The sequence below is a fragment of the Molothrus ater genome, chromosome 5, assembly GCF_012460135.2.
Source record: "Molothrus ater isolate BHLD 08-10-18 breed brown headed cowbird chromosome 5, BPBGC_Mater_1.1, whole genome shotgun sequence".
NCBI lineage: Eukaryota > Metazoa > Chordata > Aves > Passeriformes > Icteridae > Molothrus > Molothrus ater.
In genome coordinates this window covers 35,603,941-35,837,503 of record NC_050482.2, presented here as the reverse complement: position 1 = coordinate 35,837,503, position 233,563 = coordinate 35,603,941, and the positions used below count along the sequence as shown (strand labels likewise).

General features: G+C 37.9%; 2 protein-coding genes across 6 annotated transcripts; one reads left to right on the top strand and one right to left on the bottom strand.

Annotated features, from left to right (window-relative positions):
• The first annotated feature begins 18,220 nt into the window (after positions 1–18,220).
• ZFC3H1 (zinc finger C3H1-type containing) lies at positions 18,221–60,402 on the top strand. 5 transcript variants are annotated; one of them, XM_036400552.1, is made up of 35 exons: positions 18,221–18,844; positions 23,140–23,559; positions 27,119–27,177; positions 27,435–27,630; positions 27,813–28,039; positions 29,594–29,717; positions 31,283–31,380; positions 32,327–32,530; positions 33,172–33,336; positions 34,880–35,017; positions 35,403–35,521; positions 35,865–36,011; positions 36,942–37,116; positions 37,328–37,459; positions 38,155–38,703; positions 38,787–38,896; positions 40,129–40,260; positions 41,504–41,625; positions 42,169–42,270; positions 42,628–42,744; positions 43,657–43,840; positions 45,570–45,756; positions 46,158–46,349; positions 48,267–48,504; positions 49,666–49,771; positions 49,867–50,065; positions 50,581–50,675; positions 51,567–51,677; positions 53,944–54,048; positions 54,140–54,305; positions 54,970–55,070; positions 56,191–56,292; positions 56,884–56,923; positions 59,352–59,414; positions 59,540–60,402. In XM_036400552.1, exons 1-35 carry the CDS (start codon positions 18,256–18,258, stop codon positions 59,675–59,677), a joined length of 5,952 nt encoding a protein of 1,983 aa, XP_036256445.1. In that variant the 5' UTR covers positions 18,221–18,255; the 3' UTR covers positions 59,678–60,402. The 5 variants fall into 5 exon arrangements, with proteins under 5 accessions (XP_036256445.1, XP_036256444.1, XP_036256443.1 ...); XM_036400551.1 differs by having other exon boundaries at positions 27,432–27,630; XM_036400550.1 differs by having other exon boundaries at positions 27,113–27,177.
• Positions 60,403–78,514: 18,112 nt separating this feature from the next.
• Positions 78,515–170,277, bottom strand: LGR5 (leucine rich repeat containing G protein-coupled receptor 5). The gene is made up of 18 exons (XM_036401534.2): positions 169,963–170,277; positions 133,046–133,117; positions 118,489–118,560; positions 116,845–116,916; positions 105,681–105,896; positions 103,263–103,334; positions 100,814–100,882; positions 98,293–98,364; positions 97,407–97,478; positions 97,232–97,300; positions 97,030–97,101; positions 94,038–94,103; positions 93,771–93,842; positions 92,830–92,901; positions 90,819–90,944; positions 85,842–85,987; positions 84,187–84,270; positions 78,515–82,499 (listed from the first exon to the last, which is right to left on the bottom strand). Exons 1-18 carry the CDS (start codon positions 170,181–170,183, stop codon positions 81,409–81,411), a joined length of 2,736 nt encoding a protein of 911 aa, XP_036257427.1. The 5' UTR covers positions 170,184–170,277; the 3' UTR covers positions 78,515–81,408.
• Positions 170,278–233,563: the final 63,286 nt, after the last annotated feature.

Below are 233,563 nucleotides of genomic sequence, written 5' to 3'. Positions count from 1 at the left end.
ATCTTTGATACACAAGAGAAGTAGTTTTAAAGCTAGAAAATGCAAGTGAGCAATCTTGATTTAGGAGATGATAATTTCCTTACCGAATTTGGGAATAATTCTGGCTTGTGGAACCCGTTTATTTTTGAAGCATGTTCTCTTATTTTCCATTCAGTATCTGGAGTAGCTTTCTATCAAGGTGTGAACACAGTCCATGTGTTCTTTTTCTCTCAGAAAAAGAACATGATTCATTTCTCTCATAAACTTGGATATATTTTCATGTTGTTGTGAAGGAAATACTCAGTTATGACTCAGAGCTGCTTCTTCAAATGTTGTCTAAACTAAGAAACTTACTCCTTAAAGACTTACCTGATTTTAGCTGAAGAAAGTAGGCCTATTCCAGAGGCTAAAGTTAATACTTGGGTGTTTACAATGTATTTTCTCCAGGCAATTAGAGACAAAACTTGGATCAGGTGCCTTAGACAAGGCTTTATCTTATTTTCTGCTATATTTATTGGTAACAAATACTGTAACACCCATAATTATCTCAAGTAGAGATACCTAAAACAGTAATACTAATGTAGGAGTACTGATTTTGATATATCTAGTCTTCCCTCTTACCTCCCAAATTTTCATTAAATATCCATCTGAGGTCTGAAATTGAGATCTAACAATCAGACACTCAGTAGCTGGGCTGCTTTGTAAGAACAGGACCTTTCGAGAATAGCACTGACATGACATTGCTTAGGCTCCTCTGCAAAAATCTAACTAGTTAAGATTTTCAACCAGAACAAGATCAACTCTACTTAAACTGATGGCTGAACAAGCAGCTGCTTGTTCTGGTACAATGAACTCCCATAAACGTCCTCATTCAAATACATCCTTAACTGTAATAAGTTTTTTAATGTAATTTATTGCTTACTTTTTGTTTTCTAAACTGTAACAGACTGATACTGGAATATCTGGTGGAGAAACAAATGTTCCTGCAGGAATCCTAGAGCCCTGGCTGTTATGTGTGGTTCTGTAAAACTGTGGGATTCTGATTAATGGTAACACACAGGCTGGTGTGAAGAGGCAGCAGGTTTGTGGAGCTCTAAAGGACTCTTCAGCTTCCTTCACAGATCCCATCCCTATGTGAAGTAGCACTTGGCACTGATTTAGGGACATACCAGACTATTGCACTGGTTTATCTACAGACCTTGTCTCTTGGCTTAAAGCCAAAGGTGCTGCTGCTGCTGGAGTTTACCTGAGCAAGAACAGCAAAAGGGACCACAGCTCTCCACTCCTGGTGTGAGAAAGGTGGTTCTGGTCAGGAAATGTCTAACAACCAGTGCATGAATAATGTTAGCTTTGACTCCTTTTTCAGCTCTGAGTCTTTTTTTAAATGTGGCTTCATACATCCTTCTTCCAGTGTTTCTGATTGCCAACAAATTTTCCTGCAGTATCTTGGTACACATTAAATGTTGCAAGTGGATTAGAAAACGAGGAAGAAAGGCATGCAAAATTAGACTTCTTTCTACATTTGGAAGCTGAAAGAAGTAGCTACAGTTTTGAAAGTAATGTCTACAACAGCTCAGTAATTGCCCCATATATTGTGTTTAAACTACTCTTTTCTAGACGTTGCCCTTTTTTCACTAGGTCCTGTAATAATGATAATAATAACACCACCACCACCATTTTTAATTAGTAAAAGCTGCATTTTTAAAAAACTTAAATTGCCATCTAGATGCTTACAATATTATGAATACAGAATGAATGTATTTAAAAAGCCATCCTGAAACAGTCAGAAAATATTTAATATTTTCTGTATTATATTAATAATGCAATACATTCATTTCATAGTCAGTTTTTACTTATAACCCTCCCCTGATTCCTTATTCACACCTAATAGTAGTGATAAGCTTGACAATTTAAAAAACAGCAAGAAATAGTTGCTTACAACAAATAGACCTGAAAGCTTTTCCTCACCCTTTCCCATCCAAATTCATATGTGTAATAAGAGAAACATGAGAAGTTTAAAATAAAAAAATTGGAATTATAAGCTACCCAATATTTAGAAGAAGAGTTTCTTCTTACCTTTTACCTAAATGTATAGGATACAAAGCACTGCCAGTGCAGTCTCTAGGAGAAAAAAAAAAAAAAGAAAAAAGTAAGATTTAATAAGAGGCAGGAATGTGAGATTATTAAAAGCAGCACAACAGAAAGAAGATAAGAAGATGTTACTGTACACAGCATGCTAATAACTCTTTTACACTCATTCTTTTCCTAGGAATTTATTAGGTTTGCCATAATACAGCATAACATTTCTAAACTTTTATGACAATTTTAGAAGTTGACTTTCTGACTTATTTTTTTTGTATCTCGGAGATAGAACTTTCCAGCTGTCTTCACTGCTTAAAACATTATTCACACTTATGCTTGATAGAGTGCATTATGAATAATATAGCTTGAAAGTTAAATACTAATTTAAACATCTTTTATTCTCCTTTGTTAATCTTGTTTTCTCAATAGAACAACAACAACAAATAATCTTGTTTTCTCAATTGTTTCTTCTTTGATTGAAGACAAAATACTGTTCAATACATGAAATTAAAAATCTGTAAAAATTGTTAACATTACATTAAGTATAGCTGTTCACAAGGGCCTTGAATAATATTCACACTCTTAGAAAACACAACATAGTAAGACTGTAAAATTTCATGCTGATAATGTACTTAGATAGTTACAGGAAACAGAAGGGGAAAAGTTATACTGCAGATGAATATTCATCTTAAGTAGAGCATTCATAATTAGTAGTCACCTGCGAAAATACCAACCAAATTGCAAACAGTAATTTTCATACCGAGGGAGTTGCTATACAGATGAATTCCTAACATTTTTGAGGCAGTTAAAAATGTCAGTGCTTAACACTACAGCAAAACTATTCATACCAGGATTTGGATTGTGGACTACAAAGCAGCAAATGAAGAATAAATATCCAAATTGCTTACCAAAAAAGAAAAGAACCTAGAATGAAGCTTTAAGTATTAAATTTATTAAATATGTGTGGATAGGCTTTTGCATTGTGTTAAATGAATGTATCCAAGGACAATGACACCAATTAAATTTATTCCTAGTAGCCTAATTGTCCTTTTTCTGGTCATTTATTACAAATGACCCAGCTTTTTACTATGTGTTTATGCTGTGTTTTTCTACTTTATCAAGTAGATAAAGGAAAGAACCAACATATTGAAAGTGGCATATGTTCAAGATTGTGATATCTTTAGTATATTTGCATTCTACAGAGAATGAAGTTAAAGAATTAAACTAGAGTGTAAAGATGTGTTAATGGAAAAAAAAGGTTCAGCAGTGGGTAATTCAGTAATGGGGAAGGGTAACAGTAAGCAAGGCAGGTAAAGATCTAAAAGGACTATGCACAAGGAATGACCATCTTCAGTCATGGACTTGCCAAGATGGGAAAGAGGCTTTAAAGTTGCCAGGGGAGGAGAACCTCTTTTCATCCTAGTCCCACTGGTTTGATGCCAGTGCCCCCACAAGAGATGCCCAGAACCTGGAGGAGGATCATAGTGATGCCTAAAGATTTTTAGCTTCTTATGTATTTGTAGCTTTGTAGATTTTATTATGTAACTGTATAGTTTCTAGCACTTTCTTACACTTTAGAACAGTAGTTACCCTTTCTCACACATTATGTCACCTTCTTGAAATGCTGTTTGGTCTTATTTTCAAGGAAAAGGATTTCCAACAAGGACAGCTTGTTTTGCACCAGCACCTGGGAGATATAACAAGATGCAGGGCTAAGAACCCCTTGGAGTGACTCCAGTGGGGCAGGTACAAGGGTGGGTTACTAGGACAACCAGTCTCCCATTGGATGTACTAGCTAGATATACTAATTAGTTAAACTTCTAAAAACTGTGAAAATTTGATGCTGCGTGTGCACATAGGGATAAGCGTTCCTTGAAAGACTACTCTTTATGCTATCCATTCTAATATTGTTTGGAAAGTTTTTCTTCTGATTTTAGGCAGCAATTGGTTAGCAGGAGAGCACCTGAAGAGCAGCACAAAGGAATTCCAGCCACTCCAGCCTGTGAGTTGGTTTCATTGGGGGTCCCAACTTAAATGGCTCTATGAAAACACACACAGCATGGGGAATAAACAACAGGGAGTTAGAGATGCACATGGCTGCAGGGCTACACTCTTACTGGAACCATGGAGATGGTTCCAGTGAGTGGTGGGATGGCTTCTGTGAGTGGTGTTAGAATGAAATCATACCAGAAGGATGCATCTCTTCAGCAACAGATAGGAGCCCCCTCATTTCACAAGCTCTCACCTTCCCAAGGGACTTCAACCATAACCATATCTATTGGAAGGACAACACAGCAGGCTATAAGCAATACAGGAGGTTCCTGAAGTGTGTTGATGATAACTTCCTTCTCCAAGTGACACAGAAGCCAACAAGGAGAGGCTCTTCGCTGGGCCTCATTCTCACCAACAAGGAGAGGCTGCTGCAGCACGTGATGATGCTCAAGGGCAGCTTTGGCTGTGAGTGACCATGGAATGGTGGCTTTCAAGATACTTAGGGCAGCAAGGAGGGTGCACAGCAAGCTCACTGCCCTGGTCTTCAAGAGAGGAAGCTGGTCTCCAAGGGTTGGCTTGGTAGAGTACCACTGACTGGCATCAGAGCTGCATCTCTGCTGTATGATGTTAGTCATGTTATTGTCTATGCAGAATTACAGCTATGCAGAGAACAGGACTGGCTGGATTTCAGATTGAGATAACTTTTAAATTATTCAGAATCATTTTGTTACATACATTTTTATCCTGAGAAAACTCATGTCCTCCACATCTGTCACAGCAAGTAGGTGTAACTTGTCATACATAATGATTCAAATCAGCAGTTTAACTTGTTTAGGCAGACTGAGAAGCAGTGATGGAACTATGCACATATATATTTTTCCCACACTGGTCATAGTTAGATTTTAGGGTCCTGTTGGGGTTTAAACCCAGTTGGCAACTAAGAACCCCACAGTTACTCACTTAATTCCTCCCCACCCTGGTGGAATGGGGAGGAGAATCAAAAGCAAAACTTTCAGATTGAGATAAGGACCGTTTAATAATTGAAATTTAAAAAAAGAAGAAGGAAGTAATAATAATGACAGTAAAAAGGAAAAACAAGTGACAAACAAAGCAATTGCTCACCATCTGCTGACTGATGCCAGACACCATCCCTGAACCACAGTTAGCCCCTCTTATAGGTAACTCCATCAGTTTAGGTAACAGGGCAGGATGGTCGACAGTGTTGAATATCCCTTTTGCCAGTTCAGGTAAGCTGTTCAAGGTATGCTGCCTCACAGTTGTTTTGGGTTTTCTTGTTGTCATTGTGTTTTTTTTGGTGGGGTTTTTGTTTGCTTGTTTTGGTTTTGGTTTTTTTGTTTAGGTTTTTTTTTGTCTGTCTATGGTTTTTTGTTTTGGTTTTTGGTTTGTTTGTTTGTTTGTTTGTTTTTTTGTTTTTTGGGCTTTTTTTTTGGCTTGTGTTCCACCTCACTGTCAGAGCAAGAGACCAAGAAAGTCCTTGGATAAACACAGCTTAGCAACAACCAAAACACCAGGGTGTTATCAACATTATTCTCATACCAAATCCAAAACACAGCAATGCACCACTACCAAGAAGAAATTAACTCTATCCCAGCCTAAACCAGGACAGATGTGTGGCTCAAGAGCTCTGTCATATGTACATTTAGGTTCTTTAGCAGACAATTCTAGTAAATGCTGCTAAAGATTTAAGATTACTAACTTTCATTGTGATTAAAATAATTTGTAAGAGATACTGGGAGGTGAGGGGGTCAACCAAAGCTACATCTACATATGGACTAAAATCTTAATAAAAAGATATTGCCTCCAGGTTGTTAGTGACCAGGCCTGGATTCTTACAAGCTTGCCAAATATTTTTAATTTTTTTTTTGTGTGTCTTGTTATCAAGATTGAATGTCATGAGCTCAAAAAGAGATGTCTGAATGCAGACATGATAGTTTTATCAATGACTTGGAAATCACTGAGCAGGTAGAAGACCAATGCTTACTAGTCTTGGTTTGCCAGAACTAAGCAGAACAAAGATGGAAATTTGATTTACTATTTTTAACTGACTATTCCAACCAGCAGACTAATGGATTTCCTAGGGGATGTCTGTATTACAAAAGTTTGTCTGTATTACAACAGTTTGTATTCTGTACTGACTTTAGAAGCTCTCCAACAAAAAACAAACAAACAAACAAACAAAAAAAATCAGTTACAACTGGTATGTTTTGATATTAGCTCAGCAGCACTTAGCAAAAGGAAAATAATAATCGTAGTATTCCTAAACATTTCCTAATAAAGAAACCACATGAACATGCTATCAAGTCCAGCTATTTGTGAATTTATATTTCATTGCAGAGGTTCAAAGTGTAGACCACACTGAGCCAGGTGAGCCTCTGGAAGATGAAGAGCAATGGAAATATGTGGCTCATTTCAAAAATAATCTCCTTAATGGGATGGTAAATTACCCTTTCTTTGAACAATGGCTCAAGTACCCAGATGCTGTGTCTATGTGAATAGTTTCTGACTGAGACTTTCCAAGCAGTTGCTCAAAATGTCTTTGCCTGCATCTGAAATAAAAGGACACTAAGCTACACAATGGCTGTTTGAAGGGCAAACTCTGCCTGTTTAATCAATGGGTGATAGTGTTTCATCTGTTGGGTCTCCAGTCAGGACATACTTTGTATCTTCCCCATTGCCTTTTCCCAACATTGTTTTCAGTTGCTCTAGGCCATAGTGACTCCAGCTCTCTGCCTTTTCCATGTAAAGAGAGTGGGATGCTTTCGTAACAAAACAGACTTCATGCATTCTGGAGTGGCTGTACGATGCTGCAATGCCATGCAAGCCAGGGAAGATGTGGTGATACAATGAGAAGACTGACCCAAAAACTCAAGGGAGATTATATCAAACCATATGATGAATACTGATGGGCTTCTGGTAGTTCTGATAGGAGAAATACAGTAACATCACTTCATCCACGATTGAATGTAGTCCTCATTTATTCTGTTTCAGTTGATTAAGACTGGAGGCACAGCAGAGGTTACTGCATAAGTATGTAATTCAGTTCTGACTAGGGAAGTACAGAAAAATATTTGCTATACCTCTTTTCTGCAGTTATATTTCTTAGTTTACATTTATAATCCATATGCAATCTCCTAAGGCACGTAAGATGTCTCTTAAATCACCTTCAACTTTATTTCATCTTTTTATGTTACTAAAAGCATGGAATAGTTGAAAGTGAAGTATCAAAATTAATATGAATATTAAAACTGAATAAAGGCACTATTAGTGTTACATTATGTCTGGGTGTTATATACAGATGAGAGACACAAGCATCAGCTATGAAGACACAGCTTAAATACTGAGGATATTGTGTCTCTCTGAATTAGCAACAAGTACTTTATGTTTCTATAGCAGTTAATCATAAGAAGTTAAAAAAACTTCACAAATGGGCAAAGTTTGAGGAAGGGAAGTAATATTGGTCAACGCCTTGTTCCAGATCACATGAAAAACTTAACAACAACATAAAACCAGATGATCTGCCACTTTTTTTTACACATAGTGAAACATTTTATTGAACATTTTATCAAAAGTTTGTAGAAGTTGCCTTGAGCCCTAAGCAGAGTCTCTGGATCCTGTAATAAGATAAATTATAAAATCATTTTTCAATTGTTACCCATATAACAACTATAAGGAAAATCCATGAGGGAAATATTCAGCTGTGGGTTGAATGCAAATTAAAATCCACAGCATAATGGACCTTCCTCATTTATTGCAATGTAGAAATCTTGTACTGATTTGGTCTTGTGCCACAGAAGACCCTACACTTTAGTAGTAGCCTATTAAAAACTACTATGGACAGCAGTGGTGTCTTACGTTTTTGAAGAGAATTATTTTTCTTACTTACACTGCAGCAATTATGATGTTTTATATTATAAATTAAACATCATAATTCTTAGATTTACTGCAAATTGTAAATTTGTATTTGTAAGGTTGTATCTGAAAAATTATATATTGTGTCTTACCTGGGCAAATGTTCAGTTTTTTGTAAAACCAGATAATTATTACTTCCTCGGAGAGGTAAATATTGGAGGATAATGCACTTGCCAAGTGCACTACATATTTAGCTGTATTTTGCAGATAGACAAAAGCAGCAAGTACTCTGTGATCAATAAACTGGATTTTGGGAAATCTACTTGGTAATAAAGAATGAATTTTTTATCATTGAATATTTATTAAATCAAAAAAATAAGTCATGCAAATACAATATTTTGACTTTGGCAGTAGAGAATTTTGGTCCTGCTTCTCCCAGGGCAAATACCCACACATCCAACTTCAAACTCTGCTATGGAACTGAACACTTTTTCAGTTTAGAAACTGGATAATTTAGTATGAAATGTGAAAATATCCTGGAAAAATAAACTACAGAATGAGGAAGGAAAGTTTTACTGAAAAGAGGTGGCTATAATAACACATGTTCAAAAGTTAGGCAGAAATATCCCTTACCGTTTTCTCTTTAGTCCAGATTCAGCAGAGCTGGTGTAGAAAAAGTATTTCAAAAATAAGATGAGTTTAAGTCCAAAACAAAGAGTTGCAGATTCCCAATGTTTTCAGCAATTGAAATTTCTCATCAGAAAGACTATTGCACTGCCTATTCTGCTGCTTTGCTGTGATAATTTATTCCCATTCTTTCAGTCAACAACAGTAAAGTGATGCCACAGGAAATCATTCCGTCCTGAAGCAGATTGAAAATGGAGAAGTCAAGACACTGACAAACAGGGCGGAGCCCAATCCACTCTTCTCATGCCAAAACAGTGTCAATTAAAGATTCATTTTCTTGTTCTCCTAACTTCAGAGATCCACCCAGTGTCAGAAATTGGTATTGAAGTGCCAGAACATTCTGTCACTGTACACAACACTCTAAGGTAGCACTGGTTTTAATCTCTGAAAAAGAAGTTCTGACAAGCTGAGGGTGGGTGGGGGGGTTTGTGGAGGGGTGTGTGTGGAAGCACCTTCTTCATCTGTGAAAGGAATCTGCATTTATGCCTTATTTGTGCCTTTCTCATAACAAACATAAACAAAACTTGGTGCTCTGCTTTTCAAGATATTAAATTCTTCAGTTCTGTGAACTCTAGAACATCACTATAACAACAGGAGGTTATCTCCCAGCTGCCAAGTCTTGCAAGTAATTTATTTTTTCTTGATGACATGGACATTTGATAATATAGATACAGAAATGAGAATGACTAGGATTCAAACAAAATCTTCTCAGAAGAAATCTCAATAAATAAATAAAAAGTGAACATTTTAAACATTCATTAATATTTTAGTAGAATGGCTCATGACTTTTTAAAATATATTTTGCAGACTTTTGTCTTGAGACCTTACCAGCCTGCTTTTATGTTAATTATTTGAGACTTCCACCTGTAAATATGTCCAACTATCTGGAATTCATCTTATATGTTTTATTTCTCTTATGTCAGACACTGATTTAGGTGTCAGCCTTAGGGACACTGGAGCTGTTTTTTTTCCCTTCCCCTAAAGATTCAAACCCAAAAGAACATTTGTCAAAGACTGTGAAAACAAGAAACTCGAGAACTCTTCCAGAGTCAGAACTGCCACACAGAGAGATTCTGAATTTGTTATTCTTTTTTCCTGAAAACTGGTCTTACAGTTTTACTAGAAAAGGCTCACATGCAAATATAGCTAGTAATGAAAAATTTTCTGTACAATAATCAGGCCACTGGTAGCTGCTGGCTGACAGAAGGTACTGAAACTTTTACAGAAATGGCTCATGACATGATGTTCTAAAATTGCCTTAGGACATTTGCATATATACAGTCAATTTGAGCCTATGGATGTCACTCTACTCCTACTAATTAACACGAGGCGATTCCTGCAATGTATCACCCCTCTGAAGTCTGTTACCTCAGGGGAACTGAAACAACCAACAATTTTTCTTTCTGCATTAACTAAGAGACAAGACTTTGATTATATATTTATACTGCTAAATGAAAAAAAAAATAGCAGCTGCATGCAGCTGAAACACTGACCTCTCAGTAATTGACACTGCTTAACTGTACTGCTACTCTCCAGATGTATTTGGACTGTTCTGAGGACACCATTCCAGGAAGTCCCTAGAGAGTGGGCTAGTCCTAAGCACCAGCTGGTCTTGAAGGATTCAATCTAAGTCCACCTATTTAGCAGAACAGGCAAAGTCAAATATCAACCCTCTGTGCCTTTGTGACTACCATCCCCTTCAACTTGTTTCCTTGCCAAGTTAAGATTCCTGAGTTTTCCTGAAAATAGTGTAAAGAAAAGTTGTTTGGAGCTGGACAAAACATTTAAAATTCTTTAATTTTCCTACATATTCATATTCAGATTACATTTAAAAATAACAGTGAACTGCTGCAAGAAAAGCTGAGAAATTGTCCTGGCATTGAGGGTCATGTCACACATCTTTAAGTATCAGTTTAATTCTCTGGGCCTGCAGTTCCAACACTTCACAGCTACAACTGAGGAGTAATATGCATACTCCTTTTTTGTAATATCACTTTTATAAGCCATTAATTTTTTAAAGTCTGGCTCCCTTGTTGGAATGTTTAATAGTATAAATAATCAGGCAACCTGGTGGCACAGTCCAATGGGATGTCTTTTTTGGCTGGTGTGAAAAGACATCAAATGGAAAAAAAACTAAATAAAACCTAAACAAAAGAAATTATGAAAAGTCATTGCAGCTGTTTTTTTAATTTAAAAAAACCCCACCCTGATACTCTAGTTCTAGCATATCCCCTAACTGTTGCTGTTCCCACCCTGTTGCAGGTCTTTTATAAAGGGAAAACTCTGCATATTTCCAACTAGCACAGACACATTTTCCAGCAAAAACTCCTGCTAACAGCCAGGACTCTTGATGTTCTGTCCCTAACCCTGCAGCATTACATCGTGGCCCTGCCGGTGGAGATTGCCACGACTGCCCTGCTGCCATAGAACTCCCTTAGCATCCTTCCATGACATCAGAGATTTTCTCCTACAGAAGCCAGACATAATCCCTCTAATAGATGGCTCCCTGTGGCTCCACAGGCCATCCATGGAGTCATAGAATGGTCTGCGTTGGAAGCGACCTTAAAGACCACCTACTTCCAACCAACCTACCATGGGAAGAGACACTTGCCACTCAATCAGGTTGCCCAGAGCCCCCTCCAACCTGGCCTTGAACACTTCCAGGGATAGGGCATCCATGAATTCCCTGGGCAACCTGTTCCAGTGCCTCTCCACCCTCACAGTAAAGAATTTCTTCCAAGTATTGCTTCTAAACTGACCATCTTTTAGTTTTAAAGCCGTTCCCCCTTTTCCTATCATTACACACGCTTGTAAAAAGTCCCTCTCCAGCTCTTTTGTCAGCCCCTTTAGGTACTGGAAGGTGCTAAAAGGTCTCCCTGTACCTTCTCTTCTCCAGGCTGAACTGACACAACTCTCTCAGCCTTTCTTCATAGGAGAGGTGCTCCAGCCCTCTGATGCAGCTCCAGGATGTAATGTCTGTACTTCCACCAAAGGAGTGGAAGCTTATTATTGCTCTCCAGTACAAACTGCAGGACGTGCTGTCCTGATTAGCACTTCTGTACTTGCACAAGAGCCATTGGCTTTCCTTAGTCATGTGTTACACGGATTCCTGATATGCCTTTGGGGCCACGCACAGTTGTGGATAACTTTGAAAGCAATTCAGCTTCTTAACATCCCTTTGCACTCCAATGCAAGTGCCTTGTTGCTATGTTGAAGCTCTTCTGCAAGCATTAGTACTGCCTGCTCTTAGCAATAGTAAAATACTACACTCATGTTTTTCCTTATGATGATACCAAACAAGCAATGGCCTTAATTGATCAATCAACAAGGACAGTGGGTCTTTCTGGCTGGCACACTCCTGTAAATGCTCTCATCAGCCTTTCCACACAGCAGTCACCATTTGCTTCTCTTTCAGAACTGTTTTGCAGGACTCAGCCCTTGGAGATGAAAACATTGCCTGGCTGTGCCAGGAGTGCCAGTTATACCTTGAGTCATCATGGCTGTCCCCAGATGACCACCTTGTTGCACCTCAGCTCCTCCTCACTTTGCTGGAGCCATCACTTGATGGCTCACCCTGGCAAGGGGATGTGATTGCATCAGTACAAGCTTGGTTTGCCCCAAATTTTCTGTAAGAGCGCAGCAATACTGCAGCACTTGTCCAATTTGTTTGGTCCATAACATCAGATGAAGGGTCAAAACCAAAGATGCAGCACATTTAGACACATTTTAGACACATTTAGACATGGATTTCCTTTGTAAATTTGCAGGTGGATTTTATGCAGATGTCCAAACAATGTAACCACAAATACACTTGTTTAATCATAAGCTTTTTCTCAGGATGGGTAGAGGTCTGTCCATGTAGAAATGCTGATGCTACTACTGTCACTAAGAAACTTTTCAGACAATGCATCATTTTGGAATACTCACTGTACCACATAGTGACCAGGAGACTCATTTCACAGGACCTGTTGTCCAGAGGATCTGTCAAGCCCTAGGAACCCAAGGGCATTTACACTTTGAAGTGGCTGAAAGGAAGAATCTGTTTAAGAATTATACTGGCCAAACTTTGTGAATAAACCAGCCTAGAAGGGACAAATGCTTTCCCTTTGGCCCTAATATACATCAAGATCACTATGAATAACAACTGTGTCTGTGGGAAATTGCAACAGGTAAGCCCATAAGGTTACTGCATAGCTCACCTAATCCACCACATAGATCCAAGCTACTCTTGCTACTCTTAGAGCTACAGGTGAGCTCTAATAGTGGCAAGACTATTCACTCACAGGTTGAAAAAAAAAAAAAATCCTTCCAGAACTTGCCTCTGAATGTACCACCATTGTGGACCCCAGACCTGAGTCTACGCAAAAGTGACACACACATAGGACTCAATATCAACAGCATCAGATCCATAAACATGCTCTGCCCCCAAACAGCTGAAAATTTTTGTATCTTTGCATAAACTATTAAAATACCCTTCTTCAGTTGGCCTACCATTATGCTAAAGACTTACTTAAATATTTCAAAATGCTGGGTGTGTTTCAATATCCCTCTTCACTCTAGTGAAGGTGTCATCATGCTTCCCATAGCATGTGATTTGTCAGTAAAACAACCAATCTGGAAAACCCTGAAGGCAGAAATTCCTTGTCCAAGGCCACAGATGGGAACTGATCCAAGTTCATCCAATAGAGATATGCATGAAGCTCCAACTTCTACCCATCACCTGGGATTAGTTGCACCTGGGAACACTTGTTATTTGAAAGCAAATGCAACATGCCACATGGGACAGAGTAATTCTCAAAACTGCAGGACATGATAGGGTATTTCTTCTATATGTTTCTACAGTGTTTTTAACAAAAAGAAAGGTATTGTATCTTCCATACATAGATGACAATGCTACATTACAATTTCAGGAAAAAAATCTCAGGAAATTATTGTGAAGTTTATTTCTTCACTTCTTTCTCCTTCCATCATTCTCTGTGGAACGAAATCCATTGCAGTATTTACCTGTCAAATAGAAAAGTTACAATTGCTTATATTATTTTGAATCATGCTAATTTGAGCTTTAGTTTCAGACTTTATGTTTTGAGGAATATCAGAAGTATTTAAAAATCACTGAGGAAAATACCAAAATAGTGGAAAGTGCTGCATGTAATCTACTATGTATGTACTTGCATATCTATCCAAGCATAAAAAATTACCACAGACACTTGATCTGTTAAATATCTCTAACTTGGCTGTAGCATCTGCATTCTATAAACAACACTATAAATAACTATGATCAACCCTGTCTGTACACAATTTGAAGAATTAAGGAACAACAAACATGCCATCAGAGGGCAAAAAAAAAAAGCATTACACACTCATCACAGTCTTTGGGGTTAATCATGGGCTAGGTGTCCAATACAAGTACAAACTCAACAGAAAAAGCCTATAGTCTTCTTTGCCCTAAAGAGGACATGAGTTCTGTGGTTCAGTTTCAGACCTTGCTTCCTTACTTCTCTTCAACATGTTGCCCACTTCTAGGAGCCCTTGCTCAAAAGCTTGTGTAGGTCTCAAGTAGCAATGCAGGATCCTCAGTTGAAAACCTCTGAGGATACAGGAAAGGATGCTGAGGTGTCTGAGAGATAATTTCCATTCTTTTAGCAACATCTAGCAGGAGGGAGTTAACTGCTACTTGAGTGTGTTTCATCTGAAGTTATCTGCAGTGATTATTTTATGTTCCTAAAAATAAAATCTCTTGCAAAAGAAAAAAGCTTCTTGTGTGCAAGAGTTCTGTCTTTTGGGAAGAACTCTTGAACTCTTAGAATCAGCTCTTCCATCAGACTACTAATACCTGAGGTGAAAACCTAAAATTGCATTTTGACATTTTCCAGATTTTAAAAACATCTTTTTTAGTAACTGATAGGTATTGAATAATTGCAGTCATAAAAAGGAGATTTTTCTCATCACCAAGTGCACATCTGAGACCATAACAATGTGATTGATTTGTATTTTACCATTAATTCACCATAAATACCAAAATAAAAATTACAGACTATTTTTTTATTTAAAAAGCTTTTATAAATAGTCTTCTGTAAAATATAAATATCTCATACTTTTACCTCATCCAAGGGAAGATTCCTTTAGGTATTTAACATAATTTGCTCAGATATATCTCTTGGTAAAATATTAATTAATTTTAAGCATGTCATGAGGCAAGTATTTAATTCTATCATTATGCAGCTCTGCCTGCTATTTGAATGTGATTCTTTGTTCTTTTTTCAATCTTATGGTCTCCTCTAATTTTTACTTCTTTTTACTTTCATATATGTTTTGAAGGCATTTTGTTCAAGACATTTTGAAGGCATTGTGTTCAGACTGTGTTCAGTAAGAAATTACCTACACTTACTGCTTATTTTGAAGTTGGATGTTCCTAATTGGATAGAAACTTTCTTCTTTGGAAGATTTCACCCAACTCTGTGTTAAAAAAACAAAAACAAAAATAAAAATAATCCAGAAGAAATTAGTTAAGAAACAGAACAACAAAATTATGTCAAATCGTGGATTAACTGGACATTGTGTCAGCTGGCACAGGCAGAACACAGGAAAAACCACAAAACTGTGGAAGAAATGCAAAGAATATATTTATCTTTGTTACCTTACCAAGTAGGGGATCTACCCTGAACCTATGATAGTAATCGACACTTGCAAAGCAAGAAGAGCAAAAATAATTTTAGCCTAAGCCAAATATTATAGTACTAAAAAACACTGAATGTCTTATATGTCTGAAATCTGACCAAGTTCTTGTAACTCAGACTGTAAAAACAAAATCCACTTTACTTTTTATCTGTAAAAACAAAATGCACTTTACTTTTTATCATTGAATTTAATTTATATGGTAAACATGTAACTAATTTCCTGCCTCAAACTTTGAAACAAGTTAAATTCTGTGCTCCTGTACTAAAATGTACTATCTTCTGTATTTTAAATTATTTTATTTGTCCTTTACTGAAAATATATTCACTATTTAATACATTTTTTTTCTCCAGCAGCAATATAATCTGTTTTACAGGCATGAAGTCAAATGCAGCTAAAATAAAATTTCTTTCCTTTTTCTCTTAAGTTCACACATTTCAATGAAACCTCACAAAAAAATTCTTTATCTCTTACTCATGTCATAAGCAAGGAAGTTTCTTCATGCTTTCTATTTGAATGGCAGCTCCCTTGCAGTTTTCAAATGTTTATGACCTTTGTTCAAATGTGTAGGTAGCAAAACCATCAGAAAAACACATTATTTTTACACATGCCTTTTTATTCCCTTTACAGAAAAGAATTTAACACTATCAATTTCTCTAATAACTGTGGTGAATCTGCTTGTTTCTGAAAACTTAAAATTACTCATGTGATAACCCTAGATGATAGCAAAAAGCTAGGAATATCAGATGACTGAAATGAAGAAAGGGACATATGATACTACAGGATATACAAAACCACTGGAAGACTCTCAGGGTATTCTTTTACAGATGGTTAAGTACAGATGGTTAAGTTTTCTCTTAGACAGAAATTTATAATACAGATACCATAGCATTTTTGAATAAATTCAGCACACTTGTTGGATGAACAGTAAGCAAACATACAATAAAAATCAGTAGAGTGGGAATACCCACTCTACTGATTTTTACCCAATTGCTCTGATGTCAGGGTAATTTCCCATAAAAGAGCTGACGTTTTGCCAATATTTTACAGTTCTAGAAATGTTTTCTTTTCCTGTCTAAAAGATACTGATAGTAATTTCCTACTGGTGCGTGAAAACACTTAAAAATAAAGGTAACTGTTCAAATGCAACTGGAATCAGACATATGCAAAGCTCTGGGATGCCTAAGTAAGGACGTGTGCTGGGAGGGAAATTTCTGCAGCTTACATGTAGTGATACTGAAACTGCTTTGTAACTACAGTGGATTAGATATCAGACATGGACATAGGCACCTAGCAATGTTTAAAAGCCTCCTTGAGAAAGTTTTCAGTATGTCCTATGTAATATTTGCATGTTTTTAGTCTGTGGGATATGTAAAATAATGCAAGCCTGATTCCTAGAGACACCAACAATTTGAGTAGAAGTACTGACAAAACAGCATACTAATGTAGAATGATGTATATATGGGCTGGGGAGGGGGAGTGAAACAGCAAGCTTTTAACTTGCTTCCCTGTAAACATCTTCAGAGAATGCATATTGTTTTAAACAGAAAAAAAAAATTGAGAAATTTAGGATATGATATACATCTTCCATTACTCTATCCTGTTTTGTATGAAGTCACTGCAATGGTATCTATTTTGACTCATATAGTTTGTCCTGTTAGATCAAAAAAAGAGGGTGAAAAGTGTTTTGAACAAAGAAAAGTAAGCTTGTTTGGCACAACATTTTGGACTTTACAAAGCATATGTGTTATCCAGTCTCTCTATTCTTACTGGATTTAAACAAAGTCTAGACAGGAAGGCAAGGGGAAATAAACAGCAACATGATACTGAGTTTTATTTTGGTGCTTGTGATTTCATGGCACGTTACTCACTAAAAAATACCCTACAAAACATCTTAATAATTCACTCTCAGGAAAAGCATGAAGACGCAGCCATCTTTCTCTAAGTTTGAAAACCATGGCAAATCTGCAAAGACATTTAGCACACATAATTCAAAGGAATCTCTCAGGTTTCCCAGTTAAAGTCAGGGTTTGTGAGTTCTACAGGAGACACCAATCTGACTTAGAAAGGCTTTATTTAAAATGAGTTTTTTTCTGCATAAGCAAGTCATTACTGCTCTCCAGTCAGCAGTCTTGGTAGGATGTTGCATCCTCAACAACCAACCAGGTAGTAATACAATGCTACTTAGAGATATGAAAATAAAACAAATTATTGAAGTTGCTTATGAAGTTTTACATTCTCTGATGCTCACTTGTCACTTTTATCACTGAAGGCATTAGGACATTGAACTTCTAGGCAATTACAGCTCTGGAAGGCTTTGCAGAAACCTCCTTCTTGAAGATTTTAACATTAGTTTAGCTACTAGCAGGGTTCTGGGGGTTAATGCCTGAACACCCGCTGCTTTCCCTCCTCTAGCAGCCTGTGCACTGTTGGGGAGAGCAGCAGGGCACAGGCCGCACCAACAGAGAAATCGCATCCAACATCCCCAGTCAGCACCCAGGAGGCCCAAGCCCCCACAGCCTGGACGGCGCTAAAGGGAGCTGCCACTGATGGTCCCTCGCCGCAGGGCAGGGCAGGGCAGGGCAGGGCAGGGCAGGGCGCGGCGCCGCCATACAACCGCTCCACTCCCACACAGCGCCGTGCCCTTCCATAAGATGGCGGCCCCCTCCTCCTCCCCCCCGCTCCTCTACCAACATGGAGGGCCGCGCGCTCATTGGCGCTCACCGCCGCCGCCGCGCGATTGGCTGAGGCGCCGGCTTCCCCCGGCCGTGCGTTGCATAGGCTCGCCCCGAGAGGGGTACTACATTACCCAGGATACCCCGCAACAGGGGCGTCGCCCGGAGCTGTTTCTTCACTTACGCATCTCGGCTCTGTCCCCTCCCAGGCGGGAGGGATGGGGCGTGGTCTCGCGAGAGTCCGCGCGGGCCAGCCGAGGGGGCGCCGGCGCGCTGCGACCGTTGTCGTGGGCCCATGGCGGCCGCGGAGGCGGCGGCCGCGCCCGACCCCAGCGGGCTCTCCCCGAAGGAGGAAGGGGAGCTGGAGGATGGCGAGATCAGCGACGATGACAACAACGGCTTCGGGCCCTATGGCGGCGGCTCAGAGCATGCCGGCGGCCTCGGTAGCGGCGGTAGTAGCAGCAGCAGTAGCAGGCCGTACTCGAGGCGCCGGCCGCCCCCCGGGCTCCATGGGAGCGGCTCCATGTCCTCCCCCGGGCGGCCCTTCCCGCGCTCGCGGCACCAGCCTCCGCCCGACACGGGACACGTGCACGGCCACGGCGGGTACCGGCCTAAGGACTCGTTCCGCTCCCACCCGCCGGCGCCGCGGATGCCGCCGGGGTCGCACTCCGACACGGGCCCCCGGCTTTCCTTCTGGGAGCGCAGCCACAACGCCCTGGATCGGTTCCGCTTCCGAGGCCGTCCCTACCGGGGCGGTGGGCGCTGGGGCCGGAGCCGAGGCTGCAGCGATCGGCCGGGCAACCCTCCGGGGAGGCCGCCCGGAGGGGGAGGCGGTGCCGGGTTCGGTAGCAGCCAGGGCTGGAGGGAGCCCTCTCCTCGGAAATGTATCCTTGAGACGTGAGCGGGGTGGGGGGCCCGTGCTGCTGCGGTGGGCCTGGGTGTGGCCGTGCCGCGCTTCGAGGCCGAAAGCCGTGGGAAGGGACGCGTTTCCCTCCGCGCTGGCAGTGGGATTCCCGCAGCGGTAACGGAGAGGGAAGCTCCAGAGCTAATCCTGGGGGTTGGCCGGGGCAGCCGGCCCTGCTTAAGGAGAGGCTGCTGGGAAGTCGGATTACAGCCGTGGCCTGGCTGGCGGCTTGGCCGATCCGTCGGGTGTAGGGAAAAAGGAAAAGCATAGCCTGAAAGGAAGCTTTTGCCGGTTGGATTCCGCTTTTCTAGCCCCAAGTGCGAATATTGTGAAGTGGGGTCAGTCTTTGGTGCGGCAATTTTAATATGTATAATTAGTCTCACAATTGTAAAGATAGAACCCTAAGCTTGTTAATTTACTGTATTGGGCAATGAAGGATCTACTGTTTTTTTCATTTTCACTTTCATCCCTTCAGAGGCTATTACACATAGGTTTAGCTTTAGTTAGTTTTAGCTAAGCTGGAGTGGATCTGCACACACAAATTGTAGTCTGTATGGGCATTCAGATGAAAGCCATACCCACCATTTCTTGTAGGATGTTCTCCACTGATTTCCCTTAAGAGTTTAGGTGATTCATTGCGAGAATTCTGTTATTTTGTGCTTTTCGGAGCAGGAATTACAAAAGTGGTGGGAAAAGCTTACCTAATTTTTCTTATCTGCTAGAGGAAGTAAAGTAAAGAACTGATGCTGAGTGTAGCTTGGGGCACTTCGGTTACTTGACGTGGCTGCATTGTTGCCTAACTGAAAATTTAGATGAGTGTAAAAAACGGTGAGCAAGAGAGAAGGTGGTTAAATCCTATTCTCCAGAATTTTACAGTGTTCTATTGTCCTTCATGTCAATAGTCAAAGGATGTGTTTTTGCTAGAACCAACTGCATGGGTTGATTTCTTGGGTCTCTTGAATCTTGTTTTAAATACAGGATTATTATTTATGTCATTAATATTTATTTGTTTAAATGTAGATGGAATGTGTAAATTAGCAATAGAGATGATTTTATTTAGTCTCAAATTATGGCATTATTGAAGGCTTCGTTTGAGCCCTTCATTGAAGGGTTTTATCTTGAGAGGCAAGTGAAGATGTGATTTGCCCAAGGTTTCACAGTGAGACAATTCTAATACTGAAAATAGTTTTCAAGTCTCTTTGCAGTGTTGTTCTGAATACCTGAAGGTTGTTACTTTCTGTATAAAGAGTTTAGCAGGACAAATGTGGAGATTGTCCAAAACAGAACTTGTAATGTTTCTTAATGAGACTGATGCAGTCTCCTTCTCTCTTTTAATTAAAAGAGATTCAGAAACGAATAATTCCATTTTCAAACCAAAAGTAGAAAATGAGGATGAAGTATTCTTATTCTTGGCAGTTAAGGTTTACACATCTGTTGAAACGTTGTAGATGGAGGATGTTCTGTTACTCTTGCTCTTTAATAAGTGACCATTCAGTTGTTTATGGATCATATAGTTAAGGAAGGTCCATGATTTTCCCTCAATATGAGTTACTTTCTGGTTTTTTAAACTTCCTTGCCACCTAATACAGTCAACTTTAGAGAATTAATAAATACTAAGGTACCTCCATGTTGGTAACATTAGTGGAGTACCACTGTAGTTCATTAGCATGTGACTTCAGAGGAGACTTTTCATATCAACTGGTACAAGGAGGCTTGTGGCCTGGAATGGTATCTGAAGTTCCCCCTGGAAAATAAAATGTTTTAAGTGTCTTGAGTCCTGATTTTGACTTCTTAGTAGCTGGTACAGTGCTGTGTTTTGGGTATAATGTGAGAATAATGTTGATAATACGCTGAGAAGTGTGTTAGGCTGAGAAGTGCCTACACTAAGTCATGGACTTCCAGTGTCCTATGCTGTGCCGGTGAGGAGGTGCACAAGAAGCTGGTAGTGTGCAAAACTGAGACCCAAACCTGGCCAGAGTGGTGTTGCATACCACAGAATGTCATGCCTAGTATATAAACTCTGGGGAGCTAGCTGAGAGCCACTGATTGTTGCCTGGGGCTGGGCTGGGCATCTCTCAGTGGGTAGTGAGCAATTGTATTGTGTATCGCCCTCCTTCCTTGGGCATTATTCTACTCTTTTTGTTCTCTCCATTTTCATTATTATTACTATTTTACTTGATTTTTGTTATTAAACTGTTCTTTTATCAGTCATGTTCCCTCAACCCACATTTCCAAGTTCTTTCCCCATTCCACCATGGAAGGGAGGGAGGAGTGAGAGTGTGGGGTAATAAGTTGCTGAGCAGGGGTAAACCATGACAGTCTGGTAAGACAGGGATTGTTTACTTGATTTATCCTTGGAACTTGTGCTTTGCACCACGTTTTGTAGGAATATATATCTAAGTGGAATAAGGGACATTCTTTAAGATGGAGCACTTAAAGAATTCCTGTTACTCTTTTTGGATGTTAGCTTTTATTAGGCTTTTCTCTTTCAATTCTTGGCAACTTTAATGTTAAGCTGTTATATAGTAATTCTCCAGGAATTCTTGCATAGAGAATTGTGGAATTTGAGTCTGAAATACAGAACTGTTATGGAACTTCCTGTTTCCATTAAATTCTGAACTCTTCGCAGTGTACATTTTTCTTCATTTCTAACTCCCAGTTTCTTCTTTTTGGTTCTTGGATGAAGTTTCTCTTGAGTTGGTTGAAGCACAGTTGTTTCAATATGTACATGCTTGTCTACCTTACACAGCACTTGATGGAGTCTTGCATTCTATGTGTAGAAGCACTACAAAAAATTTTCTACATATGTGAACCACAGAATTTCTGGTGGGAGCTTCTAGCAATTGTATTATCCTGAGCACCAAAAAACATCTCAAAACTGTCTTGTTATCCATCTCCAGATGGCTTGGGAAGCTATTTAAGTATTCCAATAGCAAATAGCAGTTAGACTTATTAGCTTCAAAATTCCTTGTGACTTAGAAAATTATGAACATAGCTGGCTCTTTGGAAGTAGATATGTGTTGGAAGGGAATTTAGCAGATATTCTTACTGCATAATTTGGTGTTATACTGCATACAGCTTTTAGCATTTTAAACATTTATAGACTGTTTTGATTGCTTTTTGGATTTTATGTAGTTTATCTTTGCTGGTTTCTGCTTTTTGTGCTGACACTTGAGAAAGCACTGTAAAGCAAAACATTTCCTGGTATTACGGAAGTAGCTGTTGCAGGATACTTAGAGAGATTCTTCATGCTAATGTTAGAACTTAACATAGTGAAACATCCAAGTAGTCAATGCCTGTTGTGAGCAGAAGACAAAGTTTTCCTTTGGATTCAGTATGTCTGCATTCAGAGGACACCTATTTTAGCCTCTGGTTTTACTCTGTTTATTGTTTTAAGAGATGATGATGTTCAAAAAGCGTTTTGTGTAACTGGGTGTGTGAGTCAGCTGTTATCAGAGTGGGGTTGATACTGTGAGTCAAATGAGTAAAACCTGACTTGGTATCCTGAAAAATTTCCCCTTGAGCATGATTATTTTACATGATCATTTTCGAGGCTCAGGTTAAGGAGGAGTTGATAGTGACAAAATAGTGACAACTTTTGTTCTGGGTGGAGGTGCCTAAGAATATTTCCACTGCTTGCCTTGAACATTCATAGGTAAACTTTTCTGAGTAATTAGTAATTCTCAGTTGTCTGCAGCATTTCTGAATATTTTGGTTTCAAGTCTTTGTTACTTTTTTTTATTCCCTTCAGTTGTTCATTGTTTCTTCTGTGCCTTACCTGATTTGCTGAACTGTATTTACTGCAGTGTGTAATTGTGCTATGGCCAGACTTAGTATTGGCTAGATGTGGCATTTATGGAAGTCTAAAATGAGTAAGAAAGAATTTAACCTTTTTCAGAATGTCAGATGGCAAGTCAGTACTATGAATTCTGGAAGTTTTACTTTCCACGATAGAGAACCATCTCAGCATTATAGCTGTTTCCAGGAGGGTGGTATGAGTAAGAGATGAGACTTCTCAGCAATTCATGAGCTTCTTGTCATAAGTAGGATATTTGAAATTGTTGATTTGAGAAAATGTTTGTCAATATGTAATAATGGCTACAGCTTTTGCATGCTACTTGTATTTATTCAGGATATTTTTCAAACTAGCCTTAAGGTAAAATATATGAGAATGGTCATAAGTTACATTTGTCTTACTGGGTCTTCAGTGGTAATATTGATACTGTTTTAAGATTATACAAGTTCTTGTCTTGAATTTCTTGACCCGTATTTCAGCTAAAACTTTTGGAAGGTCCCCATCTAGAAAGCAGAACCACTCTTCTAAAAATGAAAGCTCTGTGGAAGAAAGTTTTGAGGATCTGCTCTTGAAGTATAAGCAGATACAATTAGAACTTGAACACATTAATAAAGATGAAAGACTGGCTTTGAGCAACAGGGAAGAAAATGAAAAACAAGATGGTGAAAAAACAGTGGACACTGAGGACCAAAAAACTGTAGAAAATGACAGTATTAAAACGGACTCTGTAAAAGAAGGACCTCCTGAGGAGAAAAATCCGGTTATGGGCTTTCAGGCATTTGAACTGAAACCTCTCAGACAAAAACTGCCTACTCCAGCTGAGAGGAGCAGATTGAAAAAAGGCAAAGAAGGAATGAAGCAGTCCTTGCAAAAATCTGAAGCAACCGAATCTGGCCAAGGTAAAGAAATACTTGTAAAGTTATTTTAGCTTGTGAACTCTGTTTGCTTGCTATTGATGCCTTGTGAGGCTACCTAGAACAGAGGCTAGACAGTATTAAAGGATTAAAGTAGGTATTTATTAAAAGTCCTTCAAAGGATACACTTTAGGCAGTACAAGAGCCTGGCTGTGGCTCCACCTAAGATGGACACTTGGTCCCGAGTGTTAACAGTTTTATTTTTGGTCCATTTACGAATTGGGGTTAATTGTCCAATTACAGATTCAGGTTATGAAGTCCCATCCTCTTAGATTGCTCTCCTCCATTTGCTGCTGTTTACACTTTTTGGGCCTGAAGCTGCAACAGTGTTCTTGGCTGGAAAAGGATTGTTTTGTCTAACTGAACTGTGACGACAACTTGGTAACACTTTATATGAAGTTCACAGTTGCACACTAAGGCAGTACAGAATCTGAAAAATATGAAAGCTAGAAACTTAAGGCATCACTGTTACCTATTGTATTTAATAAGTGTTGGGGAAAACTTTACTGTAATTGAAATGTTAGAAGTTACAAGTTAAAGATTTAATGTACTTAACTCTTGTGTTTTTTAATTCATTGAATTACATAAACATGTTTGGAAGCATGCTTTTGCTTTGGATTTGTAGTTTAAACAATGTGTTTTCTTAGACTGATTGTTTGGCAGAAAACATGAGGACAAGACTTGAAGGTTTTAATTGCTGCTCACAGCAGAAATCATTGACTGTCTACTGAAAGTTTTACTTCTGCTTTTGCCTTGTTTCTTTTCTGCAGAAGCAAAATGTGGGGTTTTTTTTTTATCTAAAAAGAACATTTAGAGACCCCCTTTTCTGCATTTCACCTTTTTGTGTTAGCTTAAGTGTAAGATGAGGATCATGGAGTATTCCGAGTTGGAAGGCAGGGATCATCAAGTCTGAGTCTTAAAAGTTAATGTCCCACACAGGGATCAAACCCACAACCTTGGTGTTATTAACACCATAAGATGTTTTCACAAGAATTACTTTGATCATTGTTGGTATTCACGAGTAGTCAAGAAATCATAGGCCAGAAATGGAAAGGATTTGTAGACAAAATGAAGCCCAAGGGTAGAATATTAATGTCTTGTCTAAGATAGTTCTGGGCTGTTGACTAAAAGGGGTAATTGCTGAGATGCATTAGCCAGTTACTGAAAAACAAGTGATCATGTCCACCTGGCCCGTACTAAGAGCACTTGAGCTTACTTCTAAGTCTGCAGCAAAATAAGGCAGCTGACATAAGCTTCCTACTCTAAAAGGCTGCATGTCGTTCTAGTAGGTGATTGTGTGGTTAAGGGTGGTGCTTGAGGCTATCACTTGTCATCTGGTGTTCACTAATTTGCCAGTGTGTGTAAACTGTCAATTTGAGTGGGAAGAGACAAAGTAGTTAATGGATTGAATAAGAATGCAGGTGAGTAATTGACAGGAATATGGAATATGAAGAAAGATAGGACTAGAGCACTAAAAGTCAGAATGATTTATGTATGACTTCAGAAAGAAGACAGGTCTTGTAAAGAAAACAAAAGAGAAAACTGATAATTATTAGTCAAACCACCTCATTCTGGGTAATTTCTCCCCCTTGTGTGTTTCCCGTTAAAAATATTTTTTTTTGTCTTTTAAGAGTCATACAGGTTTTATTGACACATATGAATAAAACTAATTTTGGTAATAAAAGAAAAACTAGTAGTCTGTGGGAAGAGTACATAGCAGGACAGGAGTAAAACAGCTGTTTAAAAAGCAAAATAGTCTCAAAAATCCAATTTCCAAACTTAAAAAGCACTGAAGTTGGTAATACAGTTGATATGATAGTGAAAAATAGATGCTGTAATATGCATATTAAAAGCATTTAATTTTTGCATGATATTCAAATCTATGATATATTAATGATCTGAAAGCAGACAGATTATGTATGAGTGAATGTTTATGACAATGTAAGGCAGGCTTCCACAGAAAAATTCAGCTAATTGTAGTTATTGCAGATTCATGTGTATTGAGTGAATCTATACTACATTAATCTCTTTACTGCCACAATACCTGCTACATGTGTTGGGAAATAAGCAAAATTTGATTTTCACATTTTATGTATTTTTAAATACTGTACTAGGTGTTTCTGCAAGCTTGTAAAAGTTGAGGAAATTGTCTGAAAACTTAGGAAAGTTTCAGTCTCTCATATTAATTCTCTGTGGTTCTCTGAACCTTGTGGTTCAGGTGCTCTGACAGGCTTGACAATATTCTCTACTTTACTTCCCACGTTGTGCATTAGCCTGTTGTGTCATGTTGTCCCCTTCTGGTTTGAAAGAGCATTTGTACTTGTATAGAATGTCCCTTTGTATGCTTGCATAAAAAAAAACTACTGTACGATCTGTCTTCCTACTTTCATCCTGTGAAGTGGATGGTTAGGAACTTCACATAAGTATACTAACTTTTTAAAATCTTTTCTATAGTTTATATGGGTATTAGATATTACTTTTTTTTTTGTAAGTGCATTTTTAAAAAATGCATGCTTGTGCAAAGAGGAAGACATTCAGCATTTTTTAAGTTTCATTTTTGTTGGCGTTTAAGATGTTGGTGTACTTTAAACAGTGCCTTTCTGAATGTAATTTTTATGAAATGCTAGGAGGAGTTAAGGCTGTACAGAATCGGAATTTATTTTTCACCATTTTGAATAGTGGGAAGGAATCTTCCTTTGAAGAAAGAAAATTTAGAGAAGCTTGGAGTTCTTTTGCTATATTACTCTTTCTCTAAAGTTTTTCCTTTGTCTGATGCATATAAGCATGGATGGTTATATAAAAATGCATAATTTTTTCTCAGCCAATTATATTACTGATTATTTGCTGTAATAAATTATGTAATACTGCAATATGTACAGCATTATGTATACATGTGTAAAATATAGTATGTTAAGATGTGTTTATATATACATTATGAAAATTGGCTATATTTTGTGACATCTAAGAAATTAATATTTTAGCACCTAAATGCTTATGGAGAAACAGTGCTGTACTATTCATTTCCACTATTCATTCCATGATAACTTTTTTCTGTTTGCCTTTTCTGCGAAATGGAGTGAGTGTGTTCTTACTGTAGCTTTGGACTTTCATATTTAATTCTGCAAAAGAATGACCAGTTACTCAAAATAGCTGCCAGGGAAATATGAGATGCTCAGGACAGCAGCTGATATGAGATGGTGGTATAAAACACATGAAAGGAAGTCTTCTTTTCCCCTTGTTTGCAAATCTGTTTTTCTCTGTTTCTTGACAAAGTACATGTGAACCGTAAGATTGATTTACTAAGAAATGACAAGTCTTGCCTTAGGCTTATGGAGTCATGATTTTATCAGACATGCCAAATTTATATGAATGTTTGTTCATGTGATCTTGCATGTACCACTGCTATTGTTTTATACTGTGTATCAGTGATACTGATAAAATATGATTGTATGTAGAGTAAAATTCATGTATCATTTTAATGTAGCTCTGTCTCAGGAGAAACAGCTTGTTCAAAAATATGGTATTTTTCTCTTGGAAGGTACAGAAGACAAAGAGCAAACATCAGTGCGAAAGCTTAGCAGTTCAGATGTTGCATCTGAAAAGGTAAGAAAATATTCCTCAATAGATGAGGCATGATTGCATTATCGTACTTGATAGCTTTTTCCAAATGGCAGTCCAGAAGCATTCCAGTAGTAGGAACTGTCAATTTTTAATAAATGACACCAGTAAAGTAGGATTTTGAGCTTTCTTTTAGTAAAAATATTGGGGAAAGATTTCAAAAGACCTTGCAAAGAAAAAGTTGCTAAATTATGTTTCTTGACTTTTTGTCTTGTCCTTTCTTCTGTTTTCTTCTCAAGAAGCTGCTTGATGATGAGGAGGAGATGTCTGAATTGCAACTTAGGCTTCTTGCACTTCAGTCTGCTAGTAAAAAATGGCAGCAAAAAGAACAACAGGTGATGAAGGAAAGCAAGGAAAAATTAACAAAAACGAAAAGTGTTACACAGAAAATCAAAACCAGTACAAAAGCACATTCAACAAAAAAACCTAGTACTACAGGTAATAAGTTTGATGTTACTGAAATGGCTGTCAATGGCGTGGCCTAAAAAAAAGCAAATATGAGCAATGATCCTTTAGTCTTTCTAAACTCTCTCACATTTACTCAAAGCTCTTGAAGAATCTAGGATTAGGTGAAACCAATTAGGTAAGATGGTGTTAATCACAAACTTTTTTATTTAAAGGCAAGCAAGCTTTGAGGAAGCAACAGACAAAGACATCAAAGAAGATGCAGCAGCAAAAGGAACTAGACAGGCGGCAGAAAGAGGAGGACCAGAGGAAACAAGAAGAAGAGGAGGAGAGAAGAAAGAGAGAAGAAGAAATAAGAAAAATTAGGGACCTCTCAAATCAAGAAGAGCAGTACAATCGATTTATGAAGCTTGTTGGAGGGAAGAGGAGATCAAGAAGCCGGGTAAGAAATTTCTTACATGGTGTTCTGGTGTTACATTTAGGATTCATGAATGATTTGTCTTGCTTCACCTGGTTTTGTGTCACCACCCTTTCTGAATCCCCCTGTTCTCCTCCCTGCTTCCCCCACCCCTAGAGTAATCAAAATATAGCAATGAAAGAAAAGCTCAATGTACTGCAGTGTTTACAGTGCTTTAATCCCATGCTAGAGAAGCATTCCTCTTGGATTTGGAAAATCAGTTTTCTATGAGTTGTACCTTTCAAGTCAATGATAAAGCATTTTTCTTCTAAAGACATTTTGAACATAGTGATCAAAGAGCAGCCTGTAATTTAACAATAACGAATTAGTGAAACTTCTTTGGCTTTTTTTTTTAGATTTCAAGGTTTTCTTCTCCACATTTTCAGACTTCTTCTGTGTATGCAACTTCAGTGAGTTGCTTCTTTCAAAATGTCAATGTTGCTTTGTAGTATTTTTTCAATGTAGTATATAATCTATTTTGTTGAGACACAAGATACGCCAAGACAAAAGATAATTAGTTTTACTTTACATAGTGTCAAATTGATGAAGTAATAGCATTAGTGCAGTAGTCATCATGCTATCCTTGTGGCTGTTCTTGTTCTCTCATATTGAGATTAGCAAAAGGCACTTGAGTAACTAATGCCTGTCTCTAAAACATTGGTACATTACAGAAAAAAATTACTGTTTCTATAGCATTCATTCTTTCAGCCTGAAAGCAGTACAGCCACTGGAGCTGCATGCTTCAGGTGCTTGGAGCCGCTAATGCTGTGAGAAGAAACAGCATCTAAGGGAATTGAGGCTCCTTGTTTGAGGTTATGTTGTAGAAGAATCATATTTATATTAATACTGAGTGGAAAATGGAGACTAAAAATGTTTGACTGCAAACAGTAGATATTCTAGAAGCTACCAAAATGTCTTCTGAAAGATACAAGTTAAGGAGACTGAGAAGTCATACTTAGGTGTTCTGCATGTTTTCAGTCCTGAGCATTGATTGGCATCCATACAGTGTTAGGAGATCTTTAAACAATCTGATTTATGAGTTGACAGTCTCTGGGTTTGTCTCAGTGTGGCATGTGGCTCCTTCTGGGACAATAAAAAGATTCTTCACCTGAGAGTTGTTTCTGGCAAGGGTAGTTCAAGCATTCTTGGTAGTCATCATGGCAGATTACCAGAAATAATAAAGCATTTAATTCACGTGCAATCTTCAGAAATATATAACCACGTCCATTTACCAGATATATAATAACCTAAAAGGTATTTAAAAATTGTTTCCATGTATCATAACACCCCCCACCCCATCATCCTGGAAGAGATACAGTTTTAAAACTGACTGTGGATTTGTCTAGTTACTACTTGCAGTGGATTTGATTAAAAAGTAGTATTCAGTTTCTTCTTCTTGTACATGATAAGTAAATTGTATTTATAAATCAATTAGAAGAAAAAAATCTAAGGGCCTTCTTTCAGAATTTATTTCTTAGTAGTTTACTCTGAAATAATGATGTAAGACCAGACAAATAAAATACATTTTTGTGTGTTTAGTCATCAGATACAGATTTGAGATGGTCTTTGGATAAGCAATCTACAGAATGTGCAGGAGGCATATATCAGTATGACAATTACGATGAAGTTGCTATGGATACAGACAGTGAAACTAACTCACCAGGTAAGAACTTACAGTTTTCTTATATGGTGGTTGGTAAAAATAGGTAAAATGTAGGAAATAAGCCACTGTTCTAGAGAGAAAGTGTTTTGAGCGGTCTGAATTATAGAACTAACATTTTAAGGTGAGCTAATTGTGTTAACGCTGACTCTTTCTATCTCTGCTGTAGTGAGATTTTTAAGATCTTCAGGGTATATTTTTCTCATGGCAGTACTGTAGGTTTATGCTTGTATCTTCCCAATCAGCTGTGCAGGGTGTTGACTGGACAGACAGCAGCTTTGCAAAAAAAGGGCCTGGGGGTCCCATTGGACATTAAGTGACTAATGGGTTGGCAGTATGGCTTTGGGTGACAGGTGAGCCATAGCTTGGGTTGTGGCACTGTGACTGTTGTGGGTCACTGTCTGGAGGGGCCTGTTAATCACTGATGAGATTGCCAGTTTTCTGGTTTCACAGTAGGAGAGAGTGACATTCTACAATGAGCCTAGCAAAACACCTTTTTGACTAAGGAAAACTGTTTCAGGCTTGTTTTTGATAAAGTTCATCAAGACACTGGAGCACTTGGCTTACAGAAAGAGACTGAGAAAGCTGCATTTGTGTTGAGAAGGCTAAGGAAGGTTTTGCTCCTGTCTTCAACTACTTAGTGGGTAGTTGCAGACAAGACAGAGCCAAGCTCCTCTTTCGAATGGCAACAGAAGGACAGGTAGCAACACTTAAATTGTAACAAAACAAATTCTGCTTAGATAGAAGATAGTCAAACACTAGCACAGGTTTAAATGTTGTGGAATCTCCATGGTCAAATATAGCTGGAACTTGACAACCTGACTTTGGGGGCAGCCCTGCTTTGGGCACTTGTGCTGGGTCATACACCTTCCAGAAGTCTCTTCCAGCCTAAATGATTTATTGACTTTTGAGTCTGAGGTGCATTTAAGGTAGTTGGGTTTCTGTGTTCCATGTCAACATATGGAGAGTTGAGAAAACTTCATTAAGCATAGTACTTGATTGGATACTTTTTCTCTTGCTTTTCATCTTCCACCCTTTTTTCTTTTTTTTTGCTTCTTTTTTCTCCTTTCTTGTCCACCTTCCTTATATATAACTTTGTTAAAATAGTACACCTGCTATTTTGTATGTGCAAGCTACACAAATCTCTCTTGATAAAGCATCTCAATTTCATGTTCAATGTTTCAGAATTTATCAGTAGTGCTTTGGGTCTGCTTCTGTCCTACCTTGTGTTGTGTTATGTTTTTGGTAGTCTGTAATGAGGCTACTGAGATATCTTGTTTGAGAAGGTAAATTCTTGCGACTTAAATTCAGTTTGAGGCCTGCATTACCTTAGCAGTACTGGTTGGCTGTACTTACATTTTGTATATAAAACAGGGAAAGAAAATGTAACTACGCTTTTTAAAAAATACGCATACATGTAAAAAAAGGCATTGTGCTGTGCCTGGTGTTGCCTTTGAAATTAGTGCATTGTAAAAATGTTTCTGCTCCATTAGATCAGTTGAAGCATAAAGCATGAGTTGTTTAATAAATATCTGTCAGATATCTTACATTCAGTATTTTAATTACAGCTTCTTCCCCAGTTCAACCTCCTTTCTTTGAGTGTCCAATAGGATATTATCCACCTCCAGTACCACCGATTTCCTTGCCGCCACCTCCTCCAATTCCAGTAAGTAACCTTGATAATTCTCATTTTGTATCCAATTTCTAATGCTAAAGCTAGGATTAAATTTAGATTCTGGTTTGGGTACTATACTCTGTTTAATGATTCCCTTGAACTATCTCTTAGACTCGTGGTTGCTTTTTAAAAACTCTTATTTCAGCTGCCTCTTGGCTGATGCAGTTGTTGGTTAATGGAGGTTTTCCCTATTGAATTGAAATTCACTTCATTGCTAGAGCTGTGCTTTTTCATACAAAAACAAAAAATTGTCTGAAGCACATAAGGAAAAAGAAAGAATTGGAACTATTAGCACAAGGCAACTTCGCCCTTTATCTCTAGGCCATGTAGGTAGGTAGATAGGCTTGATCTCTGACTTGTTACCTAGAGGGGGGAAAAGCCAAGACATACAGCTCATCAGTCATTCCAACTTTGTGCCTTTAGACTGTGCTTTCTGTTTTCTCACCTTAAGAGTCCACATGAAGTTCAATTAGTGCAGAGTTTTTTTCAGTGAATGATTGTTACTCTTCTCAGAAAAGCGATAGAAAGGTACCATTTCTTCTCATGATAGCTAGCTTCTGAACTTTTGACTAAGGGAAATTGTAATTGTGTTACCTAAGACATTTTCATAAAACTGTTTAAAGAGTGCTGGACAACTATATTTCTCTGGCTAAATGACCTCTGGTTCAGAGTCTCACTTACATTTAGTTTGTATTTCTCCACAGCTTCCACTATCTAAATCTAAGTTTATTGCTTCCATTAACCTCTGTGAGAAATAACTTACTGTTCAATCACAGCCTTTGACAGGGATGTAAGTGTAGTTTGAATGTTAATTAAAAGGACACAGTTTAGATTACTTCTAAACCATGGAATAATCTCGGTCTCAACCTCTGCTAAGTAATCATAAAGGGGTAGTAATTTCCACATTTCAAACCTTTGTTTTATTTTCTTTTCTCAGCCCGTACCATCTTTGAGCCATCTTTACATGGAGGGTATTCCTTGTGTTTCTCTTGAGCCACCTCCACCTCTTCCCCCTCTTCCCCCTGAAGAGCCTGAACAGCCACCAAAACCTCCCTTTGCTGATGAGGAAGAGGAGGAGGAGATGCTCTTAAGAGAAGAATTACTCAAGTCTCTAGCCAACAAGCGTGCTTTCAGAGCTGAGGTACTCTATTGTCTTTTGAATGTAAGCCTCTAGATGGCAGTCCTGATCAAAATTTCAATGTGACCTGCTGTAAGTGAGGCTTACTAGGGGTATTATGCTGCATTTCTAGAGACTTAACAATCAACACGAACTATTCTGGAATTGTAAATTGCACCTTTCTTGTTACTTCTGAAGGAATTATGAAACTTCAAGGTACTGAAAATGGAGTAAGTCAAAGGAATGGGGGTTTTCTGCCAGAAAATGTTTATTACTTTTGAACTTTTCAGTTAAAAAGTAAGACAAGTAACTTTGTTTCAGCCTCTTAGGAAAAGGTGTTGGAAGAGGTTCCCTGGTTTTTGTTGTCATTTTGAGGGTTTCTCTTGGAGTGAGAAGCTAAGCTTGTGGTTTTGGAAAAAATATTAGTTTTGACCTTTCTTAAAGGGTCTTCGTCAGTTGACCTGTGAATAACTGGCCTGCTCTTGTGTGCCTTTTTGATATTACTGCAGAATTGCAACATTTGTCTAGTACATTTCAGTAGTCTGGCTAAATCACATCTTCAAGTTCCAAGACATCTATGAACCAGTCGCATTTATAGTGATACTTTTAAAAACAGCTTAGGTATAGTGTGCATTTTTAAGACCATATTTTGTTCTCTTTTTTAGGAAACATCAAGTAACAGTGGTCCACCTTCCCCTCCTGTTCCAGACAACTTGCAGCCTGTGCCAAGAAGTAATCTGTCTGCTGTCAGTATTAATACTGTGTCTCAGCCACGGGTGCAAAGTACAAAGTTTGTTAGAGTACCGAGGCTTCCGCGAGCAGTGATCACAGTAAGGAAATACTGCTTCCTTCTAATAAGGCTATGAGTTGAAACTGAGCTCAGTTTAAGTGAAGAGCAGACTTTCTAGTGGTACAGCACAGAAGAGTGAAGCTTCAGTTAAGCGTTTGAATTATTAGTCACCTTGACAATCCATATGCTCTTCTAGAAAGATTTTGAGGCAAGAATTTATAGCTGAAGAGAGCATCAAGATATGCCATCATACAGTGAACTAGGAGATTGTAAATCTAGTTCAATTATTTTCTTATCCAGACTAGCACAGATGCCACTGCCAAAACAGAGGTAGTCTTGCTTTTCCTCCTGCACCTGGCCAGTTGGTGTCTTCCTTCCTTAAAGGGGGTCTGGAGCATCAGTCCCGTTGCTGAACATACTTAACATGCTAAATTGGTTAGAAAACTAACTTCTGTGGGAAAAAAAGTACTTTTCCTTCTAGGAGGAGTTGAATTTTTTCAGTGAATAGTGTGTACATCAGTAGCATGTCTGTGAGTGTGGCTGGAAGAGAGAGTGTTTGTGAGGAGTGTTTATGCACCAACAACAACTGGAATTTCACCTGCCTATCCTGTTGTGGTGAAAAATTGATGCAACTGGAGTATGTTCAGCAGTAGTAGATAAGACCCATGTCTTGAGAATTGCCCAGAGTATCAAAAAGAACTGGTTGTGGAAATTTGAGTATTTTTCATTTTAAAAAATGGTGGTTTTTTGATGGGGTTAATGCTTTAAAAGACACTTAGAGTTTTGACAAGGTTCTATTCTGAGATGAAGGGTAATGTATAGCTATAGTTGTCCAGATCTAAAGTGGGAGATCAGAAGGGCAGTCCTGGAAATGTGAAAAAAGTTACTTTTTTCGAAGCTGTAACTCCAGAGCATTTGAGGTTAATCTCAGTTGTCTGCTTGTTTCTGCATTTTCCATTGTGCTGGAATTGGCAGTCACCTGATCTTCAGTGAGCTTTTTAAATTTGTGTTGGCAAAAGTGATTAATCATGATTTCATCTATTCATTACATTCTGTTGGTGTTCTCCAATTAAACTGCCTGAGCAGCTCACTGTAAGACCAACTAAGTACAACTGTGGGACAGGAGACATTGCAACTGTGTAGCAGAAAGATAAGGGCGTTTTGGCTGGTCTGCCACGCCAATTCTAATGCAGATTTGATTGGCTGTTACCTCTCAGTTACTTAAAAAAATTCCTTGCAAATGACAGATGATAATTTTAATTGCAATTAAATTAATTAATCAAGTATAGTAGTTAGATGTTTGAGATTTGTATGCTCTGACCATGAACCAATAAATGTGCTGCACATACTTGGGAGTAGGTTGAAAATGTTGGGAGTAACTTTCATGTTACAATATCAAGACTATGTGTAATATTACTGTCTTGTGGAGATGTACAAATGCTTATTTTTTTCTTACAATGTGGGATTGGTGTGTGTGGTAACAAAAGGAGTTAACCTTCTTTTTCTCATAAGTATGTCCTCTGTTATACCTGTGTCTCTAACTTTGTCTTCTTACTGTAAAACTTTTTCCATTCTCACCCCAGCTTCCAAAACACAAGTCTGTTGTCGTTACATTAAATGACTCAGATGACAGTGAGTCTGATGGAGAGCCCTCTAACTCAACTAGCAGTGTGTTTGGAGGACTAGAATCTATGATAAAAGAAGCAAGGAGAAATGTTGAGGTAAATGCTGTCAAAATTTAAAAAATTTTAATTGTTTTTCTTTATATATGGAATTTAAACTTTAGAATTCAGTCAAGAAATACTGAATTGCATCAGAAGGGGGTAAGAGTCCCATCTGGAGAACTACATTGTAATTTGGATTGCACGAGCTAATCAAATTTTTTTGTTGAAGATGCCATCTTGAGGATAGAACTTGGAATATATTTTGGGTTGATTTTTTTTCAATTAAAATTCAATGCATTGTTAGGCAAAAACATAGTGGCTTAAAAGATCTTACTAGCCTTGAACAGCTATGTTAGTGCTGAAATTCCTCTTATAAATACTATTTGATAGCTGTATTTTAATCTAGCATGACTGGTACTGACTTGAGTCTTAATTGTAACAGGCATCAAAAATCAAAGCCCCTCCAAAATCAGAAAAAGAGAATGATCCAATGAGAACTCCAGAGGCTCTGCCAGAAGATAAGAAAATAGAATACAGACTTCTGAAAGAAGAGATTGCCAGGTAATCTTAATTTAATTGTTAATATAAAATGTGTTTTATTTGTAGCCCTTTGCTAACTCGTCTACTTCTGTAACCTGAAGGAAGATCTGAGTCTAAAAACCTTGCCATCACCTTCTGGTTTTTCCCCCCATGCAGTTTTTTGGTAAGACTACGTAGAGGTCTAAAGAAAATCCTAGGATTTGAACTGATTTAGAGTAACTGATTGCAGTTATGGAAAGTACTTTTTCTTTTAACTTAAAATCTTGTCCTACTGCTATTTTCAAAAATTTAAAAACTCATGGGAGTACACATGAAAATGATTGTTGAAGCTACTAAACAGCTTTGTTTTTGACATTTGTTTCAGTCGTGAGAAACAGCGCTTAATTAAGTCTGATCCAGTGAAGAACAATTCGTCCCCTGCAAATTCTGATGGTGAAGTTGATGGAATTGGGAGAATAGCAGTAGTGACCAAACAAGTCACAGAAGCAGAAGCAAAGCTGAAGAAAAACAGGTATGCATTTTAGTGTCCTAAGTCCTACCTTTTGCTTAACAGGATGAACAGAAAATATTTTCAAATGTGTAGCATTTAAAGAACGAGGAACAATTTTTCCTGTTGTCTTGAACTATTCAGCCTTTAATTCTATTGCTGTGCAAAAGGAATTGTGTTGTATTGCCAGTGAGGTGTTTGATAACTTTTAAGTATGATTTGTCATACTAAGTGTTTTCAGCTGTATTTATGTTCAGTGACAAGAGTATGATTTGTGCCACCTAATATGGCTTTTCTCTTCTGGTATGCCTCTTTCATGTTCCTCACTTCAATTTCAAATTACAAAGTAATTGGAAGTAGAAGTGCTTTGCATCCTCTTTTCAGCTTCTTTTTCCACTTGATTATTTCTGTATGGTCTTGTGAACAAACTGGGTTGTGATCAGTCATCAACTGAAGAACAATCTTCCGTCCTCTCTTTATCCACACCAATCTATCTAAGTGTTTATCTTCTTTTGATGCATAGCTTTTTGTAATTTGTCTATTCTATTGCTGTTGCCATAATATTATGGCTTGTAATCTGGAAGTGTGTGTATGTGCCCTAAGATGGAAGTAGGTTGTTACTTAACAGAAAGCAAGAATGTGTGTTTTGGTTGTCATTCTCTTAAAAACAGTCTTAAAGATAGAGCATTTGCTTACCTTCCTCTGTCCTTGTAACTAGAATGTTTTTTCCTGCATTATACTTACATGCTGAACTTGGGATGCTGAAGTGTGCTGTATATATTGACAGTATTTACTGTCTTCTGAATGTTAGGACTGTTTGGAGAGGCTTAATTTGTAGTCTTTTTGTGAGTGAGGAGAGCTATGTTTTTAAATAACTGGGGTTTTGGAGGAGCAGCAATTGCTCTAAGTAGTTTTCCTTTGGAAAAAATTGTGTACATTCCTTTTTTATTTCAGAATGCTGTTAATAAAGGATGAGTCTGTCTTGAAAAATTTATTGCAACAACAGGCCAAGAAGAGAGAGAACGTGAGAATTGCTGAAAATAAAATTAACAAACTGGCTGAACAGCTACAAGCAACAGAGAAGATCTTGAATGCTAACAAGGCATTTCTCAAGAGGCTTCAGGAACATGTAATTGGCACTCTGAAATGCTTGTTTCCTAGAGTTGGAAATCTTAAAATGGGATGCCTGATTTTTGGTGGCAGTAGACTTTTCTTTGAATTACTTACTAATTCCCACCTAGTTATTTTATATCTCATTAATTCCATGTAATTATATTTTATTATATGATCATATCTGTAAATTTGCATCTTGCTGTAGTATTTACTTTTTATTTTTTTAGATACATAAAGTTCAACAACGAGTTACAGTAAAAAAAGCCCTGGCATTAAAATACGGAGAAGAACTTGCTCGAGCAAAAGCAGTAGCAAGTAAGGAAATTGGGAAACGAAAGCTAGAGCATGATCATCTTGGTGTAAGTCAGCATGCTTTTAAACCAAACTACTTGGAAAAAATTATGAATTTTGATGAACAAAGTTCAAGTGGAATTTCAGGAAAACATTTCAGAAACAATGTAGGGAATATTCCTATTGGTTTTGTTCATTTTTGAGAATTCAAAAAAAGGCATTAATGATTTAAGGAAGAAAACTCTTCAAAACCTACATTTCAATGTTAGGGGAGTGGCATTCATAAGTAAGTAATAAGAGGAGCCGTGTGGATGTGAGAAAAGAAAATTCTGTCGGTAGACATCAACGATTGTGTTAAACTATCAAGCTAAGTTGCTGCAGAGTGGATCTGATACTGTTTGGAAAAACAAAATATACAAAAACAAGACTAAAATATTTTTCTAAATTTTAGTCCTCCTATTCCCAACATCACTGTATGTACTTGTTTTATAGCTCAACTTTTAATTTGGGCCAGAACTTCTGTTGAAGCCTTCCCTCCCTGTACATGATAGAGGGTAATTCTTATCACAAAACATGCAAATCTGCCACTTGAATTGTGGCAAACCTTTGTTGTTTTTCTGCTGTTTGTTGAAATCTTCAGGAAAGAGTTTAAAATACATTTTTATAAACTCTGAATTAAATATTTTGGCTATGTTTTTCCTTCCCGTCAATAGATCAGTAGATGAGAAAATTGAAATAAAGAGTGTTTTTTTTTTCTTTTTAGCCAAGCAAAATGTTGAAATTGGATTCCTCCCCTGCATCAAGTCCAAAAAAACCTTCAGCAGAATTGATTGCACTAGAGAAAAAACGACTGCAGCAGCTAGAATATGAATATGCTCTAAAGATTCAGAAGTTGAAGGAGGCCCGTGCACTTCAAACCAAGGAACAATCAAATACCACACCTCATGTAGAAGAGGAATCTGAATTTGCATTACCTCAGCCATCACTTCATGATCTTACACAGGACAAATTGACTTTGGACAGTGAAGAAAATTATGTTGATGATGAAGTTTTGTCTAATTCAAACAGAGAACGAAGGAGATCTTTCAGAGAATCGAATTCTTTTACAAAGCCAAATCTTAAACACATGGACACTCCAAAACAAGAAACTATAAACAAACTTTCTAAAAAGGCTTCCGAGGAGCCCGAGCTGTTCCTTGGATTGAATATTGATGAACTGAAAAAACTTTATGCTAAAGCTGACAGCTTGAAAGAACTGCTAATGAAAAGTACTGCCTTTATTGTGCCTAAGGAAGATCTCTTGTGTGGTCAGGTAAATGTTTTACAATTAAACATGAAGCTTGTTATTACTAGGTGCTATTGCAGCTGCTGTATATCTGTTTATCTGTTTCCTAGGAAATTTCAGTGGACATGGATTTTTTTACGTCACAAAGTAAACAAGCTGAAGTGAAACCATTTCCGTTTGGACCGTATCGTAGTCCTCTTCTGCTATTTAAATCCTACAGGTATGAAGAATGTAGCAGCTTTTTGACTTATGCTTATGTGTTCTTGTTCATATGGTCTTCAGTGCTCTTCCTTGATACCCAGATGTGTACAGGAAGACAAGTCCTAGTGAGAAACTTGACTATCCCTAAACAATATTGCCTGGTTTAGAAAATATAATTATTTTATTCAGTTTTTTTTCCTGCAATGCACATGTCCCTTGGTTTTGTGCAATATGCTACTTTTATGTTGTATTGTGCATTGTTTGGTACAACTAAACTAAAAACATGGCTAAGTGTTTGAAAACAGGATTTTTATATCTAGTATGAAGCAATGTAAATCCAAGAAGCCTTTTTCAGTTATGCAGTCTTTGAACTTGGCTAGGATTTACATAATCTGAGTCAAAATTGGCTCAGTCATCTATTTTTGGATTCCTCCTCAGTGGAAAGAGGCATAATCACAGTGATTCATCTTGACTTGACAGTAATAGCTGCAAGCGTAATCAATTTGGCACATCTGTCTTTTGACTAAAGAGGACTTTGTTCCTACATGTCAAATTGTAGACAACAAAAGTTGAATTTTAACTGGAGAAGTTGTATCCTACCATGTGCTTCAGCTTTTTTATTGCTATGGACTTAAGCAGTAGAAGATGGAGGAAACTATCTTTACAGGAGTATTCATTTTAACTTTTAGGTTATGATGTCAATTCCTGAAGGAGCTAGAAATCCCAAAATTGATGTAGTCAAACTTCAGCTAAAGATTTAAAAGAAGTGTTAGTCTGCTAGACTAAGACTGGTTTTGTTTGTTTGTGTTCTAAGGCTGAAATGTTTTCTTTCCTACTGTTTCTTCAAGTTAGTCTTTAACAGTTATTTTTACACTTCCATTTGATGTTGGTCTTAATGCTGATTAGAGCATGAGATTTTCTATAAACTACTGAAATGCACTTTCAGTAGTTTGCTTTCCATACTGGGTTTTTACTCCACTCCTGTTTTCATATTAATGAAGTTCTGCACCTAAAGTAGATGAGAATGCTAGAGGAAAACTTAATTAGGCTGAGAAGTATTCCATTGTTCCCTTCCTCTTGCCCTTGTTTTTGCCTTTTTCTTAGCCTGTAGGTTAATGATGCTTTTGGTTAGTAGCAGGGATTTGGAAATAATGAGATTTAATACTGTGAGTGATTTTAATTACTTTTTTTTTAGAAAATTGATGTCTTGCCTTGTGTACTTTTTGACCATAATTCGCTGTTTCATTTTAGGTTTAGTCCTTATTTCCGTACCAAGGAGAAGCTGTACCTCAGTTCAATAACATACAGCAATATGATTGAGCCAAAACAGTGTTTCTGCCGCTTTGATTTAACAGGCACGTGTAATGATGATGACTGTCAGTGGTAAGTTCTTCTTTATTTTCATGGCTTAAACGAAACCTCTCTTCTAGATGTCTGACTTTGAGTCTGAAATAAGTATGGTTTTCTTTTCTTTAAAAGATCTGGATATGTGATCCTATGCACAGGTTCTAGACAAGGTCATTTTTAATATTCTATTACAGATACTTAGTTGGAAGAAAAACCCCTTTCAACTAAGCCATGAAGAAGGAGGAGGCTCTTGAGATGTGAATTCAGAAAAATAGTATGGCCTGATAGAGAATATCTAACATTTTTCTAGTAATTCAAATGGATCTGGTTACATACAACTTCAACATAACATCAACTCATAGAACCTCACTTGGTGGTTGAAACTGTTAAGCACCCTTGATTTGAAAAGCGTATACCAAATCAATGATTAAGTGAAAAACCAGTAATATTGTAGTGTAATTCTAGTTTCCCGGAAAAGTACTAGCTAAGTTTGTTTCTTTAAAGGCTGGTGTTAAATTGTATTGAAAAATAACTTGTTTACCAATCTTGTGCAGTATATTTAAAAGTGGATATGAACTAGCTCGGAATGTACTCAATATGGAAACCTAACTACTGGTAAAACAGGACTGAACTTTATTTTGGATCAGCTTTTAGCTGCTGTCATCAGACCATTGTTTGACTCTTTAAGATATAAAGTGATATCTAATTCTTATAATTACTTTATTTGAACTGGAAAGTTCTAAATACTGTGCTGTACACTTAAGTTTAGAAAAAGCCTAGAAAGAAAAGTTTAGAAAAAGCCTAGAAAGAAAAGTTTAGAAAAAGCCTAGAAAGAAAAGTTTAGAAAAAGCCTAGAAAGAAAAGTTTAGAAAAAGCCTAGAAAGAAAAGTTTAGAAAAAGCCTAGAAAGAAAAGTTTAGAAAAAGCCTAGAAAGAAAAGTTTAGAAAAAGCCTAGAAAGAAAAGTTTAGAAAAAGCCTAGAAAGAAAAGTTTAGAAAAAGCCTAGAAAGAAAAGTTTAGAAAAAGCCTAGAAAGAAAAGTTTAGAAAAAGCCTAGAAAGAAAAGTTTAGAAAAAGTAAGCTAGAAGAAAGTTTAGAAAAAGCCTAGAAAGAAAAGTTTAGAAAAGTTAAATGTAGAAATACATTTAACCAACTTTCAAAGCAAACAGTACTTTTTCTGTGGGTATTGTTTTCTTTATGCCTCACCCAAGTGTGTACTAAAACTTTCTTAATATTTTGTTGCTATGATAAATGTATTAATTGCTTATTTATTTGTTTTAGGCAGCACATGAAAGATTGCACTCTTAGCCGTAAGCAGCTCTTTCAGGATATTCTGTCTTACAATTTAGAACTGATTGGCTGTTCAGAAAAAAGCACTGATGAGGAAATCAGCACTGCCACAGGTTATTGAGTCTTTTGTTCTCTTTTGTATCTAAAAATTATTTTCTGAAGGGAATGAGTTTCATTAAAAGCTCTAGGTGCAAGGACTTTGATGTGAAGCAATATATAAGATACAGCTATATGAAGTTTCTTTGGTTGTCCATTTCAGTCCTTTGTAGTGGGTAGTTATATTGGTGTCTTACAGAAAGAACAGAATCACTGGTCTGAGGAACATTTCATTCAATAAAAAGTATTGCTGGGATTCAGGGTGTTGGGGAGCAGTGAACATGGAATCTTTACCTCTCTCCTTCCTCAGTTCTTTCTGTAGCTACTGGATTGACCTGTTTCAGTGGAGCTGGAATTTTATAACAATGCCTTTGCCATATAGGCAAGTGGCCAAACAGAACTTGCTTATTTTTCACTTTTTTGTGCTAGTGTGTTAAATTACCACGCCTCTTACAGCAGTCATATTTCATAAATTTATCATAGATTGTGTTAAATTGCTGTTAAGTTACATAATTGTTTAATCTATATGCTTACCTAAGATGCACATATTCTTGTTTCAGAAAAATATGTTGAAAAACTTTTTGGTATAAACCAAGATCGTATGTCAGTGGATCAGATGGCTGTTCTTCTGGCCAGCAACGTCAACGAGAGTAAAAGTCACAGTAAGCAGCTTGGTAGATTAAATACAATATATATAAATGGGTAAAAACTATATAAGTACCTTGATGATTTTGTAAACCGAGAATATATTTTAATATAACTTATTTCTCTCAGTATTATAAATTCTGATTATGGTAACAGTCTACAGAGTTTAAGGCAATAATACAACAGTTTTGGAGTTCCATTTGTAGAATTTATTTATGCACTTAAACACAATAAATTTCAAGTAAGTAGTATTGAAATTTATGCACTTGTTTCTGTTGAACTCACAGAATCTTTTTATCTAAAATCCTTATTAGGAAAAATATTTTACTCTTGAACACAGAAAAGTGAAAGAATTTTTACTACTTTGTTTACAGCCCCTCCACATACAACTTGGAAAGAGAAGAGGAAATGGAGACCAAAGTACTGGAGAAAACCTCTGTTAGATAGTAGCAGCAGTGAAGAGGAACAGTTTGTTGGACCTATTAAATATGGTAATCTGGATGTGTGGCACCCTTTAAATGAGTACTAGAGGAAAAAACCCACCTGCCTCTTTCTAACACTTGATTTTTAAAGAGTTTTTTGGGAAAATCAGGGCTTTATTTAATAGCTTTCTTTACTTTCTACTTCCTGTATGCAGACTTCATTTTGCATAAATTTTTGGGTGAAGTTTTTGACCTACACTTGTAATTCTATTAGGTTTTTTCTTTAATGTGACTGGAAGTTAGTGGAATGTCTAATTACCTGTTCTTAAAAGGAGCATAAGGAACTGTTTCTCTAGAATGTTTCAGCCTTTTTTAAAAGGATTTTAAATCCTTTTTACGATTTTAAAAAAGTTTTATTTTGCTTCAACAGCCCTGCTTTCTCCTTCCCCCTCCCTCTGAACTATAAATAGTAAAACATCAGTGTTCAATTACCTTACATTTGTACAGAATTTGTATTTGGTGTGAGGTCAGGAGTAAAAAAAACTGTAGTTAAACAGCATTTGAGACTTTGAAGCTGCTAGAGCATCAGTAACCTGATAGCATTTCACATGTGACTCTTGCAGGTAGGAGCTTTAGGATTTGTTAGCAAATCTCTAAAAAGGATTTTTTGAGACTCATAGTTGAGATGATAAATTTTTCTTTGTCAAATATGTTTAGTTCGTAATGCTGCCTGATTAACTGCCTTAGTTGGTGTCTGTTGATCAAGGCAAACTTCGCAGCTAATTCTTTCATTCCTTCACATTTGGAATATAACCAGTTCTCTACAAGCAATACAGTTTGAAGAGTGCTGAGATAATGCTATTTAGTTGTGATCCATGGGAGTACTTGAAATATGTAAATGCCACCTCTTGTGAGAGTTACTGGTCACTACTGTCTTAAAAAGGAAATTTTCTTTTTAAAAAATTTGTCTATTGTTTACAGCCCATCCCACAGAACATAAAAAAAGAGTTCCAGTGCTTGATACTGTGGTGACTCCAGATGATGTCCGGTATTTTACAAGTGAGACTGATGACATTTCCAACTTGGAAGCAAGTGTCCAAGAAAACCCCTGTGATGTACAGCTTTGGATTAAACTTGCATATAAATACTTGAATCAAAATGAAGGGTATGTCTGTTACATATGAGACCTTGCTACATTTGCCCTTGCTGCTATGATCAAGTTTCCTATTTGATACTAAACAACTTTCTTCAACAATGCCACAAATAATGCATTACTTTAAGCAGGTTAAAAAATAGATTTTAATTAGTGCAGTATATTAGTAATAAATTACACTGATGGTTTATCTTTGGTAGGTTCTTTTTCAGAATGGAAATTGATGGAAAGTAGTGTGGGAGAAGTAATTGTTCATGTTTGAAAAGTGCTCTGTGTAAGATTACAGTGGAATGTTGTACTTCCAGCAGTAAAAGTGGGCCAATGGACTCAAATCATTCTCACCTAAAGACTGAATGGTTGCAATAATATTTGAAATTACTTTCATCAGCCATCTTTCTTACAAGGACAGTTTTGATAGTTGGTTTTATCCCTGTAGAAATCATACACTTGAGCACTTGGTTTCTTATTTTGTGATTTTAAAAAAAAATTCAGTTTCTTAGTTCTAGCTTCTCTTCCTTAAAATTATGCTGCAGAGTACCAAGTTTCTGTTGGCAATCAGATCACTTGAATAGGAATTCTGTCATGATGGTTTCATCCATTATGATGATTGACTTCAATTTTAATAGTGAGGTACAGCTGAGCAACTGTAGCAGGAAGCAAGGGGAATGGAGAAGAGCAGCTCTACTTTAAAAGCCTTGTTTAAACTGTGGATAGTTGGAAATTAGGAAACAAATCAGTTCAACTGTATCAGTAGGTGCCTGAACAATAGGAGGAGTAGAACTGGGAAGGCCAGTAATGAAAGTATTACTGGCAAGTAGCAGCATGAGAAGAGCATGCCTTCTAAATATAAGTGTAGTTGGGAAGCAATCAAGAAAAGGGAGAAACCCTAGTGGAAGATATGTGCATCCTTTTCTTAAAACAGCCACCTCTCCCATTCCTACTTCTTCAGTACTCTGAAGAAATTTGACTGCTCTAGTAAGTGAAAGTAGTGGGATTGGGAAATCTTCAGATTTATGCATAATTAACTGTGTTAGGTTTTTTTTGAGACTTGTGTATTTCTTCTCATACATGTCCATGCAAAATAATTTCTGAAGATGTTTTCAGAATAAGTGGGACCTCAGAAGCATTCTGTGGTTTTATGGAAGATGTATTTATGAATTAAAGCTTTTCTCTGTGGCTTGCAGTATAGCCAGTTATTTCAGCTAATTTTATATTACTTGGTGGTATTATCTCATGAATTTTTTATTTCAAAAAATAAAATTTCAGGTTTTTTAATGTCTTAGAGACAGAACCTGCATGATATGCTGAAATAAAGGCTTATATACAATGACTGTAGAAAGTAAATTAAATATTTAACAAAAATATAACTTACTTTAATACACCTCTGAGGTATCTACTAAAGTTCTTAGGCCTCTATGATGTGAATGCCTTTATATCCTTGCAGCTTGAGAACTTTGCTTAGAGATCAATCTTACCAATTTTCAGTTAATTTGGACTCTTTTATTTGAATTGGCAATCTTCATAGAATACCTATTTCTGTGCACTATAACAATTGTACCTCCTAACCTCTGAAACTTGAAAACTTGCTGAAGCTTTGATAGTAAAGGATGATGTTTAAGAAAAGATACTGGGTGTGTCTTCCATTCTAATTAAAAACATCCATTTTCATATTTGATACAGTGGAAGTCATAATACCAGCATAGCTGATGTGAGTCCTTTTTTCAATATTTAATTTTTACAGTTCATCATCTGAGTGTTTAGATTCTACTTTAAATGTTTTGGCTCGAGCCCTGGAGAGCAACAAAGAAAATCCTGAAATTTGGTGTCATTACCTCAGACTTTTCTCAAAAAGAGGAACCAAGGAGGAGATACAGGAAATGTGTGAAACAGCAGTGGAATATGCTCCCTCTTATCAAATTTGGTGGACAGTAAGTAAAAATTCCAAAGTATATATTAAATGTTCCTGTAAGTGTGTGTTTTCTACTCTATAAAGTCAGTGAACGTGACAGGGAAAGTGTCAAATGAAAAGTACTGTTTTTGAAAACTCAAAAGTTGAAAATGAAACTATTCAGGTTCTTGCAGGTTATTTATAGAAATCATCAGTTTTCCTCAGGTAGTAAAAGTTATTTAAAATCAATGTGTTAAATTGATTGCAGAACATGGGTGTTCTTGTACTATTAAAAGCGGTATCTTTAGAGGTTTAATATGAAAATTTGGTCGATAAGATAGCAAAAGGCGTTATTTGAAGTTTGTGATCTGTGTGATTTTTAAACCTTAACCTAGAAGCTTTACTTGCATTTTGATTGTTGTTACTATTATTTCTCTCTAGTTTTTGAATTTGGAGAATTCCTTCGATGGAAAAGACTATGTATGTGGGAGGATGCTACAGTTCTTAATGAAAGTGACAGGAGGAGGAGAAAACCCAAATCTTGTGTCCTTTCAGTTGCTGGAGACACTCCTCTACAGGGTTCATTTAAGCCTCTTTACAGGAAGACATCAGAATGCTCTTGTTCTGCTGCAGGTAACTTCCAAGTTACCACCCCAGGAGTGTTTTCATAGCTCCACCTTTTTAATTTGTGTGACTGTGGTAGTTTGAACTTTAGTGGAACTGTGCCTTCCTTTTGGAGAATTTATTCAGCAAGTAGAGGCTTCTGCTTTGAGCTATGATACCATTGTAAAACCTGGATGTGGCTTTGAGGGTTTTGTTGCCTACTTTTTTTTGTTTGTGTAGCTAATAGTGTAGACTACTAGGTCTCAAAATAATTCCCAGGGAGATACTTTATTTTTTGGTTTCTTGTAAACCATAGATCAGGTTTTTGCAGTGAAAGGTCTGAGAGTATTGCCTCAGGTATTCAAAATTGCTACAGAAATTATCAAACCAGTAGTTCTTGGGAAAGAACATAGTAGTTATCTAACAGTATTGCCCTACTATAAAATCTGGAGACTGTTAAATTAGATTTTATTGCTTCTGTCAACCCTGAAGTCATTGAGTTATCTCAGGCCAGAACTATGACTGTAGAAGTAATTTAGGTGACTGTTAACTCTTGTGTTGATGATAAAAGTGGTGGCTGAGGGTGAGAAATGGACATCACCCTCTCCCTGAGTGGGAGCTCTGTCCTTTCAGTTGCAGGTTGTTTCAGTCCTGCCAGTAGGTGCCACTTGTTGCTTGCTGCAGCCTGTCACTGCCCTCAGAGTTTGAGAACCTCAGGCTTTTGTCTGGCTCCAGCTGGAATGAGAAAGCACAGTGCTGTGCTGGCTTTCCTCAAATGTACTGAGAAATGTAACTCTGAATGCATAAAAAAAAGGAGGGCTCTGGAGAAAAAAACTGTTTGTGTCAAATCAACATGGAAATACAGGGAGAATTACACTGGTTGGTTACCCTCGCCTTTCTTCAAAGCATCATCACAAAGTCAAACTTTTTTTTTTCCAAATGAGTCTGAAGTATGTAGTTCAAAAGAATGACTTGGCAAGAGATTATTTAATTGTATTTCAGAGAGAATAATTTTGGAGTAACTGCTACTTCAGAGTAAATAGCAGTGTGTATTGGAAAACTTGAAAGCAATTTTTTCAAGTATTTTGTGGACTTATTTTTCAAGTATTAAGTGAAATGCTTTTGAAACACTAGTTTTCACCAACTTCAGGACATGCGTTCTGCTGAATTTTGCATAAATTTGCAAGTATATTCATTCTCCTGAACAATGCATTCTTTGATCATACTGTGTTTGTCCAGAAAAATGTTGACACATTGCTAGTCATGAGGTTCTGTTGTGGTTTAGAAAGAAATTGTGTTTAGACTTTATTTAATTGCATGCCCTAATTATTTTATTTAGTATCTGCTAGATTAACTGGACTATTCTATCTTTGCATATGACTAGTAGAAAAATTTCAAGTAGTATCCTTGTTGTCAGTGAGGTTTCCAAAACATTTTTTATAACATGTCTGGAGATGGTGGACTTTAATAGGTGTAACTTAGTAGTTTTATAACAAGAATTTAATAAATAAAAACCCCAAGCGAAACAAACAACCCCAAATGCACAAGACCTAGTAGGATATAGCAAGTTGAATCCAGGTTGTAGATGAGTTGTATCTAGAGCTACTGTATTACTTCTTATGGAACTGGAAGTAATAGGAGAATACAGCAGGAAAATTGAATGAACACATGTTGGGAGATGTGTGTTTTCAAAGTGTCTCTTCACTTTTTGCAATAGCAATCTTCTGTGGTTTTTCTTGAACCTTTTACTACAAACTGTGCATAATTTGACTAACCAGACATTCACATAAGCTGAATATGATTCTGATTTACATAAAGAATTAGTTCCTGTCTGCTCTCTGGAAAAGTTTTGAGAATATTAAAACCTACTCTTCCTGTTTTCTTTTCCTGTTCTTAAATCTTAGACTCTTTGACTGAAATGTAATGTATTTCTTTCAACCTTTACAGAATGCTTTAAAATCAGCAAATGAAAAGATGATATCAGACCACCTTACTGCAAGCGACCGTTGCTTGGCTTGGCTGGCTTATATACATCTAATTGAATTTGGTGTTCTCCCAGTCAAGTTCTATGATCCAGCTAATGTCAGTCCTTCAAGGATTGTGCACAAAGAGCCATTTTTAATACCATGGCAGACAGTTGAAGATGTGAAGACTGATCCTGATACACTTTTAGCTATGTTTGAAGGTAAGATTAAGGTGATAAATACTTAATACATTCTTCACATGTTGTAATTCAAGAAGTATTATTCACCTTCAGAATTTCAAGTCAGTGTTGATGACTATGTTAAGCCACTGAATTAATCCAGTGGATATTGCATTTTGATTTAACCAGAATAGCGAGGAAAATCCATGTTCTTGGGTGCTTAACCAACACTCTTGAGTTTTTCATCTGTGGTTTCAGCTCAGCTTTATCTTGGTAGAATATGATAGTTCAGAGAAAAAGACCAGTCAGTGGCTTGTGATTGTATGACATTGCAGGTTTTCTTGGGCTTATGCAGGCATAAAACCAAACTTCAGCTGTCATTCTTTCTTACTATTTTCCCCTCAGGTAGGATATGTGTATTGGGAAGTTACTTTCCTGGAATATTAGTGTATTTCCTTAAAAGAGACAGAACAATGCATTTGTTTATCTTAATTCACAGTTCAGGTAAATTGAATAATTTTTTTTAAAATGGAAAATGAAGATAGAAGAAATTGAATTCTTAGCTTATGGTAGTGCTGCCAGAGGTAGACCTCATAGTAGCAGACAAATACTTTTACATAGTATTTCTAAATGTCAGTATTTAGTGGTTAGCCAGTAGCAGTATGGAGTTTCCACTGAGAAAATATCTATGCTGCTGTTGGTAATGCAGTGTTGAAATACTCAAGGATTAATGGAGTAGCCCAGCTGTGTGAGTGAGGGCAGTCTAGCTGTGGTAATGGGGTGTTCATTGTTGGATGACTTCTTATTATGCTGAGGAGAAAAAGAATATCCTGCATTAGCTTTTACCTCAATAGCTTTCAGCAGCTATGCTGAAAATCCTGGAATGTGATTTTAAATCTAGGGATATACTTCTGTCTGTAACATTGCTTTAGTGTTTCATTGGTAGGATGGTTCCTATTTTTAAAAGGAGTAAGAGATGAAACTGAAAGCTTTGTCTTTGCACTGTGGTGATAAGTAATGAGAGCTTTTCCAAAGATGATCATCTATTTCTAAGAATTTGCAAAAAAAAGCACTCTCAGAAATATCTTTTCACACCTACGTATTTTCCTTATGTTCAAGGAGACATTTTATTATGTTAAGGCTTCACATAACTTTGACACTGTTTCAGGTGTAAAGGCTTTGTTTTTTACTTTTGTTTTGTAGATGCAGTCAAAACATGTACTGATGAAAGCCTTGAGGCTGACAAAAGAATAGCTACCTGCTTTCCTCTCTATAGGAACATGATAGCTTTGCTGAAACTTCTTGAAAGGTAAGTTGTTTCAAGACATTCTTAACTGGAGTATTTGACTCTTTTTTTTTTTTTTTTTTTTTTTTTTTTCAACTTAACCTTTACTTTTCTTTAAGGTGGGAGTCTGCTGCAGAACTTTGTAGGTCTTTATTGGAGCTCTGCCCTAACAACTGTCAGCTCTTGGAGAGTTTGGCCACCTTGTATTTGCAGATGAAGCAGAGCGAAAATGCCCAAAGGGTGTGGATTGGAGCTTTTGAGAAGAATCCTCAGAATGCAGAAATTTTTTATCGGTTGTGTAAATTTCTTGTTTCACAGGTAATACTCCACTTCAAAACTTACTTGCTGGTCTGCTAGCTCTGCAAAGTTTGGGCTTAGTGTGTTGTTTAAAAATCTTACAAAATTGATTCAACTTAGTGATATTTTTGTAATGTCTAGTACACCTTCCTATAAAGAGGAAAAATATAATTAGCAAGACAAGTGACATGATAAAAGATAATCTTAGCAATTACATAAAACCATAGTTTTATAATTGGTGTTGTTCTAATTCAGTGTTAGTAATATCCTTAAGAAAGAAAACAGACAGTAAAAGCACACCCTGTAATATTTTTTCAGCTTCTTTCTACTGCTGACTGCCCCATTTCAACTTCATTTGTGTGAAAATGATGACAATGGAGCATTGCAGAGATAGACACACCACTTGTATTTTATTTTGCTTATATAAGTCTTACCATATTCAGGTTGATGTTTGCTTATATTAGTCTCACCATATTCAGTTTGATGTTTGATTTTTTTTTTCATTAAAAAAAAAACCAAAACCACAAACAAAACAGGAAAGGTCAAGCAGTATTCTTCCACTGTTGCAAGATTTCGTGGCAGCTTTCTTTGAGAATACATGCCAAGAGCATGGTCCCATGGATCTCTTAAGGTATGTTTAGAATAATATTTTAATTTAAATTTTGGAAATATTGGCATTTTCTTGAATTGCATGATTATCTAGAACTTTTAAACGCTTATTTTTTAGCATGGCATGTTTCGCCAAAACTTCAGTGAATAGTGATTTGGCATAAGGTTTACACTTGTTTTTGCATAGACACTAATTTGTAGAGCCACGTATATCTAAAAATTAAACAGTAAAAATGTTGAGTGTCTGGACTTGGGTAATGAAAATCAATCATATATATATACCAAAGCTGGTTTTGGTATTTCCCCCTAAAGCTAGATGCCTAAAATTACATATTTAAAATAACACTGTTTAGGCACTTGAAAAAGACCTTCATCAAGAGGTCCAGCATGTTATTAATTAGATTATTGTTGAGAAGATACAGGTTTCATATGTAGCCTGATGATTTTCCCCTGGAAATTTAGCAACTAGTTGAAAGACAGAAGTTTTGAAATCTGCAAGTTCCCTATGATGCCTGTGAAGGTCTTCAAAGCAAAAGCTTTCCATGTTAAAGCTTATTCAGATGAGCTTTTGAAATGTTTTTATCTCTAAGTTAGGTGTTAGATTTTATTCTTGCTTACATTTGTTTACGTACTTGATGCATTTTATGAAGGAAGGGGAGAGTCTATCATATAAGGCAACATTTAACTTTGTATATAATGAAAGAGTGAATGCCTTCTTTATTAATTACTTCTATATTTCTGTGAAATGCTTTCTGAACAGATTTTATCTGGGTAGAATTAAACTGAAATCTAGGGAAAGTGCATTTTTTTAGTATTTTTCATGAACTGGACTTTGTAACTGAGTGTTACACCTATATAGGATTCTTCCATGTAGAAGGCTATTCTTGTTTACTCCTACTTTTTTCTCTTGTAGATATCTCTTGAATTTTCCAATGCCAATTGAATTTACATCACCTCTCTATAAAGAACATCTTACAGATGATGTTGTTAACCAGCAAATTCCTTATCTGTGGCAGATCTACTGGTGAGATTTCCCCAGGAATTTCTGAGAAAGAGCTATTGTATCTGAGTAAAATTGCATTTTCAAAAGCAGAGTATTCATTACTAGCCTGAGGGTGTATCACTTTGTATTCTCTGAAAAATTGATTGGCCAGTCCTTAGAGAACATACTGGCCTGCTGCACAATGGAGATAATTTTATGAAACTGAGTTGCATGTCAGCTTAAATTTTCCACTTGAGAAATCTTTCAGAAATTCTGACCTATAGGAATGGTAATAGGTGTGTTCATCTCAAAACGTTTTTTTGTTTGTTTTACTTTTGGTTTAGGTTGCTGCTCCTAGTAGTGTTTTTCTTTCTCTCAGCTTTCAGTTGTCTCCCTTTTATTTTACAATAGTTTTACTTTATTTAAGTTTCCATTCTGTTTAGTCCTCATCTCCCCAGCTTCTTGACTCATTGTTTTAGCTGTTCATGGAGAAGCTCCAGAGCAAAGTAATGCAGGAGGGTGACTTATTCCTCCACAAGAGGTTGTAAAGGAACATGTCTTTGTCATGTATACACAATCTTTTTCTTTTTTTTTCCCTTTTTTTTCCTTTTTTTTTTTTTTTTTTTTTTTGCTATTTTTTTCTATTTCTTCCATCATTCCTTTTGATAGCAGCAGTATACAGGATTGCCAGAGACCACATTATTAGCTGTCTGTAACTTACACCAGTTACTTAACTGTGGTTACCACTGCTGTAACTGTGGTTACAGCACCTCAGTAACTGTTTAAGAAGTTTACCATTTCATGGTCTGGGTTTGTCAGTCTTCACAAGTAGCTATTTGGCTTTTCAGATAAGTAAAAGGGCAAGGATGATATTGCTTCACATAATGAGTGAAAATCCACAGTACTTTGTCAACACTATTGCTTATTGTTTTTAATTGGTGGACAACTTACAGGTAAAATGTATAGTTTTCAAGAAAATTTGATCAAAACCTTATTTAAAGATTATCTTTATGGGTTTTTTTTTGCATTGTCTATTACTGTCAACTTAAATACTTCTTAATTTTTGATTTTTAGCAAAATATCTCTTGACAAGCTCAGTTTTGGGTTTGCCACTCATATAATAGAAGCATTGTTACTAAGACACTTTAGGTCGCTATTTAGTCATAAGGTATGCTGACTTAAGCTCAGATTCGCCTGTATTTTAGCACCCTCTTCTAGGAGGGAGTACCTAAATTACTTTCAGAGCTAATAATTGAGTGTTTCTCATTTTGAGTTTTGCTGCAGTAGGTATCTAGGTACCTAGGCCTGTGTTACCTATATTCCTTTCTTCAGGTATGGACGACCAAAAACATAAAAGTTCACTTTTACCAAGTAAAAATAGATTGAAATCTGCAAAGCCTTAAAGGTCTTGTAACAATGTTTTACTTCGAAAGTCCATTTGTGCGTGCACGCATGTTTGCACACTAATGCATACACACACTATTTTAGAAAGAGTAGCAAATAGGTGATTTAGTTAATAATTCCTGGGGAAAGCAGGAGTGGAATCACCCACATATTCTGTAGCTTTAGTCAGGAGGGCTCGGTAGCAAGGTCAACCTTATCTTACACTTTATATATTTCTGTGTACTCCTTTATGAGGTTGTTAGATTTTCCCCCTCATTACTTACTGCAAGCCTTAATTTTTTTTTCATTCTCATGTTACACTTTGAAATGTGGAGTTTTTATGTGTCTTGATCTAAAAATGTGTCTGCTCCTGTCTTTGATTAGGCCTTGTGTGTTGGTCTAACTCTATGTTTCTTTGAGAAACTGTTGAAGAAAATTAAGGGGGGGGTTTTTGACCTTTCTTGTCAGTTTCTTTTTCCCTCTGTCACAATCAGTATGTTTCTACCCCAGATCCTGGTAATATTTGTTTCAAAATACTAACTTTGTTGCCAGAGACTGATACTATTTCTCAAGTGGCTTTAATTGGACTTCAAAATGTATTGTTCTGGAGCTCTTGAAATGGAAACTCAAGACTTGTCTCCGTATTCTGTAGCAATTAGAGCATTCTTATTAGTATTAGTAAAGGATACTTTACAGGAATAGAAGACAGTTTGTAATACTTATTTTTAAGGGTTGTATTTCAAACTTCATGGTATTCCTTGTTACCTGCTTTTGAGACTTACCCATTCTAATAAATTGACTGATAAATTAGTCCATGATACATTTAAGCTGAAAACACTGGTGTTTTTTTGTTGCATCTGAGAATGGGAAATTCTTAATTGTGTCATTATTACACACAACAGTTTTTATCTTTTATTATAAACAGTTTGTGCCAGTCTCTTCATGCAAGTGTTGGTGAAGCACTGGATGCTTATGAAGCAGCTCTGGGGGCAGTGATGCAGCAGGAAACTGTTCAGAACATTTGGTTGGAGTAAGTTCTTAAGGGAAGAAAGTTAATTAATCTCAACTATTAAATGAACACTACCAGAGCCATCTTTTTTCTTTTTTTTTTTTTCTTCCAGTTACCTTGTTTTTCTCAATAGCAAAGTTGTTGAATCCAGCAACAAAGTTCAAGAATTCAAGCTTTTTACTGATCTAGTGAACAGATGTCTGGTGACAGTCCCCACACAATATCCAATTCCATTTAGTACTGCTGATTATTGGACCAATTATGAGTTTCATAATAAGGTAAAAATGTGTCTGTGGGCAGTTTTAGTTAAACAAAGTGGCTGATGACCTGTTAGCAGGTACCTGTAATCTATTTGTTCAAGTCCAGCACCAGTATATGAACACTGAGAGCTAGAAAAAGAAGGAAGTGTCTGAGTGTAGTGGTGTTTTGAGCAGAAGAGTATCTAGCAGTGACCTTTTCAAATAAAGGTCCTGTAATGCAAAAGAGAAACTTTATGACATGGTAATGAAAAATGATCTTTTTCTACAGAAAAGAGAAAATTGGTGAGGGAAGGAAGATATGGTTACACAAGAGGGGTCTGCGGATGGAAGGAGTTTTGATCACAGAAGTTATAATGGTTGAGAAATAGAAGAAATTAGGTAGGAGGAAAAAGTTGAGCACTTATACAGACAGAATAAAGCTTACAGCAATCTTGGATCCCTTTTTGCTGGCAAGCAGTACATTTATCTTTATGTATTAAATGCAGGCTAGAAGGACTAAAGTAGGTGGTGCTAGCAACTTGACACTAAATTAATATTATTCAAACTGATTTATGTGTTCTTGAGGGATAAGGTTTGAAGGTGGCAACTCATTTTAGTCATAGTGTTCATAGTTTGTCATACCATTATTCTTAGCAGAATAAGACTATAAAGTGGATTAATATTTGTAATTCAAATTCTACAGGTAATTCTTTTTTATTTGAGCTGCATTCCAAAATCTCAGCATTCCAAAACCTTGGAACGGTTTTGTTCTACCATGCCTACTAATCCTGGACTTGCACTGAGGTATGTAAAAATACTTTCAATTAAGGCAGGTGATTAACACAACTATTGTTTTTTGTGCAAGATATGCATGATTTGCTTTCTACTACAGAAGTAAAGCTATTCCTCTATTACTGCATGTTGCTTGAGGCATATTGTGCCTTCTGACGTCACCTCAATCTTAGATTTGACAATGTTCTGTTCTATCTACAGACAGGTTATAATTATACAGAAATTAACTCTGCATTATACATGATGACTTCAAATGGTCAAAATTTCAAGTGGGTAGAGAAACATCGGATATATATTAAAATCTTGTTGTTACTTGATGATCTATTACAAGTATAGTTCCAGAAGAGATAAAAATGGATATATCAGTCTATAACAGTGCTAGCTTAAGGCTTAATTTGACATTTATTTAGCAATGATAAATCATAATTTAAAGGAAATCTGATGGGTAACAACCAGTTAATGTAAGCATTGCACTGGCTCTTGAACAGTGTTTCAAAATGTGCTCTGCCAGGATGAGAGTCCATATTTTACTGTGTTCAGGTACACTGAACACATGAATATTTTAGTAATATTGAGAAGTCCCAAAACACTGTTCATCATCAACAGTGACCCCAAAGAACTCAAAGCAAGGCTCACGTGTGGTTGTGGGCATGGGGAGAGTGTGACACACCTGCCTTTGGCACATGAAGTTGAATGGCTTCATTTTAAACCAAGTTGCGATTCTGTCTAGATGGAACTTGCAGCTCCCTTAGACAGTGTTGATACTGCATGAAATGGGTGAGCAGAACTGACTGAATATTATCCCTAGCCCCATTACTATAAAACTAATTTGTCTCTTTTCAAACGTGTAGTTACCTTGTGCATGCTAAAAGTGAATCCACTTGTAATATGCCAAGATCATGTTTTCTCTCTGACTTCACACTTTTTAGTTATTCTCTGAAAGTGTATCTTAACTTGTTTTGTTCTGAGGAAAATATCAAATTTGTATATGGTGGCTTGGGCTTTTTCCTACTTGCAACTCTTGACTCAGATTAGGTGTAATGTATTTTGTGTAATGTGTTTCTATCTTTGGATAGCTTTTCTATTCCAAGTGATTAGAGCACTGGTCCTTTCTCATGAATGCCTTTTACAGACTGCTTCTGCGATACTGGGAGGAGAGCAATGTTCAGATTCTGAAACTACAAGCCAAGATGTTTACATATAATATCCCAACTTGCCTGGCCATCTGGAAAATGTAATGCAACAGTCATACATCTGTTTTTATAGCTATTGCTTTTGTTTGTAAGGTTTACTTCACAAAGGTAAATCTGAAATGTCCTTCTAATTGGGCTTGTACTTGAAGCTTCTCTTTCATAAGCTTATTTTGAGAGTAACTTCATTACAGCAGACAGAGGTACTGTCACTTCTTTAAAATGAGAATTGAAATTTCCCTCTTGGGGAAACTTAACTGAATAGATATGCTGCAGATAAATATGAATTATGTATTTAAAAGTTGCCTTTTAAAATTCAACTATTGACTTCTGTCTCCCCCTCTCTACCCCTCCCCTTTATATATCACAATAGCAGTATTCTCCATTATCCAGTGATGCTGAACTGATCTTTTTCTTCAGTGTTTGTTCATAATGGGGAACCACTGAAATGTCTTGCTCATGTAAGGTTGTTTTTAAAAAAATGGCTATTTTTATATTTTCACAATAGATTAATCTCATTGGAAGTTAGTTTCTTCTCAAGGAATTAGTAATTCGATTCCACAGTCAGTATTCTGCCACTAATGGCATTTAAAATAATTCAAGAATAAATGTTTTTATATATTTCTTTTCCTCAGAGCCATTGCTGCCGAATGCTTTCTAATGGGACAAAGAGAAGTAAGTCAACACAGTGTACTAAAATGAGTAATTATGAAATTCTGTAAAACTTCTCATTCCTTGGCTGTATCCAAAACAATGATAATCTTGTAAATCCAGGATTTTAGTTAGTTGAAATAGTCTTGTTTATAGACACCAAAACATGTGCCTCAGGTGTGAGAAATGTTTTTGACAGTTGAGGTAGAATGGATTATATAATGAGTGCATGCTCTTTTGCTCTTTCTGTGTATCTTTCCCATACTGGGAAGGCTGTATTCTTCTCCCTTTTTTTTTTTTTTTTTTTTCTTGCTTTTTACCTGGAGGCGATTGTTGTATTTTAAGTTCTAGCAGAGGAAGCAAGACTCATGCTGGAAAATGATAGTGACTATCTTTACAAGTGGACAAGAGAGCTGAAGAGAAACTTTTTGCAAGGGCATGTCATACTAGGGTGAGAGGGAATAGCTTCAAACTGAGAGGTAGATTGGATAGATTAGAAAAACCAGCTTTATTTTGAAGTGGTGAGACACAAACAGGTTGCCCAGAGAAGTTGCAGACTGCTTCCAGGGATGAGGTTTCTAGGCCTGACTGGGTGGGGTTTTGAGCAACCTGGTCTAGTTCAGTCGAAGATGTCTCTACCCATGGCAGGGGGTTTATTATCTAGATGATCTGTAAGATCCTTTCCAACCCGAACCATTCTCTGATTCTGTGAAGTAGTTGGAAGGGTGGGGTCTGCCAAACTAATGTATGAAAAAAGTTTCCATAGTTCCTGACCACACACAAGAGTCCAGTTCCTTTTTTCCAAAATAATAGGTTTACTTACTAGTACTTAGAGTAGGGAAATATCACTCTGTGTAGAAACAAAAAAGAGGTTTTTTGGCACAGCAACTGCATCACTTTTCAAATAGAATTATCTTCCTGGTATTGTAGCTGTCACCTTCAAAATACTCTTCCATCTGTGAAAAGATGCTGTGTATTTGAGGATGGGGGCTGTCATGAGGCCCTTGATTTATGGTTCATCTCTTGCTTGTGGTATTTGAGCTACTTCGCTGCTGTATTTGGTTTTGTGTCATCTTAATAGTGACTTACTCTTAGCATCCTTCTTTTTTGTCAGTGGTCTTCTGAATCAATATTAAAGCTTTAACTGATCCATAAAGGGTAGCATGGCTGTTGTTAGACTCACATATGAAATGTTTTCTTTCCTTTTCTATGGTCTCCTAGAATGTTTAAGAACAACATCCCCTAAGCAGAATTACTTTGTTAGATCAAATAGCTCAAAGCTGGGAGATATCAAAGGCTGGATTGCCTATTAAACCTTAATTCTGTCTCTGTGTTGATGGTTTGGTGTAATCTGTAATTAATCACAGATCCCTGCTTCAGTCATTGTATTAGATGGACTACATCTTAAAACACTGCCTGTAGTAAGGCTGGTGACTGAAAAGAGCTCTGATTTGTTTGGTTAGAAAAATATATGTCAAATGCATAAAAAGAGGGCCCTTAAAGAAAATGAACCAATTAAAATGAAGGCATATGTGAAACACTGTAGCTGGATTACACCCAGAAGAAATCTTGTGGTTTTCTTCTGCAACCACCTCACTAATTATACTGTATATGGTAAAATCACTTAAGTAGTCACACACAGTGCAGTTGGGTTTTTGTGGGGGTCTTTGGTCTGATGTAGTGAGCACTTAAAACTGTTTACACAAATCAGTGATTGTTCCAGATAACTGGATTTTCTAGTAAGCAAGTAGGATATTGTTTTAAAATTGAATTGTGATTCAGATTCTGGATTTCCTGTTCTGGAGAACCTGTCATTTATTTCCTTCAGAGGTCATGTAAAGGTTTGTTAAAAGAATATGAAAATGGGTACAAGTATTTAAAATGCCAACAAATACCTCCCCTAGTGACTCTGATTGAAGTTGGGACTTAAGATACCAGTAGTTGAAGGACACTTGAGTAAGTACTAGTATTAAATATTTTGGTCCTCTATTTTGAACCGTAAAATGGTAAAACCATTTTTTTTGAGAGTTGCAAAGACTAATACTGATTGTTGAAGCATAGATAGGTAGATGCTGAAGGACAAAAGCCCATGAAACAGTCATTTTCATTGCAGGATTGTGATGATATGCAATAAACAAGACTTGAGACTACATATTGAGTGGTGAAAGAAATACTCAGTAAGCTGCTTCATTCCCTGAATGTATTCCATCCTGTGCAATGAATGAAGCAAGAATCTTGTGAAGAAAAATAGCAGGTCCTCATGTAACTAATCATATTCATACAAGGGTCAGAATTAAGGTCAGACATAAACTTGCCTTTGCTTTTAGTACCAGTTCAATGCTTCACTTCAAAACTATTAAAAAAATTATTGCAGGAGATTTTTGTGCTTCAAATAATTCATTTTGAGTGCATGAAATTGTGCTGACTTTTAATACTTGCCTTTGTTTTACAGGTCCATCATTTATATCAGAGAGCCCTTCAGAAGTTACCTCTATGTGCAACACTGTGGAAAGATGTAATGTTTTCTCCTTATGATTAAGTTTGAGGTTTCATATAAATTCTCTGCATATCCCATATCCATAGATGTGGTGATGCTCAGGCTCTGGCTAAATCTTATGTCTGCTTCCCCATCTTTTTCAGCAACTCTTGTTTGAAGCATCAGGAGGAGGTAAAACTGATAACCTGAGAAAACTAGTTTCCAAGTGCCAAGAGGTTGGAGTCAGCCTAGATGAGCTTTTAAATTTAAACACTTACAGAACAGAAAACAAGAATCTCTGAACGCTGGGTATGGTCAGCCATAAGTCCTATAAAATGCCAAAATCAGTTGAATGATTCTTCAGGCTGATCCATGCCCTAGGATCTATGTAAGGCAGATGAGTATTGCTGAGCATATCAAGTCTCCAGTCTGCTTTCCTTGAACCTGGAAGCAATTAACATGACCTTCCTCTGGAAACATGAACTCCCTGTCTGGCCTTGCTTCTGGGCCCTGCCAGATTCTCATAACATCATCTACGTAAGTATAGTTAATCAAAATGACAGACTTTATTTTTTTATGTTTTTTTTTTTTTTTTTTATTTACCGTTTTCTTTGTTTTGCTGTTCCTGATTCACTTGACACTCTCGCTGATGCCTGAGAGATCTGTGTTTGGGATTAATTTACTGGGCTGTGTTTACAGTAAAAAACAACTAGTCCATTTTGGGTTTTTTTCCTTTTTTAAACCTTTTTTGAGACTTTTTCATTACAGGATTTAAAACAAAAGCAGCCGCTCTTAAGGAAAGTGTAACTGCCGTGGCCACAAGTATGCTTCTTGCACTTGAAGGCTCTAAGAGGGTTGCTTACTGCCCTTTTCTGCATTGGACTCATGGCAGAGACTATTAAACTTGAAGATTAAAGAAACTTTTGCAAATGCCAGTGCATCAGAACCTAAGAGTGGTCAATTATGTGCAATTTTTTGTAAAGAAATTTTAATTTATAATAAAGTTTAACAGTTTAAAGAAAAAGAATATTTATCTGTTTTGTTTTGGTACTACCTTACACTATTACAGGTGTTTTTACAGAGATTTTCAATACAAGCTGACCTTGAAAAAGAAAAAAATCTTTTGTCTTTTGTTATTTTGATCAAGAGATAAGCAAATATGGTTGAGCTCCTATTGTGGATATAGAATAACTATCCCCTTGGGGGTTTTTCATCCCCTTGCCTCAGGTACACAGTTGTTTGTCCCATAACAGCTATTCCTATCAACAATACCACTTCAGTAAAGGAAAATGCATTTTATATTGTCTTTTTTGCCCTTAATGAAAGGAGGCCCACTTTCTGAAGTTGATACATGTACACTGTAGAGAGAAATGAAATACGTGTCAAGTCATATCAAAAGGTGGCTGTAGTACCTGTTGCATAGGTGTTTCATTAAGATGCCAGTAAATGAGTGGTCTTCGTGGTAGAGAATGGGGCAAAGTAGTTAGACATATCATTTCCAGTAGCTTTCAAACGCCTTACTGAAGCTGAACATGAAGCAGCTCTCTTAAAGGAGGAAAAAGTGAGAAATACTGGTTTTCATCCAGGGGAATGGAGAGTGTTTCTGCACCTTAAGTCCTTTTAAACAACTCATACTTAATTTTATAATTCATGCTTAAGTATAAAACTTCAAGTACTCAGTTTATGGCCAAGTTTTCTTGCAGACTATACAATCAGTATTCAAAAACTGACTCAAACCTGTTCTTTACTGAAGTAGGGTGGTGTCCTGATTTTTTTCACACTTATGTAGTGTGGCACACTCCACACAAGTGCAGTATTCAATCGTTCTACTGAAAACCCCCTTAAGTTTGATGAATGCTATTTTACATAGATTAGCCAAATATTTTTTCATAGTTTGTCTTTAAATTTTCCAGATAAGTAGTTGATATTTTTCTGCAGCAGTGTTTTTTTAGTGGGATACCATTTTACCTATTCCACTGTTAAAAATGGAAAAGCTGTCAAGGGCTGGAGCACTTGCAATGCTGCCCTGTGTAATCCTTACCTTAGTCTCATATTGCACTTACGGCTGTTACTTTGTGACCTTTCTACCTTTGCTGTATAGCGACTTTATAGCAGAAGACCTTTATAAAGGAGACATTAAACTTTACATTTTCATCAGGGATTAATCATGTATACTCTGCCTTCATGGCTTCTCAACATACTTGGAGGTAGGGAAGGGGAAACCAAAAGCCCACAGTGTTCTGATTTCCATTGGCCTTGATCCATATTGTTCTGATTAAAGTACTCATGGTTGATGCATGTGGCCTTTGACCCAATCCCAGTCTTACTTGATGTATATATAAAAGTGACTGATTAGAAACTGAAATGAAAGAGTATGAAGATGCTGTATGGTCTTCAGAGCAGCACCAACATTCATTTTTTTTTACCAAGAAAGAAGAAAAATGCACTGCTGGGTAATGTAGAAGTTCCAGGAAAGAGTTAGTGCTTCCACAGATCTGCACTTGGCATGGAATTGTCTCCAGGCTAATAGTCTAGTTAAGAGGGTTTTCTGTTCCAGAAACTAGGGGATTTCTAGCGGTCATTTCTAAAACTTAATTAATTACTTACCAAGGGTATTAATTTAATCTACATACTAGTCTTTCAATTTAGTGATCTTTCCTAAGAACTTTGGTTCTACAAGCAACTTTTGATTACAGGCAATGGTGGTGAAGAATTGTGAATAAAGGATAGTTCTAGTTAATCAAGCAAACTACTAGTTGCTCAAGAGGAAAAATAAGGGGAAAGCACAGTAACTTGTTCCATAAAAAGTTATGCTGCTACTTGTTCTGTGCTCAGAATGGCTACTTTATGAAGGGTGGTTTGATTACTTGGTATTTAGTTTAAGTCTCTGTGGAAATAGAGTGTAGATCTTTAACAGCACTGGACCAAACTATTCCCACTACAGTATTTTTCATTTCCTGGCTCTTGCAAAGGCACATTAGTATGAGCAAAACATTTAGATGCATTTATTAGGAAGAATAAGTAGAAATTAGTGCTTCTTTTGTTTATCTTCATGCAGGTCTACATTGAATCTACTCATTTGGTATTGGTTATTTTAGTGCTTGCTAGTTCCCACGGGACAGCTGGTGCCCTTACATTCAGCTGTGGCAAAGGCCATTACTCCCTCCATACTCCATTAGGTAAAACATGGCCAGCAAGCCCAGGCAGGTGATCCTTCTCATCTGCACTGGCAAAGCCATTCCTGCAGCCATGCATCCTAGTCTGGCTTCCCGGTTCGAAAGAGGTATGGAGTTACTGAAGAGACCTACTGAGTGGCCACACAGATGAACATCCCACAAATATGGAAAGGCTGCAAGAGGTGGGACTTTTCAGCCTGGAGAAACCTCAGGAAGAGCTTCTCAATATGTACAAAAGGAGGATGTAAAGAGCCAAGCTCTTCTTAGTGGTGCCCAGTGGCAGAGCTAGAACCATTTGGCATAAACTGAAATGTGGGAGGTTTTGGGTAAATGTCAGGAGACACTTCTAACTGTGAAAGTGACTGAGCACTGGTGCAGGTGGCCAGAGAGGTAGTGGAAACATTAAAAAGTTGCCTGGATGTGGTTCTGGACGATGGGCTCTAGATGTCCCTGCTTGAGTAGGGGTTTGGAGCAGGTGACTTCCAGAGAGCCCTTCCAGCTGCAGTGATTTTGTGGTGCTGTCATGTTCCTGGTGTCCATTAACCTGTGTGCTTTCACCACCTTTGTCTTATCAACCTCACCTTCCACCGTGGTTATCTCCATGCTCCTTTAGTCAAGGGCAGAAAGCCCAGGGCCAGGCCAGCGGTGTTGGTCCTTTCTGACCTTTCTGGCTGAGGCAGAGCTGTGAGTGTGTGATCTTTTGCATTGTCTAACTTTGTAAATACTTCTTGCCTTACTATATACAGGAGCTGAAGAAGTAGCTATGGACTTCATAGTGTCTTTAATGTTTTTATTGAGGTGTTCTCCCACTGCACCTTTTGTTTTGTATAGTCAGTGCACTGATTGCAGTTACTGATAGAGACTTCATGCCTGGCTTTATTCCGGATGAAAGTTATATTTTAGGGTTTTTAAAAATTTATTTTATGTAGGTTTTTGTTAAGATGATTGTCAGAAATTGAAGAATGGATGGTTTAAATTGAGACAGCTAAGGGAGTTGTGTTGATCTTGTGCAGCAGGTGAGACCTTGCCTCATCTCTGAGAGGGGAAGGTGTAGGACAGGCTTGCTTTCAAAATCCTTCAGGCATATTCCTTGTGCACCTGTGCTGCTACTGCTGTGCTCAGTAACTACAACTCAAAGGGGTAGCTAGTTTTGCAAAGTGGCAATATCCCTCCAAACATTAGAAATTCACATAATCTTCAGCCATGTGAAAAGTCCCTGTGAAAACCTCCACATCCTGCAGCTTCCCTGAAGAGCCCAATACAGCCCAGACTCCCGTAAATTCACTGGTCTGTGCTGCTGTTCTGCATGTATGCTGTGTCCACCTGGATGCTTGGATCCATTTTCACAATATACCCAAGGTCAAGATTGTGTTGATCATGAAATATAGGATGCTTTTCCTTGGCTCCCTTTCTCTTGGATTTTGCTATAAATGTTCTGTGAGATGAGTTTTTTTTTTCTGTGAGGCTCCAGAGAGCTCACATTGAATTGTTAAGGTTGGAAAAGATCTGCAAAATCAAGTTCAACCTTTGCCCTCATACCAGCATGCCCACTAAACTGTATCACCCTGCCAGGTCCACTCATTTTTTTGAATACTTCTAGGGATGGTGACTCCACCACTTCCCTCAGGAGCTTGAATCTCTCATTATGCTGGTCAGACCTTGACTAAGCCCTATCCTCCTCACAGGTAATTTCAGTTCACATCCCATTAAATGTCATTCAGAATTACAGGGCAGTGAGCTGCATCTTACCTGGGGAGTCTAGAATGTGTCCTTACATGACCTGCCATTTCACCTGAGACTGGGAAACATCCTAGCATTTTAAGGAGCAGTCAAAAAGGAGGTGAGAGCAGAAAAGGTTTGTTTTCCCGAACAGAGCAGGAGTGTCAGCTTATCCTTATCTGTAAGGTAGCTTTAGGTTGGCAAGGAGCCCAAGATCAAAATTTAGCTTAAAGAAGATATAAACGTTAACTGCTGCTTTTTTATTGCATGCAACTATTTGTTATTGTCCTACCAGAGTAGCAGATAATAAAGCAGAGTATGGCCTGTAACTGAAACTCAAACCTTGTAAAGCTGTTAGCAATGAATTACCAATGTGTCTGTTTGTTCTCTGTTAATGGGAGCATAAAATGCCACCATAAAGTTTGCACTGCTGCACCTGGGGTACTGGCAGCAGTGACTGTATGATGGCTCTGTAAAATGTTGAAAAGATTAAAAGGGAAGAAGCCTTTCAGTGCAGTCAGGAAGGCTTGATCTAGCAGAAAATAACAGAAAATACAGTGATGCTGTTATATAAGTGACTTGCTTCAGAGTGAGCTGGGGAAAACTCTATCTGTGGAAAAGGTAATGATTTAAGTGATTTCTCAGTGCTGCCACAGCATGTGATGGTTACAGGTGATCTGTGAGGAACTCCTCTGTGAGATATTAATCCTTATTGATTTCTATTTCTGTTTATTTTCATGACTCTCAATCTGGCTTCCATTTGTGACCCTTGGAGTTAGGTTTTCTGGTCAGTTTGAGAAAACTGTGTGGCTGAGGAAAAGTGGTTGAGGAACTTTTAAGAATGGCAGTGCCATCAGGGTGATATGATGGCACAAGATGACGTTTTCTCTTCTGATGTTTTCTCTTGTATTCACCAGGGTTAATACAACATGAGTAGGAAGACAGAAGAACTGCTTCTACTAGCTTCCAGTAGGAAGTTTTAGTTATGATTTTATGTGATGTGGAAATAGTCCATATATTTTCAGCACCTATCTGTAATCACATTAGCTCTTACCTTTCCCTCCTGAGGCTTTCTTTGCCCTCTGTGTTGTGGTTTAACCCCAGTCAACAACCAAGTACCACACAGCCACTTGGTAATACTGCTCCCTTTTCCATTGGGTTGGGGAGAAAAATGGGAAAGAAGGTAAAATCCATGGGTTGAGATAAGAAATGTTTAATAATAGCTTTTAGTATTTTCCTTCCTTTCTTAAAAGGTTTGGTGCCTCACATGGTGACATCATCAATATATTGCAGGTGTTCCAGAGCTTGGAAGGTGATCCCAGCTGCTTGTTTTCCCTATCCTCTAATTGCAGAGGAATTCTAATTTCCCTATCCTTCTAATTTTAACTCCTAGCCCTGTTCCCCAGCATCCCAGCAGTCAGGTGATCACCTGCTCACCTGGGTGATGGCTGAAATCTCTTTGCATATCCCACAGCTCTCTCAGGGATAGGGATTGAGTGGTTCCCTCTTGTTCCATCTCTTCCTCCTGCTCTTGTGATGGCTCTGCTTTGTTCTCCTTTGCTAAACAAACTCTCTTGTGTCCATTTCTCCTGGTGAGAAGGGGTGACTGATACCAGCAGGGTTGTGCTCTGGGCCAGCTGCAGGGCCTGGGGCCAGGGTTGGAGCAGCTGCAGTGCCTGTCACTGCCATCAAATCCAGGGAGAGTCTTTTCCCTTGAGGATCCTGAATGAGTGTTGAACTGGGCTCATAGGCCAGGGCCCAGCACGCTGCAGTGATTTGTGTCTCTCTGGAACTGCCAGGCTGGTGGCATCCTTTTTCCAAGTGTTTTCCTTGTTTTTCTGGATCCTGCACTTATTCAGGGGGAAGTTCCAAAATGCTGGAATACCCACTGTCCTGGGCACTTGCCCACACTATCCCACAAACCCATCCACTCAGAGCTGTCCAATCTCAGGGCAGATCTCTGGGTGGTTTTCTTATGTAGGTGTTCAACAAGACCTGGAGCACAGTGAGAAGACATAGCAATAAAACTGTGCTGGTTTGAACATCCCAAGGATATTTGACACTTGCAAGAGCTGTAGTAACTAGTCTGGAGGAGAAGAGGAAGACAGGTGGAGATGTTTCTCCCATGCATTGGCTCTCTGAGGAGAAAAGGTAAAAGATATCATTATGAATAGTTTCCAGTAGACAGCTCACAAAGTACAAAGATGACAGCAGTGCTGAGTACAAGTAACGGATTTGTTTCATAACCAGCAATTCTGTCCTATCATACCCCAGCATTAAAGTACAACGTGATGCAACTCAGATAACAAGCACAACAGCTCTGAGAGCAAGTAAATCAACACTGTGATCAGTGACTTAATAATGAATGTTTATAACCAGTTTGTTCTAACATGATATAATCGTATTTGTTGTTATCTCAACCCTTCATTGCCCCATGTTGGGCACCAAATAAAAAAGGACTGTTGTGGTTTAACACCAGCCAGCAGCTCAGTACCACACAACTGCTCACTCACACCCCCTCCCTCCCTGGTGTGAAGAGGAGGACAGTCAGGAAGAAGGTAAAATGCATGGGTTGGTGCAAGAACAGTTGAAGTTTAGGAACATATTAATAATTAAAATAAAATATAAGATGCTAACAATTACAATGACAGTTATAATGAAAAGGGAGAAAACAAAAGTAACCCACTTGCTCCAAAACCTCCCACCCACACTCCCAGTGATATACAGTGCAGTTACTCATCACCCACTGATTGATGCCTAGCCCATCCTTGAGCAGGGATCCCCTTATCCTGACCAGTTACAGTTTTATTGTTCAGCATGATACCATAGGGTCTGGAATATCCATTTGGCCAGTTTGGGTCAGCTGTTCTGGCTGACCATGAGAAGCTGAAAAGTATTTGACTTATTATAGGCATTACATGGCAACAACCAAAAAAACCCCAGTGTTACCAACATTATTCTCATACTATGTCCAAAACACACCACCATACCAGCTACTAGGAAGAAAATTAACTCTACCCCAGCTAAAATCAGAACTTTGAAACATTCTGTGATCTTCCTTTGTCTTCTAGAAGAGACCTTAAGGCACCTTTCTTTCCCAGGATAGATTGGATAGATTTCAGTAGGGAGATTAACACCATGAATTGCACTGTTCAAAACTCTGTACAGTCAAGAGAAGTCAAACTTTGAAAACCCTTGTTGGGACAGCAGGAAAGAGTGGCAGTACATTCTTTGCATCACCTGACATAGACCAAAAAGACTGAAGAGTGCTTTCAAAAGGACAGTGGTTCCAAACTGTGCAATTACAGGTATGATGCCATCATTTCTAAACTGATTGAGAGAGGATCAACTAAGAATCTCTCTACTCAGAGGACAAACTCCATGGTTAAAAACAATATTATCACAAAAGTTGTAAGATAGTTGAGGCAATGTGTAAAGACTGCCATGCAGTGTGTGCAGAGGGTTTGATGATGGATGCAGAAGATGGTGCATAGCTAGACCAAGTCCTGTAGTAGGTGCCTACTATGGTGCTGTGTTGTTAGAAGCCAAATGCAGGGGACTTGGATAAAGCCAAAGACTGAATTATGGGTAACAATCTTGTTCAGACTGCAAAGAACTTGGTTTTAGAGTGCATCTGTTTGCTTCAGCTGAGAAATGCTGAGGACTGGCATGTGGTGCTTGTGCATGTGAGTAGTTTTGACTCTGTTAGTAGGAACTCCTGCTCCTTCCATATGTTTTCTGGCTGTAAAGCCTCAGCATAATCTGATGGGTTGTCTGGAGATTACTGTGGAGAGAGAAAGATGCCACACCATATATAATGTAAGAGGCTTTATAATTACATAGTAGGAAAATGACCAGTGGAATTCATCTGGGAGGCAAAAAGTAAGTGTTTTTTGTCTGAAATCAGCACATGAGAGGGTCAGGGTCTGTAAAGTGCCAATAAAAATAAAGCATGTGCTTTTATCACTTGTTCAGCATAATCCTTCCAGAGTTCTATATTGAGTTATTTTTGAAGGCCTTGTGCCAGGGCTTTATCAGATGAACTGAGATCAAAGGTTAGGCTTGATTATTTTTTTTGTGTCTTTCTGCCTCTTTTTCTGCCCAATTCTACTAAGCAGTCCAGAGGCTTTATGTAATGAAAAGCTTTTGTGGAAGTGGAGCAATAAAAACTGTTTCAGCCTGGCCTTCTCAGCTAGCACTTAGAGAGGCACAGGACATGCAGGTACAATGCCAGGATTTGCTCACTCTGTGTACTGAACACTGATTTTTGATGTAGTGGAACTCCTAAGCTGTAATATGTAGAAATGGCTGCACAATCATCCATAGAAACCTAGAGTCAAGAGGCCTTGATCCAGCCACAAAGCTCCCACTGATGAGGCTGGCTACTGGGCCTCATCCAGCACTGGGTTTTGTGTTTCCTAGATTGCAGGCAACTGGACAATGGAGTGGACTGGAAAGTCTCTAAGCAAAGTAATGAAATACACCTAGTTTCCTTGGATGTACTGCATCCAGTTCTGCTGGACACACTGATAGAATACTAAACCTACACCCTGGGCTCCACCCCTGGGAACCACTGGATTTGTGCCAGAAACTCCAGAAAGATTGGTTGTATTAATGTGACTGGGCAAGGTACAGACTTAAGCTGAGGCTAATAGTTCAGCCTGCTGTTAGCAGGCTCCATGGCATGGTTGGGCCCATAGAGCATCTGTCCCAGTTTTGTTTGGTGAATTAATATGTGGATCAAACACTGTTCCTGAAACAGTTTATGGACAATACCATTCTATTTTTGGGGGAAGAGGGATTGGAGTGAGTGTGTGTCGCTACACCTGGGTGATGCTTTGAGGGCAGACAATGTCCCCAGACAGTTTAATTCACAGTACAGAAGTAGCAACTATCTCTCTCTAGAGGTAGGTGGCAAGTTGTGTGCTGGGACTCTGGAGCCAGAGGAGCTCACAGAACCAAGCACACTGACTGAAGGCTCCTGGCTTTTTGCTGGATGGAACTGGGGCCCTGGAAGTCTTGAGTGCCCCTGTCAACCTTCCCAGGACTGTAGGGTTTAAAAACAAGTATATAGAGAGTTATACAGGGTGAAAGAAGGGATACTTTCTTAATAAAATAATTATTTTTCCATAAAGCCTATAGAAACTGTGGTGGTGGTGGTGATGGCAATAAGATTCCAACTTGACTGAGGAGTCAAATGTGGAGGTACTTTCTAAGACATTTCTGCTTTTGAGGGCTGGTCTTACATCCTTACTGTGATTTGCCCACCTGCACACTTGTTGGGGTGCAAGAATTTAGGTTGTGCACATGGGGGCAAAGTCAGCTGCAGTACTGACCATCTCTTTGACTTCTCCAGCACACTTTCTAATGTCCCACCTGCTGTATGATTTTGGAATCATGAACTGTAAGACATCAATAGATTCAAGACATCCCTGTCCTACCTTCAGCCTTCCAAATACTCTGGATTTAAAGCTTACCTTTTTAGATAGCTGAAGAAAACAGGAATATAGGCCTTTCACGAGTAATACACAGATGTGAATAACAGTGTCAATACACTTAGTTTCCTTGATTTCCTGACCATTCTTCTGTATGGATATGGGAGTCCTTTGCACATGATTTCTTAGCCACTGCTTTCCCAGATCTGCTTGGCTGGGGTCTGGTTTTTTTGCCTTTGACTTTCCTGATGTAATTTTCCTCGTGCTGCTGATGAGATCCTTTGCTCTTATAACACTGGAGTCCTTTGATCAGTTTATCAATGGATCTATTCTCTGATTGTTTCCTTTCTGCATGCAAAAGATTTTGCTGTGACTTGCAACCACCTTGCTGATCAAGGGTGCTGTTTCAGACTGGAAAACCATTGAAGCTGAAGGGCTTCCATTGCCAGCCTTTTGTCCATCTCCACCACCACCAAGGCTGAAGAGGCTGGAAAGGTGCCTTCTGCCAGAATTCCTCAAATTTGCACAGGGAATTTTCTCAAACTGTCCTATAGAATATTAATCCCAATATTTCCGGGTGGGATGTGCCTGGCCTCGTCTGACCCTTGCTGCTGGGCCAAAGGCAGCAGCTGTGGTGTTTCACCTCAGAGATACCTTTGGCCGGCTGGATGCTGCAGCTGGGCACTCGGAACAAATCCAGGCATAGTAGAAACTCAGTTTACCTCTGGTGGAAAAGGTTCAGGCGATGGTGAAGAGAAAAAGGAGAGCAATTCTATCATAGAGTTTTAATCCAGAGTTTATTCCAGGATGACAGACCTCTGAATCTTGTAACAGCTCCCAACAGAATCCAGACCGCATGGTCCCGTCTCCTTTTAAGCCCGGGGACAGGGGGAGGGGAAGGGACAGGTGAGGCACCAACCAGGTGTGAGGAGGGGAAGGCTCAAGGGACAAAGACACTTGGACAGGCCAATGAGCCCAGACCTGTGGGGCATCTTTTGAGCTTCTGCCAACCACACCACGACCCTGCTGGAATGTTAAGATTGATGGACAGATCTCAGCAGGAGGGCAAAGGGGGAGGGAAAAGGAGAGGTTGGCACACCTGGGGGGTTGGGATAGGTGAAACAGGAAATGGCATCACACTGCAACACTGTCCCTCTGAGCCTTTCAGAAAAGGGAGGACTCTCTGACCAGAAACTGTGGAGGAGCATTTCCCAGTGGCAGCGAGGCACACTTGGCACATGGTGGCACTAAGTGCCTGGCAAAAAAAGGCTGATGTTCTCCATCCACCCTGACCGCCCACGACCTCAGAGCTACTGATGCAAGAGGCAAAAGGCTGAGTATTGCAGAGCAACACAAAGTGAGAAATCTAAGCTTCCAGTAGGATGTCTGGGAATACTCTCTTAGCAAGTGTCTTCCTCTGTCTGTCATCTGTCCTGCGAATTCTGCTTCTGGTCATATTACACCCTCAAATCCCTTGGGGAAGCTTTTCCTGGAGTGTTTTCTCATGTCTCCCTTGCAAATAAAGCCAGGGCACATTTCTGCTACCTTAATAGAAGATCTATGACATTTATTGAAAATCTCACTCACATTTTAAAAATACATTATTTTTAGAAGGTGATGGCTTACTTTTTAGTCTGGATCCTTCTTCTGAATCTTTTAATGGCTGGTTAACATCACATTGGCAGCCTAAACTTCCGAGCCATAAAAAGTGAAACTTTAAAATTTTTTCCTTATGACAGAGGTATTTGGGGTAGAAAATGTGAATGACACAAAAGGAGAAATTTGCCAGGGAGCTCTAAGGGAGAAATAGAGCTGAACAATCTTTTTCTAATTATTGTAATAAGAGTGCCATTATCAGAAATGCTCTGTGCTCTATTGGGAAAGAGAGCTATGCTAATAGGAAACAAAGATATTTGATCCTTCATAGATCAAAGCACTTTTAAGGTGCTGCTGTCATTATGAAAGGCTCTTGGTGTAAGAATGGTACTTAGTGGACAATAGCTCTATTGTTTGTCATTTAAAAAAAAAATAATAAAAATCAGACCTAATGTTTTATTTATGAGGGCCCAGATTTGAAGAGAAGTGCTTCACTCTACCATAAAGCAGCAGCTTTTAGGACTATGCTGTAATTCACTGCCTACAAACGTGAGAAATTCCACTGTGCAAATAGGAATATTTGGTGTGGGAATAAACACTTGCTGAAATCCACTGAAGTGAAGAAATTCCTTGGAAAGCTTCTGAATTCTATGCTGCAAAGGTCTGTGGGCTTTTTTACCCAATTTTCTTCTTTCTCTTTATGCTCACTTGTGTTCAGGATATAGCTCTGAGAGCTTCCAACTAGGCTTTCGCTTTTTGTGTTTTTGCAGTGCTTAGAGCAGTCAGATTCTGGTCTGAAACCAAAGCTCCAAAGGGCTCTCCTAACACATAGAATAATAAAAGAAGAGAGAAACTGATACTGAGAACTGATACTGAGTTCATCTATGGCTCACAAAATGGATTTCTCACTGTTAAATCCTCTGGGGGTTGGGGGGAAATTGCTTAAAGACATGGAAAGTCCTACATACACCCATAGTCAACATAGACCCACAGTCTCGTACAAAGAATAGTGTCAAGAGAATGGGAAAGAGAGATATTTTTTTAAGGGAAAACCAATCAATTTTTGTAGGTAGAAAAGCAGTATTCAGGAATAGAAACAAAATTATAAATACTGATATTTTACTTTGACCTGTATTTAATTTCTGTCCAAACTGGTATTACCTATTCCTATTTAAGTGGAGTGAATAGAAGTGTAAAGCTATTTGAATTTTGAATAGTCTGTCAGTTCACCAAACCTAACACTTGATGAACCCAATAAAACACAATTATTTATTGTTTTGTTTGCTTTGTACTGTTTCTGTAATACCAATAAAAGGTGTAGTACAATCCTCCCCTGTGTCCAGCACACGGGGCCGTACACAGTCTGCCCACTGTCATTTTGGTTTCTCTTTGCTGCTTTTTTGAATGGGAAATTTGATGATTATGAGATTTTCTTAAGTGCTTTTGCTCCAGCATCTTCAAAGCTCTTTTCTTGTGTTTTTTTCCCATAAAAGAAACTCAATCTCTATACAACCTCTCTATGTTTGCTCTCCTAGAGATGGGCAAACTTATGTTAAATGCTTTGCTTGTGGTACTTTTAAGCCCAGAGCAATGAGGGCTCATGACTTTCAGTTGCAAAGCAGCTTGTTTTGTTTCAGGAAGCCACGTAGGCTGCTTTCAGTTCCAGAGGTGCCATTTCCTGAGGCAGATATTTTGGCACCACTCTCTGCACAGACAGAAAGCTCTTACTGGAGAGCTTGGGCTGCAGAGCTGGGGCACTTTCTCTGAAGAAAACTCCAAAAGAATATTTTTCTGATATGAAGTCTCTATTTTTCTAAGGTAATTGCACAAGCTTTCTGACCCATGGTGATCCTCCAGAGTTTCCAGTCTGCTCTGACTTCACCTCCTGCCAAGTGAAAGTGTATTTTTCTCTGGCAGAGCACATTGACTCCTTGACTTTGTGGCAATGAACACATGCCAAACCCTGCTGTCACTGTTCCTAGCTTCCATCCTGTCTGCTTTATTGCCTTATTTCAGCTCAGCAAGAATGTCACTGTCCCCTAGAGACATATTCTTCAATATCTTAGGACTTGGTGTCTTTAGCTCTCCAAGTCCTCCAGAACAGGATGGAGAAGGTCTCCTGGGTGGCCAAGTTGAGCAGGACTGTGTATCCAGGAGAGTACAGGCTTTTCCATAATATGTCCTGTTGTCCAAACCTACCAAAAAACACAGAAAAAACACAAACTCCAGCAAAACCCCTCTAACAAAAAACCCATGGGAAATTCCAACAATTTGAACAATTTGGAGGATTATCTGCACACTGGGATGAATATATATCAAATAAAGCAAATTTCCTCATACTTTGCATTCACAGTAAGGCATTCTGTTATGTCAGGAAACTGTTTTCCCACTTCATGCATTAAAATGTTATGCTGCAATCCACTCCATGGGTTTAGGGGACTGTTGTTGGATTCACTCTGGATGGTGCACAGAAGAAGCAACAAAATTCTCAGGTTGAATAACAAGAATTTGCTTGAAAACTTTAGAACATTAAGGCAGACTAAGGTACTTGTCACATTTTAAAACCAGATCCAGACAAAGTAATGAATTTCACAAAATTTAGCTTTGAAAGCTTAAGTGTAGCCACCTTTAACTTACCCAGACATAACAAGGCACTTACTGAGGCACTGACTACAAGTTTTTAGTCTGGCTTACAATATATTTTGAGAAGAAGTTGGGAGAAGAAAGGGAGAAAAAGAGAAAGTAGAGAGGAAGAAAAAGGAAGGAGAAAGGTATACAGTCACCATTCTTGGATGCAGTGATGAGATTTGATTCTTGCAATTTACATCTCTGCTGGTCGAGGTGATGGTGGCAGCCTTGGTCTGCCTGGGGGAAGCCCATGAAACACAAAGTCCAGTGTGTTAAAATATGCTCAGGCTCAGTGGGAATGCCCAGGTACCTCCTCTGACAGGGCAGATTTACACTGTCTGATGCAACACTGTGGATCATGTGGCACTTCAGGGATCTTTGATGGTTTATGACACCTTCTAAGATATGACACCTGCCTCTCACATCAGCACAGTTGAACCAATTATACCCCATCACAAGGGATGAACCTTTAGACCTACCTGTAAATGCCCCAGTGTCTCCCTCAGAGGTAAGTTTTACACCTGAGCCAGTTACGTAATGTAAGATTCTGGGATGATAAAAAGCACTATCCCATCTCCCAAGATCTGCTTCTTCTCTTCCCTTATCTGGCTCAAACCCCTGTTTGTAGCCTCTGGTGGAGGGTGTGCATCCCCTCTGCACCTGGGCTCTTCCCTTGCATGTCTTTGTCAGCAAAGCCCCTGCTGCTTTTGCAAATGGCCGATTGTTTGAGCCATTCACCACCAGCATTTCAGTGTCTCACTCTGAAGCACTGATTTCATATTCCAGAATTCATTCTCTCACCACACAAAGCTCTCTGGAGTTCATTTCCATAGTCAGCCAGTAAAGAGGCCTAGAAGGACTTCCCAGAGGGCTGTGGTACTTCCTATGAGAGATGAAACACCTGTTTTGAGTAGAACAGTCTCCCCTATTACTTTTTTCTTAGAAGGCTGGGAGAGCTCCTTCCTTCAGGAATAGGTTAGTTGATGAATGGGAAATGCTGAGCATAACTGCAGTGACCTCTATAGATAGTCCTGAGAAGCTGTTGTTATGTATGGAACTGAATTAATAACTGCAGACACCTGTCTAAACAGTGATTGCATGTAGAGAATGACACCAGATGCAGAAGGAGATGCTTGAAACTTCCTTCAAGAATTAGTTTTGGAGTCCTGAGACCTTCAAGGCTGCCTGCAGAAGACTCTGGTATGTGCATGCATAAAACTTAGTGGAAGTATTTAGATTCACAGATGAACAGTTTTCCTCTTGTAAACAAAGCATATTTTTTACTTGACAAGTGGAAGTAAAGGTGACAAGTTGCCACCTGTGAAAAAATTAAATAGGGATTTTAAGTGGACTCTTTGTCTGTGGCTAAGTTTTTTAGAAATCCTGGCTATGGGCCAGCTCTCAAGAGGAATATTCTTAATGTTTGTTTTCTCTTATGACTGAGATTGGATCTTTAGATAATTTTGAAAATGCCACAACAAGTTTTTTTTTATGGAGAGAACATAATCATGTTTCCTTTATCTCCAGAGTCACTGGAGCACAAGTCTGTGATTCTCATTATATGAACAAGATGTTCCTAATGTTGATACTGCCTTTTCTTTCCAGTATATTTGCCAGGGTTAGGTATAACACATGGGATCTCTTCTGCTTTGTATATTAGCATGGGTAAATTTCCATTTTCCTTTAAAATTTCTAATCACATGTAGCTGGGATTCTGTTCAAGCAAAGACATATAAAGTGTTCAATCAGTTTTCTAGGCTTAGCTTCACATTATTTTTCACAATAACATTGTTGCAGAAGGACAGACGAATCCCTTGTTTGGAACATGGTAATGAAAGAGAACATGAGGTGTTAATTATGGCTGGTGGAGACCCTGGTCCCTCCCTTGCTGGTGGAAGCAGTACAGCTCTCCTGGAGTTTGAGAGCTGTCTTCTGCAGCACCTGAGCATCTGCACAATTACTCTGCTTCATGGATCTGGAAAGAATTTTCTGACACGCTGCTGCTGTTGTGATCCAATTTCTGTTTTTATATTGTCAGCTTTTTGTATCCATGTTCTTTCTCTTCTGTCTCCACTACCTTGTCTTCCAGTGTCTTCCTAAGGAAAACATTACTTTTACTACATTTTAAATTATTTGAGTCCTTCTTAAGTGTTTGATCAATGAAATTTTCAGCAGCTTACCTTTCATATAGCACACTATGACAGAGAAATGTCTGATTATTATATTTTTATATATTTTTATATATATTAAATATTTTTATATTTATACAGTTTTACACAACAGTCAGAGGAAAACAGTGGTGCACCCAATAAGCCAAAATTCCTGTTACAGGTGATTTGGATAGGAGATAGTCTGGTACATTACATGGTAGCAGCTTTCTCACTGTCTAGTATACATAGGGTCACTACTACTGTCTAGTACATGTAGGTCACAGAGGGATGAAGCAAATATGGAGGAGCAGCAGCAACAGCAAGGACTGCACAAGTGGCTGGTCTCCATTTGAGATCAATTATGATCACCAGATTAGTCAGGGAAATTCTCCCCTCTTTTGGGGGCAGAGACTGAAGCTGCATGCCCACCTGGTACAGCACTGCTTATGTGGTGTTATTCTCTGTGCTTCTCTGCTGGTGTCTGCTAAGGCTTGGCCTTTATCCCATCCATTATTTTACAGGTGATCCCACCTTCTTTATGGCTTTCACTGTATCTCTGACTGGCTCTTTTTTTCTTGGCCATCTGCAACTTCTCTGGGGACTGAGTTCCCAAATAGAACTCAGTGATCTATCTAGTGAGCCTGAGTAGAGGCATTCTATGTCTGGCCTCCCTAAATAACCCATTGCACAAGCCTGCAGTAAACTCTCCTTCAGTTGTTACTGCAGAGAAAACTACAGGTCTGTGGATGAGAGCTTCCAGGGAGAAGTCCCCTGTGCATGTGTGCTAGCACATTGCTCAGAACACTGAAGCTGTGACCTCAGGCACTACTGCTCACTATTTGGTACATAGTTAATAAAAGTCTTTCTTCCACATATCAAGATTATAACCACAGTGCCTGTTTTTCCCTTCTGCATCGAGGCTTTCATCAACCAGCTCATTCTTCCTTTGTAGGTATTCTCTTTCTCTTCATTATTCAAGTTGTACTGTCTTCCTCCTAAAATAATGCAATTTCATTCTTCTTCCTTATGGTTCCTGTATTGTTTACACTGTCTAGTGCACACTTGCATGTGAAATTATCTTTACTTGCTTGTTTTCTCACCATTTCTATGTCCTTAGCCATCACAACACTTCCATCTTTTTGTATCCACTCTGAGCTCCCCATTCTTCACAAAATTCCATCATGCTTCTTAACATCTCATAAATATTCATAAATATCTCATAAAATTCCACCCATTTGCATCCTGTCTCCTGAAGGCCTCTGTCCTCCCTGAGTTATGCATTCCCCTATGCTCTTTGTCATACTTCTGGTTTTTGCTCCTAAAGATAATTAATGACTTATTCCCATTCTCTGTTGGTCCTGTCCTATCCCAATAAGACTATTATAAAACTCACCCAACAAACGTACTTCTTCTGCACAGGCCCTTCTGGCTGGAATGACCTTCCCCAAAGTAGCCTCATCTATCCTGAGAACCTCCATGCTAGTGTAAAATCCATTTAAATAAAGGAGAATTCTACTTTCTTTTTAAAATATCTTTATAATTCATTACTTGCCATATGAATTCCTGACTAAACAATTGCTTTCTGAGAGTTTTTGCTTAATTGGCATTTTACTTCTTTCTTTCAAGTAGTTCATAGGAATGACCCACAATCCCCATCTCCAAAAGCCAAGCAGGTGTAACTGTTGCATGCTGCAGTCTCTCTTAACAAGAATGTATGCACTGTTCCACCTGTTCTTGTTGCCTACCAAGTGACAACAAGCTGTGCTCAGCTGCTGCCTGCCTTTAATTCAACTGAGCTGGAAGTTCTGGTGCAGCCTGAGCAACCTCTCTCAAGCCCCACCTATCATTTGCCCTCAGCACCTGCGTCCATTTCAGACCTGATGGAGCTGCTGTCCCCTGTCACATACCAGATGAGCCCTGCCAGCTCTTTGGTTATCCCCTCACTGGCTTCACCTGCCAGATTAGGGGTTGGAGAGAAAATAAGGAATGATGTGGGAGAATTTGCTGTCTTATTAGAAGCAGCAGGATTAGAAGTGGAGCTGAATTGCACCTCTCTTGTGTAGGGTCTGCAGGTTGTGGGTAACTTGTGCCTGACCTGAGGCACACCCTTGTCACACGGCTGGAGGTGCTGGTGTCACCTGTGGCAATTGTGAGAGGTCACCAGCGAGGCACAGCACCATGCACAGGGAGTGGGATCTGCTCATAAGGGTCTGTGAGGGAAGTTTTGGTAATAGATTTAGTCTGTGTTGAAATGAAACACTACTATTCTTTTTTTTTTCCTACACTATTCTTCTTTTTTTCTTTTTCTTTTTTTTTATGGCCCACAACATGTAATTTATATTTTGTCAAGAATTTCAGACACCTAGGGAGGTTAGTGTAAGTATTACAATAAATTGGAAAGGATTAATTGAGAAAGCACACCATTTTGTGAGGTGTTAGGTCGTGATTAAATGCTCTTTACTGTGTAGTCACATTTTATTACAACTTACATATGTTCAGAACACTGATAGAAAAGAAAGCATGTCACCTATTTACAATCACTACACATTTACATTATATTATTTACAGATAATGAATCTAGTAAACTATATGAGCAGAAAGTATAGCAAATATCAATATGAAACTGTACAGGGCTTAATCTCATGTCCTTTACTGTAGTTGCATTTCACTGTAATAATAAATACAGTTCTATATTTACACATTTTACTTTAAAAATCTGTTAAATGAATTTTAACAATTTCAAGTTAAAAATATCTGATCAAAATATTTCAAACATGCTTATAAAAATAAGTCACAAAGCCTTTAGGACCTTCTGCAAGCTAGAAAAGCTCTGATAAAAGAAGATTTTTTTAACTAGCCTTCAGAATTATAACATTATTTTGCTTCTCAAATTTCTTTACAAACTTCTTAAATATAGCAAGCTGAAAGGAACCTCACTGACATTAAGCAGAGCAGCACAGATGGACCCCAGTTAAATTAAAGCTAAGTAAACATGGTAATAGGTATTGTGCAATGGTTGACTGATCCTCTGTTTAATCCAAAGTGGTTTCAGGCATAGTTTCTGCAGCTGTGTGCTGCACTGCTTCAAAAGCCACAAGAGATAAAGGATTAAGATAAGTACCCAGCTGACTTTATCATACATAATTTCAGAATTGGTTCATTTTTTTTTTCCTGAAGGATGAACATGTCAGCCAAAGTCAACTGATGCCATCTGTAACTGCAAAACTAAAAATATGCCAGTGTGAATGGACAAGAAAATTAAGGCATTTGCACTGTTGGCAGCAAATTCTTCATTGTGAAAATCCATTCTTGGAGTCCCAGGTAGTTTTATGTACAGGAACAGATGAACAACAGAGATCATCTGTAACAGATTACCTTAATTGCTGGGCCTAGCCTAACCTTCCTAATGTTAAAAAATTGGTCTCATTCACCTGGAGGCTGAGTGGCCATTAACTGAGCAGTGAATACTGGGCTATTAAATGTTACTCCCCAGGGAGCTCTTTTTAACAACAACAAAAATAGGTAAGTTTGTGTATTTTTCTGTCTCAAACGATCAGCTTACTTAAGCAAAAGCTGCCAGCTCTGAGAAAACAATACTGGGATATCCCCTGACGGCTTGGATGAGGTCAAAGAATTATATTCTAGGTGGCTTTGTTGTCTGAGATATTTTAACAGTAGACTTGGCAAGGACTGAAGTCTCTTCTTTCTAACTAGGATGCTTCTGATGTGTAAACATACATGCCTTGATTCAGCAAAGTATTAACAGGTTTAAAGTCAGAGAATTCTGTTAATCTAATCAAGCATTTTCCTAAACTAAAGCCATCAGAAGTCCCTGGATTTCAACAGCTGCTCCAGTATCTTTTTTGGCAATACATCCAATGTGAATTTAGAAATTTTTGGTGACAGTAATTTCACTAGCTAATGACCATCTCTATCAACAATTTTCACCTTTATTTCTATGCTGCATGCCCCTAATGTCAATTTCCACTTAAGCATACCAGATTCTCCTCTCAGATGAGTAGTCCTCTGCCTTCAAACTTCTGTATCCCAGAAGTAGCTACTTATAAACTGTGATAAAATCATCTATTTCTTAAGTTCTTTTAAATTTATGATATTCATATCCTTTCCAATTTCACAATGTTCTTTACAACATGTGAGTGCAATAAGTGTTTGCAATATCCCAGGAGTGCTTGCATCAGTGCTAAGAGCACAGATCACACAACCTCTTCACTCCTACTTGATATTGCCTTGGCTAAGGATGTTGGCTATCCTTATCCAAAAGGACATGGTGACCTCTAAACCTTCAACTGACTAGTGACTAAGAACTAGCAGCTTTCTTGAATCACTATTTCATGAGACAGAGATCATGCCATGAGCAGGATTACAGTTTTTGTTCCTAGACAAATTACCTTAAATTAACGTTTCTGTCTGAGTGCCTTTGGTGTCCTTTGAAAGTTCTCAGCATGCCAATTTTTTATATTGATGACTTCCTCTGTAGTATTTCCACCTTCTGATTAAACTAATCATCTGTCAATTTTATCTTCAGTAATTCTGGGAGTAATTCTACTGGCATGAAAGCAATTCAGGACCAAACTGTTCAGAACCTCATTAGAAAAATACCCATGTGACAATGTCTTGCCATTTACAATTACATTTTAAATGCTTGACAGGATTTTGATTAACTTCTTTCACATCATGTTAATTTTTTAGCTTTTGCTGACAATCAAAAATGTTTTGTCAAGTTAGATGACTTCCAAAATCCAAACCCAGTGCCAGTTAAACCATTTAATCAGCTTTATCAAATATGAACTTCAGTAAAGGTATTCGGCAGAAACGTTTATGGCTTGAACAGGACTACTCTTCCATTTAGATACCTTGCTGAACAAATGCCATACACAAATGCTTAGAAAAAACAATCATGGCACTGAAAAACTGTAATTAAAACCAAATTGCAATAAACAGGAAAAAAATAACCCAACCCTGAAAACATCAGGTGATGCTTTGAAAAAATATTACAACTTTAATATGCTATTTTTGTTCTTGAGCAACTGATGCCCTTTCTGAGTAGTGCTACTTTAAAAGAGAGCAGCTGACATAACTGCACAAACTTTACCAGCTTTCATTTCTCCTCTTCATCCCAGCATTTCAGGAGCAGGCTGAGCAGGCTCAAGTATTGGATTTTCAGCCTGCCTCAAGTTTTGTCATTGTCTGTTTTCTGAGGTGTGTCATAATAATTTAGAGGCACTCTACACTCGTATGCACACATTCACACTTACTTTTGGGATTAAAAATTTTGTAAACAGAGGTATTTTCTGTACTGTTTCTGCAACTAGCGACAGGGAACAAATGCGACTGACGAAAGACTGCAGCCTTCTGTCATTTGATAAGAGGGTGGCATTAGGGAACTGCTGGTGGGCATATCATATGATATGCTGGCACTTGTGAAGGTTACCAATGCCTGTGTTGAGTCACAAGATTGTTTTTCTATGTCTTCTGAATTCACAGAGATCAGACTGGCATGTTTTGATCTCCTCCATACCAAAGTTTGCTTTCGCAGACTTCCCAAATCCTCCTTAAAATGTGGATTGAAAAGTATATAAAGCAGTGGGTTTAGGCATGCTGGCAGTGGGACAATCACTAGAAGTATTGACTTAATCACTTCTGGGCTGATAAAAGTGAGGTTTAGTAAGGAGGAAAAAGATAAGAAGGCCACAGGGCAATAAAGAATGCAATTAGTAAAAAGTAGCAAGGCTATATGTTTGACCATAGAGCAATCCCAAATGTTGTCTAGTTCTCCCTTTTCTAAACTGCAGTAGAGCTTTGTATAAGCAACAGTCATTACCAGAAAGCAAAGGGAGTTCAGCAATACCAGTGCTACCATGTAGCCCATAGCAGTGGACTCTCCAAAGGGGAGTGGCAAACAAAGCGGAGAAACCCCATAATCACTTCCAGTGAGAAGGGGTATCACTGCAATGATTAGTGCCAACATGAAGCAAAAGGAAATGGCAATTTTTATGCTAGCAGTGGAGGATTTTGTTTCAAACTTTGTAGCATGCTTTGCAGAGAATGCACGTTCGAGTGCAGCTAGGGTAAGGAGGAATATGGAAGCCTCTGAAGCAAAAATGGAGAGAAGGCCAGTTATTTGGCAACCAATTCCACTTTCCCATTGTGCTCCGTACTGAGCAAAGCTACCAAAAGTGGATGCATCCACGCCAGCCAGTACCCCGCTGGCCAGGCCCATCAGGGCATTTACAATGGCCATTAAACCAATCAAGAGCTTTATGGAGGACATATACAATGGAGACCTGAAAACTGTAGCAGACACCAGTGCATTACAAATAAAGGTCAAACCCACTATGGTCCACACTCCAATTCTGATCAGCCAGCTACCAAACAGATGGTCACATGGTTTGAAGGGACCTGAAATGCCAAAATAAAAAGGGTAAGGGAAGCCCATGTAAACAAAAAAACACTTGTGCTTTCTACGACCCTAAAGCTCATGCTTCCTGCAGATTCTCAGTCCAGAAAAAGAGTGAGTTTTAGTATAAAAAGGGAGCTGGAAATTTACTCTTTCTCTGGAGAAATCTGAGACCTTGATAACTTGCTGCTAAATGTGTGATGCATATTGCATTAGTGGTGCACATGAGTCTTTGTCCTTCATCACAGTAGCTTTTGTGCCTGGCAGTACTACTGCAATGTGAATGTCAACTCTTGCAGTTTCAAGAAATGCTGTGATATTTGTCAGTGTGTGAAAAAAGCTGAAAATGTTACCTCTAACTAAATTAAAACAGGTTCCTGATGAGTCCTGGTGACGTAATGGATATGGGGAGATGCACTTTGGCTACCTCATAACACATCATTACACAGTCCAAGAAAATTGTGTAATTGTCCAAGAAAATTGTGTCTCTCTTTGCATTTGGGAGTGCTGCCTTTTTGGATCTCCTGTGTCTAAAGACAGGTCATTACGACTGAAGCTTGCTGAACACTTGAAGTACTCTCTGTATACTGAGGTGCATATGCTGTGCGGTTGAAGCTGAAGAATGCTCTGCAGCCAGAGAAACATTACATGCCTTGGTATGAGCCAGCTAGGCAAGCCCCTCACAGTGGCCTGTGCTTTTCCATGAAGACATAAACCCTGCAGCTGAAATGACCTCCCTATAACTACAGCTGTGGCCATTAAGTAAGCATAAGGATCTATTGCATCTATTGCAATTAAGCATTAAGTAAGCATAAGGGTTTACTTGCATCTATTGCAAGTTTTTCTAAGATACTATTTGAAAAATCCAAGCTAAAATTTCTGTCAGGTCTGGCGATAACTTACCTTGAAGACAGAAATGTTTTAATGAACTCAGAACTTATCTTGAGGCCATTAGGGAATATGTGACAGTCAAACAACTCTATTCTTTGACTTCCTGCCTTTTCTATTCCTCTTTATATAACTTAAAAAACTTTGCTATTAGTTGCTGTTGCAAACAAGAATCATGGCTTAAAATGAATGCTGAAGTACAAGTTGTCACTTGGGGTTTTTTGTTCATGTTTCACAATGAAAGAATGGCTAGTGATATGGCTCAGTGTTTGCTGAACATCAAACAATCAAAACTTATGACCATGACATTCTACGAAGACAATAACAGTGTGCTGGGTGTCCTTTGTGAGGGACTGTGCACCCCAATGCAGTAGTGATTGGTATTTCCTAGACATAGACCTAAACTGTGTGTTGTTCAAGCTGCTGATGTGTAAAATAACTCTGTGACGTTCAGAAGAATTACTTCAGCTTTGCAAAAGACTGAGAGAGCAAAGATTCTGCTGCCTTTATCATCTGTATGTTAGTAGGAGAGTCTTTCTCATTTTCTTGATTGGGTATCAGTTCTGGTGAAAAGGGGCCCAGAGCTTGGTGACTGGGCAAAGCTTGCTACACTCATAGTAGCTGAATAGTTTTGTAGAATTCAGTGCAAAACTGTATATTACAGTGCTATGTGTTTGTATTGCACTCATCAAATTACTGCACATCATGTGGCTGTCCTAGTACCTGATGCACAGTTTGTTCTGCATCTCAAACATCTACTAACACTGTCCTTGAATTCCTATCTGTCTGGCAGTTTCATACCTGGAGAAGGTGAGCATTGCACTGAATGATGAGATTTCAAATCTTCTTCAAAGTCAAGAAAAAAGTCCTCAAAATCACGTTCATCTATTGGGGGGAGAAAAACCCAGAATTGTTACTGCAATTTTCAGGAAAAGCTTTTTTAGTAAAAGTTGCAAAAATGCCTATGGTATTTAAGGTCTGGTCTTATCTCTTTCCCTGCTGAATCGTGAGCAGAAGCAGACATATGTCTACTTGGTTTTGAATTAATGTACTCAGGATTATTTTCTGTAAAAATAATAATGTACAGGTACATGATTATTCTCTATTGCCTAATTTCAGTGTGATGACTGCCTAGGAAGGAGTTTAAAATATGAATTCTGCTGTTGTGCCATACTACTAAGAATTGTCAAGCACTCTGTGTTTCTATTGTCATCACTAGCACATATTCTTTGCTCTACTCTTGTTGAACTCTGAGACTTACTGGTTTGCAGGGGCAGAGACAGCACAGAAAGCAACAGGGCGGTGTCAATGTATGTGTGCCCCTATGTAACAGATCTAGTAACAGACCTGGTGCTGAAAGGGAAGAAAAATGCAGTAGTCTCGTGTTCTGCAGAACAAATGCCCTCTCTGGCAGCCCTGGTTATGTGCATAGACTGGGCAACAAGAGGCTTGAGAGCAGTCCTGCAGAAAGGGACCAGGGCGTAATGGACCATGGCAAGTTGAACACGAGTCAGCAGCGCCCTGGCAGCCAGGAGGGCCAGCTCTGTGCTGGGGGCAGTTCTGGGTGCCACAATATCAGAAAGATATAAAGCTGAAGATATTAGAGAGCTTCCAAAGGAGGGCCACGAGGATCGTGAAGGGCCTTGAGGGGAAGGTGTATGAGGAGCTGAGGTCACTTGATCTGTTCAGCCTCAAGAAGAGGAGACTGAGGGGAGACCTCATTGTGTCTGCAACATCCTCACAAGGGGAGGCAGAGGTGCAGGTACCAAACTCTTCCTCTCATGACCAGGGACAGGACTCAAGGAAATGACATGAAGCTGAGCCATGTGTAGGTTGGATATAAAGAAAAGGTTTTTCACTCAGAGCACTGGAAGAGGCTCCAAAGGAAAATGGTCACAGCACCAAGCCTGCCAGAGATCAAGAAGTGTTTGAAGAATGCTCTCAGGCACATGGAGTGATTACTGGGGCTGTTCCTGCACATGGTCAGGAGCTGAACTGGATGGTCCTTGTGGGTCCCTTCTAATTCAGCATATTCTATGATTCTATAAGACAATATGCCAAAGTAGCCACATATTTTGGCTATTACTCATCCTGAAGTCTCTGGGTAAGCCTAGGATATGTTCCATTTTGAGGCTTGCAAGAAACTACATCTTTGCTGGCCTGATCTTGTATGGAGTTACATACCAGCTGATCTACCCTGTCTCTCATATAAAGGGAAGATTTAATTTACCACATTATTATAGCTATTATTTGGATGAAAAGATGAGTTGCATAAGAAAGTGAGATTTTTGAATGGCAGACCTAAAATAATGAGTTTGCTAAGCACAGGAATAGTTAAATAACATTATTAAGCAAGAGACAGGGAGAGGCCACGCCTATGACTGTAAAGACTTTTGGATTTATTTAAAAGCACAGGTTGCTCACAGGTAGACTTAAAAGCCTAAGATGATGGTTACCTTGAATTTGTAGCAGTCCAGAATCCTTTCTATGGAAGTCATCAAGGCTGCTATTATCATCTTTGTTCCATTGGCTGGAGATTCTGTAGTGGTTCTCACAAGCTCCAAAGGCACAGCACTGATAGGCATAAGGCATTTCCATGACCCTGCAGAAGAATTAGGCAGCATACCATGATAGTGGTTAAGCACCAGAGTTACCGGAATGTACTGCTCCTCTACAGTTAACACAAAGGAAATAGTCTAAATATCCACAACTGAAAGCAAACCATCTCTGAGTAAAAATTAGTCACGGTAATGCAAAATGAGAATTCACAAATAAAATTCCTCATTGGAAATGCAGGTGGTTTCTAGGCTAATTTTAGAAAAAGCATACTGAAGTTTTCTTATGTGTTTTCATAGGAGATATGAAAGTGGGAGATCTATGTCTTGCTGTTGAGTGAATGTTACTCAGAACTGTATTTCTGCTTTTATGATTTTCAATGATTTTACTGTGCAAATCAACAGTTTGTCCAACACTTACTTCCTTAATGATTTCTTTTAAAAAAAAGCACATCCAAAGATCACAACCTGCCTACCAGGCAAAACCAAAACACTTCCAAAATTGAATTTCTCCACTTCAGGAAGTATGAGATCTTTTGGAAATCAAGCTTTATTCACCTCTCTCCACCTTGAACTCATTTCACAGTAAAATGGCAAAAAGGAGATTGTTTCTTTCTCTTTCAGGAGATCTTCTGCACAAGAAACAGTGTTCTAAACCAAAAGGTGAGTGAATCAGGCACTGTGTGTGAAATGTCACTGAGAGCAAGGTTTTACTTTATTAATTATCTTAAAAAGGAGAACAGTCATTACCTGGATACTCATTCTTAATTATTTGAAGACCGTTTTTACTTCTAACACTAATATATGTCAGTGCGTTCCAATGTTTATGAAGGCTCCTGTTGTCAGAAAAGTACACATTTCTGCTGTGCTATGAATTTAATTCCTTTGCGGATGTGCAAATTCAGGGGGAGCATGGAAGAACTACTTTCTGAGTTCTTTAGACTGCTTCTATTCCATAGATATATTTTATGCTTTGGAAGCAAAGCTATTTAATTTGCACAGTTCACCAACAGCACATAGCAAAACCTAATAACTCACCTTAATTCCCAAAGCCCAATATAGCAAAAAGTTCAAAGATAAAGAGGTGATTAGAAGTTATTCTGAATTAACTTAAAAGGAATAAAGTAGAACTAGATCCTCCTATCAGATTACTTTCAACAGGTTAATCATGTAAATTAACATAATGAGTGTAATAAGCAACCTCTAACCCCCTGGGAACTCTGCAGAGAAATCAAGCTGAATCAGGCCCAGTGCCAACAGGACTTAGACTTGTGCACTGGCCAAAAACTCGGTACAAAGGGGAACAAACGGAATCTTAAGTTCTAAAGTGATTTTTTAAATTAGTGCATTTGGGAGCTTTTAGGTTATATAACCTTACATTTCTGTTGGAAATTAACCACAATAATCTGTAGTCTTGTACGCAATACAAAATTTTTAGGGTACTCAATAAAAGTTCAAGATAACCAAGATCCAACTGTCAAGCAACCACAGGCCAGCAGATTTAAATATTTAATTTTTAATGCATTCATCTGCATGCCATCCTTTAACATAAGGAGATTATCTTGATTGAACATTTTTGAACACATTTCCCACAAGCCCTTCTTAAATAAACTAGTATTAAACAAATTGATTGCTAGACTAACCCATAGCTAATAATCTGGGATAAAAACAATCCCAATCCCCAAATAGAAATTCCCTTTTTTTTGGAACAACAAAAACAATTATCAAAAGTAATGCTGACAGTTCTGCAAGGTGATCCCTGCAACTTGTGGCTTCACCTTTGGAAGGACATTGATATAACTGGAGGAATGAAGAGTTAGTGGATATTTTAGGCACAAGAGACTGACAGAAATGTATTCTATTCTCTGATTATTCAAACAGATCTATGACAGATTTCCAGATCTTGTGCTCCTCCCACCCTGCTGGCCTGTCATACACTGGAAATGTGGACTTCCCACATTGTATTGGTCCACTACTTTGATCACGTAGCCAAAAATATCCATAGTTTTTAAATGATATTTAAAGACCAAGACTCCCATTTCTTATCCTCTCTGTAGGTATTTCTAACATCCATTCTTAAATCTGGACAGTTTATGTTTGTTTTTTCTGCAGCCTGTGTTATTAGGATATACACATAATCCTTAAATTAGCAAATGCTGCTTAATCTGTGTGCAAAGCCCAACAGCACACAATGGCTGCAACCCAGAACACAGAGGACAAAACATAATTTACAAAGCAGGGAAATAATTATGAAATCTTCTTGGTGACAGAGGGGTTGTTTTTTTCTTCACAAAAACTACATTTAACACAAAAAAAAAAAAAGAAAAAGAAAAAAGAAGGAACTTTCAGGTGTACAGTGCTGGAGGCAGTGCTTTTTATGGCTGGTGCTTATTTGATGTGGGTGATTAGATTTGGACTTTGTCAAATTAAACTCTTAGAAACACTGCCTAACTTTATTTTTATATACTCCTTATCTTACTAATGATATCTGTATCCTTGATAATTTTTTTCCTCTAGCAAGGAATGCCTCTTTTTTCTGTTTTTAGATTAAGTAGCAGAGAACACAAGGTCATTTTCTCCCTCACAAAGGTGTGGAGTTAATGGTGAACAGGAAGGCACAGTTATGATGAATGAAGCAAAGCACTGAGTTCTTTTCAGCATTGAATCAAAGCATCAGATAAAGAAGGAAGGAGTGGCTGGCAGCCTGACTTTGCCTCCTCAAGGCTTGCTGCAATAGGCTGGGCTCAGCTCTGCAGAGTGTGCTAGTGCTATTGCTGATGATGGGGAAGGGGATGCTCAGCTCTTTGATGTGTCTGTTTTGATGAATTTAGATGAGTAGGAGTTTTTATACAGGAATTTGTCTTTAATGTAACCACTGGCTAGTTACAAAAATTGCAAATGGTGAAATTTTGTTTTAGACCTCTGTTTAAGTTTGGTGCTTGGTGCATTTTCTGTACAGTGATCCTGTGTGAAATCTTGACCTCATTTTGATTTATGGTAAAAGTCATGCAGACTGTAGGTCAGGATTTTACTCTATTCTCTCCTGACTGGGTATAATTTGTTCTTATGGATGTTAATTAACTCTAGATATCATACTTTGAATAAATTTTAAAAAAGAATTAAGTTAGTTGGACACATCCTTGTTAACAATTTGCCCAGATGAAGTACACTGTACTTTCATTTGAGTAATGTACACAATTTTGCTGAAGGGAAATTCATATAGAGTATAATTTTGAGAAAAGAATTTTTAAAAATCTTGGATTATTCTAGGACTACTGCAGCACCTCTTATGCCTCTAAGTCAAGGTATATGCATTACTATATATTTCCCAGGTTGGAGTAATCACTTTTCTTGTGTTTACATTCTTTTAAAGAAATTTCAATTATTTTAGAATTGTCACCTGCTTCAGCATTTGGGCAAAGCCAATGAGAGAAGAAAAAGTATGACATAAGCTCAGTCATGATTTTTATGGTACTTGCTCCTTGGCCTCTGAGACCTGTCTCAAGATCTGTAATGTAAAAGAGGTTTAAGGCCTCTAGTACTTTGAATGCTAATGTTATAGTTTCATGCACATGATGAAGTGACTGCCTAATTTCCCCTGTGACAAACTACCACTTTTGGGTTTATTAAGACCTTTAAGGCATTGTTTCCTGACTTTGGAACAATTTTTTGCAGCTCTTATCTCAGTTTGTGATAACATGCCATCACAGAAATGTTCTAGGGTGGATCCCTCCAGTGCTGCACACAGAGCCTTAATCAGCTCCACACTTCTATTCATCATTCCCTTCCTGAGAACTCCAAACACTCCAGCCCCTTTCATTAATGCTCACTTCTTGAGCTGACTGCTGCTCAGACTCTTGGGCCTTTTCCAGTCCAAAGGCAAATCTAGTGAAAACCTAAGGATGGGCTCTCCATCTTCAGAGATACTCAAAAGCTCTCTGGTGTGGTCTTGGGCAACAGGCTCCAGGTGCTCCTGCCTGAGCAGATGGTTGGACAAGACAGCCTCAAAGGTCCCTTGCAACCTCAATCACTCTGTGATTTTCTAACTATGTTCATACTGTTTAGCTGCTTCATATTTTCTGATACCAAACTTTTTACAGGAAAACATGATAAAGTATATGCTGCACTTGGCATCTTCTAATTAAAATATAAAAATGAAAGGAGAGTTAGGGGAAACTCCCAAATACTCTGAAGTCAGAGACAAAATGCTCTTTGCTGTGACCCTGAAATTAGTTTAGCTGGTTATAGCATTGTGCTAATAAAGCCAAGGTCATGGGTTCAAGCTCCATACAGGCCATGGTCATCCAGTGAGTGGAAGAGCTGCAAATGGCCATTAGAGGACACTTCCTTCCTGTATCACAGAGGACCCACAGAAATTATTGGTATCAAAAGGTGTTAGTAATACTGGGAAAACATTATCTGAATCTTAATAAAAAGATTCATTATCTGAATCTTAATCAAAAATAATGTTCAAACATAAGAGGTGAAATCTTTTGGTCTTTCAGCAGTATATTCTTCCCTTGTATTTGCTGTGTTCTCATGATGTTTAATGGGAGTTCTGTGAGCACAGTCCCACAGAAGAAGGACATATCACTAAGCTGCCAGCGATATTGTTTTAACAGCTTTTGAAACATATCTCCAGGAAGCAGATGTGGCTCGTACTAAGCAAGTACTGGGGTTAATATTTCAAAACCTTCATAGTTTCTTCAGTTGAAAGTGAGCATAATAAAATAAGTCTATCATTTTTATCATATTTGCTTTAGTTTTAATGGCACAGATCAAAGACTGACAATACGAAGTAACATGCGTTACACACTGACACACCTTCCATTGCACATGAACACAAATGTGGCTTATTAGTTTTAATGATATACTCACTTGAGTTCTGGAAAATTTTCAGATGTTATCAAACTCTGTAGGGCATGATTTCCTGTTAATTTTAAATGAGTTAAACCATGTAGCCCCGTCACAGGAAAAGAGGACAAAAGGTTGGATGACACATCCCTGCGTAACAGCAAATAAAAATCAGCTTATGGTTTTCATTTTTTTTTCAGCACTAGAAGTGTCACATTGAAAAAATAGGTTAAAGTTTTCTAACTCAATAAAAAATGACTGTATTAAACAGAGGCCCCAGTGAATGCAGCAAAGCTGCAGCACTGCTCAGGAGTACTCACCTTTATGTCTAGCAGGAAGCTAACAGTAACATCTAGCAGTTAGTTGGGTCTCTGTTCCCAAATTTTGACTCAAAGCACTCATAGTGACAGTTTTGAGACTAGCAAATGAATTTAAAACCTTCTCCCTAGACTGCTGGAATTCAAAGGAGCTGAAGAGCTTCCCAGAGTTTAAAAGATTCAGTGGGATGCTACAGGGCATTTTCAGGCATAGCTGCCCTGAAAGCTGCCCAAGGAGCAGGTCAGGTGTGTGGGGAAGATGTGCATTTCAGGAAGGGACAGGCCTGGGCTGGAGCACAGGGAGATGACAGTTCCAAGCTGGTTTGTCTGAGTGGCTGAGGGAAGACAGAATAGTGCAGATGAACACAGATAGGTAACTTGGGGAAGGCAAAACAGGTGAATGAAATTGTGGTAAGTGATCAAGGAGATACAGCAAAGCAGTGAAAGAGGGGGAGTCCAGAGGTACTGTTTTCTATTTTGTTCTCTCTCTTTCCCATTTATTCAATGAGTCTTTTCAGTCCTCCTCACAATTATCTACTCTCTCTACTTCAGATGGGCAACAGTCAAAGAGGAAGAAGCAAAGTCTGATGCAGTTGAAATGCTTTTGTGTACAGGAAAGTCTTTTATGTACTGAAATCTAAGGCCTAGGCATAAAATAAGGTATGTTGATGGACTGGGCTTCTACCTCTCTGGTTTAGTGTGTGTCTTCTTGCACACAGCACCCTTAAAGACCAAAGGTGAAATTCAGGTCCTACTGCAATGCTAAAAGTGACCACTGACTTGAGGGGGACCAAGGCTAGAGACTCCCATTTCAGGGAACACTGGTACACTGTGTTACTGTTTGTGTCCAAGGGCTTTTTTCTTTAACCCCCTCTGACTGCTGTATGTTATTGTCCAAAGCTGCAATTTACTGCTCACCTCACAGAGTAGGTAAGTTCTGAGAAGGGCCCCAAAAGGGATATCATAGACAAAATTGTCTGTGTGGGCCTTTGTCAGTGCACCATTCAGAGGGCTTTGCACATCAACAGAAATGAATACCTCTCCAAATTTAGGTTTAGTAGTTACCGGATTATCTGTGAGCAAATGCCCAGCATCATATATTTGTGTCAACCTTGTAGCAAGACTCCAGAGGAATTTTTTAATCATATCTTCCCCATACAGCCAATGCCTCATATCAAAAGAGCACTACAGTGACAGTTGGAAGTAGGAAAAAAAATTAGTATGCACTGAGAAGTGCTTGTGAACAAGGCCTGCAAAACTGGCTGCTGATGTTTTGACCACTAGCTGCTCTGGCTGAACTTACTAAAGAGGAAAAACTATTTCATCAAATGAGGAACAACGAAATAGAGATGAATTCTGGAAAAAAGTTTCTTATTTAATTTTTAATCCAATTCCTGCGGCCTGAAGCACAAATAACAGAAAATCTTTACCACTGCTACAACAGAATTAACTGCTAATAAATTGAATGATAAGAGACAGATGCACTGATAATCTTCATGGACCTCAAATGATTACACAGTGTTGTATGCAGCTTTGCTGTAATACCTAAGTGAATTGGGGAAGTACAAGAAAGCAGGCATTTAGAAAAGGATTCAACAGACCAGATGATTACAACAGAGAAACCCTCAATTTCTGCTGGGCACCAAGTTATTAAACTTTTGCATGCTCTTGGAAGAAAAATGCAAAAAATTGAATGTATAAGATATTCAAATACTTACAGTTTGATCAGAGATGGTAAAGAGGAGAAGGCATTGGGGTGAATAGTTTTAATTCTGTTCCAAGCTAAATCCCTACAACAAAAGTGAGTAGAAAATTACATACCCACTGAGTGAATATTGAGGTTTTCAAACACTTGATTAGAAGGCCTAAATATAAAAAAGGTATCAATTACATGCCAATATTTTCAATAAGCTCCTGTATATCTCATAGTGCAAAGTATTTTTAAACTTTTTATTAGTCAGTTGTGGTGTTATTAAACTGGCAGCTTAAATTGTCTCAATTCCTGCCACAGCCCAAGGCATTTCAGTCTGCTTCACAGCCTCCTAATGCAGCAGAAAAAAGGGTAGGTTATATGGACTAAGTCTTCTAAAACATTCTCATGTGACTAAGAGCAGCAACCCATGGTCAATAGGCTTAACTTCATAATCTCAATTTTCACCACCCCTAAAAAGTCAAAGAGACTGAAAGCAACTCTTAAAAAAATGTACGGCTTCAATTCTACAAAAAATTCCAACCATTAGTAATTTCTTGACAAAATCACTCCTCTAGCACACGAGTCTGTGTGAAAACTGGAAACCTGCACATGACTGGACTCCACATTTTAAGATGCTGCTCTCTGTAAAAAGACTTCCCACTCCCTAGAGCTGATTATAACATGAACCTGCCAACAGATACCAGCTCTGGCCCAGTCAGTCTCTCTACTTCCACCAGAAACATTTAGAAATTACAGTTTCTATTGCTATAAGCTTAAATATTTTAATTCATTGCTGCAGGTGCTAAACCTCACAAAGTTTGCTCTCCTTTCCCAGTTATGAGCTCATGATGAAAGACCATAGTGAGGAAAAACTGAAATAAGGATCTTTTGGGGTACATCATGAGCAGACATTATGCAGCCCATGTTTTTGAGAACCTGTGTGAATGTCTGTCAGGGGGTACTCACAGAGAGCGAAGAGCAGCCAGCTGCCAAAACGTGTCTGCTTTGATTTCAGCAATTTCGTTGTGATGCAAGTCACTGAAATAGCAATAAGGATCTCCTCAGTTTCAGAGACACTTGGAAGGCACTTTGGGGTGTTTTGGATTGTGCTTATGATCCACTTCAATAAAGTGTATCTGGGGTATGTCGAATCAGCCAGCAATAACCAAGTTAATTTTACTCAAACACACATGGATGATTCTTTTTAAGCTTTCAGGGTGGTTTAGCACTTACATTTTCTGGAGTTTTTTACATGCTGTAAAACAGGGTAAATCTTCCAGCAGGTTATAAGACAGATCCCTGAATTATACAAGAAAAAAATAGATTAACATCAAAAGAATGTTAAAAGAAAAAATAGCTTTCATTGTATACCTTCATGCTCAATTAAAAATAATTTCTTTCTATCCACAGTGACAGAAGTGTACAAACTCACTTATTTCTCATCTGTCACATTTTGATTTCTAACTGAAGTGGAGAGAGGAGGGGAAAAGGCAAGATTTATTAACTCCATATCATATCCATAACATTTGCAAATTCCTTTCATTGTCTGAAGATTTCCTGCTTGAAGTGTAGACTTCTGTTGAGTGTTTTATAGCAATGATATTGGCCATCTGGATTTATATCACAGATTTCATATTTATCATGTTTAAATTCTGATAAATACTTTAACAATTTTAAATAACCTACTAAGCATATATACTCATTTTTTTAGAGAAGATCCTGTATTTTTCTGATGAGAGTCACAATCAGCTTCCCATTCTACACTTTTAATTAAGCAGTACTGCCTCTGATCCTTAGACTGCTACATCTTATAACTGAGGAAAATGGTCAAAAAATATTGGATCTAACTTTGAAATCAATCACTACATGGGAGGAAGAAAAAACCTTAAAAAGACTTGAGCCAAAACTCAACAAATTACAGAATAACTGAAACATCTGGACTGATTTACAGTATAATATAACTAATGAAAACCAAGCCCAGGCAATTTGCAGAAACTGAAGGGGAAAAAAAAAGGAACCAGATACCAGCCCCCACCACCCAAGAGTCACATCCAATATATATATATATAAATAAATGTGTGTGTGTGTGTGTGTGTATGTGTGCATGTTTGTGTTGTTCAGGGAAAACAAAATGAGAAATTTGCATGTGAAAAGAATAGAGAAAAAAGCTTATGCCTAGAATTAGAAAAAATGTCCTTGTTCACAGTTATCCAGTATTTTCACATTAAAGAGATTCACTTTTCACTATCTGAAATTCTTCTCACTTCTCAAATTCCCTAAAACTGGTTCACCTCCCCCTATTTAATCCCTTGGTAAAACTGTAGTTTCACTGTTATTTTTCCAAGAGGGGCACTTGGACTGTTTTATACTTGATTAGAGGAAGTAGTGCAAGTAACAACTGTGTGTGTCTTTAAGGTATTCTACTCTGATTTTACTCTGTAGAAAGGCAAACATCAGCATGTTTGGGGTGCGGGGTTTTTTGGTTGGTTGGTTGGTTTTTGTTTGTTTTGGTTTGGTTTTATGTGTGTACAAATTGGATGTTACAGAGTAGGGTTCAAGTGAGCTAGAGGCTTTTAGGCCAAGGTAAAGGATGTTTTGTATGTCTGGCAGACACTGGCTATTCTGTCATCCACAGGTTTATCACTTAGGTCTTCTTAAAAATATGTTACCAGCTTGAATTTTGTGCATCCCCTCCTCACATGTGGAAAAAAACCCTGAACTTGACACCCTTCTCCCTTCAGTTTCTGTCAGAACTCCAGGAAATATTTTACGTGTTTATTTTTCAGGTCTTTTTTCCCACTTTCTTAATACATGAGGCTCTTGGCAGCAGCAGAGGGCAAGTGGCTTTGTTCCCTATGCCCAGCTGTGCTGAGGGAGCCTTTCCAGGGCTGCCTGGATTGTGCTCTCACAGACACATTTCCTGCAGGTGAGCACACATCCAGGGAGCCTTGAGCACATTCACCTCAGTAGGATGCACAAATTGCCTTCCAAAGCACTTGGATTGAGTTGAGTGTATTTGCTTGTGAGTGTGTCTGAGCCAGGGAGCCCCTGCAAGGTCGCAGTCTCCACGCAAGGCATGGATGGTGGGTTCAGTGCACCAATATCCTCCATGGCACAGGCAGAACTGATGTGCAAAGCAAAATGGGAACTCAGCAGGCTCATTCCAGTCTGGCAGCAATGGGGAAAGAGCAGCTCTTGAGTACCAGAAATTGCTGATAAATCAGTTCCCTCCTCTTTTAAGTATCAGCTTGAATTATATACGGTAATACTCAAAAACAAAAAATGAGCATTTCCAAAGGACAGTCCTACTCTACTATGAACTCTGTAAGTTATTGATTGCTGTATTATTTGTTTGCACTCTGTTTTGAGATTATTTATTGTTTTTGAATGTTGCAGGACATATTTAAACTTAATTCTGTGGGCAGACTTTTTTTCTGGCAGCAGACTGTCTTTTATCATTCTGGAAATGGTTATATTGAGTCCATTAACTAAAACTTTTTTTTTTCTGGAAATGTTCTTGACATTCACTCTGGTATTCAAATAATGCATTATAATTAGTGCTATTTCAATGTTGGCCAGAGAATTAATACCAAATAGATTCTTAGTGATGTAATACATAGAGGAAAGTGCTTTTGGCTCATTCTCAAAGAAGTGGACACAATGATTACTTTCATTAGTGATTAGGCAAACTCCAAAGAAATTTCCAAGCTAAAATGATATTGTGTATTTAGTATACCAAATATGGCCAGCTATGTCAAAGAATAGTCTATTTAAACTTCAGTCAGCTACTTATGTCTGGTTGGGAAAGAAACTAAAAGAGGAACATAGCAAGTACTCAAAACTGCTGTCCTTACTTATATTTTCTATTTACTTCAATGAATTATTTGCCTTAGTGAGAAAAAAATCCCAAACTACTGTAGGAGAGACAGAATGAATGAAAATAAGGTAGGTGTGTCTTTTTTTCAACAAAATCAAGAACCTTTTTATCTTTTCCTAAAAATATACTCAGTAAATATCTTTCTCAGCAATGTATGAGAAATCCTGATTGGTAAGTAGGTTGTAAATTTTTTAAATAACACAGGGGCCAACTCCCTGAGCTGAATTCCTAAGAAGTAATGTGATACACAGAAATAGCAGTAATTGGGTAATTTTGAAATCATAATAGTTTCATTTGTCTATTAATCTCTTGCATTAATGTCATGTTAATAATCTTACTGAAACGTACAGCACTTGGAGATTAGGTAACTGGTCACAAGCTGATTTGGGGAGAGAGGTGATCTGTGCTCCTGTGAGTGTCCTGTAGAAAGAATTTATGAAAAACAATTACTTTTTGAAGACTGAAAACCAAAATTTTTTTAGCACATGCTTTACAATATGTCAGTATACAAGAAAATAAAACAAAGCAGAAATACTTCTCTAGCACTTACAAACTCTCCAGACTTGTAGTCCCTGTCAGATCAGGAAACTCTGTTAACTGTGAAGCACCATTTAAAGTCCTAAAATTTAAAAAAACAATTTCAACAAAATTCTGGTGATGGAAGTGTGGGAGAACTCTAGTATTACAATATAAAAAGAAAACTAAAATAAAAAGTAAACACATACAGAGTTCTTAGTTCTGGTAATTGTTGAAAAGCAGATTTTCCAACGAGCTGGATAGGGTTATCATAAAAATGTCTGAAAAAAAAGGATAAAAAGACATTTAATGAAAAATATTTTAAAATATTCTAAATATATTATTATACTATTATCAAATGAGTAAACTCTCTATGATGAATCACAGACTGTGCCCCTCTGGTTGTAGCAGAGGTCACTTCTGAGCTTTTCTTACCCTCTAATCTATATTCACCAGCCACATGTCACATTTTGAACATTCAATAAGTCACTGTTTTCCTGTTTTAATGCCAGAAGCCAGTCAACAAAATATTCTCTCTTCCTCCCAGGTTTGCAAAGACAAAATTTCACATATGAAGAATTTTGTTATGACCTGAGACAAATGTAAGGATAGCACTTGTAGAAGTCAGAACTTCCCCTATTGAGAAGAGATTCCCTTGCCCTCTTGAAGTCATGCTGCTTTTGCTCATGGAATATTACTCAAGATGAATCATTATTTTTCTTACACTTATTTTGCAATTTCTTAATTTGAAGTTGTCCATTAAGTTCATTTTCATGTAAGACGATGGGAATTCAGAATGGAGTCCATCAAGAGTAATTTTTACCAGCTTTTATGTTGCCAGTAATGCTAAGAGATTTAGAAGTAACTATTCAAATAAAATGTCAAAGGCCAGAGACCACTACTTGCTTCCCTTAATCAGTGCTTGAAAACTGCCATTCTTTCCATGAAGCTGGGAAGATACGAGCTTGTTTGCTTGTATGGTGACGTGCTACAAAGTGTACTCACAAAAAAGCTATTGACAATTAGCCATAAATATGATGCTTAGTTCCACATTCTCCAATACAAAGAGTCATTGAAAAGATTCTTATCACTTACATTGTAATAAGTGAAGGATTACCCACAAATGCACGCTCGGGTATTGACTTGATGTTATTGCTATGAAATCCCCTACGGAGAAAAAAACGTTTATATGTCAAGGAAAAAAAAAGTCAAGACTCAGTCTGTAATCACAATGCACAATGATGGTTTTCTGTTTGTAGAAAGAAAAGTGTCTATATATAAAGGTAAATCCTTGTTTTGTGGAATAATACAGAACTGAAAAAAACAAAAGTAAAGGAAAAAGAGAGAAGAGAGAAGAGAAGAGAAGAGAAGAGAAGAGAAGAGAAGAGAAGAGAAGAGAAGAGAAGAGAAGAGAAGAGAAGAGAAGAGAAGAGAAGAGAAGAGAAGAGAAAGAAGAGACAGCAAAATTGCTGAAATTCTGCACTTCTCTAAATGAACAAAACTATTCAGATGAAGAAAACTTCAAAATGGCATTTTAAAATTCAGGGTATATGCATGTATGTATATTGATATAATGTAAATATATACAGGTATATGAACTAAGAACATCAATATTTAGATATTAGTAATTAAATAGCTAACAATATATTTCACCCTGTGCTTGTTAAACTTCAACTATTTTTTTGCTAGATGGCACAAGTTTATGAAGGAAATTATTTTATACACTATATTGTAATGTTGATCCTCCCACAACCACCTTTTTGTTGAGATATTTTAAATGTGGACACAAACAAAATGTAATTGTGCCTGCTGGATAGAGAGCCAAATCTTTGTCTCATCATTAATTACTGGATTTCATTCATATGAGTTATTCTCCATTGTGAAAAACAAAAGGAACAACTAAGATTTCAAAAGAACAATGATGATTTGTGTGGGAAACTCCCATTAGTTCAGTCGGGTATGAAGAAGGCTTCCCAGCTTAAATTTATGCATTACTAAGCCTCCAATTGTTCACTGAGGCAAGCACTCTTGGCCATTACTTGAACAGGTCCCACATTATTGGTTTTAGCTGTTTAGGCATTGCGCTACTGGTGATGAGCTGCAGAGCAAGGCTTTACATCCCTGCTTGCTTTGCATACAGGCTCTAAGCAGAATGAGCATCTCATCTAGAACCAGTAATCAGATTGGTTTTGAATGGGATCCCTTGCATGGCAGAAAAAACCCAAGGAAATGGCATTACTACCTCCCAGAGCAATATCTGCTACTAGCTGTGCACAAAAAGGTCACAGTTTGTGTTTTCAGCACAAACTGTGAGAGAGACACGAGGTCCCACCCAGAACCAGCCGTACGAAGGTGGCCCTGCAAGGAGCTGAGCCTCGGTGGGGCTGGGCTCCCACGAGGGTCTGTGGAACACATCCCCTCCTTACAGGATCAGCTTCCAGGGCCACACAAAGCACAGAACCACATGGTCTCATGTCTGTGCTGTATTTGGGGTGGCAGGTTGCAATTTCAGACCCCAAATGTTTCTTGCACATAGTTTATTCTCAGAGGTGAAATCCTGTGGGGGCCAGTAGTAACCTCAGGCACATCAGGCAGTTTGCTGGTGTAAACTGAGTTACCCATTTTTGGCTGCTGACTCCAGAGGGCATCAAAAAGGCAATCCTTTGAGGTCACTGGATTTCATACCAATTATTTTATGGTATAAACAGCAGCTGAGAACATTTGGGCTGGGAAATTCATAGCCCTGCTGCCTCTTGCAGAGCTGCATTCTGGCAACACTGGAGGTGCTGAGCAGGAGTCTACAGTATCTGGGAGTACCTGCTCTGGAAAAAATCTCAGGTGGCTACTTAAAGTTGGCTTTTAGATCAGTTTGTGATGTAGCAGGGGTAAAACCATGTCCAACTAGTATGTGATGAATTATTTTTGTTAAAAATCTATGCTAATAGTACCATTAACATGGTAAATAAGTCAAAGGAAAGAGTTCTGAGCATATGCATTAATGTGTACATTGTGTGTATGATGTATGAACATAATTTAATTACTTTCAGTTTTTTATAATTCAACTGTTTTTCAAAATAAATTTGAATAATTTAATTTCATTGTTGATTTTCCTGATGCAAACTATGCTTGTGCATACAAAAGTGTTTTATTAACAACATTACAAAGAAATGACTATATATATAGAAAATAAATTGCTTTTAATTTAATAGAGGTGAGGGAGGGAAGTTGGTAAAATTTAATTAAACCTGATGGACTAATAAGGTTGTCATGCCTTCTTAGCTAGAAGACTAATACACTGGATAGTTTGCAAAATCTATCTCTTGTGTTTGGGACTAAAAGTGAATTTATTATGTTTGTTGTTTACTGTATTCCAGAAATGAAGTTCCTGGAAAAGACCCACTGCACAAGGCAACATAAAAGTAAAAGTTGTCAGAACTCGAATGGCCTAAACTGAACATTGAAAATTATTTTTTATGTATGTTGGCATGCTTATTAGTTTTTCCTAGGATATCAGTTTTTAAGGATTACTGATAAAATCACCAGCATTAAAAAAAGAAATAAAGAAATCACATACTAGACAAAACATCCTTCTTCCTAATATGAGCCCTGTACTTACAGCTCTTTTAGGTTTGTTAGTGTCCTGATAGCAGTGGGGAACTCGTCCAGACTGTTGTAATTTAAATCTCTGTGTGAAAATAGATATTATTATTTCGGTTATGCACTGCATAACAGATAACATAACATTGCTGGCATTTGTAATGAACTATCATCTTCTATGCATTGCATAAATACATACAGTAAAAAGACAGGAAATCCTCAAAAGTGTATGGATATTTTCCAACAAAGTCTATTTAGAGCACATTATCGTTCCTATTTTTATCAGCATTCTATTTTTAGTTACATTTTAGCTATTCTGTAATAAAAAAAGCAAGTAAATTCAAGTACTACTAAGGGATTTGCTGTTTTATAAATTGCCCACCTTTAGCATTACATTAACAGGGAAAAAAGTCTTTCAAAATAATATTCAATGGTTTTGGTGATCTGCACTTCACATGCCTAATACATTTCTCTATAAATATTTCTACTGTATTGTTAATTTTAAGACTTGATAATAGTCAAGAGAATCGTTCTAACCACACAAATTGTAAAAAAGATAGTGTAGCTACCATAGTGACCTCTGCTTTAAGAAATGCTCATGCTGTACCAGTAATTAGACTTTATTCTGGTAGGCTGAATGGATTACAATCCTACTTCTGCCCTCAGCATGACATATGTATCCTTTAGCATTTAGGAGATGGCTGAAACTAAAATTGAGATATGCCAGTTTACTGTGATGCTCTCTGGCAACACTTTGTGAGGAAAACAGCATGAAAAACTGGAGCAAAAGCCTTTTTAAACAGGCAGGCAAAACCCAAGCCACAGTTTACAATAGATTGAAATTGAAATAGTATCAGGCTGAAGTAATGCAGGCAGGAAACTGCTGTCTGAACTCAACAAGGCTTTCCTTCCTGCTTGTAAATCTCTCCTGCTTATTGACAAAAAGAGATTACAGGCATGTATGGTTTGGTTTTGCCCTCTAGTGATATGTGATTTCCAGACCTACGCCTCAATGCAAACAAATGATCTTAAGGCTGGCGTCCATCATTTACACCAAGATCTCTTCAGATTATCTTGAGACTATCTGGGAACTGGTCTGTACATTATGCAATTACTGTGCTTGAGGCAAGTGCTACACTGCCCTGTTGCAGGGAAGTGGCTGCACCTACATTTATTGCCGGGTTTGTGATTGTCCTCTGTGTTTTCATCTCTCTTGTGCCAGGTGGCTGGGACTGAGTTTGCAATTACTTATTCCATTGTTCTGTTTTTCCCCATTTGTGACCAAGTGCCATGTGAATATCACTTAAATAAACAAAGCAAACCATTACATTTTCCCTCTTCCCTTCCCGTCCCCCTTTCCGGTGCTACACTTAGGGACTTCCTCTCAACTCACAGGCGGCTAAAAGCCCAAATTTTAAAAGTGCAATTCAGTGGCAAGGGATCAATGCAATCAAACTGGTGATTAAAAAAACCCAAGAAGCCCAAACCTCCTTGCTTCCTAATCTCAATGACAGATGAAAGTGGGCAGTAAACAGGTTTGTGGATGGGAAAGCAAATAGTCACCTTTAGACTAGCAATATCCATGTCTAAAACAATTTGTTTCTCGTAACTGGGTTTTTAACCTCTGTCCTCGTTGGATAAAACATCCAAAATCACAAAAAATGATGCAGCTGACTGCAGCAGGTGCGAGAGGAAGCACATGCAAAGTTTTACTGTCCCTGTGGCATTTCTGGGGTCTGGGTGACTCCAGCAGATAACATCTGTATTTGACTAACTGTAGCAAAATAATTTCTGCTAACTATTAGCACTGCATTCCTGTTTGGTATTTTATGTAGATTATGTTTTTGCTGGAAAGCTCAAAAAATTTTGAATTGATCTAAACAGAATTACAGTGTAAAGTTGAGGAAGTTTCAGTCTTCACCAGTGCTATTCTTTATCAGAGCTCTCAAAAGATGAAAACTTGCATACAATTGAAACGTTTCTCCCACTTGTAAAGCACATGTATAATTTGATTACCTAGAACTTTTGCTTTTTCCAGGTATAAAAAAATAAACCCATCTAATTTTATAACTTTCCTCTGTGGTAAGATAGTTTCTCAGTGTTAAAACTTTTCACTGTGACAGTTTCCCAATCTAGCTATTAGCTTTATTGATTGAACAAGACAAATAAATGGTACTAAACTAGGCAACCATAAGTTCATGAATAGTCATTCCTTTTTCTATTCTCAACACAGTTTTCAGCTGTCTTTCAAACAATTTATCAATTGACAATGCTTATTAAAAAGGCAAACTAATTTTATAGTCAAAAATAGGATTTACTACACAGAGTCATTGTGAACTATCACTTAGATCCTGTAGCGATTAGGCAAGCCAAAACCCACATTTGGCTTTTGGGCTATTTTTATTCTTTCAGAATATTAATGAAAACACTCTAAAAAAAAAAAAGAAACAAATAAGAGGTCAACTCACAATGTCTCTAGGCTGTGGAGCCCATCAAAGCATTTCTTTCCCAGGGAATAGATTCTATTGTTATGGAGATGTCTGCAGGGGAACATTAAGCACACAGTCAGGAAAGTACACTGCACACAGTGGACTAAAGCAAAACATTTTGATAGTTAAATCAAAATTAACTTATTTTCAGGCATGCATTGATCAATGCAATCATGCTTTTGCAGGAGCATGTATAGGTGACACCTCTACCAACCACCACCCATTCTCCCAATACCTCTCCATTTGGTTTCACAGAAGGGATCTGTTTTTAAACCACCTAGACTGTTCAAAAGTGTTGTATCCTGTAGTTCCAGGCTGGGGTTTGCATAATGAATCGACATATTCTCAATGATTGCTAATTAGTTAGGTAACATGCCTGAAAAACTGTATGTGGGGTGTGAGATGTATAATTGAAAGATTTGTATTCAGAGAGTGTTAGAGGGTATGGCCCAAAAGAGCAGCCATTGAGGAGATGGATAACACAGCAGACAGGTAAGGGGCATTAGGCTTGCAGAATGCAAAAAGACCCAAAGCCATAACACAAAAAGTTGTAGCTTCCCTTAAATGAGTAAACCAAGTAATCTTGGAAGTGCTGTAACTTGCCTTTCTTTGAAATTATGAAAATCAGTAGCTACTTCCTAAAATATTTAGCACTTGAAAGTAATTTTTATATTTTTTAACCAATTCTAACCCCTCCTCCCTGCCACCCATCTGAAATCTCTGAGTTCTACCTATTTCTGTCTTTCAGATTGACATGGAAAAAAAACCCACTCTGAGTGAAGCTCATTAATGTGAGTAGATTCAACTTGTAGCCACTTCAGGTCATTTAATTAAAAAAGAATGCCTTTTCCCCAGATTTTTCCTTTTATTTTGTCTCAAAATCCTACCCCTGTAGTAACTAAGGGAGAAGGGCTCTAAGAGAAAAGAAAGGCTGTGAATGAGTGGCTGCCTGGGCATTCATTATATTCTGAAAATATTGTTAAAGATCAGAGGCTCTCTGAATGTTCTACAGAACCTAGAGAAATTGAGTTTACCTGTCTATCAAAGGCAGGGATTCTGACAGCAAAATAAAAATGTTCTGTGGGTTTTTTCTTTTCTAGGACGAAACCCAATCAGCTCTATATTTTTAATGACTACTCTGACCTTTAATGCTTTAGTTAGCATGAAGAGTGCATCTTCAAATTCTAATTATGTTTGGATCTTTAATTATAAAGGTTTTGACTTGCTCCAATTGACCATGCACTTTTCCACTGTGTAGAAAGTATGCCACACTGTATAGAGTAGCAACCCAATGAAAGCAGAACCACACACAAAGATTTTGATGAGCCAAAAAGATCAGCTATTGTAGGTTGTGAGGATGATTCAATTATTAACCACTATAAAGCCCAGATGATTAGAAATAAGCAAGGCAGAGCTTAAATAAGGAAACCTAACTGAGCAGAAGCAAGCATGGTATGAAAAAAATTATTTTATCCTGCATTTCTTAACTGTCCTCTTACCACTACATTTCTGGTAGGGGTCTAGAGAACGATGTTCAAGAAAGCCTCTTGTCTTTTCCATTGCTGACATAAGTCTAGAAGGTCAATCAATCACAAGTCCATCCATTCTTTAATTTGAAATGGATCAATATTTAATGTAAAGAGAAGGCAAAGGCTTTGCAGCACAAGTCAGGTGTTTATCCCCAATTTTGGGGCCCCATGGAGGCAGAGTTAGTGACTATAGCTGTCAATGAAGAACCCTGATGTGTGCCAGGTTCAATGCTTATACTGGGGCTAGAGTATGCTACCACATGCTAAGTGTCTTACATGGTTTCTGACAGCCTGTATAGCTTGATTATATAATTCTCTCTTTAATAATGTTAATGTTTTCCAAAGCATCCTGAAATTACTTCTCCATTAAGTTTCTCCAGCCAGTCTAGATTTTTTCAGTTTGGTACATTCCCAGAAGGTAAGAAGCTGAAACCATGATTCATAGTACGCCTTCCTGATTTTGGTGCCAGCCGTGCATGTTTCAGTTAGTTGAACCGGTAATGCAAATGTAACCAAATACACAACTACATACACTTTCTATGACAGGAAATGCATATTTTTTCTACTAGATGGCATTCTTTCCAAGTTCCCCAGAAAGATTTCCGTTCATTTCCTGTTTCTAATCTTCTGTCTTTCAATCTTAGACAGCACACAATGCACCCCTTCCTGTTTGTTTTGCTGACCAGATAGGGTGATTTTTGATTCCTTTGAATATTTTATTGAGATGGAAACTTTGAACTAGATCAAAACAAGTGGTTTAGCAAATGCTAGTCAAACTGTACCAAGATGCAAAAAAAAATCTGTTTCTCCAAGAGGCCAAAGCCCTGCAAGAAGACATTGTGTATAAAAAGAAATCAATAAAGCTTACAGAACTACCAAACTGGAGAGGTTTCCAAAGGCATAGTCCGGTATGTAATGAATTTTATTCAGTGCCAATGTCATTGCCTGAAGTGCTGGTAAACTCCTAAAAGCTTGGACAGGAATTTCTGTCAAGGAATTATCGTCTAGCCACAGGTGTCTAAGGGAGACCAAGCCATTGAAGCAGTTGGGGGGTACATAGTTGATGTGGTTGGCATCCAGACGCCTAGGAGAAGAAGAAAAAGAGAAAATTGACTTCAAGAAAAGAAAAGTGTCTTTGCACAATAGCTATAAGAAGTTGTCACCATGAACATAACCCCAAAGGATGGGCATGGATTGCCACTTCCAATTTTCATTTCCTGGAGATTCTACATTCCCATCTTGCTTGCAGCCTCATCCTTGAGATCTAAAATCATGTTTATGTGTCTGCTTGTCAGCTGGCTCTGCAGAGACAGCTCTCCTTTGGAGCCATCAACTCACTGAGAGCACACACTCATAATTTTTGAGCAGTCTCTCTAAAGACCGGGTATGATTTTGTCTCCTTTCCCAATTGTTTGAAACCATAGAACAAAAAAGTGCAAGAAACTCATCCAGAGAATCTCTTCCAGAATCTACAAATCACTGAGCTGCAAGATAATTTGGATTTTCAAATGCTAAACACCCATTCCAAAATTCATAAATAGAACTCACTTCTGAGTCTCTGGAGTTTCCTGCTTTACCTTTCCTTTAATATTACGGAGTTATAGAATCACAGAATGAGCTGTGTTGGAAGGGACACTCAAGAATCATTGAGTCCCACTCCTGGCCCTGCACAGGACCATCCCCAAGAGTCCCATCATGCGTCCAAGAGCATTGTCCAAACACTTTTTGAACTCTGTTAGGCTTGCTGCTGTGAACACTTCCCTTGGGAGCCTGTTTCACTGCAAATATTGTTTATCCACTGCAAATATTGTTTATCCTAATAATTCTAATGAGAACTGAAGTTCACATTTTTTTAGTAGCGGAACATAATGTTTTTTACCTAGAGATTAGTATTGCCAATGTGATGTATTTGTGTTGGAAAAGAAGTTACTAAATGCACTTCAGCTGCTGCAGAGCCAACAGAGGGAGCTCAATTGCACGTTGTACCTATGCAGAGTCTGCAGGTGATGCTTTGTTCTTACACTTGTGTAATTAAGGATTAAATCTAGCAAACCTTTTCAGATGTGGTGCTGCAAATACAACGTGATCTATTCACTGGCTTTTGTTTTTGCTGTGTTTTGCTTTTTCATTGTGAATCTTTCAGGGAAAGACTTAAAAGTGCACTTCAGATTTCTGAAAATTTGTGAAACACCCAGTTGGGGATGTGGGCCCTGATAAACTTTTTCTACTTTTAATGTATTGCAGTGACTTATACCTTTTCCATAACATGAAAGCTGTGCTCTAAAATTTTTCATGAAATGTTTAGAGAAGAGTAATTAAGTGAATGGTAAAACAGAAATAAATTTAAATAGATGTTTGAAAATACTACAGAACAAACAGCCACACCTGGGGTACAAAGAAGTAATTTGGTACAACCTAACTTTGGTCTCTTTGAGAGAAATGCAATACTCTTTGTGGTGGGCATACTAATCTCTTTATTTAAAGCTGCTTCCTCATTTACAGTCATGTAAAATGTCAGGTCCATTCTATCTCCTGTTCCATGCTGGCCCTACCTACTTCATGAGAACAAATAATGACTGCTAAGGCTCCGTGCCAGGCTGGCAAATAACTGAGACAAGGTCAGTTGGAACAAATTTATAAGGTTCAGTGTCAAAGCCCTTGTACAATTAAATTTTCAATATAATAACTGACATGTCAGGCAGCAGAGACAGAGCTTCCAAAATAACTCAGTGGTCTGTCAACAAATGGGTAAGGCTGGAAATGTTTAGAAATACTCATGTTTTTCTTCCTCCTTTCCTCAGGCAACAACCATGTTATTCCTGTGTTTTCAAATAAGGTATAATTTAAATGAGTAGATGAGATTTCTTTGTGCTCAGTCAGAAGTAAATTTCTTCCCTGGGTGATGCTGGTATGTAAACTAAGAAGTTACAGTTGCCTTAGTTTGACAGTTTCCCTGATTAAAGAATGGAGGCTTTATTCAAACTCCATGTGCTGCAGTATTGCAGTTAACATCTCAGTGTTCAATAGGAAGGCTGCCTGTGCAGCCCTGATGTCCCTGCTCACTCCATGGGAGTTATTCCCAGGATGGCTGGCTGTGTGGAGAAGCCAACAGTTACTTGTTTGTATGTGACCCTGTGGCTGAAATGGCAATATTTCTGCTGTCGTCAGTGAGACCAGGATTTTTATCTTACCAGTATTTCGTAGCAAATCAAGGAACAGATTTTTTTTTGATAGCTGACGTTTCCAAATACAAACCCACCACTGGCTATGTAAATAAAACCCACAGAACAGAAAGAAAACCAGAACTGCTGTACTGTAAATGAAATTCCAGATAGTTGAATTATTGTTTAAATAAAGCTTGGAAGAAACAAAAAAGCTGCAATGATTTGTGCTTCACGTTCTGTAACTGGGTTACATATCCTGCTAGTACTTATAAGAAGTACTGCCTCAAGTGCTCTTTCGTTATCTAATCTTTTTTAAATTTCCAAGCACCGTTTTCCCTCTTGCAGATATTAAAAGGTTTCAGTAGTGGTTATGTTTCCTGTCATACTGTAGGTAATGCACATTGATGTATAAAGGACTGATCAAAATCACCCTTTTCAGCCAATTGTTTTACATGTGTTGATCAAAGTTTTGGCACTTTCAGAACTAAACCCATTAACTCACAAACATGACCCTATTTATAACTGAAAAATATATGTAGATAACATGTGGTGAGTTTGAAAGCTGCTATTATATATAATTTAATTATAATTATATAATTTAGGGAAACAGAAATACTTGATCTCTTCTGATAGGCAGCATGTAAATAAAGCAGCCACTATGAAATTCACCATGAGCTCACTTAAAATGTCTAAACCTTTCAAATGAAAAGCTTGAGCTGTGTGGACTGTAACCCACTAGTGCTTCCTGTGACACACTGTGAATTCTGTGACCAAGCGCACAAATTATGAAAATATATTGTCCATGTAAAATGAAAACCTCATTTACTGGTACAGACAAAGGCAGTTGTTTGAAAAAGACTTGATTTGCATTTCTTAATCAATTTGATATGAATGGATGCTAAGTTTCATAGAAGTGGTAGGTTTCTAAGGGAATATATATATATAAATTTTTCCCCATTTTCTGTATCTTTTCTCAAAAACAGCTACAACCTGGGTATATTCCACAACCAAGAAATTCCTTAATATCTTGTTGGAGTGCCTTGCTTATTCATTCAGGTTTAAATCAAATGCTAGATAGGAGATCAGGAAGGACATTTCTCCCAAGGCATTTTTCCCTCTGAAATGAACAGCTATTACATGGATTGCCTCATTTTGAATGGATAAGGGCCAGAACACAATGAAAGGTCTGCAGAAGAGGGAAGCCACAAAGAAGTCAAGGATAAAGTGTTTCTTTTGATGTTTAAGTTTAGAGTAGGAGAGGTAAGACCAAAGGAAAAGGGACTGTACCTAAGAGGTAGGGGAGGCAGAGGAGGGGGAGCACAGGAGACTGATGTTGGGCATGGTGGATTAAAGAAGGTGGCGCTTCTCCCTCTTGAATCACCTTCCTCTTCTCCCGACTCAGCTCTGTAATGCAGGGAGCTTCAGTCAAGTTTGTCCATGAAGTATGGAGCAGTGATGGACAGGGCCTGTCTGGGGAGGGCATAAAGGCCAGGAGAGGGTCACTTGCAGCCTACCATCTTTGTTAGTGTGTTGGCACACAGACTCTCTCAGGGGTTTGTTCACAGGATTGACTAAAGTACCATTTAGGTAATGGCAAGTGACATCTAAACTAGCTTTGAAAAATGAATGTAATAAAAATAGAGCTAGCTGTTGTGGGCCATGTTTTTCAAACCTGGTCTTTTAAGCAGGATATCCCCTTTGGTCCACAGGGGAAAATGCTAGGACTATTGTAAAAAGCTTAATTACAAGACAACAGTCCAGCAGTTCTCATATCTCAGTTTTACAGGACTCATACAAAGAACCCTGCATGGCAACAAGAAGACCAAAACGGACAAATAACAAGGCACAGTTTAGGAGCATTTGTTTCTATCCCACTGCTCAGCTTTACATGAGGAGGTTTCTGCAGCCCTGGGAGTTTCTCAATCCATAGTGTTTCTCTTCACATTCAGATGTGCTGCTCAGGGGTGTTGGTAAACCTGCATTCAAGATGATGGATGCTATCATGCTGCATACAGACAAGACGCCAACTGCATTGCTACGTTTATACAAAGATATAAACCTTGGCCCTGATACTGGGTACTTTCAATCCCCACAACTGAGGAGAAGTGGGGGCTAGCAGCTGTTGGGTTGTCCCAGGAACCTGGCTACAGACTCAGATCATGACCCCACAGACAGACATGTTTGATGTGTCTGGGAGCACCCTCAGGTCCTCAGCCAAATGGCTCAGAGTGACCTTTCCTAGTCTCCCAAGCAAGCTGTCACCTGCTGGGGACAGTCCCAGGGGCATGTGATCTACCACATGAACCCCAGGAATATATTCCCCAGTTCAGGGGAATGTTCTTTGGCATGGGTCAAAAGCATGCCAAGGACTCTGTTAAGAGTGCAGCTGGGAAGGGGTCCATGGCCAGAGTCTGGGAGTGCTCTGAAGCACGGCCTGCCCTGCTTGTGATTACCACAGTCCACAGTGGGCCACTGAATGGCCCCAGGACCTGACTGGAAATCTGCTGTAAGCCCCTGTGCTGCCAAACACTCCAACAGCAGCCTCTTGCCTCCCACATACCCTGGCGGGCTTCAGCCATGCAGGATGATTTCTGGCTAGCAGTTCTGAGGTTGAGAAATTTGTCTGTCTTAGAGATGTGATAAATCTCCACTCTTTTGAGATTACTCATAAGACAGGAAAGAGTCAGATGTCTGGTGCCTCCTATTGGATGAAAGAATACATCACCAGCTGTCCTGGAACTGCTAATCTAATACAGCCACTTTGCACCCCACTTTGAGAGCTACTGACTGGTTGAGTTAGAGGCTGCACATTAAAAAAAAACAATAGCAAATGCATTTTAGGTAACCTTGCACCTCTACCTTCCTCTCCTTGGTTATCAGTCCAGAAAAATGTCTGTGACTGAGAGGAGTGGTCTGATACTCTACTACTGCTCGGTGTTTCAGTCACTCTTCTGTTGCCCACTGCCCTGGGGCTGCAGCGGCCGGATGGTGAAGGTGTGCAATAAACCAAGGGGACTGCAATAGCGAATTTTGAGACATCTTTGTGTATGTGTAGACATCTGCATGGGTACAAACAACCTCAATTTCAAATGTGGGAAATTCCTCCTCTGGGAGTTTGTGGGTACCCGTTGAGGTACCAGCTTTCTTAAGAAGGATAATACCTTCTGTAGCCTTCATTATCATGGGGTGTGACATGGAAAACCACAACTAAGGCTCCTGTCTTTTAATGAAAACAGTTCTCAGGAGAGAATGTAGCTTCATCAAAGTTGTTTGGTCTTTCAATTAAAAAGCAGGATTATTAACAGAAGCATCAAAGTGGAAAATAATTGTTCAAATTTAACAGTTCTGGGGAAAAAAAGTGCTGGGTTTTAATTTTAAGTGTGAACTAGAAGAGTTGCAGAACTATGTGTCCTCAAAGTCTTCCAGTGCTTTTTTGGGCTAAGCATGGAAACTTCTCTTGAAATGTCAAATATTTGGGAGAGTAGGGGGACAATGAAAAATCCATTTGCTGACCTGTTCTAGACAGGCAACTACTGAGAACATCTGAGATGAATTCTAGATAATATTTTGTATCAAATCTAGTGTCAGCATCAGGTGGTCTATAAATACTGAAATACCCAATAAATAAAATTAAAGTAAATCTACAAATTATGTTGGAAAATGCTAAAAAATTTCATTGACGCTACTTTGCTGTTACTTGTAAAGTCGAATTACTTCACTAAATTGCAGCTTTGCAGGTTGTTAAGGGAGAAAAGATGGTTTATTTTTTCCATCTGTCAACTGTTTAAAGTGCTTTGTATGCTATTCTGCCCTATTTTCCACTGTCAAAGCAAAAGTCCTTTAAATGTCACAGGAATGAGAGTAAGTGATACAGTAAATACTCCTTTGAAATGTTCTTCATGACTGGTGTGGCATGGGCACTGAGATAGCACCCAACCTGTTCTTAATTTTGACTATTTGTGTGTCTGACAATGCAGCAGTAAGAGCTGTTTAGACATCATTAACAATGATGTCTAAACAAGAAAATAAATAGAATGGAAGTTTCATCTATAGTATTCACTGCAAAGGGTTGTGTTACAATAATCCAAATAAAAGAACAGCAGAAGCTTTTCCATATGCAATGCCAATTACCCTTTCCTCCTTTATTTAGCAACATTTGAAAATGAAGATCTGCAGCTTTTCAAGTGGCTAGTAATATCAAAGATTAACATATTTGGGAAAAATCAAATATTAACACATTTGGGAAGAAAGTAAAAAAATATTAATGATATGTCATTGCCTGTTTTTGACCATGCCCTGCTTGTTCAAACATACTGAAATTACATGTAAATTCCGTTATATAAAGGGTGAAATTAAAAATAAGGTGATTGTACTAGAGAAACAAAGATACCTATTTAAACAAATACCTGCATTAAATGAAAAAAAGTTTGACAGAAAATAAGCTGCTAATTAAAAATGACACTTGAAAAACACATCAATATACATATGTGAGGAGTTACTGAACTGTAACTTCATATATATTAAAAATCACTAAAAGTTTTCTTGATTTAAACACAGAATGGAGATATTGATGATGTGTGAAACACGAACTCAAGAGATTTCCTTCTTATAGTCTGTTCTAATGAAATACATTTGTATTCAAGGTGACTAATAGTGATGAGAGCATTCAAGGGACTCTTTGAACCCTGCTGCCAAGTACTAAGTTGTGACACATCAGTGGTTGTGTGTTCCTCCCTTTCAGTCAAGGTATCTGCACAGTCTGTTGTGCTTGACAGAAATAAATGCCATTTCAATTGTTAGGACCAGCAACCTGGATAATTTGTGCTCACACTAGATTTCTGAGGAAAAATTATGGCCTATACAATAATACAGAAACCCTTCTGCTCAAAATCACATTTCAAAATCAGCATGTACTCGTTACTTCCTTGATCCTCCTGCCACACAGGGAACTAGAGTCCTATGCAAACATTGCCCATGCTCTGGTAGCTGAACTGATTTATTAATCAAAGCAGCACATTGCTGGTTTTAAAAACTGAACTACAAAGACTTTTATAAAATTAGAGAATATTTTAATATTGTTTCAATCTTATTTTTTTGCTTCAGTGACAGAAAAAAAATGTAATTAATTTGTTTAGGTTTTCTCATGGATTTTTCTTGTCAAAGGTGAAATTCACAAATCCTATGTGTTTTGGGTTAACTTTTGTGCCTATTTCTCATTTTATAGTAATTATTGAGTCATATCTGCTGTCTGAATAAGATTGATCTGTTCTAGAGGTAAGTCAAGCCTTAAGAAATTTATGAATATTTGTCACTCAAACTTGTCGTATCATTCTACATACTGGCAATGCAACTTGGACAATAAAGTGGGAGAAATTGTTGCTTGTTCCTGCAACACATCAGCTCTTATTCTTCGTACCACAGGCCATTTAACATCAATTAATGGTTCTATCAATACTGACACCTATACTGTCATTTTTTAGCGCTAACTGGATAATAGGGAGAGGATATCATCCAGAAATACCCTCGATGCAAAAATTTGTGACAAATTTGCATTATGAGAGAATGTGGAATATTTGTGTGTGCATATGTACATATTGTGCACACATGCACAATAAAACATGGATACTTCTACAAAAAGGATTTTAACATAATCCTCTTCACATTTATTAAGGTATCAAGGCAGTTGCTATGGTTTGCCCCTTTGCATGACTGCCTTTCTTGAGGAAAAACCACAAAAGGAAGATATTTGAGTCCCAACACCAGCTTTTCCCCCCCCCCCCACATGTATGTTAACTAAAGCAAAGGGTTAGTGAGGCTTTGAGAAATCATGCCACCTGCAGAACTAAACATAATAAATAGAAGAAGTCGTTATCTTATAGAAACTGCTCTTGAGAAGGCTTTTAACCTCTTAATTACATTCTTGAAAAGACTCCTGCTATTTCAAAGGCTTCAAGAAATAATTCCTATTGTAAATCAGAAACCAATGCAAAACAACCTTGTGAACAGAAAATTGCTAGACTATATGAAACAAGAAATTGAATCTGTGCACACCTTTATCTGGCAAACACAACCCCTTTTAAGCAAACAAAAGAATAATAGTTTTCTTTTCGTCAAAGAGGTCTCTTTTGCTAGTGATCGTTTTTCAGGTGATAGTAGTTTTTCTGTACAAACCGCTATCATTCCATCTTGTGTCTGCTAGGCAGCTGTCTAAAGGTTTCTACTGACCATTCCTTTTCTCCCTCTGTTTTAATTCAGTCCTTTAAATAGACTGCACAAATTCCAGTTTACTTCTTCAACTTCTTCACCCAAGGAAAAAAATATCTGCAACAAAGCCTGAGTGAGACTGTCATTTTGTTTAGCAACTGTACTGAAAATTCAACAATCTCTTTCAGAGTAACAAAGGAACTCTTGTTGGCTTGGCTTATCATGTTTTGGTCCAGAATGTGTATAGAGTGATGTGATCTCAGCAAGATTTTTTTGTTTGTTTAGCAGAAACAAAGCCTAATATAGTCACTAGACCAGCATTTTCTCATGACTTTTTCAAAGATCAAAGGAAAGAACTGTAACCTCAAAAGTATATGGCTGAGATATTTCTGTCTGTGTCTGGTCAATAAAGAAAAAAAGCACTGACCAAATAACAATTATAAGATAATTAATTCTTGGGGCTCTTCCACCTTTAGAAACCTTAACAAATGCTTTGTTTATTAAGAAGGCAAATGTAGTTCAAGACAGGCATAAGAACATGGGAGCTATTACAGTATAATGTGTGTCTGTGTAGTGCTAAGTTATACAGAGATGACATGATTTTTTTGTAAATAAACTAATTTCATTAATTCTGATCTTCAGATTTTGGCTGAACAATATATATATATAAGATATATTAACCTTCTGGTGGAACTTCTTTACCTACACAAAAAAAATAAAGTTTGTTCAACATAGCACATTTCTCAACCAGCACATCTTAACTCTAACCAGATTGGTACAGATGCTCATTCTATCCCTGCCAATGTCAGACTTTTACTTGTGATGTTGGTGATCAGTGCACCTTGTAGCAACATTTCTTGTGAAAGCTATTTGAACTTCCGGATTGAATTCTCTATTTGGATCTTGTAACATTTTAGGAAAATAGTTTTATTTGAAAGTAATTCCATGACAATATAAGATGGTCAGCTAAAGCATAGAGAAGAGTCCATAGACATTTTCCTCTGAGCAAAGAAATGCTTTTCTGTTTTCAATCATCTAGATATTTCATGCTGCAGATTCAAAATCAGTAGCTTCTTTAGAAAATTTTGTGATTTATTTTTGTATCAGGTGACAACACAATTTTGTGGTAGTTCAGAAACTGACTCAATTTACTGCATCCTCTGTTTAGACAGCAAAAACATCTTAGTGGTATCAAAAAATGAAGTGCAAGTGCAGCAGAAGAAACTCTTGCTGCCCAAGTGCCTGAACAGGAACATGGCAGATGAAGTCCAGTATAGACAGGTGTCAAGAGAGGTGCTGAGGGAAAAGGCAATTCCAACTTTATGGGACAAGCTCTTGAGCATGCTAGAAAGAAGTCCTGCAGTTGCGATAAGAATGAAAATAACAGCTTAGCATTCAGTAAAGGTTAAAAAAATCACACAAAACGAAGTTTTAAATTAGTAGGAAAGCAAGCAAAATCCCATGAATTTTTGCTCTCTATAAACCCATGGTGCCAAGCTCTTTAAACATTCTGTACAGGGCTTATCCCTCTTTCACTCATCTAAATACATGAGAACTGAAAAAGCGTTCAGCAACATGACAAGGATGACAGAGGAATGGAAAAGCTTCCACATGACAGACAATCCCAACAGATTACATCTGAAAAATTGACTAATAGAGATACAAGAGAGGTATATAAAGCTGGTGTACATGAATACCAAACTGCTGCTTCCACCTTCTCCTGATGCTGCAGAGAACATCAAATGTGGTGAAAAGTTCCAAGTACATATCAGAAGGTACCTCACCATGCTAGCTGATCAGCAGACATGCTGTCACAAAAAATCATGAGTGTTTCACTGGCTCAAACTACAATTGTACAAACCCATAGAAGAAAACCCTTTATCTATCAAAGCCACAACAGACTCAGTGAGTCTCTGAGTGCAAATCTCTGGCTGCTGGAACAGTTTACCAAAGCAGTATTATATTTTTTGCTGGACCTTCTTGTTTTCCTTTGGCACCTATTATTGCAGGCTGGATGCTGGGCTAGGTCAGCTTTTAGCACAACTTGATACAACCATTCTTCTAAGGCAGAAGCACACCAAAATAATTTCATTCATACCACGAAGCAGCCAATCTTCACTCCTGATCTAGCAGTTCTGGCAGCAGTTCTGTTACAACTGAAGCTCGTGGACTGAGTCAGCATGGACAGTCAAGAGCTATAAATACAGAGGCCTGCCTGAAGCACAGAAAATAATTAAGTATCCTCTAGTACACTTTGTTTCATGAGTTATTAGTGTTTTCCATAGTGCTTAAAAAGAAAAAAAATTACACCAAATGAAAAAAAAGAAGGGAGTAATTTGGGATTCCTTCTCTTCCCTGGTAAAGAATACTAACAAGAAACCATGTTTTTGACAGAAAGCATTGCAAGCCAATGAGTGTCTTCTCAGATGTTGAACCAGTCTATAATGCTGCAAAGAAGCTGCCAAGTGTAATGAAATTACTGGATTGAAATCAGTTACTTTTGATGTTTAATTGACAGTACAATTCTCTTGAATAGCAGCTCAAAGAGAATTAAAAGAAAAAGTTGATTCAGCACATTACAAAGCAATATTAACAGATAATTATTAGGTAATTGTATATTACTGCTCATGCAAGGCTGGAAATTGATTAACCAGGGATACTCACAGAGACTGCAGGCTGCGCAGGTTCTGGAGCGCTTCGGTAGGAACCTGCCGTAGCTGGTTATTCTGCAGCATCCTACATTGTGAGTAGCACAAAAACCAGAATCAACACAGTAAAGATCATTTCTTTCTACTGCAAATTGCCTTACAAGCTTACCTTCATTGTACTGGTCTTACTTCAAGATTACAAAGAAAGTTACACAAACAGTTTATTCCCCTGCCCCTGTCAAAGGCCTGCTTCCTTCAAGGCAAACAAATACCTGTAGCATTTTAGCTTTGTTAACAGCTAGATATCAGCTCTGAGCAGGATTTTCAAAGCAGCTAAGGAAGCTAAAAGAATAAATCTGATTTGCTTTCAGTAGGGCTTGTAACTTCCTAATTGCCTCCAGTGATTCTGATATTTTCCTTCTCATGCACTGATATTGTTCCCCTTCTGAAGTGATTCTATTCTGATAAAGCTGTGGAGGACTGAATCTTGAAATCCTTACTCAGGAAAATGCAACAATGGCAAATCAACTCTTAACTGTGTGAAACATTTATGATTTAGTTTGAATAAAATTTTATCTCTATAAATAAACTGCTAATTTTTTTTCAGTAAAATAAATTTTCCCAAACCAAAGGTTTCTAGCAATGACTTGACAAATCTTTCTTCTCAAATATCACATAATTTACCTTGCAAAGATTGAAGAATTGCTTTCCACTCCTAAAGAATATTCCTCCTTTTGAATATGGTTTCATTCATACTACCTAACACTCTTGTTTGGACCAACTCCTATGTATATAAATATTCTATGTGGATAAGTCCAAAGTAGTACATGCTGCCTTCAAAAGGAGGCATATTCAATGGGACATTGTAAATGAAATAATTTCTGGCAGGCCTAAGTCTGCTTGGGCCAATAAGAGGTAGAGCTTGCCAACTTAGAAGTAGGTGGAGCAGGAATCTCTTCATACTTCTTTTCCTGCTAAGTGTTTTTTCAGTAGAGATTTGTACAGTAGCACCAGGCCAGGCTTGACACTGCTTAAGAGGCTGGTGCTCTTGCTAATAATACAGTTTCTGTGAACTTTACATGGGCAAAGATTCCCTCTAGTGTAAACACTGTGAGATGTAGCCTGCTAGTAGTTTTAGTAACTATATGTACTGTCTTATTACTCCAAATGATACAATTTTGTAATATTTTTAATAATTTATATAATAGTCATTACAATGCAAAGAAAAATATATGAAATGTAAACTGTTTTAAATTACATTGTATTGTATACAATAACATTTTCCCCCCCACATCTCTCAAGAAAAGGAAACCCCCAGTTTTGTGTGATGATGAAAAATTCAGCTCAAATCAGGACTTTTGAGATAATTAAAGAAACTATTAACTGAATCAATTTTTACCTTTGATATTGTACAGAGACATCTACAACTTGATGAGCAAGTTGTTTTTAGAAGGCTATTAATGTTTTCCAACTTTTGTTTAGGATACTTTCTATGTGAAAAAACAAAGATTTAATGATGTTCATATGTATCTTCAATTGAATTGTTCAAAATGAGCTGATCAAAATATGTAATTTACTTGATCAAAACTTCACTGGTTAATTAGTTCCCTAGAGCATTTAGGAAATCAGAAATATATCAAACAACACACAGTTTACTTACAGCACTTTAAGACTGAAAAGGCCAGCAAATGCTCCCTTAGGAATGTATGTCAAGCCATTTCCTGCAAGACGTCTGCAAAGTTTGAAAAAGGAAAAGAGTGAATAGCTTCTCTCTTCATGTGGAATTAATTTGGGTGCTAAAAAGTGCAACACAGCTATGTTTGAGCAACTGATGCCAGAGGCAGTAGTTTAAGAGCCTATTTTTTTTCATTAAAACACTTTAAAAAAACCCCAACAACCCACCCCCCCAAACAACAAAACAAAAATAAAACAACCCCCCAAAAAGACAACAACAAAAAAAGAGAAATCTGTAACTGCACTGTTGTTGATTCACTGAGAGCTGGACTGCAGCAAAAAAATTCGATTTCATTGCAAATTTGGCTTATGGTTTATAATTGAATTATTCATATTCTTTTCAGGGTTTAGAACAACCGCAGCAACTAAAATACAGACATAGTGACAACCATCAGCATCATAGGATTTATGGGCATGAACTTTTGGAACTGTGCATGTATGATTTCTGTGAACATTTAACTCATTTGCACAAATATAAAAATATATCCACATAGCAATGATTAGAGTTCATTCTGAAATAACTACAAGTAAAACTACTGTACTGGTGGAATAACAGGTTTCTCTGTGAGCACATGTGTAATAGGTTGGAAAAAAGTATATTTGTTAAAATTTGTAGGGCTTTTCCTCCCCTACTTCTACTGCATCTTGCTCTCAGATTGCCTGAAGGTATTTTACAGACCTGGGTAAACAGACCTAGGTTACACCAAATAACTCTGTAAAGCATATTACTGACTGCATCCTTCTGCTGTAAGATTTGTGTCTAAGAAAGAAAGAATCTATTTGAAATGAAATAATGGCATTTCCATGTTCCCATCAGTTCCCCATCAGTGCAACTCAAGAGGATCCTGGAAATTACTCAAAGCGAGGTTGGATGGGGCTTTGAGCAACATGGTATATTGGAAGGTGTCCCTGCCCATGGCAAGGGGTTGAAATTAGATGGTCTTTAAAGCCCCTTCCAACCCAACCCAACCCACTCTATGATCTTGCATTCAGCCTTCTGACATCACAACTCTGCCTGAATTTGCTGTGATACCTGTACCCTACCTGGAAATCTCACTGGTGAGGGACAACTTCCTAGTAAAGTTACTTTGAGTCAGTAGGGCCCCAGTGTACACTCCTGGCTGACAAAACCCACAAACTGATAGGATGTAACCCCTTTGCAGAACAAGTTAAGCCAAGTGGAATTGTATGCTCCCTCAGCCAAGTTATTGCACACCAGGATTGCAGAGCCCAGCTGATGTGATACTAGAGCTGACATTTGATTCAGCCCCTGGCCCCTCAGGAAAGAACACAGGATTAGTTCCAGCAATTTTCTTAGGTACCAAGCTGCAAGAGAGGAACCTACAGTGCTGAAATAGGCATCAGATTTGCCAATACTGTTCATGGAGAAGGCCAGGTACTTTTGACTGGGGTCCCAAAGATCCAGCACTGACTGGCCCTTAAATGCTGTCATCTTTTGGGGTTGAGTTTTCCTGGAGCTAACCACAGGGTACTGTGCACACCTTGTTTTTAGCCACTGCTTTCATACAGAAAATAAAAAGATATATTTGGCTACATGTTAAAAAAAAAAAAAAGAAAGAAAAAAAAGAAAGAAAAATAAAAGAAAAGTAAAAGATCTAGATCTTAGCTCCAGAGATTTTTCAGGAATTTTCAGTCAGTGGAAGAGGTTCTTTCCTGTACAGACATCCCTGCTGAACTACGTAACCTGCAATGTTGAGCTAGCTCTCTCTGTTACATGAAGGTGATTGTGCTCTGCAATGACAATCAGCATCAGGCAGAGCTGCTGGGCTTGTCTCTCACTGCAGACTGTAGTGGAGTCTGATCTCCAGACATCTGAGAAGTGGGCATATGCAGCTGAATTCATGCAGGCAGATGTGTAAACCAAACCTGGTTTGCTCTTGCTCCAAGATGAGGCACTTACAGGCTCAGATGTGAGGGCCTTTTTTCAGATGTGTGAGGGCCCTCTGCAAGCTTTAGCTTTCATTTGAACACAAATGGCAATGACTTTTGGGTTGTTCTTGGATCAAGTAGGCATGCATTAGGTTAGGAACAACAGATTGTGCTCCTGGAAGTAAATGCCTTTTGTGGATCACTAACCAGAAGAGGCTGAGACATGTCTAATTCTGATTTCAGTTCTTGTGATATGATTGTTTAAAAGAAAACCTAAAGAGTACTTCATCCCTACAGCACCATTTTGCTCTGCCATTTTAACAACATGATTGGACACAATTCTGGACTTGAGCTCGGCATGGGCCAGAAAGTTATGGGTTTCCAAAACATTATTGGAAAAAAAGAAGGTGAAGGTCTTGAGATTTTCACTTCAGTTACTGCTATGAGTGTCATGGAAAACTTGGTAAAGAGCAGAGAACTAAACCCACCTGTCTGAAGACTCAAGAGCATGCTCTTTCAGGCCTCCACTCCTTCTTCACTCACAATTGAGGCAAGGCAAACTGCCCAAAGCACTACATGTTAATACCCCCTGTTTGGACTTAATACTCTTCACAAAGTGGACTAGATGAGAAAATCAGACCTATTTAAGAGCTCCTGGAGGAGGGCTGTGCCAATTACCAAGCATGCATCACCTGACTGTAAATGCAGGACTGTGGCAATGACACTGTGCAGCACTGTGAAATTTTTTTTCAATGGCTAAATACTCACTTTTCCCAGCTTTGGAGCTTCTTAGTGGCTCTCCACAGCAAGCCTTAATGTTTGGCGTTTTTTGAAAATGTACAGCTGTGTTCCTGAGCTGTTCTGAGTGGTAGTTACCCAAACTGTTAAACCAAAATGTAATTTTTGATACTTGGGGTTTTTTTTCAGACTCCAACCCTTTAAAAAATTTTTTGCTTTTTTTCCTTTTAGATCACTACTTAATTATTCAAAATGTCTTGTACAAACAATTTAGATAGATGTAGAAAAAACATGTTAAACTCTTTGGTAGGCACAGCTTCCGTATTTACTCCTTATGAGTGTTTTTCAACCTCAGGTCGTTCTTGAAGTTCTGCTTTGAATATTTTTCAATTTAAAAAGAGCTCTCACTAATTTTGCAGACAGTAATTAGTGCTATCTTATATGATATTCCTCTGCTGATGCAGCAGCAGATGATGCTCTTCATGTACAGCCCTACGTACTTCAGCACAGGGTTACATCAAGTATATCACAAATGCCATGTATGGATATGTATGTCCTTGTAGTTGTCTCACCAAACAACCTGACAGCATCAGGAAAAGCAGACATCTGGCAACAATTATTTTTGATGTAACAATGTTGTCTGGACTCATTTACCATCCTAAACCCTTTTCCATGATGCACTTTTCATGATTGTCTCTGGAACAAGCTCAGCAAAAGCACCTATCTATCCCCAAGACACACTATGAAACCACTCCTGGCAGAATCGTAGCATCTTCCCAGCCCATTAGAATTCCCCATTACTGCAGTATTTGGTAAAAATAATCAAAAATTATTCATTTGGATGGTTGTCTAATTCTTTTACTATTCTTGGATAAAAGTTAGCGTATCAGTCCTTTATGGCATGCCTCAAAGCTCAGGAAATTGGGTTTATTTGTTCCTGATAATTTTTAATGTCTTCCTTTTAGCAATTTCTTGCTATTACTGTGTTTCTATTCTCAGCCTTGGAATAAGGGAAAATTTATCCCATTGTTGACACTACAGAGTGTATCAAGTGTCTACACTCTTCTCCACTTCAGCTATTTTGTTTTCTATTACCTAAATTACTTCAGGGAAACTGCTCAGTATTTTACTGAATTTTGGATGTACTTCAGATAGTAATTTTAGTCTGAATGGGTAAGCATAATTTTCCCTGAACGAATGAAAATGGACACAGTACGTGTTTCTATAGCTGAGTATTTAGTTAATAATTTCTGAGAGCAGGAATGAAATCGGTTGTTTTTAGAACTTACATAACCAAATGGTTTACTCTTTTTGTTTGAACAATTTTGAATCTCCATTTTAAAAAGTTCTTTTATTTTAAGCACATCTGACATTAGTTTAAAAATCTCTCATATTAGAGATACCTCATTAAGTACATTCAGGCTTAAATATATCACATCTCTTTAATGAAAAAGTATTCCAAAAGAATCCTACTTTTTGCATTATGTTGTTTCAGATTTAGATTTTACTTGCACTGCTTTGAATAATCTTGCAAATTAATGGAGGCTGGAAAAGTTTACAGAGAAGAGCCACCACATATCTCCTTCAGTACCTGTTACTTGCTATGCTTGGAGTCAGAATACTTTTGTCTTATGCATAGTTTTTATACTACTGCAAGTTTCTTTCTAAAAGATGTAAAATAAGTGAGCTGTGATACCTGTACCCTAACAGGTACACAGAAAAGCAGGTGACCTCCATACTTTTAAATGACAGTAATTTATAAAATATCTTCAATGCCACAGAGCTGCCACTGGCAATCAGTGCTCACTGCTGGAATAGTTGTAGCACTGGAGGTCATGTTCATGGCCTATGGTCAGATCTAAGAAAAAGTGTGTCTGGCTCTCCTTTGAGTGCTCCCCATCTGTTGACCCCTTTGACATATTCTGACCTCTCCTGCAGTGTCATAGTTCTGAGAAATGGTGGTCATCCAGTCAAAAGAATATTCCAAGACAAGAGAACTAAAGCCCCAAAAATTATCAGAAACTTTGTTCTCATTTTCCTTTGATTGTCTGAAAAGAAAAAACTTCATTCATCAGAAGGAAGCAAATAAATATGAGTTGTGACTGAGAACAGTCAATTTTACATTTCTAGTACAGTAATTTTTCTTTGCCAGCTCTAAACAGCTTTTTGTTTGGAAGTTTTCTGCACCAGGACAAACTTTACCTGGTACCAAGCATCTCCTCTGTAACTGCTGGGATGAAGGTGAACTTGAAACACTACAAAATCTTCTCTACATATAAAAAACTGTGGAATTTAATAGACAACACATTTCTGTAAGAAGAACCTGTGGGAAATCTAACCCATCTACTTCTCAGTCTACAGAAGACATTGACAGTACAATATTGGTAGTGGCTGCTTTCCTTCTCTGCTTAAGTAAGATCTAGTCCAGCAAATGCTGATCAAGCATCTGTGGAGTGTATTTCCAAATCTAGTAGTATCAAAACTAAAGAAAAGACATGAAAGGGAGGCAACTGTCTCCTTGGGAAAAAGCATATATTTACATTGATCAATATTCATGTCTTCTAAGAGGATTAGCACAATGGAGTTTTCTGGGACAAGTTACTTATCAAATATTGCAAGGTGTTGAAACATAGGAGAATAGATGACACTGGATCTCAGTGTGACTCAACATATAACGGGAATAAACAATGGAAAAGGAGTCAAGATTCACTATTACAAAGTGAAACTGTTGTATTTCAGAACAGATACAATTAAGTAGAAATTAATCACACTCAAATTTCTGATAAATATATTTGACTCATAGTATTTGCCAGTAAACTATGATATGAATATCAGACTGACTTAATGTTTCTAGGCTAATGCCAGTGCATGCCCTTTAATACAGATTAGGTTATATGTCATTGCATCACTTGTGTTGCATTATATTTAATCAGTTAGTAGTGCATGATTATATTTAATCAGTTCCCATGTAGTGCAATATCTTATACAGAATGGAATGGTGAGTTCAATCTGAAATCTTCAACTGTGCGAAGCTACAGAGGGATTTCTACAAGAATAATTCTGTGAACTGAAATCCTTTCTGTATGTCTCTGACTCTGCATTTTACTTCTGTTCACTAATTGGTTTGCTGATTTTATTTAAGGAATAAGAGCAAGGACTGCACATGCTAAAACAATGTTATCATGGATAGGTCTACATCCATATATCTATTTCTGTATCTATATCTATGACTAAGTTAATATCAACAGAGTCACAATCCAGTCAGCTTTATATGATTTTTGGAAAACAGATGTTCCACTCGTCACTTACTCCATTATATGCTCCAGCTAACAACTTCTCCAGACAAAAAATTGAAAAGAAATTACATAGGAGAATCTTCTTTTTGTGAATATAAATTGAAAATTCAGAAGGCCTGAGACAGGGAAAAACCCCAAAAGATGGGACTGTTCTGCTGTATGTGGTACCTTCCTGAATTTGGTGCTAAAACAATAGTATGTAGAAAATTCCATTAAAATTAATGTAATCATGGACTGTGTCTTTTATACCTTGTGTACAGATAAGAAACTCTCTTTTGTAATTTGAAACTTCTTTCTTAAAAGCCTGCTCTGCCTCCTCCAACTGCCATAATTGTTCTGAATACCTGATAAAGATCCATGATGAAATATCAGTCTCATTGAAGTCAGGGGAAAAATTTGTGCTGACACAAGTAGAAGTGGGGCTCTCATTTGCATCCTGCCACAGTATCATATTTGCCAGTAATTTACTTCTCTCTGAGGAGCTGCACCAATAACACTTCTATCAATCCTAAACCTACAACCCAATTTCTAATGGAAGAAATGGCTACTTGGGGAGGAACAACATGGAAGTATAACAAAAAAACATAAATTTTGACATCTTTTTCTAGAACAACTTGTTCCAGTATAAAAAATTGCCTTTATTCAAGGAAGAATTTACCAATCTTGAATCTTGCCTCAATTTTGCTTCCTGTCAAACTTTGTTAAAGGTACACAAGCACACGACTACATATATATTTACTTCACTTATATAAATATATAGCCAATATGTAATTTACATATTTTTATTTCTAATTTTCTTCAGCTTACATATACATCGATAAATAGGTAACACGAAACATTCCTGCTGCTTACATCAAAAAAGCTATGGCAATATGGATATTCATATAGCACTTAACCAAAGTCAAGTAAAACATTGAGTTAAGAGTTTGATTTTATATGTATTAATGATTATTCTCAGGCCAATGCAATAGAAATGTATTAATTAATAGATGATTAATTGCAGTGTTAATAATTCACAGATGATATCAGCACATATTTCAAATTGTTGTTTAAGAGTTACTTTGCTAGCCTAGGAATTTAAATGTTAATGTGTATTTTAATTATCTTTTTATATTTCTATCTGTCATGTTAACTAAAACTATAAAATTACAGTAATATAAAAAGAAATGTGAATCAAATGATCTGTTAAAAAATCTGATGGTCAGAGAGATCAAAGAAGAAAATGTAAAGATATTCTCCTTTCTTTAAATAAGGGGAAAAGAGTGTGCGCGTCATAATTGTGCTGCATGTTACGTTTATTGCTACTTAGAATTTAGTTGGAAATTCAAATACAACACAGTCTGCTCTTGCTTTAGGGCCTAATTGCCTTTTAAAATGCATGTGCCAAATTCTCACAGGGTGTAAACTGGAATAACTCCAACAGACCTAAAGCAGTTGGAATGAAATCAGTGTGTATTTGATCTTGAACTGGCTTTGATGAAACAGATCATAGATTTTTGTCAGTTAAGAATATGGTTCAAAACATACGGTTTCTTTCTCCACTTAAAAAAGGCACAGACTCTTTCTGCATCCGGCATGGTTGTGATCCAATCACCGCTAAAGACAACTGATCTGTTCCTTTGTGAAGCTGTCCCTAGCCAGCACTGACAGCAGCAGCTCCTTCTGCTGAGCAGGTATCCAAGTACCTGCCTTCCAATCGCAGCAAGGACAACTGTCAGCAGGGACTCCAGCATGGCCAGGACATCCCACACTGACTCCCAGCTGTGGACCTCACGGATACAATCATTAAGAGGCAGTACCTCTATGGTTGAAGAATGTTGTCATCAAATCACAACCATCAGAATGATCTTAAATTTGTTAAAATTTCTTTCTCAGTATTTAAATGTGACAGCAAGATGGAGCAATAAATGGTGGATCATATACATAATATTTCCTTGGCTGGGTCTCCCAAGTGTCATTTGCACTTCTGATGCTGGTTTTGGTTTCATCCCAGTATTGTCAGTATCATCAGAAAAGGCAGGAAATAATAATCATTAATAGCAGGAACTGGCTGAAATGTACTGCAGCACTCTGCAGTATGATCAAACTGAAAATAATGCAAAATGTGTTAGCTGTTTAGTCATTTCAGTGTGATAGGCAAAGAACACAAATTGTGTAGATCCAGGTTTTGAGATTGCTGCTGTCTTCTGAGTGGTTCAGGGAGGCCATGGCAATTAATTACTGGAGGAATTCCGTCTCTTTGAAAATTCAAATAAACAACTTAGAGGGAAGAATTTGGTTCTACTGTGCTCGAGAACCTATTAGACATAAATGTGATGTGGTCTGAATTCCTTACCCATCATCCTAAGCAAGTGAAAAAAATTGACCCATGTAGGTACCAAAAGTTCTCACTGCACTGAAATTAAGCAGTCTACAAACAGGCTGAACTTCCACTGAGAAAAAGAAGGAAATTATTTCTGCATACTTGCTACTGCAGCACACACAGCATGTGTAAGACTTAAATTAAAATCCTGCCTCAGGATCTACAGATATATAGCACACTTCACCCTAGTTTAATTAAGTGTAATGTCACTATCTGTATTGATCACAAAACACAATAAGCACTTCCAATGACTCTTTTTGATGTTCTAAACTAGTTCCTAATGAATATTGCTGGATAATAAATTACAGTACCAGAAAGCATTTATAACCTACAAGCCAAAACCAAAATTCAACAGACACTCAATAAGAGTAATGCAGCAGCACTGACAAGGTTTCTTGGATTTCAACCTAGAACATTTATTGCTTCTGCTTGCAAGCATATCTGAATGTTTTCGGTTTTCTTTTATCTTTTCCCTATCCCACCATCTCCCCTTCTTCCCCTTTACCCCACAGATGCAGAGCAGTTTCAGTGTCAAGGTTGCTCTGTGCAATTTGCATTAACATTTCCAGAATAATTATCTGTCAGCACAAGCTATACAATAAGCAGTGCAAGCAGCTCTGATTTAGTAAGGCATTTGCTCTGTTGTTTTTCTCTCTCCCTCTTTTTTTTTTCCCTGTTCATCATCTTGTTATTCTTGATAAGATGGCCAAAAGGGCAGTTTAGAGGATGTCAGGCTGACACATCCATGTGGGCAAGTTCTTTGCTGCTACTTGCTTTGGTGGCATCAAAGGGATGGCATCAAAGGCAGTGAGAGCTCCAGAACAGCAGAGCCCTTGCTTTGTGGATGTAAAGGTTACAAGCTGTTAGCTCATACAGTAGGAATCCTCTGTGCTTGGGTTTGTTCTTTTTTAGTAAACCTAAACTGTGCATGCAAAACTAGGGGAGAAAACTTGTCATTCTTTCCAACTGAATAACAAGGTAAACATCTCCTTACTGTTTTTACCAACTTATTTCAAGACAACTGGTGCACTTCCCTCTGTCAGGACTTTGGGTGCAGCTCTATATTAAAGCAAAGTTGGGAAACCACAGTCCCCATGTATGAACAAAATCTGTCTTGCAGCAACAGAATTTACAGTGTGTCGTGGGCCATTTGCTGGGCTGGTGACAGATATTTCTCACTGACAAACACCATGTGCTGAACACAGTGACACAGTCTGATCTGCATGATGCACACATGAAGTGAAGAAAACAAATTTGCAATTTATGTGAAGAAGCTGAATTCACAACTTAGGTGTTAGATTGTGCATGGCTCTGAAATTATCTGGGGGATCACAAGTCATTTAGCAGTAACAGTTCTTGAAACTTTAGCTGATGGAGGTGACACAAACCAATTTCCACGAGGACCAGCTCTGCTAAACCCTGCTGTGCAAGAACTGTAAAACTGGTATTGAAGTGACATTGGAATGTGTGGGTAGTTTGAGACCACTAGATGATACTCTCTTTTTATTTTAGCTCTGCATGTCAATTGCCAGCATTTTTACTCTTGCCTTAGGGGTTTTTAAATGTATGCAGATTAACCTTTAGGAAATATTTTAGTATTTAATGTTAATGTTCCAAGATTGTTGAAGTAAATTACATGATTCTCCCACTTTCTGAAAAAAGTTTTGGACTACGGCTGCAGCACTTTCATGTTTTCTACCAGCTTATGTTATAGTTTAAAGTACAGAATCTGTTTTCAATGCTAGTCCTAATATGCCTACATCAGTACAAAACGAAAGACTGTAGTGGACTCCAAGAGCAAATGCTTTCAGTCTTCAAAAATGTACATGACCAGAGATCTCAGTCCCACGACTCAGAGTCAGTGGGGAAAAGAACACCTAGTTGTCATTAATCCTTTGAAAACCTCTTTGCAGCAAGAAAGAGCAAACAGAGGGAGAAGTGAAAAGAAAAAACAAAAACCAACCAGCTCATAACAGATCATGCCTGATAATTTAGGACTTTTTCACATATACAGTGGCTTCTTGACCACTTTTGGAGTGTAAAGGGATTTCAACACAAATCACGGTAAGATTCACATAATACATCTCTTATGTACTGTATCTGCAGTTTTGTACTTCTGTATTAGAGTAAATTGTGCTTTTAAAGGCACTTTTGCCTGAGAGATCACTATAATAATGCCAAGATCAATCTAAAAACTTTGTAGATATATTTATTTGTTTTCAAGATTATTTTAAAATAACCATATGTGCCAGAAAACATTCTTGCAGTGCAAGTAGATTGCAAATTATTTGGGGTGACTTCATTACTTGATTTTGTAGAAAAGAGGTTATTTGGGACTGTACTGCTCTGTAGGAAAATAATTGTAATACAACAGCCTTTTGGTGCTCTTTTACTAAAACACCCAATTGAAGTTGCTGAAAAATAGCAATTTACTAAATATCACTTGAAGGTTTGCTTATCTGTGGAATGTTCCTGGGTTTAAAATTAAAATTAAAGCTTAATATATGTGCATGTGTGGGTGTCTGTGCATATATTTATGCATATATATTTATATGTGGATTTATATCTAGTTGGAGAAATTTTGTAGGTAGGTCTGGTTCAAATAGGTTTAAATCATTATTGGCTTTCTTCCTCGTGTTTCATTGAGACATTAATTTCTAAAATAAAATAGTTTCAGGCACTGCTTTGAAGTGCAAGTAATCGCAAAATATTAGGTCTCCACTCAGATGTAGTTGCCTCTAAAACTGTTAAGAGTCCCACCCTTTAGATTTTTTAAAAAATGTTTTTTCCATTCATTACTCTAATTCACCACTCTATTAGAACAGGCATTCTACACATCCTGTATAATGACATATGTCTAGAAATAATCCACATGAGAGTGAGTCTTGGATTCGGTCAGACTGATAAATATCTGCAGTTATTTTGAATTTATAATGAAGAATTTGACTTAATAGTGTTGTACAAGTTCATGCAGAGCAACTTGCTGATAATCAAGCAACTGAAACATACTTCTTTCTTGGTGGGAGTTCTGTCATATATGCTTTAAGAGAAAATTAAATCTGAAAGGCCCATCATTTTCACAAATAGAAGATTTGTTCAGAATTCATTATTTTGAGAGTTAGAAAGTCTCAAGTACAACGCTTTCCAAAATTTTCGGAGGAACATGCACCCAAAAAACACTTTCAATATGTTTTACTTTGGTGATCATAGTCTTTGGTTAAGAATAAGTACCAGTCATGATCATCAGGTTTGCAAGAATGCTGCATGGAGAGGTGTCTAACCTTGGCTGTAAAAGTGGACCAGACTTAGCCTGGAAGGTCAGAACTGGCTAAACAGATCTGTCTTATATGCCACTGTTTTGGAATCAAAACAATTAGTTTAACTGCTTTAACAAAACCTCAGTTCTTTCAGGATAATCACTTAATAGTATTGACAAACCAGGCAGTAAGGATGTAACATCTAAGCTAAAATTCAGGGTTCAGTCACGAGCTTTTATCAGGTATTTGAACCAGATCTCTAATAAAGGGATTAATGAGACTTTTTTCGGCACTAGAAAAACCCTAAAAGCTGGATTTCAAGCTCCTGCTGTTGTGTACTTCAAAGAACAGATGAACATTTCTAAGATGGATTTTAATTTTATGAAACATTGCTTTAGTAAAGATCATATAAAAACTTACTTCAACAATGTCTGAATTGTGGGCTAGGTTTTTTTTTCAAGAGTACCTTTTAACTGAGCCACACAAACAAAGCACAGATTTCTCAGGTAAACTGGAAAAAAAATCACATGGATGGGAAAAAAAATTTCATATGTATAATCACTGCTCAAAAATTAATATAGGGGAGCATGAGAACTACAATGCCGGTTCTCCTCCACTTCAAAACTGAATAAAATTAAAAATTCCCTTTCTATTGTCTATACATTTTTCTATATAATACTAGGCTGAATTGCCTTGCATGCCTCTGAACACCAAACAATCTCTCAGCACAATGAGAAGTTGCCTCACATCAGTTGCCTTCCATCTTCCAAGGCTTCCGTTTTTTAAGCTTATTTTAAAAGTGAATACAAACTAGAAGGAATTAATGAAACAGCACTAAACTAATGAGAAATAGAAGTGATTGGCTGGTGTGAAACAAATGGAAGAGTTAATTATATATATGTAGAACAAAACACAGTAAAAAAATAAATACCTTGCTGGTATTACCAGCAGGTGAAAGACTGGAATTACTTAATTTGGAGCAGAGGTTTGTAAGAATAAAGGTTTAATATTTCCAGTGAAAAAGGTAGGCCCAGCACAAGGAGAAGGCAAGAACACTTTCGAAGGTCTTGATTAGGAAGCTGATATACACCACACAACAGTTCCCCAGGCAGTGACTTAACTCTTACAATTTGGGCCATTTACCTGCCCAGGGAGGTGGAGTCACCATCTGTGGAGGTGTTTAAAAAAAAAAATGCATGTGGCACTCAGTGCCATGGTTTAATTGATAAGGTGGTGTTAGGTCATAGGTTGGACTTGATGATCTCAAAAGTCTTTTCCAACCCTGCTGATTCCATGATTCTGTGATCTAATCATAAAATTAAATAGTGAAGGTAACCTGGATGTATTAGAATTTCCTTCCAGGAAAAGCCCAAACTTTCATTTAATTTCTTTCCTTTAATGGCCAGAAAGCAATTGGGTTGGCAGGTTTTAGTAGGGTTATTACAACTGACAGGAGATTGGACAAGCAAACAAGAACATGATGAAGAACTCCACAAGCAGGGGCTTTGAGGCATGATTCACTCCATATGCAACTAGTATTCTTAGCACTTGGTGTGTGACATTCCTCTGTGTTGTGTTCCTGTTTGTTACATTATTTGAAAGTTGCACTAATGGCAAGACAGATATTGATAACCAAAGAAAAGGAGTAAGTAAAGGAAGAGAGACAGAATAAAATGAAATAAAGCTTTCCGAATAGAAGTACTGAGAGTAGTAGAAATAAGACAGGAAAGGAAAACCTGCTTGCAAATAGGGTATTGTCTGAAGTTAACATATAAAATGGTTTCAATCTTTTTGGTTTGATTTGGTCAGTTGTTACTTTTTTTGGGGTTTTTTTGGTTTTTTTTGGTAGATGCTGACTTGAAAGACCAAGTGGCAAAATTCAATTGAGAGTAAGCTAGGACACTGAAAGTTGTCAGTGCAATACCTACCTAAGTTGCAGAGGACTGTACACATTTCATAGCTTAAAACAGATAACATCTTTGCAAGAAGGGTAGCACCATGACTTTGCACACATCTTATATGGATTTTATGGCATGTTAGCAGCTAAGTGCGCTAAAAAAAAAAGGTTTTCAGTTCTAAAAACTTAAAAGCCACATTTCACAAAAGGCTTTTAATCAATATTTAGAGGTACTCAGGCAAATACAGGTGCCAGCTTTATTTCACAAGATCTATGGTGCATCATTTACGGAGTCTCCATCACTCCTCAGAAACCTAAATTTTCTTTTAAGCTCCGGCCATTATAACTAGAGTCACTGCCAAATCCAGGTCTCATGAATGCACAATACTTTTCACTTTTGGTTAGTCACAATCACTTCAAGCCAACAGTCCTCTTTTGATGTTGTGCTTGATCAGCTAGTTTTCCCAATGCTCTTTTTTTCCCCACGGTGAATGTAGTAGATAGCGTAACTAAGCTCTTTGCAGGATTCTGTACTCCACAGTCAGCCTTCAGGGATGCTAAGTTTAAGAGTAAGGAAACAGTAATTAAAAGTGATTAGGGCAAGAAGCCTCCATACTATGAAATGTGGACTCAATTGTCCTTGACACTGGCAGAACAAGGCAGCAGGTTTTGGTTTTGATTACAGCTTTACTTGGGATTTTAATAAACATGAGCCAGCATTCAAACTTTTAATATCCTGCTGCTTAACTATTTCCAAAAAGCAATCCAGCTCTTTTAAACAGTCCTTGTTTAAAAATTTTAATTTGTTTGGCTCTGTCTCTGCTTAGAGAAGTTGTAGCCTCATGGTAACTCTTTTATAAGTTCATTTCCAGAATCACAGCAATTGTTTTTTTTTTTCAACTAAGTGTTTCCGCATGTGCCAAAAGTGTCAGGCTGACAGCTTTCCTGCACCGTTTTATCTGGTTCCCACAGTAAGCAGGAGAGACAAACACAGGAATGTGTCTAGGGCTGACTAGGCCCATCAAGGATACAATGATACTTACAGCTCTTCCAGGAAGCGCAGATTGTGCACAGGGTTTGAGGGCAGCTTAGTAATGTTGTTCATACTGAGATCACTGTAGGGGAAAACAGACAGAGACTTAATATGGCAAGCCACAACTGTGGCTTCCAGCTGTTCATTCCACACATATTTAAGTACTGCATTAATAAAAATTAGTTCCTCTGCCAGAATTGATGAATCATTATCTACTTAGCACATTAAACATTCCTTTTTCATATGTCAGACCAATACAGGCTGTAGCATGTTCCTCATTTCCAGAGATTTTGGAATGTTTTATCACGCTCTATAAATCAGCTAGAACACTAAACAACACTTTTAGTCGACATTATTTTAATAAACCACTGTACTATATTAAAATGTACTTGGAGTAGTAAGGGAAAATTACTATGCTTTTTGTTGTTGTAGCACTGTAGTACACTTGGTTTACTAAAGTAGACAGACAAAAGCAAACATATACAAAGGATCTGCATCATCCTTAAAATTTCAAGAATATGGAAACGCTTTGCTTTTGCCATACAGCCTGTTGCATGGTCATACTGATCTGCCTTGCCTCACACAGGAACATCAGGTGTCCCCAAAACCCAACTTGACTTACAGAAATGACATATTCCAAATAATAAACATTCCCTTTTTGAGTGCTCTTTTGTTACAGGTACTCATATTGCATTAAATAAGTGAAACGAACCATAAAACAAGGGTGTAATGTGATCCTGCTCTGTAACACACTTCCTGGTGGGCTTCCATGGTAGTTCCTGGTACAGGAAACTGCCGCCAATATCAGCTCTGTCAGAGCTCATTCAAGCTATGTTTTAGACTAAATTTAATATAATACCCTTTTATTCTTAACTTGCCTATTCACTGTTTTCCACTGTCTTCCCCATGCCCTACAGTATCATTATAATTGCTTTTCACTGAGGGCCAAGACTGTAAACAAATTGCATAATAAAATTCTGTGTGGATGATAGAACTTACACAACTGTATCAAAATTTCTGTAGATTCTTAAAACAAAATTAGGAGACCTGCATACTTTATGCAAGCATTATACAGTAATTTAAAACTCCCCACTATTTAAACATATCTACACATTTGTAGCAGTGCTTATAGTTTCCAGCTACTTTGGGTACTATTTAGATAACTTTATTTCTTCCAGCTGTTGAGAGCTTACAAGGTAAATAAGTTATCTGTACTTTGGTGGGTAGGCATCCTATTCCTACTCCATCTAGTTCTTATTACTCACAGTCTGTTTCACATTACAGAATATATGCTTTTACTCAGCATAGTTAATTTAGATGTTTGATCTTTGGTGAATTTTAAAATGTATAATTTAAAAACATACTTCACATAGAGATTTTAAAATAAAGGAAATGTGTTAATACTTTACAACAATTATCAAATCAATGTTGAGTAAGGTTTCTGCATTCACTTCAAAAATCAAAGCATAATTTGAGAAATGTGTACTTATTAAATTCATTTTTTATTGTAACACTTTATCACCTAATTCTTTCGTACTGTGTAGCAGGTTATTGCCCTTTCACTTTGATAAAGGCTCAAAGGATTTGTTCTGGCAAAGGAAAAAAACATGGATTTATTTGGCAAAAGAAAAACTCATCCAGGTAGTGAATTATATACTACTGAATATTAAGATAAACCCAATATTTTAACAAGATCATTTTGATTATGATATTTTCAACATATGTCTTAATGGGTTTTTGAAAACATGCCAAATCACATTTTAGACTAAAACAGCCAGCCCTGGTGGAAGATGGGAATGATTCATCTTCAGACACACACATATTTAGGGCATTCTACAAACCCAGCATTAACCAGTGCTCTGGCTGATGAGACAAACCTGAAGTCTGCTCTTCTAGCATATTAACTTCTGTTACTAGCAGGCAGTACTTGTCTGCTTGTATCACCCACAGGACCCCATGATGAACCAGTCAGAAGCAGCCTATCCAGACCCTAATATTTTAAGAGGATTAGAACAAGAGATGGTGGCTTTCATTATGTGCTTTGATGACCAAAGAGAAAATCAACAATAAGTGCATTTTCCTTAATAACATCTTTAGACCCCAGAGGTGGATTTGCCAACAGTGAACTGCTAGGTCCTATTCTCCTTTTCAGACTCCACTCATGTGGTAAAGGATGTGTATCACATCATATGATGGAGGACAGCCTCTCCTTTTTCCCAGTGTATGCTGCAGCAATTTCTAACTCTTTTTAAACCTACCAGTTAAATAATTTCCTTCTGTTAGATTGGTTATTTTTTTTGCCCCACATGATTCTTTTCTTGGAACATAACATACAAAGGTGTTTTTGTGCAACCGAACTACTAAACGTTACCTATGCATATTTCACAGAATCATGGAATTGTTTGGGTTGGAAAAGACCCTTCAGGTCATCCAGTCCAATCTTCAACCCAGCACTGCCATGAGTTTATCACTAAACCATGTTCCTAAGTGCCACGTCTACGTATCTCTTAAATATTTCCAGGGATGGTGGAGGTAACAGGAATTATTTCCCAAGATAACTCAATAACCTCTTTTTAAAGTAGCTTTTAAGATACCAGCAACTAATACACAGGGCATTCCAGTCTGTGTTCGCAATGTGCTATTCTTGTAGCTGTAATGGTTTAAGAATATAAGGCAGACTATGGTAGTGAGAGGTAATATATTTGACGAGGCTAGCTGACACATTTGGAAAAACTGAGAAACTTTCAGGCACAGAAATCAAAGTTCTCTACTTCCAGCTGTATCAGTTAGCTAAATAGGACATTATTTCTCCCAAAAAACCCACATATCCCTTACACTGGCAAAGCAGTAGTTCGTCTGTGCTCACAGTTTTTAGATTCAGAATATTCTTTTGTTTCAGAATTACCATGAATGCATTTAATCAGATTTTTGTTCACTGGAATGAGTGAGAAAAGAGAGAGAAGTGCCATGGCATGAAGTTACTTCTGGGGTGATGCTCAGAGAGGTGAGACAAACAAAGAGGTAATGCAATGCAATCAGTCACTGGGTCTTGTGTGAACAATACTGTAAAATTTGTGCTTCTGAACAGAAATTCCTCACAGTGCTCTAGAGACAAATAAAGGAGGTTCTCAGAATTTTGGTTTGCTAGCATTTTACACCTGCCAAGAAGACATGGTTAGGATGAGATTTACAGCCATTAGCTAGATCAAGCACAGCTAACAGCCGGAAACAGCTAGGTGGTAAACTCTAGGGTTACATATCATCATTGTGAAAACAATAACAATTGCAGAGAATATGTCCTATGTCCTGCACATATGATGGTTTCTTTCCTTCAAATGGGTTTTCTGATTTCTCCTTTCAGTGCTGGCCTGTAAAAACTAGCAATTTGCTCTCTCTAGGAAAGAGAAGGTCATGAAAGCTGGCTTGCACATCGGCATTTGCAACATAGTGCTTAAAAATATTAAAATCAAGGTATTGGAACTTTAACTATCCTCAGTGGAATGAATGGTTCTGATTTTCTATCAAATCTTGGTAGTCTTTTACAAACTACAGTGATGAAAAACTTAGAATAATTTGAATATGCAAAGCCTTTAAATAACTCAGTGTAACAGACCTGCACCCATCTCCCAGCATCACAGCGCATACAAATTCCACTGATGACAGTAGGAGCAAAATGGTAAGAAGATTCCCTAAATTTACAAATGCTCTGAATAGAGACAGCCATAGCCCCACCTTGGTGAAAACCACCATGAGCTGTCATATCATACTGAAAAGGTAATATGCTATTTTGAACAGTGAGATGAATGCATTGTCCCTTCTCTCATCAGCATTTCTGCAGCCTGATTCCAGCTGCTGACTATAAAGGCAACACACCTTCAAATGAAACTTTCATCTTTTCAAAAGATAAGGAGCTTTGCTTTAGTGACTGCTTTGGCAACACGGCTCACTATAATGATATCTTATTTATACTCTGTACCAATCAATCACCATGCGGTGTCTCTGGTGACTTGTTAAAGGAATCCTAGCTCTGATTAAATCTTTGAAGACCAGAAAATATTGAAAACTGCACCATGCATCTACCTGTTTTTTTTTTTTTGGGTGAGTGGATGAGTAAATGAGCTTTTGCAAAACAGCATCCAAGAAGGCAAATACGGCAGGTCTTTGTTTCTCCCAGTTTTATTGTCCGTGAACAAACACACTGAAAAAACATCCAGTTACCATCTTAACAGTGAGTAGTTCACAATGAATTCCAGAAAGCCAGTAAAACAAGTTAAGTGAATTAATTCTTAACATATAATAGATGAGTCTGCAGGCCACATTACTAAGCTTTTATTAACTGTTATTACAAGAGACATTTCAGTGACTATTCATCATGGAAGATTGGTTTATCACATTATATTTATGTCTTTTAAAGGAGAACAGAAGTATGCCTAGGGATACATGCTAAACTTCTACTAGGCTAAATATCTATTATACTGAATGGTACTAACTTGTCTATCCATTCCAGGTCTAAAACAAAAATCCAATATTAAACATAATTAATTTGTAGCCAAATTATTTAAACAGTTGCAACCTTTGATTTAAAAAAATATCAAAACTTATTATTGATTTTGATTCTTCTAAGCTTGCCTCATCCAACATGTATTAACAATTCTTTTTATGGAAGTCTTTGAAAGATAAAGCACTCTCATAAAATATTGTCAATAGACTGAATGTTGTCCCTTAGTTGTTACCAGTTGAGAACAGTTTCTAAACTAAGACAATTTCCTTAATTCGTTTAGAACAAAATTTGACACTGTTTACATGTAGTAACACAAAATAATGAAAACAGGTGAATCCTACATCTGCTCTTCCCTTGCTCTGCCTATCCTTTCAACACAGCACTCTTGTTTCTAGCACTGGCAGGATATAGGCAGTATTAGCTCCATGGTACAATGGAAGAACATGTTGGCTATGGACTGCATGGCATCTACTGATGCAAATGCTTCATCCTGTATGGAAAATATCCTCATATGCTACAGCTACATTAAGGACATAAACCTATTTGCCAACACTGTAGTAATGGAAGCTGCTTACAAATAAATTACTATAGATGTTTTCATTTGAGAATATCAATAAATAAATCGAATAATAATGACTATCATTTTACAGAAAGGAAACTAAGACATCTAATGCTAAGTGACACGTTCACAGTCAAACAGATGTTTATACAACACAGAGGAAAATGACACTGATGATGAGTTGTCAAGCACTGTTTTCATTAGATCACACTGTCCAATCATGGCCTTTACACCAATTTCCCAAAGTTCAATGCATAAGCTGTCAATAGACTAAGAAAAAAAAGACTATATTTTCATTTTAATGTTCCTAGATTACATTATCTTTCAAAGTCAACATGAAAATTGCTAGTTATGCATTTGCATGTGTAATATACCCATGCAGAGCAGCACAGGACAGAGTATGAGCATGCAGAAATAAGCACTGTAAGTGTTTTCTGACATTAAACCATAGCATTTTTCATAATTAGCTTCAAATTTCATCTGTGATTCTTTGAAGGATGCTATAGCAAACTATGATAAGATATGAATTTCCACTAAATGATTCACGTTTGAAGAGTACATCTTTGTATTTGGAAAAAGCTTCTGGAAGAAGTAGTACATTAGTAGGAAGAAGCAGTAGAGAGAGCCATTATGGACATAACACAGAATAGGAAATCTCACAATCAAGGTATTCAAGGTAAATAACAAGTGACAATAGCATGGATATTTCTGCCCTTCTGCATATTGATAATGACAAATGCTATTATTAAATATTAAAGATTCCATTACCCTGTGTAATATTATTTGCAATAGCAAATTAACAGCTACAGATCCCATGCTACAGGCATATATGGAAGGGGTGTAAGACCAAAAGAGGATTGATTACTTGTTACACATTTGTTACAGAAAATTTTGTTACTTGAGATTGAAGCTCACTCCTTCCAGAGACCTAACTCCTTCATATTAAAACATGCCCTGCAACAAGCAAATGATCTTGTGTGGTTACATGCAGTGAGCCTGTGTGCCTGCACACCTCACAGAGTTTCATGCCAGTAAAGGGACAGTACGCCCTCTGTCCATCTCATACCCTTCCTAGTCACACCTGTGGTGCTGGTTCCAGCCACCACAATTGTAAATAGATATATATGGTAAGGATCAAGCACCTTGAATTTAGGGAAAACTCAAAGGTGATCCAGTAAGGTCAGGAGGGCTCCGTCTACATCTCTTCTGTGCTGTTGTGCATTGGCACATATATACTGGATCCTGGCAAACAGGCTGATAGGTCACATCTGGATTCAACACAAAGTAACAAAATGCTTTGGCCAGACTTTTGCATTCCCAACACCTGTCACTGAGTTCCTCTGATGTCACAGACAGCAAAATTTGGCTTATTACCGCAGAAGCTCTGTAACACAGTGATTTTAAACACCATGCATTATTCCTGAACACAGGCAATTCTTCCATATAAACAACCATCAAAGTCTTACTTATATCTGGACTGCAGAACATTTGTAAAGCAAACAGTATGTGCATGATTAATCTTTTCAGGAAACAATTTTGCCATTCAGTTTATCCAAGACTCCAGCAGAGGGAGCAGGTCAGAGCAAACAATTAGGGTCAAAAAAAGAAAGTAAAGATCAAAGATACATGCCCAGTGCTGAATTAATCTGACAAGTACCTGACATATCATTTTAGGTAAAAAGATTCTGGCTCTCTGGGTTTTTTTTCTAATATCAAATTCATGATGCCCACTAGATAAAATTAACCATTTCATTTCAAAGCTGATTAATGCTGTTCATATGAGATTGAAGACTCAGTTTGCTAAGGAATAATTACCAAGGTAATTTACAAAAACATTCCAAGATGCCAATCATTTACTATACTTAGCTCACATATTAAAAAACTTGAATAACTAAAGGAGTATTTTATAATACAGAAGCCAGCAGAGGCAGTTAAAAGAGGACTGGATGGAATTCCTCTTCCACTCATGCCCACAGATTGTATTAGTACATTTTTACTTTGTGAGTTACTGCTTGTTTCTGCTGCACTAGGTCAAACACATTATATGAGTACTGCATACATGATTAATCTTGTTCAAATACTGAAACAATATACAACAGGAAAATAATATCAGTTTTTATTGTAATTTATGAAGACAACTACTGGCATATTTATTGTGTTTTTCATTACTTGTTTGTTTTTCAAGTACTGTTTATCTTATTTTGATGAAGAATAGCACAATTAAATTGACAAGAGATATGTATTAGATGTAACCAAGTCTGGGGAAAAGAAATCCTTGGTTTCAGAATATTTTCTGCCACTCCAGATGTTGCTTATTTTTACAACTATTTGTTATATAAATGACAAAAAACCATTTTTTTCTTTTTATTATTTTTTGGGGGTTTTTTTCTTCTCCTGAATGATTGGACACATTCATCCATTTTAGAAACAGGGTGTCCAGTTTTCTTCTAATTCCCTGTCTATAATTTCATCCTTCTGATTTCAATGAGGCTGTTTCTAAATTATGGTTATTTATATGAGAAGAGAACATGTACAAAAAGCACAGCATAGTTTGATTATTGACATGCTACACCTTGTCTACAGCATAAACTATTTCAAAATATATCTGGGTGTAAACAAAGATTCAAAATATAACCCTAAAGTTATAAAGTGCAAATTTCTAAATTAACTATTATGGCTCACCAGTAGTGAATTGGTCTGAATAGCTAACCATAAATTATGTACATCACAGATTATATGTTATTTAAACCAATTTTAAAACTCATCTTCACCAAAATACTCAAGATAACTTCTGTGAGCCTGCTGAGAGTGAAAATTAATTATTATTAGCCTGATTTCATTTGTAATAAGATACAGTGTAAGTAACTTATTTTGTGCATCCTAACTGGCCTCAACTCAATTCCACAGCACGGATTTGAAGAATTTAAACCCAAAGAGCTTTGAGACCATCTACTGTAAACACATTTCAACAGCGATGATGTAAGCATGAGTATACAAAGATCTGTGCGCAGCAGATCTGTGCTTTCAAGACAGGAAATACATCTACATTGCACAGTGCAAAGGTCCCCAAGGTACAGCTGAGTGAGCTGGGTCCAGAGCTGGAAGATGCATTACCACGTTAGGTATCTTCAGAGAGACTAATTATCCCAGATACAGCAGGATGATGCTATGGCTGTTCCAATCGTACAGCACCAGATCTCTGCACAATTCCACTTTGTGTGACATAATGTAGCAGGTGTCGTGGGTATATACACTGAGTATTCCCAAAATAGCTCACTGCAAATTACACATACTCTGGGTAAAATTCTGGTTTAGTAAATGAGATAGCAAAACTAAAAGTCAGGACGAGTCCATGTCTTTAATCTCAACAGCTCTTTTTTTTTTCTTTTTTCAGATGATTTAGCAGTAAAATGCTCGTAAGTTTCTTCGCTACTCTTCTCCTACAAGTTTCCATTTTCCTATGCATTGGTGCTGAATCACAGACTCAGAATGATAGAACTGTTTAGGTTGGAGAACACCATTAATATTATGATGTCCAATCATTTTAGCAGAGCACTGTCACTTCTGCTTTTACTATTGCTTAGTTGTACCTTGTGTTGTTGAACAGTAATTGAAGAGTTCCAGCCAAGAAACTGATGCTATGCTACATTACACCTACTAGAGTTCTACTTGAAGTACTGATTTGATCATTTTTATGCTGTTGCTTAGCTGAAATAATTATCTACAGAATCTTCTCTTTATCGCATGGACAACCCAATGGATATCGTATCATCAACATACTCGGTTTCATTCAATGTTGCTACCAAAAGAATTTCTCCTTATCTCTCCCCTAATCTAGAACTGCTCATTCTTTGTAATGATGCTGTTTAACCAGAGTTTGCAACTGATCTATATTTAAAAAAATATCCAGCAGGAAAAAAAATTGGTTTTAACTGAAACCAGTTTCCTGAATTGGTTCACTATGTTGGTGTTTGTGCCTCCACAAGTGCAAATACAGAGGAGAAACACATAAGAAAGGTGAAGCAGAACTGGTTTATTTCAGTCAGAAGTTTTGGCTTGGACTAATGCAGACTGATCTTATACCTAGGATGTAAATATTGTAAACATTCCTCAGACATAGGAAGTTGTGGATTTTTTTTATATGCACATCTTCCCTTATGTCTCTGACAGAGCTTGTTTGCTGAAACACAAAAAGCATTTAGATGTGCCAGCTCCTGGCTGGCTGACAGTCTCTTCCAAGACTTCCTATAGAGCTCAGAGGAATGACAAAGCTGTCAGATCTTTCCCTGACTGGTTGTACATCCACATTTCTGCAACAGTAAGTGCCAAGAAATACGTAGCTCGATTCTCACAAAGATAATGCACATAAAACCACTGTATTTCTCCATCAGGTAATGATTTATTTTTTCTTAAGTAATAAAAATTCATATTCATCATGAGATAACTTCACATGGACTGGTATAAAACAGTCTTAATATAAATAAATACCAGATCCTTAATCTTATACTCACATTACTTGTATCTAGTCTCCACACATTTTCTTTGCTCGTAACTGATTGGCTGCCCTTCAGATAGACAGACTACCGAAATACCTGAGCTGGCTTTAAACAATCAGGTCAAGGAGCAGGGTTGAGATGTTCTAAGCCACCCTAACAAGGAGAAATCTCCAGTAGAGAGACTTCATGTTTTGTATTGGGCTGGCACATATTTTTCATGTGCTTATACCAGCATAATCATAACTGGAAAGAGCTGTACTCTTTCTAGTATAAAAATGTGTTCTCTTTTGAGAAATTATTTCCTTTTACAACTTAAATTAATGGGATCAGAGCTTTACAATTAATATATGGAGGCAAAATACTTCAGAACTATTTCTATTGAGCTTAGTTCTGGCTGTTCAGGGGATAAGCCAATATTTAGTAGGAGCAGAGGCAGCACCTTGATCCAGAAAAAGTGATCCCTGTTTCCTTCCTTTTATTCACAGATCTTACGTAGTCCACTGTTTGGCAACCTCATTTTGAGGGCAATGACCCACACTTCTTGTGATTGTTACGATGATCAACAAAAAATCTTTTCAGGGCAAGCAACTAACTGGTGCTGTTCTGCCTAATCTTCTGCCCTGTCTCTAATTCACGCTTCAAATATGAGTTTCGGATCTTCCTGGAGACAATATCACAAAACATCAGTAGCCAAAACAAACCTTTACCGAATGTAAACTGCTGCTGCCAACTGTATTGCACCTGTGCGCACATGTGAAATAGTGTGTCCTTACTGCACCTGTCTGGTCTGCCTATTTTGCTCACAAAATGAACTTTCCAAGATCTCTTTTTCTGTTCCAAATTATAAAAATGTTGAAAACAATCAGTTGCCCTCTTATTTACAAGTCTTAATACCTCTAATACAGCAAGTCAATGTCAGCACTAGAACAGTGCCTGGGGTAAACACCTGGCTCCACTGGCAGCAAAACCCCCAGTTACTCCCATGGATGGGAGACATCATCCCAGGCCTACCAGCTCCTAATGCCATGTTCTACCCAATAGGCAGTATTTCATGGTTGTGGAAATTATGCAAAAGCATACTGGCTTGCCTGAAATAGTGCATGTAGTACTCATAGGTTCATGGGGAATTTTTCAATGTATTTTTTAACCATTTTATAATTTCTAGAATCTGTTGAAGGCAAGATGTCATGTAGATCACTAAGGAATGGAAAGTGTAGCACTTTCAGCTGTCAGAGCCTTTCTTTGTTTTCTGTTTGGTTGTCATGCCTGATCCAATGTTTTTTGGTACTTAACTTTTCATTCCTGGTATTTTTTCAAAGTGATGAGCTGATTCTGGTCAATTTTCCTTTCTCACCCTCTCTTTTCCATGGTCTTTGCTCAATTTTTCTTTAACATCAAGTTCAGGTTTCCAATCAGCTCCATCAGAAAACCACTAGGATTACTCAGAATAATGTACATTGTGATGGAGTGAGAGACTGAAATCTTAATGGTTAAAGGCTCAAACAATTGGCCATTTGCAAAAAGCAGTGGGTGTTTTGCTGACAGTGTGCAAGGTAACAGCCCAGGTGCAGTGGGTGTGAGCACCAGAGGATGACCACCACAAATCAACCTTTGTTTAGCAAGAAGCTGGGATTTGAGCCTGGAAGAGGCTGATAAGCAGCAGATCCTGGGAGTGCTCTTTATCATGTCCTTCTTTATGCAACTGGCTCCTGTGGAAAACTTCCCTCTGGGGGAGAGATACTGGGACATTCACATGTAGGTCTGAAGGCGTTTATCTCCTCTGATGGGCATAATTGGCTCAACTACTCTACTGAGAGGCAATTGTCATGTCTTAGGCAGTCATAAACCATCAAAGACCCCCAAAGCACCCCCAGACTCATTTCTAGGTCCTTCCACCAGAAGACTGCACGTGATCCACAGTGTTGCATCCGACAGTGTAAAATTCCATTCCCACCTCCCCCCCCGCCAGAGGAGGTACCTGGGCATTCCCACTTGAACTTCACCATTTCTTAAGCCATTGAACTTTGTGTTTCATGGGCTTCCCCCATCCCTGGCAGACCAAGATTGTGATCATCACTTCTATCAGCAGACATCTAAATTGCAACAATCAAGTTTCATTGCTGGATCAACGCATGGTAATTTCTTTTTACTCTTACACTTTCTTTCTCTCTTTCTTCTAACTTCTCAAAATATATTGTAAGCTAGAAAAAAAAATTCCATTCAATGCCTTGCAAGTGCCTCTTATCCATATGTGAATAAGTTCAAGTTGCCTAAGTTTATTTAAAATTTGTCAAGTACCTTATTCTATCTTAATGTTCTAAAGTTTGCAAGTAGAAGTTTGGTATTGAATGTCTGGAGAATTGTTTTCTCCTGTGCATCACGTAAAGTGACTCAAACAACATTCCCCTTAACCTGTGGAGAGGAGTGGGATGTAACAGATGGTTCTTTCTGGTGAAGATTCACCATCCTTTTTTAAGAACTAGAAGCCTTAGAAAATCTGGGAGCTCTTCTATAGGTTTCATTTGCTTTGCAATGAACAAGTAGCACAGATGAACACCACAACATCCAATTGCTACGTGATATTGGCTTCTTATGACACTGATCACCTCACATGAGATAGTACCTGCCACATGCTGCTACTGCTGCTCTCCTTCCCCAGATGGTGGCAAAGTGGATGCCAGCATCAAAATGGTGCAGATAGAAATGAAATATGGGACAGAAATCAAAGCACTAAGCAGAAGCAGGTCTTCTGCTGAGATGTATTATCCTATTTTCCACATTCTGCAGAATCCAGTCAGCCTTCCTTTCCCTTCTTGAGGAGTTTGGAGTTGGTGGGATGCACAATGATGTCCTTCACATCATATACTGGGTATAAAGAGACTACAGCAGCTCACATCCTGGCTTTGTTCTCCTGTCCTATGTGGGGAGTAATGTCAAGATCAGAGGTGAAGAATGCCCCCTCAGTCATGGCCTTGGTATTTCAATCTCAACTTTCACATACTTGTGACAGACTGGAAGACAGCACCACAGTTTTACATGCATAAATACTGTTGCTATTAAAAGGAACACAGAGGAGATTTTGTGGGCATTTCTTCTGACCGAAAACCACAAATCTCTCAGGAATCTAATGGATAAAGCCCCAGTATATCCTTGCATAATCCACGAGAGATTCTGAGATCCCTTTTTCCAGAGCTGTGCAGCAGGTTCTGCCACTTTTCATTTGTACAATTTCATTAAGATCTTCAGAATTTTCATCTTGAATCCTGCTGATTCTGAACAGCATGGGCAAAAGCAAGGACTGCAAGCCATCCTGATCTTAAATTACAGCTCCTTTAACTAAAACATGATCATCTAAGGTTCATCATCTTTTTTTCCTAACTCAATCCCATAATGGATATTTTTAAAAATAAAACATATGGTTTGAAAATGAATTTTTAAATAACCAAAGAAAAGAAATAACATAGAAACAGGTTTTAGAATTTCTGTGGATTAAAGGACATTATTTTAAAAAGTTAAACTCAGGTGATTTGTCATGTCACATGTATAATGTATGAAGTTCCTTTTCTTTGAAAGCCACTACTAAAGAAGGATATGGTTGCATGGTTAACAAATGCTATAGGGCAGAGAGACTTTCTTGGGCAATTTTTCAATTCACTAGAATTTTTAAACTCGTATTTCACCATTTCCAGCTCCCATATTAAAACTCTATTAGCAGAAAGCCCATTGAAAAACTGATCATGAGCACAAGAGACTTTTTCTGGAAACACTTCTATTCAGTTCTCATGCCTGAACAAAAGCAGATTGGCACATTCAGTTATATACAAATGCCTTTCAAAGGGGCCACCCCCCCTTTCCCATAGCCACGCGTTTCAAGGCTCTATATGCTGAAGGAAGCCAGTGAAAGGTTTGAAGGGGTGGGGAGACCAAGGGCTTCCACCGAGATCCTTCAAAGTCCTCGTTCTCTATAGTGGGAGGATTTCCCTCTAAATCCCTTTCAATAGCATATTGATGGCTTTGAAATCTTAAATGGCATTTGTAAACCATCAGTAAATCTTGAAAACTGTTTCTGCAAATAGCCCAACTCCAAGTCTCAGATTTTCTCATTAATCTGTACGTAAGGCCACTGAAGACTTTTTCAGAGCCTAGATAATGCCTGGATTAAAAGGTCCATTCAGAAGGGAAAACTTCAGCATTCACCTTGTGTACATAGCCATTTCACCAGTGGTATTCATGGGTTGTTATTTCAACTCTGCATTTGTCCTGCAAACAAGACATTTTGCCACAAAGACTTGGTAGAGACATTCTTCAGTGAATTACTGAAACCTAGCCCCACTATTTGTCATGGTTTGTTATTTTCATCAAGTGTAATCAGTTCAAACAGAAACCGTAGACTGACAACTTTACAATTATGTTACTATTTTAAGACTGGAAGGTATGTCTCTTTTAATTCAACAAAGAAATTGATTAAAGCACAACTTGATTGCTTTATCTAAAGAAACAGTCTAAAATTTCCCTTAAACAGAAGTTTTTTGTTTGTTGTATATTTGAAGTACAGACAAGAAATTTATATTAATCCTTATTAAGCATTCATAATTTATGGTATTTTACAAAACCTTTATATAATTAAAAGGTTTATAATTTCTAACATGTTACATACTGCTTTGTGTTTCTTTAGGACAATGCACTTTTAATGTAACTTTCTTCAAGTAAAGCTAATGGACAGGCTATAAACCCTCAAAACCTGTGCTGCTTTCACACACAAACATATTTTAGGCTGCTCTTACATCCCAGGGAATTTTTTTTTTTGGCATTTTGTATCCAATAGCTTAAACCAGAGGCAAGGTATGACCTACTTTGACAGGCCCAAGGCATACTATTATTATTATTATTATTATTATTATTATTATTATTATTATTATTATTATTATTATTGAAATAGTATGGTCAAAATGTTTAGGCACCAAAGAAAAGAAGAAAAACAGAACAACATCACACATTGGAGACCCTAGGCAAAGTTTGAGATGCCAGTAATGCAATGCTAGTCAAATTTTTTTATATTAAAAGAAAAAAAAATTCAGACCCCTGTCAAATTTCCCCCAATCCAGACAGATCTCATTGTTTGAACAAATAGACTTGTCCACTGTATTAGAAAATTTACTCTGAATGTCAAGAACACATAGACTGGGGATCACTGGATAACCCTCACCAGGATACACAAAGATTATCCTTCCCACTAGTGGTTTTAGAAGGGAGAAGCTTAGTCAAGTCCTTCCTTCCTTCCTTCCTTCCTTCCTTCCTTCCTTCCTTCCTTCCTTCCTTCCTTCCTTCCTTCCTTCCTTCCTTCCTTCCTTCCTTCCTTCCTTCCTTCCTTCCTTCCTTCCTTCCTTCCTTCCTTCCTTCCTTCCTTCCTTCCTTCCTTCCTTCCTTCCTTCCTTCCTTCCTCCTTCCTTGTCACAATGTCCTACACTTTTTTTACTATCAAAGGAAGAAACCTGTAATTTAAATTTGAAAACTCTCTGCAACTTGGATATGGCATCACAGATCATCCACACTCAGCCCAGCTCACTCTAAACCTCATATGAAGCCTGTCACACAAATTGAAAAAGGTGTTTTCTACTCCAAATCTCCCCTTCACAAAGGTTACTGTGTTAACAATTCTGCAATTCTCTGTGTCTCTTTAAGATTTCTGGGGGAACCATGCCATGGCTCTGGGCTGACTAAAAGTAAACTAAACTGCCAGATTGTTTTAGCTGTGGTTCATCACTTGAGATCGCTTGCCTGGCTCTCAACCAACGCTGCTTGCACAGTAGAGGATGCACTTCCTGTAGAGCCCATATCATGTGTATCCCATGGAGACATCCCAGATAACCTGGAGTGTCTTTAATGGCTTAAGGCAGGTATGGGTGACCAATTAAATTAGAAGAAAAAATGTATGCACAATATTTATACTAGAGGGAGAACAAGGAAAATAAATGAAGAAACATGATTCCTAATTTGCACCAAGACAAGTTTTCTGACATCAAAAGTATACTGTAATGCCTGGTTGGTTATTCAAGCTTTTCTTTTAGTGAAAGAAACTAGTTTTCTTTACACGGAAAAGTGAGAAGCTGTCTTTACTTTTGTCAGGACAAAGTAAGACTTTTAAGACTTGTGACTTGATTGTTTGGCCTTCTTTTATAAAATATAAATAGGTAGATCTTTCTAGAAATACAGAAAACAGTGAGGAGGACTTAATAAAAATTACTAAAACCCTAATGAAGGTGAATGCGATTTAGGCTGTAAAAACAATTGAAACAGTTTGAAATATTTGATCTCTGTAAATCAGAATGTGTTTCCTGAAAGCAGAGCTTAGAGAGTCCAGTTTCACGTAGGTTTCAATCTTGTATTCAGACTCCTTTAGGCTCAATGAGGTGGAACAAGTTTTCTCCCATGCAGTTTCTTAGGTGTCTCCAGACAAAAACCATCCTTTTTGGTAAGGTTAGTGCTCAGGTAAGGTCAGGCTCAGTGCTTTGCTGATGGTTTCCAGATGGCTCAGAACAAGGGCAGAGCTCACACATATCTTCCTAAAAAAGTCTACATAGATCTGACTTCATATGTGTGTGGAGCTCTTCAGGACTAGGAGTGATATTGCAAAATTGTGAAACTTGTGAAACTGTTTTTTCTGCACCATTTTGCCAATTGTCTATTTCCATATTAGCACAAGAAAGTGGTAACAGCTCAGCCTCACAATGAACAGAACACTATGGAAAAAAGACATTCATAATTAGAGTCACTGTTTTCCTCCTGTAAGAGCTACAGATAATCTGATTTCCTCATGCTTTTCATGTCAAAAAACTCTAAGGATTTAGGAAACTAATTTCTGTGTACCTCAAAAAGAGGCACAAAAGCAGTCTCCAGTCCTTCCTCAGGTTTAAGAATAACAGCTGTAGGAATCTAAACTCTAGCTCACATCTCACAGAAAAAGTGATGTAATTCAGAAGTCTGAAACAGAATTGCTATGTCTCCTCTTGAGAGGGCCAGGGGAGCAACTTCTGCCCACCCATATACAAGAAGGATGTTTATTGCCAACAGGTGGGGGGAATTGTATGCCTGCTGTCTTTTCCCTGCTGCCCTTTTTGTACAACAATATTGAATTATGCAATACTTTGCAAGGAACAGCACAAGAAACTTTTGCTAAGTAGGAGTTGAGGAGATTGTAGAGAGGGAGACAATTTTGTTGAAGCCCTTAGCAATGCAATAAGGAAATGAAAATATAGGTTTGAATACCAAATCAATGCTTTATCTGTGTGGCAGTGCTGCCTCCTTAAGCAAAACAAATAAATATTCCCAGGCTAAACACAACTCTCAGTGCTATTTCAATGAATACTTCTACTTTTTTTATAATTCTTACATCAGTTTTAATTTTTTGTTACCAGGTTTTCACGTGGAAACTAACATAGCTTTTGCCATCATATGTTGGAATACAAACACGGCAGATAATTACAATGTCAACATATTTTAGGATGTAGAAAGACAACTGAAAAATTTTTTATATACTTCAGTTTAAGCCTGCTATCATATGGGAACAGAGCTTCTATTTTTCCTCCAAATACTATTCAATGCATCTTGCTGGCAGGGGAAATTAATTTTCCAAACTCTGTCTTTAAAGGATATTATTTTTTTAATAGGAGCGTCTTTGAGATAGAACACATGCCCCTGTTTCTCTATCCACACCATAAAATGTTTTTCCCATTCATCACCAATAGCTGCTTTTCTTTTTTTTTCCTATGAAAGCTTTTATAGAGCCTGCCCCTATACTTTAGCTGTTCCTGACATAGTGGATCCACAATCCCAATTATGGTTGTGGTCTGCAATACAACAGTAACATAAATGATAAGTAGAGTCCTTAAGCTTATATGACTTTTTAAATAAAACTTTGAAAATACAAAGAGGTAGGTGGACAGAATTATTAAGCAAGCTGGTTGTAACTGCCTGTTGAACTAATCAATTCATATAAAGACGAGGAAATGTAGGGGAAGACAGATATTAAGAATGAGGAATTCTGCAGCCTATGGAATTCAGTAAGATCCGAATGAGCAGTTTGCCTGGATAAAGATGGCATGCCATTGTGTCTACATATTAAGGGGTTTACTGTGAAACTTTTGCAAGACATCTTGATTTATACTGAAGTAGAATGGCCAAAGCCAAGGAGGAATGACAGCTCCCAGGAAACTCAGCTGAGGCATATTACAGCACAGCACATTTGTCAGGCTACCAGTCACAGCTCAGGCCCACAGAACCATGCAATTGTTACCTAATAGAATCAGGAGACTGGGATATCCAGTAATTTGGCTTTGACTATGGTTACAGAGTTTTTGATTTCACTATTATGGCCTCAGAAAGCTTCATCTTGAAGTCTTATGGCAGCAGCAGATCTAGATATTTATAAACCACTGAATTATTCTAATGCAATTGTGGAAAAAGATATTAAAATGCCTTCTGAAATCAAACACCATCCTCTCAGAATAGCAGATGCACTGTTTACATGGAATATGCTTTTTCCATAAAAGAGAACAGAAGCTAAATATACTAAAACTCATGTGAAATTAGTCTTCAGAAATACGCAGCTGTGTAACATTATAGATCCTGTTGAACAATGATATCCCAGCCCAAAAAGGCACCTTAATCAGGGCCTCTCTCCTATGGCACCATCCTATTTTCAGTTAACAATGTTTTCAGATGAGCCGAAAAGGGGTACTTTGCTCCCACCATTATAATTTCTGCTATTCTTTTCTTTACCCTTTACAAAAGCATGAAAGCACTGGATTGCTAATTACTTCTATCTAGCCTATAGGAAAATTAGTTTATCTTCCTGATCAAAGCAAATTAGGCAGATCATGGCTGATTAGAATGCAACAGTAAAATCTCCATACTTTCTATTCCACCCCCTTTTCTCTCAGAAATGGGGCCTGTGTCAAATATGTAGGTATTTCCCACGACCAGTCTGGACTCGGTTTCCAACGGGCTCTGGGGCTGGGACAATGGTTCTTACACAGGCACTGAAGTTCTTTAGTTCAGTCATTGTGCAAGGAAAGAACTGGTAACCCCTTAGCTAGCATTAGATAAAACATCTAGATTTACATATTTCCCTAATTGCTTTTTTTGAATGTGAGTGAGATTTATCTGACCAGAGTTAAACATCTCCTTCATTAGACTACTGAAAATACAAGCCTATGCTTTTCAGGCAGAGCTGCACTTGGTTCTAACCATGGCATTAAAACACTGGTTTCCTCTACACTGGGACAAAGGGATGTCTACCTTTACTTCTCAAAGCACTATCTAAAGAAGGCTTGAATACTTGTTTCCAAGGTGGCTGCTGCATCACATTGCAAAACTGAATACCCTTGCTCCTTCTAAGTAACTGCATTTTTCATCACTCTAGTATTTTACTCTTCACTTTTTACCCTTCATAACTCATTCCCCTTCAGTTTGTGTTCTATGGCTTTCTTAGATGAAAGCCAAGCTATATGGCCACTTTATTTATAACCAATTACTATAAATTAACAGTAAATCTCACATTTAGCTCCATTTAAACATCACTATGCAGCTGCCCATTTGAAAATAAAATGGTTGCCTTTTTTCACTTCAGTGGGCACAATACAAAACATCCATTGAGCTTCTCCTTTATTGCAGCTGCCAATGCCCAGCTGACTTTTAACAAACCAACCAAGCGGAATAACAATGCAGCTGCAACATTTTATGGTATTTCTGTTAGTTCTCTTTTGAGACTGAAGGTGTTAATTAGGAATCAAAGAATACAACCCTGCCGGCTTTCTTTCACAAACTATACTCTGGCCATTCCAGTTTTCAGAAGGAAAATAAATCTAATAAAAGGACAAAAATGTTGTTTGTCACACCAGTAACGTGTATTTAAGATCCTTTGATCACAAGCTTTTTATGTAGTCTTGTCAGACAGGCTGAAAATATTTTTTCCTCTCTTTTCTCCTTTCTTCAAGCTTTTCTGAATACTGATTCCAGGATTGTCTGAAAAGGTGAAAAAAACGATAGAAACTGGAATGCTTGATGGTTTAAAATGGGTTTGCTGAGAAAGCCAGCTTTAGATCAAATAAAATAATTGCTCACTTTTCTGATTCAGGTGTAAGTTGTTTTGAAATAAAAATGAGCTGTTCCTGTTACAGAGTTTAGTAATTCTTTAATTAAAAAGTATCATTTAATGTTTCAAGCCATTAGATGTTATGCAGATGTTTTAATATTAGTACATCAATTCTTTTGTGGAATCTCACTTTAAACCACAAAATATTGAAAAATATCTGAAACATACATATAGTCCACGTACCACACAATACATATTTGATGTTTTAGTTACACTTACTAACCATAATCATGTTAGATGCATTTAAAGGTAGAAGTATGCGTCACTATCTTTAATCTTTAGACAAAGTTAAAACCTTAAAATAGGTTTATGAAGTTAGCACAACTGAGAATTAGTCAAGCTTGCTAGCTTACCCAGCAAGAGCTTTCACTGTTAAATACACAAATCATGCCAAAATCCATCAATCCTGCCAGGGAATGGCAGAAAGAAGATCTGGTTATTGATTTAATGATAATGAATTGAGCAGGCTCTTAAGGTTACCTGCAGAGTTTGCTAAAATGTAAAACAAAGTCAATTTTAATAAACACTTTTTACAGAAGCATATGTAAGGTTTTTTTTTGCCTTAAACACAACATAAGAGAAACATCCAGCTCTACTTACCTGGTTAAACATTTAATATAGTTTCTTATAATGTTAAGTATATATAGAGGGCGGTGATTCTAAAACATATCTGAGGGTTTTGATATTTGATAATCCAGAAATACAGAACTTCCTTAAAAATGTTAAAGTACATATCTTAGCAAGAAAAATAAGTTCTGATGAATGCTATCATGCTGTATGTCTCATGTAAAGTGCAGTTTCTGGCTACTGTAAGAGACTCATATTGACATGATTCAGTTATAAAGGTACATGTTCTTTAGTGCCCCAAGAGTACCATTTCTTACATTCTGGAATTTTAGAAAAGCAAAACATAAAATTGGAAGATTTCGGGGATTTTTGTAAAAAACAAATATGTTTGCCTTTTTTCTTTTGTAAAGGGATAATATAATAAACCTATTAATTTGGTTGGTTGCTGTAATTTTATCTGTTTTACTTGTTGAGCATTGGTTGTGGATGTACAATTTGGTTGATTTTCACAGCATGCAATGGCAGCTGGAAGACAGAAGAGAATATTGTCTTTCTGCATATGGAATATGGTAAAACCAGCAAATATATTTGAAATTTGCTGCTGCAATCACTTCTTACAATGCTTTTGTTCTGTTGTTGTAGCATAATAGTGCTATCGCATCCAAGGAATGGAATTAGTTTCGTAGCAAGATATCAAGTATCTATACATAAGCCATACTTCTTTCTATAGAGTTAATAATTATTATCAATGTTAATAATTTGTTCTGGATGATATATTTCATGGCTTTTTCAGAGTGAGGTGAAATTTTCAATGGTAAGGTCATATCTAATGAATCTTTCACTTTCTTAAATGTGGCCTTGTGTGCTCTACAAGCTTTTTACCCAGTCATTATTTTGAAATTATCTGTGTATATATATCTGAAATTTGGTGTATTTACTTCACATTTACTAGACTCACAAATTCAAGAACTGTGAGTATTCAAGACTTTTAGAGACATGTCTGGATGAAAATTTTTCTCTCGTTTAACTACTAAATTGAAGCACTGTAAATGAACTCAGATTCTCTGAGAATGTTTGGGTGGTCAGTTTTGCTAAATTCTAGATTCATCTGGAATATGAATTTATATTGTGTCTGTTATAAGCATCCCCAATGAAATTTTTACAAAATATTGTTCATCAACTATACCAAATTAATCAAGGGAAAAGACTTTTGTTAATGAGCACATGACTACAACTAAATCAAAGATAAGAAAATCCTGTCCTTATGGTTTTCTGTAGGGTCATTTTTGCATAGGAACCTGGAATGGTGCAAGGGCACTTGAAAAGTTTTCTGATCCCCTTCATCAGCTCACTGAGCTCCCAATCTGTTGTCTCTGTCCATTTAGCTCCACTGGTCTGGCTGTTTCTGTGGCCACATTCTAAAGTGCATCAGTGAAATGAGATATATACTTCTCAACCAGAAATGTGTTTCTTTTTAACTAGATTTCACAGAACTGGTTAGGAGCAGAGTCCAACAAACAGCTGAATCAGCACAGCTGAAAGACATGAAGCCTAGAGCAGGAGTGGGGGAACAACTGGCTCCAAGGGGAGGGGAAGGCCAATATGATTGTCTAAACAAGTCTCTTTTTCAGAAAGATTCTTAATATGGAAGCACATTTTTTCCTGAGTTTCCTCTTCCAAGTCCAATCTTCCAGAAAATTTTGAGCACTGTCTTCTTCCAATTCTGTGAATACAGAAACTTAACTAGCAAAGACAAGTAACTCCTACACAGGGAATTCTGCTGCAGAAAGCAAGTTCTTTTCCCAGTGCTCTGCCCTGCTAAGCAAAATCATCACCGGCACTTGAGCCAGGACTCTCAGAAGTCAGCACACATGCTGGCACCTCGGAAGTTCACTTTTGGTGATCTACATTTTCAAAGTTTTTTCTCCTCACAGATCTAGCCAGTCCTAAATCTGTTTCCTTTCACATCTTGGAGAAAGAGCTCATTTTGGTTTCTTCTGTTTTTGAAAGATGAAATTCTGTGCTTGTGGGACCAAAAGTGAAAGCATATAGATTAAATATATTAGAAAATAAAGCATACAAATCACCCTTTTCCTGCCCTCCTTCTCATTTCTTTCACTAAAGCACTAATACTGCAAGATTTCATTACATACCCTCAATTACAATCTTTGGACTGAACCCTACATGTCCTCAATGTCTTCATTCTGTTGTTCTTTCAGGCAGAGTAATTAGAGTAAAGAACAAATTAGCTCTCAAAGGTAGCTTCTGCAATGATGGCACTGATTTCAATTACTCTGTATTTTTTTCCTTTTGGTAAGTCAATAATTTTTTAAAAAATATATTCGCTAGACACTCACTATCTTTTTTGAGAACTTTAATTTAAAGGAATTTAAAAAATCTCAAACAATTCACTGTAAGAGCATACAACAAAATAAATATTATAAGGCTCAAACATATGCCAAGAAGCTCTTTCCAAGCCTGTATACAGGCACACACAAGATCTCTATGTATTCTATCAAGTGCAACTTAGAAAGGAAATAGTGTTTATCTTCTCAGGTAATGTCTAAAAAATAAGACATCTAATTCAGATTCAGATTCAGATAAAAAAAACTTTGGAAAAGTCTCTTCCTAGATCTGGAGTAGTAATCTGAGAAGCTTGAAAAAGCTTTGTTTTCTGGTGTAAGGCAATAAAGATTGTAAGGATAAATTTCATAAAATCTGTGTAGGCACTTTGAGATGCAAAGGACAAACAGACATACTAGGAAGGGAGCAGAAGATATGGGGGTAATTGTCTCACAGCTGACTGCCTGATGTCACCCCAGTCACAGCACAATCCATCTTTCCTTCCAGACACAAACCAGCTAGGTTAACAGCTGTATCCAAAATAATATCACTGCCAGACTCCCCTGAATGCAGGATATCTTTGTATCCAAGGAAAAATTTAATGTACAGCTAGCTGAGCAGTATTTCCACTTTGTCAGAATGAACGATTCAGATACTGAGAAAAAATACACTAATTTTTGTATCTTAACATATTTTACACTTGAAAGATAGGACTTAAATGGTGTGTGGAGGCACTGCACTATAGAGAAGCACTGCAACTGAAATCATTACCCTGAAGATGCACACACTGGCATTAGCCTACACTTATGTCTCCAGAAAACATAGTATGTATAAAAAATCAAATAATTTTACTGGTGAGATTTAAATAGAGCTAGCAAAGCTTGTAGTTATATTGTCATGTCTTCTGCATGTGATAGTTAAGAACATAGACGTAATTTTTTTTAAGATCCAAGAACAGCCATTGACTCAAACAGCTGAGCTAAACTCACAGTCCTGACAGACTGTCATTTTTAACAGAACTGAGGAGGACTGGATCAGTCTGAACAGCCCTCATCCACCTCCAGCGCCCTTGGGACAATACAATGGTATATGGCAAACCTCCTCAGAAGCCATAGACATTTTAAATTCTCTGTTTGACAGTTCTGATTAGTGGAACAATTCCCTATCTATACACGAGCTGACTGCTTTTCTAAGAAGCAGTGTAAGGCCTTTCTTTGTGAGCTGTGTCTCTGCCTTAAGTAACCTATGGAGAAAGATATTTTAAAATAGTGAAATATACCTCAAGCCACCTCTTCCCTGAATTTTAGAAGCCGCATAAACTCTACTCCAGTATCCCTTGCTGAATTCTTCTTTGTAAGTAGCACAGCCAACAGCATCACATGCTCTGTGAAATACTGATAGAGTAGCATGAGGGACAGAAAAGGTATTCAAACTGGTAACAGTCTTTTATTCATTTTAATATCACTCAGCCTTATGTGTATGCTTACTCAGTGACATCCCAGACTTGTTTCTCTACAGCAGGAATCTTGCATTTTATTAATTTATTCACAGAAAACTGCACATTTATTTAATGTCATATGTTTGGAGCTATTATTCCATTGGTTTAACATGCACTTTCATTTGTCCAGTGTTGCAGTGTGATATTCCAATAGTCCAGTTTGAATATTTCACAATCAATATTGTGTCTCATGATAATTAATATGTTAATACTCAAAATATTATGTTAATTTATTTTCTGAGTGCTTGAAAATAATTTTAAAGTTAGTTTATGATGTCATGCTAGCAGTAAATATAACAATTATCTTCTTATCAAAACATTTAATTGCGTATTTTTTACTAAAATTGGCAGTCAGAGACAACTGCATGAACAAGACTAATATGAAAAAAGAAATAAAACCAGTATTCACAGGAAATAAAACCAGTATTCACAGGAAATAAAACTCTCAATTTTACATGGTCTGTATTATCTATTTTGGTGGATGATATAAAAGAAAACATAAATTAGTGTTGTTGGGGTTTCTTTCTATACTTTTAAAACCAAGTGTTACTGAAATCAATCCCTGTAGTTCTTTCTTTATACTTCCCCTGACACAGAACAAAACATTCAATATGTCTTTTTTAACTACAAGTGAAGAGATACATAGAGTACATCATTAAAATACTAGCTCAAGAATTATATGCTCTGAAGCAGCACTGCAGAATCATCTTATGATGCAACTTCAAAGCTTCTATCTCATACTCAAACTACTGAAAAACTCCACCTCATATTTCATCTTCATCAATAACTGTGCCATAGTGTATAAAGAAAAAATTTGAACTCTCTTTGTCCTCTGTCATTCTTCCACTTGATGCAGCCCTGTTTGTTTTGGGTCAGCTTGCACAGCCTTGGACCGTGCATTCCCAAAGTGCACCCAGGGTCACTGCAGGAGCAACAGGCCTGCTCTAATTGCACCTGAGGGGACTGACTTGGGCATTTGCTTGTCACTCTGCTTGAAGATTTCAATGATCCAGGAGCAGCTCTGGGAGTTAAACAGTGTACAGATACACCAGCCGCTTCGTCTACTCCTTAGACCCATCCTCTAAAGTGTCCTATTGGTCAGTGCTGGCCCAAGGCATTCCATTGTAAACAGACTCAGCAGCATAGAAGAACACTCAGTTAATGTCTAAACCTCCTAATAAATGTTAAATTACTAAGTACTTTAATTTCTAGAATTTTTTCTGATAAGACATTTACAGGTAGAGAAAAAACCATTTATTTATAACACTAGCAGTGATATTACTAACTGAAAAAAACATAGACATAATCCTTTGCTGGTAAGGTGTATTTTTTTCCTGTATGTCTTTCTGTTAAAATTCTCCTGTGGCTGGGACATCCATTCATTTACCAAAATCATATTGTTAAATGATGATTCACAGATTTCTTATTTTCATTTGGTCATTATTGAACAACCATCTTAATACTGCTCTATAAAAAATGTGAATACAACTTAATGGAAGCTCTCCATGCTAAAATAATCCAAACCACTAATGAATGTCTTTAACACTTAATTACTATCATTGATACTTTGGTAATTACTCATTCACTAAATACTAAAAAAAAACCTGCTTGTGTACTCACCATATGGAGATATTTGGATAAAGAGTGAGTAATTTCCCTTAGATTAGACTCATCACATCCCAACAGAATCCTCTACAATAAACTAACTGTGACATACCAGGGGTTCCATCCACATCATTGAAAGAAGCTTCAGTTCTAGCTTCATTGGAGACCAAATTAGCTCATAATTAGTTTTCATAAACCCTTATCAGAAGGGATTAAACCAGCAGCACATTGAGAGCAGGGAGCATTTCCTTATAGACTTCCCACACAGAGATACAACACTGCAAATAATACCATCCACTAAATCTGGATATTACAAATTCCTTGTGAAATCTGATGCTCTTCCAGCACCTGCATTATGGAAAGACAGGCAGGAACATAGAGCTGCATGACTACAAGACACCATATCCATGATTGATGACAAATGTAGAAAACAGACCACATCTGGATTCAGGTTTATGGGATTCTTCACAAATTGACCAGAGGCAGCCATTGAAGGCAGAACAGCTGAGGCACCAATATGTACAGAAATGTGATTCTGATAACTCTATTTGGCATGACAGTTGTTTCTAACTATGAGTGTAATGAATGTACTACAGCGCTGTGTGAGCATCCTCCAAAAAACCCTGTTGCTCTGTTCACTTAATGCTATCAACAGTGGCCGCAAAATAACTGAAAAACAAAAGAAGTTCCTTCCTTCCTGAAACTCCTGCAAAATTTGTACAGTTGACACAACTCCCTGACACAACACAACTCACATGCCAGAGTCTGCACCCTGATGCAAACAAGGCAATAATGATGATCACTCAATGGTATGCCAAAAATCTTTTTTTCAAAAGAAAAAACTGACTTTTGTTTATTTAAAAAAGATGGACAGTGTGCATACTAATGATACAATAGAAGCTTTTCTGTCAAGAGTTGGTACTTTAAAACCAAAGCAAATGCTTAAATTTAATTATATTAATTATTACTTTTCAAAATCTTGAAAATTTTCAAATTCAATTTATTTTAGCAGTACAAATTCCACACAAGTTAGTTCCATTAGTATAAGCCTAGCAGAAGCTACATGAAATCTTCCTTGGCATAAATCTACTAATTTACCTACATGGAATGGCACACAGAAATCTGTGTGAATGGGTGTCTTAGGTTGTTCAAAGAATCACTAGCAAAAGCAGGTTTAACATTAAAGTGAAAGCATGACAAAGCTCATTGGCAAGGTTCACTCTACTGCTAACTAGATGGTTAAAGCACACAGAGAAAAATCAGACTAAAACATAAAAATTGACAAAACTTTTCTCTGTGGAGGCTGAGGATGAAAAAAAGGGTAAGGATTAAAAGGAGTAACAGAGACTCTTCCTCTTAGTCCCAAAGTTTAGAGCAAATCTGCCTGCCAATCTTAGCCCTAGACTTGACCAATGGCTTGCACCTAAAGATTTTAAGCACATTTAAATTTAGCAGCACTTAATAGCCTAATTTAAACAATTTGTCAAAAGATTCAATAGAATTTGCTATAAGCACAATAGCAACTCATTTATAGAGGTACCTTATGAATCTAACCCACTTAAAAATCTAAGGGAGAAACATTCACAGCACATTTGCTATAGCATAGGCACACTCACACAAACACCTAAAGGAGTATGGACAAGGTATAGGTCTGTGAAAAATTCCTGTTTAAGTGCAGTACTCATATCAGATGCCTTTGCATCTTCTCTACAGGTGAAGATTTGAGCCTCAAGGAGTGGGGATATTGACCCAGGTTCTATGGGTGGCACTTGGCAGTGATCCTCCAAGTATAGCAAACTTGAGAGTTCGCTGGCTCTGAGAGGTGTCCCACACAGAGGGAATTTCCTGATCAGAGCCTGCTGTGAACATGGAGAGCTCAGAGGGTCTTACTAGGACTGCTGTTTATAGGGTCGCGAGGGAGCTGGCTTTAGTCACTTTGGTAATTGCTTTAGTTGGCTTTAGTAATTTTCTGTTGTGGTCAAAATTCGGGTCGGTAACCTTCTTTGAAAGTTTGATAGCAAAAATGTTGTTCCACTTGAATTGTCATTCATGCAAGAAAAATAAATTTCCATGGCTGTTCACTAAAAAACAGGAGCTCATTAGACAGAACTAGTTCCTGGGAGCAGACAAGGTTTCTGATAAGAAAAAAAGGTTAGCCCAAGTGCTGTTCATCAAGGCTGTGGGCTAGCAAGCATCTCTGAGATCATAGTGCATATTCAGTAAACATTTTTTTTATTCTAAAAACACGTACCTCAAGATTCCAAGAATGTGTTTAACTATGTTCTGTACTGTCTCTGGCCTCCAGGTAGTTAGCATGTTCCAAAGGGCTTGTCCTGGTCTTTCTTTTCACATCTGTCTTGGCCAGAAGGAAGTAAAGTTCTGGCACTTGACAGTTCACACTACTTTATATGTGCAGGTATGAGACACAGTGAAGCCTCCATATGCTGAGGAGCTTACAGTCTTCCCAGATGCTATTCTTTGATCAAGAGCTTTCACATTTTCCCTTTTCAGTGCTAGGCCTAAAAAAGACCACGAGACCCTTTTCCTGCTACCAGTTACTCTTCCACAGTGCCTCACACTCAAGTTTTAAAAACACCTACCAGCAGCGCTGCACACCTTTACTCTTCACCCCACCATAACTATATCCTCAGGTCTTATCTCCACTAAGGAAACAAATATTTCTGATGATAACTCTGCCACAGTAACTGTACACTGCAAAGTCTTACTGCATACACATGGCACAAATGTGAATTGTGAATTTAGAATTTAGTGCTAGACTAGAGTGCCACTTCTCCTGGGGGTTTACAATGTTTAGAATGGGTTGAGCTGCCTGATGAGAGGTACAAGTCACTACTCTACGGCACCAATACAGGCAGATTCCCAGGCAACCTGCTGTCTCTTTGTTCTCCATCTACTTTTTGTTGCTCTATTAAGCTTCCTGTAATTGTGTGTGCCTGTTGCAGGTTACGGTCAATACAGTGAGGCTTTATGCAGGGACCCTCTAGGACAGGAATGTACTCCCTGAGACCCTTGTCAGGTCACAAAGTTGAACCTGCACCTCTTTTGGACTGCTTCCAGTTCCTTGTCTTTGCACAACTTCAGCACAACTGCAGGCAATATTTTCATATTGCACCAAGCGTATGGATCCTGTATTTCCTTGTCAGCAGGTCAAATATTACTCTCAGATGCCTGCACAGACTTACTTATTCCAATAAGAAACTTATATATCACAGAATTCAGGTCACATAGACAGCCAGGAGCAAAACTGAAAGGCAGGCATATACCCTTTTGAAGAGAAGAAATTTTCTTGGGATCTCCCTTATTTTACCATGTCATACTCACATTTAGCACATAATTAAGTATTCTTAATCTACAGACCTCAGCTTTTTTCAGCCACCACCAAATTAGTCAAATTCAGATGCAGGTAGTTGTCCCAGCCATCACATATAAGGAGTAAGACTAGAGAAAAGCAGCGTGATTTACTTGAATCCATAAATTACTATATCCAGGAGCAGAAGGACTTAAAGGTCTCTTTACCTGAATCCCAGTTATGGCTAACTGATTATAGTCCTTGTTCCCAGAAGCAGTTTCTGCGTTTTTCTCATGCTCCCAAAATGACAATCTCTTGAATTAGGGTGTTTAAGAAACTTTGGTTTCCGGGTTTCATAAGGATAAATCTTATTTCTGGACACTGGACAACTTGGTCTCATCCTCCACTACAAACATAAATGCAGCCTCATCATATGTGAGACCAACAGGAAAAATATTTAATTTCTGAGGCAGCCTCCACACCAAGCTGATTAAGGATCAAGCTCAAAGGCAAGTTACTCATCAAGGTGGTTCAGAACATCTAACTTTCAATCGTGGATGAGAGAGAACTTTGTCTTATCTTACTTGCTTCCTTTGCCAGCTGTGACCTTCTCCCCTCAGGGTACACAGAGACTCATTTACAAACTCAGTGAATGCCAAATCAGTGCAGCTACACTTCCCTTGATGCTGACATCATCTCACATCTGTTCTTTCATTCACTTACACTAGCATTTTTATTATCACAGGATCCAGAAGGCATGGTACAACTGGCATTGTAAGATGCCTACTGCTGCAGAAATGAGGGCTAGGAAAGTCCTATTTCTGTGTAATATCAGTGCTCTAACTGTTCTATCCTCAAACAAAACAGGCTGAGGTGTTAGGTGAAAAAACTAACAGAATAAGAAAAGAAAGACAAGTAGTAGTACCGAACACCAGCTTTACTTTTCTACCTCCTACCTCCCCTTCATAAATAACTGCATCAAATTATTGTACACTTTTAATGGGAAAATCTGTATGATACAAGCACAAAAAAAAGGGTTAAGTTTATTCACAATCATTATGCACATTGAGTCCCAACCCAAAAATTACTTCTACATTACTTAAGTAATTAGAACGCAAGTTTAGTAATTTCATTAAGCATGGTTGTTACTCTCAACAAAATAGAAAACATTTAATCAAGTGTTTTTAATCAAAAGCAGGGAGAGATTTTGTACAGTGGGAATTATAGTTGTTTGTGCTGCTTTAGACTGATAGATATTTTTAGAAATTTGTCTGACATCTGTCTATGCACAGACATTTCCATGCACACAATACTATATCACTGTACAAAGCCAACTATACCTCTGAAGTATAATGTAAAAAGTTTCAGCAATTTTTAATCCAAATATGTCCTTAAAATTATTTCACTGCAACTAAATAATTTAATATTGTTGGAGAATGGTGCATTCCAGATAAAAATAAATATTCAAATCAGTCCATTTTTGAAAACAATGGTATTAAATGATTTATGATATGCATAATGCTTTAGGCTGTGCAATGAGACAGTGGTGGAGAACAGCTTAATGAAACTATTCCCCACAAACGAGCTGACATGTGGGAAAGGGATGATTGTTTTAGAATTTTTAAAGGCCTTGATCAACAAACATTTGCACATGTGATTTCAGTGGAACCATTCCTGACACTGAAGTTAAGTATCTGGATAAGTATTTGCAGGACTGAAGCCAAATCATACAATTGGACCCAAACTAAGAGCCCATTTGTTACCAATAAAATCCCAGTTTGGGAGTGGCTGATTATTATAATTATCATTGTTGGATAATACTACACTTCAGATTAATTATTTTTTGCAGCAGTGACTAGACATGAAAATATAGCTTGTCCTTTCAGGGAATGACCTCAGCGCTGTGGCCACAGCCCCTAAAACCCAAAGCTCATAGCGAAAAATTAGAAAAACGCAGCAAAATAATAAATCTGGAAGGTGATACAGAATGTACTGTCTGAGCAAAGCTGGATAAAATGGCACCAGTTCCTGGGAACTTGCATTGCAATCCCATTTCATTACTGCTTAGAGATCCGGGGATTGCTGGTGCTTAGTATGATATGAGCTGGCTGGGGGTCTTTTCCACCTAAATGGCAAAGACATTCCAGGACAGTATTTCTACTTGGGTGCTGCTGCTTCTTTAATACTCATTTTAAGGCCTCTAATTCAAAAATTACCAGATATTGCCTGTAGACTTTCAGGAAATAAAAAAGTGCTAGGACAAAGTCAGGGGTACCATGAGTTGCCGCCCTATACAGCTGAAACAGTTCACTATCTTTGTACTTTTTTTTGTTTAAACCTCAATTCCGAGAGACAGAAAAAGGTAGCACTCCTTCAGCAAGTGTCAGTAACATCATTTCAGGCCCTACCTCTCCCCAGCCATATTTATGTCTTTTATGGTTCTCCAGGTGATAAATTTCTCACATCTGATCAGTAAAATTGTACAGAAGATTCTCAGCTTTTCTCAGCAAAAATTACAGAGAATAAAGCATATGGATTTGCCACATGAATTGCTAAATCTCTGAGGAGTAAGCATGCTTTGATCATATCTTATTTTTTTTAACAATGTTAGGGTATTTTCTTCTAACCAAAGTCTAAAGCTGTTCTGGTATGTCAAAAACACCACATCATGTTCTGCCTTCAATCAGCTAACTTGGAGCCAAAGGAACCACACCTTATTTACCATGATTTTTCCTGGGAAAATAAGCAGATCTGCTGGACAGTTCAAGTATGGAAATCAGGGACAACACCATAAATTGTATTAATCATGACTATTTAAATAGTCAACAGAGAATTAAGAAAGCAGCATGCAGATGAAATATTATCTTGGCCAACACACAGAATAAAAGAAAGTGATCTGGACTACTGAAAGATTGGTAGCAATTTGAAGCATTTGAGAGACAAATGACATTGCAGAAAAAGCTGGGTTAACAAGGGAGCACTTGAGGGAAGCCTAATCTCTGCTGGCATGCTGACTGGGAAGGTCAGCCCAGTGCACGCGTTCTCAGCTGGAGTCAGGCTCCCTCTGCCCGGCCAATTGTCCGCTGGGCTTCAGACACCAAGCAAAGCAAAGGTGCCTTCACTCTGTCAGCGCCTTGTGCTCTCCCAGCTTAAAAACAGCTTCCTTTTCCCTGTCAATTTATGCAGAGTTTCCACAGAGCAAACGCTAAAGGAGAGAGGTAATGTGTGAGAGCCTTTTTTTCTTTCAGAGCAGCAAAAGGCTCTTTAGGAAGCAGTGTAAAGAGTTATTTTTAACACAGTATTCTCAAGTGAGAAGAATGATAGTTCAAAAAACATTTTCGATCGAAATTTTTCTCAAAGAAACTGACTTTGACTTGACACACTATGTTTTGAAATTTAAAGCAAATCTCTTGAAAACTGGCAAACATGATACTTTGCATAGTTTGTTACTTCAGTTTTTGTTTACCTCTAATTTATTGTCAGGTATATTTCACCTTTGCATATGTGCTATTGCCACGAGTAGAGAGAAATGTTATGTTTCCTTTTCAAAAGTGAGATTTAGCACCAAATTCTAAATCCAGAACCTGGATTCACCTCCATCCTCAATCAGGACAAGATTCAGATTACTAACTGAAACCATATGACAATTAATTAATTTAATGTCTATAAAGTTTGTAGCTGTGTAAAGAAGTAGTTCCTAAGAAAAGACAGACATTTTATGAAATATCTAACTCCTAAATCTTGTCAAGGGATCTGGAAGGTGTAGGAGACTTTATAACTCATGCTGCTGTTTGATCTCTTTGAAAAACCATGGTCATTCCCAAAATACCTCTGATGAAGACACAGACAAGACCTGAATTTGCATTGTGAGATCAGAATGACTAAAAGGATGCAAATTTACCCCAAAGGATTGTTCTTAATGATTTTGGGTATTCCTGACACAAAAATTGCTATATTTCTTATTTCAGAAGCATTGTCAATTTCTGGGAACATACTTCTTTACCTCCAAAATAGCAAGCAATCTTTTCATTCAGGTTCATTGCACTTTTTTTTTCCCTTCCATTTTTTATGTTTAGTCATCTTAAACACTTTTAGAGTCTTTTTTGACTGTGCTCTACAGGAACAGTTATCATCAAATACAATAGCATAGCAATGAATGAAGTGGAAGGACAAAATATACTTGAAGATTGAGAGATTTGAAACCTTATAACAGGCATTGATATCTTCTTCATAGGTTCTACTGTAATAATATCAATGTTATCAATGTTTTGAGAAATAATTTTTCTTAATAAATTATTTCTATGAAAATTTAAAAATTATATGAATCGTATTTCACCAAGTGTTAGCACACATATTTACAATATACCTACATTTAGACTTTTAAAGTCAACTATAATGTAAAGGCAACATGCTGCAATATTTGTAATCATGCATATCTCTGTCAATCCATGATGCTAACATTTTGCAAACATTCTGCTTATCATTGACAGGTTTTGATCACAAACACAGTATACAAATTGTTAGACAGCCCTGGCAGTTAAAATAAATTTACTTTTTTGTACTGTCCAGGCCCAAAACAACCTAAAAATCTCTAAGTGCTGTCTTCTATATTGTCATCAGAAGAGATTGAAAAGAAAATCTGTTTTCATTACTTGTCATACTAAATATTCTTGAACCGGAGTTTCCAACTTTCACACAATTTTTAAGGAGTAATAATAATTAGGGTTATTCTAGGGTTATATAAGTAAAGCAGGACAAGCCTGTGGTTAAACAATGGAGTTAGAATTTCTTTAATGGCTGGCTTGTCATAAACTTTACCTCTAACTTTGAGCAAGCCCTTCTCCACTTCAATTTTCCACATCACAGTAAATGGTAACAATATTTCACTAACTCATGGGTTTGGTTTGAGAATTAATGAGGGTCCTATGTGCAAAAGACCCGTAGATTCTGTCTTCTTCTTTCCACTGTGAACTGATAGGAAAGTGACCTGTTCTTAATTTGAAACAGAGACTCAGTCCTGCCCTTCATCAGCACATGGAATTCTCATTTATGTCAACAGGAGTTGCATTGAATACACCAAATACATTACTTACCCTAAAAGTAAATGAAGAAAAAGGAATGGAAAGAAACTCATGGATTCTCCTTGCCTGCTCTTAAAAAGTCTAACAGTTCATGGCAGCAGACACATAATCATAAATAAAAATATTTTTGATGGGAGGAAAGAATTGCTGCCTGGGATTATAAATGAGAATGGAGAAAATTGTAGCAGGTACATCTGTAGAGTACATTTAGCTCTGCTGCAAGAGCACCATCGTAAAAAAAAGGATGGTACATGTAAAATTCAGTCACCATAATACATCATGCTCTACAGACATTTGTTTCAAAATAAAACAAATCTTTAATGGCCTCAGCATTTCAGCTTTTTCCACTATCTCCAGTGCACACCAAGAAAACCTTTTTCTCATATGTGAGTGTTAAACTAAGATAAAAAGTTCAGAAATAAAAAAAAAATACCCAAAACCCAAAACAACCCAAAGCTTTAAAAACTCAAACTTAATCCAAGGTAGCACTAAACACTGGTTTTGGTCAGATGAATCTATGGTGCAAGAACATAATTGACTGAAGATTATTTTTTTCTTGAAAGAGATTAACTGTGAGTACACAATTTTAATCTCTTGGTTTGATCTGAGGTAAACGTTGTCATAGCAGAAAAAGATATTTTTGAGTTTTTTGGGGAAAAAAAAAAACCAAACCAGAAAGGAGAATAATCAAGAAGCAGCTGATTGGCCATTACCAAGCTCAGGGAGGCAAACATGCCTATAACAAGCAGTCATGTTTTAAAATTTGCCATTGCTTAGCCATCTACAGACAATGAGACCTGACAGTTCTTTACGGAAGGCAGGCAGGAGCCATAGTTCTGCATAATTAGGCAATAATTAATCAATCCAAGGATAGCAGCCTTGTAAATTTGGAAAATGGTAAGTGTAGCTGCTTATGTGTATAAATTGGTCTTTTATCCTTTATACTGCCTGCATGCAGTCTTGGTCATTTAAAAGTCTGCCTATCCAAATAACATATTTTCACTTCAGGGTGTATGTCACTGAACAACAGAGGATTTTTGACTGAAGAAAGACATTCCTTCTGAAGGACAGAAGGATTTAGAAACAAAAGGGCAGACTAGATCACAATCCTCCCATGAAGCAGGTTACCAGAGGCAGAAGAACCCCAGCAATGGTATTTTGACATTACCACACATATGCTCTCTTTTTTTTCATAAAACAGTCAAACAGTCTCATGTTTTTCTGGTTTTAGCATTCCTCCAAGCAGTGAGGAATTTAGGGTCTCTACTTCTTATCATGGGATGCGTACAGCTTAAGTATGCCTTTATACCATCACTGTCTACCCTTCTGCTTATGGCTTTCCAGAGCACCAGAAAACACTGTATCTTATGTATACCCAAAATCAGGACCTGCTACTTCTGGAACTAGTGACAGACCTTGTACATGTCTTAGGACTGTATCTTTATTACACATAGCCAAAGTTTCGCTCTACTGTAAGTGCTTGTTCAGTAATGCTGACTGCTGACTCCCGCCTCCTAACATTATCAATAGCTTTGTTTTGAAATGTTTCTGATAAAATAAGCTAAAAATGGTCTTAAGAAAAATTTCAGAATAGTATTTACATGCATAGTATATATAAAAAAGGTCTTTCAGCTGCTCACCTTCATTATAAATGTATATTATTTTCTTTAAATTAGGTTTTCCCCTAATATATACTTAGATTTGGTTGATTGCACTTAATTTCCACCTTGTCCATGTTGCCATGTTTATACTTTGCATAGAAATCAATTTCTAGCTTACTTTATTCTGTCTTTCAGATGTAAGATGTGTTTTATGTCCTTTGAAGCATGGTACTAACAGAGAAGTGTGCTCAGAACGATTACCTTAGTATGCCAGACACAGAATGCTGTGAAAGCATCTTCACAGTAACTATAGTAGCAAGCATGTTTACAGCATGTCAAAATATGGAGACTGGACAAACACGTTCAAAACCAGACATACTTTATGCTGGGCACGAAGAATAAGCTGTAAACGAACAACCACAAAAACTATGCAATCAGTAAGGAGAACAGCAAAGGAACACTTAGAGCACCAGTACTTTCAAGACACGACACCACGAGAGGCTAAATGACGAACACTGAGCCAAAAAAAAAAGCAAGCAAACAAAGTTTCACCAGGGTTTTGGGTGGATTTTTTGCTAATGCAGAGTTTCTCCGTTCTCGCCGGCTCTGTCCCTGCACGCTGTAGCTCAGCGCGCCCGGGATGCAGCGCAGCCCGCAAGGAGCGCAGCCCGTGCCGGCGGGGATGCCCTGTCAGGCGGGCGCTGCGAGGCCCGGGGAGCCTTCCGAGGGGCGGGGTGCGCCGGCCAGAGCCCGGATCTGGACACCGGCACCTGTGTCCGGACACCGGCACTGCGGTCCCCGAGCGCTGTCCCCGGGGAGCGCGCTTTATTCACTCACTGCCTTCGCTCCACCCGAGGGGAGATCTGTTAACGATTAAATCGGCAGCGGCCGCAGTTCAAAGCCCTGTCCCGGGAAGCAAAGGTGAAGATAACGTCCCGGAGGATCGCATCGAGTTTCTGCTGTTGCAATCGCTTTTAATTACCCTCCAAACGGCACATCACACAGCGATCCTCCGGGCGCCGGAGCGGGCACCGCGATAGCCAGACAACTATAAACGCTTTACAACGCGCCCGCTGATTAAAAAGCGATTAGAAACTTATTTGAAGTCGGGTGTTCTCTCCGGGCACGGAGCGCCTCCTGTCAGCGCCGGAGGCCGGCCCGAGCCCTCCCTCCGCCGCCGCCGGTGCGCCCTGGCCGGCCGGCCCGCACTTACAGGTAGGAGGTGAAGACGCTGAGGTTGGCGGGCACGGCGGTGAGCCCGAGGTCGGAGCAGTCGGCGCGGAGCAGCACTCCGTCCAGCTCGCAGCGGCACGGCGCCGGACAGCCCCGCGGGCGCTGCCCGCCGCCCCGCGCCCCCCGCCGCAGCCCCGGCGGGCACAGCAGCAGCAGCAGCAGCAGCAGCAGCAGGGCGCGGGCAGCGCGGGTCGTCGCCATGGGGCCCGGGGGGTACCTAGAGCCGCGGGGCGGCCGCTCTCATGCTCCGGGGCGCGGCGGGGGCGAAAGGAGGGCGCCCGTCTGGGCTCGAGGAGCTCCTGCGGCCGCCGCCGCCGCGCCGCTGTCTGTGGTAGCATCTCAGCTTACACGCTGCTTTAAAGCCCTGGAGCCGGCACCGCGCGCCCGCTGACGCCGCCCCAGCCTTGCCCGCCGTAGCGCAGCGGGCCCTGCCCGCGCCGCCGTGCGAGAGAGCGGGCGGGCGGGGGCGGCCGCGGGCCCGGCGGGCGGGCGGGCGGGCGGGAGGAGGGAGCGGGGGAACGCCGCCCTCAGCCTGCCCTCCGAGCGGGCCGCGCCTCGGCGCTCGCCTCGGGCCCTCATCTCACATTCGCCGAGCGGGTCAGGCTGCGGGGCACCGCCGTGGGTCACCCTGCCCAGGCAGTCATCCCAGAGCGCATGGCACAGGATTGCACCCAGGCAGTTCCTGAGTACCTCCAGTGAGGGGGACTCCACAACCTGTTCCAATGAGTGGCGCCCTGCTCGGTAAAGAAGTTCTTCCTCATAATCATGTGGAACTTCCTGTGCATCACACAATCATAGAACCGTACAATAACTGAGTTGGAAGGGACCCCTTGGGATCATCGAGGCTTAATTCTAGCCTTTCACAAGGCACCGCAAGAATCACACATTGTCCAGCTTCTGCCCATTGCCTTGTGTCCTAGTGGTTGGCACCAGTGAGAAAAGCCTGCCTTCATTTTTTTTGGCACTCCCTCCTGCCCAGCGGGTATTTATACACATTTATGAGGTGCCCTCTCAGTCCTTTCTTCTTGAGGGGGAATCCTTCCTTGGGGTAGGGATGCACCTGGTGGACATTTCTAGGAGGTGGGAGACCAGGCAGTTGTGGAAGTGGGGTTATGGCCCTGAGGCCATGGGGTGAGGGGGGGGTCTCTGGGGTGATGGGACAAAGGATTGGGTGCTCTAGTGGGCTAGATCTGTTGGGAGATCTAATCTTTCAAGACCTTATTTAGTTGGTGGTCCCATGCAGACCATAGTCATGGTCAATGATGGAGATCCACTCTCTTCCCTCACCACATAGTTCAATCACAGGCTTGCCAACAGGCAACAATTTTCTAAAGGAGACTGGCTGCTGAGGGAAACTGAGTTCACAGTGAAGCTGCCATTGAAAGCTCTTGAGATGTCCCTCATCCAGCTTCTTGCCAGAGGTTCTCCTCAGGGAGTGCACAAACTTGCCTTTGTGCTACGTGTCTGTGAATGAGTGAGGAAAAGGTGAGGATAGCAAGGTTTTTAAAAACTTTTTCCTCCAAATCACTTTTCACTGTGAACAAAGTTGGCCACAAACTCCAAATTTGAGACTAGCTGTGAGTGCTAGAACCCAGTCCCAGCCCAATTCCTGTTTAGACAGGTAACTAAATTGTTGGTCAGGCTACTCAATATGCTTTGGAGAACATTAGTTAAAGGTTTTCTGCTACACTCTCTTTGAATCTACAATTAAGTCTGAAATGAGAGCCTAATGAAAAGGTCAGCAAAATACATGCTTTTATATTTTACCCAGTTTATAACACCTGTTTTCACCTCTGGACTATAATCTGGTATAATCTGAGTTGAAGAATGATCTTGTACTGGAACTCAAGTGTTTTATTTGAAATAGTAAAAAAGGAATCTGCTGTCTGGCTAGTTAGGCCAGAATGTTTTGGCCTATGGGGCTGCTGTGAAACTTCTCCCCAAACATCACCTTGTCCTAAAGATAACAAAAAACAGTGGTTGAAAGCATAAAGTGCCTGTGAGAAGTGCCCGAAGAGAGAAATTCTCCAGGAAGAGGATTTTTCATTCTGTGTCATGATATGTGTCTAGGAGACCTCTTTCCCCAAAAATTCTGGCCTTCTTTTGCCCACGTCTATAAGTTTATATTTTTCATAAGTGTAGTAAACAGTATTTATGTAACTTGAGGCTTTTATACAGTTTTTTTTTGGTCGTTGTTGTTCTAGAAAGCCAAGTTAGACAGTCATACATTAATTAGTAGTGAGAGTTCAACTGCAAAAGTCATCCTCTGTATGTTGTCTTGAATAAATACGTTTGTTGAGCTAGTAGCTTTCTTTAAAATACTTAATGTACTTCTATACAGTTTTACTTAAAGATTTTTTGAAAGTAAAGTAGCTTGAAAATGAAAAGAAGTGTTTTGTAGGAATGGATGAGGATAATTCCTGTCTTTGTACAGATAAACTAGGCTGTACAGTTTTTTCCTTTTCATGTTTCTCACAGGTCTCTGGTTCTCCATGAAGGGAAAAAGGAAAACAAGAGCCTGTTTGGTGACATCTCTGGGAGGTGCTGTTACTGTTCCAAAGGGCCATTGGGACTGTAAGATTTCCTGCAGGTTCCATCATCTCACCATAATGTCCTGGTCACTTGAAGTGACATCCATGGTACAGCCATCAATGGTCTTTGGCTTTCATCAAGGCAATAATCAAAATCCCTAAGGGATCTCAGAGGAATGTTCTCTTGAGCCTGTCTTCCTGATACTCAGGCAAAACCCCTGATCTTTTGAATATGATATAAGATGTGGTGATGCTCTAGCCTAAGGTTTACCAGTATAAAAAGAATCTTAATGAAATATTACCTACAAGTAAACAAAATTATGTGTTGTGTTATATATTCTTAGCACACAAAAAGTGTAACAATTCATATGTTAAGAATGCACAGCAAATATATATTTTATATATATTTTTTTTTATTTGTATATATATATTTAACATCATTACTTACAGCATGACAGATTTTAGACTTATGTGAAATTTGGGTTTAAAATATAGGACTGTAAAAAGAAAACTGTCCATCTAAACTATTCCCTGCTACTCCCATATTGTAAAATTAATAAAATAATTTTTTAAAAGTGTGGCTAAAACATTTGACAATGGAAAAATCATGCCTAATCCTGAAATGTTTGGTTGTCCCAGTCAAAATGGAGTTTATATCAGAAGTGTTAACAGATCTTGCACTAGCAAAAGGTATCAGCTAGTTTAAATATTAAGGCAAGTCCAATACAGAGCCAAAGTAAAAAGCACAGCAGCAAAGAAAACTAGTTCATAGCTGAGTGTAGCATGTTTTTTTCCTTTCCTGCCTGTGGATTTAGGGTAAGTTCCTAGAAGGCAGTAAGTACAATTGTGTGTTTAGACTGTGGAGAAAACAAAGATCCTGTGCGGGATGGGAATTGTTTTTCTGCCTAATGGGATAAGAAATTCTTCATCGAATGTATTGCGATCCCTGCATTGAAAGGGTCCAGTGGGCAAGTGTGCAGCTCCACAGCCCTGAGGCTGTTTTGCTGGTGAACAGTACAGCAACTGCTCAGTGATCTGAGCAGAAGGATCCTTTCCTCCTTGCAGAACACCTCCTTTGTCCTTTTATGCCAGCTAGCCTTGGAGAATAGTGCCTTAAGTTTTATTGCTCTAGAGGCTTTTTATTCAGCAGAAGGGTATTTATGTGCTGTGTTCAGTTGGTCCCATATTTACCTATTGGTGTATGTTCCTGTTCGTTTGCATCATATTATCTGTCCCATTTCATGGAGGACCTTGAACTAACACAAGTATTTACATCCCTTTATTAAGCCATACAATGCTCTTCACACCAAGGCAGATGGCACTGTTTCTGTTTTACATAGTGATAAGAGCTGGTACCTGAAATGTAGGGTGGTTAGGGTAGAGTGGCTCTTTGAGGCAGAATGAAATACAGGATTTTTAGTTGCCCTGGCTCAATATACCACCTGACTACAGCTTTTCAGTCACAATAATATTATGGATGGTTTTATTTTATCATTATGGATTTGATTTTTTAGGTTTTCATGCTATTTAAAACATCCTATATCATGCTTTATTAGAAATAGTCAATTTCATACTGATTCTTTAATTTGGCACACTGCCATCTAGCTGCACACTTTACTCAGCAGTTCTGAACTCAGGGTGGTGGAAGAGCTGTGGTGAAACATCTGACAGCAAGGATTTACTTGGATTCATCTGAAATATGCTTCAATAGTTGAGTTTCTAATGGGAAGAAGGGACAAAACTAGAAAAAAGGTATTTTTACTGTTGCAATTCATATGGTGACAGCTGTCTTATATGTATAATTTTGAAGCAAATGCTGGCATGAACATTAGTCTGAAAATACCTGATAACAAAGTTGGCAATGTTAATGCAAAAGTCAGGATTACCCAGACACATTTTAATAGGTAGAAATTCGAGAAAGAAGCAAGGGGAAAATGTAAATATGAAGGCTGCAGATTTACTGAATGTTTTTTTGAATAAATGAAAACTAATTGTCACAGTAATTCTCTGTTTAGCAAATAAAATATATGTGTTAAGGTGAAAATGTGAAAATAAGGTATATGAAAAGAACCTCCTATTATTTTGAGTTGGAGTGGATGTGACATCATTCAGAGAATCACAGCCAGGCTGAAAAAGCATTAAGTGAGTATTTCACCAGCACAGAAACTATGTGCTTTAAACTTTACTTTAAATGAAGCTTTTAAACTCTAGCACTTACTGGTCTGTTACCTTGTCCTTATATGTCTCAGGTAAAGCCAGAAGAAGAAGGAGGACAACAAGTAAGTTGTGTCTAAAGATGCATGAAGAATGGTAGGCATTAAGTAAGATTTTTACCAGAACAACTAATCTTTGAAAACAAACAAGAGCTCCCTTTTTGGCTCACTAAATCTTATTTTATCAAAATATATCTAACTGCCCATTCAAAGATTGTCTCCCCTGTAGCCCCAGACAATCTCTGTTTCCTGAATTGCATAGCCTTGGGTCTCTACTTTCTCACCCCACAAAAGTAATCAATAACTACCTGTTCCTTATAATAGCAAGTGTCAGAACCAAACATTTAGAAACAGACTACTGTGCATTTTAGCTCTGTAGTTTAAGTTCAGAGAGCTCTGCATTCTGTGGTGTTTATCAGCTGGACTTTGAGGGAGGTCTTTAAAGTATTGCTCACTTAATGCAGCAGAAGTTCACCCCATGGAAGTCAATCCCGCCACTTCTGTGAGGAAGTTGACTCCAGTTCACAGAGGGTTGCAGGATTGTTTTTGTTTTCCTTAAATGCTTGTAAAATGTCAAACCTTTGAATATGTGTGAGTGTGGAGAGGCATGATGTATTACTGTGTCCTGGATGTGCTATGTTCATCTGCACTCTGCTCTGGGTAAAAGACAGTAAAGAGTACATGTGCATGAATAATTTTTTAATTTAGCAGCACCTATAGAAATTCTGTCCAATTCTTTCCTCCTTCCCCCTCTGTGTCTGTGTGGCAAACACCCTGGGGTTCCTGCGGTTTTGAAGTATATTTGCATGATACTGTATAATGAGTGATTACATTGGTTTTTAGTTGTTTGAAGGAGGTCACAATAATATTTTTTGTACTTCTTTTTCTTTTTTGTGGTGGTTGTAATAGCTTTAGTCATTCTGGGATCAGCTGCCCTGCAAAAGGAAGAAATGTATGTAGGAAAGAATCACCTAATTGTGACAAATTGTCAGAAGGCTTTAGATGTGGTGTAATACAGTGTTTTCCTGTAAATTTCCCTACAGAGGAGGGAGAGGCCTGTATTTTTATTTCTTTCTCTGTGTGTTTGTCACCTGAGGTGTAAGCACAGAAAAAGCAAATTTCTTTGCAGAGAGGGAAGACAAGATTTTTTTTTTTTTTTTTTTGATGAGTAAGACTTCAAACTTCAAAGACTTCAAAGATTTCAAACATCTCTGTCCTCTTGACAGCAGAGCTTTTTCTGTCATTGACTGGAACTCTGGAATAAATCAGATGGAAACCCTAATGGGACTCCATTTTTCAAGAAGTTTTTGAAAACTATTTGCATACTGCCCAGTGCAAAATTAATTCCCAAAGCTTTATAGTTAATCAGAACAGTTGTTGAAGCGTCCTTGTTTCTGTGGCTCACGTGCTTCATCCGCTTTGTACCATGGTGATAAACTGTCGGGATACCTTATCAACCTCTGCTGAGTCTCTGAAGTTGATCCAGTCCCATCTGCAGTAGTATAAAATGACACAAAGGGAGGGAAGGAGCAAAATACAGATCTGTGACCTTCAACACATCCACAAAGCCTCCACCAGTGCCTGCCAGAGTTACATGGATGTACAAGAATGCTATTTCTTCTGCATGGCTGGCAATCATGCAAAGCCTTTATTGTAGGTGGAGGAAGGGAACTGGTCAAGGATCTGAATAGACCAAAAATCAGAAAGGAAAAGTGGGATTTCTACAGCTGCCAAGAAGCTGAAGAGAGAAGGAGCCTTATGAAGGGGGGCATGAAGCAAAGGGAAGAAGAAAGATTGCAGCACAGATGTTGATAGGAAGATGAGAGTGAGTGCAATGAACCCTTGTATTTGGAAAAAAGAGAATGGGGACACTCAGAGCAAACAGGAGTTTTAGAGCAGGGGAATGACAGAGAGGTCTTTACAGAGAAGAGGAGGGAAGGTGGCCCACCTTGAAAAAACTTGCAAGACAAAGACGCAAGAGGCCTTGTTACCTGCAGTAAATTCAGTCAGCTGAAATACACAACTCTCAAATTTCTGTGATCTTCTTCTACAAAACTACCCCAATAGTGTTACTACTCTATTAATTGCTACGTATTTAGGCTAAACTTTTTTGAAAGATGTAGAGATATATTTCTGGACTGAATGTCAGAATCAGGGCCTTACACAACATCAACATGTTTATAACATGCTTTGCATTGCATTGCTCTTCTGTTCCTTGGCAAGGTTGGTTAGCTGACTTCAGGGCAGGCACATTTGTTTGGGGATGTGTTTGTCTTTGAAGCAAGCTACTTATTTGTGAGAGTTTTATATTTATGAATCCCATGTCAACAGAGAATCAGCACAGACCCATGACACTAACATCTCCACAAAACAGAGAACAGGATGTGGCTTCATTTGTCTTCATCTGTGATCATTGAAGACAAAGAGGTACCTGCTCAAGGCAGTTTCTGGCTTCTGGCTTCAAGCTGGAAGAACCCTTTTCTCTGTCCATTGAGATCTCCCAGGGAACCTTATAGGCTCTTCAAGGCTATTACAGTGTCCCATGCTTGGATGGTTTGGATATCTCTCCAATTGCTGTCATGAGAATTGAAATTTCCTAATGCCTAGTTGCTGCAGGAATTTTGTTTTAAAAGACTGCCTGGAAGAAATCCAAATTTATATGGACCTGGACCACAGAAGCCAGTGTATCTATTTCTGCTAACAACTTGGGCCTCTGAGGGTTTGGCTACATTTCTTTAGCAATTAATGGAGACAGTAGGATATGAGGAGAAAATGTTTGTACCACCCAAGTTTAATCTCCCAGGCATCTTTCTGAAGCTGACTAAGTGTAATAGACCCCTCCAGAAAGTGGTTCAAAGCACCTACATTAATGATTTCATGTATTTGTGGGTAGTTAAATCACTAGGCAAAAGTATCCTGGCATTGGTTACAATTAGTGTTACTGCTGCAATAGGATCAGAACCCCGAGAAGTTACATGCACGAAACACTGACAAACAAGGATGTATATGAAAAGCTCAGGTTTAGTATGTTCTGTTTATGCATATTTTTTGATCTGCATTTGCATTTTGAACCGCATCAGGCCATACTCTATTATGCTAATTTTAATTTACGTCTGTGGAAATTTTAACTCATGAGCCCCTGAGACTGGTGAAACAAATGATTGAAAGTAAATCAGTACTTATCATTTTGGTCTAATGCCACTTGGAATCTGGCAGGAGCAGCAGTGCCATAGAAAGGAGCAGTTGGTCAGGTTTATTTTTTCTCTGAAATATTTCTGTGAACTGTGGTAAAAACAGATGGGATTGAGAATTGAAAAAGAGAAAGAAAATGACAAAAGAAGAGAGCAATGCATGGTATTGAAAAATGATTACTTTTCACTTTGGCCCCTTAGAATGGATTTCGAATGCAACAAGTCAAAAACAATGTATTTGTGTGTTTCGACTTTCATTTGCATTTTAAGTTTTCCTTTTCAGGAAACACATCTTTATGTGTAAAACAAACACATACTTAATGCACTGCAGGAGGAGTGTTGTGTTGCTTGTGGCCATGCAACAGAATTCAACTATCCTATTATTTTCCTTCAGACTTCTATCCCCTCAACAGCTTACAGCTTGACCCATTTGTAACAGAGAGCAAAATTTGTCCCTTCTATACAGTGTCAGAGGTCAAGGATAAATGGTCCAATTATGCATTATAATATGTATATATATTAACATTGTGTTAAACTTTATTTAGGACTGAAGCATATTATTTACAGGTGAATTTAGAGGTGAAAACAGGTTTCAAATCAGATACCACTATTTAGTAGTGCTCATTTGTGCTCAGAAATCTTCTGAGTATGGTATTACTATTTATTTGGACTTTTAAAATCTAACTGCTAATTTTGACAAAAGCAGTTTTTGCTTTCTAACTTTGAACAACTTAATTAAAAATTGAGAACAGCTTAAAAAGAGTTTCAAAAGTTAGACAAGGTAAAGGTATTTTGAAATCCTAAATTCAGATTTACTACACTGATTGAATTAGATTATTTATGATATATTTTATTTTGGAGCTTTAATGTTTAGAATTTCCTCCTGTTTTACAGTTGTCCAGCAGTACATCAAAAAACTTTTTCCAAAAGCATTGTTGAAGAGAAGCTTCTTCTATGCAGTAAGAACTCTTAATTTATATTTTTTGAGAATATGTCTCTAAGGGACTGCATTAAATTTAACACTAAGTTAATTTTATCATAAAATTATTTTGATGTGTAGGAGTTTGGAGTAATGTGAGTTATTTCATCTCTTACAGCTGCTTTGAGCTGACAGATACAAAGAAAGTGTTATAACAGGTACATAGATGTTTCTCAAATACAACTTACTATTTACTGCAGTCCGTCTAAATTAAAGAGGCTTTTGCGGTAGTGCCATAAGGTTTGGTGTGCAAAGCCAATCTTTCTATCTCAGTAGCTTGCCAGAGTAAAACCTAGCAAGTTTAGAATTGTGTTTAAGTGAATTGAAACTGTTCAGATAAATCTCCGTAAAAGTATACCCATAATGCATGAGAAGTATGTTTATTGTTGCTTTTACACAAAGACTGTGTTGCAAGAGGGGTATTTGAAAAAAACCCCAACCAACTTAAAACCAAACAGCACAAGCAATTCAATTTCAGTAACACATTACAAGGATGAACTAGTTCTTGGGAAAGTCACAGATATCTATTATAAATCTGTTTCTTGTACTTTGTATGACTTTTGGGAGTCATATGGACAATATAAGTGCACAGATTTGCTTGCAGCACTGGAGACTAAAGCTGTGGTTGAACTGAAGAAGTTGAAGCGGTAGCTGAAGTCATTAGTTTGACTTTTGAAAAAGTAGTGACAGATGAAAAGGCATATGAGGCCAAGGGCTAATTAATACATGCCAACCATATCCCCATATCCCCATGAAGAAGTTGAATGTTTTCCCATATGTTTGTGTATTCATACCAATTAATTTTTTTAACTGCTTATTACTGGAAGCTGTGGATTTTATTTATTGTTTTGCCAACATCACACACACCCAAGACACAGATACTTCTGCTTGAATTAAAAAGTAATTTAGCTACCATCTCTTATCAAAACTTGAGTTTATCTGTACGGAATCTGTACGCTTGATGTTGCCTTCGCACTGCTCCTGCCGTCAGCGAGACAAGACCAAGCCAAAAGCTTGAGCTCCCTCTCCTGGTTGCTGCTGGAGCTCTGAGCCCCTCGCCTCCAGGCGTTCCGGGCAGTAGAACTGAGAAGATTCGAGTTGCAGCTTATTTCAACCAATTACTCTTTGAAGCAAAAATACAATCAAGTGTCTATTAAAATACATTAGGTATAATCTTCAAAATGCATCAGAAGTATAAAACTTGCACTTGAAATGCTCGGGCACTCTGAAGTAACAGTAGTGTTATGGTGAAAGAGCATCAGATAGACCAGAAAAGAAAATACTCGACAGAAACAAGTTTTTACTTTCTGTGATTTCAGGTAATCACTAAAAGAGACGAGCGAGAAGTGGAGAAGTGAGGACGCAGATTAAATAATCCTAGTTCTTTTGTAAAACTTAGCAGTAAACTAATATTCCTCTCTCACTTCTTTTTAGCTACCCCCTAATTCTAGGCATAATTTATGTCATGTTTCATTGATTCATTGATTTTTTTTAGATATCAACTGAATAATCTATGAGAAACCTAATCCAAATTTGATCCTTGAGCTGGAGATTAAACAAGGTAACCTCTTTAAGTCCTTCCAGCCTACATTGCTCTGTGTTTCTGTTCTACACGTGAGATAAAGATTAAACTTTTGAAAATGAGTTTGTATAATATAGCTTTTAACTCCATGTTCATCTTGAAAGGCCTTTCAGATTCCAGGGTAAAAAATGGTATTCTGCTTGTGTAAAGAGAAAGCCCACGTCCCCTTTCTGCACTTTGACCCTTTACATACCAGCAGGCCTTTCCTAGAGGAGAGGTGTGATACAAGTGCAGAGGACAAGTCTGCAGATTGGGCACCTCCCTGGGCATTAAGGAAAATGGCTGCATGTCCCCAGTACTAACTGCCATCTATTAATAAATCTGTGGAAAACCACATACAGCTCATTTTAAAATCAGTCTTACACATCATCTCTTAGACAGAGTGGTAGTGGTCTCTAACATGCTTCTAACTGAGCAAAGGCATCACAGTCAAGATGACAAGGAATGGTTTTAACACCCTTCATTGTGACCAACAGTTATCACAGAGCTGCTTGACACAACTGTTCACTGCATGGGAGAGACAGCAGACCCTTACTCCCCCAAAATTGTGAACAGAAGTACATAATTTGTTTGAAAGAGAAGTTTTCAGTGTCAGAGGAAAGCAGGGCAACATAGAATACACCAAGAGTGAGAAGATGGTACAGAGTAGAAGCATTATCTAGGCATTCTTGATATTTCCCTCCTGTACAGCTCACCTCTTTCTATTAACAATGGAATTAGTTTGAAAATCTGGTCTTTGAAGGCCTTAAAGTTTGTGAATGTTTCCTTCCCTTCTCTCACTCCAGTGTCCAGTGTGATTTTCTCATTTCTTTAGTTTGTTTTTCACCTGATGAGTTTGAATGACATGTGAAAAAGCAGTGATCTGACAACAGATTCCCATCATTCTGCCATGGACACGTCAGGTTACAGGTGTATTTGGGCCTGTGCTGTGATTTCCATTAAGGGTAACTGTCAAAGAAAGGACATGCTTTTTGAACTAATCTTCTGGAAAACTTCCTTTACAAACATGATACCACAGTTCTTATGAGATGTATTTCAAGATGGGTTTTTTGGGAAGTTACTAAAGCCCAGTCTACAAGGGGCAATTCTGAAGTAACCCTCTGAACTTTTTAACAAACTGGGTGACTAAATCTGTCACATATTAGCAGTGATGAACCCAGCTACAATATAAGCTGATATGAGAAGGAAGGTTAGAAAACACCCTGGTAGTTCTATGATGATAGTACTGATGAGAGCACTGTATCTTCAGATAGCCTGATCAAAATACATTTGATTTATTGGACGGTTTTTCAGAAAATAGAAAAAAATCACAATCAGAAGATACAGAGGTAATTTGGAGAAACCTCATGAGATTATTTTTCCAAGTTACCCTTCTATCTACCTGGAGGAACTGGCATTGCAAATGTCATTTTTAAGACTGGCTTTGAAGTTAGTGTATGTTTTACAGGTTGCTTTGTTCAGAGATACTTGTTGAAAATGCTGAACCTACAATGTAGTCCACAGGATTTATGGTAGTTCTGGCCCCAAATGGAGCCTGTCAGAAGAGTGAAGAGAGGTGTGCAGCTGATATTACCATTTCCAGATGCTGTTGTAACACCTGCCACAACAGTTCTTGGATTGACTTTGTAGTATAATGTAAATGCACTAAAAATCATTTTAGTTATAATAGCACATCTGTAAATTTTTTATCCTTTTGATACTTAAATTGGCATGATAGCAGTTGATAGTACACAGAAACCAGAGAATACTGGTTTACAGGTTTACAAACCACCTGCATCTTCAATATCTCATCAGGCACCCAGATGTTGCCAGGACAACAGAATATAGATATAGTTAGTCTGCACATTTCTTATATGTATGTATGGATTTAGTAAACTGGAGATTTTTAGAAGTCATTGCTGGTATGTGATTACCTTAGAAGCTTCCCATATAAACAGCATTTATTAGATAGCTGTGAATCATTTCACTTACATTCAAACCCTTAAGGCACCATTTACCACTCTAAGCTCTATGCAGGCAATGAATGGAGAAAAAAAATTTGCTTTGAAAGCACCCTCACCTTAGGTACTTCTCTGCCATTATACCTGGTTTTGAGACACATGATGGAAAATACTGGAATTTGAAGGGTGAGGTTTCAAGGTTTTGTTTTTCTGTCATCAAAGGGAAAAAAATCTAATAATTGAGGTGGGTTGTAGTTATGATTTGTAGAGCTCACATTGAGAAAAATGCAAGTTCAAGGAATCATTTCCTTCCACAGTTTTCTTAACTCTATAACTGTAAGTGTCAATCTTTCAGGCCATACTCTATTATGCTAATTTTAATTTACATCTGTGGAAATTTTAACTCACAAGGGCTGTATTATGACACAAAATAGAGGTGTTTACATGCCTCTACATTTCTATACTGAAATACCTGAGCTGGCTTTGAGCAGACAAATCTCTCAGGACAAATGCAAAACTGAGTTAGCTCACACCGTAGAATTGTAGAATCATTTAGATTGCAAAACACTCTAAAAATCATTGAGTCTAACCATTAACCTAACACTGCCAAGTCCCTCTAAATGATGTCCCTAAGCACCACATCCACAAGTTGTGTAAATTGCCAAATGGCTGCATTAAATAGTTCTGCAGAGTGGAGATGCACCTGAAAAATCAAAGACATTGCTTCTGAAACAAGAAAAGGAGCACAGCTTTAGCCATTAGATTTATTTGGCTTTTTATTTTCTGGCACATTTTTGATGTACTGCAGAACACGATACTCTGTTGACATGAATCCTGGGTTTTCAAGTTGTGTTGTAAAAATATGAATATGATTACCCCACTCTCAGTTCTATCTGTGTTTTAGTATATTTGGTCCTATCACAAAATGCAAATGCATATGCTGCCTGAAAAAAAATGCATATGCTGCCTGAAAAAAAATCCTGTGAGAAGCATGCACTGTTCATTAAAATACAGTCTACATTCTATGAAATCTAAGGTTTTTTCTAGCTTCATTTTATATTAGGTGTATCTTCTTTGCCATCGTAAATACTTTTGAAATAATTTCTTTTGCACATTGCTTTTGTCAGCTGTAATAATAACATGGGATAATGTTTGCTGAAATGTACTGAATCCCAGCCAGTAGCTTGTGCCTTTACAGTCATCAAGTAGGTGTTCCAAATTATGAATAATAGGTTTTATGGAAGAAGGCAGGTGAACCAACACCACTGGCTTTCCTAAGTAACTTTATTCAGAAGAGAAAGAAAGATCACATTTGGAGATTGAAAGTGTGCACTGCATCCTTCAGCCAAGGCAAGGAGAACCGGCCAGCTTCTCAGAGATACCTTACTCAAAATATTTAAATAGAAATACAAATAAAATGTTCTTTAAGTTGTAAGTAGCATGGATAGAGTTACTTACAAAGTTACTTTATTATTGTTTCCAGATGTAAATTTTTAAATTCAGAAAGGGCAGTTAGCATTTGAGTTCATTAAAAGTGATGTAGTTCAGGACTCATGCAGCCTCATGCTCTCTTTTGGATGAGAAAGGGAAGGCAGGAATGAGAATTTAGTACAGTTGAAGGCTCTAGGCATGGATGGAGTCCTAATGTGGAGCTTGGGTAGGATGTGTTACTTGAAAAGCAGCATCTGGACACATACACACACAGCAAAAGTAATCTACAGTAATCTATGGCCAAAAAGAAATTGGAGAAAAAAAGTTCTTTCAAGCTGACTTTTTTCCTTGCTGCATCAAAACTAATGTACAGAGAGCCGTTTTCAAAGGAGGCAAAGGGAGACACAGCTTCGCATTTCCCACTGAAATTCAGAGCCTACTTCTCTGCATGCAAGCAATTCTGAGGAAAATGACTGTGAATAAACTCAAATTCTCAGTAATTGTGCACTAAAAATTATTCATTTTTCCTCTGATTGTTTGCCTCTGTTATCTCCTGAGCTTTGCCTACTTGCTGTGCTGATGTTAAGGATGAGTGTGGTCCCTAGAGGGTCATTCTCATCGAAGCCAGAGGGCCACAACAGTCATGCTCTATAGTTATGGGCTTCTTCAGGGTTTGTGAAGGCATGGAAGCACCGATTAAGGAACCCTGCAGCCTAAAATGACACACAAAGCAAGCCAGAGCAGGGCAGAATACAAGCTGAGGCACCACCAGGCAGGCCCTGGTAAGCAGCCTACAGCAGATCCTTCTGTAGCCATTTGTGAGAAGCGGTGCTTGCAGCTGTTCCAAAGGTAGCACAGCCCTTGCCAGTATCTTTTAGCTGCCTCTTTTTTAAAAAAAAAAATTAGTGAGAGGGATTTGATTTATTTTCAGTCCTGCATACTAGCATTTCTAATGGAGCATCAGCTGTGAAGCATCTTCTACTGGTGATACTGATGAGTATAAATTTAAGAAAATCTATTTTGACTTTTACATTTTAGGCCTAGTTTGGAGGGGTGCCATTTACAAAAGGAAGCACAAGCATATTTAACTTGTAAACTGAATAAAATTGATACAAAAATCTACAAGGTCTTTGTGAAATAAAATCACTCAAAGACCAGAGTTTTACAGGGAGTATTTTAATAAAGGACTGCATAGTGAGATATGTTTTATCCTGTCAATTCCTTCAGGACACTGACTGTTTATATCTTTATCACTAAGGAATATATGCAATATTCCTAATTCTGTGACTGTAGACTCACAATTGCTGTAGTTGTCAAGGGGGTGCCACATGTGGAACTGAGTAACTCAAATTATAGGATTGTTATAAAAAGATCTCTATTGAAATGTTCCAGCTTTTAAAGCTTGTCCCTTGTTTCAGCACATAAATTTGTACGAAGGCAGATTTTGTCTGTAAATGGATGCAGCCAAATGTGTAGCATGTGTACATAAATATATGTTACTTCACCAAAATAAAATTTTCATGAGTAGAATTTACTTTGGCTTTTCTTTATCCTGATAGTGTTACTGGTTTAAAAACATTTAACCAAAATGCACAAACTGCACTTCACATGAAATCCTCAGAAAATACAATAATGCACCACAGGAAAAAGAAAATGAAAATAATGAATTAATAATTCATAACATTTAGGTTGCTAAAGCCGTATCTGCTATGAAATTAATAGAACAACCGACTCTACAAAAAACATAACAAAAATGTTATGCCAGCACTGCCTCTCCTGAAATCATTCTTGGATGACCTTCAGTGTAGGATTTTCACAAAGCAAGCCAGACATCCTGACATATCTGACTCCATCCTTTTGTTGTTTGTTTTATGCAAGTGTCTACAGAAATCTTTCATTTCTTAATAAAAGTATGATTTTATTGTTGACATTAATCCTACTGAAGTTGGTGGAAATGTTCATACTGATTTCAGTAAGACCTCACTAGTCCTTCAGTCACACAAATATCCATGTGTTTTCTTGAAATAAACCAGTGTTTAAGGATGCAATTGTAGCATTTTCTGATGCAAAAGTTAGGCTCATAAAATATATGGCTATCAAGATTCACCTTATGAAAAACTGCCCTGCAGTGCAAAGGGATAGGCAAGCTTAAAGGCACTAAATACTTAAAGGCACTTCTGGTTTAAAGATGACCATGCATTACTCATTTGTGGCTTTACTTCATTCAACACCCTGCCCTTTTATGCATAAAGTCATCCAAGTGTCACAACTAAAAGGGACATATTCTAGGGGCCACAATTCCTTTGACACATCTTTAAAATGATACGATAAATATAAATTGCAACTGAGAGGATCTGGTAAACCTGATGCAAAAATATCTAGACTTCCACACTCTCCTAAGTACCTTCAGATGGCAAGAGGCATTTCTGGAACTAAGTATTTCTAAGCTAAGCTATTTTGCATTACCACCACTTAGTTCCCTAAGCTGAAGATTGCTGAAACTGCATTAAATGAGGTGTCTAGTTCCTGAAGAAGCAGCCAAAAAAGCTATTTTCCACCATTACCACGATTACAACTCGTGCTGCTTAATATTCTTCAGTGTGACCCTGATTGCCTTGAAGTTGCCACCAGGCCCTTGCAGAAGTGCCCCCCAGAGTGAGTGGGAGTTTGCCCCATCTGAGTTCTGCTGGCTTGCAGGGCTTTGGAATTCCTGCCTCATACAAAGCCACCCTTCCACTGACACTCAGTGGTTGCACCCTGGCCTCTTGTCCTCTAGAGCAACACCAGTGCTACTGTCCTGTTTGCTCACAGTATTCTGCCAGAAGGGGAGAAAGAGGAGCTGCAGGCTCTCTGGAGTCACTGGCTGTCACTTCCCCTGGGAGTGCTCCTGTGCTCCTGGGGATGCAAGAGATTGCATCTAAGGGGAAACATAAAGCATCACTTTGCAGCTTGCCAAGCTGGGGAGACCAGGTCTCCTCGATCAGGAGAGCACACACCAATTAATGCTAGCAAGAGATCTAGGCTTGGAATAACTGCTTTGTCTGATGGAGGCAGCAAATTGTCAGATTGTACAAGAGCTGCATATCCTTTGTTTGGCAAAGACATGTTTAGCAAGAGAAATAAGAATACTTCTGTACAGTGTGCTTTCAACTATTTCGTTAATTCAGATTATGTTTGAATTTAAGAGAACAAATAATCTCTCCTTTTTGAGAATGATATGATATGATATGAAAATTAACTTAATTGTTTCATATAGCTTAAAATTATTTTCCATCCTGGGAAGACATTCAAGATTGTGATGGTTCTGTTCATCCATTATTAGGGCACTATGTTGAAATTTCAGAATGGTTGTGAACTTAACTATTACTTTGACATGAATTGTTCTTTTTGATTGTTTCTAAATATATAATTCCATTTTAAAGATAGTATTTCAGCTATTGCTGCCATACATTTTAAGATGATAACTTAGAAAGGAAGACTGAACTAACAGAAAATGAGTTAGAAAATAGTCTAAATAACTATTCTCAATACTTTTGAAATGCTTTAAAAAAGAAATTCAGTGCCTTTGGCTCATCTCCCCCAGACAATTTCAGTTTAAATCATTTTGTATCTTGTGGTAAAAGCAGCTTTCTTAAATTTTCCATTCAGCAGCATTCCTAGTCCTGGAGGAGTAGGAGCTCATTATTATTTCTTCCGATGTGATGATGGATAGGCAGTCTACTTTTGTACTTTTAAAATGTTATCTGATGGTTAGAAACATCAACATAATACAGTATCTTGAAACCCACAAATGCCTTTGTTATTTAATAGAAGAATGAAACAAAAATACAGTTTGTTTTCTTTTTCCAGCATTGAGACCATGCATGTCACATTATAGAGATTACGTAGTATTTACACTAGTGGTATCACATAAGTATCTGTATCAATATTAGTTTCCAAAGTAATTGATTTTTAGGTCTCTTTTAAACATCAAAGATCTGTTAATGTCAGTCTTATAATAAAAACATTAAAAAATCCACTAGGTGAAAAAAAAGACTTATAATGAGATGAAACATGCTCAGTTTTTCGGTTTGTAGAGAATGCTTCAAGCGTTTTATGTTTTACAAACATTGTTAAAATCCCATCTGGTGTTTGTGAAGCATTTTACTATCTCCTGCTGGGCCAGGCAGACATTGGTTTTCATGTCTGTATGTTTCCAAAACATGAGGAAAAAAAATTGAATGGACCTGGACCAAGCACAGCATAATGATAGAATACTATATTTCCATTCTTCGGCATTTGGGAACGGAGACAAATGTCCTTGATTCCAGAAAAGATCCATCAGTTCCAATAATGCAATTTCATGTGAAAAATGCAAAGGAGTAAATTTCTCTAAGTAGTTCAACATTCAACATCTTGCACATGATATATTTTTGTGAGCAATAAATATATTATTTCTGTTTCAATTATGTATTTCATTTTCAAGGGAATCAATTTAGAAAACATAAAACCTAGATGAAAATGCGTTCCATTTTTATTATTGCATTTTTTCTTTATGTAGCTGATTTTACTAGTGAATTTTGTGTGAAAAATAAATAAATATGAAAGCAGAAAGTCCTTCTTATTTTTTATTCCTGGAGCCAGCATCATGCATACTGATGTTCCATTTTCTCTAAAGTCAATGGGAGTAGATCCATTTCTTGTCTTACACTGCCTCTAAAACTGGTATAGTGTTTAATTATTTCAATTTGGTTACTGAAGCAGTAAGAGAGGAGAAAAGGAAATTAGTTCAGAAGGGAGAAGGGTCAATGGGTCTGCAGTAGCTGTTATTTGTAGAAAGGAGATAATTATCTAAAATGACATGGCAGTGATAGCATAGCTACTGCTTACAACTGCATTTTAATGGCTCAAGAAATATAAGTATTTCCAAACACATTTGTTGCACTGAAGGTCTTAGAAAGCCTTTCCCACATTCACTGATAATTCATAGAAAATGTAGATACATTGCCAAAACAAATAAAAAAATCTTAGATGAACAGAAGTACAAAAATAGACTGATTGCTTTTTAAGATGCAGCAGTCATAACATTGGAATACCAGATGGAATTTTCCATAGACACTTTTGTGGCTTTTACCCGATAAATGGCTGGCATTGTATCAGAAAATCTTTTCTCTGTGTTCTTTTGATTGTATATTTGCTATTTTCTCAAAAGACAGACTATTGGTAGGAGTGTAATTCTTGCTGCATTTGTTCATCCTTCATTCCTCTGCACAGAATTTGCACACACTGGGCCCATCTTCCTGCCAGGAAATGTGGGGAGCAGGTCTACATGCAGACACACATTTCATATAAACTTGATGTGTGAGCAGCCCAAGGGATTGATTGTGTGTGCAGATAGTCAGTAGGCACATCCCCCCTTACCTGCAGTCTTGACACTTGTGAAGCACATTGTCCCTCTCATTCCAAGCCCTCTGGTCTCCCTCTTTGCAGTTATATCCATTCTTACAGACAAAGACTGTGTGTGAGTGAAAGAGATCTTCTTATGTGTGCATAAAAAACTTGGAAATTAAATTGTTCTCTGCTTCTCACTTTTGCTGACCAGTGTAGAAACTCACTTCCATTGCTATTTAAAATGGTATTTTCAAACTGTTACAGCAATTGTAAATATCATGATAGTCAGAATTTGGGATAAAAGGCATTTATTTCTATTTGAGGCACTTTGCTGTGTCTGTATACACAGTGTGAGATAACAGCTCTATGCTTAGACACAAATCTGCACTGTTAACATTCTGGGAAACAGGATGGAGGGGTGGACAAGCTCAGCCAAGCTAGTTGCTGTCTCCTCCATAAGGCAGATGTGCAGTATAGGCATTTGTTCCACAAAGATCTGAATCTCTGATAAAATGGAACTGAAGGAAGAACTGGAGAAAGGTAAAAAGCTGAGAGTAAGAATTGCTTAAGTCTGTATCAGCAAGGAATAAATTGTCTCTTCCAGCCCCTTTACTCTCTTTTGGGGGGTTATGGTGGTCAGTGGCGAGCTGGTGACCAGCTGTGGAGGTGGGGGTGGGAGGAGTGAGGGGAGGAGTGATGGTAGAAAGGAGGCCAACTGCAGCTTCCCAGCAGGTGGGAATGATTACGGAAAGAATGACGACCTGTACTGTACAAATTATTGATGGTACTTCCCAGAGGAGCTGAGTTAATAAAGCTGCAGCCAAAATAAACCACATCCCTTGCATCTTGTCTTTCTTCCTGCATGTCCAGAACAAAGCAATGAGAGACTATTGCCTCCTCTTCTCCCCATGCCTTCTCCAACATGATCAAGTTTTCTTCTACTCCGTTCCACATAGCTGTATCATGAAGGGATTTAACTCTTGTTTTCTTTTAAAAGAACAGAAAGATGAAGACTGAATGGATTCTAATTCTACTTTTTTAAAAGGCTGTATGTGCTCAAAGTGAGGAAAGGAATAGAAAGCAAACAAGAAGAAATACTACCTGCCTAATGTAACAGTGTGTTGGTTTTGCCTTTAGCATCTATTCCTAGATCTGTGCAGAGCTGCTTTTCTCAAGACTGGATGAAAATTACAGTGTTTGCACAGTATGATCTGTGAGTGGAGCTGACATCCAGCCTCCAGGTGATGGTCTTTGGGAGTCCCTTGTGCTTTTTAATAGTATGGACGTGTAGAAAAGGAGTTGTTCTGAACAAGAACAGTTGTAGAATGGAACTCATTGAAGGGCTGAATACAAATCCAAATTCCAGCCTTCTCAGTGTTTCTGGTTGATTTATAGCTTTTTTTTTTAGTGTCTCTCTTGTAAAAGTTTATATACTGTCCATTTTATAGACAAAGTTACTTTTGAAATATTTTCCACAACAAACAGCACTTGACAATCCTGATCCTACATCACATATTTCCATTTGCTTTTACAGCTCCAGTCTTAATTTTCCTTATTTCCACCACTGATGCTAAATGGCTTTGTTTGTTATAACTTGGGTTCCAAGTCCCATCAGTATGGAAGAACATTTGAACTAGAGAGGACTGAATGACTGGCTTCAACACCATGTTTGTATTTAATAGGTTTGGCTTGCTATTCCTTTGAAATTTGGTTTGTCTTCTTCCAAGACCATCACAGGAGCTGCACGTGCCAGAATACTGTTTTATTTAGACATCAAACCCTGATGCTGTTGCCCTGGATATGATTTTTTTTGCACAATTATTTCTACAGTCCATCTAGCCCACTACTGAAGTATCAAAGTTCTTCATATATTTAGAAATAAAAATATCTGTAACAATATAAGCTTCTCCTTTTTTCCTTTTACTTGGTCCAGGGTGTAGGAAAAAGATCCTTATTTTATAGATTGGCCAAATGAACATTTGAGTACCTGCATATGAAATTAAGTGTGTCTGTATTTATGCTGAGAACTCAAAGTAAAAGGTATAATGATTATACACCTATTTCTGAAGGTGGTGACACTTCTGCTCATTCTTCTATAAGTCTTACAATCAAGGTTAGTGTTTCCCAGACAGGGAAGCTGTATCATTCATGGGGAGTGATCTGCCAGAATTGGGTTTATTGTCCTGAAATTAGGTGTGCTGAAAAAGAAAGCTCGGGAGCCATTTATATGGGTCAAACTATGGTTAAACAACATTTGAATGGAAGATAATATTTATAAGAAGGTTTATTGGTTTATTAGTAAAGAATTTTCTTTTAAGCTCAGGAGGCAAGGAGTTGAAAATTGAGAGCTGAAAATAATAGGCAAGGGCTGCACAGCTGTTTACTTGCAAGTCAGGAGTTTTGTGTGTAGGCCTTTGTTGCTATTTGGGCATCTGTTGTTACTGTAAAATCTTTACATCTTCCTGTAACAGTACTTAGTCTTTTAAAAGCTGAGCTCATTTCCAAAGTGAAATCAATCAATCTCATTGCTTTTTCATGAGCTTTTTACTTCAAACACCTTAGCATATGTATATTCTGTTTTTTCCTTATTATATGCCATTTTCTACTGTTTGGACTCAGAATCACTGGGTTAATAACTCCTTCTAAGGCACTTTTTCATTTTTACTTGCATTAGTAGTGAAATAGTGAGCAGTACTGGCATTAGAACCTCTTGCATTTGGTGGTTTAGTGCATGTCTAGGAATAAGAGCTGCAGGTACATTCTTCTGACCCAATTGCTCCATTTTTTTGGAGGCACCTATCACAGCCACAAGAGTTAGAGCTGTGATTTTAAATAATGTCTTCTTAGCTTCTGTTAGGAAAGTTGCCCACCAAAGTTAGTCTATTTCCTAAGGAATGGTCTACATCATGAGAAATGTTCTGTAATTACTGACTTAATGGTAAGCAAGTGAAAAATTCTTTTCACAGATAAGGACTAGAGCTTTTACAAAGATAAAACATTTTGCAGACTGCAGAAGTTTTGCAGTTTTGATGATGATCTTGGATAAAGTTAAAAGGAGTTCTATTGATTGAATTCCAACATTTATTTAGACCTAATTGTACATAGCTCTAAATATCTTGATCTCTATTTCCCAGTAAGGGGTGCAAAATTTCCCTTAAGTCCCTCTTGTTACCCTGGGTTTTACCTCATTTGCAAATGTAGGAGTCTATGATAAGAAAGCCTTTAGGGAGGGGGTCACATCTATGTTCTATGAAGTATGATTGGATAACTGAAGCTTTAGTTATCAAAAGTTTTGTATTTGTTGTCGCCCAATTTTTCCTACCAGCTACTGATTCTCAGTATGTAGGAAGTTTGGCTAGTGGATCAGTGACTGGGGATAAGGGAGCAGGCCAGATGTGGATCCTTGCCACCCTGCCTCAATCTCCAAATCTTCTTAGGAAATAATAAAAAAACACAGCATGGATGTGTACCAGTGAAGGATCTGTTGCTGTCTGTATACAGCAAGATCTGCCCCAGCATTAATAACCACAGTAGAGACCAACATTCATTTCAGCAATTGTTTTTAAGCAACTGGGTCAATGATATTTTTGACAATGTGAATGGCAAGCATTAAAATTGCTTTCACAAAAGCGGTTAGCACATTGTACCACTAATTATATGATTACAGGGGAGCTATTTATCAATTTACTTTTACAGGAACTGTTTATTTTGGACTTAGTCTTTGAGTTTTGCTGTAGTTTGAACCAGAGCCTTTCACAGAAGGAAGCTGTTAGTAGTGACTAGTTTATAGAGTTTGGGGCCCAACAAAAATACCTCAGAATTATCCAAGGCCAGACGGGGTTTTATGAAAGTCTCCTAATTCCACACATGAAACTTGAGTTTAGTTTCAGTTTAAAAGTGAGCAGATTTTTTTATTTCCATTTATTTTTTTATTTCTATCTTAAATTTGCATTTCAGATCAGGCAAGCATAGGGTGACAACTGGTGACACATAGAAGAGGATGTGTCCTTTGCTATATCCACCTTAGTTCCCTTCTCATATAGCCACCTATTCTTTGGTGAAATAAGGACTGTCCACTTTGTGCCTGCTTTCTGGCACATAATGGTTTTCAATGTAAAGACTTTGATAGGAACAGGGCAATAAACCAAGCTGCCTTTTGTTAGGACTATGAATCAGGGCTATAATAGCTCCTGATCTCCTGGTAGGCCTGCTAGTGATGGCTGTGGCAATTTTGCACCGTAGGTGATATATGAATGTTGCATCAAAACTGAGCATGCCCTGTGCTCAAGTGAATTAAGAATGCAGAGCAATGAGGGATTAGAGGGAACAGCATGTACTAAACCCATAGCCAGAATGGCATTAACCAACACTGCTGGCCTTTTTGCGAGCCAATTTGGGATTATATGGAATGGACTGTTCTCAAACTTGGGATCTTATGCCCTGTGCTCCCTTTGGAGAAGTCTGTATATGCAGAATAAATGCAGGGCAGTGTGCCCTGAGCTTGTAGAAACAAGTTGCATTCGTTTAACTTAAATTTTAAAATAGATTTCAGATAAGAACTCTGTGAGGATATTTCCCTTAGTTTAAGTATGAGATAGGTTCCTGACTTAGTGACCTGAAATAGAAAGGTTTTCAAAGCTTTTCGTATAAGAAGTCTCACAGAGTACTGTGAATACTATCTAGTTAAGCCAAAACAAAAGAGCATTGAATTTATCCACAGATTCTTATTTAAAGAGCATTTTTGAACACAGTTATACTTTCATGAGAGTTAATAATTGGTTCAGCCCAGAAATTAGGCACTTTTAAATTAGGCACTCTAGACTGTATCCCACATCCTGTGCAAAGTGCCAAGGTTAGCTGTGCTAAGCATGGGGAGAAGGGATAAACAAAAAAAAACATCTGCAAGAGACCTGTACAGGCAGCATTCTGCAGAGGGCCAGAAAGAAACATTAGAAATCTTGGTTTTCTTCTGAAGGAACAAATCTGACTTACAGCTTCAAAGGGTTTATATTTGTAACCTTGGATGCCTGTCTAGAACCCTTTTCATGAAAGGCTCTCAAATTCAGCATATTTGATTACTTATTTATTGATAGTGTGACAGCCATCTGCTTCTTTTAATTGGTTGACAGCTTAAGGACTAACAATCTGAGCACTTGAAAGAGTTGAGATCACAGCCATTGTCTTTTGACTCTGTCATTTGTCAGAGGGGCAAATCTGCATGCAGGCAACTGGATTCTGAAATGAACATTGCACTCTTGGTCTCTTTGTGATCTCATCAGGAACTTGGCCATAACACACAGAGGCTTTGACTTCAGGCTGTCCTCATCAGTTTTGTTGTGCCAGGCGGACATGGAGGTGATGGTGTAGAGCTGCAGTTTGTTCCACTTTGGGTTGTTGATGTGGGAGGGCATTTACAGAGAGTCAGGAGTTCCATATAACCAAGGGCAGGAAACGATAATTTTGTACTTCCCACAAAATGCATTTAAACTACACCCTGCCTATACTACTGAAGTTGTGACACCATCCAGCACTCTAAGTATTTGATCCAAAAAAGCCAAGAAGAAACCTGTTTGTGTGCTTCCTCTTTACATACATCACAGTGATAATTCTGGATTTTTGTCCTTATTCCAACGTCAGGAGCAAATACCAGAAAAAATAAGCACAATGTCTCACAATTCCTGTATCTAGAAAGCTGCGTTCCATGAATATATGTTAAATGTCTCTCTGAATGTCTGTTGCATTTAGTTACTTAGAGGTTTTAAGCTAGTGGAACATGTTTTTCCTGGATCCTGACCATAAATAGGCTGGAAATATCAGAAAAAGCACTGAATCAGTCATATATATATATATATATATATATATATATATATATATATACTGGGTAAATTTAGGCAACTTCAAGATTAGGCAACAGTTGAAAGAATTGATGAGTCTTATTTGGATTCCAATTTTAGTCTCAGGGTCTCAGGTCCAACTTCAGCTTTGCTTTAAGTGTCTGCATCCTTCCTAGATATAACATAAAGGCTTTAGAGAGCACTAGTGCCTCTGTTCAAGTGTGCTTTTGCATGAGGAAAAGATGATATTCTTTAGTGTTCCTCAGGCTCTGTACTATGGTATGTGTTGTGTCTTTTTCACTTTTGACTTAAAAAGCCTGATAAGTTTATGGTGGTCTGTACAGATCTCAAATGTAATTAGTTTTCTCCTTCCTCTACGCTTAGGGATCAGCTACTCTGAAATGTTTGGAGGTCTTTGGTTTCTCCAATGTGATTTTGTTCAGGTCTCATTATTGCTTTTGTGAAGTAAGGTGTAAGTTAGAAGAGTGTATAATATTTGTTTCTGTGCATGTAAATTTTATTTTTCCAAGCTAATTAATCTAATTTCAAATACCACAAAATCCTCATTTCTTAGCATTTACTAACCTGAGATTTGTAGAGTGAATGAAGTGAAAAGAAAGGGCAGTTGTTACAAAAATACACAGGGACCTTCTTTTGAATAATGTTGACCTAGAAGCTGTGTACACATATTTCTTTTGTTAGAAGAAATGTTCTAAAAGGTGAATACAACAGTTCTGTACTTTCTCAGGGGAAACTTCAAGTAACAATTACATTACTACTATTCAAAATTATCTGTATATATATTAAATGGAAAATGTGTTACATTCAGTAACTTGAAAAGAATATTCTTGCTCCTAAAACTTCCCTTAAATCTCTCCCACCTGTCAAAGCAGAGAACCTGCAGTTAATCTGTGAGGAACACTAAACCTTTAGAGAGCTACCATCAACCTTTAGGTTGCTCTCAAACTCTAAACACTGAAATGGTGAAAGTAGCTGATTTGAGTTTAAGAGCTTACAGCTCAGGGTCATTTTATAAACCACAGCAAATAAAAAGGTAGCAGTTGCCTGTTGGCAATTATTCAATGAGAAATTTCAGCCTGTAAAATACAAGTAGTAGAGGAACAGATATTTGAGTCATAGAAAAGACTGCAAAAAGATAGGTACCTTTTTCCAATCACCCATTCTGAGAGACTGTGTCTGATACTTATGTTAGTTTACATCCATTCATTTCCAACCCAAAATTAAAATTCACTTTAATGTGAATTAAGTACTCTGTCAAGAGGACTTGCCTGTTGTATATCCATAAATACCTGTGCCAAAGAATTCATCTCTGACATGGCTTTCCAGCAGCTCACAGGGGTGATAAGGCAGAAATCTGTGACTGGAATACTTTTGCTGGAAGCACTGCCTAGCTTGCAGCACTGAGGGCAGAGAAGCTGCTGTTGATTGCAGCGCTGCTCCTCACAGTCTGGCTGGTGGTGCTGAGAGCAGCTGGGGGCACTGGATTCCCAGGCTCACAGCAGCATCAAGCATAGTGATGCTTTCCTTCATTTAGAGGGAGGAAAAGGGAGAGTTAATTTTGGTCTAACATGCAAAACTTGTCTTTTTGTGTAGTGCGTGAGCATAAACTCAGTGGGAGGTCCATGAAACAGAGCCTGGCTCTGCCCCATTAGCATTCTGGTCATACTTTAGAACAGCATAAGCAGACTTACAGCTTTTAAAAATGCTGTTTTGCCCTCATCTGCCCCACAGCTGAATTCTCTGTAGAGACGGGGTGTTGTGCCATGCTAAGGCTGGGGGCATTTAAATTTCTTAGTTGTGTATTTTCTAGTAATTATTCTTTTCTTCCCCCCCCTGCCCCCTGTGCCTTCCCCCCAGCTTTTAGAAATCAATGAGAAAAATTAAAGGCCATAAATTCATTTCAGGATTTACTTCTACCAAGTAATTTCCCAGCCTATGTTCATATTTACAATTTTTTTTTTAATAAATACAATTTATAGTAGCTTGAAAAACTTGTGAGTTTAGTGTCTGCTCATGAACATGGTCATAGAAAACTTCACTGACCTCCCTGGCTTCCTCTGCAAAGAGGGAAAAAGAGTTGTACCAGTTACTTCCACCCTCACAAGTTGAAACAGGCTGTGATCAGCCCAGCCATCTGCTCAGGTGAAGTCTGTATCTGGCAAAGCCAGGGTCCCTAAGCAGGACAGGGCATGTTTTCAAGAAACCCTCGTAATGGAAGCCAGCTCAATCCAAATGACCCCTACTGCAGGTTATTTTAAAATTATGAATTATTTCTCTTCTGTGGCTATGACATTTCTGTATTTTTTAGTTTCTGAATGTTGCAGGAAATGTATTGCATTGACTGAATTGATTGATTGACTGAAGGAACTGAAATGGTTTTCTGCTGTTTTGATTAGAAGGCATGGAATAATGTATTTCATAGTAACAGTTTATTTTGTTAAATTCTTTCTGCAGGCAACTTGAACTTAGTTTTCAAATTCCTTAGATAGGCTTTTTTTTTCTTTCAGGCAAAACTATTCATGCAATTGGGTTTGCACGAAGCTGAAGAGAAAATATTCCAACCTGTTTTGGGCTTATGCCCTCTAGAACCACAATTATGTCTCTAAACAAGAAGTTGATTTTGAAATAAGCCACAGGTTTTAATAATTCTCAATGTTCCCTTCAGGTTCCCATTCTGTGTGGGGAGTGTTGTAACTAATCATATCTCTCAGATCAAGGCAGAAGTACATTAAATATGGATCAGAAATGGATCTGGCTGCAAAGGTTGGCTCTACACTCTCACAAAGCTTTGGAGGGTTTAGATCTTGGAACCTGATTTTGGTCAGGATTGTTCTTTGATATCCTCAGATGAAAGGGAGACTATAAACGTGAAGAGCAAATTCTTCTGCCTTGGTTATACCAGTGTTACTGAATTAGTGCCAATGTGGTCACATGCTGCAGCAGGGTGGAAAATTTGGCCAAGAGTGTTTATTGTAAGTAGCAACAAGGAAAAGAAACCTATTGAAGAGAAGAAACACAAAACTGTAAATGGCCAGGCAAAAGGCCTCATACTAACTTCATTTGCCAAACTGGTGGTTTACTCCAACATTAACATTTTATGCAACCAAGCCAAATTCGCTGTGTAAAACATTTTAGTGCCACTCCTGCCCTTTGCCTTTTCTAAGAGATTGAAGGGCACACATAAACTGCTAAAAGACCCAAAATTGTTTAGCTATCTGTATTCAGTATCCCTACAGGTTTAGTTACTACATAAAGAGCAAAGAAAACCAGCTAAATATTTTAAAAGGATAGAGAAGTTTTAATTGAAAAATATCCAGGGCCTTTATTGTAGTCTTATGAGTCTGCACTACAGATTTCTAATAGCAAACAATAGAAGTGAAAAATAAGAGGGTTTAATGCATTAGTTATGGGTTGGCAATGGACATATATGTGGTGCTTATTCTCTGCCTAGCATGGCATGGTATCAGCCTTGGGTCCCCACTAAAAGAAAAAAGCGGAAAGTCAAACAACAGTCATGTCAAATTAAACCTCTTTTTGTTTAATTTTTCAAAGTGATTCATTTAGCTGGTTGGCAGAGAGTCAAACTGATAGCTAACAATAGTTCATTTATTTAATGCTGCTTTCAGTACCCTGTAGCCACTCGACTGCATCAGAACTTATCTTCTGTAATTCTCTTTGAGCTGTGAAGATAGGCCAGGAAACTGGAGCAGGTCAGGTGTGCAGGAAGGCACAGCTCACATGGGGGGGCTGTTTGTGCTTCATGAACCATAGGATCGGGAATGGATTTTCAAGAACAGTTAAAGCTTACTTTTAATCTGAAAAGTGAATAAAACTGATATCCTTATGTTTCATGTTTGCTGAGTCTCAACAGTCCAAAAATACAAAAAAAAAAGAACTCAGTCTATAAAGTAAAAAAAAAAAAGTGTTGTGTAAACTGCCAAAGCTGCAAATTGTGAGAGCAAACACTGAAAACGAGATCTTTCTTGACTACATTTTCTCAACATTTATAAAATTGGATAAGTTAGTCTCTTGGTGATTTCTATTTAATTCTATTTTCTTAACAGAATTGAAAAACTTTAGTTTGATTAGAGCAAACAAGCAACTCTTTAATTTTGTACAAATGTGAGTAAATCTAGTAATAAGCAGTTTTTAGGTTTGTGGGGCTTATAGAAATAAAATTAAGCAAAGATTTTTATGTCAATAAAGTCAGTTGATACCAACCTAATAATCAGACGGGAAGCAGATCAGTTGAGTAAGAAGATAATATTTATAGTAATTGTGAGTGTTGATAACAAAGTTTTTTCTGTTCTGTTTAATAGAATTTTGTGTGACTGTTGAATGGTGTTTGAGCAAGGAGTTCTGGCATAGGTTGTTCACCTAAGGAAAACAAGAGTAGTGTATGACAGCTCTCTGGCATATTAGAATTGTATATCATGCAGCACAACTACATACAGAAACACTGTAGGGAGTGGGAAAATATGAGCAGTCTCCACATGTTAGACATCTGTTTAAATCCCATGTATAATTTTTGTTTATTTGTTTGTTTGTTATAAAAACTGGATGAGTTTAATATTGCATTTCAGTTTTTACATTTTACATCTATATTTTCCATATATTCATGCTCACACAAGGGGATCTGTAAAAAAAGATAACATCTCTAAACATAGGAACCATGGACTGCATATTAAATAAAATTTTCTATTATTCAAGTCTGGTGAGGATTACCTATGCTTGCAAGGAACAAGTTTTCCCAAAAGCCAAGTAATCCTTTCAGTGCTATTCCTATAACTATGTTCTATCCATGCCAAAAGCTCTTGTGCCTGTGGTTCATGTCTAGTTTTATGAGTGTCTTTTACCACAGGCAGGTATTTCAGAATAATTTTCAAATGCTGTTTTTTCTTTAAGAAACATAGTTACCTGTTATTCAACTTATATTTATTAAAATAAATCCTTCTGATAGAATAGAAGCTTTCTTGGCTTGTTTTCATAAAATGTGTGTTGCTTTTGCTAAGTAGAAGGATTCTGTCAAAAAAAAAAGACTGGAGAAAGAGCACTGTCCATCATCCCTGATTCTCTGGGTCTATCTTTATGTGATCCTTGTGTTCAAACCTGTAATTTTTCCTCTCTGAATTATATTTTATTATTCCTTGGCTGCTGTATCTTTAATGTATTGAAGGGGGCTTGTGTTCTCTGATATCATGGTGAGCCAAGCCCATGAGAATTTTTGGTAAGTAGGAATCCACAGTCAGTCAAATCAAGAGGGAATTGCCATCAAAAGGAACCCTTCAGTCTAACGGGGAAAAGAAACAATCTTTTTGCAAGAAGGATGTACATTGTAGAAACAATTCAATGTCCATTAAAAAGTACTTTACTTATTTCTGGTGGGTTTTACAGTGATGTGAAATATAATGGAGTAAGCCAAATTCTAAATGTGTATTACTCACCACACTGCAGTGAATGCATGATGAGCACTCCTCCACTCCAATGAGAGTGCTGGAAAGGCTGCTGGTATTGAGAACATGCCCATTATGATGAGAGTCAAGAAGCACTCTGCTGTAATAGAGGCCTGCACTGCAGAGGGGTTTAAAATAGAAAAACACTTAAGAAATGTAAAATCAATACAGCATTGGTTAGGGCTAACATAACGGCAATGTAAAAAGCAAACCAAACATAATTGTATTGTTATTTATTACCAGTGTTGTTTCTATTGATGTAGATGTTATGTAGATAGAATTATAAATAACATTTCCTCCCACAATTTAAAACTAAATGCCTGTGTACAGAAAAAGCAAGCCCACAGGAAGGGAGGGGCCAGGGTTATTCATGCCAATGTAAAAATGTCCTACTATTTGGGGTGCTGGTTGTGTTGGCATGGGATTTACAGGACATTTTATACTGTTGAAGTGTATATTTTGAAAATATAACCAGAGGCTAAAATCCAGTCATGAAATTGAGTTTTGCCTTTGACATCAAAAGGGCCATGGCTTCACTCAGGTAGGTACTTTTGTCAAAGTATGAAAAAATGCATGCCTGGGGAGAGTATTAGTCAATAACTGAGAGGCAACTAATAAAGTTTTATAGTTAATCTTAGATGTTCTTTTAGTTCTGGAAATAACAGAAGCCAGTATCAAGGTTATGCTTAAAAATTGCAGCCCAAAGTGTGTTTCACCTTCCACCGTCAAAAAGTGCAGAATGTTTTGTTGACTTTTGTTCTGGAATCACTTCACTTAGATAAAAGGCAGGGAGTGATCACAAGAGGAGATCACAAGGAATTTTAGTTCAAAACTTCAGAGTTTTGGGTTCCACAGACTCCACATACAAGCACGCAAAGGTGACAAAAGGAAGCATTTACTAAAAGGAGGCAGCTTCTAGACTTGATTATAGCTTGTGTTCTTTATTCAGTGCAATGTGATAACTCCTGGATACTACTGGGGTCAAAACATTTAGAAAACTGCATGTAAGTCAATCATTTCCCCAACAGTGTGGGAGTTTTTCCATTAATTGCCATAATTCTGAATAAAAGTGCAAGGAATCATGGGTTATAGCGCTTTTACTTGCAGAACAATATTGTTTTCTCAAATAATCTGGTTCATCGCGCACACTAGAGAAAGAAATTTAAGTGGGAATATGTCATTATGAAAGACTTTCATTTTCCATTTCATTTAGTTGTATTTTAGAAAATACCATTCTGAAGACAGAATCACATCTCTGTGCTGTTACTGCACTGTTACAAATTTCTTCACCAACAATTTCTGACACAACTGGAGAGCATTTGAAAGAGTTAATAAATTTATAAGTAGATGGAGCAGTTTGCATTTAAGGAAGGCATTATAAAAAATAACTTTAAACTGGGCAATTGGAAAATTAGTTAGAAGGATGCAGAGATTTAGATCTTTCTGTGGAATTAGTATCTCAAAAGGCCAGAGTTTGGCAAGTTTCATTTAGTGAACACCAACAGCTATACAATTGACCACCTGTCATCTGAAGCACAGAAATTATCTGTAAACATACCTCAGTCATGAAAAAACACACTAGCTCAAGCCTCACTGAAAGTAATCAGCTGCCATTCATTTAACCACCAGATGGGCATAGATGACCACAGAGAAGCAGTGGACAAACTATAGGTTAAAAAGATGATTACTTTGCAGCAATTCTTCACTTTGTTCATGCTCTAAACAGAAGGATAGAGACACCTAGGGATGAAGAAAAGCTAAAAACCTAAAATAATTAGCTGAATGGTAAAAAGGTTAAAGAAACCATAGCTGTTGACACAAAACAAAAGAGTAATTTGCTCTGCTTTTCAGTAAATTGATTATTACTGGCAACAGGAGAAAAATGAAGTGTAAATGGGATCGAAATAATGGAAATAACTATAACAGAAATAAAAAAAAATTACAGGTGATTTTACTAAAAGGGCAACAAACACAGCAGTTGCTATCCTTTTAGAGAACTTGCATCAAAATACAGACCTAGTAGTAACTATTATAAATCACACTTACTGAATTAGTGATAGTACTAGGTCCAAAGACAAGAGCTTCACCTGTGTGTAAGAAGAGGAAGCTGCTGTGTGCAACTGCAGGTTTGTCAGTCTGGCTCAGTAATGCATGTAGTTTTAAAACAGGTTTTGAAGGGAAAGACCATTAAAGCTACAGATTAAAGGCAAGTGGAATATTGGTTTACCAAAGCAGGATGTGCCAAACTAACTTAATCTGTTCTGTTTTCTTTCTTTTTTTTTTTTTTCTTTTAAATAGATTGACTTCATTTTCTAAAGAAACGAAATAAAGGGGGCATAATCTGTATGTCCTTTTACAAAGCACTCATTATGCTGCTGAAAAGAAAACTGCTTACTTGCTTGGAGAAAGTGGAATTTAAGAGCACAACTGTGAGATGGCCATGGTAGATGATTTAGGAAACTATTATCTGTATTAAGAGAAATCTTTTCCCTGATAGTCATAAAAGAAAAGTGGGAATGGAGTATTCTGATAGTAGAGAATTGGGAAGCTTGGCCAATGAAAATAACTGCATTGCCTTGAGAACCCAGGGAACTACACAGTAGTTTCAGCAGTAAGAGCTGCAAAACATTTCAGAAAGGTACTATAGAGAAAATATAATATGTTGTTGTATGCTGAAAAATCACCAGCTGGAAATGGAGATTATAAGAGGCCTGATTTCTGTTAATCAAAATACTGTATGGCTGGAAAACTCCATTCACCATTTTCAGTGTAACCTTTGGATCTTATTATGCCTTCCTTTGCTGAGCTAAAAATTGATTTATTACCAAAAATCTCTTCCCCACGTGGATATTTGTAGAATATGATGTAGTCACTTTCTTAATTAACTAAATGAATAGAGCTTCTGCCACTCTGTCACTGCAAATAAACTATTCCCAGACCATTTTCTGTTCTTGTAGTTATTTTCTGACACCCTACCACCAAGATTCCTTTAGAAATGCAGACAGCGGTGTGTTTCAGCAATGATCTAATTAATACTGTATTACTCAGAAATTACCACTCTAACATGGTTATGCATCCCTCTGTTGAAGGACTGTGTGCACTATATACACTGCACTGGAAATGGACATTAGTCAATAATCATGATTTTGACAAATCTTCCAGTGATGCTGTGGTTTAGGATAATAACCTTGTTCTTCTCATTTTGACTTGCTGTCTTCATTCCTCATATCTCTCTCCTTGTATTTTGTCATACTAAACCATTTGTTTGTTTATGAAGCAATAAAGAGCAGTCTGTAGAGACGGTTTGACCCTACTCTTACATGTTATTCCTATACTAAGTGGAAGGTTATTTGCAATAAGTTGTGAAAATGAAATGCCAGCTTGGATAAAAAGGCATTTTTCTTGGCTTTGATAGAAATTGACTCTACTGGTGACAAAGTAAGGATCCAAAATTGCTGATATCTTTATGAACAAATTATGTATATATTTCAGCATCTTTTGTATGTGTATCTACACATATACATGGCTATGTCTTTATATATTTTATGCATACATAATTAAAAAACAGTGTTCATGTGTGTAAGTCTTCATAGATGCCCCCATTATAAAGCACCAAAATCAAGAGATTTTGATCTTGTTTATTAGCAAATCCCTAGTATTAAAAATTATAAGCCTCAATAATGGGATTAATTAATAGGTCCTTAAAAAGTAAGTCCAGTAAATTAATCCTACAGAAATTTAAAAAATAGAGTAAGTTATTATGAACTAATGTTAAGGCTAGAATAGCAAGAACTATACACCATGCAGAAACAGAAATCTTGCCCTCAAAAGTAAATCCTATATACTTCTACCATTTAAAAATCTGTTTTACTGTATGGCAGTGCAACAAGAAGTTGCATGAAAGCTGCTGCTACTTGAACTCCACTTCTCTATAAGCCATAGCTCTAGGCTGACTCTGGTACATTTAGACCAGTGCCCAAAAACTAATCACAAATGAAAGGCTCTGGAGACAGATGAAATAGAAAATGAGAGGAAGCCAAAATACAATTAACATCATAGTAAGGCAAGAATTGGCTTGAAATACCTTTTGCTGCACTGCCCAGAGTACCCCTGGAAAGTGGACACCTTTGCTGTTTGCTGCTCCAAAGGGAAGTGGAAGTGACCTGGGCCGGGTAGTAGTGATAGAGCCATTGAGCCATTGACCTTTTACAGGTCTCTTTGCTGGCACAGGAAATAAGGTGGTTTTCTCTGCCCAAATATTTCTTAGTGCCACAATTCCTCCCAGGAATAGAGAGAAGGAAGAATAAGGCTGACACTGTCCTTCCACTCCCTGAAACTCATGCCATGTCCAACAACCTACATGATCTGTGACTAAGCCCAACACTTTTCCTGCAAGCAGCAACTGAGACAAAAGATAGGTTATACCAAAAAAAAAAGGGAAGACAACCATTAAAAGGGAAGATGGAGAACAAAAGATTGTCACAGGGAAGTGAGAATGAAGGGCTCATGTTTCACAGTGGACAAGGAGGCACAGCTAACCAATTCCCTGTAAGTCAAATGGCACTGTGTCTGTGGTTCAGCATTCATACATTTCTCCTAAATATGCCACATTCTATCACCATGAATGACCATTACAAGGTTATACTAATAAAATATGGTACTCTTTAGGACACCAAATTGGAGCTATAAGTCATTATGTGGGTTAGGCCCTTCATTTTTATGTAATTATGTACATTTCATGTAATGCGTGATTGAGTAACTTACTATCTCTTATGCCAAGCAACAGATTCTTGGAAAAACAATCCAACTTTTCCATGTCATTAAAATGGGAAACAGTCACAACAAAGACTTAGCTTCAGAAAAACAGTTTTACTGGCAATTTGCACTGTGAGATGTATACCTTAGTTAGACAATTAAAAATGTTTTGAGCTGGTGTCCAAAAACTACTTTGGAAATAATTTTCTATGTTAAAGGTTAAAGTACTAAGCAGCTCATTACTGCCAAAGTAATGACAATACAGATGTCATTGATTTTAATTCAGATCTCCTGAGAGATGTATTTATGAGAAAATACATGTGAAGTGTCCATTTCTGAGCATCCCTGTAAGCCATCTGCAGCAGGAGCACTTTGTGGAACTTTCCACTGCGTTGCTTTCCTACTCTACCGGTGATTTCTTTCATGTCGTTCTGCCTCAGTGGCTGTTAGGTGAGGGAACTGGATACAATGCTGGTGCTCTAATTAGACTGTGGTGATCAGTCAGTGGAAATTGCTTTGCTTTTCTTGCACTGCTTCATTTACCTTCCTGTTTGAAGTTCTAAATCTTTTCTGTCAGCCTCTGCATTCCATCTTTCCATGTACTTTACTAGTTGAATTTGGGATAAGGATTACTATCTCTAAAACTGCCTGGGTACCCAAAGCTTTTTTCTTTTTTTCCCTTTAAAAAGTAATACATTTTGCTAAGAAAACATTGTAAAAGATTCTTTGTATTTTGCTAAATCCTGCTGGTCTTTACTGAGGATAATATGTACTGATGGTGATAAAATCTCACACACTCTAAGATCCCTCGGCCCCAAATAATTTCCTCTACCATAATCCTTAGGAGTGAATGAGTTTTCAAATTAGTTGCCATTATGTGATCAAGATTCCTCCAGATTAAACTGGTTTGCTGCTCAAAAGAGCTTGAATCCAACCTTTCAATCATGTACTTTTCAAACTTGTAGTTTTGCATATACAGTTTTGGTGCCAACTCTTGATAGTCTTGATTTTTTTTCCACCATCTTTCTTATTGAAACAAAATCCAATTGAACATTTCTGAATAAGCCCTGGTATTATCAAACTTCATATTTACATGAACATGAATCACACTCAAATCAAATAAAGCTGCTGGACATGACACCTGCAGACTACAGACCTGACCAACAGGTGAGCAAAACAGAGACCTGTTATACATCCTTCCTGTAAACTAATTTTATGCAACACTTTTCAAGTGAGGAACACTTGCATATTCAGTGCCTTTGCATACATTAATATGAAGAACCATTGAGCTCTTCTGTCTTTTACTGACTTTTATGCTAAGTATGGAGAGGATTAAGCTCTTTGGTGAAAGCCATTTCTACTGGCATAACATTGTAAGTACGAGCTATAAACAACTAGAAATAATTTTAAAGCAAGGAACACAGAGCTGATGTGGCATATTTGTAAATCATATGTATCAAAGAAAAAACCTGCCAAGCTGTGTATCATAATATAAGCCTGGAGATATTTAAAATACAGATGCCTGCAGTTTTAAAATATTTTTTAGAATACGATACCAGTTTGTAATTAAAAAATGTGTATGAGGAAAACTTTTATTATTATTTCTGGAACTAACAAAGAGTGCTGTTTTTCTACTGTAAATATTTCATATATTGAAGTCAATTTTAGCTGCTTGGTTTCTGCCACTGAATTCAGCCTGTATTGACAGGCCCAGAAGGAAACATTTTTTTTTCTGCCAAAATTATTTGGATATTGAAGAATAAATGTTCTATAGACAACTTCTGTAAATTTTTGTACAAAAAACCTCATGCTGAGTTACACTTAAAAATGCTGAAAACAAAATTAATGCTAGATTGCTTACTTGATTAGAAGTAAAACTTGAGATTTTTTTACTTGAGTCTACAGAGGAAAGAAAAGGTAAATAAAAATTATCAAATGAAGAATAAGTTAGGAAAGTTACTGAAAGATTCAGGAAAAATACAAAAAATTACCCAGTGGTAATGTGAATTTTATAAATTATTTCTTCCTCTCTGATGATTTCCCTCAAGATTGTAATAAATTTAAGTCTCGTATAGAGCTGGCCATCAGCACTAATAGCTAATCAGGAAAGGAAGCAGAATCCCCGATGGTCATCCTATGAAATTTCACTGCAAAGGGCTTTTGCAGTTGTTAATGTTTCTAATCAAAGTTTGTCAAGCGATGCTGCAGGATACAGTTGGGAAGAGCACCCTGTAAAACTTGCAAAGCCAAGCCCCTTTGTGTTTTCTCTTTCACAGCTCTCTTCTAAACAATGCCTGCAAAAACCATCAGTGAGTAGACTGCTAGGGTGCAACCATAACTGTGGGGCAGACGAAGATTCATTTCACCACTTATCACCATTGGAAATATTTTCAAGCCTTTTTAAAATCTCTATCACTTTTCTCATTCTTTTAGAGTAAGGTTTTTGGAGGAGAGACTGTGTTTCTGTTGCATTCTACAGACATGATCCATGGATTCCTAGGGCTCCTATTTGTTAAGTTAATCTAAGTGGAACTTTTTTATGCATTCTACTCCCTGAGAAGATATGTCACATTTGCTCACATATGCTAAATACCTTATTTTTCTTTGTCAATGAGGTTTCAGGTGGCACCCTGAAATAGTATTTTTTCCCCAAAGATAAGTAAATGAGATTTAGCAAGGCACGCGAGCAAACTGCACTTCAAGTGTGTATAGCATGTCACTGCTAGGAACCAGTCCAATATATGTTTCAGTGCATAGTTATGTGTTGTGCTAAGCTGTGATGCCAGACATCTGCTTAAAAGTCAGCCTGGTTTCAGAACTTCACTGCCATGGGGTCTTACTATGCTTAAAAGCCATTAAAATCCTATGATGTAAAAGTGTACTATCAATTCAGGCCCTTTACCCACAAGACATTATGCAATAAGTATTTTTTTCCCTGGAAAAGATGGAGAAACAGGGCACTGTATTCATAACATAGGAAAATATATTTGTTAGGCAAATTGAGACCAACCACTAAGTATGGAAAGTAAATGCAAGCTGTTTGCTTCCTCTTTCCAAAACTGTCCATCTGAATGCATGGATGCCATCTCTGGACTTCAGGGATCTTGAAAAGAATTTGATTCTTCAAGCATTTCTAAACGTAGGTCACCTGAGAATGTAGCCAGGCAAGCAACTGTCCCACTTCAACTACTGTTGAAGATTCTTTTGTGCTACCATTGTGAAATTTTGTGGGCATATGCTCTTGTCTTATGTGCATGTCACACAGTTAAAAAGGCTGGAGCAGTTTCTACACTTCATAAAATCTTTTAATTTTTTTCTTATTTCTTTTCTTAAAACACACTTCTGGCTCCTAAAGTAGAGTAAGGAAAAATAAATATGAGATAATCCATCAAATGGATATAAAACAGTGAATTCTACTTCTAGTTTCTTTCAACAGTTGGAGAAAAAACTTATTCTTATAATAATGAAATCCTGAAGTCTGCATCACAAGACTGATTAGTCTTCCTGATCATAAACCTCAGCAGTAAAATTATGACCTCAGGGAGTTAGCAAATGTCCTCATGCAGGGCATAATCCCAAATATCATTCATATGTAGTCACATCTGATTAACCTAGGTGAATGGTAAGCTCATTTTATATTTAAATTACAGCACTAATAAAAAATGTATGAAGGTGAGAGATTGAGAAGAGGGGGCTGCAGGCAAGTGAAAGAGGAAAAAATTCCATACTCTATTTTTCAGAATGTATTTGGAGTGTGCAAAACAAGTCTGAATGCTCGCATACATTACCTGTCTTTAGAATCAAACATACATAAACTTGCCATTGGTAAAAAGAATGGCCTAAAAAGTTGATTCAATAAACATTGAATACTGCCTTTGATTTAGAGAATGAATCTGTACTTTTGCAATCCTGATGAAGCTCTTGCTGATCATTGACATGGGTGTGAAAAGAGTAAGTAATGGAAGCAATGTGTTTGTACAACTTCATTGAATATACAGATTTTAATAGACTGTAAAGTGAACTAACACAAATGCTGAGAAGGTACAGTACAGCATAAAGATGAATGAAAGGGGGAACAATCTGGAACAATCAGAGATGAGGTCTTGTTTCTTCTTGCATGAGGATTCTTTTCTCTATTCTTTTTCATCCTCAGAAGAAATATGGTGTTTTAAAAGACAGACACTGGTGACATCATTAATGAAAGTCTATATTAACTATTTAAAAAAAATTATTTTTGGTAATTATATCTCATTGTGGATCCAGTACCAGGTCGCACAATGCAATTTCCCAGTAACTTCAAGAGATGACTGGTGTGTTCAAAAAAAAAAAAGAATTTTAGAATTCTTAAGGGTAGAAAAGGCCTGTAAGTTCATCAACACCACCACCATGTTCACCACTAAACCATGTCCTCAAATGCAATATCCACATGTTTTTTGAGCACTTCCAGGAATGGTGGCTCAACCATTTCCTTGGAAAACCTCTTCCAATGCTTGAAAACATTTTCCATGAAGAAATTTTTCCTAATATCTAATGTAAACCTCCCCTTGTGCAACGTGGGGCCACTTCTTCTCATCCTGTCGCTTCTTATCTGGAGCAGACACTGACTCCCAACTCACACAAGCTCCTTTTAGGTAGGTGTAGAGCCAATAAAGTCTTCCCTGAGCTTCCTTTTCTTACACTAAAGAACCCCAGCTTCCTCACCTACTCGTCATCAGACTTGTGCTCCAGACCCTTTACCAGCTGTGTTGCCCTTCTCTGGACTGGCTCCAGCACCTCAATTTCTTTTCTGCAGTGTAAGGCCCAAAACTGAACACAGGACTCAATCTGCAACCTCACCAGTGCTGAGTACAGGGAGATGATCACTTGCCTAGTTCTACTAGCCACACTATTTCTGATACAAATCATTAATTTTGTATGATATCATCGATATTGCTCAAGTTTGAATGTTACCAGTCAAATTCTGCTAGTTTTACTTGGAAAAAATAACTGCCTTTTTTTTCCCCTGTGGTTGGCTTTGGTCTGTTCTGTTTCCACAGCATTAGAAAAGGTTGCAAAATAACCACTAGAAAATTTGTGTATAGTAATTTTGCAGTCTTTTCTTAAGTGTTTATATTTCTCTTTCATCCTGTTATTCATCATCAGTATTTATTATTCATGAAACTAGTAGTTTGGAGTTCATCTGAATGTACATTTACATAATGTCAGGAAAGACCTAAGTACAAAGACAAAAACTTCAGTAGACTTAACCCCAAAGAGAGGGTGTGAAAGGACCTGTAAAAGGCCCAGCAAAAAATGTGAGATTTCTTCAGAGAAGGGGAAAGGTGAGACAGGTATCCATTCCTAAGACACAGATGTGCAGACCTGACTATACACAGTAGATGTTCAGTCACTGAGAAGGTAACTTCAAGACTCTGAATCAAATTCCATGTAATTATCTCTATGCAGCCAGAGTTTAGCCTATGGCTGCAAATCTCATTGCTTCTGCACTTTCTTGGAAATTATGACCAGACTTCTGAATACCCTTCAGAGAGTACTCAAAAGTTAGTTCCTGAAGTACTTAAAGCATATGTTGGGTATAGGAAAGCACGTTCTGTCAATGGCACTTTCTTGTGGTGGTAGGACTTGTGAGGAGTAAAATGATGTAATGTCATGGACCAGGCTGATAGTTATCACATTTAGTTAGCCTATTAGGTGATGTCTTTAAAGAAATGTCACATTATCTATTTTTATATATATAGATAGATAGATAGATAGATATGTATACTGTTTCTAGTATTTATGGTTGGCAGTCCACAGATAGAAGCTGAAGGTTATTTTAATTATAATTCACTTTTAAGGGCCTGCTTTTGCAGGAATTATGTCAAGAAAAATGTTGGCAAGTTCACAACTGCAAGATTGGGCAATAAGGGAATTTAAATGATTTGTAAAAAAACCCAGTGACTAAGTGCCTATTTCACTGCCTGTTGTATCCTGTTATATCCAGAGAATGGAAAAAGGAAATTCCATATTGACTAGATTGAGCTGTACTTGCCATCTCAGTAATGAAACCATCATGCAATTCCTTCAAATGAAATCTCAGTTAAACTGCACAACTGTTTCTTTTTACTTTCACACTGTAAAAATCCAGAACAGCAAGTGTCCAGGAAAATACATTCATTGGAAAGAAGCTACCAAAGTCTGTGCTTTTGACTGTCATCTGCAGCTTATTTCACACACTCCCCCAAAAGCAAGAAGTCAAAAATGGAAACTGCATGGGTGGTTTATTACTCAGCATTGGGCTCCAAGTGAATCTTCTTGCTGCAATTGTCTTCCTGATAGAAAACAGATTGATAATTTGCTTCTCAAGTCCATAATTATTTGAACTCATTAGATTTCAGAAAATTTGAAAATGTTTCAGATTGTGCATATACCTTCACATGTTCCTGTATTTAATTTTTGGGCCTGGGTGCCCTCTTCCTGGTAACCGATACAGTAATTTACAGCTTTGAAGGTATAAGGAGGTGTACTAGGTCAATGAACAGATTCTGATTTACATAGACTGTCTGTTACAATGAATTTGAAATATTTTTGCCAGGATATGAGACCTGAATACTTAAATTTCCAGTTAAGTTATTTTACATGATTGTTACAATCTAATGCAGTTTTTCTGTAAATGTTCAATGTAGTGATGTTAATAGCAACAATTTCCCTCGAAAGAAGGTAATTTCTTTATTTCACTCTCTTTTTAGAGAGATCTGTCTGCTCAGTTTCTGTGCCACTGTAGTTCCTGTGAAGAGTTTTGCAAACAAAGGCAGCTATTCTATTCACACAAAGAATGTTGGACAGGTTAATACCATTGTGCAATATTAATGCATCATACTATAACCAGCACAAGATCCTGAACATAACTCTGCCTGAAAAAAGGATTTTGATGCCTTGCTAAATAGCATTTTCTACTCTCAGGATTTGTGTGTGTGAAAAAAAAAATATTCTGGATATAGTAAGGAAAAACAAGCAAAAGTGAGCAAACATAACTAAAAAAAAAGGCCCTCTAGACTTCTTTTTCACCACTTTTCACCAGAAATTTGATTTTAAGTTTTACTAGAATATTAGCTTTATACAGAAGTTTAGTAACTCACATTGGAAGTCAGGAGTCAATGACTGACTATGCTGGGGAGAAGGAAAGATGGAGAGGATTGATGGTTACACTTATGTAGTCTTTCCTGGAGTTCTCTTGGTTCTGTATAGCTGCTTATCCCTCAATATTAGCAGTAAAGACCATTCCAGCCTTCACAAAATAAAATCCAAATATCTGTTTCTGAGTAGGTCATTAATTTTCAGGGACATGCCAGCTACACAGTAGGTGGGAAAAAATGTGGTGGTGCTTGGGTGTGATGCCAACAATAACTAGCTATTCACAGCTCTGATTTCTCACCAAGTAATTATAACTTTGCTCTACTAGGGGAAAGAAAATAATACTAAGAATGAATTTTTTAAACACATTTACTCATTACCAAGTCGTTCTGAAGTTTTCTTTGGGGAAAGGCACTAGTAGCCCTTCTTATTGGGTGGAAATTTCCACTAAGTTTCTAGGGAACTCCAGACATGCTAAAAATACAGTGTCTATAAACCTCTGTGGCAAGGATTATCCTCTTTTCCTAGTAGGATGCTTTCTCTATATAATGTAGACATCTCACCGCTGTATCATGGTGTTTATGGTCTTTTTGGCACTGTTTGCTTCCCAATTACACTTTGGGAACTCCTGAAGGTGTCTGTTCCAATATTCGGTAAATTTTCTCCTGAAAATGTCACTCCTTCTTCACATCATAATGAGGTATTGCTAATATAATGCTATTTGTGTAAATTTATCATAGCTACCGTTGTCTGGTCAAGGATCATGTGGATACAGTGATAATCAGGTTCATATCATATTTCATTTCCCTGTAAACTGCAGTTTCAACTACTGCTAGACTGTATAATTAATTTGCAGTCCTTGTAAATGCAGAGCTTCCCAGTAATATTATAGAAGTGAATTTTGCATTTTTTTGATCTGTGTTTTCCTACAGATCCTTTCTAAGTCTATACCTGTCCATTGTTGCAGGCACTTCTTCACTTCCACATTTTATATGGAGGATGTTTATTCTTTTAAGTTATAAGGATTTTGGCACATAGTCTTTGGTCAAGATTTGTTTTGAGGTGCCTAAAGTGAAGCCTGAAGTCTCCATTTTGCTCCAGTTCAGTCACTGGGAAATGTGGAGAGCCATGCATTAAGGAAATTCAAGCCATTGTCCAAATACAGACTTGGGAGTTTAAATTCCTATTTTTGAAAATTTTGACCAAATTAATTAGAGATTTTGATTTATGCAGAGGGACCACTCTATGTCCTTGCTCTTCTGGATAATGGAAAATGTGCAAAAACATTGAAGAAGATACAGGAAAAGACTGAGTGTTGAGGTCTGCATTTTGCCCTAATATTTTGCTAATGCTATGGGTTGGGAATGAAAGATGTTAGTGCCTCAAGTAAGAGAGGAGACAAAGATTACCAGCTGGAGAATTTGTGGGATGAGTAGTATCTTCCAGAGTACTTACGGCAGAAGGTACTTTTGGCCAAAAAGTTACTCACACTCCTTGAAGAGAACTTGGGACTACTAGAAGAGCAACCATAAGTCGAGCCCAGCATCAGGGATGGGACATGATGGAGCAGGAGAATATGGCACAAGAAATTGCGGAGGTTCAGGTAACTTCTGACGATGAAGATGTAGAAAACAGAGTTTGGTGGAAAGGAAGATCCAAAGAAACCTCCAACAACAAGTAGCAGAAAGAGAAAGAGGGTATCAGAAGAGATCTAGGGTAACAGAATACAGCTGCTACAGAAAAGAAACCATGAAAGGTGGAACAAAAAGGCAGAAGAGAGGAAGAGAGCGCTGATGCAAGAAAATAACATATGAGTATGAAGGATGGCTGTGGATTAGAACTCAATGGAGAAAATAGACATTACATATCTGATTTGAAAGAGAGTTATAGATGAGATGAAATAAGTTTCAAACAAGTAGAAGAACCCTCTTTAGACCCTCGTGGAAAATGGATGGTGTGACTGCTATTACCCACTGAGAAGAATCAATGGGCTTTTCTCCTGAACAGGCCCAGAAGACAGAAAGGCATATTGATTTTCAGGCTCTGGGATGCATAGAAGTTGAGACAAACTGACAAAAAGTCTTTATTGTGAGAAAAATACAGCATTACTGTATTTGCACTAGGCCAGACAGGTAGCATTTTAAGAGAAGCAAACCAGAGAACTGCAATAGCATTGCTATCTTTTCTAGTGAGACAGAAAAAAGCAATGATAATATAAAGAACTGGGATACTGAGATGGTTTGTGGGTTCCAGTTTATAGTTGTAGTAGTTGTAGTTCCAGTTTATAGTTTGTAGCTATTGATAATTCATAAGGAAAGTTTTAAACAAATGGATGAAAATGTTGGGAGACAACGGCATAATCTCCAAAGGAAACTCTTGTTTTATTTCACAGCAACAGTGAAATTAGGTAAAGAGTAGAAAAAATACAACAAAAGGGTAGAAAATTTAGCAATAAAGAGAAATTATTAAAGAGTAGAGTCACAGTCAAGTAACTGCAGCTACAGCTAAAATATTGTAATTTAGCCAGAGAATTGAATGAAATCAGAAAGAAAGAATTGAAACAGGTAAAGACTGAAAGAACTAAGATAAAGAACCTAAAGCTCAAAGTGAAGGAATATGAACAGTGGATACATTACATGAATTTAAGTATTATAGAGAAAAAAGGATTGTAATAGAAGATCCAGAAGGCTGTGAAATACCTGTTGAAGGATTTACAGTACTCAGAGAAGAAAGCAAATGCACCAGGCAGGCATGACACATGTTTAGATGTAGAATGCTGAAAAATAATGTGATAAAGGAACATACATAGAAGACATTAGATATTCAATCTGGGGAAGAAATTAAGAAAATTATTTTATGAACAGATCTTGAAGGTCAGTTTTATATGCTGCGAGTGTTCCCTTTAACATTAATGTACAAATGATTTTGCTGGGCGTTGTGTTGGGGATATTAATCTCCAAACTGGAGAGCAAATGCTATTGGTAATTGTAAGACCACCAGCAGTGCTGAGAAGAGAACAATGCAGCACATTTGGGGACAGATTTTATTTAGCAGTTTCACAGTAGAAAGTGGTACAAAAGTCTGGAAGATGATCATGAGGTTTCGTGATGCTATAAAGGGAAGATGTATTGCCAATATTCAGCATGATCAGACTATCATATGAGAAGGATTGAAATACTTTGAGAATTACAATGATAGATAGAAATGGGTGTATATTACAAGGAAAATGTGCAAATGTTTCTTAAACACTTGAACCAGGGATTCATTAGTTGAAGACAACAGACACATTGAAAGATGTGGAAATGCTAACTTAGGGCTGAGAAGAATCAGGAACACTGGCTGATCACAAGACCACCCTGAAATGCAGAAGTTGGAGAAGACACGTGACCATAGGTCATGCTACTTCTGAGAGGGGAAGCAAGGCAATCCTTGCTGAGCAACTGCACTCACGCATGCCTGTGGAAGTGAGCTGCCCCAAAACAGAAGAAGGGTGTTTTATTGATGGGCGTTGAGATTCTGCTTAGAAGAAAATTTAAAATAAATTCTAAAGAGGAAGAAGACTGAAAGAAAATGTCATGGTAAATACACTGTGTGTTCAAATCAAACTGGGAAGGAAAAAGAAGCTTTTTAGTCACAAAATTGCAAGATTGTGGAGCAGTCCTGCTAGTGCAACAGGCAAGATGCTAACAGTTTTAAGAGGAGCTTAATGAATGCAAGATGTCTGCCACGTAGGGGACTCAGTGACCCAGATGTTCCTGTCCCTCAGTGGTCAGCCAGCACCCCAGATCCACCACCTGGGACCCAAGGTTGACTGTGACCATGTTGCCAGCAGCCCTGTGGCCAGCCCAGGCCCTGCAGAGCCTGGTGGGGCTCTCAGGGTGGAGTCCTGCCCTGCTGCCTTCCCTCACTGTCCCCAGTGATGGTCGGGTGGGTGGCAATGCTGTCCCTGCCACCACCACCAACCTGCTTGGGGGCTGCAGAGCTTCACCCAGCAGAAGACACCTGCCTGGACTGTGTGTGTATGGTGGATGCAGCTCCTGACTCGCCTGAGTGGGCACTTCACCGGTCCATGGTGATTCTGTCCTCTGGGGCATTCCTAGAACAAGGCAAACCTGTCATCTAACCCAAGGAGTGTTACAGAGCCGATGAAAATATTGATACAGGTCCTAAAATTCTAATAAAAGTGACAAAGTAATTATTCACTTTGGGTTGTGCTAACATTTTCTGTAATTCCCTGGTTGTAATTTCTTCACTGGCTTCATGGCCATTCTAAAGAGATCAATAGCAGTGCACATATTTTCTGGTTGGAGAAACAGCAGCCAGGAACTCAGAGGCCCCCCCAGCACAGTGGGGACAGAGACTGAAGCAGAACTGAGCTCTTCCCGAGGAGCTGATCTGGGGGTCTGTACAACATCTGCTTGGAGAGACTTTGAGAGAGACACTCCATTTCTTAGGGCAGCCTGTTCCACAGAGGGTGAAAACCAGGCCTGGAGACTGTGTTAATGCTTTGTCCAGGGCGCAACATGCTAAATAACCATATAAATAATAATGTCATTGACAACAGATTTAAGTTTTTGATGGCAATGCCTAGATTGGAAGAAAAATAATACTTGTGTTGGTAATAAAAATGTCTTTTAGAAAGTTTAGAAAAATCAGTCATTGAGCTAATTGCCAAATTGGTCTGGGGGGCCTCAGGAAAAGAATCTATTCCCTGTATTTGGCTGAAACTCCTTTGAATGCTTATTTCTTTTGCCTTTGCCTGAAGGCAACACTTTTTCCTGTCCCTTGCAGGAAATAAACTCTCTTGCAGTGCAGTAATGGAGGATTGTAAAACCCTCCATCAGAATATGTGATGGGAACCAGGCATCTATCCTGTTGCACGACACAGCATATCATATGTGTCTTGCATGCACTTAAAAGTAAGAGCTATATCCATTAATTTTCTTGTTGATACTTCCCTGGCAGTATGACTCAGTGCTGGGGAACACATTCCCTGAATTACATTTTTAATAAATCTGATCAGAACTTTCTGTACAAGGACTCAGTTGATTCAGTTTTCCATTTCTAAATGAACTGAATATCATATCCTTTGATAATATAAATGAGTGTAGCTTTTGGAATGGCCTGTGCCAGCTGAGTATATGCCTTCCCTCCATCTCTCCTAGCAACACCTAACCTCAGCTCACTCTGGTATTCAATGCTTTATCTAGAACAGGCTTGGCTAAATTCTTCTGCCTGCTTATATAGTACAAACTGATTTCAAAATTGCTGGAGTAACCAGGAGAACTTTTCCAGTTGCGATAGAGTTCTCTGCCTGCAGAAAGATCATGGCATTATGGAAGCATTTTGTGCATTGGTCATGTTTCCACCCTTGAAATAGATAAAAGCCATTTACCTTATGTGAACAGTAGATCAGACTAATACTGAGGTATATTAATATAACACTGAGGCTCTTCATGCAGTGGAAAATAAAAGGACCTACTTCTAAATGCAGATCTCCTGGGGTTAAGGAATTAAAATCAACTTTTTTTATTTTTTCCACCCTTTTCTCTACCATCTCCAAATATAGACCAGTTAGAGTGGAAAATCTAACTCTTAGTGCAAATATATTGAGTACACAAAATTGGTATGTGCCTTTATATTGGTAGGTTAACCACTTTTCATGCCCTACTGGGACTTCTAGACACATGTACTCAGACAGCTATTTATGTGCTGGGATTTCTCACATAATTTAGAGGTATGCAAGTTCATACAGTCAGTTTAAAATATAAATTAATTTATATAAACATGTGCAGCCAATACAAAATTCTGTACATGTGACAGCACTGAAATCATAAGTTAACCAAATGAGATGAACAAAGTTAAGTCTGAGAGTGTATAAAATCAGCAGGATTCTGGACAAAAAACACCAGAGACTTTAAAATAAAAATGGAAATGTTTATGTTGGATGATATTGAAAGCGTAAGCAATACCAGCAACGTCAGTTCCTTCATTCTATAGTACCCATGAACATCCCAAATTCTCTATGATATTTAGCCATGTGCCATTTAAAAACAAAATTACCCTCCCATAATTACTCACTTTTTTACTATTAATATGTTTTCTCACATATTTGCATTTATATGTAGAGAGATATCACTGACCTCTCTTTTAAATTTTGCTAATAATTTACGATACAAGAATTCAAATTCATCTGTGTTTTTCTCCTTTGTTAAAATAGTTAGCTACTCAAATATCTGAATGCTGTAGCTTTTAAAAAGCTGTACGAAACTTACACATTGTGTGACCGCACTTGCTGTCTGATGAACAAAGATTGTGAGTGTTTGTACAAAGAGTTTTTATGAAGGTTTGAAGAAATTTGGAATGGCCTTGTAGTCCTCATTCTGCTTGTTAAAACTGAGAGGCATTTGGGATGAATGGTAATGCTACAGGAGCAAGTTTACTCAGATGTCATTTACCCTCAGTTGGCATTTTGCTGGCATACATGATGATTTGGATTATCGCTACCTTGTAGCATGTAAAACCTGAAACTGCAATTTGCGCAGAAAATAGGGTTTTTTGCAGGATTACTGCAAGAATACTGTTAAAGATGGAGGAAAGAGTAGGCTCTCTGTTGTACTCCTACCCCCATGCATCTGGAAATTTTTAAATTTCACATATTGATAGTGTTTGTGGCATAGTTTTTACAAAGTGTTAATGGTGGAAGAAGGTTTTCTGAATGAGGAAGTAAGACAGGGCACAGAGAACCCTAAAGTCCAGAAAGCCTAGTATAAAGCCCCTTGCCTGTCGAAATAACTGCTATTTGCAGCTGAGAATGCTCATCAGGTTCCAAATATTTGGCTGCAGTTCTCTTTCCATAAACATTGGAGTCACATCATACATGTCTATGGGGCTCAGCCGCACCTCTTCTGCCTTTGCCTGCCTGCCTCTAGTGGTGCAGCCAACACTACAGTCCAGAATACTCTCCTTATCATTCGTAGTTCATCCTTTTAAACCTTTTAACATTTGTTCTGGGCCTTCAGCTGGCCATCTTTCCCCCACCTCTCTCCAGTTTGGAGTTGCTGACCCCTTTGTACATTGGCAAACCAGGTCTTACTTATGCTTCACGTGACTCTGATCTTAACCTACATGTTCATAGAAATAGCTGGGGCCGTTTTATCTTTCAAGAACTGTTTGAAGCTTAAGAGCTATCCACCCTGTTGATCTATTTAATCCAAACAGATTGCCAGAACTTTGGAGATGCCAAAGGTTGTGCTAGTGAGTTCCATTTGGGTCTCCCACCCAAATGAAAGGGTGGAGAAATCCAGATACAATGCCATTCAGGAAGGCCAAAAGCCCTGTCAGACTCCATGAAAAATATTTATTTTTCATTTTTTAATCAAAACCAGAATAAACAGCACCACATCTTTTTTGCCTTAAACTCAAGCACAAGAGAAATTTGGACCACCACTGAAGGTGGAAATTCTACATACCTGACCTTATTGTCATATTTTTAAGCAGAAAAACAATGGTTTTAGTGAAGTGTTTTGCTTAAAACAGAGGACTGTTTAGCACTTGGGAAGTTTTGGTTGTTTGCATTTAAATGTGCACGATAAAATATTTTTACAGCTCTTTGCTTACATGTTGACAACCTATGTGCAGGTAGTGTTACATGTGAAAAGCAAATCCTGGGAGGTACCTGCTTGAACCTGTCCGTGGCAAGAATGCCTTCTCACTTCTGTGCATTATATGTATAGTATAATAGATAGATAGATAGATAGATAGATAGATAGATAGATAGATAGATAGATAGATGGATAGATAGATAGACAGATAGACGATCACTAAACAGCTTGCCACCAGTGCTAGCTGACAGATTTTGCCAAAATGGACTGCTCTCATCCTTTCCCCAATAGCTGTTGGAGGAGTTGTAGGAAGGGCTTCCTTATGCCATAGATATCCTGATCAGAAATTTAGCTACAAAATTTCTTTAGAGCATTATGTAGATGGTGCCTACTGGTTGTCTATTGGAGGTTTTCAGTATTCTGATTGGTACTGGGTTTGGTTGGGAGAGAGTTAAATTGATTCATAGAGGATGGTGGGGGGTTGTGTTTTGGATTTCTGATGAAAATGGTGTTGATACTATCGGGATGTTTTGGTTACTGTTGAGTGATTACACAGGGTCAGGGCCTTTTCTGCTTCTTAGACTGCCCCACCTGTGAGTAGGCTGGGAATGTACAAGAATTTGGGAAGGGACACAGCCAGGACAGTCAACCCCAGGTGAACAAAGGGATTTTCCAGACCATGTGGCATCACCCTCAGCAATAAAGGCTGGGGGGGTGGAAGTTTCTTGAGGGCTGACATTACTACGGTGCTGGCTGGGCATCATTAGATTGATGGCATGCAATTATGTTTCTTTTGTGTCATATCTTTTTTTTTCAGTTGTCAATTTTTCCCTACAGTTTTTCAAATAATTAAACTGTCTTTATCTGAACACATATTTTCTCACCTTTACCCTTCTGATTCTCCCTCCACCTTGCTGTGAGGGCATGAGCGAGTGACTGCATGGTACTTAGCTGTCTATCATGGGTAAGCCATGACAAGAATTGAACTGCCATAGGAGTCCATTAACTTCTCCTGAATTCCTGGAAAACAGAGTTCAGAATGTGTTTGGGAAATTGTCATGAATGGGCATCTACAGTGCTTAATTTGCCTTGTTTCTGCTCTGCTGCACTCCTAAACAGTATTCTAATAGCAGTGGAGAAAAAAAAAAGATGAGATTCATCTGACTAAATATAAACATCTACAATAAAAATAATCACTTTGTAGTCAATGGAGGGAAACAAACATTTATAAAGTATGATTCATCTCATTCTGAGGTAGGTGTCTATGCTGGTTTTGGCTGGGGTAGAGTTAATTTTCTTCACAGTGGCTGGTGTGGGGCTGTGTTTTGGATTTATGCTGAGCACAGGGTTGATAATATAGAGAAATTTTTGCTATTGCTGAGCAGGGCTTACACAGAACCAAGGGCTTTTCCTTCTCCTTTTGAACTGCTGCACAGGTGAGGAGATTGGAGGTGTGTGTAAGGATGGGAGGAGACAGAGCCAGGACACATGATACCAGTCAACCAAAGGGATATTCCAGACCATATGATATAAAGTGGGGGGAAGAAGAAGGAGGAGATCTTTGGAGTGATGGTGTGGGGCTGGCTTCTGGCAGGGGTTAAACCATGACAGTGTCTAAACTAGTTTGCATGAATCATGTCCTAAAAATGCCTGATTCTCAACATAATAGGAGCTTCTGGTGACAGCTTCAGGTGTAGGTTTCTTCACTTTAGAAATCCTTATCCAAAGGGAGATGAAGTGAATCTCACATAAGGAGATGCTAAAAAGAGATAAACTACCACATGAGGCCAGACCATCTAGCTTAGTGCCACCAGAGCCTGATGCCTGAGACAAGATACTTAAAGAATAATGTAAGACCAAGGCAAGTATTATCTTTCTTTATTATGCTCTCCCACCTTCTGGTAGTCAGCAGATTACAGCCTCCATGTGCCAGAGGTTTCCCTCTGAATAATTTCTTATTATGATGTCTTGTATGCATTTATTTAGACCAGTGAATTAATGTATCCTACTGGCCTTCCCCATCAAACTGTCCTCCAAGGCTTCAGGATTCTTGTCCAGGATTAAAAGTGTTTTACTACTCCTAATCTGCCCACATACGGAAACTGTTTCAGTCTAATTCCTCTGTACTTTCTCTATTTCTATTATTGTACTCATCACATATGTGCAGCATGGATCATATTGATGTATTTTATTCTTATTTTCTTTCCTGATATTTCCTAAAATCCTAGCTGTCTTTTTGACCACTAGCGTGTATTACAGTATTTTTAGAGGTAATTATTCACCATTACTACAGAACTGGGCTCCTTAATAGTGGCGATTAATAAATAAATGAACCATAAGTTATTTTTTGCCTGTATGCATTGTTTTACACTTGTCAAATAAACTCCAAATTCTATTTTGTCCCTTAGCCCTAGATGTTTCTTCTGCAATTCTTTGCATTTATCTTGATTATGGCTACTCTGGTCCATTGTATATGGTCTGCAAATACTGCTGCCTTCTTGTTCATCCAGTTCCTGTATAAATATGTTAAACAGGACAGATTTCAGAACAGTTTGATATAGGACAACAGAGATATACTTCTATGAAAAGTGACCTCTTAGCCTCAATCTTTGCTTTGTGTATTTGAAGCAGTTATTTATAGTACAACAGCTGAGGTTTTCTATAAATTCTTTAATAGAGGACCTCACCATAGTCTGTTAAATTTTATGGTGAGCATTTGCAAGTTAGGGATTGAAAGAAGTTTTACTAAAGAGGGATAAAGTGAATTGTAAAATATACATTGTATTAGAGAACTGGGGCTTTAGGTAGTGGAGGAAAAGCACAGAAGATCATCTTATAATAAGTAACAGAGGAACTGTGTGAAAAGAGAGAAGACTGGGGGCAAAAAGAGAATTGCTTTCGTTATACAATACATTAGTTTCAATAAGTTATAATACTAGTACTTGGAAGGGCAAGGTTTGAAGGAGGAATCTTTCCTCTCCCTGTTTCAAGCCTGCTGCTTTAGAGCCTGCCTGCCGGCTTCTAATGTGAAGCTGTAGCACACCCTGTGAAGTATAAATATGGATTCCTTTAGAGGTTTGATGACATTTTGTTGGAAGACACAAACATGTTTCTTGCAGATTTGTGATCTGCAAGAATTCAGTGTGTGCCAGTACATTGGGGACTGTGCCATAGATCACAGTCCAAAATTGCCATTTCACTCTATTTATTTACCTGGGTTAATAGAAACAAAAGAATATTGAATTGCAATTAAGCTGAACTTGGAAAAGGATTTATGAAACCTTGTCAGTTGTGTTATCCAACACAATACCATTTGTGGGAGAACAAAGATTGTTCATTTAGAATATGTTGAAACCGTAAGTGAAATCACCTTACAAATATTTTTCTCCTTGAACGGATAACATCTGACGGAGGGGAAAGCAATGCCTAACCCACTATTAAACATTACCAGGTTACCATTATAGTTAATTAGTAAGGCATTACCCATAATCCTCTGAAGACAATCACTTTCTGGCTGTCACCCAGGCCTGCTGCAGTATAGGCTCATTGACTCCAGAAAACTGACAAAAGTTGTTTTTCTGCAAGACGCATGTTGTGAAAGAAGCCTGGTGAAGGTGAAACACGTGTTGTTACTTTGTCTTTGGGAGACCAGTTTGATCACAGCATTTCTGATGTTCATTTCAATGTCAGGGAAATTTTTGCATCAATTTTAAAAGTATAACTCTATGTATTAATTGCTTTTTCTCTTTGGCAGATACCTAACTTCAGCTAGAAACTTATTTTAAACTTATGCCATAGTTGATAATTCATGAATAGAATATGAAAATCAGATCACAGTTTGAAAAACTGCAAGGTTTTTTCACCCTATGAAGAGAGGAACTCTGGAGATCTGGGTGTATCCAGAGTGTATCCTCAAGTTCATTCATGGCATAAAACCAGGAAGAGTGACTTATACGCCAGGCTTATTGGACTGCTCTGCAAGGATGGCCTGAGAGTAATGTTGAACATGTTTGTGTGGCACATGTGTGTTAGCTCTTTGGATTGTGCCATTATGTCCCACTTCCTGACTAGGAAAGTGCCAGCATGACTGTGGCTACAGCCCATTCAGCTGCTGAAATTAATGGAATGCCGTGCTTTAATCCATAATGAACATCCTGGCATTTAAGCATACACATTTTCAAGGTGAATTTTCAATGACCTTTGAAAAGATCTCTTGCCTTTCCACTTCTTTAATACTTTTATTTTAATGTTATTCTAGCTGGTGATGCCAGAAGATGTCAAGATCAGGAAAAACCCCAAAAATCATTACTCAGCAATCTTGTTGCTCAGCTGTGGCCTGCATTCTCCACAAACTGCATTCAGTACTTTGCTCATTGAAACACCAGTGTGCTGGTTGCATAGCCCAGAACACATGTTGCATCATAGGATCTCTGTCAGGGGGATATTGGATAAGATCTCATGTAACAGGCATGGTGGCTTAGCATGTTCCATTTGTGGAGCACAATTTATTAAACAGAGAGTATGAAAATAGGCTAATTCACCAAGGCTTCATGGCTTTGTACTGGTGAGAAAGGACTGCTGTTTGAATCTTCTTGTTCAGCTGCTGATGGTCATTTGGCACATTGCTACATGGGTCAGGGGTGATAAGGGACAGAATGGAGTATGTGAGAGAAGACTACCTCTGTAAACTAAGTAGCCTTGGCCAGATATTGTGCATAAGCTTGCCACCTCCTCACCCAAAGAGCACTGAGACACTTCATCTGGAAATCAGGATCTACTCAAAATGTATGAACAAAGGCATTCCTCACAGAATTACTTTGTGGGTGCCACCCTCATCATCAAGCTAGAGCATGAAGTCACCCTTCCCATCCTCCTCTACATAGCATGCATGGGGGAGCCTTCAGCTTTGAGGTGTAGGAAATCTGGGTTCAGACCCTCTTCATCTTAAAGACATGAAGATTCAGATCTCCCACTTGAGTGCCTTAAACCCTGGCTATGGGGAAGCAAAGGAAAGTGAACTTAGTTCATTTTGTCAAAGTGAATGCAAAAAAAGAGAGCTGAGACCCAAAAAGAGGGAGATATAGGCAATTTCCTGAAGGAGAGAGTCCTGGACTTTTGATCTGTACTTTCAGATAACTATTCCTGCTTATTATATCAAGAAGTCACTGCATAAAAAGAACTGAATTAAAAAAACCCAAACCAAATCCTTTTCAGTGGCCTAAGTAATTTTTAATCTAACCATAGGTCCTTTCATTGCTAACTTTCATGGTGCTCTATCTCTTTGGTGCCCCTGCAGTGAATTCCCTTGGTTTTACTGTAGCAAGCACGGTGGCCTGTTACTGTAACTTTCTGAGAACATGACTGTAAGCTGTGTGTGTACATACAGAATATGTGGTGCGTGCTTTAGCCTCACTTCCCAGAGCAGAGGTATTATTCTTACTTTGGCTCACTTAGTAATTTCACTAATGGCTGGGAGAAGAATAATGGAAACCTGGAGATTTGGCTCATGAGATACAGCTGCTGTGTCGTAAAGCCCCCTTTGGAGATATCGTTTGGGGCCAATTTCCTTATTCTGTAGTCAGGCAAAACTCCCATTGACGTCAATAGGAATTTTCCTTCCATAAAAAATGGGGGCTCAGGTTTGGCCCTGATTGTTTTGTCAGCTTGGACCACTTTGGATAATGCCATTATTCTAAACACCCATTGATGGGCAGAATGCCTCTGTAATGTATTTAAGATATCCTCAGGTTGCATAAAGAGGTAAAGTAAGAAAAAACTAGTCATCAGCAGGCTTTTTTTCAGTCTTCCCTAATGCATCTTGTAAGAATTGTTGGATCTTCTCATATGCATAAAGATAGAAGGAATTTTGAATTTAATCTTTCAAAATGCATTTTAAATCAGACATATGGTAATAGCTTGTAAGTAGAAATGTTAATAAAAATGCATCACATTCAGGGAAATTCATAAATGCGAACTGCTTACTCCACCCCAAGCTGAGGAAAAGTAAATGTTATCCATTTTTACATAGGTTTTTAGCCAAAGTCTTTTAAGCATATAACTTTACAGCTTTCATAAAAAGGGCATAAAAATGAAAAATGTGTTTTGCAATGAATCTGCCACTGATATGAGTGTTCAATTAAATGGACCATGCAAGAAAAGAGGAAAGATTTGCTACTGGGGTATTGCCAGCGATATCCTTTGACACTTCTATGGTCTCATGTGTTCCCGATCAAGCAGTACAGAGCACTGGAAAATCCCAAACCAATTAGCTTGAAACTAGAGCAGTCTGTATACATTTGATATGCAGTCAGAGGACTCTGGCTTGAAATGATTGGCACTGAACTATGGCCTTTCTATTAACTTACCTTAAACTATTTTTGCCCTTTTGTTGACACAGAAATTCACCAACTCTATTTATACCCTGGAAAATCGCATGTTTCTGCTTAGACAACAGATTCAAACTGTGTTTTTACTAGTGGCAGCCATTTGGAATTCTTTCCTACCACACTGTATCCCATTTCACTTTAAATCTTCTCTTCTGGACATGCACAAGATTCATACTTCTGTAAAATCTAGTTACCGAATCTGGTAATTTATCATTGACATTACCCAGCGAAATATGTAGCTGGTTCTAGTCCAGCTCTTAAATTCGTTGTATTTTTTGTTCCCATTACATAAATTTCAGTTTTCCTGGTGCAGTTTGGTACAGTTCCCAGTGTAAGATACAGGCTGCCATACATGTTGTACTGCGTGTGCAGAGACAAGATTGTCAGCTGTGCTGTCCTGTCCTTTGTCTTCAGCCTCAGCCCTCCCCCCTGTCCTTCTGTGCAGCTGGTCTGAGGACAGATGACTATGAAATAAGGACTGTTAGTTGATCCATTTGAGCCATTGTCTGTACCCTTGGAGCTGGTGGATGCTGAGATTGCCATGGCTCATAAAGTTGCCTTTCACCTTTATGGTGCAGGTTCCCAGGAAGAATCAGGAAGGAAAGTTCCAGGGAAAAACAGACAGACTCTCCTGGTGGCAAAAAAGCTGCCTGCAATCTGACCTGGGAACCAATGTTGAGTTCCCATGGTTTCTCTACCTGTAGTCTTTTGATTTTGGTGCAACCCCCCAAATACCAGATAGCGAGAGAGCTGTTGGTTTGGGGAGACACTCCTCTGCTGTCCAACCACTCATTCTGGCTGAAGAAAGAAAAGGAAACACTAAGGAAAGGGTACGTAAATATTTCCATCCTCTACTCTGTCACATGCTTATATACACAGAAAGGTGTATTTAGAGCATAGTAGAAGCTTTTCATGAAGTGTGAAAAACAGAATGCCCCAGAAACTATTTTTCCTTGTGAAGTGAAAAAGTGGAAGTGCATCATGAATATATTTGCATTTTTGCTACCCACTGGCTTACCTTCCATAAAGCTGAAATCTTCCTTTTCCAGTGCTACAAATCTGGAACCACTCATAATTATTAAATTCCCTTAAAGAAAAATAAGAAAAAGAGAAAAAGAACTATTTATTGTGGCCAATGAATGCACAAACTACTGGAAGAAGAATTTTATAGCTGTTTAACACAATATAACAGAGACATTATGCCAGTCTTCAGGGTAAAAAATGTAGTCCCATGAGGAATTCAGCTTCTTGCTGTCTTACGTAATTTCATTCTCCTCTATATAGATACTCTTTAGTTTTCAGTATAAAAGTAGTATCAGATTTGCTTTTCATATGCAAGAAATTCCACTTCCATCAGTTCAGGTTTAACCTGCTATGACTGAATTTGTGTTCTTGGGCATAAGTAAAGATACTTAGATAATTTTTCAAATAACTGACATGTAAAGGACCTGCCACTACTCTTCCAGACATGTCCAATTCAGATGCATCTTGGTCTTTGCTGGTAGAGAATGCAGTTGAAGTTCTCTTTGTGGCAACTCACTTAAGTTTCCTCTTTGGCTACACTGACCACTGCATGCTGAGCAGGCACATGGACACCCTGCCCTGCATATGGACAGTAGATGCCTACAGTAGACAAAATGTCACAGATGGCAAACTCAGGGACAAGTGCCATGGCAGACTTTGTGATTGCTAAAAATGTTTTCTCAGAACAGGGCAACCTTGTCTATACTCCTCCTGGGAAAAGTCTCTGCCCGGTGCTAACCTCTTTGCATTATTTGTAAGAGTATTAATTGTCTTATGTCAAAACTGGGAAGTATTCTAACAATTACATTCAACAGATCATCCTGGGAAAATGTTCAAACTGATGTCCCAACTGTAATTGTTTTACTTGCATAAACATAGTACAAAATATCTCCAGTCCACCCCATTAAATTAAGGAGTACACTTAAACTGGTTTGCATGGCAAGCACAAATCCTAGTGTGGTATGAGTTCTCATTGGTCTTTCTGACTTAAACTGAAGCCTTACTCAATATTGCCTGTTAGTGGTAGTTTGGGAACAGAGGAAAAATGGTGACAACAAGTAAGAACAGCATTAAGAAATAAACTGAAGCCTTTGAAAATGTTTAATAAATGTATCTATGTAGCTTTTAAAACAACTGATGGACATCTCTCAAGACTGCTGAAATAATATTATCCCTTCATTTTTTCCCTTAACTTTATTCCTTTGTCTAACCAAGAATAAGTCAGTACAGCTGAAATTTGGGAGCTGAATTGAAATGCAATGGGGACTAATCCCTGTAAAGTTACTTGCCTCATGCCAGCTATTGACTTCAGTACAATGAGTAATTTTAATTGCATCATGAGTGTCTGAAACACCTTCTATTCAACAGACCTCTTGGAAAAGTGAAGGCTTCTTATTGGGATAAATCCTTTTTATTTCTTTCTTCTTTACAGTGTGTGAGGACTTAAAATGAACTTAACCATCAAACTCCAGACTAAGTGAACAGTAGTGTTCAGAACAAAGCAAGAGGACTGGAAAACATGCAACTCTCTTTATAATTAATTTTCAGTCCCCATGGGAAAATGAACAAATTCCATTAAAACCTAAAAGAAAAGTAACTATATTTTGCATATTGCAACATGATACTTTCAGAAGTGCAAATTTGGCGTTCTCACACTTGTTGAAACAAAGATAAAGTCCAAATTTATACTTGCAACTGTATTATTTTTTCTTATTATTTCAGACCTTTCATCTATTGTATCATGAACTTTTTTACAGAGAAAAACAAACAATCCAAGAATAAAATTGGTGTCATTTCATGGTTTTAACTTCCTTTCTTGTGAAGTGGTCAAAAAGGGCATGTTTATTCTATTTTCACTGCAGAACATTTTGGCAAAAACTTAATTTTGGAATAACTTCCTTGACATTTCACTTACGAGTGTTAAGAAGAATGAAGAGGGGCAAAGAAGAATTCCCACCTGGAAGCATTTTCTTTGATGCTGCCATTATTCTGTGACAACCAGCAGCTATTCAAAATCTTCCTCAGTTACAAGAGAAAATTATATTTGCATGTTAATAATATATGTTATGTTATGTTATGTTATGTTATGTTATGTTATGCTATGCTATGCTATGTAATTTTTTACAGTTATGGTTTGTTTGCATGTAACTTTGAGGTAACAGCTCACAGTCATCCTAAGGCATTTTGTTTGATGAATCATTTGAAACTGCTCCTAATCTGTGTGAGATATAGGCTTTAGAAACTAAAAAGAACTTCAGGAACTCACCAGTTCTGAAGAAGGTCTTTGCAGTATCAGGATCAAAGCAAAAGTGTTCCTGGAACTCCTTCTCAGCAGAAGATAGTGTTTCAGGAAATCATCACTGAGTCAAAAACATGTATTGTACATTGATGTACAACATCCCTGAACACTGTGTCTGTATCACATTAAATTCCACATTAGCCCAGTATAATGTGTGTGATGTATATGCTTGACTACGCCTCTGCACAGTTAAAATAGATTTATAGATCAGTGTTTTCCTTATGTGTCAGGAGACCTGTTGAAAAAAAGTACCCCATAATATCAGGAAGTGGGAAAAAACTGGGAATGAGGTTGCATGTAAGGATAGAAACTCCTAGTAAACACTGTACTCTGAAACTGAAAGACCATGGAGCAGTTATTAAGCCCATTTAAATAGACAGGAGCAGTTCTGACCATGAGAATTAATACAATTCACATACAGACTTGGGTTCTCTGAAAAAGTTTGCATAAAACAAGAGCAAACCTGAAACCTTGTAAGAAAAGAAAAAAACCCAAACCAAACTTGAACTGAACCAAACCTTTTCCTGAGGGTTGGAAAAAATTTGATTAATTGTTTAATTTTCACATTCCTCATATTTTCCATTTTCGGCTGGGAGAAAAAGGGGACGAGAGAGCATTTTGTGGTATTTTTACTGGCCTGACTGAAGCTGAAGAGGTATTAGAGGTAATCTCATGAGAAAGTTTGACCTTGCAAGATTTCCGATTGATTTCCAAAGCCAAAAGTTTCAGATACATTTGGATTGACTTTGAACAAACATCCAAACTTCAGCATGCCTGCCTGAAATGAATATCCAAATGTTTTTATAGACCTTCCTTCCCCTCCTTGATAGGCACACATTTATATTGTGTGCATATTTGGATGTGTTATTTGTGATACTTGGGAAAATACATGTACATTCAAGTTCTTGTCAGAGGGATTTCAGGGTTGAAGTGCTAATTCATTACTTAAAATAAAAGCTGATATGAAACATAAGTGCTAAGTACTCCAGAAAGTACATTATGAAAAAATAGTTGAGCTATATGCAGTCTTCAGTCTCATTAGGAAGTGAGAAAGAGATGGAATGGAAAAAATTAACTTGTCAACATAGCCATATATAATTTTCAAAGAGCTCAATGTGAGCACAAGATGTTGCACTGACCATTGAAATAAATCAAAAAGCTGTGAATTGTTTCAGAGATTTATTGATTTAATTACCAATCATAACACAATGTGTTTGTTCTAAAGTAATCTTACAAAAAAAAGAAAAACGTATTTATGCAGCTCTTGAACTGAGAAGCAGATCCTTTGAAATGGGTGAGTTACAGACAATGTGTAAATCTCTCATTTACTATGCAAAGCTTTAAAAAGCTTTCTATGGGAAGTGTAGCATCAACAGAGCATTCTAAATATTAGAGATTCCAATTGAGATCTTTTGGCCTCAGAGTAGCTGAAGATTTCTCTATGATCTTAGTCACCACTGAAACCTGAAAAAGGAAAGCAGCCCACTGACCAAGAAGATGATTTAGCATGGAAAATCACTGACACTTTTCAGTTTTATATGCAGACAGCACCTAAAAATAACTACCCTGAAACACTTGCGCTAAGGGAGCAGGAGCCTGAAGAAAATTACCTGATACTTCTGTCTGAATATTTTCCAGCATTTCAGTGTTTGAGTATCCTGATTCATTACATTTAAGCACAAGCTGAAGTCTGCTGAGGCAGTTCACAGGCTGAAGGTTAGTGTGAAAGCGCTGTCCTGGGACAGGTTGGCATAGATATGGGAGCCAGTATACCAGAGGAGTACGGGAAACAGGAGCAAACAAACTGACATGTAATTATGGATAGGGAGAAAAATGGGCATATATACACAGTGTATATGCAAGAGAAGTCAAAGTGATTAATTTCACTGTCTTATGATGGATCCCTTTGTTGAGGTCAGAATTTCCTCATCAGAACATTCTGCTGAAAAAAACCTTTGTTGGACAGAAGAACCTTGTTAGGGTTGTCCAAAGAACCCACAAGGCATGGGACAGACCTTTTTTCCATAACAGCACAACACAGTTTATACATTTATTTGAACAATATTTGTAATTCAGCAATTTCAAAGATTTTGATTTTCAGGGACTTAGTTCTTCCAAAATGGGACCAGAGTAAACTTGTGTGTGTTCAAAGTGAGCAATCATGGTACAAGGCCCTATGAAATGGAAAGTGAAGTAAGTGAATTCAACTCACTATTTTAGACTAAAAAGCATCTCCTCCTATAAGGAATTGAGAACAACCTGTGATTCCCTTCTACTTCACTTTTGGTCCATTTTCCACATTCAAGGGAATGAAATTAAACATAAATTAATATTATTTCTTTGGGACAAGATTTTATTTTCCAGGCTGTCCACTGGCAAAATTGACCTCTAAACTAAATCTCTGGGTTTTAATTTGGACCTGATTTTTGTTGGTCATTAAGTAACATCAAAAGTTAGTAATGTCTAAAATAGTATAACCTACATCTCCCTCAGAGCTGGAAAAAACAAAAAATTTTACCATCTATAAAGTTTTATGAGTGGCTGAACTTTAGTCAACAGTGTTTCAGTGGGATTTCTAGAAACATCCAAAGAATAAAATGTCCAAATACAACACCATTCCACTTTGGTGGCTAAGAGTTAATAAAGTTAAATCCTCTTCCAAAGCCTGTCATGTAACTCCATATCATAATTCTTGTTACACTAAGGTTCATTGCCAAGAATTCATAGTAGTAGAAGCAGCAAATGAAAAATGGCCAGAAAAAGCTCGGGTTTGTTAGGCAACACAGTCCAGGTACAAGATTTTGGCTTCTGTGAAAGAAGGGGAGGTGGCCAAAACTACTTGAGTGTAACAGCCTCCTGATATTATGCAATTATGTAACAATGAGTCTAGTCATTAATATCCATTTTAGCTGTCTCAAAGTCCTGAGCAGTCCAATGCCATAACCTCTCCCAAAGTGCATCAAGTCAATAGCCCAAAGAGGTTCCCAAGACCTAAGCAAGCAGAATAATAATGATAGCTGAGAATAAACACCTTTGTTCAGTAAAATTAATCGTTGCAATGCTAGAGTCTGTGACCAGGTCACTACCTTAAAGGCAGGTCTCGATGTGGCAGCTGAACAACCATGATGAAAAAGCTCATATGCAGAGGGCATGAAACTGTTCTTTCCTAGCTCATAACTAGGCCAAGGGACGAAGACCTTATGAGTGAAAATATGAGCTAGATCTGGCCAGCATGTCAGTGGTGTAGGCAGGAATACTGGTATGGCTATAAGATACTGCCATTATCTAGAGCTTGTGTTCACTAACTGGCAGGGGAAGAGATGAGAAGGCAAAGACAATGTATGGAGACAGACAAAATGGATGAATCAGCAGAGGCTAACACAGCAGTGACCCAGAAACTGAGCTTCCCTTGCTGGGAAGAGGCGCAGTTATAGGGAACCCCTTGCACTGTAGTTCAGTGTAGGCAGAGCTGACCACCCACACTCTCTGCTGCAGCCATTTGAGGCTTGAGGCCTCAAAGACATATCTGCAGAGCTGGAGGGAGGAGACTGCCTAGTTTCTATGAAGTTCCTATAAAATTTTTTACTGATTTCCACAGGTTAGGCATCTAAACATTAGGTTAGGCACCTAATAACTTTCATGGACATGATCCCTTATCCTTACAAAAATAAGATGACTTGGATTCCTTATTAACAATTCCAAAGAGAGATTCCTCACAGTCACTGATAACACTTTTAAAAGTAGCAAGGGCTCCCATGTGATGTGCAGGTCAGAGGCAGGCAGCAAAAGCTACAACTCTTCTGAACATGTCGTGGTGGATGAGCTCAGTGCGAGTTAGATGAAAGTATACAAGAAG

Coding starts and splice junctions, on each gene's coding strand:
- ZFC3H1 (XM_036400549.1), top strand. CDS start 18,256: ATGGCGGCCGCGGAGGCGGCGGCCGCGCCCGACCCCAGCGGGCTCTCC. Junction 35,522..35,864: donor CTGAAAGAAGAGATTGCCAG/GTAATCTTAATT, acceptor CATTTGTTTCAG/TCGTGAGAAACAGCGCTTAA. Junction 41,626..42,168: donor GGAAATCAGCACTGCCACAG/GTTATTGAGTCT, acceptor TTCTTGTTTCAG/AAAAATATGTTGAAAAACTT.
- LGR5 (XM_036401534.2), bottom strand. CDS start 170,183: ATGGCGACGACCCGCGCTGCCCGCGCCCTGCTGCTGCTGCTGCTGCTG. Junction 100,883..103,262: donor CTCCACAGCCTAGAGACATT/GTGAGTTGACCT, acceptor ATTTTCACACAG/AGATTTAAATTACAACAGTC. Junction 92,902..93,770: donor CTGGCTGCTCTTCGCTCTCT/GTGAGTACCCCC, acceptor CTTTTGTTGTAG/GGATTTAGCTTGGAACAGAA.